The 263,192-nt window shown below is 39.9% G+C and overlaps 2 protein-coding genes and 2 long non-coding RNA genes across 11 annotated transcripts in view; 2 read left to right on the top strand and 2 right to left on the bottom strand.

Annotated features, from left to right (window-relative positions):
* Positions 1-65,192: 65,192 nt before the first annotated feature.
* FANCL (FA complementation group L) lies at positions 65,193-118,701 on the top strand. 2 transcript variants are annotated; one of them, XM_067565187.1, is made up of 14 exons: positions 65,193-65,467; positions 67,541-67,599; positions 68,502-68,562; positions 70,458-70,514; positions 75,009-75,106; positions 85,993-86,089; positions 90,706-90,774; positions 107,825-107,975; positions 109,467-109,550; positions 110,615-110,660; positions 110,746-110,827; positions 116,656-116,772; positions 117,369-117,440; positions 117,915-118,701. In XM_067565187.1, the coding sequence occupies exons 1-14, from the start codon at positions 65,369-65,371 to the stop codon at positions 117,948-117,950; spliced, it is 1,128 nt and encodes a 375-aa protein (XP_067421288.1). In that variant the 5' UTR covers positions 65,193-65,368; the 3' UTR covers positions 117,951-118,701. The 2 variants fall into 2 exon arrangements, with proteins under 2 accessions (XP_067421288.1, XP_067421289.1); XM_067565188.1 differs by lacking the exon at positions 65,193-65,467 and adding an exon at positions 66,234-66,258.
* VRK2 (VRK serine/threonine kinase 2) lies at positions 117,827-183,499 on the bottom strand. Of its 3 annotated transcripts, XM_067565184.1 has the most exons (13): positions 183,110-183,495; positions 181,736-181,876; positions 168,826-168,881; positions 168,211-168,280; positions 167,400-167,487; positions 167,142-167,250; positions 164,939-165,031; positions 152,369-152,501; positions 139,722-139,842; positions 134,986-135,044; positions 128,383-128,564; positions 120,734-120,907; positions 117,827-118,251 (listed from the first exon to the last, which is right to left on the bottom strand). In XM_067565184.1, the coding sequence occupies exons 2-13, from the start codon at positions 181,869-181,871 to the stop codon at positions 118,015-118,017; spliced, it is 1,458 nt and encodes a 485-aa protein (XP_067421285.1). In that variant the 5' UTR covers positions 181,872-181,876; positions 183,110-183,495; the 3' UTR covers positions 117,827-118,014. The 3 variants fall into 3 exon arrangements, with proteins under 3 accessions (XP_067421285.1, XP_067421286.1, XP_067421287.1); XM_067565185.1 differs by lacking the exons at positions 181,736-181,876; positions 183,110-183,495 and adding an exon at positions 176,662-177,245; XM_067565186.1 differs by lacking the exons at positions 117,827-118,251; positions 120,734-120,907 and adding an exon at positions 124,365-124,748 and having other exon boundaries at positions 183,110-183,499.
* A 25,344-nt stretch (positions 183,500-208,843) lies between these two features.
* LOC137164563 (uncharacterized) lies at positions 208,844-214,212 on the bottom strand. 2 transcript variants are annotated; one of them, XR_010923114.1, is made up of 3 exons: positions 213,964-214,111; positions 212,345-212,509; positions 208,844-210,336 (listed from the first exon to the last, which is right to left on the bottom strand). It is a non-coding gene; the product is annotated as an uncharacterized lncRNA (long non-coding RNA). The 2 variants fall into 2 exon arrangements; XR_010923113.1 differs by lacking the exon at positions 208,844-210,336 and having other exon boundaries at positions 211,876-212,509; positions 213,964-214,212.
* Positions 214,213-214,418: 206 nt separating this feature from the next.
* LOC137164560 (uncharacterized) overlaps positions 214,419-263,192 on the top strand; it is a 109,945-nt gene continuing 61,171 nt past the window's right edge. For all 4 annotated transcript variants that reach the window (XR_010923109.1, XR_010923110.1, XR_010923108.1 and 1 more), the window contains exon 1: positions 214,419-214,501. This is a non-coding gene — a long non-coding RNA (uncharacterized lncRNA). The remainder of the gene's footprint in view (positions 214,502-263,192) is intronic.

Raw genomic sequence — 263,192 nt, 5'->3', positions numbered from 1 at the left:
TAACAAGGAGGAGGGAGGTAAATTGTTCTCAACCTCTGAGGATAGAACAAGAGGAAATGGGCTTAAATTGCAGCAAGGACAGTTTAGATTGGACATTAGGAAAAACTTCCTACCTCACAGCATAGTTAAGCACTGGAATAAATTACCTAGGGAGCTTGTGGAAGCTCCATCATTTGAGATTTTAAAGAGCAGGTTAGAAAAACACCTGTCAGGAATGGTCTAAATAATAGTTAATCCTGCTTTGAGTGCAGTAGACTGGACGAGAAGAACTCTCAAGGTCCCTTCCAGTCCTACAATTCTGTGATTCTATGATTCTATGCGTGTAGTGTTGTTTTGGTACTAGCAGTTAAAGGAGGAGAGAAGGACAGATAGATCGTATTAAACTAGATTAGATGTGATATTTTACATTTCCATTTTCTATACACCAATTTAAAAACAAAATATGCTACCTTTTCCCACATAAGCATCTACTGTTCTAGTTTATGGTTCCAGTTCAGTAATCATTACTCAACAAAAATCTCTATAAGTCAAACAGGATATTTTATTGTAAAAACTGTTTCTTATGACCTTTGTACAGCACCTCTTTTGGTATCTCTTTAGGCACTACAAAAAACAATTCATAATACATATGTTCTAAAGTCGATCCTATAGTCAAAGTGAATTCTGTACTCACAGAATACACTAGGTTGAACACAATCCGTGTGAGCTCAATCACATTGGGCCTGATTCTTCAGCATCTTGCTCCTTCTGTAGTCATTTACCCCTGTGAACAGTGGTATAAAATGCTACCAGACCACAAGTGTACCAACCTGATAATGGCTAGACAGATGTACTTTACTGTATGCAATACAGAAGAAATGAGTTTTAGGAAGGGACTTCTGATTTTACAGATTTGATTAGGAATTTTTTCTCCACTTGTACTTGTCAGGAAAAAACTTGTAAGTGCTTGTCAAACACAAGATCAAATTTTGAACAAATTTCAAATTTTGAAATCTACTGTGGGTGGCATCTCATTTTGACGACATACATTGGTGCCGCTTATTATGTGGGCAGAGCTCGGAAAAGTTCCATAGCTTTTTTTATCTTCAGCATGGACCCTAAATGAAGAGAATTCCATCATTCCTCACCCCCAAATGTAATCACTGTGTCTCCATGCAATTTCAAATGGCTAGTATATTTACAAAGATGTTTTCTATGTTATTTTACCTTCTTTGATATTTCATTTGCAGTTGGAAAGTATGTGCAAAAAGTAATCATATATAGCCGAACACTGCCTTAATTAATGCAATATGACAGTGTATTCATAATGATAGAATAATTGCCAGTGTAGTAATGTATTGATACAGTATGATCCATCATTGTACTGGCCAATAGAAAGTGATCCTCTAAAATAGAAACAACAAAAATCTGTTGCTCCAAAAGATAATATCCAGTTCCTAACATGAGATCAAGATTAGATTATTAGCTTGGAAGCATGCACATCTAAAGGACTGATAAGAGAAGACTCAGGTGTTGAGCTTCTTGTCCTCAAGTTGATCTGGCCTTTGTAAGCACGGGATAAAAAGCTATAGGAAAAAATATGAAAAATAAAGTTTTTCTTTGAATGCTTTGTACTGAATTAACAAATTACTATTGTACAAGAGTAACACTGCATTAATTATGTCAATTTTTTCCCTTGGTGATAAATTATTGTTAGTAATTCATCACTGTAACACTATTAATGTGTGTATTAGTTTTTAAACAGAACAATCATATTAATAACATACTTGTCATATTAGCAAAAATTAACAAAATGATGAAAAATTGCTATAAATGCTTTGGGGCTCCAGCAATCGAAGAAAATCACTTTGTCCCATTCCAGCTTACTTTTAGTGATCGCATATTCTTGTAAAGATGAGATATTCTTGTATAAATCTCTGTCTGTGGGCAAGGAGACTTTTAGAAACATTTGTTATTTCCTCAATGCTAACTATGTATATTCTTCTATAGTTTTAATACTATATGTTCTGCCTTTTAAATGTTTGAGTGCTGCCATTTAGAACCCCTGACACTAGGCCATTTAAGGCCTATTTCCCTTTTTGCCAGGGATTGTGAGGATCTACAGTGCAGCATACTTTGATAGGACAATACACACACCCATGCAAGGTTTGAGTTGTATCTCCTTCAGAGGCACTCTTTTGTGAACTGGTCCTAAATCATCTCAATGCTGTCACGGGCATAATAAGTTTGTTTAAGTTGCTTTGTTTTGGCAGGTAGCTTCAGGCCATCAGGAGAAGGTTGCTGCCCATCCCTTCATCCTGGGTTCCCTTTTCGCCATTTTTTTATTCCCAACATCTCTTTCTTTGGCTCACTGTCAACTTAATACTTTTATTATAGCTACTATGGAGGGATGATGTTGGTTTCCTCCAAGTCCACTATCAATATCATGCTGAACTGAATGGAGAAGGGGAGAAGGAGGGGCAGCCCGGGGCATTTCACACTCCTCCCTTCATGAACATGAAGTGCCTCAAATTTCAAAATTAACACTGTATCCACTGAGCCCTGAAGGAGGTGACATCTGTACTGGAATCTCTCTCTTAGTATCCTGAGGTTTTACTATGAATAAGGGGGTAAATCTCCAATCTTTTTGCTGCTTAAAAATGAAATAAAATACACAATTTCTTCCTGTTTGTGCAAGCATTTCAGGTAGTTGTTTATTTCTTTACAAAGCAGTTTCCATGGCTTCCATACCTCTGCATTAGTGAAATAAAAATGAATCGTCTGTTTGATTAATTATGAAATTTCTCACGTTCTATGAACCAATATGTTGAAAACCATAAGTAGGTATTGCCAGTTAACAGACCACAAATAAAGACAGACAGTAGGGAATCAAACTGGCCACAGCTTTTGTTAAAATAATCAGTTGAACCAAATCAGCCAAACATAAATGAGGTGGAAAGTCTATTAAGTTTCCAAAATTTTCAAAACGCTGCCTTTCATTTTGCTTATGGCCCCATCTGTGTACAAAGTTACTGCCTTTGCACCTGGAAGCTGGGAATAAAAGTGTTTTATTGGACCAAGGATGGGAATTTTAGCTAATCCCAGATCTGTTACTTACTTACTGGCTAAGTCACCTATCCTCTCTGAATCAAAGTCACTGCTGACATATGCTGGTACCACTCCAGTGGAGTCAATGGAGCTGAAACAAACAATAGCAGTTGTGAATTTTAGCCAGAGTTTAAAGACATTTTGGTATCTTAAAATGCAGACAGGCACCAAGTGAGATTTTCCCATATTCCCATTGAAATGTGAGAATTTGGTGTCTAGGTACTTTTCAAAACACCATTAGGCACCTACCTGCGCTTCCAGGCACCTAAATGCCTTTAAAGATCTGGCCCTTGGTACATATGTAAAATGGGGTTAATAACAATGACCTACCTCATATAAAAATTGTGAAGATAAACCTATGTTTGCAAAGAGCTTTCAAGATGTAAAATGCCATGTAAGTGCTAAGGCGTTAGCTGGCGTGTATTATCTATGCAAATGAAATATGGTATGTGCAAAGCAAGAGTCTAGGCTGTGGCTGATTGAAAATGTGTCCCTTACTGTTTAAGAAGAAATCTAAATCAAGATCTTACTGTTCCTTTTGCTAAATTTATTTTTTCAGATGGAAAACGATGCACTAATAAGGCTTTGAGCATGGCACTGTTAAAAGCTATAGCTAACAGTTTCAGATTTTAAAAACACTTCTGATAAAATGTTGCATGTACTGTAGCACTGTTTCTAGTCCAACCATAAGACTGTCACCCGATCCAAGCATAACATGCATTTTCTGACCTGGACATTATATTATATATTGATATGACATAGGCCCAGCATAGCAGCTTTGATTGACACCCCAGCAATGAGAGAACTGTGTCATCCATGTTTGGTACAGTCTGTGCCCTCTTTATGAATATGTAACAACTGAGCTACTGACATAAAGGGATACATTTTAAGAGGTTTGTGCCACTGACCTGGGTACTCGAGTCTGCAGGAACAGGGGCAAGTGGGCTTTTTCTTCATTGAGCATTTTGAAAGAAGGATACAACCGTGGCTCCAGTGAATTGGAGCTGCCAAAATCACACCTATGAGAAAGGGGTCTTTGGAACAGCTGCCAGGAAAGTAAGGCTCCTGGCATGAAATTTCCAAAAACATTCACCTGAATGCAAGTGGGAACTGCTGCCCCAATAAACCCACTCCAGATATTGCACCAAATAATGCCTGCACCATGGCACCAGCTTGTATGAACTTCCTTGCATTGACTCCTTAGCCATATCACACTCAATAGCCGGAGACAAACAAGCAGTCACTTGCCTACAGCTTGACACTACAGCAGCAATGCATTCACCCTCACAGCAGGGCCAGTCTCAGGCTCACAAAGGATGGGAAAAGGGAAGGGAATCAGGAGGAGGAGGAAAAGGATCACAAGAACCACTGTCCATGGCCCTGATGTTCCACTGCATGGGGCAGCAGAGCTGGCTGGGCATGGAGATGGGAGCACACTGTACCCTCTTCTAAAATGGTGTAGCTGCCCCACAGCACAAGAGCATCTAGAAGGGATTCTGGAATTCTTTCACAAGACTCCAACTGCAGAGAATTGTCTCTGTACCCATTCCAGATCTCCCAAGGGGTCACACAGTAAGACTTAGGCCTGGGGAGAGAAGTTGGTCCATTTTTCAGTGGTTTGCTGTAATCACACTATTTAATGTGGATGTAACATTATACAACTGTTTTTATAAATAAAATTACAGCAGGTGCTATTTCCAACAATACCGTTATTCTGGTTTATTGAAAAGGGTGTATCAAATACACACATGCACACTATTTCTTTAAATTGCAATATACATTTTTTTAAAAAACAAACAAACAATACTTTCATTCTTTTCCATGTGGTAAATATTGTTATTGTTTCTTCAACTGAGCTGAAATTAAGTCTGACTCTTTTGAGATTCTGATCCAACTCCAGTTGAAAATTCATGGGATTTTTGCCACTGACTTTAGAAAGAGTAGAATGGGTCTCTCTGAACCAGTTGCTTTTTTGTTTTGGCGTTTATTGTTGCTCTTGGCATCCACTTTGCCAAAGATCTCAGCGCTGTTTTGAGAGATTCTTAGTTTACCTTTATTTATGAATTACTACAGTGTTCATGATCAATGATGGTTTTGTATTTGTGTGTTCTACAAATAAGGCTATGATGTCTTTCTTTTGAAAAGTGGTGTATTTTGTTGTTGGTGATGTTATTCTATTAAGTTTGGGAGAAAGCGGAAGAAAACCTGTCACTACTAATGATCTCTAAAACTAAAACTAAAGTAACTAAACATAATATTCCTATATCTTACAGGGGTGTTGTAGAATCTAGTGCGTGTGATACAGCTGTTACATTTTATTCATACCTTGTATCATCAGTTATGGGAACAAGCATACAATAAAAAAGGTGCAACAAAATTACTCATTTGTATAGTCAGAATATGATTTTAGTGAAGTTACAACCTAAGTATATGCCATTAGGGAAATGGAAAATAATATTTTAAAAGGTAGCAAGTATATTATTCTGAGATCTCAATTATTCCACAACTCAGTTCGCTAATTTCTTGCAGTAGGAAAATCTGACCTGGTATAAATGGTTGTAAACAGCGGTGTAGTGTGGGTGTGTGCAGGAAGGGAGCATTGCCCCCCCAAACAGAGACAAGGTATGTGTGGGTGTCACATTTCTGCAAGCGCCAAGCTATCCTACGGGACTTGCTCTGCTCGACCTGCGGGAGGCAGGGGCAGCTCTGGCGTCGTCCCCCCACTCCACAACATTTTGGGCTCATGGGGAGCAGAGTAGGTGGCGGTGTGGAGCAGCTGTTTTCCTGCACTCTGGGTCCCTGCATAGGCCGCTGGACACCACCTTCTGGGTCCTAGTATCTGCCTGGTTCCAGTACAACAGTGAGTGCCTGCGGGCAGCAGGGCAAAATGGGTGAGGAGTGAGGCGGGGTGAAGAGACGGGGGTGAGGGAGCTGGGGTGGGATGTAAGAAGAGAAGGGGATGGGGACAGTGGGGAGGGGATGGGGAAGAGAAAGGGATATAGGAATGGGCAGCAGGGAGGAGGAGAACAGGAGCCTGGCACATGTGTGCGTGTACATGTGTGCACCGTGCTTTGCCCCCTCACCCCGAGATATAGCAGGCAAACTACACCTATGGTTGTAAACACAATGACTTAAAAAGGGTTACACCCACTTACATCAATTCTGGTTTTAGCCCTGATTATTCTCAGGCTACTCTTATTGCAGAGGATAAGGTACTACTTACTAAGATCACCACTTCAGATGATCATACATGAAGGTTTGCCATTGATTTCAGGGGTAGGTTCAAACCCATAGTCCTTGGTGACTTCAGTGTGAGAATGGTGAAGTCTTTTTTTCCCCATTTTTAGCCTCCAGAAGTTAAATACTTTGCAACTATTTTGCAGAGGCTGTTACTTGACCATATTATGGCTTAGTCCTACAATCACTGACTTCAGTGGTAGTTATTTCCATGAAGACAGTTAAGCACACGAGTAAGAGTTCCAGGATCAGCCCTTAGACTGGAAGATTCCCAATGTTGCATTAAAAATGTACTTATTAAGGCAAAATCCTGAATTTGAAGCCAGAATTTATCCCTGTGAACTTACTTTTCAATGCGATGAACAGAAATCTAGTCATTTACTATTAATTATAATCATTATATGGCTAAGTCCTCTGCCATTATGTTGAATATTTACCGATAAGAAACTTCTCCAGACATGGATGAAATCAAAGATCTCACACTGATTTAAAGGAAACAAAGTTTTTGTTTAAAATATTTGTTACAAAACAAAGGGTATATTGTAATTATGAGAAATATCTAATGTTTGCTTTAAAAAATCTGCATTTGCTAGCAAAATATTTGGGAATAAATTATCCATTGAAGCCTTTGTAGTTTATTGCTTGCTTGCTAATTGTCAGTAATAATCCCTTTCAATTACGATTGAGAAGTAGGTCAGCCAGTTTTTAATGCTTATGAAACTTGCAATTTAGAGCTAGAAGGCATATCAGCAAGTTATATTTTAATATGGGGGAGCAAATAGGCTTCCTTCCAGGCCTCTTAGCCCTAAACAACGGGCAGCGTAGGTTACATATCTAATTCAATATAAGTTTTGTTGTATCCTGCTGTTTTATGTTAAAGTAATTATATTTACTGTAATTTTATTTATAAATATCTATATAATTAATTACAATTCTTCAGATTAATTACCAGAGCTTTTTTTAGTGAGACTTTTCTTTGGTTTATGTGTAGATTTACATTCTATGTGATCCCATGTCTGTTTGGGCAAGTTATGCTTTTCCCCTTCTGTATGTGTATGTGTGTTATTTAGGATTATTTTTGCCTAATATGGTTATGAATGTCAGAAGCAATATGCAGCCAGTCCATTAGCTTGGCAACAGCACAGAAGGCCAATATCTGAGAGCTGCTCTGCCCCTGGGTCAGTGGAGTTCAGGTGTGCTGCAGAGGTGATGTGTTCCAGTGAGCTGGAGAGGGATGTTCTATTAAGTCCTGATCCAAAGCCCATTGAAATCAGTGGAAAACTTTCCATTGACTGCAGTAGGCTTTGGATCAGGTTCTCATTGCACATCTACTTTCTGCAGGCTGATACATACAGTATTCAATTGAGAATTATATGCTTGAATACATATAGGAAAGAAGAACAGCCAAAAGAGAATAAAGCAATGTGCCTGCCATTTTGTCTGAATTAGCCTGTCTGCCTTAAAGCAAATCATAATTCAGTCAAACACATGCAGACATTAAGATTTGGTGGTGAAGTTAGTCTTCATGAAAGTTAGAAACAAACAATACTGTCTTGAATGTGGAATAGCGTAGGCAGCTTCACACAAAGCTCCAGTCTATCTGCAATCCCCATGGTCTCCCACTGCATGATTATTGTTGGGCAGAGACAGGTAATTGTGGTCAACTTCATGGTGCTTCTACAATGTGCACAAATGGGGACTACTTAGACCATGAAACTTAATTTTATTTGTAACTTCAGGTGGGATTTGAGCTCATCTCTTTTATTCCAAGGGATTCATGTTTTAACCTGCTGTACTACTCGGGTCCACTGTTCAACTGATTGGCAGCACGGTCAACAACACTGTATTAGGATTGGAGTCATTTAATATATTCATAAGTGATCTGGAAAAGAGGGTGAATGATAAGATGCGAACATTTGCAGAGGATACAAAATTATTTAGCTTAGTCAGAACTAGGAAAGACTAAGGAAGCTCAAAAGGACCTAAGTTTTCATTTGGCCCAAAGATATTTGGGGATGGTCTGCATAACTCACTCATGGATTGGCAACTCATGAGTTCCGTAGCTTCCCCAAACCTATGCTGATAAAAAGCATTCTGACCACATTACATTATTATGTATTCCCTACACACATTCATATGCACTTATATATGAAGTCAGTGGGACTGCTCCTATGGGTTATGGAAACAGGATTTTGACCCAGTATCTTAATATGGTATGTATTGCATATAATCACACATCATGTGTACCCAGTATGATCAGGAACACCAGAGTCACTCACCGCTAGCCCCTTAAACATCTCTGATCATAATTAAGAGAAAAATCTTTGTTAAATTACTGAAAATGGAACGATTCCTGAAAGTGGTATACTAACAAAGTAAAATGATGATAGTCCAAAAGCCAGTGCTGCTAAAATGAACCCTAGTAGACAATAATTCTGTTTCCACACAAAAATTATTTTATCTTGCTTTTTTTTTTTTAATGCAGGAACTATTTTTCATGCATAGTGCTGGTGTAAATTATGTACAGCAGACTTATTCATTTAATAGGTTCAGGTCAGAGAGTTATTGTATTTCAGCAGTTGGTGCCCAGGGATTTTGTAATTTACAAAGTTTATTAATTTAGCAGGGATTTGTTTAAAACATCACTTTTCCCTTCACCAGGCATTTGCAGAAGAACAGAAGTGTCTTCTCAAAATAGTGGAATTCCTCATAAATTCCCTGATGATGCCGTTGTGAAAGTCCATGAAACTAGACCAAAATTATTTAAAAAAAAAAAAAACTACAAGAAAATTAATGCATAAGGAAGCAAAATATATGGGGGTGGGGACAGAACGTGTAGGAAACTGAAAAAAGCAGAGAGGATTAGGAGACCATATATTACCATTCATTGTTTAGTGCAGCAGGGAGCAACAATTAGAGAAGTAGGTAAATGCCAGCCTCTTAAGAGGGCAAGGCACAGTGGGCAGTCATGCTGAAATCTGCCTACTTGATCGTTGCTAGATTCTACATGGGCCTTATGTGACCACTCAGAATGGAGGGAGAATGTTAGGAACTTCTGTCATATTGCTCAGTCCTTTACAATCAGGGAGTGCAGGGGTAGATGCATGTTTTCTAAGGAAACACAGCCCCCTAAAGGGCTCTGGGAAGGAAGCGGGTATGCAGAACAAAGGCTTTGTCCGTACACACTGACTAGCACAGCTGCTTGACTGTGTGGGATGAGCATGCTGCACTCCTTAAAACATGCTAGCAGTTTGCACTCCACCAGTTCCCAAGCATAATGCCTCTAGTACGCCCCCTGTGGCAGAACATCTCTGTGCAAGACTGCACCTTCAAGGCAGGGTCTAACATCTCTACACCAGCTTTGTAGAGAAACATGAAACACAATTTAAGAGTGCTTTTAATTGTATTCACACAGGACCATTTCCAATATTCTATTTCCTCATCACTTGCAGAAGCAAGGACCTGTGTTGTATCCCAAATGTAAGCACTATCTACCCTATCCTGGTTTGGGTAAATCAGAGCAGTACCAGTGACTTCCACAGAGCTATACTGATTTACACCAGCAAGGATTTGGCTCCCTGGTTTGACACATCAAATACATCAAACATGCACCTAGAAGTCAATAAGACATTATTGCTCAGATCACAGCTGTTCTTGGGCAACTTTGCATCACCCTGGTGGTACAGATACTATGGAAGAGTTGACTCAATGCTGTTGCATCCCCAACTGGCTGGATGTGATGTGGCTTTTTGATGTGGCTTTTTCTTCTCTAGCCCTGCCTGCTGGCAGTTATTTCAGTCCTGTAGTGGTGTCTCTTCTCACAACTCAGCTCTCTGGTATGGTCACAATTTAATCCCATCTTTTCTGGACCAACAAAAGTACAACTAATTGTGCAAAAACATTCCATCACAGAAGATCTTTCTGTCCCTGTGACCCTTCCATGCCTAGGGCAGCCTCCTGAAAATGCCAAGGTCAGGGCAGGCTGTAGAAGGAGAGCAGATTCTCTCAGCACTGGTGGGTGATACTGAAGTCAGGCTTCCCAACCAGCCACAAACAGTGCTTCTGATTCCCCACACTGGTTATCAAGAAGCCTGTATACAAATACACACAGCCTCCTTTACTGCATTTCAGTCTCCGGCTCCCAATCAGCCACTAGGTCCAGTAAAGAGATCAATTATTTAAACTCTATGCTCTTTACCAAAAAGTTTCCTCCTGACCCCAAAGGGTCAGCCACAGTACCAGATCAATATAAGTTTGGATCTTACCCAAAATACCACACTGCCAGCCAATCCTTTAGTAACTAAAACTAAAGGTTTATTATAAAAAGAAAGAAACAAACTATAAGAGAAATGTTAAAGGATTAAAGCAATCAGATACATACAAATGATTGAAAGTCCATATATATCAGGTTTCTAGAAGAATTGTGGAGTTTTATAGTCCCTCTGGTTATACATCCAGTACCTGGATGGTTCTCAGTCCTTCGTTTCACAGCTTCAGTTGCAGATGACTTGATCCAGAGGTAGGTAGGTAGGTGGCTGAAGCTGAACAGGATTGAAGACAAAATAGATCCCAGGCCTCTGCCTTATATGTCCTCTGGCCCTTGCCATGCTGCTTGTGGAATTTCACAGGAATCAAAATGGAGTCCAGGGTCACATGAGCAAGTCCTGGTGACTCATCAGGTATATCCCTGGCTTATCCCCCTGAGCCACTTGCACCTGTGAATCTCTTAATGGGCCATTAAGCAGGCTATTGTTCTGCAGCCATCCTGTCTGGAGTGTGACCCAGACACAGCACAATTTGAAATACAGATATATCAAACATATCCATAACTTCCATTATACATATAACACACGAATATAAACATTATCATCTTACTTAGCACATTACAGCCTTTCTAACAATACCTGACATGGCATAGCTCACATGAATTATTACGATTTTGACATACTGATGTCAAACAATATACTAAATGTCCCCCCGCCCCAATCCAGCCAGCGTGACAGCCCCCTCTTCAGCTGTTCTTCAGTTCATCATTAACGCTCAGTCTTCAACCCCTCCCTAGGCTCAATAGCTCTTACAAAAGGTGAATATCCCTTCCTCAAGACTAGTAGAGGAACCCAGGCCCACCCTCTGCTCTGGATTCCAGCCCATAACCATCTACAGTAATATTACCCTCCACCACCAAAGCCTAATGTAATCTCAGAGTGTTGTGGAGCTGTTCTAACAGCTCCCACATTATCCTCAGCCTGCAGCTGCCATAAGGAACATGGCCAGGACATCCCTACATTGCTGGGATCTCCAGCTGCAGGAGCAGTCCCTTCTGGCCTTTGGGAGAAGTCACAGTTCCATGCTGCTCTAAGATGCACTAAGTGGTGCAGTTTGGCCTAGGATAATGGAGTGCAAAGTTGGCTTATAATCACCTTTGCACCTCCTTCCTCCTCTTTCTTGGTTGTCACTCAGGATTTGGGCCAACAATTGTTACAGTGTGAAGGTAAGAATGAAATGAAATGGATTTTGGGAGAAGCAAAGGGGAAAGCAAGTTCCACACTGAAGGCCACTTCTGCAAAAGCATGCTTACCTACCAGCTACAGATGTGATGGTGGGGTGGTAGCAAATTGTCAACACAAAGGCTCAAGGAACAAGGTTTGACTGTAGCTAAGTATAACGACACTGTTAAGACTTCTAAAATCCAGCAGTGCCAGTATAAACAACCCACATAAAGAATTCAGGGTGGGCATAACATAATACCAATAACTCAAACCAGTGAACATTCCTGTTGCTCTTTTCAGAACAAGCTGCAGGAGATCAAATAACCTACAGAAAGCTCTCTGAAGAGGGAATTAGAATAACTGATCCTTATAGTCACAAGCAACTGCATCACCGTTGCAGATAAATAATTAAGTCAAATCCCACCAATTAAAGAAAGAGTTGAGAGTCACTAAAAGAGCAAAAAAGGCTTGTTCTCCTCATGGAATGAGACAGCTGAAAAGCTTCAATTGTTGATGTACCAGTCTCTGACTTTTTTTCATTGTCCCAGACATGCAGGATAAAAGACAAGATGCAAGTGATATGGTTTAATTAGGCTGAAACTTTATTAACTTACTCAGCTGGGAACTATGCACAATAGCTTGTACAGTGCAGGTCATAAGTCTTTACTTAATCTGTTCCACCTGGTGGAGGGCTGCCATCATTAGCCCACTGCTTCACAACTGGTCTCAGCCTATTGCCTTCTCCTTGTATGAGAGTTAAGGGGCTGGAGAGAGGGGGTTGTCTCCTCCTTTTACCAGACATTAGTAGCCCCAAGCCCATTCATCAGCTTTTTTAGCAGATGTCTTTCCATAAATGTACTTCCAATTCTAGTTTATTAGGGAGCCATACTTCTATGGAATGAGAGCCTGCACTAGGTACCTGACACAAAGAGGGGCCAGCAATTAAGTTGGCTGCTTTTCCCCTCATCCCCAGCAGGGTAAGTGGCCCCTAGGAGAAACAGGAGAGCTGGCTGGGCTCTCCCTCCACCACAGAATCATAAATGAGTGAGTCCAGATCTTAAAGGTGTAGGTGAAGAGTGCTTGGTATGGGGAGGAGGTTGCAAAGGTGTCTTTAAGTCACCTTTCCACTCACTTTAACCTGTGTGGCAACTAGTCAATAGTGGAACAGTTGTGTTTTGTTGCATGTCATATCATAGATAATAGACAATATATTTGATCCTTTGGCCTGGCTGGTTAGCCACAATTCAGAGCTTTGCAGGGTTGTTTCTGGTAGGATAAGAAATCTGTGATATGAGTCATGTATGTTCTTTGTGCAATCTACATTTTTTTTTTTTTTTTTTGCAAATAAAGTACACGAAGTTCATTTCCCTGTCCTTTACACAGTGAATGAAACCCCCTTCTGCTCCCAGCACTTCAGTACAAGTAATGAACCCCTTAAACCTGGGTGCAACTTAGGTCCCTGTCCCCAAATCAATGTAATACTCTTCTCCCACACCCCATCTGCAATTAGTGCAGGTTTTCCATACATGTTACTCACCATGCTCTGGTCCCAGAAGGCTCCGATCAGTTCCTTCTTAACTGGCAGCTCTACCTGTCCAAGGGACAGCTGGCTATGAGTAGTGGCAGTGTTTGGATAGGGCAGGAGGAAACAAGCAGGCTTTACCATGTTCACAAGAGTATATAATGAGAGGAGGGAGTGGAAATAGCTAGGCAGCTCAGAGCCAGCTCTACTCCTTCATCCATGCCCCTCCTTTTGTGAACCCAGCCTGTGCCCTCCTTCACCCCCATCCAAAAATTTCCAGTAGGCTTCTGGGAAACTCTCCATTCCCTCACAGACCTCTCAGCTCCTTGGAGGGGAGAAGTAGAGAGGAGGCAGGGGGCCAAAAGCTGCCTGAATTGAGCCTTCTCCTTCCTTCCCCACTGCCAGCTGGTCCCTGCCCCAGGCAGGAGCTCAGAATGGGCTGCAGCAAATCATGGAAGTTTAAGGAGCTGAAATGCAGTTCCTTCCACTGAATACAGTCAGACACTTGAGAGCTCTGGTCACCAATGCTTCTTAGAATAGCCTAAGGTCTAAAAGGGGCTCTTCCTGTAGTTGCAAATCACCAGGGTATAGGGATGCCCCAGCCATGCCTCTTTCTATATGCTGCCCACTCTGCTACAGTGGCTGTATGCCAATCAAGACCGCCCCCCTGCTTTGGGGGAAGCCTCCAGGAGTTGGCTAAATCTGATTATAGTGCATCTTTGTGCCATCAGAGCAGTGGAAATATACCCTAATGCAGGGCAGACTCTTAGCCGAAGTGTCTGTCTGGTGATCAATCTCATCAAGCAGTTGCGTATCTCTGTAACACATCTTTTTTTTTTCTTTTACTCAAATTATAAACCATTCTTTCTGTACCCAGCATAGCTTGTGGCTATTTATCTGTTTGGATTGTTCACTTAGAGTTGATATTCCTCAGTGTATTTGAGGACGGTAACACATGCTCTACTAAAATCACTTTGTTTTTCCAGATAGCTGGAACAAATCATTACTCTCTCAGGGATTTATGGAGTACAAATCTCAGTTGTCCTCTAGTTTTTAATTTGGTCCAAAGGAGGGTGCCACTTCAGGAATTCTTTCCAGCAAACTCCTTGCTTTGTCTACTCCCTGAAAAGGAGGTTGTTGTCCCGCCTATCATATTATCAGTTTTGTTGAGTACATCGATCTAGCATCCAGTTAAAGCTTTTATTTCCCCCACACCTCCACTAGAACCTAGGACCCCTGTTTGAACTGTCTGGGTTTTTTTGTTGTTGTTTTATTTGGGTTTTTTGGTATAACATTTGGTTTTGCTTTATATATTTCTGTTTTCTTCCTGCCACAAAAATCTCTTCTTTGTCTCAGGGATCAGAGATTTAACATATTAATGCAATTGTGAGTGCAGGCACAGTTTTATCTATCCTCTGGTATCCAATATGCTTTCTGTCTGTTGCTTTTAAGAATATGATACATATGATTTTATTAGTATATTACAAATGCTCAAATCTACAGTTCTATTTAAAATTAATTTTCTCTTTTGTCTGTAGTTGCATCTTGGAACACTTTCCTTATGCACTACAAAATGTTAATAGCAACATTTTGTGTGACTTTATGACTGTCGTGTCATTTTTCTCAGCTTGATCAGCTCTTTCAAATGGCATCATTATGATCAAAGTTGTTTACAGTAATAAAGCAAGAATAGTTTCAATAAAATAGTAGGTGCCTTTACACTTAAAGAGTATCTGGCATTTTAGAATGCAGTAGCTACTCATTCTGTAGGTGCATAATCATAATCACAAGACTGTTCTTTCCCCCTCCCCCAGGATCTAAAGGCATGGAAAAATACAGCAGAAAATACATTATTAAAATAAAGAAAAGAGAGAGAAATTGTATATACTGGAGCTATAAGGAAAAATAACTGTGCACTAAAGCTTTGAGTCTTAGAGAAACTGAATTATTCTAATGCAACATCATTCTTCACTGGTAAACTTCTACAGATTATCAATTTCTAAGAAGAACATAGTGATACTTTAAGGTACGTTTATAAACATTTTACTAAAGTTACATGATTAATAGCAGTTACTTAAAATATAAGTTATTGCAGATGTACTCTAATGTGATGGGAACACATGGATGATTTTTCAGAATACATTTAAAAAATGATGTTCCAGCTAACAGTTACAAAACACTAATAAACTGGAGCATATAATATTATTTAGATACCAGAACACTCCACCAAATCTTGGAGGAGATTATATAGCAATAAAAAAAAAAAAACCATGGTGAGGCTTTATGCCAACTTTATCCAGGTGAAAGGATAATGGAAGGTACATAATAGTGGTGAAGCAAGTTCTTTCAATGTAATGGAAATGCTCAGACCTTGCAGGATCAGGATCTCAATATGAATAGAGCGGTTACTGGCAAAGTGTTGGATGAAATTCAGGATACAATGATCGCAATGAATAAGGTGATCAAGGAAGTATCTAGAATCCATTTAACATAGCTGAGAAAAAAAGACAGATGATCCTTTGGTGAAGACACTGAGCTGAAACTCAGAGATCTGGCTTTAATTGTTGGTTCTGCCACAGACTTCCTCTGTGACCTTGGGCAGGTCTCTTCAGGCACTTTACTGAATCAGGGCTTAATCCACCCCTGTTCAGGATGCATTGATTTTACTGTGACTTAAGCACATGTTAACATTCTGTCCTGGATAGAGATTTTCCTAAATCAGGGCCTTATTCTCTCCCTAGCTGTTAAATGGGGATAATAATACTTCCTTTCTTTGCTTTATCTTTTCAGATTGCAAGTTCTCTAGAGCAGGGAGTGTTTCTTACTATGTGTATGTGCAATCCCAAGCACTGTGGAGCCCTGAGCTCTGTTGGGGCACTACAGTAATACAAAAAGTAAATAGTAAGAATAATAGTAAGAAGAACTCACGTCTGGAACTTCCTTGACTGTCACAGATGAAAAGTGACAACCAGCAAAGTTTGAACTAGGGTTAATCGAGTGAAAACTCACTTATTTTGCTCATTAATTTAGTAATAATTTATTAGCAAACACTTCACCTAGGACAGGTACACATAAATCCTAGACTGAATTTTGCTTACCTACAATATGTACAATAAAATCTAATAACTCCCCTGTATCAGTTTGAAAGCTGTAGTTTAAGACTGCAGATATCTGACAAAAAACTGAAGACTTGATTGATTTACATGACACTTTTAACTGAAAGTTCTATAAAATAATTCAAAAACAGTTTGACATCTTGGAAGACAACCTTAGATTAAGAAATGTCAAGTTTGTGGAGCACAAAAAGAAGAGACCATGATATATTTTTTCATTGAATAGCAAAGGTGGTGGGGATGGATGCCTATAAACTTCTCCTACAATGTGTTGTAGCACACTGTATCCTTGGAAAGGCCAATCAAGTAACACATTATAGGGTGCTTGTGCAATGTTGCAACTCTTGGAACAAGGAGCAAAAATTTGAAACTGGCACATAAATCTGACTCAAGCTGTTAGGGTTGAAGAATTTTCTTTTATCTGGATTACCCTGCTGTTCTTATCTGAAGTTGAAAGGTGTTTATAACTGTTAAACTGGGAATGAAAAATATAAGCCAAGATAATGTGGTGCTGCATTCACCTCTGATGAAAACTTATTGTGGAAATCAAACCTTTGTCTTTCTCTTGCACATGCAGGATAAGAAAGCAAACTGTACCTGGAAATTGAAAGCCATGTCTTTGGAGGACATTGAAACACATAATATGAGACGCCTGCCTCTTTAATACAAAGCACATCTTTCCTAAAAGTTAGTTTCATGATTTCTTTTTGTGAATTTCTTTTTATTACATTTTATTACATTACATTAAACAAACATATGGCCTGATTCTCCTCTGACACCAGTGTTTCATAAGTGTAACTTCACTGACTTCATTCTAATTTTAAGGCGGTGTTAAGTCTTGTAGCTGAGGCCTGGCCTGACATAAGTAATTAACACATGGAGGGAGAACTCATTTCTTGGAGGATAAAATTAGGGAGGTAAACAGATCATTAGGCTGAAGTAAACAAGTCAGTAGCCTAAAAAAGCCAATGTCTGAGCCAGCTAAGATAAGAGGACCCAGGGAATCACTTATTAACAGTGAACAGGATAAGTTAGGAATGTAAAGATGGAGTCAAGTATGGACAATGCATGCAGCATAGAGACTGGTTCCTTCAAAGTGACCAAGTGAATCAAAAAATGTGTGATTTAATATATAGAAAATGCAATGAGATGTCTAAACGTATATGAAAGGAGAGGGTTTCTATATAATTTTGGATGTGGATCCTATACCCACCCCCTACGCTTGAGTCTGATCAACTCAGCATAGCTTTGCTGTACGCCAAATAAAGGATACCTGGGTGATAAAATCTGGAGTGAAACTGAGTTTTTGGATCTGAGAGAACTGGATGAAGTTTTCTCTCAGAACTGGACAAGGTGTTCTGGATAAGTTGAGTGGAAATGCCAAGTGTTTTAAAGGAAATGAACAGAAGAGGTAATCATCAAGTGATCCATCCCATCAGCCATTCACAGCTGGTGGCAAACAGCAATCCCTGCCTATCCAGATAATAGCCATTGATGGACCAATCCTCCATGAACTTATCTAGTTTTTTTTTTAACCCTGTTATAGTCTTAGGCCTGGTCTACACTGGCAACAGAGGTCGACGTAATGTCACTTACGTCGATCTCCTAAAGCCTGCGTCTACACTGGCATGGTAGTTCCATTGACTTAAAGCGCGGCAAAATGTAATAAAACCACCTCCACAAGTGGCGTAGTGCGTAATTCAAATTTCATGGATCGATTGTGCATCAGTGTAGACAGAGTGTAACATAATTCAATATTAGTGGCCTCCGGGAGGCATCCCATAATGCCCTGTTGTGACCGCTCTGGACCTTCGCGCTCTGCTGTTCCGTGGCCACACAAACCGGAACTGGCCCCTCCCCTCATGCCCCAGGAAAATTTGAATTTTCATTTCCTGTGCAGCCAGTGTGGAGAGAGCTTTGTAGCTCAACTCGTCATGGCTACTGCAAGGCCCAAACGCGCTCCAGCATGGAGTCAACCAGAGGTCTTAGATCTCATTGGTCTGTGGGGCAAGGAGTCCGTTATGGCTCAACTCAGAGCCAGCAAAAGAAATTTGGACATTTACGGGAAGATATCCCAGGGCACAGAGAAGGGGCACAGCAGGGATGCGCTGCAGTGCCACATGAAAATCAAGGAGCTACGGCAGTCATATCAGAAAGCCAGGGAAGCTAACAGACATTCTGGCTCCTCACCCACAACATGCCGCTTCTACGAGGAGCTGCATGCAATTCTCGGGGGCGACCCAACCACAGTGTTGCCACACAGCATCAATACCTCCACTGCATCCCAGTCCAGGGAGAATGATGAGGACTCCATGGACGAGGAGGAGGAGGAGACTGAGGAGAGCAGGGTGAAGGAGAGCAGGGTGTCTGTTCTCCCAGACAGTCAGGACCTACTCCTGGCCCCAGAACAGTCCAGCAACACACAGGACAGCAATAATGATCCCGGGGAAGGCACATCTGTGAGTTTTTCTTCTTCTTAGCAGTTATGTCCTTTTAAATGGGAGGGAAGGGGATTTCAGGGGTTTAGCAGACTTTACTGGGGGGTTACTCCCAGAACAGATTATTTATGTACAAGGTATGCTCTGAGAATCATCCGTTGATATCTCAAGGAAACTTTCATGTAGGTAATCTGTTATCCTTTTTGGTTTTGGGGGAGGGCAGCCTTGTTTCTTCCTCCACGATAGGATACTTTGCCGCACCATGCTGCAATCAAGTGAGCCAGAATCATGGCAGAACACAGCATAGCAGCATAAGAGCCGGGCTGGTACATGTTTAAAGTGCATGTTTAAAGTACCCAAGCTACACAGCTGATACCTCTGAAGTCCCCTTTTTATTGGGCTACTGAGTCACTTAAATAATTTTGCCACAGTATCTGACATGACTATTAACCCACCCTCACTTTCCTCAGCTACACTGTGGCCACCTCATCCCAAAATGGTCATCTTAATTAAACCGTGGTGCCTGGTCAGTCCTCTCATACAGGACATTTGAAATGAGCTTTTTAGAGATAATTAATCCTCTCTATAGCAGAGTAAAGTGCTCCTGGCTTACCATCTCTGTAACGGCACAGTGAGCCTACCCTTCTGAGATGCTCATAATAGAATGCGGATCTGGCTTAGCCTTGTGCACAGTAAGGGTAGTATTTTATACATTGTTGCATTTATTTCAGTTTTCTGTGTCTGCTAACAATGGCAACGTTGTGCATTTTTTTTCGTTCTGTAAACACCTCAGCCTTGGCACCTGCCTCTAGAACTGCTGCGGAAAGACTATCGCAGATCAGAAAGAGGAAAAAAAATCAAGGGACAACATGTTTGGCGAGCTCATGAACGCCTCCGCGGCCGCTGAGACAGAGCTCCGAGCAGGGCGGCTGACCTTGTCCCAGAGCATAGACATGGACAGGGAGAATCGTAGAACAACACAGGAGCATGAGCGCAGTACCATGCAGGAGATGCTGCGAATCATGCGCGATCAGGCAGACATGTTCAGGTGGCTTGTGGAGCTTCAGGAGGAGCGGCAACTGGACAGAGTCCCACTACAGCCCCTCCAGACCGCTCCTCCGCCTATGGCTTTGCTGCCCTCCTTCTCCCCCACCCCCAAGCGGTCTCAGAGGAGAATGGCCAGGCTGCAGTACGTGGTGCACTTCAACCCCTGTGGAGGCAAGCAGAAAGCAGTAGCGGCCACGCTGACAGCTGTCCTGCAAGCAACCATGCTAGCCCTTGAGACTGTGAATGAACACTCGCCTACCGCCCCCACCGATTTGAATTTTCATAAATAAAAGTTTGCATCATTTCAATACATGTCTCTTTATTAATTCATAGCTTGTTTGGGGAGGGCTTTGGAGGGTATGATATCGATGGTAGGGGGGGATGGTAAGCAAAGGCACAAAACATACAAAAACAGAAATCATTACTGCGTCTCATTGCAAAACCTGATTTTCAATGCTTCCCGAAGGCAAAGTGCTCCGCGGTTGGCTCTGAGAGTATTGCTGCCATCTGGCTGCTCAAAATTGGCGGCCAGTCTTTCTGCATCCACAGCCCAACCCTGGGGGAACTTTTCCCCCTTTGCTTCACACACATTATGAAGAACACAGCATGCAGATATAACTGATGGGATGTTTTTTTCACTCATGTTCAGCCTAGTAAGGAGACTTCTCCATCTGGCCTTTAAACGCCCAAATGCACATTCCACCACCATTCTGCAGGTGCTTAGCCTGTTATTAAAATGCTCCTTGTCGCTGTCAAGGTGCCTGGTGTATGGCTTCATTAGCCAAGGGAGCAAGGGATAAGCAGGATCCCACAGGATGACTATTGGCATTTCCACACCCCTCGTGTTAATTTTTTGGTCAGGGAAGAAAGTGCCCACCTGCATGTTAGAGAACAGCCCTAAGCTCCTAAATATGTGCGCGTCATGCATCTTTCCACCCCACCCCACACAGATGTCAGTGAAACGATCCCTGTGATCCACAAGGGCCTGCAACATAATGGAAAAGTACCCCTTGCGGTTTATGTACTGTGTTGCTAGGTGTGCAGGTGCTAAGATAGGGATGTGCGTGCCATCAATGGCCCCCCCGCAGTTTGGGAATCCCATTGTGGCAAACCCGCCCACTATGTCCTGCACGTTTCCCAAAGTCACTACCCTTTGTAGCAGAAATCTATCGATGGCCCTGCACACTTGAATCACGGCAACTCCCACTTACCGACTCCGAACTGATTCCCAACCAAGCGGTAACAGTTGGGAGTTACCAGCTTCCACAGAGTGATGGCCATTCGTTTCTCCACTGTCAGAGCTTGTTTCAAGCGAGTATTCACGCGCTTCAGGGAGGGGTACAGCTCCGCGCAAAGTTCAAGGAAAGTGGCCTTCCGCATACGAAAGTTCTGCAGCCACTGGTCATCATCCCACAGCTGCATAATGATGTGGTACCACCAGTCTGTGCTTGTTTTGCGGGACCAGAACCAGCACTCCACGGACTGCAGATGATGCGTTACGGCCTGCAGCAATCGGGAATTGTTCCACTCGATGTCTTGTAGCAGGGCAGCCTCGGTGACATCGCTGTTGTCTGTGCTTCGGGTTCTCACTCTCCTTTGAAAATACTCAAGGTTAAGCCGTGATGTATTTGTGATGCTCACAATAATAGTGCAGAGTTGAGCTGGCTCCATGTCTTCGCAGCAATGGCGAGTGCGTGGCATAAACAAACGGCGTGAAAACCAGTTTCCTGTTTCTTTGGGGCAAGAAGGGAGGGGGAAGGAGAGTTGCATCATGGGACAATGAAACTTGTCCCAACAGCCCCCACGGCTAGTTGCACTGTGGGAACAGCAACCCACAGTGCACTGCTTTGAATGTTGACACAAGCGTGGTGAGTATGGACGCACGAGCCCGGCGCAAGAAGCATGATGTGGACACTCTAGCGACTTCTAAAAATTGGCGGTCTAAAAATCAGTGAAAGTCTATTTTAAGTAAGTTGACTTCACTCTGCAGTGTAGACATAGCCTCTGCTTTCACAACATCCTCTGGCCAGGAGTTCCACAGCTTGACAGTGAGTTGTGTGAAGAAATACTTCCTTTTGTTCATTTTAAACCTGCTGCCTATTAATTTCATTTGGTGACCTAGTTTTTATGTTATGAGAAGGAGTAAACAAAACTTCCTTTTTTACTTTCTCCACACCAGTCATGATTTTTTAGACCTCTATTATGTCCCCCCCTTTTTCATCTCTTTCCCAAGCTGAAAAGTCCCAGTCTTATTAATCTCACCTCATAGGGAAGCTTTTCCATACTCCTAATGATTTTAGTTGCCCTTTTCTGTACCTTTTCCAATTCCAATATATCTTTTTTGAGGTGGGGCAGCCAAATCTGAACACAGTATTCAAGATATGGGCGTGCCGTGGATTTATAATGAGGCAATACAATATTTTCTGTCTTATTATCTATCCCTTTCCTAATGATTTCCAACATTCTGTTATCTTTTTTGACAGCTGCTGCACACTGAGTGAATGTTTTCAGAGAACTATTCACAATGACTCCAAGGTCTATTTCTTGAGTGGTAACAGCTAATTTAGACCCCTTCATTTCATAGGTATAGTTGGGATTATGTTTTCCAATGTGCATTTCTTTGCATTTATCCACATTGAATTTCATCTGCCATTTTGTTGCCCAGTCACCTGTTTTGTGACATTCCTTTGTAACTCTTTGCAGTCTGATTTGGACTTAACTATCTTGAGTAGTTTTGTATCATCTGCAAATTTTGCCACCTCACTGTTTACCTCTTTTTCCAGATCATTTATGAATATGTTGAACAACACTGGTCCCAGTACAGATCCATGGAAGGCACCACTGTTTACCTCTCTCCCTTTACCTTTTTCTACATTACTGTCAGGGGCCTAGCCTGAAGCAGAACCAGTCTCCTGGCAACTCAAATGAGTGCAGGTGACCCTGACAGAAGCTGTCTGATTGGCTGAAGGAGTCAGCAGGCTGATACTTGATCTTAGTAGCAGCAACAGTCTAGTGGCTGATCAACACATTCCTAGCCAGCAGTTCAGTTCCTGTGCTTGGTTCTGTCCCTCCCCCCACTGACCCCAGCCTGCTCTCAGCTCCTTCCTGACCTCCATCTCCCAGCTAAGACCCTCAGCTCTACCTTCTGACTGTAACTCTGGTTTATTCTTCACCTAGGTTTTGGTCTCTGATGCCTGGCTACAACCCTTGCCTTTGCTCCTGGACCCAACCTGACAGGATTCAGCTCTAACGGGTAGGCTGGACTCTTTCTCCAAGGACCAGGCAAGACTGCCCATCACTCGGATACTGACATTTACTCAGCCTGGAAAATGAACCTAGAATAGTCTGTGCACTGTCAGTTTCACATTCCAGTCCTCATGCACTAGTGCCATGTTGCAGTGTTTGGGCTGCAAAGACAGCAGGGAACATTTTTAAATATATTTTTTAAAATTCAGGTTTCACTGAAATTATTTGAAGAATTTTTTCTATAAATATTGGTTCAATGATTTTTCTTTTTACAAATGCTAAATGTTGGTCTTCATCTATCTGACAATGTCCTTTGAATGAATTTGGTAACAGCATTTACTACCTAATGCAGAGATCTGCCGCCTCAGTTTCCTCTGCAAAAAATCCTCCAGGTGTCCTCTCTCCACCAGTGTCAGAAATGTCAGCTCCCTGCCGTGCTGCTGTCTGGCAACAAGCACCTATACTCCTTGTCCACTTCCAATGGCAATCTCACACTGGGCAGGATGAGTTGAGACTAGTGTTGTTTAAGACTATTTTACTAATTTTATTTTGGTTGGAAAATGCCAGTTTGATTAAACTGAAATTTTTTCATGGGAAAAGGATTGTTTTCATTTAAATTTTCACTGGGAACTTTTCTCAGTTCCAGCATGGAATTTCTGGTCAGAGAAAGAGACTTTGACTTTTAAAACACTTTTAATAAAATTAATACAGAAACACAGTAAAAACAAGAACATAAATTACCATTTCAAAAATAATTGCCTATCCTGAACAGTACAAAGTGTATTTCCAACACCACTAAAATAATTGATCTGAATAACTTATAAGAGTATAATATCTAAACTCCAAATGAAGGCATAGAACAACTAAAAAACCAATGAACATTGGCAACCCCTGTATCAAATAATTTACATGATCTACTTTTAAAAATGGCTATCTTTGCTTGACCCAAAATAAAGTTTGCAAAGTATACCACAGGGCATTGGTGAATCTCTATATTTAACAGTAAAAACAAATACAGTAGAAGAAAAATCAAGGGATAATAACCAAAAATACCCAGAAGTAAAATAAATAATGGCTGTATCCTGAAACAAGTAAGATACATATGGAAAGCAGTCTCTTCTGTGTCACAAAAAGGACATGACGCAGACACCTCCAGAGTCAAATGATGCACAAACATGGCAATAGCCAAATGAAGAATTCTCCTTGAGAGATCACCCATCCTTTTCACAATCGAAGGCTTGTATATAGTTCGACAGGCTAGATGGCTGAAGTCAGTCACCAGATGCTGTCTTCTCCTTACTGTATCAGGATAATCAACAAGTCTTCAAAAATGATGAATCTTTACCACAAGTATCTACAATGATTTCTGGCCTAAAGCTATTAAAACTACATTCAGAAGACCCATTGAAGGGAAGCAGGCTGCCAGGCTTGTCAACATCCCACTCCACAGCGGGAGCAACAGGCAGGAAAATAGAAACATTAGTATAATCAAGAATGGCTCACTCAAGAAGTCAACTGACTAGCTTAGTAATACTGCCCCTAGAAAGGGCTGATTCCACATATGATAAACCCAACAAATAGAATGAAAACCAAGCTTGACAGCCAAGATATCCTCCGACACCCATGTCTAAAATCAATACATGAACGAGTTTGTTACACCTGCTGCGATAAGAGAAGAGACAAGGCTCCCAGAAACAAGAATAGGGATCATCATGGTAGGTTATAAACAAGGGATTCAACAAACTGTCCTGTGAACTCCTGCTGTCTATCCCACGGCCTCAGTTTAAAAATTCTCCAAGTATTAAAAAGGCTTTGATAAAAACTGGGGAAAATCTCAAAATGAGGCACCCAGGATCTAACCGAAAAAAGTTCCCGATCAAATCCCAACTCCCCCTACTTGCCAAAGGAAAGCAAAAGCTATTGCTTCCAAGGAACAGGCTTATCCACAAACAGCTGCAGCAGAGACTGCAACTAAAAAGGAGCAGCTCTGCTCAAAAGAGCAACGAGACCATGATCCCCTTCCACACAGGACTGATCCAAAATACTCTGCCTCAGCCAATGATGGCAAACCCAGAAAAAATCCAAAAGAACTTTCTGGACTTTTTATAAAAAGAGTGGAGGGGCATCCTAAATAATATGCTTGGGCCACAACAAAAAGGGAATTAAATTATTAATGACTAACACCCACGCCCAGAAGGAGAGTCGAGGGAAACACTACTTTCATCTTTGCAACCACCCCTTCAACTCCTCCATAACTCCCTCCCAATTCTGACCCAAAATAGCATCTGATCCCAGAAAATTCCCAGTTCCTTAAAGCCAGTTTGGCTCCACAATAGCGTCCCCTCCCCTCCCCAGCAAAATCAGGGTGGTGGGAGATCACCCAAGTCCCCCAGCAGGGTCACTCTTCCCCCAATTTATGCAAGCTGAGGAAGCCTGATCAAGAGTGCTAACTTTCAGTCAAAACCTGTACATTACAATCACAAGTAATAAACACAGTCACATCATCAGCATATGCAGAGACTTTCAACGGAGGACAAGCTGGAACAGGGGGGAGAAAGGCCAGAAAGGTCCTTTTACAACATGCATAGCAGAATCTTGATAGAAAGAGCATACAGTAAACCAGACGGAACAACCCTGTCTGATTCCCCTACAGACTGGAAAGGGGGTGCTCAAAATACCATTCACCTTAGGTAGACTATATATATATCATAATACAGTACCTGAATGCAGGAGACAAACCTGGACAAAGGGTATGAAACAAATATCAATGATCTACACAATCAAAAGTCATCTTTTGATCAATGGAAAACAATCTAAGGCACAAATCAAACATTTCTGAGGCTGAAATTGCATCCCAAATAAGAAAATGTTATAAAAAATGGACCTGTTGGGGACGCAATAGGCCTGGTCATGGTGCATGACCAAATCAATCACAGTTTTCAGTCTATTTGCCAGGACCTTTGAAAAAAGTTTATAGTCAGAGCAAAGCAGGGACACAGGTATCCAATTCTTCACCTCTCCAAGGACCCCTTTCTTAGGTAACAAGGTAAGAACCACTTGAAGTCAATTGAGTGGCAATATCTTCACTCTGATGCTCTCCTGAAAAATCTGGAACAAGTCAGGCCCAAGAAGGGCCCAAGAGGCCTTATAAAACTCAATTGGCAAACCATCAAAACCAGATGCCTTCCTTGGAGCAAAACCATTTAGAGAAGAAGTCAATTCTGAGTGTGTTAGGGTCAGTTCAAGGTTGTCCACACCAATGCTGAGATTCTGGAAAAATCCTCAAGGAGCTACCAAGTCTCAGATGGACACACAGGTTCTGCGGCTGAAAAAAATTCACAGCAGTGTTCCCAATCCGCACAGGATAGAATCATAGATATGTAGCAATGGAAGGGACCTCAATAGATCATCTAGTACAGTCCCCAAGGGTCTGAAAACACTTGGCCTGACGACATTTTGAAATGGCCACTCATCTGCACTGCATGTTTTTTTTTGCAGGCTGAGGAAAAACTGAGTAGGTGCATTCCTGTGAGAGCAACCCTGAAACTGGGCCCTAACCAGTGCACTCTGAACTTTGCTATCCAACAGGTCCCATGAGAGCTGTTTTTTATATTTCAAGCTCTCATGCAACCCGGCATCATTACTGCCATGAAAGGTTTTTTCATGTTCCACAATCCCACACTCTAACTCTGGCAAAGGGCCAGGGTTGTCTGCTGCATATATTGCTGACAAAAAACATTTAATATTAATTTTACCCACCTCTCACCATTACCTCAAGAAGGAGAAAACATCCTCTGAGGCAATCCAGGCTTCCCAAAAATAACCGAAAAAGTCCAGAAAGTGAACATCTTGTAAAAAGCGATGTTAAAATGCCAGAATGGTCGATACTCTTGAATGGAAGGAAGAAACGACACAAATAAGATCATACCCGTAGGGACAACACAGTTAGAAAGCAAATAAGATAAATTATAAGGAAAACCATAAAAACAGGCCATACAGAAATAGCTGGAACTGGCATTCAACCACATGTACTGCTGTGCATAAAGGTGAAAATGTTGCCACATATCAGTAAGGTCAGAATCCTGTAATAGAGTTGCAAGTCACTGAGCAGATGGATGTGGTTCCAAATGATTCCTATCCAATCTCTCATTAAGAGTAAAATTAAAATATCACTTGTCAAACAATTTGACCTGAGCTCTGAACAAAACATACCCTGTCTTTCCCTACTGTCTTTTCCATAGTCGGTAATCAAAGAAAGATGATATTGCTTAAAAGTAGCTCGAACCATCAATAAACCTCCTGGACAATTTCCTGCACAACCACTGAATCAGACTTCATCCTGTCTGCAAAGAGAATGGCATCCCCTAAGTTTGCAGTGGACCCATGACTCAAAAAACCCACCCCTCTCCAATCAGCAAGCCAAGCAATGTGGTTGACTGCATCGATGTGAATCTCTTGCAAAAATGAAATGTCCGCCTTTTTCTAGGAAAGGTACTGAAAAAGAGTCATATGTTTTTTAATGTCCCTGCATCCATTCACATTCAGAGAGACACATACAAAATTATCCATCAGGCCAGTACTCATCATAAAAAATAAGAAAAAGACAGACATAGAACCCCTCTTTCCCCCCGCAAATCTCATACAAAAACACCATCCACTGATCTAAGAGATGAGTACTTTGGTCATAAGGTTTTTTTTAAGGTCAGGAAACCAATCTGCTCCCTCTACCCCACATTTCCCCTTCGTCTCATCCAGAAACCTCCCAATAGCATCCAGGGTATATCCCCACTGAGGGAGTTAAGGACCCAAAGAATCTGAATTTGTCATCACCCACACTCTCCGATTCAGAGTCACTATTGTCCTCTAGGAGGGCAACCTCAAAGAGGCCAGAGGGAGGGGACTGCTGGCACTGAGGGTGCAAAACTAATACCTGAGAATTCTCCATGGCCCCAACTAAAGAACCATCCTCAGCAGTGTACTCCCTCAACAGTGTACTCGGTGACTGTGCTGACCAAACTAACCCTCAGAGCCTGCAGCCCCCGCCACCTTCAATAGCCGTTTTTTGCTTTGGGGCTTTGCTGGCAGTCTGGACTCCTTAGTCAAGGACACAGATTCCACAGCAACAAGCTCAGCTTCCATGTCACAGTCAGGCTCGGACCGTGAGGCCTCTGGATTAGGAGCCACAGTCCCAGCAATCCCATCTCTCCCAGGATGTGAAGGAAGCACTAATCTCCCTGACCCCGGAACCAATATCCACAGGGACAGCTGGAGCCTGTTGGGACCCTGTCTCTGCCACAGCTTTACTCTCAGAAACCTGCACATTCCCAGGCACAAGGTCACCATCCCCAGGGGCAGACTACATTGTTTTAGGGCACTGATTGACTCCCGCAATGAAAACAGGCCACGTCCTCCATGGCAACAAACACAGTGTAGTCACACTCCCTGATCCTATACTTCAGGGAAACTTTTAACACTTAGGAAGCATTGTTTAATATCATGTAAAGGAAAGGGCAAGACATGCCAAACTTCTGGGGCTTTACAGCTCAAAGGAATCCTCCTAATGGGGCTAGTGATCTTACCATAACTCTCCAGGTCTCTAGCCAGCTGTTCCCTTTCTAAAAAAGGAGAAACGTTAAAGGTAGTGACTTTAACAGCAGATGTAGAGAGGGGCACTACAGGGACAAAAACATCCTGCACCACACTCCCCTCCACAACTACCTGCCCAACAAGGCTAAGCGTGGCAACCAACACAACAACAGCTTTGCTCATGTGGGAGGCAAACCTCACATTTTTAAACCCATTCACATTCCCTACAGCTAGAACACACTCCTCCACAGAGGCAGAGTGTGGAGGCAAAATCTACAATCCATGACCATGGATTAAACCCTCAGAATCCAAAACAAAGCATGGTCTCTGTCCCCCATGGGCTGGGCAGACAAAAGTCTGCTAAACAAAAGACATCCTGAAATGAAACCCATAACTACAAAACTAAACACACAAAAAACAAAACCCCATTTCCCCAACAGAAAGAAACGCAGAGAACAGCAAAGCACACACATTCTCAGCCTCACTTCTCTCTCGGTGCTGGCTGTCCCGACGGTGGTGGGACACCGAGGATCTGGATCCGATGGGAGTGCAAAGTATGTGTGCGTGTATGTGTGTGTTTCATCTGGGATATGGGAGACACAGGTTCAAGTGCCTGTTCTGAATTTCTCCTGCTGGAGCTGTTCCACTTTGTATCAATAATTAAATATTCAGAAAAAGAGAGAGACTGACTGTATAGCCTAGGGCGCTGTTTCTCAACTTTTTTGACACCAAGGACCAGCTTCCTATACGGTGTCAGGGAGATCTCAAGTTTCCTATACTGTGTCAGGGAGATCTCAGGGACCAGTGCCAGTCCATGGACCGGTCGTTAAGAAACACTGGCCTATGACACTCACCTGGGATGTAGGCGATGCAGGGATTTGAATCAGGGTCTCTCAGAGCTCAAGGTAGTGCCCTAACTACCAGGCTATTAGCTATTGTGGGGTGAGACTCTTTTTTGTAAAAGGTTTCATTCTGATGTGAACAGGGAACTTTTGTGAAATCTCAAAAAATGTTGTGGGACAGGAATCCATTTCCTACCCAGCTCTAGAAGAGACAGCATCAATTACTATTGTATTTTTAAACAGACTTAGGACTGGTACAGAGGAGAACTTGTTGCTTAGGGCAACTCTTTCCCTGCTCCTTCCTTCCACATTCCCTGTTCATGCACCTATCTCCCCTTTTTTACAAGTGGCCAACTGGGCTGCACAGGGTTTTTGCTGTGGGACTTGAAACAGCTGATGAGTTGGGGGATCATTCTACATAGCTGCTTTTTTTTTCTCCTCTCCATTGCATAGAGGGTGGAGCGAAGGGGCACATCTGACTAATCCTTTTCAGACTTGAAAGCTGTGCAAGTTATTACAGGATGACACTATTATGAATGGCTCATGTTAAAAATACTTTTTGATATGAAGAAATGTATTTAAAAGTTTGCCTGCAATGCATGGTAAGAGAAGAGCTAGAATATTTGAATAAGCCCTTTGAAGCCTGCAGTTGCCTGAGTTCACTGTCGTCCAAAGCTCTAGTCCAAGATGACTGGAGCTGCTCCAGGCTTTGCAAACTTATTACAATCATAGGTGAGTTGCTATCTATTGAAGTGTCCATTAAAACTTCAAAGGATAAGCTTGATCTGAGTTTTACTTGTCAAAATATAGAATACTTATTACAGGGAGATTGATTAAACTTCTCTCGTTTTATGGGCTGAATCCAGTGTAAGGTCATGTACCATATTAAGGTTTTTGACCAGCAGTAAAAAGCTCAGATTTTCATATTTTACTATTAATGTTCTTTGGACTACATAAAATGGCAGCCACCTTCAATCCAGTTGTGCCTAAGCAGAGTAGCACTTGTGCTTCACTGATGTTTCCACAGACAATAGGCACTATGGGCTAAATCTAGGGCTGGTTTAGAAGATATTTTAAGAAACTAGGCAGCGTAACATGGGCACTCCTAGGCAGAACTGAGCAAGATGTATAAGCTAAAATGGGAAAGCATCTTATGGTACAATAAATGGAGTGGAAATAGCCTCATTGTGCATGTGTGTGTGCAAAGTAGGAAGCATGGGCCTAATTCTTCTCTAACTCACACAGGAATAAAGTAGGAGTAATGCCATTGAAATTAATGGAGTTATACCAGTGTAAATGAGAGGAGAATCAGGCCTCTTAAGACCAAAAAGAGGGATGGCAGTACAGACAAGGGGGAGCTCACCATGCAAAATAGACTCACATGCTTTCTGTAGTCATGTAAGTGGGGAAAAGGGCACCTAAATCAGAGATGTAAATTTGAGTATCTCTGCCCTTATCTAAAACAAGCTCGTTTCACACGTACCCAGCCTAATAGCAAAACCCCTGTTAAAACAGTGAGGTCTGGCAAAGGCCACAGGTACCGTAATTAGTGTATTCCTAGCTATGGTCAATAAAGTCACCAGCTACCACAGGCCCTCTGTGATGATGAGGCTAATAATAATAACAGCTAATTGGTACTTACAGAGCACCTTCCAACTGAAATATTCAAAGCACTTTACAAACATTACTAATTGATTAAGCCTTACAGCATCCTTGTGAAATATAATTATACTCCCCAATACACAAATGGGGAAATTCACGATGAAAGAGGTTAAGTGTCTTGCCCAAATTCACAGAGCTAATCACTTACAAAAGTGAGACTATAACTCAGATCCCCTGGCTCCCAGTCATGTACCATAACCAGAAAACTCTTCTGTTTTATGTCAAACACGTGCCTGATAGTGTGGAGCTAACATGGAACTGGCAAGGGTAAAATGTAACACTGCAGGGTCAACTATTCATTAGCCTAGCAGATCACCAGGGAACAAGATAAAAAACTGAAGACTGGTGATCTGAACAAAGCCCCAGGACTGTGAACATCTGCCTCTGCAGGGAGCAGATGTCAATGACAGAACGGCAAAGCAAAAGTTGGTAAGAAAATCATATTTGGCCCTTTGGAAATCAAACAAGTGCAACACCATTGCCCCACCATCACAGTCAAAGCCTGGCATTACATTTCAGTGCTGTGCTTGACAGTTGCCTTTGCAGTCTCTTGGTTACAGTCTGCTGTCTGTTGTAGCAGTGTAATTCTGCAGTAACTCCTGGAGACCAGTGTTATCGAAAATTGGATAGCCAACATTTTTAAACATTTCATTCATGGTTTTGGATGCCCAATTTCAGACAGTTGGGGCCTGGTTTATATGGGTGATGCTGAGCACCCACAGCTCCCACTGATTTCAGATGGAATTGTTATTGCTCAGCATATCTGAAAATCATACCTGGGTTTCTCAAGCAGGGCATACAAAAATTTGAGGAACCCTAACCTGATGGACATTTTTTTAAATTTGGGCCTAATACATAATCCAATGGATAGAGTTACTCTTGATTTATACTCATCCAAAATTTAATTGAAGGGGAGTGGAAGAGGGGGGGAGTAATGGGCTTATGCCCTTTTTGGTTTCTTTATGTTGTATAGAGGACTTTATATATAAACAATTTGTTTGGCCTTTCACATCCCTCTACGTGATTTGAGCCACCACTAACTAAACTCAGGGCAGTTTATTTTTAATTTATTTTAGGATCCCTATTCCAAGGGAGCCAAGTTTACTCTCTAACTAAATTCTGCTATCTAATATCTGTGGATTTACTCTTGATTTACAGGAGTGTAACTGAGAGCAGAATTTCAGCAGTGTCTTTACTTACAGCATTTTAAATGGGATTTTTCAGGCTTTTACCCATTCATAGTTTGTTACTAGGTAAATATTTAGACACATGGACTTCCCCTATGTATCTAGACAGAATATTTTTTTAAATTTTTCACTGCTTGTACTACTGTATTTTCTTCTTCTTCTTTTTTTTTTTTGTAAAGAACAACCTTTTGCCTAGTGTCCTGAAGAATGTATTTGTTTTTGTGGGTTCGTCTCAACCTTCAAGTTATTGTAACAGTTTTGTGTATTTAATATACAGTGACTGTTAATATTACGGACAGTTTTATAACAACATTATAACATACACCATTCTCTCCAGCTTTTTATGGACATCTAGGCTTCTGCATTAAACTACCATAGCTTGTAGAATTTACAGCAGAATTTGAAAATGAAGCCTCATGAACTGCCTTCTAAATTGTGTTGTATACCTCCATAGCTATATATTTCTTGCAAAATGACTAAAATGTAGGGAATTCTCATGTGATAATTTCTAGCATCTTATCTAAACAAGAGCATAACATTATCTTTCCGCTAGACAAACCATAAAGGAGAAAAAATTGTAGTACAGTAGAAAATCTAAATTCATCTTTTTATTTGAAAGTCAAACAATTACTTGTTTTCAGAAAAAAAGGTGAAAGACATGCACTGTTTGTTTAACAGAGGTAGCATTTCAGATTCTAATATAGAGTAATATAGACCAGCTAGAAAAATAGAAGCTGAAGAAAGCCAGGAAATACCCTTTCTTTTAATGTAGATCTATGCCAGAAAATGGAGCCAAATGGTAGATAATTTTACCATCACAAAACAGCCTAATTAATTATAGTACACTGAAGACATGTTAATTCTCAGTCTGAGGCTCTCTACATCATATTTTTAATGTCAGTTTAATGCAAGGGGCAGCATTTTTTGCTACATTTGTAACCAAACATTATAAAAGCAGCAGAGCCTAGATTTGTCTTTTACCCTTTAAAACATACAGAATTTACACTGGAAAAAGTGATGTTCAGAGATGACACAAGCTGTACTCCATGTTATCAGAAAATAACACCATTGCATCACAGAGAGCCAACTCAAGCTGTCATTTCTGGTTACTATTATTTCTTGGGTAATAAATGACTTCTGGTTATTTTGGGCAGATGTGACATGGCAGTGTAAAATCATATTCCAGGTTGTGGTGACCAAGATGATAACGTGTGTCACCACTCTACTAAACCTGTGAAAATCCCTTGGCATTCTTATTTGTTAAACCCCACGTTCACCACAGTAGCCAATCAAAAAGCCACGAAAAGGTGCTATACACTATAAATTGCTATCGTGGCTTCATGCAACAGCAGTCATTCTTAAACAAGCTAATGAAAAACTTCACTTGAAGAAACACTAATGAGAATTTTTCAAAAATGCCAATATGTAAAACCAAGCTTACCAAGGGCAGCTCTGCAGTTCTGTGCCTTACATATTTGCTTGTTACCAATTAAGCTGAACTCCAATCACAATGTAAACATGACTTTCTTAAAAACCTGCTGGCCCATACTAAAAGCACATACATACTGGTACTGCTACATGACATTTGTATTAATATTTTGCATTTTCAATCTCTTTTCCATACCCCTAATCTCTCAACTCTTGGCTACTTAGTTTCTTTAGTATCCTCTTGTGGGAACCTTGTCAAAGAGATTCTGGAGGTCTCAGTTATTGTCAAGCGTTTCTCCTTTATCCCCAACTTTACTGATATGTTCAATGAATTCTAGTAAATTAGAGACACATGATTTTTCTTTACTAAAGCCACAAGATGTGTGCCTACCATACGTATTGTGATTTTATTTTAAATTGTTTTGACCTGCTTACCCAGTATATAGGTAAGGCCTACTGTCTGGTAATTCCTAAATCACCTCTAGAGTCTTTTCAAATATATAGGTACAACTTTTGCCACGCTCCAATCCTCTGACATAGTAGATGTTTTTAATGTAACAATTTGATCCAGCACTTTTTTTTTTTTTTGACACCTCAATCTGTCAAAGGTCTTCATCTTTGGTCCAGAAAAGAGCAAGTCATGGGTAGGAATCTCCACAACATCTTCTGTATCAAGACTGATGGAAAAAATAATTTAGCATCTCTGCCCTGTCCTTAACTGCTCCCTTTAATCCCTGTTGACCAGCAGACTTTCCAATTCTTTTGCAGGCTTCTTGTTTCTGATATACTTAAAGAATCTCTTTGTTTGTTTTCAGACCTTTAGCTATTTGCTCTTTGAAATCCATCTTAGCCCTTCTAATTTTCTACTTACATCGTGCATGTTGCAGTTTATGCTTGTTTTATTGACTTTACTAGTTTAGATTCTGAAAGTTATTTATTTTTATTATAAACATCCACATTCTTGACCTTTTTAAAGTTTCCCTGCTAGTAGATCTGCATGTAGTTTGGCTGATTTGCTGTGTGCATTCACATGTAGTTTGGCTATTTCAATATAGGAGGGGCTGTTATTGTTTAAATTTTGCTTCTCCATTAGTCATAGTATATAAATCAGGAGAATCAGTTCTGCGTTAAGTACACTTTAGTGTTCTGATGGGGAAAAGGTTGGTTAATCTGCTACACAGCTTAGCCATTGGTTAACCAGGGCAACAATACCAACAACAATTATACTTCCAAATCTCTTCTTTTGCTCTGGATGTCCTAAATCTGAAGGCATATGGGCTTCATTCTTTTTCACATTAAGATCCTTAAGTAAGTAAGTAAAATCCATTTATTCATGTAAATATCATAGCAGAATTTTCAGAAGCCTTCTCAATCCAACACTAGCTTCAAGCACAGAGCAGCTGATCTCCCAGTGATCTGCAGCACACTAGCTATCCATCTCCTTGCTGGTTGTCCCCTGCTACAATGATCCCCACCATTCCTTCCATGACAACTTTCTGAAGCTAAATTGGCCTTAGTGTAAATGAGAATCATGTCAATATGACTCCAACTAACCTGTGCAAGACATACTAAAGAACCATGGTACTTCAGCATATATCCCTACCAACTTCCTTGTCCACCTGACCTGGTGTGTTTTTATGGAGCTGTATATATTATAAACATGTGTGAGTTTCTGTATACTGATCAATCACTCCATATCTTCTCTTTACAAGCCAAAAATGCCAAAGTTATCTATCAGGGAATTTTCTCATTAAATGGGCAAACTGGAAAACATAAACTTCTGATCTAGATGTGAATTTTGAAAGCTGATATGCAAAGCTCTTGAGGGAAGTTTTGAACACTTGACATTTTGTAAAAAAATAAATGTTTATGTCTTGAAAGGTATGCAAAATGAACTGGTGAATTGAAATTTTGCATGTTTTGTGTTATTTTAAACAGGTTTTGATTAGCCCAATTAGATAAAATACTTTATTTACATGTCAAAAGGTCATTTCACCTTTGTTCCCTCCAAAATGTAAGGAGACCTCCATCATTTTATCAAACTAAACCACTCACTATAATTATTTTCTGTATACACTGCATTTTCTTGAACTGTTGGAAACCATATTCAAATCTTGGACTATGCCAAAATATACCTATTGTTTTTTTAGCTTTAGGGGTCAGTTATTAACTAGTGCCTTGTCAGTTCCAGTGATTGTAGTTCTCCCCCAAAAGCAGTGATGTAAGAACCTCAGATGGTTCAGAATTCATATTCACTTTGAATGCTAATCTGAAGTTTAACTGAACCTTTGAGGACTCCACTAGAACTGGTGACCCTCCAGGCCATGACTTCCTCTGTCTGTCGTTTGTGTTTGAGAAGAAGCTCAGCAGCTTGGAACCTCTTTCTAGAATTACTTCCTCATTTCCGGGGCAACCAAGCAACCTGTTTCCCTCTGGGACATTTGATCACTCCACAATAACTGGGAGGCAAACTCCCTTGTTCTCATATAGAGGGATCAGCATCCATATTTCAAAATGTAAAAGTCCTTTACATTTTAAGTTAGTAGTTCATGGAATTCCATGGACAGATTACTTGTTCCAGTGCACCAAATGAGCTAGCAAGCCACCTGGTTACCCTAAAGGGTGCTTGAAGGGGTATGGGGAAATGAATCCATCAGGCTACCCCTGCATTTCAGGGGAATGTGTCTGGGTTATCTGACTGCCCCTGAAGATGAGGCTCTGTTCTTGGAAAGACATCAAGATTCCATCTCCTCCACAGGGTGGTAAGAAGGTGGTGAAGGGAAAATGATGGAAAAGTCTATGGACAATGTTGGGACCGCCCATATCTCCCTCTTTCTACTAACAAGGGGTTGGGGGGCTTAATCTTAATTTCCCAGACCTCAAAGAAGATTTAGTTTGGGGAATGAGAGAAAGTTGGCAGGGAATGGGGAGGTATTTTTCACTGAACTGGTTCACTCATCCCTACCAATAACCATCCAGCCAACTGCAACACAAGAGCATACATGAGAAGTATGTCAATTCTATTGATGTCACTAACAATTCTCACCAAAAACAGGTGGAGAGAGTTCCCTGGGCACAATCAGTATGTGCAAAAGATTACATACTACATTTTTCCAATGTAGTATTAGTAATCCTATGTACAGCACTTCCTTGTTCTGATCTCTTCCAACAGATCTTAGGATAGTTTGTTGAGCTCTTTTTACAGAATAGTAGATACCTAAGTATTTGGTGGAGGAATATACTCAGAAGCTATGAATATTTCCAAAGAAAAATACACATTTCACTGATGGTTTCCCAAACTTGCAATCAATCCTCTAAGTTAAATTAACATTCAATGTCATTCTTTTGAAAGGGGGTTTCTTATTTTTGGCCAGCAACAAGGTCTTCTACTTACTATATGCAAGTTCAATGTCTCTGTCTGGTAATTATGTATCGCCCATACAACAAAGATTATAAGGGGTTTTCCTCATGTCTCAGTGATTTCTAGATCTTCAGAAAAGCTGTGGAGAACAGCATCATGCCGAATCAAAATACATTTGTATCTAGCTGTTTTGGTGGATTAACTGTTTTTTGCAAATTCATTGATTGAAAAATACTGATGAACTTATATCACACATCAAGTTGAATGATTAACATTTCAACTATTCAAAACCCTTAGCTTCTAAGCTAGATGAATTCAGACTAAAAATAAGGCCTACATTTTTAACAAGGGTCATGGTGAATTTTCCATCACTGACAATTGTTAAATCAAGATTGGATATTTTAAAATATATGTTCTAGTTTAAAAGGAATTATTTTGGGGAAGTTCTATGCCCTTTGTTATATAGCAGATCAGATTAGATGATCACAATAATGCCTTCTGGCCTTGGAATCTGTAAAATTTACTATTAAGCTAGTATTAAAAATCTAGTAAACAATCTCAAGCACTTAAATTGAGATAAACTTGAAAAAATATTTTTGGACCAAATCCTACTCATTTTAATCATATGAGACTAGCTTTGGTAAATACCAATGGGACTGTTCATAGGCTACATGGTTGTTTTATTTACACTGTTGTGACCCTGAGTATCTTCACTGAATTCAGCTGAATTACTCTGGAGTTACATTAGTATAACTGAGAACAGAATTTTCATACATGTAAGTAAAGTAACAGGATTTAGATCGATGTGCTAAAAGCTCTGTCTTTATAGTTCTACTATCAGTAGGTGCCAAATACTGTAGACTAAAGTTCAGAATAGCAACAGCAACAATCTAAATTACTTCTTCAGTCAATCACCTACTCTTTACAAATTCAATTAAGCATATTTCAGTATTTAAATACTAGTCTGCTATAGGATCACACAGAGGAAAATAACATTTTAAGGACTGCCATGAAATATGTCTCACAATGAACATTTCTCTCACCTGCAGATAGAAATTTTCCAAGATGTTACATGTGTACAACATAGGAATAGCCTCATTCATCCAACTGATGGCCCATCCAACCCAGTATTCTGTCTGCAGCAGGAGAAAATTAAGTCTTTAGAATGCTTCCAACTTTAGGGAAAATTTCTTCTTGATGATAGGCTTAAGCACTAAAGCATGAGGATCACTAGCCCTTGTGATTTTACCTTAGCTAGTTTCACTTCTAGAGAAAACATGAGTGTGTGTAAATATGTACACATCTTAACTATTCTTAGCCCTTATGATTTTATATTAGTTAGTTAGTTAGTTAAAATAGAGAACATATGAATTTGAATGAATTTGTGTATAATATGTATGTTAAGGAGGAGAACAAAAAAACCCAGATCTGAATATTGAAGACTTTGGTAAACATTTGGAAGCTTGGTGATCTCAACATTGTGGCTATCTCCTTCCTCAGTAACAGATCAAAACAAAATTGTTAGTCCAAATATACATAAACATTTTGAAAATTTGGATTTAGAGCCAATATTTACAGCTTGGGGTTCTTCCTGCTGTATATGTTTGAACTCAGGATTTTGGCTCAACCTATCACAAAGGGACAGGACAACTATAAAATTTAGATGTGATGAAGTTTGGGAATTTTGGCGATCGATGTATATTATGAAGGAGAGAGAAAAGAAATGTTGGTCATTTTGCTGATACAGCTAAAGTAAGATTTCATTTTCTTGCCTCTATGTAGTTAAATTCCCAAGAATCCAATTTTGTTGGTGAGAACGTGACAAATAGTTTAATAATGACTATTATTAAACATAATTGGTAATGTCTGATTTATTTTTCTAGTAAATTCATTAAAATAAGTTATTAAAACTTTATGTTCTCTTTTAAAGATTCCCTTTGTCTGTAACACAAATATTTCATTTCCAAGAACAGATGAAAATGTTGCAGTAGTGGTATTTAAAAATAATTTTGGAAGGAATTCTGAGCTTATTATTTAACATTAGATATGTTTTTTTTCTCGTCTTCTGAAATACCAGTATTAAGAATAGGAAGACGAGACCTCTACCTTCCATTTAAGCAACATGAGGGACATCTTGAAAACAGAACACAATAGACAGAGGGAATGATTATGAGTCAGAGGGGCATGTGGTACCAGAGCCAACATGAATAAGACATATCAGCTGTTTCTGGTGATGAAAACCTTTCTGTAAGGTAAAATGGGCTGTATTCCATTCCTTTTATTTCAAAGATGAGATGGAATTGTAAAACCGACTTGGCTCCTTGATGCAAGGACTTGCCACATGAGATAATCTCCAGCATTTTACAGTTGGCAAGCAGATCTTTTCACCCTTTTTTCTCCAGGCATTACAGAAAATATTAAATCAGTTTGGTGTCCATACAAATTTTTGATCCTAGAAACAGCCTAGGATACTATCATTATGTTTAGGACAACCATTTGTAGATCTTCAGTAGGTAGTACTAATTTAATTTCTTTGCTTGAGAAAAAGTGACTGATTTTCTAGATCAATATTTGATTGAATATGTTTGAAATGTTGGCAGATAAAGGCCCCTTTTTCTGGTCCAAAGACTTTTTGAACCACAGAGGTATATCGTTCTAGCTCCCCCGGGATCTAACTGGAAGGAGGTCTCAAAGATCTATAAGAAACCTTCCTGCTGTTCCTTGTGTTCTTCCAGCAATACTTTCTAAAGGTTGAGATGAGAAGAAAAGAAGATCAAGAACCAAAATGTCTTTATATCAGTTTTTTTAATCTTTCTTTGTGCTTCTCTCAACTAAAAATAATCGTTTATAACACCAGTTTACAAAAACTCTGGTAATAATATCATGTGAAAGGAGAAAAAATGTGAAGGCTAGTCCTTCAGATTTGCTTTAAGAAGATGCTCCAACAACTTTTGCAAAGCATTTGAGTAGTTTTTTTTGCTTGCATGACACTAATTAAAGTGGAATGTCAATGTATCATCAGGTTGAAAGGGATCCATTAAAGAGAGAGACTCAGGGTGGAAAAACTGGCACAATTGATATATATATATATATTAGAACATCAGAAGAAAAGTTGTCCAGTTATGCTAGAAAATTGCAGAATTTTAATATAATTATTTCACAAAGATAATGTAAGAATATCTTCTATGATTCTTAAATCATAGCAAGACATACAATGAAAAAAATAGAGACGTGAGATATCAACCACCTTATACCATATTAAGCCATACTGTACATACACTATACTGTAGCAGTGGTGTTCGTGCTGTTCAAATTAAGGTTACTTTAAATCTTCAGAAATCTGATTAGCCATAAACATTTTTAGACTGAGATTTGACATAAAATCCTGGATTGAAATTTGACATAGAACAAACTATATTAAATTAGCTGAGATGTTTTTATACTACACAATTTTAAAAAAACACTTACTGGCATTAAGATACTTTTGTGTGCTCAACATGAATATAGTTTAATTTTTTTTTAAATGAGAAATAATTGATCCATAATATTGTATTTAGAGGATTTATTTTTTTTTAGGAAAAGTATTTACATTTTATTGGCTGATGTTTATGCACTGTTTTTCAACAAAAAATCTACACAAGAATTTTTATTACTCAGATAGTATGTGTTATCAAATTAATTCTATAGACTACAGCAGCTCCCATGAAGCTACTAAAGACTCTATAGTCAATTATCTGTCATCTTTGTAGGATCTACAGTGTTACATTGGATTACACTAAAAATCTACTTTTTAAAAGATTGAAATTAGTCAATACTTGAGTAATGTAAGTAACTTGTTTATTTTTTACTTGAAAAATGGTTAAAATGTAGTTACATGAGCCAAGTATGTGTAATCTACTCAAATAGCTCCAAAGGAGAACAGTTTCTCAGTTTTATACTTTGTTTTGTTCTTTGTTTCAGTGACCTTGAAAGAAACTTTAAAAGAATAGTGGTAAGGCAGCCGTATTCCTGCCTTGTTGATCTCATGGGAAACAGAGAAAATCACTAACAGCCTTGTATCGACTAGTTTCAAGTGATGCTAGAATAACTCCAACGCCATTCTTGTATGCAAACTGAGTGTTGAATGCTTGTTAAATCTTGGGGGAAAGTTTTAGCAGTTTTGCCACCAACTATTTCTACAACATCCATAAATCACTAGATTATTTCAGGAACATCTCATCCAGTTACTGTACCAGACACTGCTAACTGAAACCATAAGCACCCAGCAGTGATATTGGATAGGCAATAGACTCTGCAAGGATCAAAATAAGCCAAACAAAATCTATGTTTTATACTTGCTTCCAATGTGTTTGGGAAGCACTGTTAATGAAAAATGAGGTTGATGTTCCCATCACACATTTTTGGATTACTGTTCAGCACCATTAATCTGAAACCTAATGAAACAGAGACCACCTACAGTGGAGAGATATTGTGTCCATCTGACAAACCGCATCCAATTTACTAACTGATGGTATGACACAAGCTGCCACTGGTCATATGATTTTTCTGTTTCTGATTGGTCATACATTAAGCATTAGTAGCGGGGCAGTGCCATTCCACTATAGTTCTCTGGCAAGAGAAACAGTATTGCACGGTGCACTGTAATTATGTGACAGTGATAACATGTAATGTGCAGTTTTCCACCCACAGTGGATGCAAAATTGTAGGAGTCTTGGCTTCTCAAGACTGTATTTATGGAATTAGAAGAGAATAATTTGCTGTCCATGGCGCATATTGAATCAGTTCACTTTTGTGTAACTTTATGAACATGTTGTATGCATGTCATAACAAAACACTGAAGGAAAAGATAAAATAATACACACATCATCACAATGTACAACCTAGACTCCAACCTATATTGCACAATAAGGATTTTGAAAAGAAAAATGCTGACTGCCCAAGTCAAGGATGCTTTTGTTTCTGCACCTGTTTTGACTAGTAGCTGATGTTAGGGATTCCATTGCAGAATACGTTTCTACAGTGACGCTGCAAGGAAAAGCAAAATAGAGAGAAATTATGATAGATATTAGTGATCCTCTTGTGATTGGTAGATGTGATTATTGCATTTTCCTGCTTGGGCTCTCTCAGTGTACACATAACAGAGTGCAGCTTACTAAAAAAAATACTGCTGTTAAAGTTTTACTGGCATAACAATCAGTGCTCACTTTACGGCTGTTCACAAGTCAATTCACTGGTCGCCTGTCAGATTATGGAATAAATGTAAGGTTTTCTTAATGAATTTTAAGGTTCTTCATGGGTTTGCTCCATCACATCACTCTGAACTTGTCCATTTGTATGTTCATGCTCATGATTTATGCTTAGCAGGTGTTGGTCTGCTTTGGGTTTCTAAATGTTGGCTTCATACTGTAAGGAGAGCGGGGAAGTTGGGAATGGGTTTATTGTATTCTGTATATTGTTTCACAACTACTAAATGGCTTTCCAGCTAACATTCAATGTATTATTATGTGTTAAACCATAACCCCACCCCCTCTATTTCAGTAACATACCAACCAATGCAAGGAAATTCACAGTAAAGGATTATACTCCATTATTAACTCACTGGGTTGTGCCTACCTGTTGCAGTACATATTATATGACGTATACCAAGAATAGTGCAATAGGTAAACAAAAGCAAGAAGCTTCAGCCTTCACTGTGAATGTATGTGCTCTAGTGGTTTTAATCATACCTTTTATGTTCTCTGAATTTGATCATTTGCAATTTTACTCTTTCCACTCTTTAAAAATGTTGTTATAAATATTCACTGAGAATATATGAATTGGTATTGAAATGCCTTCAGTGATCTTCTGTATAAATACACACAATGCTTAGAGAATTTGTAAAATGTGTGTTATTCACACAATAAACTGTGTTGGTCTATCATGCAAATAGGTATTGCAGATAGATAGATTAGCTCTACCTAATTTTAAAATGCATATTACTTACCTGATAACGTGTAAAAACTCTGTCAAAGTTATAGTCTGTGTTATAAATATGTATTGTCTTTATTTTATACATATTAACATGGTAGAGGATAAGCATTGTTGTGGAGTAGCGGGTTGTTATGATTTATTCACAATATAGAGTCTGTGGACAATATTGTATCAATACAATAGGCTATAATAATCAGCATATTTCTCCCTCATTCTGTTCTAGTTTCTGCTGCTTCAGCAACCTCCAGGGATATGATCCCCATTAGATTCCCATTAACTTCAGTGTGCTTTGTCTTCTGTGCTATGGGTCTTGGCCTTCACAACATCCTCTGTCCTGCTTACTTGTCTTCTATGTTTACTCTTAGCATATGATGGATGATTTAAAAGACCTTTTGAACAGTGCTACTTACCAGTATCTGTTAGCTCCATTTGGTAACTCTAATTTGGGCAAGGTATTATTTGATTGACTGATTTATTTGGATTTTTACTACACTGTAATTTAGTGCTCTGTGCACCCACGATCAACTTTTTTATAGCAGTACAAATATAAAACAGATCTTCCAGTTATTCCATGATCAAATGAAATAATCCAGCAACTACATGAATATAATGGAAAATAGTTATTGCCATACACACAATGCTTTCTCCTGTTCCCAGTGAAGTCAATGGCAAAATTTCCTATTGACTTCAATAGGAGCAGGTTCAACTTCACCGAAGTCCCATTATGACACAACCCAGACCTATCTTCTTGTGGGACAGGACTTTGTAATATACCTTGAAGGCTAACAAACTTGAGCTCTTACGGATCAGGAGGAAAGCACTTTCTAATAGTCCAGGGCTATAAGGATTTACATATAAAAAAGACTGGAGGCATCTGAAGATGAAGGACACTGGGGACCAGCTGCTAGTAGTGGTAACTGGATATTTTGGTTTATCTAGTTCCTTCCTCTGGAGGATAGATTTAGCTGGACAGCAGCGGGGTTGGGAAACCCTAGTGGACATCCAGAACTGTATCCTTCATTCTATTAATATAGCAACTCTTGGATTGTCAGAGGAAGACCTTTGTGTCAAGCTGCTCCCTCTCTCTTGTATCTCTCGTTCACAATGTATAACATCTAGGTACCATTTCTCTCTTAAGGATGTAGAATTACAAGGAAACACCCTTGCTTTCCTGTATAGTTTTTAGATTATTGCAGTGCCTTATTTTCTATGGTTCCTATTTATATTAACTTTAGGATAAAGCTCAGTCACTACATAGGAGCTTACATCCTCCAGTAGCATGGCTGTCTCATCATCTCAGTCCTATCTTAAAACTAGAACTGGTTGGAAAAAAGTATTTTCTGTGAAAATTCTCAAAAGAAATGAAATAAAAATGGGTGTGGTCTCGATTCATGACTCTTTTTTGGTTTTGTTTTACTTCAAAACAAAACAAAAATTGTTTTTGAAAACCAAAACATTTTCAGTTTCATTTTCAAAAACTGAAAAAGATGGTGGGGTGATTTTTGAAAAAAAAAAAATCGAAAGCTTTGATAGAAAAAAAATAAATTTGAAAAGAGACCATTTTTATTTTAAAAATTATTTTTGAATGAAAAAATTTGGCCATCACTACTTTAAAACTCAGAGTTGGCTTCCTGTAAGAGAAGCAGAATTGTTTAGAGGTATTAAAGACTTATAAGAGTGGCACACTCTTCTTTCATTAGATGTTTCCAGGTCCACATTAAGATCAGAACACATATTTAGTCTGTCCCAGTTACAAACTTGGGAAAATGGGTGTTACTGCATTTTCTAATTATGCCCTTAGACTAGAGAGTTTTCTATCTATTCCTTTTCAGAATGACAGTGTTGACATTCAAAAGCAGATTGACTACATTCTCAGAGATTTGCAGCACAACTCTGGGGGTAGCCTTGAAATACCACATATATGTGTTCTACTTTCTGTGGCCTTTTGTGGTTCCCCGTCCCTGTTCCTTCAGCTGGGATGCACTGATAAAGAACATGATATGGCCCATTTCCTACTTTATTTTCCATGCTTCTCAAACTTTCTGTAATTATTTCCATGTACAATTATTACATGGCCATAGTCACGTAAGACCAGAAACAGGCCATTTTACCACCTAGATAGAGAGTTAGGCATATAATCAGACCCACAAGTGGAGCACAGGCACACAGAAATTTTTAAAAGGGTGATTCAAGCATGAACGAGGCTGCTGTGTGCACTTGGGTGAACCTTATGTTTGAACACTATGGTATGACCAAGGGTTTAGGTGTCCAACAGGGAGTTTATAAGAAGAATGGGAAACATCATAGCTAACATTAGGCTTTGAAAAGGTAAGTCCTTCCAATACACATCTAAATTGTCAGAGCTGGATAGGAATTTTCTGACTAAAGCTTTTTTTGTCAGAAAATGTCAATTAATCAAAACTGAAGCTATTTACGAGACAGGGTCTGTTCTGGTGAATCCCCTAATTTGAAACATTAAAGAAAAGTTTCAAAATTGTCAAACTTCCCATTTTTTAAATCATTTCTCTGTTCAAAATGATTTGGTTAGAAATTTTAATTAATGTATACCAAAAGTTTACAAATTTAAAAAAGGTTGAAATTGAAGTGAAACATTTCAAAATTACCAAAATAAAATGTTCCCATTGACCTGAATTTTTGTGTTTTTTGTTTTTAGTTTTGGTTCACGGCAATGAGATTTTAATTTTTTGTCCTATTTCGAGAAAGGAAAAATCTTGAATTCTCAAACTCTTGCAGAATGGAAAGACAATTTCTCATCCAGCCCTAGTCCTTAGGTACTGGCCCAGTTGCTCCTTGGTAGCAGCTCAGTGTTAGAGAGGCTGTCTGATAGAGACAGATAACTGCTGATAGAGGAAAAGAATCAGTACCAGATAACAATGTGTTAAGTGTGCAATTTGAATGCAAAAGTGAATTTTACAATATCTAAAACTTTCACTTACACTTTCTTCTGGCTCCTCGGTATGTAAGCCACACTAGCTTAGACTCCCTTAAATATCAGTAAAAACAACGAGAGTTCAGTGGCACTTTAAAGACTAACAAATTTAATTTTAGCAGGCATAAGCTTTCGTGAGGCTCATCTCACTTCATCAGATGCAGAGGAACTCTTAAATATCAGTGGAATGCTCGTAACGATGAATCAGGGAATTTTACTAAATGTAAGGGAGGTTGGGTGCAAAAAAGTCTAATTTACACAATCTTTCATCTAGTTGTTGAATATGGGCCATTCACTTTTGTGGATTTTCTTCTGATTTACACTGCTATAAAAAAGAGCCAAATCAAGCCCTTATGTGCCAAAACACTAACATGGGACATCTGTCCAACAGCGTCTGCATGTGCTTTTGTAAGAATTGTGTACTGCAATGGAACCCTCCAAGTCTGCAGTAATGATGTATAGATCATGTGGGAGGGTCTTTTTCCTATCGTATTTGAGCCACTTCCCTTTTAAATGCTGCTAAGTTTGAAATTAGTATTGTCCCTCAAAGTGCATGAGATTAATTGTCACAGTTTGGGAGCTAATTATATAAAAATTTATATTAAAAGAATATTACTAGATTGAGTTTTGCAATTCATATTTACTTTTCAAATTACTTGAATTGAAAGGCAGTGGTAAGAAATAATAAAAAAAACCATTCAAAGCTGCTAAAGCAAATTAAGGCTTACTAGTCCTTTGAAAGACAAATGATCCAAATCCTGTAATGTGGGAAGGGCTGTAAAAATGTTCCTGACATTTACTACAGATCTAAAATATCTAGGATGCCATATGTTGAACATAATTTTTTCCCCCCAATTTCCATTTAGGTGAGGGCTTTTTTTGTTTGGTTTTGTTCTTAAGAAGGGTAAAAAATAGGCAATCCTGGTGAAAAAGTCTTCTTTAGCTATATTTAAGTTTTTGCAATATGAGCATCTCTAGATTATTGTAGAGAGGCTATTATAATCAGTGGGTACTAACCCCTAACATATAACAAGTGTATGTAACACATAGCCATGATCTATGTCATGTGACTGGAGCCAGAACATAAAAATCAGTCTTTTACTATCACTCCTACATGTCTAGCTTTTATTTCATAGTATCAGAAGACAACAGAAAACAAAGCAAATGAAGGCACCAGCATTTCTCATTGTAGAAGGGAAAATGGCAGAGAACTAGAGGAGGCAGCAACACTCTCAAGTCTTCTTGGAAGAAGTGTTCCAGAGAAATCAAAGAGATGCATATTCTCTATACTGTTGCATTTAGCAGGTCCAGAGGCTTCGGAAGTCTGCAGTACCAAATCTTCCAGTGGGACCCTGAAGAGGGCTGTTAATTGCTAGATGATTATTCAAAATTTCAAGAATACTTTGACACACACAAAAAGTCACTTGGGAAAGGAACACATGGGAAAGGCATATTATCTTTACTGGAAACCAGTAAGATGAGACCATTGACCATGGTGTTATATAGGTGTGTAACAAAACTAAATCCTTTGGATCTCAATAATTAACAGACAGACCAATTAATAGAGCTGGTCTAAAATTTCAAATCAAAAGGATTTTTCATCACAAAATATATTTTTTTTAAAAATGGACTATTTTTTTGTGAAAAATTGACACCTTTTCCACAAATTATATTTTTTTAAAAAATCATTAATTTTATCAGTGTATAGAAAATATTATGGAAATGGTTAAATTTCTCTTTTACTAAACAAAAACAAATGGTAATTTCAATAACTTTCAATTAAAATTGGATAAAATTTTATTAAAAATGTGAAAAAATTGAAAATGAAAAATGGATGTGTTTTGAACCCCATGAATTAAAAACAAATTAGAAATTTCAAATATTTTCATTGAAATTGATTTTGCATTTTTTAACCAGCTCCACTAATTAGAAACTAAATTACTTGTGGTATAAGTAAAAACCAGGTCAAAAGAATGTTACTGTATGAAGTGGATTTCATGCAGCAAAGAATAGTGAATATTTGTAAGACTAATGAAAAATGATTTGCAAATGAAAGGGTTAAGAAGCAATGAAAGAACTGAATTGCAACTGAGGCCTGGTCTACACTAGAGAGTTTTGTCAACAAAAGTCACCTTTTTTCAACAAAACAATCCTGGTGTACACATTGCAATGACCCTTTTGTCAACAAAACTGCCCTGTTTCGTTTACAAAATAAAACCACCTTGAAGAGAGGCGTAGAGCTATTTGCGACAATGTTTTAGCGACAAAGTGGCAGTGTAGACACTGCTGTATGTTTTTGCGGTAAATGGCCTCCAGAAATATCCCACAATGCCAATCCTAACGACTCTGGACATCCGTTTACATTCTGCTGCTCTGCAGCCACCCACTCCTCCCCCTGGAAAGTTGCAGGAAGTTTTGAAATTGTTATTCCATTTCTTGCTTGATTGGCGTGGAGAACTTGAATCTCATCTTCCCAGCTGACCATGGCAGCTCCATGCAGCAAACGCTCTCCCACTTGACGCACACCGGGACTGTGGGATCTGATCAGCATTTGGGGGAGAAGTCTGCCGTGCAGTCCCAGCTCCACTCTAGCCCAAGGAACTTTGATACCTACAGCCAGATTTCTCGTGCCATGGCGGAGAAGGGCTATGGACCTGACATGCTGCAGTGCCGAGCTAAAATCAAGGAGCTGCAGCAGAGCTACCACAAGGCCAGGGAGGCAAATCGTTGCTCTGGTGCAGAGCCAATCAGCTGCTGCTTCTACAAAGAGCTGGGATCCATCCTCAGCGGCGACCCCACATCCACCCCCAAGATGCCTGTAGACACCTCCATGTCCCCAGGGCCACCGGACACTGGACTGAACCCCGACAAAGAGGTCATTGATGAGAAAGTGGAGCTGGAGGATGACCCAGAGCTGGGGAACAGTGGTTGCTGAGGTTGAGAGTCAGGAGCTGTTCTCGACCCCAGAAGGCTACAGCCAGCCCCAGCCCTTCAGCTCAGGTGCTCAAGATGCAGGAGATGGGAGCTCTGGTAAGTGTTTGGAAGCTGATGCTGCATGCATACTGGAGGGATGGGGGTCATTAGCTTGGATAAAACATACAGGTAGTTGAAGGGATAGAAACGCACAGGAGTAGCTGCGTTTGCATGTGCTTTCCTGTTCCCTTGTGCATCTAGGCAGTATGGCTGAGAAGCACGTTAATGCACACTGAGATTTCATGGGTATCCTCCAGTGTGACCCTTAGGAAACTTTCTTGGAGGTACTCCCCGATTCCCTGCCTCAGATTCCTGGGCAGAGCAGCTGTGTTTCTGACCCCATTTGTAGGTCACTTTCCCATGTGAATTGACAATCACTTGAGCAGGGGACCAAAGCAGTGCACAGTCATGCAGCATAGGGCCCTGGTTTGAAGCTGCTTGCATGGAGGAGATGCATCGTGGCATCCCTGCCGACTCTAAGGAGTGAGATATCTGCTTCTATGGCCCTGCAGAGAACGGTGGCACAATTTGAAATTTGTTTTCCCTATGTACCTGTATTTATGCCCCAAGCAAGCACCCACCCAAAACCCAGAACCTAGACCTACTTGTATAATCTTGCCCACCGCACAACTCACCGTTTTCAGGCAGATCAAGGAGCTGTACTCTGCACAGGGGGACAGTGAGAATGAAGTGTGTTTCACAGTGATTCAGATGTACTATTAGGGCACTCACAATAATGGTTCTGTTCATTGTTTCTTGTTCTTACACAGATGTGACCTTTGCAGCCAAGGCCCCTATGCTGGCAGACCGACTACGACTGATAAGAAAGCAACCCCAGAGAAACAAGGAGGAGATGTTCCAGGAACTCCTCCTATCCTCTGAGGCATCCAAAAGAGAAAAAAGGGAATGGAGATAATCAATGTCAGAATCTCAGAAGATGGACAGACAGGAATGGAAGGAAAAGCAGAAGAGAATTTTAGCTGTCCATGAGAGCATGATCAAGGCCATGGAGCTTCTAAAGACAATAGTGTCATTGCAGACACAGTTCATGCAAGCTCGGACCCCACCCCTTCAGCCACAACAGAACGTCTTCCCCTGCACTCCACCAACTCCCCCTACACATTCCTACTAGTCACAGGCCATCTCGCTACCCCCTTCGTTCCACCCCATCAGACAGTTATGAGAATGACAGCTGGACTTACACGCAGCTGTCAGAGCTGGCACTGCCACCCACTACTTTCTCCCCTCTAGGATTTGTTTGTGTTGTGTGATGTTTTGTGTTTAATAATAAAAGTAAGCTCTCTACCACTGACACAAATGTACAGCTGTATAGCGGTCTTAGCATGTCACAGCACAGTTTCAAAAAACACCTGATGGGTTCTCATTGTCAAAATGGGCCCTCAATGCCTCCCTTATGTTTATGCTCCCCCCGCTGTGCCCCTCTAATATTCCTGGCATCTGGCTACTCATATTCAGATGCAAGGCGATCCGCCTCTGCAGTCCACCCAGGGGCAAACTTCTTGCCCTTAGCTTCACATAAATTATGGAGCACACTGCAGGTGGCTATAATCACAGGAATATCGTCCTCATTTAAGTCCAGCCTGCCATAAAGGTATCTCCAGTGCGCCTTTAACCTGCCAAATGCATATTCAACAGTCATTCGGCACCTGCTCAGCCTGTTATTGAAGCGCTCCTTGCTGCTGTCCAGGTTGCCTGTGTAAGGCTTCATGAGCCATGGCATTAGTGGGTAAGCTGGGTCTCCCAGGATCATATGGCCATCTCAACATCCCCTACTGGAATCTTTTCATCTGGAAAAAAATTCCCTGCTTGTAGCTTCTGGTACAGGCCAGTGCCCCTGAAGACACGAGCATCATACACCTTTCCTGACCAACCCACATTGATATCAGTGAAACGCGCACAGTGATCCACAAGCACCTGCAGTACCATAGAGAAGTACCCCTTTCTATTGATGTACTCCATTGCAAGATGGCCTGGTGCCAAAATTGAGACGTGTGCCATCTATTGCCCCGCCACAGTTAAGGGAATCCCATTGCTGCGAATCCATCCACTGTTTCACACATATTGCCCAGAGTCACAGTCCTTCACAGCAGAATGTGATTAATGGCCCTGTACACTTGCGATAACACAGCTCCAACTGTGGACTTGCTTATTCCAAACTGATTAGTGACTGATCGGTAGCAGTTTGGAGTTGCCATCTTCCACACAGCGACTGCCACGTGCTTCTCCACCGAGAGGGCAGCTCACATTCTGGTGTCCTTGCACCACAGGACAGGGGCCAGCTCCACACAGAGTTCCATGAAGGTGGCTTTGTGCATTCGAAAGTTCTGTAGCCAGTGCTCGTCATCCCAGACCTGCAGAATGATGCAATTCCACCACTCAGTGCTTGTCTCACATGACAGAAGTGACAGTTCCCTGTGTGCAAATGCTCCATTAATGACAACAGTAAATTGCAGTGCTGTTTGTCTGCGTGTCACTCAGCAGGTCAGGCTCCTCGGATACCTGTTCCGATTCGGAGCTCATGATGTACTGTGTGACCAGCCACAATGTGGTCAGAATGTTAAAAGCAACAGTGGAGAACAGTGTGGGATCCATTTTTTCAGATAGAGATGGTGGGCACGCAGTAAATGGCGGGGAGCTGTTAAAAAATGGTGCGTGTTGCTGCCAGCAATGCAATGAATGACAGCATGGAAACGCAATGCACCATGGGACATTGAGCCAGCACCCATGCTGCTCTGCGCTTCTCTCCCTCATCCCAGAAATTCTAGCGGCAGAAGCTCCCAAGTTGCACAGTGGGATAGCTGCCCACAATGCACTGCTCTCACTGTTGATACTTCAGCATCAAGTGTGGACGCGTTTTTGCGACAAAATGAGTGTTGTGTGGCCGGCCACAAGCATTGTAATTATAGCGCTTTTTTATCACCAAAAAAGCTACCATCAACAAAACTTCCCAGTGTAGACAAGGCCTAAGTAAAAATGCATGCCACTGCATGGAGATAAAATTCATGGGTAAACAAACAGAGGCCAGATTTGTTTGTAACCCTTGTGGAGGCAATCACAACATGATAATAAGGTGTTGAGCAAGAGGACTGCACGATATTGTGAACCTCAAACATTCAAAAAACATGTATGAGACCACAAAAAATCATGAAACTGGCACAAAAATCAGATTTAAAAACTAATAAATTTGGAATTCTTTCTAATTGTTTTCTAGTGTTGGAGATTTAGAGTTTATGTTTTCAAGCTATTATCAACAGCCATGAAGGCTAAAAACTCTTTTTTTTTTTTAAATGAATGCTATGATTCTCAGATAATAATTTTGATTCCAACAACTAGGCCTTTAAGAAATACACCAAATATCATAACAGTCATAGTTGACAACATTGATGGTAATATCAGACATGCAATGAAAGCAACCTCTTTGCAAAATTGTGTTGCTATGAGCAAAAACTGCACAGACATACTCATGAATGTATTTTGGTTTTGTATACAAGTAGAGAACAAAGCTTTGATGATCACACAGAAACTGAGTTAGCTGTTCTGTTTCTAAATAAGTGTACAATGCAAGGCCCTACAACAGAATGGTTGGTGACAATGGAAATAAATAAACAAAACACCAGTTTCACAATACATATTGGAGATGAGTACAAGGTAATAATGGTAAACATATGCAGAAATATTAGTGACTGCCCAGTGTTAAAATAGAAAACTAAGCTTATTTCATACAATGGGCCTTGGAGGCGATACCCAACTCACATTCCTATATAGATGCCACTCAGTAGCATTTGGAAAAATGGAACAGGAAATCTCATTTGTGCTTGGGTCTAAGAGCAGTCTACAAATACAGATGATCAAACAAATGTCTTCACTGAAATAAATGAAAAGATATTAATGAATTTGATGAGGTTTATAAACAGATTGGAATGCATTAAGGATACTATACATAATACTGCTGTAGAAGGGCATGTGCTTTCAAAAGTATAGGCACCACATAAAGTCTCATTGATACTGAGAGAGACAGAGTAAAAGCTGAACTTGAACAGATGATAAAATGGGATGTTACTTGAATGAATTCAGACAAAAACTGAATGGGGTAATAGGACAATCACTACAAACAAGTTAACAATTTGTAGCGATCTGAAAGATATGAATAAGCTATTAATGAAAGCAATATCCCAGGAGAATAGTTAAGGAGGTCTTGTCCAGACTTCAAAATGCAAGTGAGTTTTCAGTTTTGGATGCAATCCCAGGGTTTTGGCTGACCCAGTTCTATAGAGAATATGCAAAATGCTGCACCTCCAACTCATTTTGGCAGATATGTGTAAAAGTGAGCTTCTTTTTGGGATTCTCTCAGCACCTGAGTTTTAAGAATACATCATCTCTCAGACATTTGAGGATCTAGATGGGATGGAAGTAAGTAATTGCTGCTGATCTGAAGTTAAAATGGTCAACTCCCCAATGAGAAGAAACTGTCAGAGAAAAGAACCTTAAATTGAACAGAAACAAATTCTAGATTAGACTGAATGACTTTAGTTATATTGGACACATAGTCAGTGACAAAGGAGTTTGACTTGACCTAATAAACAAGAATTATAATAATGGAAAGAGTAGAAACCAAGGAGGTCTTTCAGAGATTCATGACAATTTAACATACCTAAAGAAATTCATCGCTATTTTGTCATGCTTAAGTGTTCCTCTGAGAATGTAGTTTGAGAACAGTACACAACAGCAATGGTTTGATTGGAAGAGAAAAACCTTTGGGAAATAAAAGAAGTTGTCCCAGAAGCATCTGTACAGAAATATTATGAGATTAACCAAAAGCTGGTGATCTCAGTCAATGAAGGGTCACCATGGCAGGCTGTTCTTTTGCACAACAATCAAACAGTCACACGTGCTTCCAAAATACTAACTAAAACACAAGAGAACTATGTTCAGATTGAGAAAGAAATGCTGGCCATTGTTAGTGCCTCAGAGCAGTTTCTTGTCAAATCAACATTTAAGGAAATTATAATTATTGATAGCCCTTATCAGGCATGAACAATTGGTTTTCATGAACCCCTTCCCATTACAGATCATCACTTTTTCACTGTTAATAAACAGTAATTGGGCCAGAAAGAAAATGGGAATGATTCTGACGTCCAGTGGTCACGGCATGCCTCTGGGTGGTGGGAGACCCCAGGTCTGGTTCCCTTACTCTAATCAGTGTGCCACTGCTTCAACAGCAGGGATTGAGGAAGCCCAACCTCAGAAAATTGTATAGATCAGTGGCTGGAGCACTCTCCTAAGAGTTCAGATTGTTTCTCCCGATCAGGCAGAGAGTAAGGAATTGTACCAGGTTTCGCACATCTCACTCTAAACACTGGGCTAAAAGTTATAATGTGGATGGCACTTCCTCCTCCTCCTTTGGCCGTTTCATGTGGAGCTAAGCAAGCATCTAGCTCATTCCCTCAAAGAGCAGCTGAAGTGGCTGGCTCCCATGTGAGGATTCCTAAGATGACACAAGCACCTCCGTGCAGCTTGGACTTAGGTGCTCATCTCCGAGAGAGAGACAGGCTTCGCACACACCCTTCTTGGCAGCATCTCCCATTGGCTAGCTTAAGTAGCTCCCCACCTAGTGCACTGGCTTTTGTGGCTCACATGCTTGGGCCCCTAGCTCTCCCCGTGCACTGTGTAGGGAGCCTAAGGGGCTAGTTTCATTTTGTGGATTGCAGTGCTGTTCCTGTGATTTTCTAGGTGCCATAACGCTCAGTGTTGCAACATCTAAGTCCCTTTGTGGATCCCACCCCAAGGAGTGCAAGGTCATCCTAAAACCAGAGCTTCTTTTATTTACAATCCTTCTTCTCATAGCTGCACTCATACACACTACTTCATAGTGCAAAGCCATTGCAACGCTGAGCAGTCTTCAACTTCAATCTGGGGTTTTTGAGCTTCCATTTACACAACAGTTCTGGGGCCCTCTGGTTTAAAGTATGAAATTTCAGAGATCAGTCCCAAAGGGCTTTCCATGTAGTTGCATTTTTAGCAAAGTGTCTCCCCATTTTCTTTGTTGTTTTTCATGATTTAGTTAGAAAACATCTTTTTAAAAGGCTTATTTTACTATAGTAGCATCACAGCTGCATTTTCAACAGTATGCTGTTTAATCACATTGGGTTATAAAGTGAAACTTTCAGTACTTATCTAGTGGAATCCATACATTTGGTCTTTTAGTGTCCCTGACTCATCATCTTATATTCGTTCATCAACATTTTAACAGCCACTCTAAAATATGTGATTTGGTGGATAGTTTTCTAAACCCATTTACTTTTGTTGTTCCTTGAAAAATTGTGTCTCTGCATATGCCTTTCATTCTCTTATGGTGGCACCTGAAAATAATTCTCAACGTTCAGACATACAAAACCAAATCCTCAGCTGGTGTAAGGTAAACATAAATGGAGCTGCCCCAATTTATATGACATGAGGCTCTGACTCACAATTTTTTAAAAAAGCAACAATTAATATATTAATAGGTTTTTAAAGCCCTAGGGAATATTAGATCACTTAGTCTGTCCTCCTACATATCACAGGGCATAAAATTTCACCCAGTTACTCCTGTACTAAACCCAGTAACTTGTGCTTTACTAAAGCACTTTCCAGTCTTGATTTGAAACCATCAAGAGATGGAGAATCTACCATTCCCATTGGGAGTTTGTTCCAGTGGTTAATTATGCTCACTGATAAAAACTGGTGCCTTATTTCTAAGTGGAACAATTTTCTTAGATACAAGGACTTTCTTCTTCTTCTTCTTTTTTTAAACTTTGATACACATAGGTTTATTTAATGTATGCATTTTAATACACTGTGTGGAATCAGCATGTCTTATTAGACCAGAAAACTAGCAGTCAGGGCTCCTAGTTTCTATTCCTAGCTCTGCCATTGAGTTTCCTTATGAACTTCAACTAACCTATTAAGTTAGGAACCTATATCCATATTTAGATTCCTGAATAAGTGGCTTCATTTTCAAAGTTACTGAGCATTTGTAGCTATTGGGGTTTCATTCAATAATGTATTAAGCACATGCTCCCTTTGCAGGCACCCTGCCCCCATTTAGCCTCCCTTGTGGGTCCCTTAAGAACTGCACACAGCTTTCAGGTGGGTAACACCTCTCCAGCCTGGGGCTGGTTTAATAACATAAACAATTCTTAACAATCCTCAGGGTCACAAAAAAAGTCTATCACCACACATCAGCCCATACTTAGCTTTGATACAAAAGAATCAAAGTACATCTTAGAAGGGAACCTTCCCTAAAGCAAGTTATTTAAAAAGAAACAAACACTAAGTGTAGCTTGTTCTTTTATTTAAGAACTGATTTTGGCTGACTATATCCCTTTCCTCTGAGATGCAAAAACAAGTAGCAGTTGTATTTAGCAAAATGGCTTTAATGAACAGGAAAACAACAGCATTTAATCTTTTTTGGTGCATCCTGCATTTTATGAGTAAATTCTGTGGGAAATTGTGTAAATGGAGCATAATTATTTTTAAAATAGAAGCCTTTGTTATTAGCTGCATAACTGTCATGTGTACATAAAGCACCCTGCTGTATAGACAAAGGAGTGGAAAAGTTACCTGGAGAGTTTCTGCTACTGAAAGAATAAAAATTGAAACAGTGGGCTGAACTTTTGGTTCACAGACTCAAATACTGAATGTTAAACCTGGCTGAGAGAAAATCACTTTAGTCTGATAACCGGATTACTTAGAACAAAAATAGAGAAAATTAAGAACTGAAGAGCAGAAAATTAAGGTGGAATGCAATTTAAAGAGTAAATAGATGATGTAGGCTTTCATTTTCATCCCCCCCAGTGTCCAGCTAATTAAAATTATAATCAAAATGAAAGAGTCTAAACTTGTAAATATCTTTAGCTAATGATTTTGTCTTTTTAATCATCCTCACATTCAACTTTATTTTATTCATTTAGGGCTTTACAATAAAATTGTTTTTCTCTAGTAAAATCCTCCCCTTATTTTTTTTATGTTTCCTTTTAATTATGTATTTCTATTTTGTCTATTTTCTGCACTTTTTCTCTACTCTTACTGTCTACGCTCCTATTCCTCATTTACTTAAAACTATTATAAAGTTATATATAATAAAGTTCTTTAGTTTCAATCTTTTATTTAATATACAGTCAAAACACTGCATCTATTGGCTTTAAAATGTATATTACAATGGCACTGATCACATTCAACTCTAAAATGTACACGTTTCCACTTAAAGTAGGGATTCAACATCTCTGTTTAGTAAGAAAAATACAGTGCATCTTCCCATTTATAGAATGCAATCTGTGAGTAAAGACTGAATTTTCTTAGTATTTCCAAGTAAATATGTTAAATAGTTCATGAGTTTAACCAAAAATGGGCCCTTTAAAATACTGTCCTGCACTGTCTGACTTTTGTACCCCGTACCTTAAAGAACTACAGTCCTCACAAACAACATGCTTCATGTCCATCCATAATCTGAGGATTTTCAGATAAATCTTTCAGATATTGGCCAACGTTCACATTTAAAAAAATATAGTTGCCCTTATTGTTTTCTCCATCATGAGTTTCACAAATTAATATATTCAGTGCCAAATGGGTGCTCCAAAATCCAGTTGGTTAGTATAAAAGTTTCTACCTCTCAGGGTATGCAGGACACCTTGAAAATGTGAACTAAGTGCTGCTCATTCCTATGGTCCCACGTCCTTGCTACATGCTGGTTACTCCTTCTGCCCATGGCAAACACAGTATTTTTACATGGTAATTTGTTATTACTTAGACAACATTGATTTACAATGGCTTAGCACTATAACTTCAAGGTCATAATCTGTCTAATAACAGCATTATATTTCAGCATACTATTAGTAAAATTTCTATATAGTAAGATAGCTTACTTCAATTTCATATTAATCTGTTTGACCATGAATCTGAATTGTGTAATATGATTTGTGCACTTGAGTTTTAAAGTGTAATACTATTACCTTTCTAAAAAAAGTTCTCTGATCCATATGCTTTCTGCCAATAGAAATTACATCTCTAACTCTGATTCAGTTACTTTGATTATATCCTGGAAAAATGTAATTCAATATTCTACCATGATTCTTGGACTTTCACAGAATCAATTACTTCTCCTTACCTGTAAAAACCCAGCAACCATCAAGTGTCCTCTTACATACTGCTCTTTTCTTCCAACAATTATAAAATGGTCTTCAAAAGTTTGGTAGTTATTGTAAATAAACTAATAGGCAATATAGTTCACATTGCAATTATTTTAAATTAAACATTTAAATTTTTAAAAATTTGTAAGCAAAAGTGCAAGAGTAAAACACCCAATTCTTGCGTACAAGCTGGATGTGCAACTCCAACATCAGTGTTAGCACTGAATGTTTTGTGTGCATAACTCATGTGTACAAAAGTCCATGTGCAGTATAAAAATTTAGATCATTGTAGCATTTATATTCTTTAAAACTGTTTATCTATCTTAGGCTTTTATACTGCTGCCCGTCACCATAGCATCTGATTTCACCTTCCACATAAAATCAATTGGCAATAGAGAAGTCTGTAGTCAACTTCACGTATATTGCTCTTCTTTCTTGGTTTATAAAAACTCTGCAGGGGATTTTGGTTTGCTTGCTTGATTTATTAGTTTGGATTTGGTGTTTCTAGGGGGCAAGGATACAGAAGAAGTGGGCCTTAATGTTGTGAGTGTACTATGGAGGAAAGACTGTCAAAGAGGAAGATTTTGTAGCATTTACTAAATGTCGTCAGATTCCAGATTTGTCTAATTTCCTCTAGTTGCTGTAGTGATATTTCCAGGCAAGTATAAAGATGTGTAACTGTTTGGTGCAATGTTGTTATATATTGGAAGGCATTCAAGTATCTGGTATAGAATTATCATATTCATTTAAGTACACATACAGGCAAAACCATGGTGAATTCAGTAGATCCAGTATACCTATTGATGACACAATGTGTCAGAATTTGATATTTACACTGGTGTATATGCAAAATATCTCCATAAAATCACTTGAAATCATTTGGTTATACATTAGGGTGAGGTCTGATTTTGGCCTAATATCTTCTTTTGGAATCTCAGAACAACACACATCCACTGGTTCTGAAAAGCAACTTTCAGCTGGCAGTTTGGAAGGTCTCCAAGAGTTTGTGCTCTACAAGGTTTGAAAGGGATTAACTGCATACTCTTGAGTCTTTAGAAGCAATGCAACATATGGATGGGCTGGGCCTTCTTGAATTGCCCATGTCTGTTAAGGGAATATTTATATAATTCAGGAAGGTGTAAACTGGGCTTTAGCGCTCCTATCTTCTGTACGTCCAGAAGCTAATTTGTATGGATGCATCAAAGTTCATGCATCAGTCACTTCAGTGGGTCATCTGCGAAATAGAAGGGATTTTTTGGTGCATATATCTGCATAGATAACTATAGGTTGGCAGAACCTTCTAAACCAAAGTATAGGAAATTTTAAAATGCCAAAAAAAAAAGGTATTTCTCCTTACGGTGAACTTTAGGACAGAAGAGATATTCAGTTATTCATCAATCTGCTTGCTTTTGCTGCTGATACATTTACTTCTGATATTAAGCTCTTACATGTAACAGAAGAATAATTTAAGATTATAATAAAGTCACAACACCAGTTTCAAGTACTTTTAATAATGAATTACACCCTTCTGTAGCGAAGTATTTGAAAAACAAGATTCTCTGATACACCAAGGCCACTTTGTGCCATATAAATGGTGCAGTGTCCTTAAAATACCTGGAGATAAATAATTCCTATTGTGCAAGGAACTCTGCATTAGTGGAAAGCCATCCCCTGCACCAGATGTTCTGGTATAAAAAGACTGGGAGGAGGGTGGGAGAAGTGCCAGGGGCATTCCAATGGCAGATCACAGGAAGGTGAGGCTGTAGTGGAAATGAGCTCCACTATGCCTGATCTTTCTTGGAATAAGCTTATGGTCAAAGTTAGAACAGGCCCTTTGCTGCTCTAACTTCCACCAAGACCAGATGACTGAGGATCAAGGAGCTATACCTAGCAGCATGAGGCTTCGATGCTTGAACTGTGCTCAGATGTAGCACAGAATCAGAGCCCAAGATAAGAAAATTGCTTAATTGTATTTAAAGAGGGCTTGTCTTTTTAAATTTCTTGTCTGAGTCCTAGAAAGACAAGGTAGGTGAGGTCATATTTTGTCTTGAGTTCTCACCTTCACATTTTGTTAACAAAGTCAGTCTGTCCTGATCAGGCCTGGTGTTCTGGCTTTTCAGGGTGCTGTTCATAATTAAGTAACTTTGATTGAGCTTCATTTAAAAAACAATAGGATGCTCAAGGCATTCCTTCATTGTTATTTAATTACAAGCCATTTTTTAAAATGTTTAGCTTCTTCAGAATTCACTAGGGTAGGAATTCTTAAACTGGTGCCCTACAGAAAGCTGGATGGTCATATGGTGCTATTCCTCTTCCTTGTTTTTAGCTGTTACATTGTATTAAATATAGCTAAAAATACACTACATACTTCCATGGTATTACTTTCCCACATAAGCTATTGCTGCAGTTGTCACTGGCTTCTTGGTGCTTACTAAGAGAGGAAGTGGGCTGCGCAGCCATAAATGGGAGGAGAAGTGGTGCATGAGACAATCTCACTATTAACATGGTAGTCCACACCATGAAAAAAATTGAAAACCCTTAATCTAGGGCTTTGCCGTCCTAGTAGCATTGATCTTCAGTGGCTTGAAATATTGTAATTTTTCAATTTGCTTTTAAAAATACAGATTTTATAAAAAACACAAGAGACAAACATTATCCTTGCATTGTTTTTTTATTCACCCTCAAATCTATCTAAATGGAAATAGGATTAGGATGGGATCCTGTCACTCAAGGGATTTGTAGAAGAATTTGGGGACATGCAAAGAAAAGGGCACTTCTTTGGAAAAGATGAATGAAATGACACCGAGTTCTGATGAACACCAGCAGTAACAGTGTTTATAATTTTGCATGTTTTTAATTGATCATTCTATTTTATGTTTGTAATTTTATGTTGGAGATACCAATAGAGCAGATTAATGTTATAGTATTTCTACTTTCTTGTCTTTCATAAAATCCTTTTATTATGTATTACATCCATGTAGGTCTTTTTTTGGTTACGAAATGGTTTTCAAATGAATCTGGACTTTTGTGAATGTATTTGTTGTTGGTAACTGTTTACTGAAAAGTTTTGATGACTAATACCCAACTTACTAGTTGTTCCAGAACTGTTCCCTTCCAGTATTTCATCTGTATGTTGTGTACTTTGTCACCCAAGTCACAAAATATTGTTTCTGCTCTGTAACAGGATGAATGAAAGATTTAAATGGGTAAATAATGAACAACAAACATTCATAATGACTTTTCAGATACATAATTTATTTGTGATGAAATCTGGGAAATTTTTGTAAGAGCCCATCTGAGTAAAAACATAGCAGTCATCTGAATGGTTATAAATACTCATCACCCCACAAGTCAAAGCAAACAAAACTCAATGCTTTGATTCTCAATCATATAGATGTGTAAATTTGTATTATTATTATTATTTGACTGGCTCTACTTCAGAAAAGGAGTCTTTTTGCACTATGTTGCATCTTCTTACAATGCTCACAGACAAACATAGAGTATGACAGAAACACAAACTATCCCTTTAAAACAGATCCTTTCAAAGCAGCAATCACATAAAGAAAATCTGTAAAATAATTATATACACTGCAACCATCCAGTCCTTTGCTTCCCAGCTGGAGCCATCTTTGCAAAAATGAAGTAACTCTTGGTGTCTTGTTGAAGATTTTCTGAATCATAATAGTCAAATATGGAAAAGTTCATCTCCCTGACAACGAAGAAAAGATTTACTTACAGTGTATTGTTCAGCCTGGTTTTAAAAGTCCCACATGACGTTAGTTCTTATGTTAAGTCAAGTTAAGTGAGTATGGGTAATATTTTCCCCATATTTTTGTCACAACTAGTTGAACATGGTATAATTCTTACAGGCCCTGATTCACCAAAGCACTTAAGCATGTGCTAAACTATAAGCACATCCTAAAATCCTATCAACTTCAATGGGACTTAAATACTTAACTTTGCTGTACTGTGCCCACTGAGCATAAACCATTTGGCTATAAATTTAGTAGGGGAAAGGAGGTACCGCAAAATATCTGTATTGGAAATGAGAGATGTTGTTGCCATAGGACAGTGAAACACCACTGTGGAAACTGCTGCTTACTCTGAGGTTTTTTTCAGTGGCTGCTCTAGCTTTCTTGTCAAGAGTAGAGAGCACCATGGATTGTGGTCTGAGCCAGTTAACAGGTCTGGGTAGGCTGGGTTGTCACTCAGTCCTTTCATGATCTTAATTCATGAGAATATTAAATTGACTCAAAGGATGGCCTATGGTTATGAGATTGACTCCTGATACTTAGTTTTCTGTAAGAAATATCTTCTGTAATACCATTTTTGGTTTGTTTATTTATTTAATGGAAGTAGAGTCCTTTATGCCAAATCAACTAGCACGATGTGAGATATCCTTATTCTACACATTCCAAGCAAGCACACTAAAAATAAATTGTATTTTTGCATCAGGAAACTTGATGCTTAAAACTGTAAGTACATAAACAAACTATGTTTATAATAATGTTCACGAGGTGGAGTATAAATAATTTTTTAGGAATCTATTCATTGAATTTTCTTAGTATTAAAGTGTTGTTTTTGGGAGTTTTACACAGTAACTATACATGTTTAGAGACACTTGAATTGACATCTGCTGTAATACTGGAGACTAAAAGAACATGGGCAAAAGGAAAGACGGTACTCCTTTAGTTTTGCATGAGATGCTATTAAGGCTAATACCAACCTTGATAAGGTACAGAGATACCAAGTAATTAAATAAAGTAATTATTAGTATCACACACTCATTGAGAGAAAATAGTTCAAGAGAATAAATGTTTTGATCCAAAGCACATTTTATTTATTTAGGATGCAATTTACTGTGAAGCATCAGATTAACTGTTTGAGGTGAGATGTGTAATGAGATGTTCATAAACTGTGCCAGATGCTTCCTATTTGCATCTAAGATAGGTTAAAGACAATATTATTTCAATCAGTGGGGGTCAGAAGGCAAAAAGTTGCTTGAAAGGGTAAGTAAAATCTCACATTTTCAAGGATCCTCCCAGGCAAGGAAACTGAATAGTTTAAAGCAAACAAACATCATCTGTAGAGAACTGAACTACTACAACTGTTCATACTTAGTACCACCGATAATAAACGGAGTCTGGTGATCTCTAATGACTTACCTCTTTGCATGATGCCAAAACACATTAAACAGCACCAAGATAGGAATTGATATACTGTTGTGACCAACTATTCTTGTAGAATCTACCATAGGATCTTTAATAATTCTTAGGACCTAGGTTTTACCTCTCATTTGAAGGATGGCAACATAACCTATTATCCTGCTGTGGCACTGCTTCAATACTTCTCCAATGAGTTAGTAGCAGAATGGGAACAAAACAGCAGAACCCCCTACACAGTCCCCAGCTCACACTAGTATACCAATACTGCCTCTCCACACTCTAGCATGAGTCCCCATATTTGTTGCGCAGGGGGAAAGGATGGGTCTGTTAAGGCACTAAACTGTAGGTGAAGAGATCAAGCTTCAGTTTCTTGCTTTGCAACAGCCTTCCTCAGTGACTTTCAGCAAATCATTTAATCTTAGTCCTAACCCTAGAAATGTGCCTCAATTCTCCATGGGCAGTAAAATGGGAATACTACTGCTCTTTTCCCTCTACCCTTTGACTGCTTTGTTTATTTAAACTGTACTTTCTTTGAGGCAAGGACTTCCTCTTAGTTTATACAGTGCCTAACACAGTGAGGCCTCAAGGTGCTACTGTAATATAACTCATAAAAAACTGTAAGGAGCTATCCTTATCTTTAGTCCTCCATCCAGGGACAACTGCAGTTCCACTGCTCTTCCAAGTGCACTGACTTGTTCCTTCCTAGCTACCCGTATGCTACTGCTATGGCTGGGTAGTGAGGACTCAGCAAGACCCTGTCTGGCTCAGCCACTCCAGACCAGCAGATCTCAACAGCCCTGGATGTGGCTACACTAGGAACTTTTGTCACAAAAGTCAGCTTCTATTGACCAAACAGTCCTGGTGTATACACTACAATGACCCTTTTGTTGACCAAACAGCCCTGCGGCTTGCTGGCATCCTGGCTACAGCAGCCCACACCCAAGGTCGCAGCCAGGTGTGAACGGCGCCACCCAGCTGTGAGCCCAGCCTGTGGGCTCCCTTGCAGGGAGCTCAGAGATGGCTCTCAGCTCCCCCCACACTGCCCCTTAGGTCGGTGGAGGTGGTGCTGGTTAGGACGCACTCCACCGACCCCAGGATAGCAGTGTGGACGTGGCTATAATTATAGCGATGGTTGAACGTCGACCTGACAAACTTCTGTAGTGTAGACAAACCCTCATTGCTGAGGGGCGGAAAGCCCTGCCTCTGCGCTGCAGCCAGCGTGCGCCACATGCCACCCACTGCTGACTAAACCGGGCCCATTGCCAACTGCTGCCCGGCCCGGCCCAGCCTTTCCCAGCTCTGATAAAGTTCGGAGGCTCGCCCAGGGCCGGGCCCACTCCCCCTGAGCCCATGGGAGCTGCGAGCATTGGCTCCCTAGGAGGCAACGCAGGGGCGGAAAGAGCTCCGAACCCCTTGCACGGGGCTCTCCCGCAAGGGCCCGAAGCCCAGCGCAGTTGACGCCACTTCCCGCCGCCTCGCAAGGGGTCGGGTCCGGTCGGGTCGGGTCCCGCCAGGCCACCCTTCAACGCGATCCCGGGCGCCACGCGCCGCATTCCGCCCCCGCCCCGAGCTCGCTTCCAGCCGCCTCGCGCGAGTCTGTTACTTACCACCCCCACCCCCGCCTCTGGCCAACCGCGGCGCCCTTCTCCCCGCGAGCGCCGCCCGCGCGCTACGCCACCCAGAAAGAGAGCTCAGCCGGCCGGCATAGGCAGGCGAGCAGGACGCATGCGCGTAACCCCCGGGACAATGAAGAGGCGGGGTTCGGTGGGGGGCGGGGGTCACTAGATGGCGCGTGGGATTCGAGCAGGATAAGGCGGGAAGGGACCTAACTGAACGGTGCTCAACGGCGCAGCCCGCGCGCGCTGTGGGGGGCGGGGAGGATGGCTCTGGCTGGCTCTGGGGCGCTGCTGCGCCAGTGCCCGCTGCTCCTGCCGCAGAACCGCGAGGGCAGCGTCTACGAGGGGTTCGTCACCGCGCAGGTACCGGCACCGCCGCCCCAAGGGAGTTTCCTCCTCCAGTGGGTGCGGGGGAGGGCGTGTGAGGGAGTCACCCGCCCCCCCGCCCCGTGAGTAGGAGTGGGGCAGGGTCGGTCTGTTTGTCTGTCTGTCTGTGTGTGCGTGTGCGCGCGCGCCCGAGAACAGACCTCCCGCCAACCTGCTCACCTTTTCTTCCTTGTTGTCTCTGACGTGACACGAGTAAACACCGACACGTGCTGCAAATGCACCAAGGGAAGGAACAACCCCGTCCCGTCCCGTCCCCCCCCAACCTCTTTTTCGCTACAAATAGCCTACGTAGGTGTTTGTGTGTCTGCAGCGTGTGAACTCTTCAGCCAGAAGTGTGATTTCCGAGTTGACCGTGTCCCTTTTAAAGTTCCTTCTTGCTGCCTTTCTGTACTTTAATGAAACAGTGAATCATAGTTATTTGACCTTTGAAAAGGTCAGGATTACCTTTGCTTCTTTCTTGGGGGGGAGGGAAGGACATTTGAATGTAACAACATTCAGAGTTGTACTATCTAATGAAAGTAAAGGTTCTGGGGTACATTTCATTGTTTCTCTGTTTTTGAAACCACTTGAAGGCAGTGTTTTTGGGGTGCCTATTCCTTGGAACAAAATGTGTGTAAACATCTAAAAAATAATTTTGGGGTGGTTTTTGTTTTTGTTTTTTTTAATCAAGTGTTGTTTACATTTTTCCTGGTATTATGGCTGAGCTGCTGGTGACAAGCTTCTCTAATGGCTTATCTACCACAGAAACTGTACCTGTTTAACTAATGGTATGATGCATCCCTTTATTCAAACCAGTGTGACTTTTTAGACATGGCCTTAAAGTCTTGATGGAAAAACCAAGATTTTAAGGGGACCTGTAATTGTCCTTGTATAAAAAATGAGCTTACCTTAGAGTTTTGCTTTGAATTATCCAAGTAGCAAGGGGAAAGGAGATATTCAGCTTAATGGCAAAAAAAAAAAAAAAAAGTGTGTGGGGGGAGGGTGTTTTGTTTTGTTTTAATCTTGGATTTGTTCCACATCTCCAGTGATGTCATAATTGACTACTTGCAAGTTGTCTAGGTTGTTACGCTCTTTCACATTTATATAATTGTTTATAAAGTAGGTTTTTTTGGGTTTTTTACATTTAAGGTAAGATAAAGCCTGAAATTTCAAAGACAGTATTGCTGTGTTACCTTTAATGCCACTGAAGTCACTAGGACTACTTACATGCATAAAATTAAATGTGTGGGTTTTTTTTTTTTCACACCCCTGAGTGACAGAAGTTTTGCCAGTAAGTGCTAGAGTAGATAGCACTATGTTGGCGGGAGGCCATCATCTTTGTAGGATGTGCATCTACAGTTTGTAAAACTCTCTCTCACACTCACATGAACAATTTCCCACAAACTGGTAGTTTTCCTTGAAGCTATGTGTTAACTAGGATATCTCAATGGGCAGCAGCTATTGGTTCAAAACTGGGAGACCTAAAACAAAAATAAAAGCTAAAATTTTAAAAATCTTGCATGCTAAATGCCTTTCATTTTTACTGTTTGGAATCTTTCATGTGTAATTCTTCAGTTAGTTAACTTAAGAGCTGTAGTTTGCTTTTAAACACAAAAATAAGGTGTCCTGTAAGAATTTTGCATAAGATTGTATGTTTACATCACAGTTTTATAGCCCCTCAGCCTGAGCCATGGGAGCCTGAGTCAGCTAACCTTGGCCAGCCACAGGTTTAATTGCTGTGTAGACCTACCCTAAGAGTCTTCACTCTATTTGATGAACAGGGGAATTTTCAGAGATCTCTTACCTAAAAATATCCTTTTCTTCCACAATCAATTTTGCTCAGCTGAAAGATTACATACTCTTATTTGTAACCAATTACAGTACAGTATGACATTCTTGTATGATTAAAGAAACCATGTTTGGAATTATGCAATCTCTGATGCAGAAAAACTTCCATATAAGATAAGTTTATTCTTCCATTTTTCTCAACTACTTTTATGAACGATTTCTATATTTTCTCTATTTGATACATCTGCAAACTTGCATTTAAACAACACATTTATTTTCCAGGATAGAGACTTCCATATAAGAATACTGTTACCATCAGATTTTCAGCTGAAAAATGCAAGGTGAGGTAATATTTCATAATAAATACACTTGTTTTGTTCTGACTTACTGTGATAATGTTTGAGTATGTGTATGTGGACTAGTGTCATAGCGTAACCTACCCCAAGCTCCTTTTGTTCATTTGTCTGAGAACTGCGTAAAATTTCCATCCGAAAGATACTGTTTTCATTCAGTTGTAAGTACCTGAAAACAAGTGTTTAAAAGGATGATGGTGATTTTTAATATTCATATTGTAGTGTTCAGGAGCACAATTAGGGTTGCACGCCCATTGTCCTAGGAGTTATGCAAATAGATCGATGTCATAGACCTGACCTAAAGAGCATACAGTGTAAGATGAAAATGTCTCTTCAACTATGTTGCTTTGATCAAGATTGCAGTTAATAATCTTCTCTGAAGATCAGTAAAATAAGAATTAATTTTCATGAGATTACAATGCAATAATAACTGGCTCTTGTAAGCTGTTAATGTTTATAATTTTTTTAGGTATACTTTTGTCGTCATCTTCAATATCCCAACTAAAATGTGTGGCAGTTAACGCTGACATTTTCAAGATAGTTATTTTTGTTTTTTGTTTTTTTTTTAATTGTAGTAGCTGTTATGAACCCGTATTAATTTGTAAGAATTATGTTGTTGTTTTTCAACCTAGAATAGAGACTGGCTTATAGGTAAATGTCTACTTATTAATTTTTAAACAGCTGTAGATAAAGTGACATTTAAAAATATAAGTAACTCTCATTTGAGTATAAAATACTCAGTTGGAAAATATTTTTGTTTTTGTGTTTTGGGGTGGGGGGACAGAGACAACTTTGCCTTTAAATTGTAAGATGGAATTTTTGTTCATATGCTGTTTCCTTGTTTAAAGATCACTTGAATCAAATTAAAACTATGAAAACTGTATTTCTAGGTTACAGTGTAGCTGGCGTCTAAAGAAGATATTGCATGGATATCACCAGATTGTGAAACAGGTATATTATTTTTAAAAACCCATCTTGAGCTTGAAAAAATGTGAATATTACATTTGAAAAGCTTGTACTCATCCACACCATCCTCATAGTATTTAAGAAAACCTTCCATTAACTGTACTGTAAAGATGTAGTATTTTGTGGTGCTTGGGAATTAAAACTTACCCCAAAGAGAGCTAAGTAGAGCTTAGTAAATAAACTTTTCCATTTTCCTGCAAGCTTCAGTCTTTGAAGACTATTAAGATGTACCAATGCTTTACATTAAAACAGCTGACGTCTTATGGGAAACTATTTTTAAAACATCTACAACTGAAAACAATTATGTTGTTTTTTTTTCTTTTGTTTTTCCTCATGTTCTAAATTTATTAATAGTACTTAATACAAAAAGAGAATTAATAGGAACAGTCAGTAATAGGAGGATCTTAGGTAAATTTTGTGATAGTTGCTTGTGTAGGGCCCATAAGGTAAATTGAGACCTATCTGGAACAATAGTGTCCAGTCCAAAGAAACTCTGTAAAGGCCACCCTGGCTACAAAATCGTGAAGGCTACTTTCATTTCCAAGAAGGTATTACCCATTCAGTTATGGTCAAAAATGCTAGTCTAGGCATAACATAACAAATTATTACATCCTGCTCTTTAGGAGCAGAGTTTGACTCCATATCACCCAGAAGAATGACATTGGGGACTTGAAAAGTAGAAGTGCACTGACACACCTAAATGTGGGAGGGTAAGGTTTAAATTTAATTTTAGTCAATGAGGGAAGGCTTTTAAATGGGCTGTGAATCATGATGACTGCTTATTCTCATTGGCGGACAGCTTCAGTTAAATTATTATTTGAAAAAAGTAGAGCTGTCAAACAATTTTAAAAAATGCAATTAATCGGGAGATTAAAAAAATAGTCACCATTAACTGCAGTTTTAATTGCACTGTTAATAATAGAATACCAATTTAAATTTATTATAAATATTTTGGATGTTTTTCTACATTTTTCAAATATATTGATTTCAATTACAACAAAGAATAAAAAATGTACAGTGCTCACTTTGTTTTTCATTACAAATATTTGCACTGTAAAAAAGATAAACAAAAGAAGTATTTTTCAATTCACTTCATACAAGTATTGTAGTGCAATCTCTATATCATGAAAGTGCAATTTACAAATGCAGAATTATTTTTTTTCCCACATAACTACACTCAAAAACAAAACAATGTAAAACTTTAAAGCCTACAAGTCCACTCAGTCCTACTTCTTGTCCAGCCAATTGCTAAGACAAACAAGTTTGTTTACATTTACGGGAGATAATGCTGCCTGCTTCTTATTTACAATGTCACCTGGAAGTGAGAACAGACTTTCGCATGGCACTGTTGTAGCTGGTGTTGCAAGATATTCACATGCCAGATATGCTAAACATTCATATGCCCCTTAGTGTAATCTGTAAGTCAAAGCATGATCTTTTTTACAGTGTGAATATTTGTAATGAAAAATGATATCAAGTGAGTACTGTACATTTTTATTATGGGTTGTAATTGAAATCAATATATTTGAAAATGTAGAAAAACATACAAAAATATTTATAAATTTAAATTGGCATTCTGTTATTTAACAATGCGATTAAAACTGCAATTATTGTGACTATTTTTTAATCTAATTTGTTTTGTGTTAATCGTTTGAGTTAACTGATTAACAGCCCTAGAAAAAAGTACTTTATTTATTTAGTAATATTTATGACACTGAAATGGTTTTGTTCTATATTTTTAACTGAAATATAGTTTAAATCTGTTGCATTTCTCCTTGTTTTACATTATCTTTGATTTATTACAATATCAGAAAATGGATAGTGAAACAAAACTTGTTACTAAAACATACATACATTAATTGATAATGTTTTCTCCCCAGAGGTTGCAACACTGTTCTGATCTGGTCAGTTTTATGGTGGAGCTTAAAACTATTTTGGTGAGTAATATATCCCAAGGGTATGTTCAAGTGGTCTTAATTTTCACTGTTTCTCATTACTTGCCTATTTTTAGAAAGCTATGAATGAATGTTAGCTTTTTAAAGTTTAAAATTAACCTTCTAGAATATTGCAATTTTAGGACTACAAACAGTTAGCTGCTCTTTATTTAGTAATTATAATATCTGGCATTAGAATTCATACTCATTGGACTACTGGGAGTGTTTCAGAAGTAATAACCCAACACTCCAGCAAGTAGACCTGTAATATTAAGCATCATATAGAAGGTACTTCCCTGATTGTGTTATTACCTCAAGTACTATTTGGGTGGATGTTATTCATGTTATAACCATGTAAAGACATCATTCTCTTTATCGTCTTCACAAGGGCTTTTCTACATTTAAAAATAAACAACCAAAAAAATCCACCATACTTGCATAATGTGTTCCCTGTAGCGTGATTTGGGAACACAATTCAAAATATTGTTCATTTCTGCCTGAGGTAGGACTGAACCATGCTTAACTAAATTTGTAAACAAGTATACTGACTGACTGTGGTATGGTTTTTTTTTTTTTTTTTTTTTTTTTAATACAATGTAGAAATAACTTTTTGAGGCATGGCAACTGCCTGCTACACTGTCTCCCCCCCCCCCCCTTTGAATCTTCCCATTGTTGCTTCTAGTAATCCACTGATGGTAGCAGTAGTGGAAATATTGTAGATGGGGCATAAGCAATTTAACAGTATTGTCTGCTCAGATGACATGGAGGTTTAAAGATGCTGATGACTGCTGGCACCTTGTTTACACCAATACTGCCACTGGTGATGCTGCATTAGTGGTAGCAAGGGTGGGAAATTAAGGAAATCTAGTGTAATCTAGTTTACTGTGTCTAAAACACAATTCCTTACCATGGTTATAAACCCATCTGGACAAAACAGAGTTATAAGGTAGGATGCTTTTGCATTTAAACATACTATTTAAACACTGGTTAAAAATTGTAGTGAACATAGGGCCTTTGAGCACATAAATCAGAATTGTTTGATAGAATAAATGCAACATTAAACTCAAGAGTGTACATTGGGTTATCTGTATCTTTCAAATGAAAACAAATACTCTACACGCTTTTGTTAAGTGTGGTAATATCACCACGTAGGCAATGGACAAAAAGTTGAGCCATTTGTCTACACTGGAAGGTAAGTGGACAGTGGTTACACATCTTTGTCAGAAGAACACTGGGAAGAAATAAAGCAGAATGTCAAATGGTTCATTTGACTTCTCTGAAACAATAGTAAAAGATTTTACTGGATAGTCTCTACATAAAGCAGATATAGTTGACAGTAAATGGTGAAGATTCTGCCACCTGTATGACAAAAATTGGAGCAATATATGCAAGTCTTTTCACAATTCTGAATACAAATATCTGCCTCTCACCAGAAGTTTATATACTGGAATTAGTAGATTAGGTTAGTCTCCCAGTTAACCCCAAGAAATAGATTCTGCTAGCAAAACATGTATGACTCAAAATGGAAATCTAACAGACCTTTTGTTGATTCAGAAAGGATCATAGTTTTGTGTCAAACACAGTTTTGATGGAGAAAATAACTACTGGAGACAACATATGAGAAAAGGACAATAAAATCTGGTGTTTGTGGATTTTTTAATGCAGTTGTGATACAACTCCTACATGATATAAACAAATAAAACAAACTTTTATTAAATTTGTAACTAACATACACTGATCATATGAGAAGTTTTAAAAGTGGGCGGAATAGAATATTTTTCAGCCCATGTTTTGGTGTTTCCTCATTCATGATGGATTAATTCACTTAACATAAAGTTATGATGGAGAGAGCAGTGCTTGAAAAATTGAGGTCAAATGATATCCTGTACAAAATTTGCTGTCTTGAATCATGTTATAAAATACTTCTGGGGTCTATTTGTGCATTTGAGAACTGGCTTTAGGAAACTGCTCCATTTTCATCAAAATAAAGTAACTAATTTCTGTAGCAACATATTCAGTGGTATTTATTGTGACTCCAAGACCTAGCAGAGTTATTAACCAAAGCAAGGATAAGGGAGGGGGGCGTGTGTATGAGAGAGTGAGTGAGTGTGAGAACAGGTATTGTGGTAACTGGGAAAAACTGTTCACAAAGAAATTCCGAAGAGCAGTTGACAGTTTGAACACTGTTTTTGCACATTGCTATATTAATCAATTGTACTGTCTCAGTCTTTGCCTGGCTGGACAACAGGGCAACTGTAGCCTTTTTCTTTTTACTCTGTAAGAAGTTTTTTGCTCTCTGGGCGGTTGCAAACTACTTCCTACACAAAGAAAGGACTGCTCTTTTTCTGTGAAATAGGGCAAAATGCTAATGACTCTGCTTTATGAATATTCTGTAGATTGATTTAGCAGACTCTTCCTTCATCCAAAGAAATAAAAACTTAAATTGAGAATATTGCAACAAAATATGTGGAAATACTAACCAGAATTTATTATCTGGTGCCCTGCTCTTTAAAGCCTTCCATTGGTTTTATTTTAAATCTCTGGGGGAAAAATATCTTTTATGTCTGTGTTGTATTTCTGTTGTTTTATCAGTAAATTACTGTTTTAAATGGAAAATAATTCCTTGAGCATCCTAGAATTTTTCTTTGAGGAATGAATTTCACTTTTTCTAGCTACTAATTAATTTTATACAGAATCTGTATTTACATTAAATATAACCTACTAGTTAATGTTCTGTCTGGAAACTAATAAGCAGGACCTTGTTTGTTACATGATTTTGCAGCTGAAAATCAACCCATCCCTTTTTGCATAATCTGTTTTTATTTTAAAGTTTCTATCTCTTAATACAAAGAAACATCTAAAATAGAAATAGATGCAAACTGCTGCCGAATCCAGGAATCTTACTGCACACTTCAGTTTTAGTTGACTATGGAGTACACTGGGGTATGGTAATAAGCACACCTACAAGGCTTTTTGGAAAGTCTTTTGATAGTATTTTGAAGAGGGCATTTATAACCAACTTAGTGATTCAGGCCAGAGTAAAATAGTTATAAGACAATCTCTTAACTGGAATGGGTAGTTTTACTGAGAAAATATGGCATAATGACTAAAGTCTTTGATCACTGCTTTTCATCCACAATCACGTTACTGAATAATATCTAGTTAATGTGTTGAAAATCCCCACCATATGACTAAAATGTCTATTCCAGTAGTAGGAGTGGTTGGTTGTCCACTTGATAGGCATAAGAGCATTCATTCTTTCATTTCCCCCAGGCCACCATTTAATAGTCTTAATTTGAGTGTATCCTTTGTGTCTTCCTAGCTGAGGTCTGTTAGAGTTCTAGTGACATGTCTTTGGATTGCCTGGTGCCTTTAATAAAACTTTTGTTTCTCTCTAAACTGACGTGTTTTTGGGTACAATATATAGGCACAGCAAAAGGGAAGCTGAACAGGACTTCATGCAATAAGATCAATGCAGTTCCATTACAGAAACTTCATATGCATCCATAACTTTCCGGAAGGGTGCTGCTTTCTGTACAAATCTGTTCTGAAACTTGATTACCTTGAAACTGGGCTTTTTCTGACTGTCCGATTCATGATGAAGGCCTCAGTTATGTTTTCACATCTGCACTAGTCCCTACCTCTTCTCCTCCCCCCGCTCCCAACCTGCTTTTCCTGGATTATCTTTTCAGCCCCTGACTACTTTCATACTTCATGAATTGGGCTGTCAGTCTTGACAGGAGAGTCAATGAACCGCTCCAATCAGTGGTTCTAGACTGGAAATACACCTCCAATTTTTATTTTTCGTTAAAATAATACTAGTTTAACATTATTTTAAACATGCTTCTAGGAAGTGTGTATCACTGTCCATTAACATAATATGGAAAATATGGCTTGATTTTTCTATGGCCGTAGACTTGGTTGTCAGGGAAGATCGCTTACTAGAACATTGGGGAGAAGCACCTGACCAGCTTTTCCTCAACTTCATCCCCAAAGACTACATGGTATTAAAACCAGGAAATGGAATAGTACATAGGGCTTTATATAGTAATCCAAACCTAAGTTGCAAAGAAGACAGGGAGGATTTCATATACATGCCATCCTCCACAGTAAGGACCTGCCTTTGTGGCTGTGGAGCCCAGGAGACAGCTATGGAGTTAACAGAACCTTCTTCTTTTGAAGTGAAGTGTTCTGACAGTCAAGATGCTTGACTTCAAATTTAACTTTTTTGGGGGGGAATGGGGGGAAGCACACTTGATATTTGTCTGAACATAGTATCAACATCTGTTTAAAAAAAATGTTTTGATCATCATTTGAATCAGTTTACCAAACTGCTTCTTTGTCTGCTTCATCTGGAGGCTAAAACAAATGCAATGTACAGCTAATTTTACTTAAGATTATTTTTAATGAATAAAAAATTGTATGACTGTAAATTGATTAAAAATTACTGAAACTGTGTGCCATTTATAATGGTGTTTTTAATATTCTTTTAAATAGGAAGCTGCTTTAAAGAACGCACCAGAGCTGCATGCGCCCCCGCCTCCAGAATACTACTCGTACCTTGTCAGAGATATAGAAACATTGGGTTGGAATAAGTATGTTTGGTTTTCATTAGTTAACAGAGGTTATCTTTAGCATATCTATGCTGCTTTTGGATAAATGGGTTCAAAATACTTTTAAAATTAGATATATTTGGTCAGTTAATTTAGTCTGTACAGATCAAACAGTTTGGTAGTGAGAACATTAGTCTACTGCTTTTGCTGTTCTAAAACTATTCTATGAACCAAAAGGCCTATCATGCTCTTTTTAAAAAAAAAAAAAAAAAAAAAAAATGAACTGAAGGGTAAGATGCTACATATTACTACAAAGAAATCAATTTTTATGTGTGCTATAAACTGTCAGCATAGACAATATTTTTAATACAACTTCTTTTCTCCTTTTCCCTCCTGCTTTTTCCCTGAGTTGTATATCATTTGATTGTGGCACTTTTCATTAAATACTGAAAGATAAGTGATGTCACTCTAGCTGAGTTACATGTAGTAGGTAAAGCTACTGTGCACCAGCAAATGCTTTTGTCCTTTCATAAAAGTCTAGATTATACACGGTTGTTCTAACAAACTAGCACAGAAAAGTACATTCCAGGGTCTGAGGGGTGAATCTAGCTCCTCCTCTGCAGCCATAGGGAGCTCCTGTGAAGGGAAACGTGGCTCCACTGTGCAAAAGAGGAAGTGTGTGAATTTGGGGAGCCTGCTCTGGAGCTGCAAATTGTCTGGGTCCCTTCTATCTCTTTCTGAGCTGTGTGCGTGGCAGATGTTTATATTGCTGTGACTAGGGATGGGGAGCTTACTGCCAGGGATGGGGGGAGCTCATAGAAGGGAATCAACATCCAGGGAACTTGGTATCTCCATAAACAGATATTGCACATCAATTCTCTGGAGATGAGATTGGTTAAAAAATATCCTGTAAGGTGGTCTTGAGTCAGCTGGCAATCAGACCATCACTTTTTAGAACAGTTTTTTAATGTAACAATACCGGACATGGAGACAGCTAGGTGTGCTTTCTGAGAGAGAGAGAGGAAAGCTCTCCAAGTGAAGGAGTGGGCTCTAATCCATGAGATGTTCGTGGTTAATGCATATTTTGGAGGAAAGATGAAATGACACAAGAACAGATGAATATAAACTGGCTATCAAGAAGTTTAGGCTTGAAAATAGATAATGATTTCTAACCAGCAGAAGAGGAAAGTTCTGGAACTGCCTTCCAAGGGGAGCAGTGGGGGCAAAAAACCTAACTGGTTTCAAGATTGAGCTTGATAAATTTCTGGGGGCGAGGGAGGCTGATAATTCTGATAATACAATGGCATGTGGCCATGTGTGCTAGTGGCAAATATCTCTAATGGCTGGAGATGGGATATTAGATGGGGAGGGCTCTGAGTTACTATGAGAATTGTTTCCCAGCTGTGTCTTGCTGACATGCTCAGGGTCCAAATGACTGCCATATTTGGGGTTGGGAAGGAATTTCCTCCCAAGTCAGATTGGCAGAGATCCTGAGGGTTTTTTTACTATTCCGAATGGGGCCTGGGTCAGTTTCAGGTTTAAACTAGAGTAAATGGTGAATTCTGTGTAATTTGAAGTCTTTAAATCATGATCAGAGGACTTCGGTAACTCAGCCAGAGGTTAAGGGGTCTATTACAAGAGTGAGTGGGTGATTGGAAGGTCCTCTATTCATAGTTCAGAATGCTTCTGTTAGTTGTATATCCACAGTCCAGAGAATCAGGGCAGGAAAGAGGCAAGATAGAGATGTTTCAGTGGTCTTTTATATCCTTTTCCAATGTGAGTGGAATTTTACTGTCTCAAACACAACTCGCAGCCTCTGTGAATGTTACTGGCTCAAGATGGAGTCCAGGGTCTCATGAGTATATCACATATCCTTACATTTGATGACTCATAGGAGCAACCATTGCTTATATCCTTGCTAAGGCTTACTAGGCGGGAGGCTTACTGGGCGGGATGAGTTTCTTTAATGGCCCATTGTTAGAGTGAAGTGTCTGCCCTTAATGGGCCATCAACACATAGTTGTCTGGTTGTAATGTAAATCTTATTTGGTGGATGTTAGCCAGGAATTCAACACGTTTGTGATGCCAGTTCATGGCTACTATTCATTACTTCAGATACAACAAATGATATGTGCATATAAACAGGGTAATCATACTTAGGAAATCATGACTTTTCCTTTGACACCTTACATGATATACTTTGTGCAAGATTTGTTGCAATTGTATAACAGTAGCAATATTAATGATATAGATGGTCAGATTCAATCCTACAGCATCACAATGTGATCATGATGGCTTCTTCCGGCCTTAAAGTCTATGAATCTAATAGCATGTGGCCCACTTTAGATCTCATATCGCTCAAGTTTATAAGGGGAGCAATATTCCATGTGGAAATACTGAAATCCATCACTATAGCAGCATCTTCCCAAAATTTCAGAATATGAAAATACATCTGAAGATCTATGGAAGATATGATTGGGAAGAGCCATGCAGAGACTTTAGTTTCTGCTACACCAAGAAGCCTATTCAATACAAAGTACCCTATTCTTGGCCTTGTAACTTACAAAAATACCATTCATCCCTCTAGCAGTCTGCTTGTGCCTAATTTTTAGGCCTTAACCAGACACAAACCCAAGAGGGTTGAGTTGTTTTCCAACCTGCTGTTTTCCAGCACTCTGTTGTGGACTCCAAGGCACTGCAGTTCGTTGGTATACTTACTCTGCAGCATGCAAAGCCCAGCAAGCTGGCAGCGACTAGCAGGAGCAAAGCATACCGCTCTACCAACATCATGGGTGGGAGGAGAGCTGAGCTAACCTAAGCCTGAAAGTGTCTGGTGTTTTCCCACTCAACTTTCATAATCTGATCCTATCGGGTTTGGGTCAGATTGCAGGGCTCCACATCGTTCCCTTCAAGTGGAAAGGAGACTGACTGACTAGCTTTTCAACATGTTATGCAGGCCTAGGAGCTCTCTTAAAAGCCTTCAGAAGCATTGCTCTGAGTGAACAAGTGGAAAAACCAATTACAGTTTTCACAAAATTCCAAGTTATTGTCCAAGACAACCTTTATTTTGGTGGAGAGAGACACAAAAATAGTGTTGGATTTGCCAAATGTTACAAGTCTCTCCTAAGATAACTCCAGGGGGTGTGAGTATGGGACCAGACCCTAGGCCACCTAAATGGTGTACTGCTTTGCAGGGCCCTGGGTCGGAATCTGGTGGAGTAGGGTGGACCTGGGTTCCCCACCCCTCTCCATTCAGACTATAGCTGCTAGGGAGAGCGGTCCTTGATTCTTGCCATTGGGTGACATTACTGTGGACCATAGTTGCTAGACGGAATGGCCTTTGACTCTCCCTATTGGGGGATGCTACTGTGGACCATAGTCTTTGTTAAGCACCAGAGAATATTTATTGCGTCTAGAGTGTTTCTTAACCTGGGGTTTTAGAGGGGTCGCAAGTGCAGAGCTGGTATTGAGGGTGGCAAGAAAGGCAATTGCCTGGAGCCACAGAGGCGCCATGAAACTAAGTTACATGCCTCAGCCCCGTGGGGGTGGGACTCAGGCTTCAGGGGTACAGTAGTTTGGAAAGGTTAAGAACCACTGAGTATCACAAGAAATAAAGCCATGTACAAACGTTCAATATTGCTTCAGTAATTGAGAATATGCAAATTGATTACACCTGAACTTAATCCGTAGAAAGCTCACATCAATTGACTGGCAAATCGAATAAACTTTCGGAATATGTGTGTGTTGAGTTCCTCAACATCTTAGTATAACTAGAAAAACCACTTAACTTGATTCCATTATATCAAACAAGATAATGTACTGTATAAAACTGATGAGAGAAGATGCAGCCAGCTGTCTTAAGTACAATATTATTAGATTTCATTGTCAGATCCACTAATGGCAATTTTCTCAATGAGTAAGTTTCTCCCATGTAAGTCAACAAGAGATAATCCTTTCCAGGCAGAATGGCCTTTGACTCTCACCATTGGGCGAGGCTACTGTGGACTAGCACTGCTAGGCAGAGTGGGCCTGGACACTCACCACTAGCAGGTATCACCAGTCTTGGGCTCCTAGGCAGCTTCCAACAATCACCACTTTCTTCCTCATATGATAGGAACTGGTGGTGGTGTGTTTCTGGATGAATCTACATAAGCTGAGGAAGTAAAATGCATAGGAGATGTTTACAGAACCTACAAAGGTGTATATAGGAGAGGCATTCAAAACTTCAAGTACAGCTCCTTATACTAATGTGCAGTCTGTGAAATGAGCAGTGATTTTTGTGTGTAAGAAATAACAAACCTCCTATGAGGAGGTCTCTAAGGTTGCTATAGGGCCTTTCACCTACACTTCTCAAACACTAGAGAATCAGTGTCCTCACTATTACTGATGCAGTGTTTGGTAGAAGGATGTTATGGAATAGGGTTCCCTAGTAATACCTAAGTTCCTTTTCATTTTCAATTCTACATAGATAAGTTGAATCTTCTATGGATGACTTACTGTTTTCTACATCCCATTTTGAAGACTGTCTGACATGGAGGGCACTGAGAGGGAAAATTCTACCTTATTGTGAATTTTCATTCTAGGACAGTCTGACTAGGATTGCATTATATCCAGGGTATTTTTTTCTTGTTAAGTAGTTTGAAAGGGAAGAGGGTGTTCCTCCAGGAAATCCCTAAATTTTATGTCAAGGCTTTGCTGCAAATGATTTGAGCTGAATACACTTTCATATGATGGTTTTTCAGCTTTGGAAGCTATTGGTCTGGAGAGGTCTTCCTGATGGGTGGTCCTAAATCCAGGCTCAGGGCAAACATCTGGTCTATCCCTAGTTGCCACTGAGATGGGAAATATCCACCTTGGAAACTGTCTGACATGGAGAGTCCTAGAATGAATTTTCCCTTTCTGTCATGCACCTACATAGGTGGTCTGTGGAGATCTAAAAGCACTGCTGTCATGTACTGTGGGAAGGATGTATCCAATAACAAACCAAACACACTACCAAATTTTGTACCAGCTTCAACTTCCAGATAGAATTAAGCTTTAGCCCTACATAGGGCTACATTACAGTAGTTTAATTTGGAGTTAAGAAGACAAGGTTTAATTATCTCTTCCATTTGTTTCCATCACCACCACCTGTGTATGTGGGGGGGGGGGGGGGAAGGCATGGGGAGAAGGCATGGGGAGAACAAAGAGTGTAGGACATACTTACACAATGGGGGACTCTATCCTGGGAAACTGACTCTGCAAAAGATTTAGGGGTCATGGTGGATAATCAGCTGAACGTGAACTCCCAGTGCAATGCTGGGGCCGAAAGGGCTAATGTAATTCTTGAATGTATAAACAAGGGTGTATCAAGTAGGTATAGAAGGGTTATTTTACCTCTCCATTTGGCACTGGTGCAACTGCTGCTGGAATACTGTGCCCACTTCTGGTGTCCACAATTCAAGAAGGATGTTGATAAATTGGAGAGGGTTCAGAGAAGAGCCACAAGAATAACTCCAGGATTAGGAAATGCCTTACAGCGATAGAATCAAGAAGCTCAATCTCTTTAGTTTAACAAAGGGTAAAGGGTGATTGTAACCAAATCTATAAAGCTACATGGGGAACAAATATTTAATAATGGGCTCTTCAATCTAGCAGAGAGGTATATCATGAATCAGTAGCTGGAAGTTGAAATTATACAAATTCAGATATGAAATAAGGCTTAATTTTTTAAGTGAGACTAATTAACCATTGGAACAACTTAGCAAGAGTCATGGTGGATTCTTCATCACTGACAATTTTAAAATCAGGATTGGATATTTTTCTAAAAGATACGCTCTAGGAATTATTTTGTGGGAGTTCTATGGCCTCTGTTATACAGGAGGTCAGACTAGATGACCACAGTGGTCCCCTTCTGTCCTTGAAATATATGAATCTATCAACCTTCTCTCCGATTTCTCCAGACTGAGTTTCAACCAGCTAATTAACTCTTATTCATGCCCTGAACTCTTCCAAACACAGGTCTAGGCAATTGACTGTTATGGCTGGATGAAGTGATAGGGAGACAGGGGTGGGAGTCATTAGTATACTGAAGTCACCACAACCTCATGTCTCTCCACTAATCCTCATAACTTCTCTCATACACATTGAATGGGGGAGTGACAAGATGGAAACTTGCAGAACCCCACATGAGAGCTCCCTCAGAGAGAGAGCAGCTATCCAATAGAAAAGAACAGAGTCATCCAAAAAATAGCCCTGGCCTCTTCTATTGGGGTCCACAAAAGAGTTGGCAACACTTTATGACCAACAGTATCAAAGCTATCTGACATCTAATAATGGTATGGAGATGGAATCTTTATTAATTACCAAGAGATCATCTACCAATGTAACCAGAGCAGTCTGTTCTCTACCCTGGTTGGCACCCATATTGAAAAGAGTGCAAGAAATCTGAGGCCACCAAATATTCAGAGTTGGTTTCCCTCCACCTTTTCAATAACTTTAACCACAAAAGACATAGGAGATATTGACAATCTGGCCAAGTAAAACTCTGTCAAGTGGTGTTTTCTTCAGCAGATGCCATAGTAATACTTCCTAATGTGAAGCCAGCAATCTGCCCTCCCTTAAGGAGTGATGGGCAATTTCTACAGATAAAGAACCCAGTTCTTTTGTACAAGCCTTGCACTAGCCGAAAAGAACATGGTTCCTGCTTGTAATTCACAGAATTAAGTTTTCCCAGCACTACATGTATCTAAGCAAGCCCCACTGGCTGAAATGCAGGCAGAGAAGACATACGTAGAGGGTTTTATTATAACAATAACAAAACAACCGAAGGACTCTTCAATGCTGGGAACTCGCAGACAAGACCTTAGTCTTCTGTTCCTATCAATTGTGATCATCACAAGTGCATCTAATTTAGTTCAAGAACCACATCTCTAGAAAGCTAACAGTTCATGGTCGATGGAATGTACTGGAGATCAAACTCAATGTTCTGGAACTGAGAGGTACAAGATAGGTTTTAAAATCTTTTCTACCACTGATAAGACAGTATTGTTCAAGACACTGACAAGAAGACAGCCGTGTGTTACATGAACAAACAAGGTGTTCAGTCCCAACAACTTTGCGAAGGCATGGCTCTTTGTAACTGATGCCAGCATCAAGTGCATACTAAGTCTGTATTTGGCAAGCACAGGCAGTGTACTAACTGAGAACGCCATGGGCACAGACTTCAGAGACAACATGACTAGGATTATATCTATACTACAGAGACTATACCAGCATAGCTATGTCAGTGTAACTATGCTGGCTTAACCTTGTAGTGTAGATACAAGCTATATTAACGGAAGGTTTTTTTCCATCAATGTAAGACCACCAACTCCCTATATGAAGTTTGCTTCCACTGATGTAGCTTTCTTCCATCAACATAGCGCTTCTATGCTAGCCCCTAGGTCAATCAAACTTTTAAGTTTAGACCAAGGTTGGATCTGGAATCAAACTGTGATAGTTTTCCTAATCAAGAAAAGGAGCCATTATCCACAGACCTCTTTGACAAGTGGCAATGTGGTGTCCTCATTTCTGCTCCAGAGCAGGGCTGGATAAAAACAGTTAAACCCCATCTCCTCACTAATCCTTTACACTTTTCCACTGATCCCATTGGTGATCATAAAAGTATTCCAGAAGAGCTCCTGGGTCATACTAATTGCTCCAGCATAGTCTAGACAGTATTACTATATGAATTTTTTATGGGACCCTCAGTATCTCATACTGATGTCACTGTATCCACTGACTCCCAATTTGTAACTATTCCACTTTACAGCCTGGATCCTGGGACATGGACTATTTCTTATATGGCATGTTCTGAAGTGCAAAAGGTTGTGCTGGAATCCGAAAAACCATTTATGATGAAATACTAAACTCAGAAATGGAAAAAGGTTTTCACTGTAGGTAGTAGATAACAAATTGCCTCCAAGCTCTGTTTCTCTGTTATGGATTACTTAATATTAAAGTCTTAGCCTCTCCTTATCTCTAATCAAGATGTGTGTATCTGTGTAGTCTTTTAGTCTGTCACTTACCATTGGACAGTTCTTGAGGCCAGAGTTAATTATTTTCCCTTTCCCAAATTCTAAGGTAGTGGTCCCCGAACTGTGGGGCACGCCCCCCTGTAGGGGTGCAGACAAATGTTCAGGGGGTGCGGCGGGGACCAGACCAGCTCCCATGAGGAGTGGAGAGAGTGCTATCCAATCTCACTCTGCCAGCAGCTTTGCTCTGGCCCCACCTCCCAGGTATGGCTCCGCCCCCCCATCCTGGCTCCTGATCATGGCTCTGGCCCACCTCTGACCTCATTCTCTCTCTGCCCCTCAGGCCAGCTCTGCCTCCAGCCCCAGCTCCTCCCCATCTCCCGTTCTGCCTCCAGCTCTGCCTTGAGCCCAATCTCCTCTGCTGAGGAAGCCTTGACTGTGCAGTAATGACGGGAGGGCACAGATAGATTCCATTATTGTTGGGGGGGGGGGCGTGACAGGAAATGTTTGGGCACCACTGCTCTAAGGGATAAGGATTTTCACATTGGCCTTAATTTCAATAGTACATCAAAGAGGATTAGGGTCTATGTTTTCCTGAGGCTCTTTCCCATCCTTTCAAACTCTTAAAATTACCATTTACATTTTTTTTAAAAATAGCTTTTTGCAAAGATATATAGTGAATAAATTAGAAAACAAAAATATGTGTGGAGAAGTAAGAGATGGGTTTAAACTGAGTAACTTCTTCTGGGATTTTTAATATGGTAGGTGTATAAGGCATATTATTACACAGATACACATGATTTTCTCTATCTTAGCACCCTTTTTGAAGACATTTTAAAATTTGGTCAATTTTGCAGTGTGCCTAGTTTCCAACATCCATGCAATTGAGGAGTATCTTTCCAAACTCAGGTCTTGAATGTGATCATGATGCTGGCATGCATGATACTATTAATTTAGAATAGTTTTACATGTATTTTTTAATTTTTAAAGGTATACTTAGGGTTGATAGACCTTTACAAATTAGCCTAACTTGATATTAACCATTTTTTTTGACTTACCATAAGGATTCCAGTATTTTTAAATAAAACTTTGCCACAGCACTAAAGACTTGTTTCCTGTTGTAAGCCAGTGTGTTTGATAGAATATGTCCATCAATTTCCAATGAAGAGTAAACCAGTTTTTGTTCTAAAATATACAGGGCAACTGTCAAGATAGGTTAATCTTAAATCTTAACAACCTTGACAGTGTCCCTTTAATTTTTTTCTCTCTTTTTTTTGCTATCTGATCTGCTGATGCTTTCTGGCAGGCACCAGTTACACTACATATTGGGCATGACACTATACATTTTTCTCTAGTATTCATTTCCTGGTTTAACTATATGAAATCATGTTTTGTTTTTCTCAGCAACTGTAAGTGAAGGATGGATTTAGAATCTCTTAATCCTCCCTTTATAAATACCTGCTATGGGAATCTGGTGTGAGTTTTTGAAAAAAAATGGGATTAGTGATTTTCTGATTAAAATGGAGACATAGACTAGAGAGCCAAATTGATACCAGGTTTAAATAATGCAGATCCATCGATTTAAGCTGAATTACATCTCCTTACTCTAGTCCTGAATTTGACTCTTAAATTTTCTAGGGAAAATGATATTAGTGTCAAATTGCCCAAAAGAACTTTGAGTCTTTTGATATATTGCATGAAGATTAGCTGGCATTAATCATGAAAAGATGTGTCTTTTTTCATATCCTCAACTTCTACCATTTTTTTCTACTTATTTTTTTTCAATGCTTACGTATTTGATGCTGTGTGCTATGGAGTACATATGTTTTCCTTATTTTCTTCTTTTCACTATTCTCTTCTGCTTTTAGCCCAAGAGTATGCATATTTTTCAGTTCAGACCTATTTTTTCCTGCTTTAAAAAGGCTTCGCTGCCCAGCTTCTCCTGAAAGAGAGCCATTTTCCCAGTGTGCTGGCTTAAGTGACTGGACTAGCATGTAATGGTTTTTATTTAAAAAACTGTTAGTCAGGTCAGCAGGCAGAAGCTAGTTTTGAACTCTAATGGGCATTGCCATAAATCTAGGTGATAAGTTGTGCAATACTCTTAGACTGCTTTTATCTTTACAAGAGAATGGTATTGTAAAAGTATCAAAATATCCACATGCCCAATTCACTAGTAAATATACAGCTATGTTAGAACCTCTTTGGCAGTAGTTTAAACTGCTCAGGGGACCATATTTCCAAAGAATGATGTATTTTAAAGTGCATTGGTCTCTATTGTATTACGAAACTTAAATCTGTGGCATCTTAAACAAAACTCCTGTATTTGTTACATGTTTAAAATCTTAACAACCTTCAATATGCACTTAATACTTGCTTGGGTACATATATACTGTATAAAACTGTCATAACATAAAAGAAAATTATTGTAAATTACTTTATACCTGTTGTAATATAGTATTTTCTTTAGAAAATTGATTTGAGTATATAAACCAATACCAACTGCATTTTCTAAAATAACAGTATTGATGATGATAAAATAGAAGTTCATTGAGGAGAAAAGCAAATAGAGAACATAAGTCTCATACTGTAAGAAACTGCAGAAATGGATCAAAGAATTTGACAGGAAGTTTAATGTGTACATAAGTAGAGGCTGACAGGAACATGCTGTGTGTGTCAAAGGTTCCAGTGATGGAAAACTGAAACATAGTGCTCACTGACCACAGCATGAGCCTTGACACACATTGTAAATAACCCAGAGATATATGACTGCATTAAGCAGTAGACTGATGTATTAACAGCAGTAAATCTACAACAGCAGAAATGGCTGGCATGCAGGACTTTCACTGATTAATATTTGTAACAGGCTAATTAGGAGTGTAGCAAACATTACGAGTTAATTCCCTGTTATACTTCCAGAGTTTTCTTTTCCTTCCAGAGTCGCATATGTAGATACTGCTCTGAATACCATCAAGCTAAAAGGAGAAGACTCTTGTGGTCGACAACATCTAATCACACTGAAGCTAAATGCAAAGGTAAATTTATTTGGGGGAAAATACTTTAAGAAAATCAGACCAAAAAGCATGGATTCCACTCTTTTATCTTATACAAAAGTTGGTGAACTGGTTTCTTTCCAAAAGGTCTTGCTTGCATGCTTGTCCTTTATCTTCTAAACAAGCAAATGTTGTTCTGAAGACTTTTTTTTTTTTTTTTTTTTTTTTAAGACCAGTTAAAACTCAGACTGCATAATAGTAATCTATAAGTATCTTTTGATATCAAGTTTTACACTACTTGTAAAAACCTTCTCTTGTAGGCTAGCATCCAGTGCCATTTGGGAAACCTTCATTCATAATCACTCAGTCAGAAGACTAAGTATGTAACAAATGTTAAAAAGTTAGGTTGCTTCTTTAGCCATTCTTACTGTGTAATGTGTGGAGATGAAGAGTAGATATGGCAAACTACAGAAGTGAGATCTTTGGGTAAAAAGGAAACTTTTCAGAGTTTCTAGGCCAAATAATTGACCTGTTTTGACAGCATTCCTTTCTACACGTTCTTACCTTCAGTAATTTATGCTTGTAACTTGTATTTGAGTGGTGAAAATTTCTGATTCAGACTGAATTCCATTATTTGAATATTTTTGAAAAACAGTTCAGCTATTTCTTAAAACAAGGTTGAGGAAAAGTTTATTCCTCCTTTCTGTTTAAAAAAGAAAAGAGAAAGATCTGGGGATTTTGAAGAGGCATTTTGAAATCTTATATGGCAGAATAGCCATTAAGTTCCACATAAAGAGCACACCAGATTTTTGATTTGGTGCAAACACTGTTCATTTGAAAGACCCAGGAGAAGGTGCAAGACCTAGAAAACTGAATTATCCGTGTAGCTCAAATTCCTATAGTCCTCTGTTTCAGCCTTGTCTCATTGTCCTCCAGAGTGCTGCCATCTTCTTTCTGGGAAACATTGCTTCTCTACAGCTGATGATAAAAGATATTTCCCGCTTACCTTTACTAGGCAGATACCTTTTTGTCAGAGAACATTTGAGACAGGTTGTGATCTTCTGCGCTTGTAAAATAATCCTGCCTTAATGTTCATAGAGGTATTGCTACGTGAATCTCATCAAGTTAGAGACAGAGGTTTTGCATTTGGATAAGAGACAACTTTACAATACCTGTAAACAGTATTTCTGTGATTGACAAGTCAATTTCTAACAACTATCCCTTTTTAAAAATAATCTTCTGCTTAGATAGCCGTCTAAGAGGCCATCATAAGTTGTAGCAGTCTTTCCCCAGCTTTCTTTGGGCAGCAGTTCTGCTCAGAATCTCGGCCCCTCCCACAACATGCACCTCCCTGACCCTGGCGTGCCCCCCTACACCAAGGCTTGTGAGGGGGTCTTCAGAGGACAGCCTATGTCTGTCTTCCTCAGTTCCAGCCCTGGGGGAATTCTCTCCTGGCTGGGGATTTTATTGCTTTTATGTTGCTGTCTCTATATCTGGTGTAAGTGGGCTGGAGCAGGGGTGAGGATCTGATGATCAGAACAGAGAATGCACGGGAATCCAGTCCTGCATCAATGAGCATAGCTGTGTACCTCCCAAGTTGTTCCTGTTGAGTAGATAAGATACACACTCTCTCTTCTTTGCTATTATCCAAGTATCTCATTTGGATACTGAAGACCACATTTTAGCCTATGTGTCCTCAGGTGAACCCTATCTCTGTACCATATGGTTACTCTGAGGATCAAGACCATCATGTTCATTGCACTACTGAGTATGTGATTACTTTTTATATACTTTTTTAGTACAGTAGTTTTACAGTCTCTGAGACTTCTTGTAGGAAAAGGAAGTTTTAGTATTTCAGTAGTTTCATATGCTAACAACTGAGAACACAGTGCAATCACACCAGATTATGCCATTTGTCTATTCTAACTCATAGTCATCAATCAACTCTTTTTCAGAAGATTATAGTGGTGAAAGGATCAATTGTGTTTGTCCTTTTTAAAAATGTGTCTGACATTTAAACTTGCCACAAGAGAAAATTAATATATAAAACGTGCTTGGTGACATAGGAATTTTGATTTTTCACTAGTACACATATTAAACATGTTGAAAAAGAATGCTCATTACATTTTATTTAAGGAAAGCATTGTGATATAGTCATTCATATAATATTCTTTAAGAAATTATTTTAAAAAATACCTTTTTAATTTTTGCCATGTTGTTTCCATTGATAACATCTGTAGTTGGGTTAAAAGCTTTTTACTTTATTATTTGTTACCTGAGCACATACTGCCAGTTCTCTCCTATGATCGATCAAAGTGTTTAGTTATCTAGTCTTGTCCTCTTCAGAGGCCATATAGAGAAATGAGTTTGTGTTCTCCTTTTGTGCACACCCCCTATCAAATATTGGATATAAACAAATAATTGAATTAATTTACCATGTTGAAGAAGAAATTGTTGGAAGATTTTCATCTTACAATTCATACAACACTTGTATTTAGTCCATTGCCTTTTTTTCTTGGATTCCTTGCTGTTTGTTCCACATGATATGCTTCATCTGCACAAACTTTAATTGAAGTAGTAGTTGCTCTGTCTTTATACTCCATTCCCCTGCTACTGATTCATTTTGCTACTTACGTTGGTAAGTAGGATGTTCTAATATTGTCAACTTTCTTTGGGCTGGCCTACGCTACTGCAGCACAGCTGCACTGCTGTAGCACTTCAATGTAGACACTACTTACACTGACAGGAGTGGAAATCCAACAAAGAACTTATCTGACTTGGTTTAACAGTTAGAATAGCTAAGTGCAAATTTGAATAGCAAATAGATATATACATTATTACTTTTTTTAAAAAAATGTAGTCTGCATTAGTTAATAATCCACTAGATTAAAAGGGAGTCAGAAGAACAATCAAAGAAGATACAGATACTGCAGAAGAGCAAATTGTCTATACACCGTTCTTTACCATAGAGGATAATGGGAAGCTACCTAAAGCAGATCTAAAATTTGCAGATAATAAAGATGAGATTTCTGTCAAACCTCAGATGTCAGAAGAGGGGTTCTAACAAACTGATGATCAAAATTTCAGTAAATCACCAAGACTAGGGATGAATTTATGGGGAGGAGGCTTATATTATCCTTATAAGGTTGAACTGTACTTATTTTTAACTGGGCTCTTTTTATTAGTTGAAATCCTTAAGGTTTCACTTCATAAAGAAAAGTCAGAAAATTAATACACCATTTCATTAATGAGGAAAACAGTTAGTGGTCCTTCTCTTCTTTTGGTCTCTGCCCCTATTCCTCCTTCATCCATGCCTTTCTGTTTCCTCTTCAATTCATCATTGTCCTTTCTCCTAAAGTGCTGAGGAGCTATCCTCATAAATCTAGTAGTTTCCTATGCTGCCTGCTCTTCCTGTAGCATATAATGGAACTTGGGTAGAGGTAAGGTGAAGGAGAAACATGCTGATGTCATTTCTGGATTGGGTGCAGTGATAGAAGCATTCAGACCAACAATTGCATACCTCATGTGGGCTCTGATAGGGGCCAGAGTATTGTATCCTCAAGAAAAAGCCCCACTACACACTTGCTTATCATGATGGGGATACATTTTTTTGTATATGTAATACATGTATATTTTCTGAAGAATTGGTAGGGCTAGTTGGTGGAACTGGAAAAGTTGTACTGGATTGAGCCATGTAACTTTTTGGGTCTCAAAGGTAATTTTTAATAGGTGCCTTTGAAATGGGCATATTTCTATGCAATTAATTATTTTTTCCTTGTATTTGTGTAGAAAATGGAGATGCCTAGCTTCTCTTCCACAGATTTCATGGTGTAATGCTTTAAAAAGCAATAGATTGGGCTAGTGTGAAGAATGATTAAGTAAAGGATTAAACTTTGAAATTGAATCAAATTTCATATTTGTATAGCCTGTGAAGTTTTGTTCTGGCTATATTTTCTTCCAGTGGCATTTTTTCTTTTAATGTCAGATTGTTTTGAAAAAAACCAGAATATTGATCACACATCCAAGTTTATCAGTTTTTGAAGAAGCGGTACACAGTTGTAATTCAGTTTCACCATTTGATGGTTCTGACCTTCTGACAATACTTCTTTTCATATATTGGTGATTATCACAGCAAATGTTGAGTTTGGAAGTTGAATCAGAGGCTTGGGAAGAGTTGTTAATATTTTTAAACCTGGAAAAATAACTTAGGAATGCAAATGTAACTTATTCCATTAATTGATTCTGTATTGACATGAAAAGTACTAACCTTTCTTTAAACAGCATGCAGAAAAGCTGGGAAGAAACATCTTTCCTCCATCTTGAAGTCTCCACATTTTTGTCTTAAAAATGTGTTTGAAAACATTGTACACTTTACAAACTGATAGCTTTCTGGCTTCAATAAAATCTGCTATACTGAAATTTTCTGTAAATGAAGGTTTCTTGTTTAAGTAATAACTACCAACATTTATTATTGTCTGGGGAAATAGTTTACATATTTTCATTGGAAACCCAAGCTCTCAAAGTATTTGAGGTTCTTCAAATTTCATTATCAAATTCTCTCCTATCTGATATCAAGTTTTCCCCAGCAGTGCATAAGCTTAACTGATAAGTCACATAAAAGGAGCAAAAAATTGATTAAAATGTTTTTTTTCCCTCAGTATCCTGCAGAACCACCAGATTGCTTTGTGGACTTCCCTGTTGAATTTGCTATCTCTTGGATTCCGCAGGTAAAATCTGTACTGTATCCTTTTCTAATAATTAAGATTACATTTATTTAGCCGTTTAAAGATAAATTTACAGTGTGTCTCTGATATGACAGGTGTATTTAAAAAGAAAAACAGTTCTGACTGTTTTGAACCCTCTTCATATATGTTTTCTTAGATATTTTTTCCTTCACACATGCTTGCAAAAATGCTGTATTTAGTACATTCATATTTAATTCTACAGCATTTACAGTTTTAAACTAATTTGCTTTCATTAGTTTCTTCAATTTTTAAAATGTTTCCTCAACTTTGTAGACATACTCTGTGTCAGCACTAAGTCCCCATCCCATCTCTTACATATTGGACTTCTGAAACTCCAAATATTTATGAATGATACTAGGAAATGTATGCATGAGACAGTAATTATTGATAACAGGGGAAAGAAGTTCCCTCTAAACCTTAATGAATATTTTCTAAAACACTGAATAACAACAAACAGCAATCCTTCATAATGTATGTATCTTAATAAGAGCACTTGAGTGTTATACGGTATTGTAGTTTAACGATTCCTTCTAAAGAAGCAAATGCCATTGCTTTCCTTTTTTGTGGAAGGTCTGATGTTTCTCGTGCATTATTTTTTGCATCTCTCCTTTTAATAGCAGTGCATGCATGTCCTTGGTAATGGATTTACAGACAAATTAACTGGAACACAATGTAGAAAATATTTGATATTCCTGAATTAAATAAAACTAAACATTGTTTTTTGAAATATTACATATTTAAAAAAACTTGTTGTTGCCAGATTGTCAGGGTTTCCACTATTAATAAAGTGTGCAAGTGTATGTAAGACATTAATTTCTTGTGGTGTGGCATAAAGATTTTATTAGTATGAGTTTGGGATAGCTGCATAACTTCTGAGTGGCAAAGCTCTGAGGTTTGTCACTGTTTCAGGATGACACACATATTGCATTGGGTGTTTGGTGAAGGAACAACTGCAGATCTGGTCAAGAATGTATATACAAAATAATAAATAAATTTTGTCATTTCACATTTTTGTTTTTGATTTCAGAGCTTTGATTGATTCCATCCATGTTTTGGAACAACTTACATGTATATTGTTTATCCTGGAAATGGTGGTGGCTTTTGTTGCTCTTGTAACCTGTGTTGTAAACACTGACTTTTATATTGTGTACACATATATTACTTTCAAAACCTTTTTAAAGCCACTTATGGGCTGTGTAAGTTCATGTTTGTTGTTTAATTTTTGAAAATATTTAGGTTGCTTTTTTTTTTTTAATTGAAAAATACAAGCTCCTTAAGTTAAAGCATCACAAATATCCTCAGTAAGTTTCAGCTCTGATAGTTTACTGCTGATAACCTTAAAAACTACCACCTGGAGTAACTTTTTTTTTAAAGTGTTTTTTAAACAAACTTCCCAAGAATCAACCTTGTTTGACAAATTAAAATTGATAATGTTTACATTCACATTGCAAGCAGGTGAAAATCTGGCATCGTCAATGCGACCTTCAAAATGTTAAAGTGAAAAACTTGCTGAGATTAGAATTATGTACTAAATATTCAAAGCAACTGGGATAAGAAAAGCTATACACAGTGTACTTAACTGGACCAGTGGTTCTCAACCTATTTACCATTGTGAGCCACATATGCAGCTATCTGGGTTATGTGGGCCACATCCACACAATATATGTGCTACTTGTATGGCCCTGAGGCTGTCACATGGGCCGCAGCTGTGTGCTGATTGGGCCGCAGGCTGCGAACCACTGATCTGGAAACTTATCCTTTTTCTGTCTCTGCAACCAATGACATTTATTCCAACTGCAGATAATCTGCTCTAATATTGAATGAAGCTCCCAATATAGTATGCAGTATGCTGGAACAGTTGCATCAATTGTAGAACCCTGCTAGAGAATGCAGTCTGTCTCTATTGATCAGATTGGCAATTTTTTGCAAAAATGTGTTTGGGGATTAGAAAAATTTATAGTTTTATGTCATACAGGATATAACTTAGAAAAATACAAAATCACACATTTTATCAATATGTATAGAAAAACCCCTGCAGGTGTAATTCATGTTACAGCAAGGTGATGATTTAACATAGGGAATGTTGGGCTATGTCCTGGAGCAGGATCCAGCAATTCCTGGTATGATTGAATATTCTGATACCTAAGAAAGAGACTAAAAAGTAAGACCTACTGAATGCGACTCTTGCCCTGCCCCACATATTTTGGGTATTCAACATGCAATTCTAATCCTGATAGGTTTTAATGTTAACATTTGTGGGTCACCTTTAATGGAAACACTGACAAGACCCTTACTGAAGCAATGGAAATGTCACTGTTATAATACAAATACAAACTCCTATTAAAGAGAATATAAATAGATTTCAGGTAATCGGGTTTTTTCCTGTCTGCTCTTGCCTATTTTAAGTTGTGTTTTATTGCTTATTGACTTGAAACTTGGAAGATCTTTATTTTCCATTTTTGTATAATAATAGACATGGCTTTATGGTGTCCATATTAAAAATGGGTAATTTTCCTTATGGTCCCTGTCTTCCTGCTGGGTTGATAATGTTTTGATGTATTTTTCTTTCTCTCTGATGAGAGGTCTGCTGCTGCTGCTTTGACATATTCATTTGGATGAATAATTATAACTTGTACAATGTCAAGCTGAAGATGGTAGGGTTTTGTGCGTCATGACAAGCCTAGTAGCCAGTGCAGGTGTCTCACAGCATGATCGGCAACAGCCAGTGTATTCTGGCTCAGAAGAGACATTTTAGAGTAGTCAGAAATCAGCACCAAGGGCAAGCTGCTGCTGCTACTGTTATACGTGCCAAATAAATGCCAAGTGCTTCTCAATGACAAGTGCAAGAACATCTACTTATTTCAGTTATATACTTTTTCTAATTAACCAGATAAATTTGCTGTCTGCACATTTTAGCATACACTATAAGTATGGTTCTGCAGTTACTACATAATCTGTATTCTGGTGCCCTCACATTAGATTACTATTCCTATATTGACCACTACCCACCTGGATTCATTCATGAAGGTCATGAAAATGGAAATTAATGACTAATGAGGTCATGAAGCTAGTAGTGGAACATAATACAATATCTGGGAAGATATATTGGTGTGTGGCATTATTCTTTAGTAATTTTGAAGGAAATAGTTCACCATAGTAAAAGAACATTGATCATAATTGTAGTATTTCTAGTATAGGAGCTTTCCAGAAGTCAACTTTCTACATATCCATGAGGTAGTGAATCTCTAACACAATACAAAAGACTGGAATGGTTGACAAAAACTGTCTGAAGATATCAGCATGTTCTCTCAGTTTTAGATTTAGTTCTGGCAGATGTATGTGTGTGAGAGAGGGACATGTTCATCTTCAGTAAATGACAGGGAATAACAAATTCCAAATGAAATAGGTCATCTAATCCCTTCTATTGTCAGTTCAGAACTGGTCCATTAAATTTTCTCCTGTTTAGTCCCATTGGGAAGACTGTTTCACAGCCTAATAGATATTGTGTTTTCTATGATACTCAGCTGAAACATATTCTTGATATTCATCTTTAGGTGAAGTTTTAAGTATACTGCCTTCCAGTTCCACAATTGAGACCTGCTTCTGGGCACTGTAAATCTTGGAACCATCTAGAAAGCAGTGACTTTTGTGCAAGCATATATAAGTAGTTGTGTCCCCAAGCACTTTCATTTTAATTGGTCATTTGAAATATCATGTGTGGATCCTATAGAAGCAAAGATTCCTTCAGAGTTAATGTAACCTTCTTTTCTTAACTGAGAACTGTTTCTGTAGAATTTTACTCTTGGGAGACTAAACTCTGTACAGGAGGGTTGAGTATTTTAATACCAAAAGAACTGCTCTCAAAACAAGAATTTAACTTAGTTCTTATGTTGAAAGAGGGGTGAGAAGTAAGTACAGGTTTCAGTAGGACTTTATGTGGCAGTTCTATATATTTCAGAGATGATGGCATGCCTTAGCCCTAGACAAATAGCCTGGTGGTATCTGGTACTGGAGTATTCATTTGGTTATACTGGGAAAGAATATTGTAATCTATTCTGACAATGTGAATAAATTGACTAATCCCTTGGATTTGCCCTTAAATGTCACATTCTTAAAAACCTGTGGAAAGGTTTTGTTTTATCTAAGCAATAACTCATTACTTTTTAAAACCTAACTAATGCAGTTTAGCTTCCACTTGTAAATTCTGGTATTTTGGGGATGAGAATGGTTGAGATAGAATCCAGGAATTCCCTTAGAGAGGAAGCGAGCATGTGGATACAGCCACTCCCTTATTTTAATGAAACATAGTGAAAGGAAGATCAGCCATACAATTCTACAGATCTACTAATACTATACTAAAACCAATGAGCTGTGAAATACAGAGAAAAAGAAAGATAAATAGCTCTACTACTTCTAGAGGTAGTAAAGGAACAGAGAAAGTAGGTAGATTAATGCTTTAATACTTTAGCACTACTATTTGAGTGTATAAGAGAAAAGTAGTCATGCTTTTCAGTTGCCACTGAACTCATAGGGTGAAAACCTGGCCCCACTGAAGTCCATGTGAGTTTCTCCATTGTCTTCAGTGGAGTTATGATATTGCCAGTGTGTTTTAGATGTGTAATCCCAAATGTAAGGTTCTTCCCCAGGAAGTCACCCTGGACAAATTTCCCCTATTTCTATTTTTACCTCATCATATCATATACACAGTTCTTCTTTCCTTGTGTTTTGAACCATTCACATATGTTAGACTGCTAAGAATTTCTTTAACATGTACTCTGGCTTGTCTACATAAACAGTTAATTCCCAGCAAGCTGGGATATAACTCCACGATCTGTGCCTCTTTTAAAAGCAGATTGAGAAAAAACAGAAATCAAGTTTAGGCTCCTGATGATGGAGTAGGCTCTGTGACCAGCCTCAGCTCAGGACCCAGGGAATCCCCTCTGCTCCCTAGGACCTCAATCTCTGAGCCCTCTGTGTTTCCTGTTTGACCTCTGCTTCTTGGTCTCCTAAGAGCCTCATCAGAGAAGAGTGCAGGAGGTACCATCAAGCCTCCTAAGAAAAGTTCTAGTTGTAGTAGAGAGCCTTCATCAAAAAGAGCCTGGTCACTTCAGAGGCTATGTGGTCCTGAGATCTTAGGTCCCAAAGGGACTTCCGGGGAGGCTCCAAGCTGCTCCTGCACCAGGAGCTCTTTGAAGTTCTTCAAAACTGTAAGGAGTGGAAGAATTCTGTGACGCGAGGGTAGCGTGAGTGGCAAGACTAGGCCTGAGTTAGCATAAGTAATAATAGTTAGGCCCCATGTGCAAAGGTAGGCCTCCCGAGCAAAGCTAGGTGCCTCATGACCTGAGCATAAACTCAGGAAATATGTTAACTGCACCATGACCTAGATCATTAGCGTGAGCAGCACATTTGATTAGGATGTGTACCCAGGGAATCTTTGTCAGAGGCATCGATGTTAATTTCACTGACAGGCCACATTTGAATTTCCTGCCGGCGGAATTCTCGCTGCGTACCACCCACTGCCGAGAAATCTCCCGAAGAACGGGATTTTGGCAGCAGAGTGCGGTGCCTTCCTTTCCGCCGCAGCATAGCGCGTCTCCTTCCATTTCGGCAGCAGCTTGCTTTCTCTTCCCGTCCGCGATAAATTGTGCATGCCTGCAGTCTTTTGGCGGCAGCACTACCGGACCAAAACGTTATACTCCCCGGCATTAGGGTGTGCCTTGGCACACCCGGCACACCCTGTGTGCATGCCTATGACCTAGATATGAGCTTGAAATAAAGCAGCTAAAGATGAAAACAAGTAACCACAGCTTATAGCGGATTGGTCCCTCTCTAATTGCCAACAACAGAGAAAATAACAAGTGTTAAAACCAATCCCCAAGTGGATTGAGACATAACCAATGAGCTTATTGCTAGAGAGGGGGGGAAGAAGTATATTAAAACCCCCCCAAGTGCCGCCCTGCCCTGGAGCTCTCCGCAGGCCTGTAGTGTGCACGGATGGTGCTGCATGAAGCAGGGCCACTCCCTGGGGCAACTCGCTTACTGGAAGAAAATGGGCTCCCTCTTCTTGATTGTGGTAAGTGCCTGACTTGTACCTCTAACCGCTTGAGTGCTGTGATAGCCGTGTAGACTGATTTTATGCCTCTAGCAGCTTGAGTGTTGTGATAAAGCCATAAATAAAGTAAGTTTGTGGGGCACTTCCTCCTCCGACTGCTCTCTTCTCGCTACTGAGACCTCAAACCACAAGACCTCCGTCTCGGCGGAGCACAAAAACATCATGGGTACCACTTATATCTCAGTACCAAAACCGACCCAGGTACTGTTAAAGCATGACAGACCTAACAGAGACTCCAAACACATTATTTAATGGAAGCCTGTGCCATCTTCAGACTTCTCAGTGCTGGTATCTGAGTAGCCAGACATCTGCAACAATAGAGGCTATCTATATCCTCAGTAATGGAGTCATCTAACAGGCCTGTCTCAACTACCAGTGCCTTTTAAACCTGCCCCATTTTCCAGAGGGACCCAAAGTAGATTGTTCCCTCAGTACTGAGACTGATTCTGTGGAGCATCAACCAATTTTGGCTCACTTACAGTTGCTACCACAAAAATTTAGATGTTCTAGACACTTGATTTGTCAGATTAAATCCCCCTTGTTAATGGGCACCAAGTAATTGTGGGTCACACAATTGTGGTACCTCTTAACTTTCCAATACCAATTGCACTGGACAGAGAGTTGCTTTTGTCTCAGGTGTCTGCTCCATCTCTGGAGTATGTCGAGGATGGCTCCTCAAGACTCCCAGATCTTTATATAGGGATCCTAACAATACCACAAGAGATATTCTCCCATCTTTTTGTCCTGAGAGGGAATCTCAAAGGACAGACAATCTCATGCACCTCCTTACTGGGATGAACAGCATTGGATGCCCCCTCCTTTGCCTTATCATCCACGTCAGTGGCTATACTGGGACCTGCAGACTGTCTACAACTAGCAGTTCTTGAAGCCTCCCAGTTCCTTCTGTGGCAATCATTGATGGAGACACTCCCCCATCTCATCACTCCCTCTTCAACAGCCTTAGGAGGAGACTTTGGAAGACCAGGAAACTTGTGCAGACAAGAAGGTGACACCACAAGCTAATATGTTGTCATTCTCACCAGATGAGGCCATAATGCTGCCTCCACCTTCTCTTGCTGATGACTAAGCACTTTCAGGAGTTGATTAAACATATTACAGATTCTGCTAGAAGAGGTGGAGGAGTCCCAGCATACATTTTTGGATGTTTTACCTACATCAACTTCCAGCAGAATGGCTTTCCCAGTGAATGAAGCAATACTAGATCCTGCCAAAACCACATGGCAAGCTCATCCACTGTGCCACCTACTTGAAAATGGGCAGACAAAAAATATTTTATACCAGAGAAAAATTCAGAATTTTCATCTCCCACTCTCCACCAAATTCTTTGGTTGTGGAAGCTGTCAATGAGCAAGGTAAACAACATCAGACAAAGTGGATATCCTATGTGAGTACCACAACTATCTCAACCTGTTTGAACACAAGAGCTACTCATCAGCAACTCTACAACTTCAAATAACTAATTACCAAGCCCTGATAGCAAAATACAACTACATCAATTATGATAAATTCAATAATTTTATTGATCACTTCCTAGTGAAACAACAGGAGCCGTTCAAAACCGTAATCAGTGAGGTCATCTTTTGGTAAGAACCTCTCTACAAGTCCCCTATACCCAACTGACATGGCAGCCTCCTCCATCTCTGCTGCTATGCATAAACTATCTTGATTACATCTGTCTGGCTATCCTAGGGAAGTCCAAATACTATACAGGACTTTTTTTTTTGGTGGTCTGAAGTTCTTCTCTGATTCCATAGACAAATCTCTTCACACTTTAAAAGATTCTAGGACCACACTCAGGTCCCACTGCATTTATACTCCTGAAAATACATGAAAATTTAGCAGGTTGTACACAATACTGAGAGCTTGTCCAGTTCAATACTCTTCCTGCGTAGGTCTACTCAACCACGCAATAAGAAACTTAAATATCAAAAGAAGAGACTATCCACCGAAACTGTTTCCATAAGCAGCTGTCGTCTCCAAAAGGAAGAGATGGAGATAGCTATTGTGGGTATGTTCCGAGCCCTTGACCGATTCTCCCATTTCCTCCAATATGGTAGCAAATCACATCCAATAAATGGGTTTTGGGGGCCATAATATTGGGTTTAATCCATTCAATACACTTCCATCCCTCTCCCCTCCTTCCCATGAACACTTGCTAAGACAAAAAATCATCTCTCTTCTATGCATAGGGGTCATAGAACCTGTTCCAGTCCAGCACAGAAAGGAAGGGCTATTCTTCCAAGTATTTTCTGGTCCAAAATAGAATGGAGACTAATATTTAATCTCAGCTCCTAAACAGCTTTGCTGACTCTCACAGGTACAATTCAATCATTAGATTCTAGGGATTAGTGTGCAGACCTTGACCTTCAGGACACATACTTTCGTGTCACAATTCGCACCTCTCACAAGGGGTTTCTTTGCTTCATGGTCGTCCAGGATCACTTTCAGTATCAGGTGCTCCCTTTCTGTCTTACCTCTGCACCAAAAATATTCTTAAAGATCATGGTGGTAGCAGCTTCTCATTTGTGCTGTCTGAGAATACTCATTTTCCCTTACCAAGACATTTGGGTCCTGAACAGATAGGCATACAATGCAGCTCTGTCGTCCAGATGGTAATGTCTCTTTTCCACTGATTAAGGAATCTTCAAGCATTAGGATTTCAGCTCAACATTGAGACAGTTTACCTTCTGGGGGACAGATTAATAACTTTAACTCTAACACATTTCATTTCCAAGATTCAGATAAGTCCCCTGACTTGGGTAAGAAATTGTCTTTAACTGCTAGGTCATATGGCAGCATGTACTTTTGTAACTCAATGTGCCAGGTGTAGCTTTGAAGGATGGCTTAGAAACAGTCTCTATCCCAAAGAAACACAATGTAGACAAGCTACTATCAGTCCCTCATGTATTGAACTCACTCAGGTGGTTGGTAGCACCCTTCTAAAGTCTAAAGGAGTCCTGTTCACCCAGAATCCTCCCATTATCAGTACAACATTGGACACACATCTCACGGGACAGGGAGCGCACCTAGGGTCTCATCACCCAGGGCAAGTGGTCTGCTCAAGAATCTCTTCTACACATCAATATGAGAGCAGTCGGAAACTCCTGTATCCACTCCCTTCCTCAAACAGGGGCAAGTTGATCAAAACCGTGACAGACAATGTGGCCTGCACATTTTATATTACTAGTTAATAGGAAGCCAGGTCCCCTTTTCTTTGTGCAGAAGCCATAAAACTATGCAAGTGATGCATACACAATCCAAATTCTGATTTCAGCCTCTTATATACCAGAAATAAAAACACCACAGCCGACAATCTCAGCAGGGATTTCTCCTAAGATTACAAGTAGGAACTGGACTCAAAATTTTTCCATTGTATTTTTCTAATCTGGAGGTTCGCAGAAGTAGATGTCTTTGCCACCATCATCAACAAAGTGCGGGAACTGGACCCTCATTCCTTAAGGGATGCCTTCCTCATTTTGTGGATGAAAGGTCTTCTCTATCCTCTGACACCACTGCTCCTAAAAGTGCTGATCAAGATCAAGCAAGAAAAAGACAGTCACTTTAGTTGTACCAACTTGGCCCAGGCAAGTCCTTGTCCATCTCCAGTGCTTCCACTCATTTCCTTTCTGCTTTCATAGGTTTCTGACCACACTCTTCATGCCAACCTGAGAATTCTTAGAGTCATGGTTCTCAGGGACAGAGACTTCCTGTTTGATGTTGTACAACAGGTATTAAACTACAGAACAACTTCTATGCAAAATACTTATCTTCAGAAATGGAAGAGATTTCACTACTGGTGTGTCCAAGGATCACCTGTTCACTCTTCCTTATCCTCTGCCTTCAACTACCTATTGGAATTAAAAAACTCAGGTCTTACTATGAGCTCTGTTAAGGTTCACTTGGCAGCTATCACAGTCTTTCATTTATCTGTGGAGGGTTTTTCAGTTTTTTCTCACCTCACAACAGCAAGATTTCTCAAAGGACTGATGCATCTCTTTATGCAGATTAAGGAACTTACCCTGGAATGGTATTTGAACTTGGTGTTTAACTGTCTTATGAAAACCCCTTTGAACTGCTGGCTATCTGTTCTTTATTTCACTTGTCTGTGAAGATTGCCTTCCTGGTGGCCATTGCTCCTGCCCAAAGAGAAATGTGGGCTCAGATGGTAGACCCTCCCTTCATAGTATTCTTTGGGAATTAAGTTTAATTACAACCACATCCTGGGTTTCTATCTAAAGTTTCTTCTAAATTCCATATTAAACATTCACTGCTCCGTTTTCTTTCCAAAGCCACATCAGTCTAATGAAGAAGCTGCCTTATGTTCTTTGGATATGAGAAGGACATCTATTTAAGGTCTTCTATTTAGATAGAACCAAGCATTTCAGAAAATCTCTTAGACTGTTCATGTCAATTGCTGACATCAGGAGTATCTGCAATTTCATCCCAAAGATTTTAAAAGCAGATGCATTATGTCTTGTTATGATGTGGCCAACGTTCAACTCCTTCCACGGTTCTAGCCCATTCTGCAAGGTCCCAGTCTACTTCTGTGGTTCTGTTGAAGGATGTCTTAGTCATTCTAGAATAGATGCTATTGTTGGCAATGCAGTCTTGTCTACAGTGTTAGATTTGACTACAAAACTCTCATCTCCATAAAGGGATGCCGCTTGGAAGTCACCTGACGTGGAGTGCCCATAGGGACCCTACTCAAAGAAGGAGAGGTTACTCACCTTGTGCAGTAACTGAAGTTCAAGATGCATGTCCCTCTTGGTTCTCCATTACCTGCCTTCCTTACTCTCTGCTCCTGAGTTTCATCTCTCAGTACTTTGCAATAAAGAAAGAAATGTGGGTGGCTCACCCATGCATCTCTAGGTTACCTTAGTGTGGTGCACGAGGAGGACTAGAGTGTGTGTGTGGGCTAAATGGGCACTATTACCAAAAATCTCTGATCAAAGGCTCATGGGTGCAAAAGCACCTGAATTGTGGAGCACCCATAGGGGCACACATCTCAAAGGACACCAATTATTGAAAAGGGTAAGTAATCTGAAAAGGGTAAGTAAACCTTCGTATAGACAAACCTTTTGTGTTTAAAGAAGTTACATTTATTTATTTACCTCTTGTAACATTTCCTCATAAGTCACTCCCTCATTCCTCTAATTATTTTTCTTCTCGGAACTCTGTGTTTTGTCAATATCTTTCTAGTTCAGAGGTGCACAGGAATGAAAGAGATGCAGAGATGTTTGCTTCTACAGTCCAAATTTTCACCGGCATTTTTGTTGCATTAACTCAAAATTTTGCTATTCATGATCACTTCCAGTCTCCTTTACACACTACTGCCTTTGGGGTTCCTCCTTTCACTGAATAAATATTTGAACATTTTTGTGTTAGATTGTTGCCCCCAATTGTATTAACTTTTTGGCATAACTGTGTTGCTATGGGTGTGGTTTTCTTCATATCTTTGACCAACAAAGCTATGCTGGTATAAATTTGAGTGGAGACCAGACCTAGGCCTCACTGAAAGCCACTGGCAAAATCCTAGTAGCTGGCCCACAGAGGGTGACAAATTAGTACTATGAGGCACTCTGTTAGCTCAAATGGTAGAGGTCTGTGCTATGGATCTAAAGGTTGTAACTCTGATGATGAACTATATGTTGCCTAATTTGGCAATTAACTGAACTTTGACTACTACCGGTAAATATGCCCAATGGCCTGTGATGGGATGTTAGATGGGGTGGGTTTTGATTTACTATAGAGAATTATTTTCGGGTGTCTTGCTGATGAGTCTTGCCCACATGCTCAGGGTTTAGCTGATTGCCATATTTGGGGTCAGAAAGGAATTCCCCCCCACCCCAGACAGATTCACAGAGGCACTGGGGGGTTTTGGCTTTCCTCTGTAGAATGGGGCACGGGTCACTTGCTGGTGGATTCTCTGTACCTTGAAGTCTTTAAACCATGATTTGAGGACTTTAATAACTCAGTCATAGGTAAGGGTCTATTACAGTAGTGGGTGGGTGAGATTCTGTGGCCTGTGTTGTGCAGTAGGTCAGACTAGATTATCATAATGGTCCCTTCTGACCTTAGAGTCTGAGTCTATGAGTCACTATAGTTTCACAGGTTAGAAGTTCTGGTTCTGGAAGTTCTGGTTTTCAGTTAGCTTTTTAAAAAACATACAGACAACTACATAAAAAGATTAAGGCTGTGAAGTCAAGCACTCAGAAGGTTGGAAATGCCAGAACTAAGGTTGTCTGTACAGCCTTAGTTTGGCCCCTTGCACATGTGCGTTAAGGTAGTCTTTAATTACATGATCACATACTATTTCTTCCACAGGACCTCTGCCTTATTCAATGGACTGGATGGATGGTGGTTTGGGAGTAAATCAGGGCCTTGTAATAAAGGAGGCTGTTGTCTGTAGGACCCATGCCTCATCTGTTGTAGAAGTTGGAAGGTGTATAGTGAATGAAACAAAGATTGCAGAAAGAGAAGGAATGGGCTTATGGTGAAGGCAGTTAAGTACTACCCTAGAGAATTGGATTATCCCTCTTTCTGCCAAAGCCTCTGTGTGGTGCTGGGAAAGTCACTTAAACCAAACTTTTCATATGTGGTCACTTATTGTATTTCTCATTTTCTGAATGCCCATCTTGAGATGTTCAGGATCTGATTTTCAGAAGTCTGAGCACTCAGAACTGCAACTGATGTTATTGGTAGCGGTGTGCTGAAAAAATAAAGTGCTATAAAATGCTGAATTTGCTGAAAAATCCTATACCATAGACCTCTCAATTTAACCATACAAATTAGTGAACAATTTTTGACATTACTGTTCTTTGCCTTCATTCTCCATCTGTAAAATGGTAATATCACCTATTCTCATAGGTGTGTTGTGATGATAAATTCAGTAATATTTGTGAAGCACTGAGATACTGTAGTGATAAGTATGAAAGGAAAACCACTGAGGAAAATTTAGTAATTATGTAGTCAGAGCAAGGTTTGAATGTCGTGCAGCAAATAAGGTATTGGGTGGGGCCATGCATTGAACAATGAAGATAAAATGAAATATTGTGGAACTGATTATTCAGTGAGCATCATCCATTTTATGCACTGAATGAGGGCAGGGATCCTGTGCAAAAATAATATGTGATGATGTAATTAAAAACTATCAAAATGCATATGTATAAGGGGGCCGAATTAAGGTTGCATGGTTAACCTTAATAAACCTAACTTCAGCAAATTAACAACTTTACCAGTACTAATTATTAGTAATCTTGTTGGAGTTCCTTGTAGTTATAAATAACATGGAAAGTTATATTCTGTAACAAAAGATTCTCAATTTCATTTTTTAATGTGAGCTGTTTCTGAAAGATTTAACTTAAGCAAATATTTTTGTATGTCTACCTTGTATATCTTGCATGGTTGGAATGAAAAACTAATAATCAGAGGATGGAGAAACCAGTTTGTTTTGATTGATCAATTTAATTTTGATAGTGAGTAGGTAGGCTACCAGTGATATACAAGATTAAGTGCCTTGTTACTTTTAAAGTGCATTTATGACAGATTTTACCAGAATTCTACTGTAGTTCTGCAAAAGGTTACCAAGAAGCAAATACTTTGTTTGTATTATTTGACTTCATGAGCAAAGTAAGTTGTTGGCACAGCCCAAAATAGTTTCAATAGCAATGTTTTAAAAGAACAGTGGTAAAAAATAAACTGGTTAATGAAGTATAAAGGAATGATAAATTTTTCATGGTTGCATGACAAAGTAGTATGATGGATTTAAATAGATATAGACGCAGATAGGCATATAAAAAAAGCCAGTTGGCAACATCAATGAAGCATGCAAATAAGATCAAATGAACAGAGCATTTAAAAAAAAAAAAAAAACCAACCAAAAAAAACCAAAGGGGGTGGGGGAATTTAACTACCTTTTTAAAGAACATCATTGAAAAATTACAATTAGTATTAAAATTAATTGGATTTTAAAATTTATCAGTGAGCTATAATCCCTTGATGTTTCTTTTTTCTATTGAAATCGTTTGAATTCCCCAAAGATAAAGATAACAATGATTATTAGAGGATTTATTTGAGATGATGTAGGAAAATGTAAAAAAAATCAAAATGGAAAGCAACTGTTGCAAGTACCAGAAAATTATGCTATTAATTTAAGTGTCATCAGAGCACAAAAGATCACATTCCATGACTGTGTGAAAATTATTAAAATACTGGAAATAATAGTACTTAAGATGAAGATATTCTACTCTAAGATCTGGTTAAGTGACTGACATTATTATATCACTTCAGGTATTATAAAAGTAACAAAATGCTTTTAAAGATAATAAGCGTTACATTTTGAGATTGGCAGTATTCACACTTTTCTGCTTAAGTGCTTTCCTACTTTAATATAATTTAATAACAGTAGAAAAAAATCCGACATTTTATTTTCAAGTTATACCTTTTCTTTTTACAATATTTTCTAAGATACAAAAAACAATGAAATGTCATGCTCCAAGAAAAAAATTCAGCAACCATCATCATTTACTTCCTTTTGTCCAGTTGACAGAGAAGAAAAAATGGTAAAGGCTAAAATAAACATGTTTTCTATATAACATTCCTTTTTCTATATAAAAGGAATACTTTTGTAAATAGTGATCATTATTCATTTTGTTCATTTGATTTTTTCTGTGAGACCCCCAAGAACTTAATTTTTCCTAGGCCAAAATGACGTGTGAGATTTAAAATCATGTGGCCCTCGTGGCATATTATTGTCTTCCAAAATACATAATGGTTCCTCGTTCTCCATTTAGCATCACTGAAGTTCTTTTTTCCATTCACTCCTCTTCCTTATCTTGTTTCCCCCATCCACTTCTGTTGTTTCAATTACCACCTCTATTCAGATGACTCCCAAATCTACCTCCAAACTGTTTCTCTCTTTAATCTCACATGCTACTGCCTCTCTAAATTTGACATGGCAGCAGGGTATCCAAGAGAAGTAAGTCTCTAAAACTGAACTCTATGGGTATGTCTACACAGCAAAGAATGGGCTCAGGCTGTGGGGCTGTTTCATTGCTGTGTAGATTTACAGTCTTGGACTGGAGCCCAGGCCCTGGGACCCTCCCACCCCACAGGGTCATAGATCCTGGGCTACAGCCCAAGCCTGGAAGTCTAGACAGTAATGAAACAACCACACAGCCCAAGGTCCACAAGCTCAAGTCTGCTGGCATGAGTCAGCTGTGGGGTTTTTTTTTGCTGTGTAGACATATCCTATATCTTTTCAACTGATTCATCTCCAATACATTCTCTTTCTAATTCCTTTGACTACTGTTTTTCCTGTTTCCTAGGCTTGCAAGCTCATTATCATCTTTTGACTCTTTTTTCCTTTTCATATATCCAGTCACCTTTAGGTTTCTTTGCTTCCTCTTTTAATATAGACAAAGTACATCTCTTACTCTCAATCACTACTCCAAAATTTTTATCCATGCCTTGATTCTTTCTCACATGTACTTTTGCAATTTTCTGTTCTCAGACTTACCCACTTCTTTCCCTCTTTCTATTACCTCCCTGCCTTTTAGTGGGTCAGACAAAATGGAGACACAGAGACCAGCTATTGCATTTATCTAGTATGTGTTATATATAATTTGGCAAGATAATAAATACCTTCATTAGAATTCTTGAACTACAAGATGTTAAAAAAAATCTGCATTTTGTGTCTGAAATCATATGCAGACTAGAAATGAAAGAGCCATTCTTTTAAATTATTTAATTAAAATTCACTAAATAATCTATGAATATTTTTTTTTCTAACGGACTGTTGATCAATATTATAAAATCCTTATGAAGAAATAGTTTCTTTCATAGCCAAATTTATTTTTATAAAGTTTTGTCTAGGATCATAATTACAATAGCAGTATCTATTTGACTGAAACAATGAAGTATAAAATAGGCGTGTTGAAAATGCATTTGTATAGTAATTTTAATTTACTAATGGGAAGAGTTTAAGGGTGTAATTCTCTTAAAATCAACTAGAATTACAAACTTTGATCCTGTAATTTAATTTTTTATAAATCTTTTGAAATTAAATATTTAAACACTGACATTCTCATTTAAGGGATTGAGGGCTAAATTCTTGGGTCTGTTAAGTAGCGAAAAGTGAGACTGCTATGCCAATCCTGCAACTTTAATTTACCTCAGGACTAGGCACCCAAGCATCAGAGAGCTCCAATGCACTCCCTTTCTCACAGACACATACAGAGTGGAAAATTGAGTCCTAAAACATACTAATATAATTCCTTCTAGAAATCACATTCTGAGATTGAAATGAGCAATTTCTTGGCCACACAGTGTGTTGAGAAGCAAGATACATTTTATACTAAGTCCATCTACAAAAGATTCTGACTACTATTTGACTCTGAATAAAATCTTTTGAAAAGTTTAGTTTGTAATGGGAATTGTTGAATGAGAGCCAAGAAGGCAAACTCATAAATTATCAACAGCAGATTATGCTGGATTTTACTCACTCCTTACTTAGAATGTAGTTGTTATGAATATGTAATGAAAAATACAAGTTTTAACATTGATTTCTGAAATTAATATTAGCTTTGAGAATGACTTCCAACTTCAAGAATGCTGTACATTACATCAGAATATAACAAAAATGGGTTAGAAAATGTAACTGTACTATTTTAGTACATTAGTTATCTGTAGTTAATATTTGTGTGGTCCATTAAGAAATCAAAAGCTTTTTGAGTATTAACAAGAAAAATGTTGACCCTTGCATACTACAGTATATTTTACAGCTGGATGTGTGCTAGACTTTAAAACTTTGAAATGCTGTAGTTTTTTTTTAAAAAAAATCATTCTATATTGCTATTGGTAGAGTGCCATGTAACTTGTTAAATTTTTTTCTTTTTTTAGAGCTCTTTAATAGACGTTTATAGTCAGTTCTTGGCAGCATTAGAATCACTGAAGGAATTCTGGAATGCTATGGATGAAATTGATGAAAAGACTTGGGTACTTGAGCCAGAAAACCCCACCCGGAGTGCCACAATGAGAAGAATTGCAATAGGTAGGAAAACAGAAGAAGGAATCAAATATTTTCTCTTTAAACAGAAGTGAAGTTGATTGTTTTGTTTTACTTAATAAAGAACAAGGAATAGGAAAACAAAGGTTACTCTTCAAAAAACCAGAAATTACTAATACCTGTTCATTATGTACAATACTAACCTGCTGAGGCAGAATATTGAATCTGTTTGGGAGAGAATGTATTTTTTAATATAAAACCAAAGTTCTGATATAAATATTTATAAATTACAAACACAGAAGTGTTGATTAATTCAGAACTATAATAAGAATTTGAATATAGGATTTTTAAATAGAATGTGTATAAAATGGATGTCTAATATAGAATAGAAGAAAAATTAGTTTACTTTTAAAAACTTATTCACTGCTAATTGTAATGAGAAACCTGTGTCAGAAAACTACATTTTGTAATATGTTTTTGGTTATACTGTAAATATTTTTTTAGTATCAAACTGTCTTTGGAAGGATGAAAGTAGAACTAGAAATGCAGCTATGGAAGAGGGGAAGAGGATAACAGATGTGGGTAAAAAGGACAAAAACAGAGAAGGTGGAGAGACGATAAAAGGCATGGAATAGACTATGACATAATACAAAATATATCTGAATTAAGATTAAAGCACTCACCAGAAGACAGGGAACTACAGCCTTAATATGTAGAGTAAAGAGTACCTTAGTTATTCAAAAAGTAGGCACTTCCCATTGTCTGTGGTCAAAAATAGAGAAAAAAATTTACCTTTGGATTGAGGACTCATATTTTTAACTCAGCGTTTGTATAATTATATACTGCAGTGTTGCTCAACTTCAGTCACAAGCACCAGGAACTTCATCCAGAAGTCAGACAGGTCACAATAGAACAAAAATAAAACAAATCTAGGTTCCTGAAAGTTGGAGCGATATTAACTAGTTTCAAAATAAGGAAATAAACAGAAGTAGGCCGTGCCAAGTCTGAGACTTTGGCTTTATGCAAGCAACTGTTGAGCTGCTGGCTGAAATGACAGGTCACTCTTTCCCCTACTTGACAGCCCAGAGACTGCAGAGAGTCTCCTTTTGTGCAGCCAGATTATCTTCCTTCCAGTCTGATAGGGCCCTCTCCCCTGCCTTTCCGTGATCCTGGAAGGTATGTCTTCGCTGCAGTGTAAAACACCTGCAACTGGCCTGTGTCAATTGACTTGTGCTTCAGGGCTATAAAACTGCAGTGTAAATATTTGGGCTCGGGCTGAAGCCCGGACTCTGGCACCTTCCCCTTTTGTGGTTATTAGAGGACTTTTAAGTCATTGCCTAGATAAAACTTGTTCATGCTGAACTAAAATTTGTAGTCATGAGCACCATCAGTTCAGAACTCTAAGCTAAATAGTTTACTTTAACAGTCTAAAAGCTGTAACAATGTTCAGAAACTACAGGTGTGCTCAAAAATAACTCATTTGAAAAACATAAGCATTTTCACTATTTCATTTACATGCATTCTCTCTCATTGCAGGAAACAATGTTTCCATAAACTTAGAGGTCGATCCCAGACATCCAACTACGCTCCCTGAATGTTACTTTCTTGGAGCAGACCATGGTAAGGTCTTTCATATACAGAATTTCATATACAAATTCACTTCTCAATCTTAGTAGCTGGGTCTGTTGTGATTTGTACCAGTAACTGCTCACAGGCTTTTATGGTAAACTTAATGTAGTGGTTTCAGGCTCTGCTTTATATTTAAGCAATGTTAAAAATGTCAGTATCTCTTGTATAGACTTATACAGAATGATACAAGAGTGAATTCATGCTGTTGTGCACTGTTAATGTGTTTGAGTCTGATAAATTAGATATCACAAATTGAAGAATACTTTAAAAATATAGTTATGATAAAAGTAACTAGTGACATCTTCTTACTTCTGTAGGCATTGTCGAAAACATGCAGCTATAGAAGAGTAGTTAGGTTGCGTGTAAGCTACTGCACAGTCAATAGAATTAATTACATTCTAGATACAGGGTCACATTTCTCCAAGCTTTGCCCACATTGTATATGGGGATGGATACACAAGCTGGAAGAAAAACAGCTGGACTGTCAGATGCCAGGCTGAGTTTGCAGGGATAACAAAAACACAAAACACTTAATAAAATTTTAAGTGTTGACTGAGCAAAATTGTTCTGGAAGCTACTGAGAGAAACATGGAACCCAAGTTTTTTCTAGTCCTTTTCCAGCAGAATCACCGTTCAGGCGAACACCTGTATCCTGTAGAGAATTATTCATAAGGATAATTATCTGACCACATCTGATTATTTTGCCTGATTTTTTTCGTTTGTCATAAATAATCCACTGCAAATTCCCTAATGTCTCTCCCTCAGTTTTCTATTGCTCCTGGCCATGTCTTGAAGGGAGATCATATCTTTAGTGGTGACAATGTCCCAAAACTTAGTGCAATTATCATTATATGGTTTTTCAAATTTGATAACGGGGGGGGGGGGCCAGATTTGTAAATGTATTTATGTGCCTAGTGGGATTTCAAATGTATAGGCACCTATCTTCATCTTTACCTGTCTAAATACCTTTAAAAAAACCTAGTTGTAAGTGCTGGAATATGGGGGAAGTCTCTTCCTGTGAATAATGTCATAAATCTCTATGTATAACTTTATAGTGATAAATCCTTTGAGAACTAAGCTGAACAACAACATGCACTTGTGGTAAGTGTCTTCATCAGTACAATTTTAGTTTAAAATCTTCATTTCGCAGTTCTATGTGTTGAAGTCTCTTTCCTTCTGCTTGCAGGGATCCAGAAATCACCCTATTACAAAATTTGAAAGAAGTTTTGGAAACTGATTTTCCATCTCGTGCTGTGCTAGAAAAGGCTGTAAGTGTTGCTTTTTGTTGATGCTCAGTTGTTATTTCTGGATTTCTGAATAACCATAGATTGATGAAAGTGAAATGGTCCCCTTATAATGCCCAGCAAAAATAAGAGTCAGAAAGGTTGTAACTGGACTAATAATTTGTAATAAAGGCTTCTGAACGTCAAGCAACAATTGTTAGCTTATTAACAAATGGTTATAAATGTATACCGTCCTCTGGTCTCCACAGCATCAAGGTGATTAATTACAGCCATCAACATTAAAAGGGGAGGAGGAAGTTCCAAAGTACTAATAAGGTGTGGAAAATCCAAACATTCTGTTATGGATATTGATGACTTAAAATTATAATTATTTAGGCAGATCTGCTTAGAGGGGACAAGAGGCCATCCAAATAACAGTGCATTTCAAACAGACTTGGAATTAACTTTTTGACAATACTATAACGCTGGATTGAGCTTGGCTCTCCCTTATGAAATTTTAAATTTTTTAAATTAAAAACTAATATCTGACTGAGATCTTCTGTCTAATACAGTGAAAGTTCATTGTAGTTAAAAGTATGAGGATCAAGAGTATGAAATAATGAAGTTAAAAACTTGCATGTCAGTCAAAACTGGACATTGTCTTTAGGTGCATGAAATCAAGCTAGGATAAAAATGAGCCTTTTGCTAAATTATCAAATCTCTCAGGGCATGTAGGACTCAGTCTGAGTGGCAGCCTATCTAGGCGAAGGAAAACTGATTTGAAATCCCCATCTATGGGTTAAATGACACCTGGTGTAGGGCAGGAGCAACACCAGTACCACCTCTTGGTGATCCATCTGGTCTACCGCAACAAGGTGAGAAGAGTTTGGGCATATACTTACTTCAACTGGGGAAAGGCCCTCTCTCTGTGGTGTATGTCAGTGATAACAACCAATACACATTATAGTTTCGGGAATGAGGTGACTATGTTGGTGCAAGCAGTGTTGTTTTTTTGCGGGGAAGTTACCAAAGGGCAGTAGTAGATGCTAGGAAGGGCTACTGTTTAATGGCGGGAGGGCATCAGAAGTTCACCCACCTCAAGCCTGGAAGCCCCAGCGTCTGAGCTGGGGATTTCTGGCAGTTGGCATCTGAGAAGTCCTCTAGAGGGGGACTACCAGTTAGAATGAAGAGTCAGTGAAAAGCAATGACCTGCACAGCCAAAGAAATACCATATAATAAATAGCAACACTGAATGTATCCCATCTGACTGGCAAAGGTGTGGGAATAGCTGATCTGATGATAAGGAGAGGAACTGATGTTCTGTGCCTGCAAAAAACATGATGGATGGGGGAACATAGTGAAGGAGTTGGACTTAGATTGTAAACTCTTCTATGGTAACAAAAGGAGGTAAGGGAATCAGGGTGGTAGTGAGAGGAGAGCTGAGAAAGATGATGATTGAAATTATTAGAGTAAGTGATCGACTGATGGCCGTATGAGTCCAAGTTAAGGAGCACATTCTCTTCGTTATATCAGCATGTGCACCTCAAGAAAGATGCAATGAAGCAGAGTTTCTGTCAACACTTTCAAGCACTAGCAGTCACAGCAATACGAGAGGAGATGCTAGGTGACTTGAGATATAGAAAACACAGGCAAAAAACAGAAGGGGTTATGTAATGTGCTTTGGAAATTTCAATCTAGGCACTATGAAATGAGGAAGGAAAACTATTACTAGACATAGGTATTGCCAGTCAATGGATGATAGCCAATCCATAGTTCCAAAAGAAGGTGAGTCATTTGGTCATGTACATCTGTAGTGGAAACAAAAGCCAGATTAATAAGATTATGGTGAGGAAGTCTTAGTGGAGTAGAGTTATGGACTGCACAGTGATACCAGTAGCACTGCAGCACAAGTCTCTTGTGGCAAAGATTGTGGTTAAGTGTTGGACAAGGAGGGAATTACAAAAGAAATAAAATGAAAGTTTTGAAAAGTTAAAGGGAAGGACAGCAGAGAAGTTTGTGCAAACAGTACAAGATAAGTATCTAGAAACTAATTTGGTATTGTCTGAAGAGTGGAACTACCTCAAAAGAACATGGACTGCACCAGCGGAAGAGATTTATGGCTGATGCAGATGGGGAAAACCAAGGGAAAGAGAGGAGTGGTGATGGGCTGAAGTGCAGGTAGCTGCCCAAAACAAGAAAATAGAGCATAAAAAAAAACAACAAATGAATCCACTGAGTGTAAATGAAAGCAGGCAGTGAAGAAGGCCAAAACGAATGTCATGGATGATCTGTATGCCAAGCTTGTAAACCGCCCACAGCTGGCTGACAAGAAGATCTATAGCTTGGCAAAGAAAAACCCACACCCCACATTAAGTGGGAGGGCTGTTGACTGGCTGGCTGGAGGAAAGTGTGTACCTCTTTTAAAGGATAGAGAGGCCAGGGCCGCAGAGCAGGTCAGCATGGGGATGCTAACCCATGCCCCAGGTGACTGGAAGAGAGGGCAGGTTATATATAGATACATGCCAAGCAGAAGCAGCCTTTTACCTGGATCAGGCGGAACAGCAAGGACTCAAGCTCTGCATCTTCATGGCAGCATATATGGTAGTAAGATGGTGAAAGCGGGAAAAGGGAGGGAATGCCCCCCCATTACAGCCCACAGAGGGAAAAGCAGGCATTTAATAACAGAAGGGGAAAGGGAGCAAGTTTTAGGCATAGGTTGGAAGCAGATACTTTGTATGTAAGGGATACAGTGATCAGATAAATGGATTGGTAAAGGAGTCAAAGGAGGTTTTTGTTAAAAGACTGGAAACTGGAGGGTTTGGGGTTCCTGACTGGCATGGCAGGAAGACAACTCCCCCTCTTAAAGCCCACTTTAACCTTCATGATGAAGGGGAAAAGGGGATGGAAAAGTCCCAGCAGCAGGTGGACTGGAGACCAGGATGGGAAAGGGGGAGGACTGATGAAAGCCCCTCTGGTATATAGTGAAATGATCATGGCATTACCAGCACTGTATACTTTTATCTGCCAGGTACTCACACACAGTTTATCATGAAGTGGAGGCCTAATTAATCCACATGCAGTGTCTCCTGTATGTCTTTCGACATAGCCAGACAATGAGATTAAAAGGGAAGATGGATGGTACTACAACACCATTTGTAAAGGATGACCAGAGGAGGCTGTTAATAATACATGAACAAACAAAGGAGATGTGGAAATAATAGTTTGAGGGGCAAAACTCCCTTTTTGGCAGAGTTGCTGACATGTGAGCCTAATGTCAGACCTAAGTCTGACATAATGGAGGATGAGGTGAGAAAACGTAGTCCAGATAATGAAGAATGATAAGGCAGCGGGACCTGATGAAATGATGGCAGACCTAGTGAAAGTCCTGGGCAAGAAAGGCATATAGTGACTGAGCAGAGTGGTTGAAGCCATAGGGTGAGTCAAGAGAATTCCTGAAGACTGATATGAGTCTAGTTTGGTATCAGTATGTAAGAAGGGAAGCAGAAACTATCAAGAGAGAAAGTTACCAGAACACATCTTGGATGCTAGGATTCAGAGAATGGTGGACAGGACACGTGACCAAGAATAATTCTGTTAAGGAAAGGCAAGGAACCACAGATTCCATGTTCATAATTTGGCAAATGATAGAGAAGCAGCTAGAATATCAAAAGGTTAGCTTCTGGGTTTTCATAGACCCTAGAAAAAGCATATGTTAAAATGAACAGAAGGATGCTTACATCAGTGCTGAGAAAATATTGGAGTATCTGAGGATTTAATAACTATGGAGAATATACTATATAGATCATCTAAAACAATGATTTGAATGTGCTTTGGAATGGCAAGCCCTTCGGAATTGGAAGTGAGACTGCATAGGGATTGGCCCTCAATCATTTGCTGTTTATCATTTATGCACTATGTTAGCAGGAAGATCCCAAAGGGAAAAGGTGAGAAGCTGCTATATTGAGATGACACAGCAATAAGGGTATCCTCAAAAGAAGTTTTGGAGAAAATAGTATGCCAATGGGATGACCAGCTAACCAGCCATAGGATGAAAATGAACATGATTAAGATAGACGTCATGCAGGGCAGTAGAGGTGCCACAGGTAAACTGGATATAGAGATTAATAGAGTACAACTAAACCAGACTGACCGGTTCAATCACCTGAGTGGCTGGATTACAGAAGACTGTGTTTGAATATCAGCCAAAATGTAGACTTGAGTGCTGGAATTGTGTGGAATAACATCCTAGGTGCTGTGCATCACAACTATATGCCACTGAGACTGAAAGCCCAATTCCATGGAACAATCGTGCACCCTGTGACACTGGCAGACCAGAGGGTGTTTAGCCGAGTGTATTCAGAATAATTCACGTGTATTAGTAGAAGATCAAAATGAATGTAACTGGAAGAGTGTTTTCAGGTATTTAAACTTCCTGAAAACTAGTGGAATGTTACTTGTATTGTTTTCACTTATCGGTTCCTGTTATAATGTAATAGCAAACATTTACATTGTTTACTAAATAATCCCTGTAACTAAATAACCCATCAAAGAAATCTTGTGAAATTCTAATGAAGGATTTAAAACAGAAAATGCTAATTTCAAAGCAAGTGGCTATTATGTATGATGATCAGAGGTCAAAAGGCATTCCTCACTCACTGACATCAAAGGAAAAGTCCAGATGGGTAGACAGACTGTCAGTTTGCATTCTGTCAGAAGATATAAATATGGATCCTCAGAAAGATCCTTCATCGATGAACTGTTTGGACTCTTACAGGGAAGCGTACCAGATGCAAAGTGGAGATCCCCAGAGACAAACGGGGTACCCTGAAAGACTTTTGGGAAACTGGCAATTTATTACATCACTGCTGTGCCATTTGAAATTACAAGCTGAGACTCACCTGTTAATATATTTTACCTGCTTTAATCTCTCAATAACTCATTTCTTTTTCTTAGCTATTAAACCTTTAGTTAGTTTATTATAGAATTGGCTGCCATTGTTGTCTTTGGTGTAAAATCTGGAATACCAATTGATCTGGGGTAAGTGACTAGTCTCTTGGGACTGGGAGAAGCCTAATGTGGTGTGATTTTGGGTTTAAATAACCATTAGCACAAAGTCCAGTTTGTCTGGGTGGCAAAATAGGCTGGAGAGTCTAAGAGGATTGTCTATGACTCCAGGGTAAGACTGGTGTAGTGATCTAGGAGTTTACATTTGTTACTGGCTTGGTGAAATCTAATCATAGAACCCCAGTCTGGGGTGTCTGCCCATCTTTTCTGACAGTCTGCTCTGAGGTACGCTCTCTGAGTTGTGAACCACTCCAGACTGTGACACACCTCACTGTGTCATAGTGCAGAAGCATGGGTGGTAAAGAGATGGCAAGGTCAATAAAATGAGATGTCTTTGCACAATAAAGAGGCACAAAGGAACAGATGTGAAATGAAAGCATTAAGATGCAAGTCAAAGTCTGTGACGTGGCTGACAAAATCCAGGAAGTGCGACTTCACTGATTTTGACATGCAGAGGATGAATGATGAGAACCTGGGGAATATAGCATGGAGAAGGTGGTAAGAAAGAGACCCTGAGGGAAGTGATGGATGGATTGCATCAAAGATGGTACACAGGTGGACCTTAATTTTCCCTTGGACAGGCAAAAATGGGATGGGGGGGGGAGTGGGGGAAGGTAGGAAGATCACCACATCTATTGGCTGTAAATAGAACTAGCTACAATCTTGGAACAGGTGAAATGGACATTTTAAAGGAATATACAATAAGTAAAAAGTGATGTACTCTTTCTTCTTCCTTTCCACCCTGATATTTAAGTTAATGTACAAAAACATTTTACTTGTGTGAAATGGCTTTGTTTTGTATTTTTAAGGACTTCACTATGGACTGTGGCATCTGTTATGCTTACCGACTTGATGGTGCTGTTCCAGATCAAATTTGTGGTGATTTCCGATGTGGACAACCTTTCCATCAGGCTTGCTTGTTTGAAGTAAATTTTTTATTCATGTGACAAATCCACTTGGCTCTTGGATCCCACATATGGGCTTTTATATGCGCTGTATGACAATATGATGAAAGCTGTAGAAATAGCTTGTTAGGTGTCAGGTAAAGGATTGGTGAGAGATTGCTGATAAAGTTATGAAGCAAAACCACTAATTACTAACTTACTTACTTGTTCTTATTGCTGCTTCCCTAGTGTTCTGTCCTGTCACTCACTTATGTCTTAAATAAGATCTTTGGGGGCAAGGAACTTGCCTTACTGTGTATGTGTACAGGCCAACCTGAGGTTTCTAGTGCTACAAAAGTAGAACTATTTAATAATACTCCTCGGAAAACCTCAGTGTGGGAAGTCAGCAAAGATCCCTTCAGAGTACTTTCAGTATGTGAAACTAGTTAATCTTTATAGGTAGATTGTACAGAAGACTAATCCAGCAAAATTGCCATGCTTCGATCCAGTGTGAAACCACTGCAAGTCAGGGATTTATCAGATACTATGGTAAAGAGCTCTGTTTATAAAAACGTTAGGCAGCGGTCATTCCTAAATTGGGCATAAAATAAATATGTTTTCATTATCTTATCTTGCAGTGGTTACAAGGTCTTCCTTCTAGCAGACAGAGTTTTAATGTCATCTTTGGTGAATGTCCGTATTGTAACAAGGTAAGGAAAAATTGTGGGAAGTCTAATGGAAATGTATAATTGAATAAAGTACAGTACTGTAACTTAGAAAAAGTGAAAAGCAAAAGCAGCAGACAGTTAATGTTAATTTGATTAACACTTCTTGTGGGTTTTATATTTTATTCCACTGTAAAAACTAAAGCATGGAGTTACTAATTTCATGCACCAATATTTAAAACTATTTGTTGAAACGAGTAAAAGATGTAACAATGTCTAGATATAAAACTATACCAGAGTCCTTTACCACATGAGATTTATTTCTTAAATTTTGAGTATTAATCTATGAGAGGACTAGTTCTGGCAAGCATGCCTCATGAATGATCAGAGTGGAAACAACCAAATTAAAATACTTTAACACACATCTAGCCTTGTATACTGGAGAAGTTGATTTTTTTATTGAACCCATTTTTAAAAGGTATCTATTTACAGTATGTTACTTTGCAAATCTTTTTCAAGCCAATCTCAGTGAAAATGTCTATGAAGAAACTTTGAAAAAAGAACTTAGCTCTGAGTGAATGATATTGCGCACAAACTGAAAACATTTAAAATGGCAACATCAAAAGAAACACAACAAAAGGAGTATTAACATCAGAAGTACAAGCATGGTTATCGAGTATTGGTAAATCTCTTCAGTAAATAGTAGCTGAAAGATACTGGATACAAAAGAACAAAAATCTCTACAGATTTCTTGCAAAAATATTAAAAAGGATGTAATTCTGTTTTGGTGTTTCTCTTTAACTTCGCAGAAAACTGTTTGAGGATTGTGCCTGTGTAGTTGTCTTAGGGTGTTTTCCTGCAAGGGGAAAAAATATTCAAATGTTTCCAGCATTAAACTGAGTAGAAATCTGAATCAGAAGAACAAGGATTAAAATATTCTGTTGCACTGCTTTCTGGGGGAAACTTATATGCAAATGCCAAAGAACTACAGTAAAAGAACAAAGTTTGACAAGCTTTAAGCAAGATTTGCTAGTAATGTACTGAACTATTAGAGTAGAAATTTAACCCTTCTAGATTTTGTGAACATTCTGTCAGATGCAGCTCGCATTCAAAGCTTTATAAATGTACAGATACAGCAGTGGTTATATCTACAAATTAATGTGGGTTTGGTTTTATAACATGTAGACTAAATACTTGGCAAAAAGAAATATAATTCCATTTTTTAAAAGCAACAGCTGAATTGTTCTAATATCTTTATCTTTGTCCTCAAAGTTCTTGCCAATAAAGCTATTATACAAATTCTAAACTTCTGATCATCAAATCTGCTGGTCCAATTTATTCAGATTTCATTTTATATCTCCACAGTACAACAAAACTTGTTCTGATTTCTTATAGGTGAAAGCATTTCCAGAAGCATCAGCTTTATGGCTCCTTTGTCCTGCTTTGATCTGCACCTCTGAACTGACTCCCATGCCCACAACCCCTACCAAAAACATTTTCTTCACCAGAGCACTGTTGTGTTTCTAATATTTCAGTCCTGAAGTTTCTCTTGACCATCACCTCTCTTCTTTTAATGTTGCTACCTTTCCATCCACCTTCCTTTTGCAAACTCCTGTTTGTAAATATCTCCTTTTCTGACTTCCAACTTCCTTCTCACTCTTGAACAAATTTTTAACTTTGGTTTGTCAGCTCACTCTCCTTGACTCTCCTCCTATCTACTCACTATTTTCAAAGTGATTAATAATACACCTTTCTTTCATCTCTTTACCATCCTCATTTAATAGTCTGTTACACTGCTGATAACATTATCCTTTTACACTCTCTACTAGACTGGTTCTCCTATCTCTACTTGTGTAGTGTCCTTCAGTGGTTCTACTTCCCTCCACTCTTGGTGAACTGCAGATTCTGTTCTTGTTCCCCTTTTCTTTCTTCTCTTCCTTAGGTCTACTTTCCTTCATGGCTACCAAATTACACATACCATTCACAATTCTAGTACTTCCACCCCCATTCAGTGTCATAGCAATCTGGTATTTTCCTGATATACTGTCTCCAAAAAACTAAATAGCAAAAACCAGACCTCTCCCTATTCATTCCACATTCTAGGCCTGGGGTTACAGTCATAATGACTCCACATCTCACAATCAGGCTGCTGCTGTATTCTGTAACAACTTCAATGTTTTCCAATACCTGTCACTTTCTCTCTCTAACTACTGCTACAACTCTTCTCCTGCCTTAATAAGTTGATGACTAGATTCTTGCAAACTCCAAGTCCTGCTTCCATCTTACTGTCTTCCAGTCCATTCAAAATGCCACCATCAAACTCATCTATCTGTCTTGCTGTAACCATGTCATACACTGAGTCCTTTCTCTGACTCTTCATCACATTCAGCTGCTTCATCTTCATGGCTGTTCCTAGGCTAGAGTAAGTGTATATAAAATCTTGCCATCGTTCTTTGCTTAGACAATGCAGCCTTTGTTTCCTTTTATCTATGCCTGAAATATCCTTTCTAATTTTGTACATCACAACCTCTCTCTCAAATACATAAAAAAATGCTTCTGAAAACCAAATATAACTCTCCTATACCAACTTTCTAAATCAGTTATATAAAAGGAATTACAAGGAGAAAGGTTTCTCTTGCTAAGATGTCTTCTACTCTGAACTATTCCTACTCACAAATAGCACTGAAGTCTTTACATGATTCTTTTCATTCTAGAAATGTGAAGCTGAGCAGTACAGATTCACTTTGGCATAGAAAGTATACAAGTTGAAGTGAATGAGGGCATTTAAACCTTTTATATAATTGAGTAACCAATACTACTGAGCTTTGATCAGTTAAATTCTGACTCTTCAAGGCCTGAAACCAAGATTTTATTATTATGGGTTAATATTAAATGCAGTTATTAAAGACCCAACTATTACCAAACAGTGCTATCCATGCAGTTTCCCTGCTATAAATTAGAAGAGGAAACTCTAGCATTGACTTGCAAATGTTTAATGACAACCACTACATAATGGTCATGGGTACCATTCCTAATACCTGTGACTATAGAGCTAATGTTCAAGAAAGTGAACTACTGGAAGCGCAGCACTATTTTTCCATCTAATGCACAATGACGACAGAATATTTTTTTAACTTAATTATATTTTTGGAATAATGTTATCCAATGGTGTCTAAGTATATGACTAATATATGTGACTAATATCTAGCCTGCTGTTTGCATACATTTTCCGTAGCAATCTTTCAGTAGAAGGAAATACAGGAGTATTAAAGCAGAACTTTGTTTAGGGTTAAATCACACATGCCCTGTATGTTTTATTGTAACATCAAAAATCTCACCGGCCGTGGTTCATTATGTTGAAGCATCTTGTTCAATCCAACTGGTTTCTCTTGCTCTTGCAATTGTCTCTGTGTTACCTGAATGCCAGCTTTTCTCACACAGTTACATTCTTTATCATCCAACTTAATTAGTTTTTTTTTTAATTGTTTTGGTGGAGGCTTTGGTAAATCAGCCTGTTGACATACAGTTAATAACATGATATAGTGAAAACATTCAACAATTCAGAAAGAAAAATGCTTAAGTACAACACTAAGAATACAAAGGCAAGCTTTAAAAAAACCTCAGGGGATACTAAAAGAAAGTACTAAAAGAAAATAGTCAAAAAATCTTTCCTACAAACAGGACAAGACTAGTGCTACTTTTATGCTGTCATTAGCAACAAGTTACTTATTGAAAGGCATTTTTATGGAAAATTATTTCAATAATTTAGAACTATGTATATGCTTTACTTTTAATGAGAATGATAACTTAAATTCTTAAATAAATTGCCTACCATTGCATGGAGCCTAATTAATGTTACAGTCTCAAATAAGATAATTATTACTCTTTTATTCAGATAATCTAACCTTAAAGTGAGATAAAGTGTATCTCCTTTTATAGCTTGCTAATATGTACTGAACAATACAATACTCTGAACAATTTCAGGAGTTCATGCAGGTATTTTCCAATCTTATGCCCACTCTAAATATCAAATGCTATCTGTTGTGGCATTTGTAACTCTGAAGGTAAATGTAGCCAAAACAGCCTGTAGGCTACATGCTGCCCTACAGCACTTCTGGCACACTAAACAACTCTGCAGTAGGAACAGTCACACATGTGGCCCTCTGCACAGCACTTATTCCTGGTATAGCAGCTACAAATTAAATCTGTTTCCTTTTGATGCTGTTGATTAAATAGTGCAAGGATGGGAATTACACAAAGAAATTATAAAGGAGAAGTATTGTACGAAATGGATTATAGGAGAACTACTCCAACAGCCGCCAAGCAAAAGTTGAAACACAAAATCACCTATTATAGGCCTAATTCCAAAAAATTAACAGCTATAATTTTCAAAAGTGTCTAAGGTCCAATTTTTAAAAGGCGGTGAGGTGCTTAAAGATGCAGTAGTGTGATTTCCCCCTCCCCCCCCAAAGGTAAGTATCGAACTACTTTTAAAAATCTGGCCCTTAGACACTCTCTGAAATTCACTCAGTGTTTCAGCTCCCAAGTGCCCAATCCATTTTTCAAAATGGGACTTAAGAATTTACCCTACACCTGTTCTCTCTCCCCATCTAAATAAAGGGTATCATGTTTTGTGCACATCAACAAAAACAAATCCCAAATATTATGTTACCTGAAATCTATCAGATAGGACCTCGGGTTATGCTTGGGCTATTCATCCATAACCCTAGCATCTCAGCTGCATAAGAGAAAGCTAAAAGTATTTATGTGATGCCCAAAAGTATAGTAAGTAAATAGACATATTTGGCTTTTGTCCTAATTATCCATTCTAAGATGACAGAGATGGAAGAAAATGGGAGGACAAGGTTAACATCAATAAAAGTAAGGCATGGGGTGCAGTATTCTCAGTCAGTTGATGACATTGTATGTCTGTCTTATCTGACTTGGACAAGGTGGTTCAGTGCCTCAGCCAGTGTGTAGGTGAGAGCAAGCTGGCGGAAGCTCAACCCAGCCAAGCTTGAGGTGAAGATGGTGTGGTGGGACGGGGAGAGCAGCTGCAGATGGTAGATATAATATCAGTCCCTTTCAACATGTACATTCACCATTAGTTACTCGGGAGTGCAAGTTGGGGGGGGGAGGGGACTTTAGATCCCCACCTGCCCTTTTACAATCTTTACAGCACTAACCCACTCATCTTACATCTGAATAGGGAAGTGTGACCTTTTAGATACAAACAATGCCACTGTATCCATGCTTGTTACATCAAGATTAGTCTACTGCAATGTACTCTCCCTTAAAACTATACAGAGACAACAACTAGTGCAGAATACTACTGCTCACTTACTGGGAATGGGGTTTCTTGCTGGGAGCACATGACAGCAGTGCGCTGGCCTCTGCACTCACTGCCTATGGGTCTCTAGATAGAGTTTAAGTTGTTTATGATCTATTGTGACAAAATACACCCCTGTATTCACACCCTATACTCTATTTTAATAATTTTTGTACAAAGTATGCCTGGTAAGGTATCCCTTAAACTCATAATATGTGGATCAGTATTGTCCTGGTAAAATGTGTGGCAACATTGTATGTGAAGTTATAAACATTCCCCGGTAGGATGTTGTTAACGTATGTTCCAAACCCCACAGCTCTGCCCAAACAGAAATTGGCAAACAATTTGTCCTAAACAAAGGAATGTGTGCTCTGCTTAATTTACATTTAAGCAATAAGCAGTCATATCAGGCAGGGAAGACAAAGGAAGCTAAAACAGGTAAGAAAAAAGCAGCAGGGAACATCCTTCCACATAGAATTTTTGTCTACTAGGGCACAGCTGGAAATATTTTTCAAGAGGGACACTGAAACTATAAAAAGGAGGGACAAACACCTCAAGGGACCACTCTCTCCCTGCCCATCACATTCACTGCATCTGAAGAGACAAAGGATGCATTCACTGGACTTTGGGGAGGGGTCCTGACCTGAGAGTTTGATCAGTAATCTAGTGAAGCATGGGGTGAGAAATTTTGCTTGAATCTACAATAGTTTGTTAGGCATTAGTAAATGCTTTATTTTTCTTGTAACCATTTCTAACTTCTATGCCTCATCACTTGTTCTCACTTAGTCTTTATTTTTAGTTAATAAACTTGTTCTACTGTTTTATCTAATCCAGTGTGTTTAAATTGAAGCATCTGAATAACTATTTGAGATAAACTGAGATGATATTCCCTTAAAGGAATAATGAACTTAGAATATTTGTACAGTTTAGGAGAGGACTGGGCAGTACAGGACATACATTTCTGGGAGTGGGGGTATGTTGGGGGTCACCCTGTAATATAACCAAGGCTGGGGAAAGCCACAGTGTAACTGTGGCTGGCAGACTGCAGTTACATTCAGAAACTCAGGGTGTGGTTTGCATGCTGGAAGGCTGTTTGTGAGCAGCCCAGGTGGGAGCTATTACAGTAAGGCATCCAAGACTGCAGGGCATGTCTGGACTGTACCCTGGTATGTTACACCTATAAAGCCCTAAATGGCATCCCTTCCCTGTGCCATACTGCCACATCTGTGATCTGAAAGGATGCCTTAGCTGGATCACCTGCTTAAGGGGGAGCAGGCAGCATGTTCTCTGTGTAGGCTCAAGACTCCCCAGCTTGTGTGAAATAATGTGGAGTTTGATGACCACCTGGACCTTCCACAAAAGAAATCTGTTTAAGTATTTTGTTTTTATTCATGAAGGTATGCTTCCCATAATGAATGAAAGGGTAGAAATGGGTTTCTGTAGGTGTCTGAATGGTTGAGCTCCTGTTAAATAAAATCCCACCAGCGTTAATTATTTCTTTATCTTGTTAATGATGTTAGGGCACACAGAACCTTGGATAGGTGTCTAGGTTAATAAAAAAATGACAAGTTATTCAATTGTTACAGGAGTTTGAGTAGCCTTAATATAGATTCAGGTGGCTGGCGATGTGAGCCTTCTAGAAAGCTCTGACTGCTGGGGACAGTGCCAACCTTCCCTAAAGTCATAGAATTCTCCAAGTAACATTGTGGGTCAGTTCCTTCACAGACGTTCCCAAGAATGAGGATGGAGGTTGTGGATCTGTACTGAGATTTATCCCTCATGAAATCTAGTTTTACATGTCAGCTTTTCATCAGCTTGGTCAGCCATTTAACCTTTGGCATGGGGGATATGACTCCTGTCAGTGTTAAGAACTCCTTGGAGCAGCAAGCGCTAGTACTGGAGACTTGGGCTGTATCTCTACTTGTAACGTTACCTCTAGATATTTTTTTTTTAAATAGAGAGAGCATGAGCAAACAGGATTAATAATTATGGAGTGGTGGTGGCTCTCTCTCTGTTCCTTGCTCCTGGAAAAAAACAAACAAACAAAAACTCAAAACAAAGGTGAAGGTTCCTTGGCATTAGACTTCAAGGCTTCTAGAGTCATTACTGTGTAAAAGGAATTGGAGCAGGTTCTGGCTCCTAGTCCATACTGGATGCTTTCAGGGCCTCCACCATCAGAGACTCATGATCTTTATGGACCCAATTAGTGAAGGTGAGGCAGGCAATATTGATTCAGTTACATGCCCTTCACCGCATCGATCAAGCACTTCAAATTACAACATGATCTATTTCCAAATGGGACTAAAAATTATCTAATGCTAATAACAATTAGCACTGCTTCCAACAGCTATCTTGAATTGTGGGTAAGAGAAAATAGCTATGAAGCTATCATAATGGACCTCAGGAAATTCCAGCTGGAAGGAAGTGAAGATGTGTTGGGGTCCCTTCTGCTTACATAGTCTGACATGGCGCATTGCATAGCTCAAGGTAGGTTCCATGTGACTCCAAAACATAGAGGTTTCTAGTGGATTCTGGGTTTGGTGTGAAGTGTACAGGCAAATCCCCAAGAATGAGGCCTTACTGACAATTCTCAAACAATGTTGTTACTCTGAGATGTTGTATATGCTTTATGTTTGTTGAATGACTCCAATAAGTAGCAGGTTTTAGGTTTCTTTTTAATGGGAGGATAGACGTATTTGGTGAGTTAAGAGGAGAAGTATAAAAGAGCTGAAAATATAGAGGGGATAAGATTACAGGAGTTGAAAGGAACAATGAGGTAGATGGGGCTGAGGGCAGCGAGAAGTAGATTGCCTTTTAAGGCATTCCATGCTGTCAGCAGTGCAGCCAGAATGCTGCTGGAAAAGTGCTCTTGAGCCCTTCCAGGGCCATGCACCCACATACAGAATCTTCCAATTTTCCCCAAATGTGGGTCTCTCTCTCATATCCTCCTCCCCCAAAGTTACAATACAATCAGTCAGTCCCAGCAACTGTAGTTTAAAACCTAGTTTTCTGAAAATTGTATGTCCTCTGCTTGTATTCTCTGTTCTCACACAAATGGTGACTTAGATTTTGTAAACTAAAACAGTTCTTAAGCCTCTTGGAGAACACCAGAAGGCTCCTTTTAACCATTCAGAAAACTAAATTTCCTCTCATGTCCATTTTTGTGAATTAGATTACATTAATCTTTTTGCCCTTATGTACATCTTGCTAGAGAAATACCTTTGAGGAAAGAACAGCTCTAGTTTGAGGTGGCACAAGCATGCATTTTTCAGAGGCAAAGCAGTAGATATTTGAAATTCCTCTGAAAATGACAGGTACCAGGATCAAGTCAACTGAAAAAAGCACAACTCTATCTCTGCACTTATTTTAGACCACTCAAATAATTCTGCCTGTGTCCAAGGAACAGAAGCACTGATAACTGACACTCCTCACTTACAGGCTTTTAATGGAGTTGTACACTTGCAAATAGCAAGTCCTGTAGCAACTCTTCCATCTCTCACAATCAGAACAAGTTCAGCAACATCTTTCATGCTACTTAATATCCAAGTTTTAGGCTAAGTATAAAACTAAATGATAGATTTTTGTACTTTCAGCTGAAAGGAAAAGTTAAAAACAAAAACAAAATCCCTACGCAGCCCAGTTACTTAGATTTGCAAAGCAAATCTTCATGTATCTAGCTATTCAGTTTTTTTACAGTAACAAAATTATTTTTAGAGAAACTTAATTTATAATTTAAATTGAATTATGAACATGGGGAACAAAGCTTGAGAAATAACACATTAAAATATCCTTTTCTCAGAATGGTTTCCCTCTATGTTGCTTTGGTTTCAAATTATATACAAGTTTTCACTCAGATAATATTTTTTTATGTTTCTATATTTGATTTTCTTCTGACCCACTCCTCCTCCTATTGCAATTAATTATTGAATGTCTGCTTAAAACTGACAGGATAAAAATAAGCTTCACATCATTGGTTCAACCTTCCATTCTATGAAGAGAAGGGATCTGCATTTTGTTCTGTACACAAATGAAAACAATGCATAAAGAACCATAGTTTGGCTTTAATAGTCAGTGTCTGATAAGTAAAAATCTAAGATTCTGGTGAAGAAGAGATCTAAACATAGATCAGTAAAGGAGATTTTTTTTAAACTGCTGTTTTATATTTCAATAAAGTTTATAAAACTATACAAAAATGAAATAAGATACTCAAATTAGTGTAGATTAAGTGGTGACCATTATTGCAAGGGAAATACTGTCACTGAAATAGCTTCTTGTTTTGTTGTAAAAATGATAAAAACACAAAAGTCAATAAAACTGCTAAAATAAGTCTGTAATTACCATGCTCAAAATAGTGGCTTTTTATTAAACATGAACTTTTGTTCTGCCTTCTGCAATACGTAAATAGTGCTGACAATTGGTTTGTGAGCCATTGCTACAATAAAATGTAATTGTATCATGAGAGAAAGGTGACAATCAGGAGATCATGAAAAAATTACATATTCTCACTGGTAGTTAATTAGCCATGCAAAACCCCCTCAAACAGATATTCTTGTCTATTAGGAATGATTACTATGCAGGCCTACAGATGTCAATACCACAGTCATTCAAATACTTCTTTCCCTACTAATTGAAGGTTGTAAAGCTCTGGTGCCAAGGTTTTGCTTCCAAAGAGCTAATTTATGACTAGAAGGATATTTTATGTCTTCAGTTGCAGCAGCTACAAAACCCAGCAAATCAGAACCATCTGTGCACTGATACTTGAATCACCATTCATCTAGCAGCCTATCAGTCACATTAGTTTGCATCCTGCATTCTTGGCTCAGGTACACTTGTGATGGTCCAAAGTTCACAAGAAATATTAAAAATGAATGGTACTCTGACCCTGCCTTATTGCACATGCATCAGGGAAGAAATAGGGCTTTTGCATATGGGTAGTTTCAAGGCAGAGATATCATGGGACTGACATTTCATATCAGATCCAGTAAGGCTTCTAATTACATCAATCTAAGTTTATTAAAACTTTAAGTTTTCATTAACTGTATAGTTTCAGACTTAAAACACAGGAGGGAAATATAGAACCTAATAGCTGTCAACTTTAAAACTCTGTGCTAAAAAGAGCATCATGCAGCACTAGATACAAATAAACTACTTAAATCCAAGGATGAAAATATCCCCTTCAGATTGGTGGCTATAGGAATGCAATGACAAAGAACAAAAAACAAAACAAAAAAATTAACGAACGAAAGAAAGAAAATGAATTAAATGCATTCGCTCATCAAGTCAACTTTACTTTTAATCTGTCCAGAAAGAAAAACCTGACATTCAAGCTTGTCTTAAAGATGTTAGTGAACAAAGTCCTTGACTTCCCCATTATCCTGAATGTAAATGATTCTCCACAGACATACTACTTTGAAGTGAGAGGCTGTAGGTCAAAAGGACTCATGACAGTTTTTCCTCCTTAAGGGTTGACATTCCACTTTTTAGCAAAGCCAGGGGAAACCGGAATTAACAAATGCGATGTATTTAAGGCAAAACAATTGCTGTGTCAGTCTCATTTTGAGATCTTAAACTATTTCCTCTTGTGCAAAAGAAAGAACAATCATCAAACAGTGGATTTCACAAAATAATTGCAGAACTGCAAGGGATTGTTTTACTTACTTTCAGATCTTTAGAAACACACTGATTTAGAGCATATCCAGCAGTGGAAAATTCCAGACGGCCATCGTAACAAGTTCCACTTGATTCTAATCCATTCACCAAGATTTTCTTTAGCACTTGATACTTTGGCTTTTCCTCATAAGTTAAATCATAAACACATGCCAAAAACTTGGCTATTTCACCTGTGGAGTATATTTTTAAAGTGAATTTCATCTGATGTGGACCTACAACTTTGAGAAAGTTTTAAATCCAAGATGACAAAAATCATGGGAACGACAACTAAGATACAATAGAACCAAAAGGTAATAGCCAAAACACAAAACTATTAAAATACATATATTTGTTATTCTTGGGATGGAAAAAGGAAAGAATAGACTTGGACAAACTGGCCATCCCTAATGCTGTTCATTATGTTACAACTGTGTTACACAAAGCTCTCACTAAATAGCATTAAAAACTAATCCTAAAGTGTCTTTTTCCAAAGATGCTGCTAATTTGGCAAGTAGAAGGATTTGTTTGATATTTAGATCATATCAGGACCTTTAAAATGCTGTTGTTATGTATATTCAATGCTAATTTGCAGACATTTTATAATTTGAACACTACCGGGAAAGCAAAATGCTTGATTTACAGGGTCTTGACAAGCCCTCCGTTATGCAAATATCCTGTAAGTCAGTGGATAGTGGTTGTGGTTTTGTTGAAAATAGGTCTTAATAATGCAACCAAGCCATAGCATTATTTTACCACAACCATCACCAGCTAATATCTCTGGAGGTGTTGAGATGCCTTCAAGGGTGTGAGAATACTACAGTTGGGTATGTATAAGAGACTTTTCTTGTAGTAGTTATTTTAGTGTAATCCTAAAAGTAAACTACAGTATGTATTGACATTTAACTCTTCTGGTGATCCCCAAGCTAAAAGATATTAAAACAGATCCACTGAGTATACTATACTGTAGAAGGAGGAGAAGGGAATGTTAAGTTTTATAGTGAAGTATTTTATACTCCACAATTCCAATGTCATAATTATGTATTAAGTTTGGGAATTTTGTGGAAAAAAAAGAGTAGTATGAGCCAATGCCTCACACCCATCTCACTCTGCCACGCCTCCCAGAGGTTTCTCTTTGGGTTACTTTTATACTGTTTCTGTGAAGAAAATACAAAACAAGCCAAACCACACATTCATTAGCTGCTTCGAACTCATAAAATGCTAAGCAATAAAACCTTTTGTGGACCTGCTGCTTTCATTTCCATACTTAACCCATATTACTTAACACACTCACTGCTTCCTAACAACTTAGACTACATGTGGCTAAGATGTCACAGGCAATTACTAGGCACAAGTCTGTCATGCAGGGATAGAATGCCTATTTGATAATTTCCTTTATTAAAGTAAAAAAATGAAGTTCATAACATTTAAGTGGAAAAACTGGTTCCAGGAGCACCTTGTGCAAGCAGTTTGCTCTTCCAGAATTCTGGTAGAGGTTAGAATAGTTTTGACAATCAGAAGTATTAGTCTTTGCAGCCTAAACAAAAGATTTCATGTTGAACTCAACAGTTAGGGCTAATAGCCTGATTTGTAGCTCGGACTCAACCTGGCTCCAATTTTGCAACCACGAGTTGTTCATCAATAAGTTCTAGGTGGAATTGATAGCACTCAGATGTGTATCTATCTGGCTTGTATTGCAAATGAGTTAGATCTAGGTCTCTGCGCTACCAGGTGCGTCCACAAAATTGCAGGACATTGCTGAAAATGAAATCCTAAGTCATCTACTTAATTTTTGTTTTATGGGATAATGAGGGAAGGAAGCAAGAACAGATTTTAAACCATTCCATCATTTATAAAGCTGTGTTTTCATCTTATATTTGTATCATTAACATAAAGCAAGAAAATCTTCCTGTCAAAGCAGGAAATTTACAGTGCTAAAGGCTGACTTGATGTCATAATTCTAGGATTGTCCAAGTAGGAGTGCACAAATGCAGCAAAACACCCACTATCTCTCTCTTTGCATAAGTAAACCTGCAAATTACAATTTTTACAGAATAATCTGTAAATTAAGGGCCTGATCCAGCACTAAAGTTGAATTCAATGCGTGTTGGAGCAAAATCTGAGAAGTGAGAGTTTGATCGCTTTTTTGATGACTTCTTAGGCTATGTCATTTCCCCTGGTGGAATAGGTATGGACACCCCAGGAGTGTCCATGATTGTAGGCTAGGCAGGCCTAAAGAATGTCTGCAATGCCCACCACTTCCTGGGATTTGCCAGTTTTTACTAATGATTAATCAAGGACGTTTTGAAGGTGGTGACCCCAATTACCCAGCTGCTTTGGAAGAACACCAGGAGGAATCAAACAGGATGTATTTTCTTTGCTCACAGTTCCACGCCTCTTTCACCTAGTACTTAACCCTAAAGCTTGCTCTCTCTCAGCATTTTCTGAGGGTAATGCTACCAGTGCTTCTGTTACAGTGTCTGGTGCTTACTTGCTGCTTTCTCTCTCCACGTCTCTGGCCCTTTCTTTAAAGGTTTAGGAACCACACGTTTTAAGTTCAAGGTGTATACATTTATGCATGTTTCTTTTGCATCTACATTTCTTAATGTTTCAACATAAATATAATATTTTGTCTACAGAGAAATTTCAAATTTGTGCTCTTAGCAAATTTTCACCTGAATGCTCTTTGCAGTTACTACAGGAGAAGTACAGAAAACTTATACTCCTGAGAGAGTGCAATGTGCTTTATTTAATATAGGATAGAAATGCATGTGCTTGCTAAATGTGGTAGAGTTGCATAAACTGAGGCTCATTTTCCTCTCTCTGGTGTTGGTGTAACTAATGGTTCAGCGGAGTTACTCTTGCTTTACAGCAGGGTAACTGAAAGAAGAATCAGACCCACTACGTTTTTAAGTGCATCTATTCTAGGATTCTGATTCTTTAGTTGGTAACAATCAATATTAAATAACTGGGCTATTTCTTTTCACTTCTCTGTATTCTATTATATACTGTTTTTGGTACACACCACTTGCTTGGAGGCGCTTGAGTACCAGACAGATGTGTTTGTCACGAAGGTTTTGACTTGAGAAGATAAAGATGTCATTTAGGTAGATCACCATGAACTAGCCTAAAACATCCCTGAAAATGCCATTGACAAGGTGCTGAAATACGAGTAGGACACTGAGAGACCAAAAGCATAACCAGATATTCAAAATGGCCATATTGGGTGCAAAATGTTGTTTTCCATTCATCACCCTCCCAAATACAGACCAAATCTTTTCCAACAGCTTGTTGATCAATGGCAAAGGACACATGATTTTGTTCAAAGCACATACACAAAATTGGGTCCCACCAGGAGATGTGGATGGATGAAGTTTTTTGCAAGATTCTTGTCAAGGCATTCTCATAGGGCTCTAAATTCTGATTCTGATAAGGAGTAAATTGATCCAAATGGAATTTTAGCCCTTAACGGGAGACTAAAGGGGTAATTGTAGGGTCTATGCAGGGGTAAAATATCAACATTCCTTTTAACAAATGCATAAGCAAATTCTTGATAATTTTCAGAGATTAATAATCTGCTCAGCACAAAAGGCAGTGGACTGCTCAGTGCTGGTTCTTGTTTCCTTGGCCCCTGATTCAGCTAGACACAAATGTCAGTAGTAGTTCAACTGAAATTGCACTGCTAACATCTTCCATAAACATGATCAGAAAGTTTGGTAATTTAATAAATTAAACTGCAGAATCTCTAGATGATCTTGAATTTCAACCTGGAGGGGCACAGTTTCATGGGTAACTGGACCAGAAGGCAACATGCTACCACTGATCACTTACACGAGATCTGGGGTGAGCTTCCTTTGCACTGGAACTTGATTAGCCTTAGCGAATCCAGCATCCATTAAAGTGGCACCAGAATCCACTAGCTCAACCTGAATGTAATTCACCTCAGGTACAGTTAGTCCCAGAGACTGTGCAAAATCTGTAGGTGCAGAGGATGACAGTTTGCGGCTGCCAGGATACATGTGGGCAGAAGGAGCCTGTCTGGAGAACTCAACTCTGAGGAACAGAAGCATTCTTATCATAACTACCAAGAGGTGGGGAATACGTCCGGCAAGGTAACAATGTTGATCAGACTGGAGGAGATGCTCTCATTCGGAGCCTATATCCTGGGTCTTGGGGTTATCTGGTTAGACCTGTGCCTGTGGATTGGCTGAGCCCTGACTGACTAGAGCCTCGGGTAATCAGGCTAAGGGATGACTCATCAGGCTCAACAGCATTTATGAGGCTCAGGTTCAGTAAATACGCTAAATACCTTTGTGGATCTGGGCCTCAGTTTCTTGGGCCCAGATCCGCAAAGGGACTTTGATGTTGCAGTGCTGGCTGTTACAGCATCTAAATTTTAAATCCCTAGAAAATCACAGTAACATCACTGTGATCCAGAAAACCTGAGTCAGTCCTGTACAGCGAATGGGGAGACAGATGCCTTAGAATGCAATCCATAAAGCCAGCACACTAGGGAGGGAAATGCCTAAATTAGCCAATGGGAGATGCAGACCAGAGGGGGTGTGCTAAGTGCTGCAGGGAAGTGCCTATCTCTGCTTAGCAATCCACAAATGGATGGAAGATAGCTGTTCTTCCACCTAAGTCATGGGGGGTTCCCGATCCAGTAGACGTGCTTCGAGGCTACCTACCGGATTGGACCCCTCAGGCAAGCTCACACAAAACAGCTAGGGAGAGACTGCAAGCAGAAGGACTCCCCCCTTAGACCCAGCAGTTAGGATACTCACCCAGAATGTTGGAGACTCCCAGATCAAATGTCCCCTTCTCCTCAGGGGAAGAAGGGATCTGAACAGGGATCTGCCATCAATCAAGTGAGTGCCCCAGCCACTAGGCTATGGAATTATTCTAATTCTCTGACCTGATTAATATTTAATTATTCATCTATTTAACTGAAGTGGAACAACTTCACTGGAAGAGTTGAGGGAGCCCCATAGGAGAATATTACATAGCCTATTGGTTAGGACACTCACCTGAGATGGTACCTAAGTCCCATTTTTAGGAGCCTAAGTACCACCTTCATGGATTGCACCCTCTGTGCCTTAGTTCCCCATCTGTAAAAATGGGAATAATAGCCCTTCCTCACCTCACAGGGGTGTTGTCAGGATAAATACGTTAAAGATTTTGAGGTGCTCTGTGATGGGGGCTATATAAGCACCACAGATAGTTTGGGTGAGATTTTTTTTTCTTTCTGCTACCAAAAAACATTTTTAGTACTAGCATGAAGGCCCTGATCATCTCCTTTGCTCTGTAAGCAAATGGGATCATAAGGATGGCTAGGAGGTGTGGAAGGGATTAGCACCAATGCCACTGTATCATCCCCTCTCAATTGAAGCTTCTCCCTTCAACGTGGGCGGATGGGGGGGGAAGGAGTGTGCATAGAAGACAGGAGGAGTTTCTGTCCATAGCATTTTCATATCCCTAGGCAGAAGATCTAAAGTGTTAATAGGGTGTCAATCAGTATAGCATCTAGCTGCCAAATACAGCACTAAATTTAGCATAATCTGAAGTGGATTCCGCTCTTGCTATTTTAAAAGGGATGGGATTCATGTGGCAAGCACATCATAGGAGGCACCCCCTTCTTTGGCCTCTTGGAAAAGGAACAGAACAGCAATTGCTATCCGGCTGCTCCCCTCCCAGGTCTCTAAGTATGGACAATTGAGCATGCACTAGGAGTGAAGAAATGGCAAACAACCTTGCATTCCATGGAGGAGGCCAGCACAACTGCCTTCCCGACAGTTTTGATTTCATATAGTTGGAGATGAGGAGACTTGCAGTAAGGCAGAGGAAAGGGAGAGTTACAGAGAACTTTAGGTGGGGAGACGGAAAGAAAGGGAAGTAGGGGGTGGGGAAAAAGGGGGAAAGAGTGATGGGCAGAGAGAGGAGTGGTAAGGGAAAAGAGGAAACAGAAATTGAGGATGAGCAAGAAATTGAGAGGTGAGGAAGAGAAGAATGGAGAACCTGAGAAGGATAGTGAAGGACTGAAAACATTTATAGGGACACACCACAAGGAACGGCAGTGGGAAGTAATGGAAGAGAGGGAGCATTAATGACAACTAAGGGAAAACGTTAAAAAAAAAAATCTCCTGAGTGGCTGGTTTGGACACACATATACGTAGAGGAATATGGGGTGTCTGACAACATTCTGTGAGCTACTCAGAAGATACTGTCTGGACTGCTCTTGCTTACCAGTCTAACCCTTATGGTCAAACTCAAGCGCATTTTGATCTCTGGTCAGATATTTATGCTGAAGGCCCCAATCCTGCCAAGTTTAGTATGTGGGTATAATTTCAACGAGGTACCACACAGGTGGACTGCTGTGCCCACACACTACAATTTGTAAGATCAGGGCCATAAGGGGAAAATGCTGCATTAAATCATGCTTGCCTTACAGGTGATGGAATTGGTAATTTAATTTAAAATATTAAATTTCAGGGTTCAGTTCTGTTTACTTTGTTCTTACTGTCTTTTTGCCCAAAAGTTAAATATTTAAAAGCCTTATTCCAACAAATAGACAGACAGAATGATAAAATACGCAATATATGCTGTAATCACACTTACCGCAGCTGCTTCCAGAAGGAGCCAACTTCATTACTGAATCTGGGAGTTCGTCCTTAAGTCTGAATCAATACAGGAATGCAACAGGCTAAATGTGAGTTTTTAGGAGGTGATCCTTCACTTGAAATTCTTCACACAGTACAACTCAATTCCAAAAGGAGGGAATCTCAAGAATAACTAACACTTCAAGAGACTCGTCTTCGAACAAAATCTCCACCTACACTTTTTTTAACCACCGAGAGACTGCAGATTTAAGCAAAACTTACAACTGGGGAAGCATCTTCACTTCAGGCCTCTTTGCAGGTGCTTATACATTTTTTGGAAGTAAATATACCTTGGGGTGAAATTTCTCACTTTGTTCTCACATCCAAGATTAATTTTTGTGTTTTGAAAGTTGGAAACAGTTTTGTCTGCCTGTTTCTCTAATCAGTTGGCATCAGATCCTTCCTAGCCCTAATGTAGGGAAGTAGGGACAACTGGGTGAGGGCTGCCAGGATTACAGCTACAAATATGGTGCAGGAGAGCAAGGACTCTGTGTCCAGTGCTCCCTGTACCAAACGAGGGGCAAAGGTCCAGCCCTGCCCTTTCTAAATGTCAGCAGAGCTAACCCAGTGGAAGAGGGAGGGAACTGAGAACCAGGCCTGGACTACACTAGACTATTAGGTTGATTTAACTAGGTCAGTCAGGGGTGTGAAAAATCCACATTTCTGAGCAGCATTATTAAGCCCATCTAAATCCCCATGCAGACAGTGTTGAGTTGGTGGACGAATTCTTCTGTTGGCCTAATTAGGAAGGTGGATTACCTACACCTATGGGAGATCCTCTCCCACTGGCATAGGTAGTGTCTACACTCAAGTACTACAGCTGCACAACTGTGTTGGAGTCGTGTTTTAAGTGTAGATGATCCCGGAGATGCATCCTGTAAAGGGGAAAGATACTTTACTCCTTTCCCCACCTCAGAGCAAGACTGAGGGCTTGTCTACACTTAAAACGCTACAGCGGCACAGCTGCTTCGTTGTAGCGCTTCAGTGTAGACACAAAGGACTTCTCCTGTTGGCAGAGGTAATCCACCTCCCTGAGAGGTGGTAGTTAGATCAACGGAAGAATTCTTTGGTCAACCTAATGCTGTCTACACAGCAGGGCTGGCATTAGACTCACCAGGGCCTCGAGCAGAAACAAAGGAGTGGACCTGCACCCTGCCTTTCACGGCCAAAGCCTGAGCCTCAATACCTGGGGCTGAAGCCCAAGCTGCCTGGTGTTGCTCCCCCCCTCGAATGTTCCTCCCCCGCAGAGGGCCATGCCCCACAGCTTGAAAGCCTCTGCTTTAGTGTGATTTATTTTTACTTTTAGAGATTAAGTTACTGTAATACTCACATTACATTACATTTACTCATAGCGACGCCTAGATATGTACAGATATGGAGATCTGTAGCTTCACAGGGCCCTCTGTGGCAGGGGCCACCGAGCAATTGCCCCACTTCTACTCTTCTAATGCTAGTCCTACTACACAGGGATTTAGGCCATCTTAACTACACCCCTGAGGAGTTTGGATTTTTCACACCCAACCAACATAGTGTAAGCTGTCCTAATCTTCTAGTGTAGACCAAGCCTGAGTCAATTCCTCCCCACTGCCCCTCCTGAGTGAGCCAACAGCTCAGTGTAGTCCTTAATGTTTTAGAAGGATAGAACTGCAGTTAAAGAATGTATATTGCTGTGGGGACCCAGTTCTCTTTTTAAAGACAAAACACTTTCAGTTAATTCTTAGGGGCCACAGCACGAAGCCTCAGAAATGGGTCTGGGTGATAGATGATGGGCGATCCCATTAGCGTAGCTGCATAGTCACTGCTGAACAGCAACTATGGTTGTAATGCACCCACATGTGAGAGGACAGGATTATCTGCACTGCAGCAGACTGTAGTCTAGGGAGTCACAACAGAGCTAAGCCTTGTGGAATGGATGCATGTCCCACCTGAAATTGCCCTTCCATCTCAAAAGCCTGAATCTCCTTTGTTCTGAAAAACCACAAAGGACTCGCCGTGGCTGCAGGTGCAGGATTTGACCCTAAATTCATAAAGGCAGAATATAAGGGCTTTATTTAGAGAATCTAAAAGAAGATAAATGCAGCAGGTCCAACTGCATGGTTTTGCATAGAGTGGCTTTACATGAGCCATACCAACAAGCAGGGTCCTGCTATGGTGCCTGTGCAGGGGTGGGATGGGCATGGGGATCTGTGAAGTGCTGGATGAACTGGTTATATCATGCCCCGAGATTCACCCTCCATGCCTGCAGAGACAGACACTGCAGAGCAGAGTTCCACAGCATGCAAATGGGTGAAGGGAAGGGGCATCCCATGGGGTTTCTCCTTTAAGGCTGTCAGTAGAGCTTTATCATTTAGTGGCAACAGGGAGGCGGAATTTTGTTCGATACCTCTTTACAGAACTACATGTTTAAAAAGTGAACTTTCAAAACAGCGTCCATCATTGTTTCGCTCTCTCCATGTAATGGACGCAGCTGCACTTTCAGTGGGTGGCACCTACCACATGGCTCATTAAAAGAGGAGAATTCAGGTCTGATTAGGAAGCATCAGAAATCAGAGTTCCAGAACTAAATTAAGGGAATTTCTGTTTGTTTGTTTGTTTAAACGTGATTAATTTCCCAAAACTTACACTTGAAAATTTATGATTTCTAGTTAAATTCCCTCAGCTTAATCTCCCTCACGAGGGTGCCATGGCACCAGTTCCCGGTTGATTGTTATTCTTTTATTATATTTCAGTCACTTAGTGTTTCATTCTTTTTTGTAATTAGAGGTAGTGATAAGAAGATCTTTTATATTACACCGGAGTTTTCCTTTTAGAAGTTTTCAGATGCTTTTATTTGTGAGCTGGTAACTCAAAATCAGTTTAGTTTTAAAAGTTTGTAGTTTGGTGAAAAGCAGAAGCCATGCCAAGGCTGAGTGACACTGGTGGAGAAAAAGGGAAGTTCAGCAAGTGAAATAGCACATTGTGCATTATCTCCCTTATCTGTGTAAGTGGGCATAGAAGGGCAAATCCAGCACCTGGCCTGAATAGAGGAAATAGGATTTCTCCTTCCCAATACCTTTCTCCCAGGCCTCAGCATGGCTGCAGAGCCACCCTGCAGAAGTCACCTCAGTTACTTGACTGGAGTATACTAGGTGAAGCACTTCTCCCGCCACCTTCACAGCTGTAACACAGCTACCCTTAGTCCCCTACATTAGGGCTAGCACTGGATTCTTCCTAAATGATTAGAGAAATGAGGGAAGAGAACGGGATTATCTGTGCAGCAGCAGAGTCCCAAGCTCTGCCTCTGCCTCCTGTACCACTTCAACTGCGCTTCCACATCCAAGTCCCCAAACTCTGCTCAACAGAACCAAAGTGGTTCCACTGCAAAGGGTCTGCAAGCAGGGCAGGCGGCTGGATTGGCCCACAGTGCACCCACCAATTTGCATGTAACTAGACATCTACATGTAAATACACCCATCTCCTCTGGTCTTCCACAACATTACAGGGGCATCAAAAACATTCAGACAATTAAGGGAGCTACCTCAGCAAGTGTTTGATGCCAAGGGACATAAGTCATTCAAATAAGAGGGAATTTCCACCAAATGGAATGTTACCATGTTTTGTGTATTTCCTCCTCAGAAGTCTTTTTGGTGGCAGTCTGGTAAATACCAGCATTTGAAGGGTTAACTGTAAGTGAAGAATTAGTGAAGCAGCTTGATCGATAAAATTGATTTAACAGAATTGTATAAGTGTTAGTTTGGGTTCTGTTCTGATCAGAACTTCTAAAGCAGAAATATTAAACATAACATATGATGTCAACATTACAGATGCAATCTGTACTATCCGCATCTGCAGGGTAACCTTTTTCTCTGTTGAGAGCCAATGCCTTACTGAATTTGCAGATTGATTTCTGTGGCTCAGCTACCCCTATTGTGTATCTCTGTTGTGACTTGCTCTACGTAAAAGTTTGCTGCCTTCTCCAATTGTGATGCTACATCTATGAAAAACTACTGTTCAGCATATCCTTTTACTGAAGAACAGGCTATATTGTGCCACATGCAATTAACTCTCTCAAGTCCCATCAGTGAGAGCACTAAAAAAAATGATAATACACTCTGTTGCTTTAAATATTATCTAATTAGCCATGCTGGGGGGAAAAAAGATTCTAACAGATAGTTTTTTACTTGTTATTTTAAATGTTTATATGGCAGTAGGCTTATATAGCACTTAAAGCCTAAACCAAAAGATTTAATTCTTTAAAAAAAAATTTACACAACTGAAAATGAAAGAAATAGAATGAAATGACACATGAAAAATAAGGACAACTTGCTCAAATTTTCATTTCTGCCTCTCTGAAGCAGTTACATAGTTCAGTGGAAACCCTACAAAAGCATTCTGAATGTGCAGCATACTGACACACAGGATTTGCAAATGCAACTTCTTAAAAAATTGAGAGAATTCAAAAATCTGAGAAAATTATTCTGCCTCACGTTTGTGTACATCAAATTTCCACATCTGCATGCACATAAATGTATGCAGGGGGTGTATGCACACTCCCAGAGTCCACATCTTTTAAATGCTTCTAAATTGCCTTTAATTAAGGGGAAAAAAATTAGCTTTCAAGTAAAGTGATATTCTATAAGAAGTGAGCTCCCTTTGAAGTTCACTTTCAGATCTGTTCTGGTAAATTATGGAGTATTTGAAATTATTATTATTTACTTTATTTTAGCAGTCTGGACAGCTACAGGGTCCTTCAGATTTTGTTCCCAGGGTAGTTTTCCACATAACCATTGTAGCATGCAGTAGCCAAGGATTTCAAGGTCACCTCTTCTGGATGGGGCTAAAGGAGACAGAGAGAGAGAGAGAGAGAGAGATGAAGAATACGAACCTCTTCTTAAGAAATAGAAAAGCTTTGACTGAACTACTGTTGATGAAATATGAAAAAGCCAAATGGGCAAAGTGTTTTGTTTGTTCAGCTGCCTTAGAACTAAAACGCCCAGGATTTTGGCCTCAATCCACAGACAGGCAGTGACTTGTTGCTGCTGAAAGTAAGGGTCAGTTTCCTCACCTCCTCCAACTTCATCCTTCCTTAGTCTGGCCTGTCACATGAACTTGATCCCCATGGCCTCTGACATGATCCAGACAGCCCATAACCCAGCACCAACACTTTCTCAAAGAGCCAAGCAGTAAAACAAAGAAATAAATGTCTGCTGCTAAATTGCTAACACATGTTCCAGGAAGTCCATGGGGTCCACATTGGTCATGCAGAGACCCTTTGAGTGCAGACTAAACATTGATGGCCTTTCCTGTTCTACTACAGAACTATTTGAAGTTGGAAGATATGACAAAACTGCCATCTAGTGTACATTTACACACCAAATCTGTCTGCTTGCAAGTTCCATGAACTGTTTGCTTAAGGAGAGAGTTGTAGCACCGGCTAAAACACACTTGCTCTTTAGTAAATTATTCACACATTTATCACAATTTTGCTTGGAAATAAGAAAAGCACCGAGTTATTCCAAAGACACCAAAACCCCCAAGCCCAAATGAAAAAGCTGATTTTAAAATGAAAACATGTACTAATTTGTTTCTTCACTACTGGTGACAAAAAAACAAATCTCATACACAGGGAGACAGACGGTACTTCAATTCATACAAAGATTGACTGTTCCCAGGAAAGAAACCCATTGCAATGTAATCCAAGAACTACCATTGTCGATTGCTATTTTAAGTAACATATATTTTAAAAAGAAGGTTAAACAAGCGGGGCAGATTCATCTTTTTTTTTTTTTTTGGTACAAAGCTGAAGCATATCCGGTAATTCACAATATAACACAACAGGTAGAAGTACACTAAAATAAATTGTTAATCAATTACAATTATTGGGTAAAAAAATAGCAAATCCTTTTGAAAATAAATTACACATTTTTCCAAATTCATCTGAAACCTCCATAAAAAATTGGGGGAGAATGTAAGTTTATATTTGCACAGCACCCCATGTCTAAAGTAGAGAGACAGACAGATTAGTAGTAGAATATGTGGCTGTTAATCCAACTGTAAACAGGGATCATATTTTATAAGCTTTCATTAAATAAATTCCAGAAAGTTACTCAGCAAATTTATCTTTTAATTTAAAAAGTCATTTACTAAAAGCTACAGGGCCAACACTTCATAACTATTTCTTTTTACCATACATATCATAAAAGCAGAAGACAAGATTAGTTCTTACACATTCTCTATATCTTTACCACTATTAGACTATCGGCTTATTAAAGGCCCTTCAATCTAACAGAATGCTACACTATCCCTGGGGTGTCATTTATTTTCTGCACTAGATTCAACAATGGCCTAATGCAAGACTTGGCTCTCGTATTAAAATAAAAACACAATCTCTACCACTTGCTGTTCCGTAGCGATTTCTTCAGTCATAAATCTCACGTTAACTATGGAATGATTCCATTCATACATGTGTTCACAACTCCTTTTTCCCTTATGGCAACTCCAGATTACAACCATTGAAACCAGCACTTTTGATGGCAGATCCTCTAATTTTCACAAAATGCTATTCTGGTACCTGTTTGTGTGACACAGGCTACATACAACCAGCCCTTTGAGAAAAACTGTCAGAATTACCATAGACTACTTTTTTCACTGAGGGAGTAATTGATATGAAGCTGAAGCTGTAAGTAATGGCAAGTCATTTAGATTTCAGAAGCTAACCTAACATAACCGCTCTTCAGATTAAATAGTCCTCAGAGAGTAAAATTTATTCCATTGTTGTAGTTTGGCCATGTCTAATTACCTTTGAATTCACATTTTAGATCTTCACCAATTTCTTGATCTGCTACTTCATTTGTACAACAAAGTCATGTTGTGAATAGGCAGTGTGTATATAAGAGATTTACCAATGTGTTAAGAAAGCTGTGGTGTCCCATGGAATAAACCCTAAATGTATGTAGTTAAACTACATGCTGCAGCAATTAAAAAGCAAGTGAAAAGTATTACAAAGAGATGATAAAATACCAAAGCTGTTTGTTTATCTAGATGTTTGCAAGTCAGTGTCAATATACAAGTAGATTTACATCATCTTTTAAAGATTCATATAAAAGCATCAACATTTCATTATCTACTTGATTGTGTATTGTTCTATCATCTTTCCCTACTCTCTCATCAGTTCATTATTAGAGATCTTAACTTTTTGGAATGATTATATTTATATCACCATGATTTTTTTTATATATATATATAAATATATATATATAAAAAATAGCTAATAACTACTCTACTCATTAGTGACACAACAGTGTGATTATGGTAGTAACCAGCAGAATTTGTTACAAATGTAAAGTATCTACAAGAATCCCAATTTATATCTCAACTATATTTTTAACCAGAAAAATAAGTCTGCTAATAAAATGAGATTACTAGAGTCCTTGATGATTTAAAAAATAAATCTGGGTTGAAAAAATCTCAAAGCCTGTTTTATTTTAAGACGTAATAAACAAGTAAAAATTCATAAAATTTTGACTTTTAAAATACAGCAATTCTGCTTGATAATTTGTCACTTTTACAAGACTATATTTTGAAAAGAATCCTTATTTTAAATCATATTACATTTAATTTCTCTGTAAAAAGATTTATTTTTTTAAGTAGACATTTGAAATTTGATTTTCCATTAGCAACTGCAATACTATGGTGTTACAGTTTTTAGCCCAATATTAAATGCTATCTGATGGGAACATTTCAGTAGTAATATTATATTCCACAATACTTCACAGTTTAACCTTTTTCACTTCGACATTTAAGGCCTGACTCTGTACACATTTGTGCCACGATAAATCAGACCCAACTCCACTGTAGTCAGTGGAGTAACACCCATATCAGTGACATCAGAGTCAGGCCCTTAGAATATATTCTCGATTCAACATGCAGGGATAGCACTGGACAATTCACTCTAACACAGAGAAGCATAACTGAAGCAACTCACACTAAGATGAGAATATACTATGCTTCCGTGTAGACAGTGTATGTATTAGATTTTGCAGTTAGTTGAGACCTAATATGAATTTGGATTACTATTTCAAAACAGAAGTAAATTAAATCATACCAGCCACTCTTATGCTCTCGAACCGCCAACGTTCCCAAGAATTTATCTTAAAGACCTCTGCTAACAAGAATTCATACGTGGAACTCCTCAGCAATATAAAATGGGAATTTTCCACTATGGCCCTTATTTTGCTAATTATTTCTTCTGCCACTCAGAATGAGCTAGAAGGCTGATCAGTGACAGAGATAATGTGTTTTTCCATTATATTTCACTAGTACTATCACATTATAATTTCACCATTAGTGTTTATTTAGATTGTAAGCTCTTCAGGACCAGAATCATTTGATACATTTGTACAGTGCCTTACACAATGGGACCACCAATCCTGACTGGGGCTTCCATAATATAAATAATAATAATGATGTTGTTTCATAACACAAAAAGCCTATACAAAAAAAAAGTGTGTCAAACTGACTGTGGAATTAGAAATACAATTTTAAAAATGTGATTACCCTATGGAGTTATATTTTATGAGATAAGTGTTGTCATCTGTAGAGCACTATGAAGTAACAGAACAGTTCAGTTTGGGGTTGAGAATAAGACAAAGAAGATAAATGAGACTGAAATATGAGATGACAAAATTAATGGCTGACATATTTCCAAGAAGCATAATGAAGTACTGCCTCATTGAGGGTATGGTCAGCCTGAGGAATTTACTACAGCAGGAGGGCAGAGTCAAATATGGTGCATTGTTTTTTTAAAAGGCTGGGTAGTTTTAAACAACACTTGCAGGCAGTGTACAGAAATTTAGGAGAGGGTTATACACAGAACTGTGTGAATAGCAGATTTTTTGGTTTGCTAGCAGTTCTACCGGGGGACAAAAGCATTGTGGGTCAAGCTGAAATAAAAAAGTAATTGGTTTGGATAGAATAAAACAAAACATTTGGTTTCAATGCAGGGCATTTTAACCTTTTTTAAAAAATAAAAGCCAAGGAAATTTGGAAACACAGGGCTAGATTTGCAATATCAGGGTGGTGGTGATCCACCCTATACCAATAGCCCAGAGGTTAGGGCACTGACTTGGGAGAGGGGCCACCCGACTGCAGTCCCTGTTCTAATGAATAATTATTTATACAAAGTGGAACAGCTTTCAAATAAGAGAGAGAGAGACCCTCCCCATGTATCCTATAGCCTGGTATTCAGAGCACTAATCTGGCAAGGAGGAAACCTGGGTTTAAGTCTCTGATTCAGAATAAGGATTTGAACCTGGTTTGTCCACATCCCAACCAAGTGCCCTAATCAATAGTCTATTGGGTGTAAAAACAGGGGTGGTACTAGAGCTGACAGAGCAACCGTTCATAGATTCTAAAATACTTCCCTTTGAACTAGGCACTCTTTCAAAAGAACACCCCATCTTCATTTAAAAATTGCCACTACAACCCTTGGTAAATTGTTCCAATAGTTAATTACCTTCACTATTAAAAAAATTAGGCCTTATTTCTAGTCTAAATTTGCCTAGCCTCAGCTTCCAGCCATTCGATCTTGTTCCCCATGTAAGTACCTATAGACTTTGTTCAAGTCACTCCTCAACCTTTTCTTTGTTAAACTAACTAGACTGAGCTCCCTGAGTCTATCATTACAAGACATGTTTTCTAATCCTTGCTAATCTCGTGGCTCTGAAGCCTCTCCAATTTATCAACATCCATCGTGAACTGTGGGCACCAGAACTGGACACACTATTTCAGCATTGGTCACACCAATGCCAAATACAGCAGTAAAATAACCTTTCTACTCCTACTCGATATTCCCCCATTTATGCATCCAAGGATTGCAAGATTGTCAAGCTGAGTATGGCAAATCCAATGTTAATAGACAAAATCAGAGGAATGAGAGGATAACAGGAAGGAGAAGAGAATCTAGAGAACTGGGTTTGGCATTTTGGTAATGAAGGATTTCTCCTAGGCCTGGAGCTTATGGGAGTTGTACCTTGCATTTGTGGGCCTACTGGTCCTTCAAACAAAGGTGTTAGTCTGACTAGAAATGGCAACTTCAGGCCACCCTATGTGTTTTATTTTATCTGTTCCTGGCCCATGCCTAAGGCCACTGGAGAACATAACAAAAATCTGGTTTTAAAATCAATCCCATCCTTTTCCTCCTTCCTACCAAAGTCACAGTTAATTCCAGAGTTTTCTTTCAATTGTACTTCTCTGACCTCCTGTTCTATGGCCTCCCTGATGTGCCTCGCCCATCTAGCCAATGTTCGGTAACTCAGAATTACTTCTACTTTCCAGTAAAGCTCTGTCATGCTTATACCTCATTTCACCCCCTTGCTCTGCCCAGTCATTTTGTCTTTTAATTTCAAGTGCTATCCAAAGCTGTAGTGATTATTTATATTATATACTCACCACGTCTATTTTCAATAAACTACATAAGCACTGTCCAAAGTTATAGTGCCAAATACATGCACACAGCATATAGAATTGTGTGTGTGTGAATACACATAAGGCACTGTAACTTTGATAGCACTTATGCAGTTTATTAATAAAAACAAAACACCACAACAACAAACACAAAAACTGCTAGGAAAAGTACACACCAAGGAAAGTTTGTCAGAAGTGCCAGAACTTGTAGTGGAAGCAGGAGTGAAACCTACAGTGTTGGCACCAGATTTTCTGGATAGCATGGACATTTCCCCACTGCCCATCAAGTAGTCTGAGGACATGAATATCATTTCACTTATGATGCAATGCAGTAGCAGTTTAAAAGTAGAAATAATTAACAGCATGTTACTTGGCTTGTGGCAGCGTAAACACTGCATATGGATAACTTGTTTCCATGTACCCTTACCTCAATACTTTTAATGAAACAGGTGTCATTTTTTGATTCTCCAAAATAGCAGGGGACCTAAATCTGCTATAAACTTGACAAAACCCATAAAGACTACATTTTTCATTTATTGTATTTTTAGATTTAGAATGCACCCATTACGTAATCCATGGGAACACATATAAATTACTACAATTCACTGACCAGCATTAATAAAAATAATGCTCACCATTAGTGAGCCATAAACAGACCCCATATGAATTATATACCTATTGTGACAGGGGCTACCGGAGGGTGGTAGAAGGGTGCTATGTTAGCCTAAGAATGAACAAGGCCCTGTTCCTCTAGCAGCTGCCCAAGGCTTCCTCCAGGCTGATTAGGGTCAGCTGAGGCCGGAGTCAGCTGAGGCCCATTAAGCACTGCCTGGGAGCAGATATAAGCTCCCTGCCAGCCAGGCAGAGTGCTCTTGGAGTTTGGAGGTCTGGAGTTTGGAGAGAAGTAGAAGCCAGAGGAAAGCAAGGGGGCTTGCCTGTTGAAGTGGCTACTGAGCCCCAATGAAGACCAGGGTAGGGAAGCAGCCCAGAGAGAAGACTTTACACAGTGCCTTATAGCAGCAACAGCCAGCCACTGGTGTCCGAAGAAGAGGGCGGGCTTGGACACCCCCAACCTTAGTACCTAAGGTCCCGAGGGCACTGCTTGGCCTGCGAAGGCCTAAAGGGAGACGGGGCAGAAGCGAGACGGCCGCCATCTTAAGACTGGTGGGAGCCCCGGACGGCCATTTTGTGCCCACCACACTGAAAAAGCGCTCGGCCCACGGGAGCACGAAGGCCACCCTACAACACTATACAGAGTCGAGTCCCTCAAGCAAAAGTCTGAGACAACAGACAACTATTGCACTACTCCCTAGAGGTTCAAACACACTGTCTCTGTCAGACCAGTAGAAAGCAAAAAGTAGCACCACAGGCCGTTCACTAAGAACAACACAGTGCCAACTCCCTAATATGCTAACCTAGCACACATTCTAACTGCCTTCAAGCAGGATGAACTGCAATAACCCAATCCGAAGGACACAAAGGCATGGATAACCGTGGCCAGGCCCACATCAGAGATGGCTGCAGCTGTCTTACCAGTCACAGATTATACAAGACACTTCAGTGATGCCATATAAGAATCCAGAATTAAAACGCACTGAGAAACTGCAAAAATTTAACAACTGGGTATAATTGGGGGTAGGTGCCACCTTTGCTGTAGGCTCTGGGTACCTTGAACCTATCACATCATCTCTATCTGAAACATCCTTTCTATTTCACGTTTTTAATCATTCTAGGTGCTTGAGTGAAGATACATTAAAGAACAGCTTTGCTAAACTAATACCATATTTAGAGGTGTCTCTCTGCCACTGTAACAAAAAGGGAAAGTAATTAATATTAATTATGTAAAGTGTTTGCTTGTAAAAGGAAAAGGAACAGGAGAATGATCCTGAAATTCACTGCACACACAAATACACACTGGAAGGAATTTAACTCAGACAGTTCATACTCTTATGTTCATCAATGATGGCAAATTAAAACTGGTCTTACACACTCAATGCACAGGTCTGGAGTATTTAAAAAAAGCTCAATATGTTAAGCGCAGTATATCTCCAGAGAAATTAGGTATTGACTGCATGCCGCAGTGAGTAGAAAATCTACAAAAATCCATAGGATGCATTGATCCAAATATTACTTTTTAACAATTCTAACTATGTAACAAATTTTCAAAACATACATTTGATGCAGATATAATTCTCTTTAATTATCAAGCAACAAGAATGTAATACTATTTATACAGACTGGCCTTTAAAAATGAATGCAAGATTATGTTCAATATAGTTCACTCAAATTCTATGCAAACACTAACAAACACTGCAGTCTTACAGACTGTGCCTTTGAAAAACGATAGGGAATTTAATTTAGGGAATAATCTCCAATTTTAGAAAAACCCATCCTCTAACCTCTCTTTCTTACATCAGAGCAACTAAGTAGCCAAGAAGGCCAAAGTCTGTCAAGGTGCCTTAGAAAATAGCCCAGAAGCTCAAATGAAAATTAAGCACAGAGCAATTCACATTCCATACTGAATGATACTGTCAGGGAAGGCAAATTTTAGGCTCACAAATAACCACCACAAAAATGCAGACTAGTAATGAAAACTGTTACCATGCCATGGTTGTTTGGAGTCCAATACTAAATAACTTCTAGGATCTCAGTGTGATTCCCAGTGCATAACATCATAATAGCCACCACAACTGGGAAGCTTAACAAAGAGGACAGAGAATGAATGAATGAGCATGAGGCTGGATTGCTCTCTCTATCCTACCTGTGATATCAATGTTCATTTAAGTTACTGGGAAGCTTTCAGTGAAACTGACTGTTGCACTTGCTTTGTGGAAAGGGGCAATCAGTTTCAAGGACTGTCACGAGGCACTTTCAAAAGCAACAAATTCATATGTTTTTTTGTAGTCTAAGCCAGACATCTCAATCAAATCACTGCATACTTTTGTATAGCTAATTAATAAATAAGAATAAGTGGAAGTTTGAAGGTTTCCATTTGTCTAACTCAATATAATAAGTTCTACCACTCCGGTTTTTTAGAAACAAGCACATGAAAAAGCCTTGATAAATATTTTTGATGTTGAAATATTTTGAGTTTAAAATAGTTCTGTATGGTACATACAGTCAGTAAAGCCCTTCGGAAAGGATCGTATATATATATAAAAATAACATTTTTTAAGTATCAGCTATATTCAGGTAACATCATTAAGGTTGCTGCATCAAGCACTCCAAAGTTAGGAAAAGCCAGAATCATGGCTGCCTGTGCAACCTTAATTTGCCCCCTCCTGCATACGCATTATGACACAGTCTAACCTACTCATCACATACTGCTTTTCCCACAAGAACCCTGCCTCATTCAGTGCACAGGACAGAGTGTGCTCAACGAATGAATCAGGGTTGTGAATGAGGATGTTGTCTATGGGCCCCGTGCCTCATTTGTTTCTGAAGCTGGAAGGTTTGTAGTGAATGAAATAGAGGACTGCAGGAATAGTAAGGACGGTGTCTTGGTTAGTTGAATGTCCCCATAGGTAACAGGATTCTATCAATGCCTTTGCTACAGACTTCCTATATAATGCTGGGCAAGCCACTTAAACTAAGCTTTTCACAGGTGGCCACTAATTTTGTTTTCATCATTTTCTGGGTGCCTAATTTGAGACACCTGGGATGAGATATGCAGACACACTGAGCACTCACAACTGTAGATCAACTCAACGAAGGCTGTGCACAGAATGTGTTACAAAATGTTACAGAATGCTAAACTACCTGAAAAATAAAGCCCCAGTTGTCTCAAATTGGGTACCCAAAATCAGTGGACACTTGACAATTTTGGCCTTAATCTCTCTGTGCTTCAGTTCCTGATTTTAAAATGGGACATGTCATGAAAACATTCATTTCTTTGAAATTTGGGAATTGTCACATACTAAAGAATGTAACAATTCTGTATTTATTCAGAGCAGGGTTTGAAAAGTGTGCAGTATATATGACATGGGACCACACACACTGAACAATGAAGATAAAAATAAATACTGCACAGCTACCCATTCAATTGAGCATCATTGATCCTGTGCACTGAATGAGGTTGGGGGTCCTGTTGAAAAAATAGCATGTAATCATGTCATTAAAGACTGCATCATGACACACACACACAAAGGGGCCGAATTAAGGTTGCATAGACAACCATAAATCAGGCATTTCCTATCTTTCCAGTGTTTGACTTTGCAACCTTTATGTTTTTAACATGGGCGTTTTGGTTTTATTTTTTAATGTAATACACGTGTGTGTATACAGAGCCTTATCTCAACCATCAGCAAAAATGACAATAGGCCAGATCCTCAGGAGGAGGCCAGCACCGTTCACACACAGGGCTTCAGCACCAGTCTGGCATCCGCCCCCTTCCCCAGCTCAATGAGAGCTCAGATCCATTGATGCAATAATATTAGAGACTTCTCTTAGCAGCAGGCGCCTTCACAATCCCCATGAAAAAAGATAACATAGTCCCAGTCTATATTAACTTCCATGGGAAATGCTGGAGGGGGAGATTGTGCCCTCTAATGTTGCCTGGAATCTGCCCCCTTCTCTACTTAGAACCCAGACCTGCAACTTATACTCTGTGAGTTCCAGAAGGGATGGAAGTTGCCATAAGAGTCTCTGTCACAGTTGGAAGTGGAAGAGTCCAAATCCTTCACAACAACTAGCTGCTGTGAGTGAATCCTCAGCTGGTGTTAGTCAGCAGAGATCCATTGTTTATATCAGCTGAGGATCTGGCCCCACCCTGTCCAAATACTGTCTGGGTTCAGTATTCAGACTTTTCTGTTGGGGCAAACCCTGCCCCTCAAACATGACATTGAGAGGAAACTGCCATGAAGGGATCTTTGTGAAGAGTTCCTTCTCACCCACACCCACCCTGGCTTTTACCACAGTGAGGGAAGATCTGATCTGTAATTTGCATCACCGCCCAAATTTAAACTTATCACTAGCCTATTCAAAAGGGGGAAGGAAATAAAAAATGAATCTCCACCCTAGAACCAAGACACTCAACTGCCTCCTGTTTACCAGAAAATTAAACCAACTGCTACACCTGCCCAGCTGCTCAGTCCCAACTGCCCCTGCCTAACTGCCCCAATCTCCAGTTCCTCCCTTCAACCACATTCACACAGCTATACAAGAGCCAGTTTTCAGAGGGATGTTCATGCGTCTAGTCACACAGCTCACACTGTCTGTGGAAGTAACAGAGTTAGATCTTTATGTGCTGGGTGGGTCAGGAAAGGGGTGGTGCATATGCCCTCTTCGCCAGAGAACGTTTTTAGCAGGTGAAGCTGTGCAATTGTCTGAGCAGCATATATTTGACGATCTTATTTCATTTTTCCTAATGACTAGCATTAAATGATTGCAAATTTTAACAGCGCTGACAAATTATCAAGACCCTCTACATTACATGGTCAATGGTCCTTTTAATAGAAAAAGCAATAATATACAGTTGTTTGTGCCAACTAAAACTCGTTAGAAAGTATTAGTTTAAGGTAACAGTTCAGCAGCTATTAACAAGCACAAATTTCTACAGTTATCGTTTGTGACACTGTGGTCCTAGCACAGCTAGCAACAGAAAGCCAGTCCATTCTTTTAGGTTTAGAAAATTTGAGGGGAGGGGAAAAAACTTAAAAATATTGTTTTGCAGCCAGAGTCAAAGTTTTTCAATAATCACCATTTTTTCACTAGCATAACATTAGAATTGACTTTTTGTCTTGCTGACATAGCAACTAAGAAAGTTGTGTTGCATTGACCATATTGATTGTGAACAATGCTGCCATCAGTGGGACTCTGCAACATATATTTTCAATATTGACCTCCCACTCCCTTTTTCCATGGCTCTGTGGGTCTGCTATTGAATTTGGACTGCAGTGTAATAAACAGCTAAGGTTTAATTAATGGTAAATGAATACAAGACATAGGTTATGACTTTAACTAATTAGGGAATTGTTGAATTAAGTCTGCCTCGGAATGCAAGGCAGTACAATCAATATCCAATAAAAGGACTATGTATGTAATTTACCTGCAAATGTGTTTCCAATACCATCAAACTGAGTTTAAATAAGTAAGATATATGAAAGGCTACTGGAAAAGATTTCAAAAAGTTAACACTTTGTAGCTTTAAAAAAGGATTCTCTCTCTGTAGGTGGATGTCTTGAAATGCTATGATACACAGACTGAAAAACAGGTGTAGCTCTGCATAAAGGCATCTTTATTAGGCCACTGAAATTCTTCTTGAATAATGTGAAACTGCCAAACATCTCCCCCATCTCTATCGTCTAGAGCAGTGTGTCTCAATTGGTGTTCTGCGGAACCTATTAGGGTTCCGCGATCAGCTGTTCTCCGCGCCGCCACCAAGAGCAGCTGTTCTCCGCACCACCAAAAAAGGGAAGATGTCTCGGATTTTTTGGCAGAGGGTATCCAGTGTAAGTGTAATTTAAGTGAGAAATGCTGACCTTTGCTTATTTCGACATTTGAAGACTGCTAAGAGTTTGGGGGGGTTCCGCAATTATTTATGGAGTTCAAAAGGGTTCCGTGGCCAAATTTAATTGAGAAACACTGGTCTAGAGTATTAGCAAAACAAATCACTTTATTATACTATTATCAATATAAACTAATGACCAAGTTTAAAGGCAACTTTCTTTTGTAGCTTCCTGCTCCATCCACCCAGCCCAATGCAACCACTATCCGCTCAGTGTTAACACGTTGCCCTTTCTCCTGCACCTGAACCAACATTCCCTGGTGTGACAGGTCACCATATAAAAGCTTTTTCTAACCATCCCCAATACCCACAACTCCTCCATAGCATACGCCAGTTCACACAGCCTGATTACTTATTCTGTAATCACTCTTCTGAAATAAAAAAAGAAACTTACCTACTCCCTTGTGGGCATCTAAGCTGGTAAACTCTATTGTCCCATTATGGCCCTTCTTAGGATTTTCCTTATACTGTTTGTGGTTCCCATTGGGACAATATCTGTAGGAAAGTCCATAATCTGCAAGATAAACCTGGAAGACATGAACAGACAAATGAATAATGCTTTTGTCCTTTGAAAGTATAACCTTTATAATTAAGTCTTAAGAAACTGATAGGTTAAGGACAGTCTTAGATCTACATTTTATTAAACCAAATGATGCCTCAGGATAAAATATGTATAAACTGGGTGCTGTAACAGCTGCCCTCCCCCATTTAAATCCTTCTTCTACCATACTCTTATCTTATTTCAGAGTCGATTAGGATTTCAGTCTTTTTATTTTGTTCTTAAGCTTTTTTCTCTCCAGATGGGCATCTAGACATCATAAACCACAATGTGTCTTATCTATCTTCTTATGCGACCCCTTTCTTCCTTGCTAAACAAACACAAACACAAAACACACACACAAACACACACACCAGATCAAATTGTTCAGCAATTAAGATTTATTATACAAGTTTACAACAGCGAGTACTATAGAAGTGTAGAGAGAGTGAAAGTCACCTAGTTTCTCTAAAACAGAAAATCCCAGTTTGAATATAGAACTATGGTTTTGCCAGTCAATACAATGGTAATAGTCACATCATACTATTATCACTGCTCTTACTCAGTATTGAGAACAGTTTTTTAAACAGAATGTAGAAAATTTAAGAAAAAGACAGAAAGCAATTAGAAAAAAATGTTCCTTCGTTACACTGAAAATACATTTTTAAAAAAGTTTTACAAGCAGATAGTCAAACCATGCTCAGAGTTACACTGGGGCAGAACCAATGGAGTTGCATCGGTTATAACAAGCACCAGATTTTGGCCCCCACTGTGAATTCCAGGAAGAGTTTATTTATTATGACACATTTATCTTCACATACAAGGCTAGCATATTCTTCAAGATTTGCGGCTATATGTACCCAAGTATACAAAGAGAGAATATACCCCCAGGGGTTTGAATACTGTACCTGGTAGGTACTTTGTTATTTTCTTAATGCTTAGCTATCCGAGTGAGTATTAATAGTAGAGCAGAACAAAGACAGAACTGCAGTAAGCCTCATGTTTTAAAGCCATCTCTATTAAGACGCAGTAATGTTTAGTGGTTAGACCAGCAGACAGAGAGTCTGGAGAATGTGTTTTATTCCCAACTCTGCTACAGTCAGTGTTACCCTAAGCAGCTCATTTGATCTCACTGTACCACAGTTTCCCCTATCTGTGCAATACAGGTAAGACTGCAGAAAATGTCTATTCTATCACTTACATATTTTAGACTGAGGTTGGTTTTGTGGTACATCATTTTCACATGCCTGCCATCATTTGCCCTTTATCTATTACTAGAAATTGTCAACAAAATTACTTTTTTTTAAAATATAGTGATTCTTACCATGTAATGTGCTGCAAGTTCACAGAAGAAAGGTACTACAGGCCAGATCCAAAGCCTACTGAAGTTAATGCACAGAATTTCTAGGTAAGTATTACAATATAAAGAAACTATTTTTCTTACTATAACCTTTAGAAACTTTTGTTTTTACTTTAGTTTTAATAGGAAAAAGTTTGTCTGATAAGCATGACTAGGGGAAGAGTTTTCTGTGCTTTTAATTGTAATTATATCGCTGTTGGTGGGTTTCTCTTCTCCTCTCCCTCATTCCAGGAAAAAACAACACCACTATTTTGTAACACATTCTGTTAAATTACTGATTCCTGTTTGTGCTCCAGGCAGCTTCAGATCTTGGGCTGCTGGTCTCATGGTTTTACGGCTTCTGCTGTAGGATCTGTGCTTATTTGGAGCATGTAAGCTGGAATGCAGCACTCTCTTCCTGCAGGGTGATGGCTTTTAAGATTACTGATTATGTTTTTCACCTGATGGACTGTACAAACTGTGATACAAGATTAAAGACTGTAGGCACTATTAGGAAATCTGGGACAAGGCACAAGCTTTGTTGGGTTGACCCACTTGATTTTCTCCTGTGTTCTCAGCGTATTCCAGACCCTCTGGTATCCGTCCTAATCGAGCCTGATGTCAATAATGCACTGAGTCAGAGTGGTAGAGAACTGATTTAAACTACCATACCATCAAACTTAGTAAAGTGGAGAGGAGTCTCCCACATATTGTGTGGCTGTGGTTGAGAGATACTATAAGGTGTATTGTTCCCTGGCTAAGTAGCAGCATTTGGATTTGCTCGACTGTAGGTCTTTGGCAGGGATAGCTGGACAGGTACAGATAAAATGAGACCAACCTGAACCAGAACCCTTAAAAAGCATAGCTAAATTTTATATTAAATGTAACTGTTTTTTAGCACATTTGAGAAACGACAGAACAGCATGAGCAAAAGACATCAAGACATCTGTGCATTTCCTGCACAGCGGGAACCACAGGGTATGTCTACATTGCAATTCAACACATATGGCTGGCCTGGGTCAGCAGACAGGCTGACAGGGCTCAAGCTGCAGGGCTGTAAAATTGCGAGGGGAGAGGGTCCCAGAGCCCAGGCTCCAGCCCAAACCCAAACATATCCACTGCAACTTTACAGCCTGAGCCCCACAATCCCAAGTCAGCTGACACAGGCTAGCCACCGGTGTGTAATTGCAGTGTAGAGGTAACCAGAGTGCTGGCAAACTCACAAGGAAGCCTTTTCTCAAAAGCCATCCAAATGTCTTGAAAAGCACCTGAACTTTGGGACACTTAGTAAACCAAACTTTTCAGTTCACTCATCAGTAGTGGGGTTACCCAGTCTAGTTCTAAATGACTCCTGGGATGAGGAGTTCCACCACTTCCCTTGGGAGACTCCTACAACTTTCACTATCAGCAGGTTTCTCCACAACCATGGGATTGATCCTATACAATTGATATCAACAGCAAAACTCCCTTTGATTGCAATGGAGTTAGATTTCACCCTGGAAGTTTTATCACCAACTTCAAAGAGAGCAGAAGCAGGCCCATTTAGTGCAAATGATCCTTTTCTTAATTTCATCTCATTAGTCACAATTACACCCCTTTTACCATGCCAGCTTTTGATATTGCAGATCAGGGAGTTTTTTAACTCACTGTGTACATTCTTAGGGTTTTTAATTAAATGTTTTGCATTATAGGAAGGGGAGGAAAAAACACTAACAATGTTAGCCCATATTCACCATGTCATAAAAGAACAATTTATATTTGTTCACTCCTTTACATTGTATGAACCAAAGAAAACAGGAACAAGCTGTAGGAAATGAGAAAAAAAGGATATATAGGACAGTATATTTGAAAGAAGAAATACCATGGAAAGTCAGGAAGTTGTCTCTATACAGCCAATTTGCTTGTTAGGCAGGGAGATGCATTTGGTTTTGTTTTTTTGTTTTGTTTTTGATGTCAGTGTGCACTAGACATAGATTATGATAGACTAGATTATGGGCCAGATTTTCAAAGTCTGGCACACTTAATTTCAGGCATACCTAAGTGTGCCCATCTTACACATGCAAACACCAGATATACATGCACAGAGAAGGCCAGTTATGTGCCTAACAAACCTAAGTGCTCATTTGTATGCATAAACACCTGATCATAGTGCTTTATATTTAAGTACTTTAAACAAATGTTAAATAACAAAATAAATAGAAGTCTTATGCTATCATAGACCAATTATTTAGGATATGCCACAGCACTCTCTTTTAGACTTGTGGTGGAATGTACTAACCTCACACTGGGCTAAAATGGGTTAACAAGAGTCTACAGGGGCAGGGTCAAGCCTGGAGGGAAGAGTTAAAATGGCCAAACTTTGGCCCCCTGAGGGCTGACAGGAAGGAGAGCAGTTCACTGGTTCTCCTTCAGTAAGAGAAGTCTGGCTTAAAACTAGAGAGCTGAGTAAGACTGCTGATGGACAGAGTCTTTCTGGAGGAAGGTAGGTTTGCAAGGAGCAGCCAGATTCCTGCTGAAAACTCTCCTGTAACAAAACCACTTGGGTGGCAAAAAGTGCTAAGAAGCTCTGCAATGAGCCAGGGGCAGAGACTTGGAGAGGGAGGAGTTGAAATCATCTTGGCCTGGGAAAAGCCCCAAGATTGGGTAAGGTAGGAAGTAGTCCAGGGAGACTGTAAAGGGTTGGCACAGCATTATTAAATGGTCCCTGGACTGGAACCCAGTAGAGAGGGAGGGCCAGGATTTCCCTACCACCCACCAAGGAAGGTGGAGTGGAAACACTTCCCTGACAAGGGGTAAGGACTACTGAAATCCCCTAATACCTGTGATATGGACTAGCAAGTCTGGACTTGGACTGAAGGTCCAATGTGAAGTTGAAGGGCTGGTAATCATTTGACTATTGGTTTACCCTTGAAGGGGTGGGGTTGTGTGTGTCCTGGCCAGCAGACTGAGTCACAAGAAGAAGACGATCGCTGCTGGGCCGGGGCTGCTGACAGTAAGGGGTGCTAAAAGAGGGCCTGCTAAACCACACCCAGCCCCCAGGACGTACATCAGCTAGTAAGTCACATGCTTACAAGACTCCATGGCATTATTATAAAGATCTGGTGACTAGTTATTGAGCTGATGACGATGCCCAGATTTTTTGGTTTGTTTCCATTTGGCTCTGTGAATAATTATTATTTATTAACACCATAATTGTAAATGGTACTGTACTAATAAGGGAGCTGTCCCAAAGATCAAAGGCAATCAACATGAGGGCATGAGTTTGAATACTAATGTACAAAACACCAGACAGAAAGGGGTCCTATCATTGGAATACATCTCAGATAGGTGGCTATAGAGGAAAGGCTTGGTGTACAGTCACTGATTAAAACACAAAGACAGGAGACAGAGTTCTCACAGCCGCCAAGGATGGAGCTGCAAGACAGAAGGGCCTATCCAGGCCAAAGAAAAGAGGGGATGCTCTTCATCTGCTTTTAGCAGGAGGAGCTTTGCTCCCCACTTCTGTCCCTTAGTTTAACACCTGTGTACAGTGCCTACGAGGATACTTCATGTAGCTCAGATGCTGTGGAATTAGACACTAAGGGAGGAATGGCCAGATGAAAAGTCTGAACAGACCTAGGGGAAAAAGAAGTATAGCAAGTCAGAAGGGAAGAGATGTAGGCAGATATGGAGCTGCAGAGACTGGAGCTTCAAGGGTAGGAGGAAAAAAAAAGGATGAACAGTAAGAAAAGAGAAACCACTAGGGAGAGATTGGAGAAAGGGAAGGAGGGAAACAGTCAGAACTGCAGATCTTGGCAGCAAAGTTCTGGAGGAATGAGGAAGGAGAGCTGAAAAAGATCAGAAAGGAAGAGGCTGAAGGAGAAAGCCAAAGCAATGATTGATAAGAATACAGGGGAAGGCTGTGGTGTAGCATATCATTTTACAGTGTTTGCTAAACTTTGAGTCTTGCTGAACTGCACTGGGTAAAAGGAGACAAAAACATCCTCTCGATATGTTTACACTTTTATATAAACTGCTAATAAAAAGCCAAGCCCCAGCGGGACTCAAAGGAATTTTGTGAATTGAGTTTCATTTAGACTGAAATGACCTCCCCAAGTACTCATGAGTTCATTGGTGTATATAACAATGAATTAGGAATTCCTAGAAGCAAAAAGAAATGGCTAAATCCAGGGCATCAGACACTGCTTTAGCTTAGACAAATTGATAAGGGCTATGTTGGCTAATGATTCTTTTTCTGGGCATTAAGAGAGAAGCACAGTAGAACCATTAGCATCTTCATGATTCTAGATATCCTGGAGGTCCTTGCACTAGGGGACAACCTCACCTCATTAAGGGGGAAATCTTTGATACGTCCAGGACTCAAGTGGACCAGTGAGGATATTGAGCCATTGCTATCAGATCAGCTGAGTCCAAAGTAATGAGGTTTAAGTTCTCTGCTCCCCTTCCTTGTGTGTCACTTCATCCCCATTCTATTTACTATCTTTTTCCCATCCATCCTCTTGGCTTTTGTATAATCAATTCCAAGCTTATCCAGCTTTGGAATTAACTGAACTCCATGATATCAAAAGCTATAACCAGCAAGACCAACCAAGGCAGAGCAAGTAGCCTGGCCCCAGTGTGCTGAGAAGACTAGTGGAAGGAATCATGCCAACCTGAAGTTATCCCAGATCAGAGAAACAAGCGAAGATTCAAAGGTTAAAGCTCAAATTTTTGCAACTGACCTGTTTGTGCACTTTATCTTGCCTGCAACAGATGAACGAAAGAAGCAACAGAGACAGAGATTTCCTTTTTCTGTCATCTGTTGCATGAGTTTGTCATGTTTGCCTAAAGAACAGGAATAATCTTCACAACTGCCAAATCAAAATCCAACAGTGGATTGATTTTTTTTCTTTCTCCTACAGAGACTTCACAATATCTTGCCAATACCAAAAATCAACACTTTTACCTCTGAAGGACTTTATTCACTGTCAATGAAAGGAAAGGGAATTTTTCCCAGAATCAATAACCACTTAATTTTGGAAATCCAAATATTTTAAATTTTCTTTTATTAATTATTGTGCACTTAATCAGCATATGAGAAGATCTCTATGCTGTGGTTGCTCAGGGAAAGCCAGCCTTAACACAATCTAAAATTATTTTTTTAATGTCGTAATAGTAACATGAGGGTTTAATAACACTTTTAAGCCACAAACTCTATCATAACCAGAGTGGGGAAGTAATTTGGAGAAAGAATTGATTAGGGAGGGCTCAGGTAAGTATTGCCTACTCGAAGCATTCAAAAATTATAAATCAGGCCTCAAAAGTCATGAGACAGATTTAAAAATAATGAGATTTTAAAAAGCGTTTTGGGTTCTCTTTATTTGTCTTCTTGTGTTAGACTATGTAAGGCTCATGTTTGCAAGTTTTCTTCTGCAGCCACTTGGGCTAGAAACATTTTTTAAATGGAAGTTAAGCTTCTCAAGTAAGAACCTCATTCCAGCAGATGGGGATTTAAGAGAAAAACAAATATTGCAAGACTTGCAGTACAATCTTCAGAGTTGGCAATGCTGCGATGAAATGTATGGATGCTTGCCCCATTAATCCATAAAAATAATGATACAAGTAAAGTGTTTTAAAGAGACACTCTCCCAAGGCTTGTTTTACTTAATACACTCTCTCTCTTTGATTTTAAAGCCCTTGTTTAATGACAGTCAATCAGCTGTCCCTTTTAATAGCACCAGGATTTGAGGAGGTTAATTGATTCAGCTTTGTCATTTGGGGTCTATATTAATAATGCTCACTCTGCATTACCATCTAAAAAGCTATTGCCGTGTAGTAAATTGTTTTTAGGCCCTGCAAAATACTGAAATAGTGGTCTCTCTTTAAATTTATAGGACTGATCACTGCAAATCTGCCTGTGGTTCTATGGACTAAGTTCTTCCCCCAACACATCACTCCTGCTCTGTCAGTCATGTTAAGAAACATAATGACTACAGAATTGCTCTTTTGACCTATAACTCATTGAATAGCCTTGCTCCCTCCTATTGAATGGATCTGCAACAAGTTGCTCTTTGAGGTCAGTAGATTCTGATCTTCTAGCCAACTCTAAACATCATCTGGAGGTCACAGAGTGACAGAACCTTTGCTTTGCTTTATTTGTTTCTCTACCTTGCCAGAAGAGGTGAGAGACATGAATATGAATTAAAAATGTTATTCGTCTTATTCATTTTAAAAAGGGGATTATGAATATTGTGGTCAGAGTGCTAGTTTGCATTTTACCAGGATACTTTAGAAGAAAAGCATCGCAGAAATGCAAGATCTAGCGCAAAAAGCCTTTTAAAATAAAAAAGGGTAAGATTCCAATTAAAAGTACCGTAATGTAGAACAGTGGAACTTTCCAAAATGGAATTTGTGGAATGAAAACAAATCAGGCTAGGTTTCTCAGTACAAAGTTATAGATTTAACAGATTCTCACAGTACTGTAATAAGTTAACGGACACATTTTTGGAACCGATATGCAGATCTGAATGCCAAATATACATGCACAAATCCTAATAATTGCATGTTCAAATTACCTGTTAATGACAAATGTAAATTATGGGTGCAAATGTACATGCGCAGTTCTGAAAGCCTAGACCTGTCTATGTCTCTGAAATGTAAAATGGAATAAGGAAATAAACACCATCACTTTTTTAAAACTAAGATCAGAGCTTCTAAAATTACTGTATTTACTGGCCTGCCTACTGGGATTTTTACAGAAGTTTGTTTTAGACATAAGTGACAATTCAGCTTGACTGATACTGATAAAACAAGATTAACTTGGATTTTTTTAAAATACCTATACCTTAAAATTGTGACACATTAACCTACCTTTGATAACAAAAACAAATCCCACCACAATAATTACTTGGTAGCAATGCCTTCCATGTGCTTTAAGCATGGAGCTAGAAGTTAGTCAATATGAGTTCTACTCCTGACTGCTTATTCTTGACTTGCTATTAACCTAACATTTAACGACCTTGAGTTTCAGTTCCATCAATTTAAAAACAGAATAATATCATCCACCTTTTTAACACAATGAGAAGGTTGAGTGAAACTCCATCCTCGGCATGAACATGAACAGTGTTGGGAGGTTAATGTGGGATTATCAAATTAAGAGGAAAACAGTACAACTAAAGATGTTACGAAATATGGGACATTTCTGTCAATATCACTGTCTTCTTTTTTTGGTCAATGGAGCTGCCATATAAAACCTCATGATACATTGCTTTGTTAGTTAGATAATAAATTTGGATCACCAGAGAATTAGAAAGCTGACTTAATTAGACCACAGAACTCAATGAGGGTATTGTTAGTGCAAAGAGCAATAAACAACAGTATGAAACACAAGGCCTGATTCTGCAGAGCCCCCAAGTATTGAAGTCTTACAGACATAAGTGCAAGTTGTGGAAGCAGACAGCTTTCAGGATCAGGCCAATGATGATGATTTCAGGTGAAAGATTGTTCAGTTATGCTGTGTATGTACATCTGCTTAGTTGAAAATGTTAGATATAATGCTATCAAGATGTTACTCCTTGTTACTCACACACCACAAATTGCACTGTATAAATATTTTAAGATATAGACTACAGGAAACTACGTATGGAAGATTCCTTTACTTTTGAATGAACAATAGTCCCATGGCTAGCACAGGCATTGGGCCATCTGCCTTACTACATATGCTAGGTATAGTAAACATTATCTGAAAGTACGTTTATAACATCCAATCACTACACATGCACCCAGAATTTCTTGAGATGTTGTGGGTCAGATCCTTGGCTGGCGTAAATTACTGTAGCTCCACTGAAGTCAATTTATAACAGTTGAGGATCTGGCCTCAAGACTGATAAATCTGATTCTTTTTGAACTCCTTATTTTATTACAAGCACCCGATGCCTCTTCATTTGTATGGGAATTCATAAATAAAGTTCAATCCCTGTTCCACCCTTACCCCATATAGGCAGGCATTATAAGTCACTCCATCCCCTTTCTAAAATGGAGATTACATTTAAGTTATCTATAGACAAATATTTGAGTGCTTCTACAAGGGGAAAAAAAATCATTCAATGTAATTAGATCTGTCAGCAAAAAGCATGCACATCATGCACCGGAGTTACATAGCTAAAATTCTTTTTTGTTGGTACAAACTGAATAAGAACTCGTGAAAGTGAAGAATTAATACCATAAAGCATGAGGCATGAATCACAAACCAAACCACAATCTGGCTAATACAGCAGAACTGCAGAGTTACGAACACCTCAGGGATGGAGGTTGTTCATAACTCTGAAATGTTCATAACTCTGAACAAAACATTATGGTTGTTCTTTCAAAAGTTTACAACTGAACATTGACTTAATACAGCTTTGAAACTTTACTATGCAGAAAAAAAATGCTGCTTTTAATCATCTTAATTTAAATGAAATGAGCATATAAACTGTTTCCTTATCTTATCAAATCTTTTTTTTAAACTGCCCCTTTATTTTTTAGTAGTTTACGTTTAACACAAGTGCTGTGCTTTATGTGCTTTTCTTTTTTTGTCTCTCCTGCTGCCTGATTGGATACTTTTAGTTTCAAACAAGGAGTGTGGTTGACTGGTCAGTTCCTAACTCTGGAGTTCATAACTCTGACAAGTAACTAATCAAAGTCTACCATGCAACTCAAAATCTTTGCAACCACTAAACTGCCACTATAACACAAAATTATTTCAACATGAAAAATCACTGCATCTTCGCATTATCATAATAAAATATGGAAAGCCAAGACAGAAAACAATTTGTGTTGCGTTAACAGGCATAGGTAGCAATTAACTTTTTTCTCCAAAACGGTCTCCCAGATTCATTAGTCTGATAAACTATATAAACTGACAATGGGCTATTACAGGAATCTACAAGAAGATGTCTGAAACAATCACGAAGACATATATTTAAAGAAAGCTGAAAAATTAATATCAGTCTTATGAGCTGAAGACTTTTGAATGCTGGAGTAAAGAAAGGGAACTGGGAAATACAGTAAACTTTTGGAGTGATTCTTGGGTCGTTCTATGGTAAAAATCTCCAAATGTAGTGAAATAGTACTTTAGCAACATCTCTGTCTGTCACAGAAGACAGTGTCAGATGTTGGAAGAAAATCAAATTGTCCATTAGAGCTGGTTGAAATTTTTCAAGGGAAATGTTCACATAAAAATGGCCTTCATTCAAAAATGAAACTTTGTGTAAATGGTCAACATTGTCTAAAAATTTCCCCATACTCTTTCAATAAGTGTTTCAATTTTGTTATACATGACATCATTAAAATAGTTATCAATCTTTTTATTTAAAAATGAAAAAAAAATGAGTGTGAAGAAACAAAAATGGGTCTATTTCCAACACTATGACGTGAAAACAACTTAAAAAATTTCAATGTTCCTTGAAAATGGGTTTTCAGTTTATGGCCAGCTCTCCTGCCTTAATAATAGCACCACCTAGTTCTTTCATCAGTAGATCTCAAAGCACTTCACAATCTGCAGTGTGCTAAAAGCATACAATAGTCTTCATGTTACTCATCTACTATATCATAGAATCATAGAATATTAGAGTTGGAAGGGACCTCAGGAGGTCATCTAGTCCAACCCCCTGCTCAAAGCAGGACTAACCTCAGCTATATCATCCCAACCAGGGCTTTGTCAAGCCTCAGCTTAAAAACCTCTAAGGATGGAGATTCCACCACCTCCCTAGGTAACCTATTCCAGTGCTTCACCACCCTCCTAGTAAAAAAATTTTTCCTAATGTCCAACCTAGACCTCCCGCCCTGCAACTTGAGACCGTTGCTCCTTGTTCTGTCATCTGCCACCACCGAGAACAGCCTAGCCGCATCCTCCCTGGAACCCCCTTTCAGGTAGTTAAAGGCCGCTATCAAATCCCCCCTCACTCTTCTCTTTTGCAGACTAAACAAGCCCAGTTCCCTCAGCCTCTCCTCATAAGTCCTGTGCTCCAGCCCCCTAATCATTTTTGTTGCCCTCCACTGCACTCTCTCCAACTTGTCCACATCCTTTTTGTAGTGGGGGGCCCAAAACTGGACACAATATTCTAAATGCGGCCTCACCAATGCCGAATAGAGGGGAATAATCACTTCCCGTGACCTGCTGGCAATGCCCCTCCTAATGCAGCCCAATATGCCATTAGCCTTCTTGACAACCAGGGCACACTGCTGACTCATATCCAGCTTCTTATCCACTGTTACCCCCAGGTCCCTTTCTGCAGAGCTGCTGCCCAGTTCGTCAGTCCCCAGTCTATAGCTGTGCATGGGATTCTTCCTTCCTAAGTGGAGGACTCTGCACTTGTCCTTGTTGAACCTCATTAGATTTCTTTTGGCCCAATCCTCCAGTTTGTTTAGGTCACTCTGTATCCTATCCCTACCTTGCAGGGTATCTACCACTCCCCCCAGCTTAGTGTCATCCGCAAACTTGCTGAGGGTGCAATCTACCCCATCCTCCAGATCATTAATAAAGATGTTGAACAAAACCGGCCCCAGGACCGACCCCTGGGGAACTCCGCTTATGACCGGTTGCCAGCTAGACATGGAGCCATTGATCACTACTCGTTGAGCCCTATGCCCTAGCCAGTTCTCTATCCATTTTATATCTCTCTACAATGATCAGAACAGGAAAGTCAGAGCCACAGATAATGACAATACCAGAAAGCCAGGAATATCTTGAGAAACTGAATACAAGGGGCCAGATCCTTGACCCTTGTAAGGTTCTTGTGCACTAGTCCAGACGGCATAATATAAATGAGCCATTACGCTTCTCCAAGTTACTTCATGGGCTATTTTGACCCGTGGCAGCCACAGGATCAGGGGACCTGGAAGGTGGTTTAGCAGTGCCTTTCCTTGCTTCTCTCTTTATCTGCACTGGGCATAAACTTAATAGAGCTAAGGATCTAGCCCAGTGATTCACATTTGATAAAGTGCTGTCAATACAATAAGTTCTCTTCCTTTAAGACATAGACTCAATGGAAAAACTGTATAGGACAGAATGAATATCAACAGAGAAAGTGTTACGGCAACAGTATACATAAATGTACTGTGTTTACCTTATGTGGATTTGTGTAGCCCAGAAGTAGGTTTGCTGCTTTAATGTCACCATGAACATACTCGTTTTCATGTATGTATTCCAAGGCATCCAACTAGGAAAGAAGTCAAAAACAGAATATTTATTAATTATTATTCTATCCCCTATATATTCCTCATTCATTCAATGAGCCTCGACTGTCACATTATGGGCTAGAATGTGAGGCAATGATCCGCCCTGAATTAGCAGCAGACCTCCTGGCTCCCTGGGGACCATGGATAGATTATATTCTGGGGCTATGTCTACAATGACGGCGGCAAAGTCGCCGCCATCAGATCGACTTATCTGGATCGACTGAGCAGTCAGTGAAGATCCACTCAGTCGATCCAGAAGTTGAAGTACTAAAACCACCTCCTCAAGTGGTGTAGCGTTGCATCAACGGGAACGCGGTTCCCATCGGCGCAGTGCAGTGAAGACGGCGCACAGAAGAGAAGCACAGAAGTCGACGGGAGTTACGCAAGTTCTTTGCATACTTTGCATAACTGTCAACTGCCACCGAATCGCCGAGGTAAGTATAGACCAAGTCTGGGTCTATACCCATCTCAGTGTACACTACCAGCTGTCTGGGGAGGGAAAGCAAAGCTGAGACGCAGACCATTTCCTGCCCCATTCCGTTCCTTCCTTCCACTGCTATAATGCAGGCAGCTGATGCAGAAATGTAAGGGCGTGTGAGCTGGGCCACATTTTATCCCTATATATCTACATAATACATCTCTGAAATCTGTAACATCTCTTTAAATATGATTTTAAGGTGGTGATCCCCAAACTGTTTATGTTGATCCCCCCCTCACTCCTGTCCACATCCCCCCTGCCCCTCCAGAGCCAGGGCCAGAGTTGTGGCTGGGAGAGGGGCTGTGATTCAGGGCCAGGAGCTGAGGCTGGAGGGGAGTCTGGGGTCCAGTGTGGGGCTGGAAATGGAACTGCAGTCGGGCTGCAGTCAGGGGCTCAGGCTGAGGTCAGGAGCACAGCAGTGGTTTGGTGTGGAGCCGCGGCTGGGCATGCGCAAAGGGACGAGCCTGTGGCCACAGCTGGGGGCAGGTCTAGGGCCAGAAGCAGGGCCGGGGCAGGAAGCGGAACCACAGCACCACCTAGGGAGGCCCGCCCCCCAGTTTGAGGACTCTGTTTTAAGGTCTTATCTCATGATCATGATTAATGAAACAAATACTTTATAATATTGGAAGGGCTGGGGGAATTCCTAACTCTACAAAGGGCTAACGTATCTTGTCCTGATGGTTCACAAGATATTGAACCTTACGACTGTTAATAGGTTCATGACTAATTATTACTTACCCTGCATCTCAAATCAGGAGGTGTAGTTTTATATTTGATGAGAAAAGAAACATATCTGCAGTGGATTCATTTATACAAAGAAAAAAAATGGCTATTTGAGAGGCACCCAGAGCTTCGTAATGTTAAAACCACCAGTCCATCAGTAAAAAGGGATTTGTGACAGAATGCAGCCAAGATGGTAAAGGGGCAAAATAAATGCACTTTATTTCATTTTTGGGATGATACCAGTCTCTCACAAATGAAATGGCATTCCCAAAGGACACAGCATACAATGTCTCATTAATCTGTGATAGTTTAAAGGAATTTGAAAACAAGATGATACAAGTACAATCCTACAGGCTTATTTGGCCTGTACAATGATGCAGATGTGAAATCAGACTAAATATCCCTGTGCATAACAAAGATGGCAGTGCTGAAAGCACTGTGGCCACAACGGTCAAACCTGGATGGCTAACATGAGGAACCTTTAAAATCTCTGAAGATCAGGCCACTTAATCGGTGTGTGCCTAGCTTTAGGCATCCATATTTGACCGTTCTGTCACACATCCTGTTACTGAGCCTGATCCAAACCCCACTGAAGTCAATAGGAGTTTTTCTATTCACTTCAATGGGCTTTGGCTCAAGCCAATAGAGATCTAGTGTACAGAGGATCCAGTTTCTATTACTAATCATTAACACAGTTTCATAAATATGTAATTTTTCATAAATATGTAAGAGGAAAACTAAGACCCTGATTCAGGATGGTACTTAAGTACTTGTGCAACTTTAAGCTGATTTGGGGCCTAAGTATATCTCAGCATTTCAAAAAAGAGCAGATGCATTAGGAGGGTTCAATACATTAAAAACAGGACCATTTCCTAACCTTCTGCACTTACCATTTGGGCCCCAAGTTGTAGAACAGTTTCTTTTTTAAACCGGTGTCCATCACTGCCCAAGATTCTTTGAAGGTCTACCCCTAATCTTTCCATGACCATGAATCTATAACTATTAGAAAATATACAAGAAAGGAATCTTTGTAAGACAGGGGATACAGATGGCTTTACATCAGCAAGCTCAAAACATCCTTCATGTCACTGAAAATAGATTCAGGCAACTATGAGCCCAACCGTGCTGACTCCAATCCACCTTATTACCTTTTTCCATTGTATTCAGCCAAGCCTGATCCCCAGAACACTGGAATTCCTAAAAATTCTAGTTGTTTGAGCTTCATCCACTTTTTGACTGTCAAAATAATAATAGATATAACAGAATTTAAGGCCATCTGAGAATCTACAGTTTAACCCTAGTAAATTAACCATTATTAGAAACTTTGTTGTTAAAATGAAAACACACACAGGTGACTAGTTTTAATCAATTAAAAAGTTCAGTGTGTAGCTTTTCTGCCAAACAAAAGTAAAACTCTGTGTTCCTTTAATATATGCTTCACTGACCCATAATAATACAACAGGAATCCAATCAGTAGCTGAGAAAAATTAACTCCTTTAAAAGCTTTACTTTTTGAATTTATCTTCTTGAATAAACAGTGGATCAACAGGATATTCAGTTAGGTCTCAATCTAGCAGAGTACTTAAGTACATGTGCAATTTTACTCACTTGAAGTCATTGGGACTGCTCCTATGAGTAAAGTGCTTGCTTACCATGTACTTAAGTGTTTGCAGGTTCAGTGCCTAAATTACTACTAAATCTTGCAAATACTTAAGCATGTGAGTAACTTTGTTCCTGTTAGTAGTTATTGGCAGTACTAGCCTTACTAAGTAGTCCTTGAAACACTTCTGTCTATATCCCTAAATATGGACTACTGAGAAAGGTTAGTTCTCCCTCGGATGTATGTGCACATCACCAGATTCAGTCGGTGTGTCTGAAGCATTCTTGATGTAAGAGCTTCAAGAAATCAATTGCTCTAGTTACCTTTTTAATTTTTGTTTTTTGGATGATATTACTTACTATGCTCTTGTTTTGCAGCTCTCTGGTAAAATTTCAATTCAGAAAACAAGGGTCCATTTTCAAGATATTCCTATAGAGAAACAAATACATTTGGTGTGATAAAGGGAGTTAAAAGAAAAGAGTTCCTAAATAAAGGATTGGACGTTCCTAGTGGATTAAAATACACTTTAAAAAAAAAATACACTATGACATTTGAAAAAATTATTTTACTTAAAATGTAGCCAGTGTATTGTTTTAAAAACCAGTAACTTCTGTTGGCAAAACAAGCTGTTCATTTCAAATGCCCAAAAGAAAACATGTAATACAGACTAACAGAAGAACTACTTAGGAAACTAAATTAATGTATTTGAATTTCAATCACTGAATATTCCTAAATATGCAGTCCAGTGATTTCCCCCCCTCATTGTGATATCCATGGTTAGTAATGGCAGCAAAGAAACAGCAAGCATTAAGGAATCATGAAACATTCCCCCAGCAGACAAATTATGATATGATGGAAGAATGGCACACACAAGAACATGCAATGCAACTCAATGCTCAAAATAAGAATAAACAAAAAATGCAAGAGAAAATGTTATTACTTTAAATAATTTAGAAGTGAGATATGCACATTACCACTTTAATTACATGCACAGCATCATCTTCTACAGGAATATCACCATGAGAGGAAGCTGTAAAATCAGAGAGATGGTGATGAAACTTCCCCCAACAATTTATATAATTGCAACTAAAGTACAAAACATATAGCATGATGTAGAACATGTAGTCTTGGTCAAAACAAAAAGGGGGGAGGGGAGGAGACCATTTCCCAAAAGTGTTAAAAAGAAAGTGTTTTCCCTTTTAAATTTTGAAGCGTTGTCCAAATTTAAAAAAAAAACCTCAACCTGTTTAATAATACCAATATGTATATGGGCAATTTTAATCCTATTTTCAGAATGTTTCAACACAATCTTGACTACAGAGCCACTAAAGCACCTCCACCACACACACACCAAACTTTGGTGAAACGATGTTAAATTAAAATAGACTAATTCATTTTCTATTTCCTACACCATTCAATTCAGTTGGGTCTCCATGTATGCTTCCTGTTAATCTTTTGTCGTGATAACATAGACTCTACTAGAGCTATGCCCTTTGTCATACTCCTAGGTGAGACTGTCTGTTTTTCCTATTACAATTTATTCTGGCCCTTCAGCCTTGATTCCCACCCTGGAATTATTTATATAGGCACTGGTCTGATTCAACCCATCCTCAGAGGAAACCTGGGATTGTGCCTCTTAGTGCAAGAAAATTCAAAACAGTAACTGAACAGTTGCTAATTATAGGCTACAAAACAATTCCTTTGCACAATAGGATTCTATTTTTTTTCTGACCCTGAGAGAACTCTGTTCTCTTAGATATCACTAAATCATATGGGGCCACATCAGGAGATGGCCAAAAACCTAACTTGTTTTAAGATTGAGCTTGATTGCCTACAATGGCATATGGCGCATCTGCAACTGCTATTAGCAAATATCTCCAATGGCCAGAGATGGGGAACCACAGGTGGAGGGTTCTCAGTTACTGCAAAGAATTCTTTCCCAGGTGTGTGTCTGGTGGAAGACCTACCCACACTGATGGATTAGTAGCTATTGGCTAATAATGGCCACACTGATGGCTATTAGCCAAGATGGTCAGATATGCAACCCCATGCTCTGGGTGTCTCTAAACCTCTGACTGCAAGAAGCAGGGATTGGATGATCAGTCAATAAATTGCCATCTGATGTTCACTCCCTTTAAAGCATCTGCCACCAACCACTACCAGAAGACAGGATACTGGGCTAGATGGACCATTGGTCTGACCCAGTATGGCCATTCTTATGCTCAGGGTCTAACTAATCACCATACTTTGGGTCAGGAAGGAATTTTCCCCCAGGTCAAAATGGCAGAGACCCTGGGATTTTTCACTTTCCTCTGCAGCATGGGGCAAGATCACTTGCTGATCTGAAATAGGGTAAATGGTGGATACTCAAACTTGAAGTCTTTAAATCAAGATTTGAGGACTTCAGTAACTCAGTCAGAAGTTATCGGCTTATTACAGGAGTAGGGGGGTGAGGTTCCGTGGCCTGCAATGTGCAGGAGGCCAGACTAGATGATCATGATGGCCCCTTCTGGCCTAAAAAGTCTATGAGGGAAAGAGAAGCTAAATTAAAAAACATATATATTATACACATGGCAAAGTGTATTATAATGTCCACTGCAATATCCTATACAGCTAACACCAGGAGGAATGTTTAAAGCAACTATTTGTAAATACTGACATATCCAAAGTTGCTCATGTTGTTTGCATTGTGACAAACATATCACTGTATTGCTTTTTATTGACCACATCTATTGAACATACAATATTGTAGCCATGTTGATCCCAGGATACTGGTGAGACAAGATGAGTGAGGTAATATCTTTTATTGGACCAACTTATGTTGGGGGGAGAGAAAAGCTTTTAAGCTTACATGGAACTCTCTTCAGGACTTGCGTATAAGCTCGAAAGCTTGTCTCTTTCACCAACAGTAGTTGGACCAATAAAAGATATTATCTCAGCCACCTTTTCTCTTTATGTTGGATGGCAGTTGGATACTATATTTATCCACTATGGTTCACAAGTAAGGTGGACTATTTTTGTCTATAATATACATATGCATTTTTTTTTAAATAGGACTCATTATTATGTATAGTTACTTAACAGACTGGAAAGGCTCCAAAGGTTTAACAAACAGCCTGATTACATACCTCACAGACCATCACCACATACTCTCCTGCGAGTTTAGCTCATAGTTAATTACTGTATACTCGTAATTAGCCATGTGCTAGGCTCATTCTATGTGGTAGTAATTGGCTATTTATAATATTACAATCAGCTAAGTGCTAGACTACAGGACAATAAGCTGAGACCCTGTAGGACAGTGGTTCTCAACCAGGGATACGTGTAGGTATTTGCCTAGTTTTACAACAGGCTACATAAACAGCACTAGCGAAGTCAGTACAAACTAAAATTTCATATAGACAATGACTTGTTTATACTGCTCTAGATATATACTGAAATGAAAGTACAATATTTATATTCCAGTTGATTTATTTAATAATTATATAGTAAAAATGAGAAAGTAAGAAATTTTTCGGTAATAGTGTGCTGTGACACTTTTGTATTTTTGTCTGATTTTATAAGCAAGTAGTTTTTAAGTGAAATGAAACTTGGGGGTAGCAAGACAAATCAAACTCCTGAAAGGGGTACAGTAGTCTGGAAAGGTTGAGACTCACTGCTGTAGGAGAGCAGTGCCGGAAAGCAGGAGCACTCTGATGGCATATAGGTACATGCAGAGTACCAGGGGCGGTTAGACCATGTTAGTAAACATACCCTCAAATATGGCAAAAGTGTAATTCTCCAGATTCTGGCTGTGGCAGCATGCACACACATTTTCCCTATACTAGCTTCAAAAAAGAGGGATGCATTGAATCCCAAGAATTATTTTTTAAATATATCCTTGCATCTCTAGAACTTTTCCTTGCAGTGTTAGTGGAAATATTGTCATGAGTTACAACTACTGTACCAGAGAAAAGTAACTGAAGAACTACATCAAAAAAACAAGTTGAAATAAGGTTTACATTCTTTACCATAATTTCCAATTGCTGTGCCTAGGCAATGCAAAAAATAAGTTAAATCAAATTAAGTCATGTCCAGAATTTCCTAGCATTGCCCAGCCATAGCAAGCTGGGCTAAGGTCTCAACAGCAGCCTTAACTATGAATTTTATGGCTTTTGTTGGCTTGCACCACAACCTTTAATTAATGTCTTTCTGTGTTTTAATATGACAAGGTAACAATAGAGTTTCTAGAATAATTGTGATTCCCAAGGACTGCATGACAACTGCATTCAGCGTGACAAAGAAACATCCCAGTTTTATTTGCCAGTTCAAATGTGCCAGTTTTAGTTTTAGCAGTTTAATTTGTGGCAGTCATGTTTGGAATATTGTGAAGTATTCACAATGGTTCTCATAAAATCAGTTTGTAGACAAAGTTTACACAGAGGAAAAGAAAAGGAGTGTATTTGGCAGTTAGAAAAAATATCCCTCTTCCTGTCCACAGCTGGTCTCATTGCTGCTGCTGGATATTTGGGAGATACAAGCTCATTTTGGAAACATGAATAAAACGATTTCAAGAACCTTTTTTTTATTATTATCTTTTGCCTAGTTTTTCAGAGGATATGAAAATGTGTAGTGATATTGTCCTCTCAACTCTGTTTATGCAGGAATAAAACCAAACCCCATGATTCAAAAATTAACACTCTACTCAAAAGCTCGGACTAAGAACTGAAAATTAGTTTATGTAAAAGTAATGAAAAGACTGCATGAAATCCTGGCCCCACTGAAGTAAATGAGAGTTTAGCCATTTAATTCAGTAGGGCCAGGATTTCACCCACTGTGTTTCATGTAAAAGAAGTTCTGATTTATGTAAACATCCTAAAGAATAATTTTCAGAACACTGGTTTGATAATAAATAAAAACAAACAGTACAATCATTACAAGGGTAAATATTTACCATCTACAGTTGTTAAATTATTGTGGCATTACTTACTCGAAGAACAGAGTGCATTGAAGTAAATGCCATGCTGAAACATCTAAATTTAATATGTATTTTGTATTTTTCCCCTTTTGTTTTATTTCAGTCTCTCATGGAATTGATAATTTCATTCCTTAAAATGGCGTATTTACATTCTAAGTTTCCTGAAGAAGGACTTCTCTGTTCACAGTGATCATTTTACACGAGTGATGTACTACCATTTCCTGGCTAGACTAATTTCTGAGCAGCCTTTACAAATGGTCTCTCGAGTCTTCTTCCAGCTTCTTTTGTGAATTTAGGGTTCTATTAAGCAGATATTTTATACACGGGTCTCTACAGCAGAACCTTATGGATTTGGCTTCTATAGCACCTGGTAAGCTATTCACCAGAAAACTGAATTCCATTGCAAAACTATTTTGCGGGGCATCTGCAAATGCTTCTAGTACAGCGCAGTTCTGGTGGAAATTTCATTATAATTTCTGTCATCTTTTCATAAAACTTTAATTCTAATTCACCAGAGCCAAAATGTTGTGTTCCACAGCTAGGGAAGACACTGTTTGACTTTCAAAATTAATTTAGCTCTGAGCTGGAGTAGGTATGACATATCCTTTAACCTGAGACACAAAAGTTATACAGTCTGCTGTTTCAGCATTCTTGGATGGGAGTTCAGGCTTTAATACTTTAACTTGATTCACACTCTGGTTTCTGGAACAACTGCATTCCTGACATCCGCTGGAAGAGCAATACAGCAGAGCACAAACAATCCAGGAAGTTTTTGGATAGTGTTGCAGACAACTTCCTGGTGCAAGTGCTGAAGCAACCAACTAGGGGACGTGCTTCTCTTGACCTGCTGCTCACAAACAGGGAAGATTTGGTAGGGGAAGTAGAAGTGGGTGGCAACCTAGGCAGCAGTGACCATGAGATGGTCGAGTTCAGGATCCTGACAAAAGGAAGAAAGGAGAAAAGCAGGATACAGACCATGGACTTCAGAAAAGCAGACTTTGACTCCCTCAGGGAGCTGATGGGCAGGAGCCCCTGGGAGGCTAATATGAGGGGAAAAGGAATCCAAGAGAGCTGGCTGTATTTTAAAGAAACCTTATTGAGGGCGCAAAAAACAAACCATCCCGATGTGCAGAAAGAATAGCAAATATGGTAGGCGCCCAGCTTGGCTTAACAAAGAAGTCTTTGGTGAACTTAAACACAAAAAAGAAGCTTACAAGAAGTGGAAGCTTGGTCAGATGACTCGGGAGGATTATAAAAATACTGCTCGAACATGCAGGAATGAAATCAGGAAGGCCAAAGCACAATTGGAGTTGCAGCTAGCAAGGGACATGAAGGGGAACATGAACAGAATGGGGGAGGCAACCTAGTGACAGAGGATGTGGAGAAAGCCGAGGTACTCAATGCCTTTTTTACCTCTGTCTTCACAGACAAGGTCAGCTCCCAGACTACTGCAGTGGGCAGCACAGAATGGGAAGGAGGTGAACATCCCGCAGTGCTAAAGGAACAGGTCCAAGACTATTTAGAAAGATTGGACATACACAAGTCCATGGGGCCAGATGCAATGCACCCGAGGGTGCTGAGGGAGTTGGCTGATGTGATTTCAGAGCCATTGGCTATTATCTTTGAAAGCTCATAGCAATTGGGGGAGGTCCCTGATGACTGGAAAAAAGCAAATATAGTGCCCATCTTCAAGAAAGGGAGGAAAGAGGATCCAGGGAACTACAGACCGGTCAGCCTCACCTCAATCCCTGGAAAAATCATGGAGCAGGTCCTCAAGGAATCCATTTTAAGGCACTTGGAAGAGAGGAAGGTGATCAGGAACAGTCAACATGGATTCACCAAGGGAAAGTCATGCCTGACCAACCTGATTGCTTTCTATGAAGAGGTGACTGGCTCTGTGGATGTGGGGAAAGAGGTGGACGTGATATACCTTGACTTTAGCAAAGCTTTTGATACGGGCTCTCACAGTATTCTTATCAGCAAGTTAAAGAAGTACGGGTTGGATGAATGGACTATAAAATGGACAGAGAACCGGCTAGAGCATAGGGCTCAACGAGTAGTGATCAATAGCTCTGTGTCTAGCTGGCAGCCGGTCACAAGCGGAATGCCCCAGGGGTCGGTCCTGGGGCTGGTTTTGTTCAACATCTTTATTAATGATCTGGAGGACGGGGTAGATTGCACCCTCAGCAAGTTTGCAGATGACACTAAGTAGGGGGAGTGGTAGATACCCTGGAAGGTAGGGATAGGATACAGAAGGACCTAAACAAACTGGAGGATTGGGCCAAAAGAAATCTGATGAAGTTCAACAAGGACAAGTGCAGAGTCCTGCACTTAGGACAGAAGAATCTCATGCACAGCTAGACTGGGGACCGATGAGCTAGGCAGCAGTTCTGCAGAAAAGGACTTGGGGGTAACAGTGGATAAGAAGCTGGATATGAGTCAGCAGTGTGCCCTGGTTGCCAAGAAGGCTAATAGCATATTGGGTTGCATTAGTAGGAGCATTGCCAGCAGATTGCGGAAAGTGATTATTCCCCTCTATTCGGCATTGGTGAGGCCGCATTTGGAGTACTGTGTACAGTTTTGGGCCCCCCATTACAAAAAGGACATGGACAAGTTGGAGAGAGTCCAGCGGAGGGCAACAAAATTATTAGGGGGCTGGAGCAAAAGACTTATGAGGAGAGGCTGAGAGAACTAGGTTTGTTTAGTCTGCAGAAGAGAAGAATGAGGGGGGATTTGATAACAGCCTTTAACCACCTGAAAGGGGGTTCCAGGGAGGATGGAGCTAGGCTGTTCTCAGTGGTGGCAGATGACAGAACAAGGAGCAACGGTCTCAAGTTGCAGTGGGGGAGGTCTAGGTTGGACATTAGGAAAAAGTTTTCACTAGGAGGGTGGTGAAGCACTGAAATGGGTTACCTAGGGAGGTGGTGGAATCTCCATCTTTAGAGGTTTTTAAGCTGCAGCTTGACAAAACCCTCACGGGGATTATTTAGCTGAGGTTAGTTCTGCTTTGAGCAAGGGGTTGGACTAGATGACCTCCTGAGGTCCCTTCCAACTCTATGATTATCCCCTGGCCACAGTCCTCTTGGCCCATCTCTCCTCCAACTCCAGGTCGTGTTTTCACTGCTCTGCACAGTCTGCTAGCCTCTGCTTCTCCACTTCCAGCTGCTTCACTCTCAGTTCCAGTCTCCTCAAATCTTCTGGGGGCAAATCTGATTGGGAAGCCCCCTGCTCACTGGGGGATTGAGTCTGGTGGACCCGCAGCTGCTACACGGACTGCCCCCCTGCTAATCTCAGGCTCTCCGGATGTCCTGGAAGCCCTCCTGGGACCTGAAACTTGCTCCTTGGACTGGTTATTTTCTACCAGCCAAGCAATCAGCTGCTCCTTGGTGAGCTTCCCTATGCTTAACCCTCTCTCCCTGCACAGACGTACAATGTCCTTCTTAGTGAGACGGTTATAAGCCATTTCCTCGCGGTCCCTTCACCTCCCCTTGTTTTATCGCTGGCAGCCACTACTGTCTGCAGGGTGCATTATCTAAACATCTTCTGCTACCAAGCTGTCACAGATTTACAAGCCCCATGCTCCTCAGCTCTGTATGGTCCCTGGGAGTAACCCCCTTCAGCGTGACAGCTTTCCTTGAAGGTTGCACTCTGACTGGGGGGTTAGGTCTTTTGGCCCCGCCACCTCCTGGCACCGTTCCCCTGAGCTTTCTGCATGCTTGTCTTTCTTCATAGGTCCCCTCAGGGAGTCCACTCGCTCTGGACCCCCAGGACCTCCACACGCAGAGAGTACAATGCAACCCTGATATCGAGACTGCAGTGCCTCTCAACCAGCGTAAAAAACAGGAGTGCTTACTGAACATCTGAACACAGCACAGGAACTTCCCAGGGTCCTCAGGCCTAGAAATTTTAATCGTCATCCATCTGGGTCTTTTCCGCATGTAGGTGGCTCAGGCTTCTCTCTGTTCACTGTCCAGAAGCCCTCTCCTACCAGTCCATCCTCTTATATCACCTTCCCCAACAGCTCCGCCTTTGTCTTCGGTCCCAGACAAAGAGGTCACCCGGGCCCACTCTTTCTGTCCTTTGTTCTCCCACTCACTGAAACCAGCTGGTCAGGTTGCTAGGCTGAATCTCTAGGCCATCGTCCGGGGTCCTGGCTGCTAGGCAAGGTCACACTTGGTCTTCTGCAACAAGAAAACACCCTCTCTCTCCACCTCATTAAAACATGCCACACATAAGGGAAACTGAGACACACACAATACTCATGCCAACTACTGAGACACTAGGAAACCCACTAAGAAAATCCCCCCTCTGTCACAGCAGGAAACAAAAGGAAAGCTCTAACATGGACCAGCATAGGTAGGACAGGCTCGTGAACCATAGCACTCTCCCGGTGGCATAAGCAGTAGCTTGAAACTGTTTTCAGAAAGAGCACTTCTAGTCAGTTTCAAATCGCTTCTGGCAATACAGGGAAGCCCGGTGCTTCAGGAGCATAGGGAGAAATTATACTACTTGCCTTCTGCTGTCACAGGTGCTCTAGAGAGACCGATGTGAAAAATAAGGATAAGAGAGACAAGGAAGGAATGGAAGAGATGGTGCAGAGCAAAGAGGATACTCGAAAGTGAAGGCACAACTATTTAAAAGGGAAAGCATGAGGGGCAGACAGAGGCACTTTTCTGTATAGAAAAAGCTTAGGTGCTATATTCCTGAAAAGGCTGAATCCAAGTGCACCACTGAATCCAAGGGCTCAAGAGTCAGCAAATAGCTTTCTGCAGCTTTGATTTAGTGAAGAAAGCTTTCCCGGAAATGCATCTTTGGTAAATATCAGTTGCAAAAGTCGTATAAAATTTTTCAAGTACATTGTTACAGCTTAATGGAGTACGGAGTACACTTAATGGGGAATTAAGCTATAACAACGCACATCAAAAACTTTATGCCACTGCTGTAAAACTACTTATTAAAAGATACAACCAGCAAAGTTAACCTTCATTTTTATAAAACAGCTGTGCTGTTCACATTTTGCAGACATTCAAGCCTAGCATATCCCACTGTGTCCCCCATTTTGTTCAGTTCTCTAGGATTTCCCCTGTTTTAGCTCCTCATTTCAAGTTTAGTAGTCACTCCACAACATGGAGCAACAAATACATGAACAGAACTCTACTCTTCCCCCCAAGAAGGAGGTGAAAAAAGACATCTCAGCCACAGGATTACCTAAATGAGACCTAGTTCTTATTCACTAACATGTCTTTCTAAGGAACTGACCATGTGAAGTGCTCAGAACTCTTAACCCCCAGCACTAAAGACAATGAAGTACCTGAAGACAATGGGAATTAAGGGTGCTCAGATCTTTGCAGAATCAGGCTCAAAATGAGCTGTTGACTGGTGTTATTTCAGCTGGAATGGCTGTCACAAGGAATGTGAGAAATAAGCTTCTTTGTTTTGCACCCTTTCTTTCCACAGAGTCAATCTTTGCTGATAAATCTGATCCATTTCCTATTTCAGCTGTGTTATGCACTGCTGACTCAATTTGCTATGTTCTTCTTTCTAATTTCTGTGTTAGAAGGGGAACCAAGCCTCCACCTTAGTCGTGCAGCCAGTTCTGAGTCTCCCTTCTGAGAGAAAATAGAGATCATGGAGCAAACACCAACCACTTTTGCAACAAACAGCTGTATTTTTTCCTGCTATTCTGTGTTCTAATCATTAGGAACACAAAACCAAAATATATCTAGATTGGCCCTAAATTGCAAAATCATTCTATACTACTCCTCTGATGCTCTCTGCCTCAGCATGGTGGGATTCAAACAGCAATACACCACAATAGTTGAAGTCATCTGTGGTCTGTGTGGTCAGAAAGAAAATCAGTAAAATCTACATGAAACATGTACCGGTCTCCATGCAATATACAAGGTCTTGTACAATTTTCTTGCATTAGGAAATACCCTACTAGATTTGGGAGACAATGTTTTTTTCTTTAGATTGAGAATTACTTCCACTGAATTATTCCTTGTTCATTATTGCACCAGATGTTCTAAGCATGTACCCTACGAGAACAATCTACAATCTGGGTTCCACTGGAGAAAAGTGTTATACAATAAATGAAACCACATTCTCACTTCAGTTCTCCTCACTACTACATCCGAGTCCCATGATTCATTCTCACTTCTCTGTGGGAACCTTTTTAAGTTTCTATTTCCCTCTTTCCATTACTTTCTTTTTCCCCCTCCCAACAAATAATCCTTGAATAGCAATCTCAGGAGGCATCTTGACTTCATTACATTGCTCATGTTGGGATATATTTTCTTATGTTAAAGCTTTCTATATATGCTCTAGACATAGGATCTCTCCAAGGCAACTGACTGATGTTTAAGAGACGGTCATAAAAGGTATCATGTACATCTCAAGAAAAATGTAAATATCAGAACTGCTCTGTCCTTCACCTCTTCTGTGACTGCACATTTCTGAGGGGCCTTGCCTATTAATCTCACCCTAGGACGGCTATGAATAGAATTCTATAGAATGGAATGAGACAGAGATGTGGCAACTAGATTTTTCTTTTTCCTTTTCTTTTCTTGGCCTTGAGCAATAGATGTTGATCAAGCATCTCCCAAAACCGTGTATTAAGAAAGATTAATCTTAACAGAGAATATTATTGGACACGGGAGGATTAAAGAAAAGTTTGCCTGCTTCTTCTTTTACTGATGAGACATTTGGGGAAGCAAAGGACATTAGTATTAAGGTGGATATGTCTTAATGTGGTTTACACTGGGCATCTTTTGGACAGGAGTCAAGCACATATCGGTTTGTCTCTGTATGCTTAAATGATTGGCATGTGGAACAGAACTGATTGTATAGAGGACGATCAGAAGCGGAGGTATTTAGGTTACTAATGAAATCACCTTTATCTCCTCTATGCAGCTATGTAGTGGAATGGAAGCCATCATCTTTTCCATTCCAGAAAGCAGGACATCTTGATTAATGGTAGAGTTAATGTTCAGAGTTTCTTTTCAGTTTCTTCTGAAAGTTTCCTCACTTGTGACTGAAGTTGTAGATGTCAGAATGTGCAGGTAAGATTGGTGATTTTTGCTATACTTAATTTACAACCATCATTGCTGATTGTATAGTAGGGTTTTAGGGCATCCATTTTATTTAGAGACCTCAGGTAGGACCAGACTCCAAGAAGTAAAACATAGGCTCTCATGACTGTGTGCTGTCATTATCCAACTCTTCGTGCTTTTCCACACCAAACACAGGAAAAAAGAGGGAGGAATTCAGCTCAGCCCTAGCTGTTCCTGAGCAGCAGAGCACAGATCTGGAACAAGGACATTGCCTGACAGATGGAACAGAAAAAATGCAATAGAGACACTATTGCATCTATCATCAAGAAAATGGTGGCACATACAAATGCCTATATTTATGACTGAATAGGATGTAATAAACACCCACAAGCCCTTCTACAGAAAGTAAATATTTGTTCCACAGTCACCAAGACTTAGTCCAGCAATTTGCTCCACATGGGCAAACTCCTGTATCTGCCTGGAATCCCACTGCTTCCAATGTAGCTCTGCATGGACAAAGGGAATCCACCCATGCAGAACAACTTGCAGTTAAAAAGACAAAAGAACAGAGAAATAAGACATTTGTTATGTAGTGCTTGCTCTAATGAAAAATTGACTTGTTACAGTTACAGTTGTCTAGAAACTATGCAACAAGGAAAGCTTGTGCTGCCTCCAAACGTATTAGCATATTGTCTTCTAACAACGCAGTCTGTATGAGCTAAATTTCATAGCGCATAAACAGAAAGAGTGGAAAAGAGAAAATAAAGAAGTTGCACAAAGAATGATGCCAAAAAAGTACAATTACACTGTCCATGACAAAACAAAGGTACAACAGATCTTTTTCTGTGCAATGCACATTCAATTCAAGTAGCTTGATCAGTAGATTTTGAATATTAATACCCTGAGTCTGGGAACAGTAGTTAACATACCACTATCTAACTTAAAAAGAGTATGTCTGCCTTTAGGGATGATGGGTTGTACTGATGTTGCTATTCAAGACAAATTCTTCACTGCTCTCAGTACAAGCTCAATGTAGTCCCTGACAGATTTTCACTGTAGACTAGTTCCCATGTTTATTCTGCATATGTGTGGTACAGGAAAAGTCCATCATGCTGCCTTGTAAACAGATTTTTCTCTTTTACAGAAACCAGCAGTAGTAATTTACATTTATATATAAAAGATCCCAAAGTGCTTTACAAACTATATATGAGAATCACTTTTCCCCACTGAAAAGCAGTGTATTTCTATCCAGAGATGGCTATCAGTTGAAGAGCATGTAGCTATACTGTGCCATTTTGGACAAGTGAAGAATACCATTTTCAGCTTAAGCAGCTGGAGAAAGTGTGGCTTTAATTCATACACAGCATCAAAGTTAATACTACTATTGCTATAAAATGTGTCATTAGTTCTTTAATGACCAAAAACTCTGTATCTTGATTTTATATCTCAGCTGAAAGATAGCATCTTCAACAGCCAATGCTCCCAACAGCACTTTGAAGTACTGGCTCAGTACTAACCCAAAAGAGTTACGGCCACATACTGAATCACTATATCCTACAATACTTACAATAAGTGCTCCTTAGCAATCTTTTAGCCAAGCACTGACCCACAGGTGCCAAAGGTAAATGCTTCATTCGGCAGCTTATACAAACAGTACTCTGAACAATCCAGGAAAGAATCATGCAGTTACGTCAGCAAAACAACTCAATAACCTGAGCATTCAGCTGACTGCTGTTAAGATAGTGAAACGCATCCCGGCACCTCACATAGTTTCTTTAATGATTAAAAAAGAAAGTTGTTACCCATTCTGTTTTAAATGATAAAGCAGTATAGACACTCAGAGAAATACTCTTGTAATTAATACTTGTGCTTTACCTAAATAGATCAATCCAAATCCTCCCTGGCCAATTATATTGCCCAGCCTCCACAATTTTCCTTCAGTGTCTTTCATGATCATTCCTTTTGGAAGGGGAAGAGGAAGCTTGCTTTTTCCACGCCCTTTAGGTGGCATCACACCTTGAAAGAAAAGAAAATGAAACCATTATCAAAGAAAATGAAACCTTCCAATGCTCTTGTTCCAAAACCAAAATGATAGGTAAGTTTGGGGGCCAGATTCTCCACTAACTTGAACATGTGTAGTACCTTATTCCTGTAAAACAAGGGTGTAAAATGCTATCAAATGAGAATGGTAGTGTTTTACCTTCACTTTGAATGAAAATAAATGACTACATAGAGCCAGCCACTGTCATCTTTTTGAAATAAGTGTCTGCCTTCCAGCAGCCCAGTGGGCTGAAACTTTGTCAACCATATAGAGCCACTGTGAAGAGAAGAATATATGGTCTGTTGCTGATTTGGGCCTAGACAATGGGGAGGGGGGACAGTCCCATTCAGTCAACAACCTTATTACTAGGTGAGTGGCAGAGAGACAGGGAAGGAAGAAAAGTTGCACTGAAAGAATCTACAAACATGCAACCTGGCATGAGTCCACAGCACAGCACAGCCTTTAAACTATGCGCTGGTAGTTTAGGAATATGCACCATTATAAAAAATAATCAATGGACTACAGAACAATCACCTGAGTCTGCACTCAGTTCTTTATTAGGCTCCATGAATTGAGCTGCATCAGCAGAGATAGCTGGGGGGGGGTCTGAACATCTGGTCTGAAACACCAAGCCACTCTGGAGCCATGTGTTCAAAGACTGGCAGCCCCTTTATCCTTCTGAGCTAGATACACCAGATTCCATGCCGGTTCCAGCACAGCGGGCTTCCGCACAAGCCCGGGGGTGTTTACAGCACCTAGCTCTGGCCGCAGGTGGCATTTTTCAGACATGCGATCCGCCCTGCACAGGCGCCACAGAGCTCGCTCGCTCGCACCTTTTTCTGGGGGGCGACTGGGGCCGGCATGGGTGGCGGCTCGGCTGCAGGGGATGCCGGGTTGGCAGGGGGAGACTCACAGCTGCAGAGGAGGCAGAACTACCGGAGAGGGCAGCAGGCTGGGGAAGGCCGCCCAGCTGCTCCTCCTTCCCCCTCTGCGCTCCAGGCTCTCTCCCAACAACTCCCTCAGCTTCCCCGCCCCAGCAGCTTGGCTCAGGCCGCTCCCGGCTCCCTCCAACAGCCCCGCTCCCCCTCCCTCCCCGGGCACCCCCAACTCATTTCGGAGAGTTGCTCCCGCTCCCCCGCCCCGCCCTGCGCCGAGCGGGGCAGCGCCCGGCTGGCGGGCTCCGATTCGCGCCGCGCCGCGCCACTAACCGGCCTAGGCAGCGCTCCGGCGCTGGGCCCGGCCCGGCTGCTGAGTCCTCCGGCTGGGGGCGCCTCGTCCGACCTCGCCGGCGCCGGGGATAGCCCGAGCCAGGGCAGCGGCCGGAGCGGAGGAGGAGCGGCAGGACGCGCCCGTCCGGGAAGCGGAGCAAGGGGCAGCCCCGGCCCGGCGCTCACATGCGGCACGAGTGACGGCGGCGGCGGGCTAAGGAGGGGCCCGGCCGGGCTCGGCGGCGGGAGAAGCCGGCAGCGGGTTTCCCCTTTTCCCGCCGCCCCCGTCCGGCACTGCGCAGGCGGCGTGTGTGTGTGAAGAGCCGCCCGTGCCAGGCAGCTGCCGGAGCGGGCGGGACAGCTCCGCCCGGGAGGCAGGCAGGCAGGCAGGCAGGGATGGCCCCAGAAGCCCGGACAGGCGCTGGCGGGGGGAGTATAAAAGAGGAGCCGCGGGACCCCCGGGCAGCCCCGCAGCGGAGCGCGCCTCTTTGCGCCTGATGGGCGCTGGGGGCTGTTTTTTTGAGATGAGTTAAAGGCGTTTGGTTTTCAAATAACGGGCGCCCTGGCCCCCTCAAGGCGCGTGTCCAGTCTGATGTGTAGCTGGAGATGCCCCCCTCGGCCTTCGCTAGGCTGAGCGGCCCGTTCCTCCCCCCGCTCTGCAGGAGTCCTGCTTCCAGTCCCTGCGCTCCCGGGCACTTGTTCAGATCGGCCTTGAAGTGCGGTGCCCGAAGCTAGCCCCACTTATGCAAATCATTTCCCCTCAAAGGTAGCCGGAAGGTGCCAGTGCCCAACTAGAACAGCCTCCTTCGCTCTCAGACCTATCAGGTTCGCCCCAGGTGTGGTTTTCTGCGGCCTAGGCAAGCCATGGCCGAGACCAGAACCATATGGGGACACGGTATGGGCCTGATCTTGCACCATCAAAGCCTTTCTTCTTGCCCTACCTCAGTAGCACAGTATAGGAGCAGATCACCTGTTACTTCCAGGTGGGGATTCCAGGGCTGTTCCTTTAAGAGGCAGGATCAGTGTAATACTGTCTCTCTTGTCCTCCCACAGAAGCACATCACAGGTGTGGGGGATTGCCACACCAGGCCATAAATGCTGCTGCTTCCACCGACAGAAGACTGTGACATCAGAAGCACTAAATTTCTCTCTAAGCTAGAGTGTCTAATGTTACAAACATTAGGGTTCTGGATAAAGGTACCAGACTGGGAGTCAGGAGGCCTGGATCTAGTTTTACTCTGCCAATAACTAACTGTGTGACCCTGGCAAGTCACTTCACCGCTCTGTGCCTCAGTTTCCTATTTGTGCAATCAAAGTAATGCCCTTCCTTTATAAAGTTCTTTGAAATCTGATTGAAATGGGATATATGTATGATTATGCTTATTGTTAAGAAGAAAAGAGCTTGGTTTAGTTCCCTGCTCCACTATAGAGTTCCTATTTGATCTTGGGAATGTCACTTAGTCTCTCCATTCCTCAGTTTTCCATCTGTTAAATGGGGTTAATAACACTGCCCTCTCTCACAGGATGTTGACACACAACAACAACAAAGGAAGGAGTGACAGGGAGAAAATCCTTCAAATTCCTTCCTTAATACATTAAACTTCCTGCTGGTCTATACAGCTCCAAAAATCAATGGATTCCTAATGGGAACTGAGTGAGATTATATCAGTGATCCAAGTGACATTCCCCAGATTTATCATCCTGGCAGAAATCAGCAACCATATTAATAAAAGTCAGAAACCCAAAAACTCTCATCCTCTGGCTTCACCCCATGACTCACACAGATAATCCCCATTCCAACCCTTGCTATCAACCACATCTTGCATTTGATCTCTGGATTAATCATGGACATAGAAAACATTACCACTTAGCTACAAATGTGGATCGATCACCACTTATTCCAAGCACTCCCAGAATTCTCCCTGCCACTAAGCAATAAAAGGCCCTTTATAACATGGTTCTAAAAACTCAATCAAATTCTGGAACATCTTCAGTGACAATAGTAATCTGTCCGTGGACAGAGGAGTAGCAGATGAGATTATGCTACACATGGCCATCAATGCAATGCCTCCTCAATGGTCTTTTCTTCTCCATCTGCCACATGGGATACTGTGGTTCTTGGATGACTTGCATTAAAGAGCAAAGGACAGAAACTAGAGGGTTGATGGAAAGCTCAGGCTGCTGCAAACACATTGAACTTTACAGGCCGCTTGAGAGCTAGGAACGTATGGAGCACATATATGTCTTAAAATTTCCCTTGACTCCAGCCCCTTACCTCATTCCTATGCCAAATGCAGTTTGGATGTGGCACAGAATCAGCCCCATACTATTTATTTAAACAAGAAACTTTTTGCCTAAATATTGCACAGGCGCATTCCAAGTATTAAACCAATATTAAAGAATGACTCTTTTAGGGTCACATGTTCCCTGCCCATGGAAACCCTGGGAGTAACGGGAAGCCAAGGCAAGAGGAAGAAGCATTGAGTGATGCTTCTTGCAGATATGCACACACTTTCTAGTGGTAGAAGTTAAATATTACTCTATTTAAAAGCTCATAAAGAATTCTTACTTCAGTGATGACTATATAAGGATACCTAAAGTGTGGCACATGCTAAAAGTATTTTTCAAAGAAAGCAGGAGAAGGATCCTTATTGAAACCAAAGAACAACAATGAAAATTAGCAGAAACTACATGAAGAAAATCTTGTTAAATCTGAATATAGAGAAATGATATGTTTTCCCAAGAAACAAAACTTGTGGTTTGTTGCTGATTTTTTCTTCTTATGGTAAAATGAGAACTGGGGGTGATTTCCTTTTACTTCCATGGAACAAATGAGAATTTTATGAGTGTTGTGAAACCAGTGAATTAGTTGGGGTTTAATGTAAAACTTTGAACTCCAAAAATATCTGACTCTGAGTTTTTGACTCATGAAGAAGGATGATGTAACAAAATGAAAACAGCGGTTCACACAGTTCTACAATAGAGTGAAATAATGAAAAGAGCTATATTTAAAATAGTCATTGGAAACCAACAGCAAAAGTGAAACCACAAGTAAAAACACAAGGATCTGATTCATTACTAATGAAAATGCTGGCATATGCAGCCTGCACCTATTTTTGTAAATTCAAGTCAGATTGTATAGTCTGTGGGTGACTATTTAACCACATAGAGGCTTGAATGGCTGCATATGTAGCTAAGGTTTAGGTTCTTCACTGGTTTCAAATGAAAAGCTAGGTATGTAATTCTCTTATGTAGTTAAAAAAACTGCAGATTTATGGTTACAGCATGAGTCAGCAATGTGATGTTGTTGCAAAATAAAGCATATGCAAGATGCATTAACAGAGGCCTAGCATGCAAGTTGTGGGAGGTAATAGTACCGTTCTACTCGGTGCAGGTTAGGCCTTACCTGGAGTACTGTGTCCAATTTTGGTCATTGCTGTATAAGAAGGATGTAGAGAAACTGGAAAGGATCTAGAGATGAGTGACAAAGATGATCAAAGAGATGGAATGGAAATCATATGAGCGAAGGCTGAAGAAACTGGGTATATTTAGTTTGGAAAAGAGGAGTTTAAGAGGGGACATGATAGAGGTCTTCAAATACTTGAAAGGCTGCCATAAAAACATGGAGAAAAATTATTCTGCCTTTCCACAGAGAGCAGGGCAAGAGGCAATGGGTTCAAACTGCAGCATAGCAGATTTAGATTAAATCTCAGGAAAAACTTCCTAACTGTAAAAACAGTAGGACATTGGAACTGACCGCCTAGGGAAGTCGTGGAAGTTTCTTCATCGCAGGTTTTCAAAAAGAGGCTGGATAGCCATTTGTCTTGGATGGTTAGACACAACAAATTCTGCGTCTTGGCAGGGCATTAGACTAGATGACACTTGTGGTCCCCTCTAACTCTATGGTTCTATGATTCTGTCACAAATATTTGCTTTTCATGTTTTATTTAGTTGGAGATAGGGGAGCAACTGTCCATCTTAGGATTCACTTTATAGCAGCATCTGCACTATAACTGGAGGGTCCCTATGCAAGACATGTCAGTCATCCAATGTGCCAACAATGCTATCTGTTGTGATATGACTTTCCCTTTTCCTTTAGTTGCACATACATTTAACATCCAGCTGGAGTGATATACTGAGGCTCTAACTGAATGTGTGTCGGGGGAGAGAGTAGGCTATTGTCTATTTGGTGTATCTACCTTCACCTATTGTCTAGTTGTTAATTACTTACAGTTTTTGTAAATCTGCACTATTTAGAGGTGTCGCCTTCTGATGCCCCACACATGTAAAGGCAGGACACATCATTTGGTGCCTTTTAATTTACTTGCCTAGAGTGCTCCACTTTTTGGTAAATGTTTACAAGTTAAGTATTTAGGACGTCCTACTGAAGACCCAATTTTCCAGTATTGTTACTCTGCAGACAGTTCCTATTCATTTCTCATAGACTCATAGACTGTAAGGTCAGAAGGGATCATTATGATCATCTAGTCTGACCTGCACAACGCAGGCCACAGAACTTCATCCACCCACTCCTGTAATAGACCCTTAACCTGAGTTACTGAAGTCCTCAAATAATGATGTAAAGACTTCAAGGTACAGAGAATCCACCAGCAAGTGATCTGTGACCCATGCTACACTGGAAGGTGAAAAACCCACAGGGCCTATGCCAGCCTGCTTTGGGGGAAAATTCCTTCCCGACCCCTAAATATGGCAATCAGTTGAGTTGAACCCTGAGCAGACTCACCAGCCAGACACTTAGAAAGAATTCTCTGTAGTAATTCAGAACCCACCCCATCTAACATCCCATCACAGGCCATTGGGCATATTTACCGCTAGTAATCTAAGATCAGTCAATTGCCAAATTAGGCTGTCCCATCACACCATCCCTTCCATAAATTTATCAAGCTCAGTCTTGAAGCCAGCTAGATTTCTTTCCCCCACTGCTCCCCTTGGAAGTTTGTTCCAGAATCTCACTCCCCTCATGGTTAGAAACCTTAGTCTAATTTCAAATCTAAACTTCTTGACGGCCAGTTATATCCATTTGTTCTTGTGTCCACATTGGTGCTGAACGTAAATAACTCCTCTCCCTCCCTGGTATTTATCCCTCTGATGTATTTATAGAGAGCAATCATATCTCCCCTCAGCCTTCTTTTGGTCAGGCTAAACAAGCCAAGCTCTTTGAGTTTCCTCTCATAAGGCAGGTTTTCCATTCCTTGGACCATGCTAATAGCCCTTCTCTGCACCTGTTCAAGTTTGAATTAATCTTTCTTAAACATGAGAGATCAGAACTGCACACAGTATTCTAGATGAGGTTTGACCAGCCCCTTGTATAACAGTACTAACACCTCCCTGTCTCTATGGAAAATACCTCACCTGATGCATCCTAGGACCGCATTAGCTTTTTTCATGGCCACATCACATTGGCGACTCTCAGTCATCCTGTGATCAATCAATACAGCCAAGTCCTTCTCTTCCTCTGTCACTTCTAACTGATAACGTCCCCATCTTATAACAAAAGTTCTTGTTATTAGTCCCTAACTGCGTGAACTTGAACTTTCCACTATTAAATTTCATCCTATTTCTGTTACTCCAGTTTACAAGGTCATCCAGATCTTGTTGTATGATATCCCAGTCTTTCTCTGTATTAGCAATACCTCTCAACTTTATATCATCTGCAAACTTTATTAGCACACTCCCACTTTTTGTGCCAAGGTCAGTAATAAAAAGGTTAAATAAGATTGGTCCCAAGACTAATCTCTGAGGAATTCCACTAGTAACCTCCCTCCAGCCTGACAATTCACCTTTCAGTATGACTCATTGTAGTCTCCCCTTAAACCAGTTCCTTATCCACCTTCCAATTTTCATATTAATCCCCATCTTTTCCAATTTAACTAATAATTCCCCATGTGGAACCATATCAAATGCCTTACTGAAATATAGGTAAATTAGATGCACTACATTCCCTTTGTCTAAAAAAATCTGTTATCTTCTCAAAAAAAGAGATCAGGTTGGTCTGGCACTATCTACCTTTTGTAAAGTCATGTTGTATTTCGTCCCAATTACTGTTAACCTCGATGTCCTTAACTACTTTCTCTTTAAAAAATTTTTCCAACACCTTGCGTACTACTGAGGTCAAACTAACAGGCTTGTAGTTACCCGGATCATTTTTTCCCCCTTTCTTAAAAATAGGAACTATGTTAGCAATTCTCCAGTCATACGGTATAACCCCTGAGTTTACAGATTCATTAAAAATCCTTGCTAATGGGCTTGGAATTTGATGTGCCAGTTCCTTTAATATCCTTGAATGGAGATTATCTGGGCCCTCCGATTTAGCCCCATTAAGCAGTTCAAGTTTGGCTTCTCCTCGGATGTGGTAATTTCTACCTCCATATCCTCAATCCCATTAGTCCCCCTACCACTATCCCTCAGATCTTCATTAGCCTCATTAAAAACTGAGGCCAAGTATTTGTTTAGATATTGAGCCATGTCTAGATTATCCTTAACCTCCACCACATCCTCAGTGCTTAGTGGTCCCACTTTTACTTTCTTTGTTTTCTTCCTGTTTATATGGCTATAGAACCTTTTACTATTGGTTTTAATTCCCTTTGCAAGATCCAACTCTACTTGGCTTTTGGCATTTCTCACTTAGTCTCTGCATGTTCTGACCTCCAAGAGATAGCTTTCCTTGCTGATCCCTCCCACCTTCCAATCCTTGTAGGCTTTCTGTTTTCTCTTAATCACCTGTCTGAGATGCTTGCTCATCCAGCTTGGTCTACAACCCCTGCCTATAATTTTTTCCCCTTCCTTGGGATGCAGGCTTCACATAGTTCCTGCAACTTTGACTTGAAGTAATTCCAAGCCTCCTTCGCCTTTAAATCCATGAGTTCTTCAGTCAAAGAGTCCTTGTGAGATGGGTGCTGGGCTAGGTATATCTCTGCTATTGATTCCAATGAGACTATTCACAGAGTAAATTATTAAGGAACATGTGGTAATCCATGTCATTGGGGGGGTTTAAGGACAGGTTAGATAAACATCTGTCAGAGATGATTTAGGTATACTTAATAGTGCCTTGACACAGGGACATGGACTAGATGACCTTTTGAGGTCCTTTTCAGCTCTATATGATTCTCTGATAAAGGGTGTCAGAATTGGGACCTGAATTAGGAAGTATTGTTAGACCATGGGAATAGAAATATTGGTGATGCCATTGTCAAAACCTTTTCACTGCTCAAAACTCCTGACAAAAGGTTTTATTTTGTGTTTTAATTTGCCTGTTGTGGCATTTTCCAAACATTGGTGTGCAGTCAAGACGATAGCTATTCAGCATTACATGTTAGGGATGGTCCAAATGACCAACATCTGAATATTTGCTTTTGGGAGTCCTAGTATATTCAGACCCCAAATATGGGTGCCATTCAACAATCCCCTTCCCCCACCACTTTGCCTTCTTTAGGCCTACCTGCCATGTCTGATGCAAGAGTGAGTGGCTCTCACCAGCTCTTCTGTAGGGCCAGTGCTGGGTTAATCGCTCTCATCTTACCAGGGAAAGGCAATGATGATCTTAGACTCATAGACTTTAAGACGAGAAGGGACAATCATGATCATCTACTCCAGTGATTCTCAACCAGGGGAACGTGTACCCCTTGCGGTATATAGAGGTCTTTCAGAGGGTACATCGACTCATTTAGATATTTTCCTAGTTTTACAACAGGCTACATACAAATCACTAGTGAAGTCAGTACAAACTAAAATTTCTTACTATGACTTTTTATACTGCTATATATACTATACACTAAAATGTAAGTACAATATTTATATTCCATTTGATTTATTTTATAATTATATGGTAAACATGAGAAAATAAGCAATTGTTCAGTAATAGGGTGCTGTGACACTTTTGTATTTTTATGTCTGATTTTGTAAGTAAGTAGTTTTTAAGTGAGGTGAAATTTGGCGGTTCACAAGACAAATCAGGCTCTTGAAAGAGGTACAGTAGTCTGGAAAGATTGAGAATCACTAATCTAGTCTGACCTCATGCATGCTGCAGGCCACAGAACCTCACCCATCCCCTTCTGAAATAGACCCATAACCTCTGGCTGAGTTACTGCAGTCCTCAAATCATGATTTAAAGACTTCAAGTTACAGAGAATCCACTGTTTACACTAGTTTAAACCCGTACATGACCCATGCCCCATGCTGCAGAGGAAGGTGAAAACCTCTCAGGGTCTTGTAAAAAGCATAGGACTGTGAGTCAAAATTTGTTTTTTATTCCGTCTCAGACATCCTGGGCAAATCACTTAATTTTTCTGTGCCTCATTTTTCCTTCTATAAAATGAGATCGCTAATATCCACCTCACAGAGCATTCAGAAATTAATGTTTATTAATATTAATGTAACAACACCCTTGACTGGATTGTCTGCAAAAGGAAAACCCAGGACTGAACTGCTGGATCTAAAGGCATGAACCTTTACCAGTTGAACTAAAGGACCCAGGTAAACTTTTCAAAAGTACCTAAGTAACTTGTGAGTCTAAGTCCCATTGACTTTCAAACTCCCATGGGAATTAGGTGCCTAGGCACTTTGAAAATCCCACTAGGCACTTATCTGCATCTGTAGGCACTTAAATACCTTTAAAAATCTGGCTCTTAGTACCTAAGTCACTTGAATTTGGGACTTCGGCTCATAAGTCACAAACTTTAGAAATTTTACTCCTGATCCTTTAGCTCAGAGGCAGTAGCATCCTCAGAAACCTCTGTCATGGTGTAGCTACTCATGGGTGACAAAGAGCCACATTTATGTTCACATGGGTTACATTCACCAAGTGCCTTGGCGTTCTCGGGGTGCAAGTGCTACATATAAATGTAACACCCCTGCCCTGCTTATATATTTCTCACTTTGCTTTAAAGTACTGTACATTACAAATTCGATCAATTTTCTATTTATTTCAGTCCTTTCTTTCTTAAGATACTTGCTCAAACCTAAGCAGAGAATAAAAGATTTCAGTCAATTATCTGAAATCTTGCAGTTTCACACACAAAGCCCCTTAAATTTGCTGAACAACTTATAATGTCTCACACTCTTGCATTGTGACACCTTTGTGGCATTTGACACTGACATTTTAGCACTTCCTCTTTTAATTCTGCCTTCCTCCCCCTTCCCTCAACTGCTCCTTGTTGCTTAAAATATCATGGCTAGATTTACACTAGAGACAACTCTATATAAAGAACATCAGCATCAAGTTTCTGCTGAGAAATGTATTCATCTTTGGGCACAGCTATAGCATTCCATGCATTGCTGTGCGCTTACTCAGTCGTCACTGCACTCGCTTGCCAGTTTCTTGGAACTTTTCAGGTAATTACTTTTTGGGATATCAAGGGACCTACAACATCCAGGGGGCATGTTGCTCAGCTCAGTCATTGTCTGGGTGCATTGACACGCATTTTAAAGGCTCTGACATTACTCTGTGTGACTGGCCCCATGATTGAGATCACATAATTACAATAATTAGGAAGTTCACCTCAGGATATTATCAAAGTGACCCACCCAAACCCAAGTCCATATGGTTTGAAATAGCTAATGAGTCAGTTAATGTGCTATGTCCAGGAGTAATGGATACTCAATATGGATGGCATGAAGATATAATTTACCAACTTTCTGACTGATTGAAGGATTTTCAAGTAGACAATTTTAGCATTTTGCAACTCACAATGAGTTCAAAGTATTAAAGGCTTTTATGTGTTAAACAAAGCAGAAAGAAGGCAGCTGAGATTGCTAAAAGACAGACAAGAAAGCAGGCCTCTCTTTAAACAAAATATAAAAATTGGAGATCTCAGGGCTTTCATCTTGCTAACGATAACTGCAAACAAATTGGTTTAAAAGCTTTATTAAAATGCAAGAGTTGGCAACAGCAGCATATGCACTTTGCATTAGCTCTGAGTAGCCTGAGTGAAAGAATGACTATTGGACTGCCATTCGCCAGAAGAGCAAAGGAGCCCTTGTCAAGAAGGATGTAGTGCCAGTTAGCTAACCTATGGAACTGTTTTAAAGGTAATCTCTGAGACGTATTCTTCCCAATTTCCCTGTAAGAGTGTCAGTTTGTTAACAATGCTAGAGATGAAGTACAAAATAATAATAAAAAATGGAGAAATGACTACGTGTGCAAAATAAGTTCTGTATCCTGACCTTGCTGGAATAGGGGATTAACACACTGAGGTCAAGGCTTCTGTCAACAAAAGCTTTTTTTTAAAAAAAGGAAAGAAATCATGGGTATTCTTTGAATATCCTGGCGAGCCTATGCGAAAGTGCCAGAGTGGAGATTCTCCCCTCTGTCCAGTCATCTAGGGCCTGATCCCCCTTACAGCAGTTTAACTGCTGTGTAACTTCATTTGCATGACATTGCTCCTGATTTACATCACTGTAACAAAGGAGAATCAGGTCCGTAGTGTATACTGTTTTGTGTGTATTTGCACATGTGGGTTTCCAGTGTACATACATGTATATAACTATATATCAGAATGGAAAAACATATTTTTTCTCATTCTTCCAGTTTCAAAAATGTACAAAAGGATAAGAGCTATTGTTGTCAGGGGAAAGGACATTTTTTTTATTCCATCTGCAGGGAGGAGATGTTGTCTTGTGCTTAGAGTAAGAGGCTGCGGATTGGGAATTATTTTCCCTGTGGGAATAATTCTGGGAGTCCTAATCTTGGTTCTTCCACTGACTAACTGTGACTTTATACAAGTCACAGCATGGCTATCTCATTTTATCCATGTGATGGGGAATAAGGAAGCTTGTTTTAAGGCACTTTGAGATCCTCAGATGAGAGGTAGTATATAAGGATTATTACTACTGCTATTATCTGATTGGCTGGTATCCATACATTATAATGGAACATTTGATGAATTAGAACTAGTTTCCCATATATAAAATATATGTCGTTCACTCCATTGCACATTATAAGCCAAGAGTAAAACTAAACTAAATATAAATTATTGGAAAGCAAGAGGCATATTGCTAAGCTTCCATGATGTACAAACAATATCTACCATAACAGTGATTTCAAAGGGCAGCCAATAATGGAAATGAAGGAACAGCAAGAGTAGCAGTAATAGCACACTGCTGTTCTGGGTCTACAAGAAGAAATGGCTTCCAATTTTCCTGTGTAGTAGTACTGCTAGCAAAGAGTTTTAGGGTCATGAGGAAGAATTTGTCAAAGTGCTCAGAAAAAAGGTATGTACACTCACTGAGGTCTTTTCATTTCCCATATTATCCATCTGTTTTGAGAGACAAAACTTATCTTTCATAGCATCCATTGTTCGCATACCAATGCTACTTTTTATACATAAATTTAATTATTGTGATGGGATATATTAAATATGACTCATTTTACTGCAAGATTGATTTTTTCCCTGACCTCAGAATCAATATTGATCTTCCTGATCATTAAATGTTGTGCAAGGGTCATTATATTAATAGCATATTAATAGAAAGTAGCCCTGACCATGCAATATTAATATATTTGCATTGTTATTTCTCAGATCCTGTCAAGAAGGAAAGAGGGTGAGCTCCATCTCCTCTTCTCCCAGGAGAAATTAGGATGCTTCAGCATGTTAACGACAGTTTAGGCCACTTTCATTTGGGTGAACATTTAAAAATTAGCCATAAAGTGGTAATTAGCCTGTATAATATGTCCAATAAAATGTGCATTGTCCTGGTTTCCAGAGTGCACATGAATGCAGTGCACAAATTGATAATTTGGGCCCTAATCCTGGAACTGACTGTGCCGAGCAGTGCACCCACTGGGAGTCAGTAGAAGGAGGGAGCCATAGTTATGTAATGAAGGATAATGAAGAGTTTTGTTGTGTAGTAACAGTAACAGTAGCTGATAGTTTACTTTCTTTAATAATTCATTATTAATAGTATCCTTAATAATTTATTACAAAAACACTAATTTACTCAATTGACTGTCACACCACTCTCTGCTAGGACATCATGTGATTTTTCTTATATAGTGAATTTTGGAAACCAGGTTTTAAAGCTGCAGTTCCAGTGACTGATTAAACCAAGATAGGTCCGTTATTAAACGTTCCTCCAGCAGTAGCTGAATGTTACTTCCCTATAACAAGCAGGAACACAGGAGTCACAATTCTGAGGTAGCATTAAATAATACCTGTACAGTAACCGGAGGTCCGGAGATAATAAAGCAACCACTTTAAAAAAGAATGAATGCTTGTTTGCCTTTTAGAAATGTAGTTTTACATATGGCACTTTTTTCTTTTACATACATTGTTAGCACATTGTGTCAGGAGGCGAGAGTGAAGAAAGCAGCCGCCCTTCGAAGAATACAATTAAAGTGCTCGTGGGGGATCATTCAGTAGCACTGTGGCAGTGGCACTGTTACCGCAAAAGGACTCCCACTGACAGAAGAAAAACTGCAAGCAGCAAGAAAGTCACAGAGTAAACTCATTTAACTGAAGAAGAAATTACCTCATCTATTTGCCACTTCTCAGGTAAAGGTCTCTTTCATAATACACATATGATCACCATTAAAAAAGTGGCATTTGGCAACAGTTAGTATACAGGGTTAGCTAAGTTTACCACAGAATTTCCAAATAGCCAGCAAGTTTTGAGCAGCTCCATGTGTGACATTTTATGCAAATTATTTAATGAGTTGATTTGCATATTTTTTCAAATAAGTAGCACATAGCTATACACATCAGTTTATGACTAATATGCCCTGACCCCAGCTGTGGAGGAGGTAGGAAATGGAGCTGTACAGAACTTGGCAGCTGTGGCTGGACTAGATGAGAAAGGGTTTGCTGGTGTTGGAGGGGTCCTGGAGGATGTCAGGGGTGGTGGATTGGGTGGACGCTGGTAAGGGGCTATAGAGGGAGCCGTCTAGGGCAGTGGTTCCCAACCTTTTTGAGTGAAAGCCCCACTAGTTAACACGTGCCCGCCCCCCAACCCAGCCATAAACGCATATAACCTCTATAAACACATATAATGATAATAATACCACTAAATTGCATAAATAATAATAATACATTACTCTTAACTGAGTAAGAAGCTAAGCCTTCCCTGGCCACCACACGCCATATGTGACCCCCCGCCCCCCTTCCCATCCCTCATGGACTGAGGGTAATGGAGGCGGTGGACGCTGACAGGCTGGCTGGGGTTGCTCCAGGCCCCCACCGGCGCCGGGCTGCTCCGCTCCAGCCAGGCACCTGGCTGGCTTGGGGCTGCTCCTCCGCTCTGGCCGGTGCGGGGCTTGAGGCTGCCATGCCCCGCTGGCATGGGCCTTGGGGGCTAAATGACCTCAATATTACTGAAGCCTCATGGACCCCCTGCAATCTTTGGCGCCCCCCAAGGGGGTCCTACACTCCAGGGTGGGAACCGTTGCTCTAGGCGTGTCTGGGGGCCATTTATGGAGAAGCTGGATGAGGCTGTCTGGGAGATAGCTGGGGTAGGGTAGCTGGGAGAGCCCCTCACTTTCTATCCCCACCACGCTGGCTGCTCCTTCCCAGAATCCCCATTCAGATCCAGCAGGGGAGCAGTGAGATGGGAGGCAGCCTGGCTGGCTGTGGAGAATCCTTTAACATGTCCCTCAGTGGTCAGAAGCAGCACCTGCCAGCCATTCCAGCAGCCCACTGGATACATGACACAGCCAGTCTGTGGGGCTGCAAGATGTCTGACACTTGGCAGCTGTGTAGGTGCATCTCACATTGATTATAGTGATTACTCAGCACCTCTGAAAATTGAACCTCTTTTGTGCAGGTGCCTGAATATGGTTTTGGATGCTTAACAAGGCACCCAGGTTTGAAAACATTGGGCTAACTAGAACTGCTCCATTCTTACCAAACAGTTAAGAATGAAGTTCCACACCTATCGTGTTGTCTATGTAGGTCAGTAATGGAAGTGCAAATTAAACCAAAGCATTTGTAAAAATCCACAGACCAGAATCTGTGAGACCTCTTTATAAAGGCTGAGAAGCAGAAAGTGTTGTTTTGCAACATATATTATTTTAACATGAGAAAAGAATGCACCAGAGCATCAGCGAAGGGTTGTAGCTTCATTAAAGTCACTAGAGCAATGCCATTTTATACCAGTTGAGGATCTAACCCAATTTGTGTCTTTATCTCAGTTACTATTTTAGTTAGAGTCTATCTTTATTATGGAATACCGGAATTACATTTATGGTAATCTTCCAATGGGAATTCAGCAATGCAGTCTTCTAAATTGCATAAGTATTTAATCATAGACTTGACAATCTATTTCACATCTACAACAATTTAGATAGCATTGGATGCTTTTATCCAATTCTGCTGTGGCAAGCTAAGTTAGCTTATCAAAATGGAGTGAGTCTAAATAACGGGTCCTCTCCATTGCATAGTGGCACAAGGGATAGAAAAGGCCCCTAAAACTGAAAAAAGTAGGGGACAATGTCTACTCTAAGGGCTTCCCAAACAACTGTTTCCTCCAACAACCATAAAAAATATCCTGTATGTATGTGTATAAAATAGCTCTTTTGTAAATCAACCACTGGGAACTGACACATGTAAGGAGGTTGGAAGGAGAATTCTTCTTTTTGAAGGTGGAGTAATGGAGCTACTTTAATTTTGCAGGGTGCCCCTCAACATTTTGGAACCCAAAGAAACCCCTTCATATGAAGAGTGAATATTTGGGGGGTTTATGGGTTTAGTGTGTGCGTGAGGGGCTGGATGGGAAGACAGAACTGCTCTACGTGCTCTACATGACCTGCTCTTTTGTATGCCTGGAGAAATGGAGTAAGAAAGATGGTGGAAATGAATGTTGCTCCCCTCTTTCTGCTCCTTGGGCGCAAGGAGGAGAAATGCATTTGTGACAAGACCTGAACAAACCATGTTGCTGGGAACAGCAGGGCCTAGGGAAACTTCATGTGCACTGTTTGAGGATATGCAAGGTTAGGACTTGGAAACAACCTGCTCCTGAATTCCTCAGTCTCTGCAGGGTGTCAAGGTCTCCAACTACCTCACTGGAGCCATAAACCCCCTCCTCCATGAAGGATGAAGGAAGCAAGAACTCAGGATGTTTAGAATCACTCTTCCCCCTCTCCTGTGGATGTTTTACACAGAAAGGAGATAGTTCAGCCCAATAGCATCACAAGCAATAAGTCAGTTTTGATGCAATTAAAGAATGAACATACTGTCGCAGCAGTATAATGTTCAGGTAAATTAATGTAATGGCATTTAAGAAGAATAGTTTAAGTCAATTCCTGGGGTCAGATTCTATCTCTGGGGATTGCTTGACATAACCAAGGGGAAAATTTGGCCTTTGTTTATTTAACTGGACATTTTAAAGAAAACATGTCTTTTAATTTTTGTGTTTCATTGTGAATCTTTAAATTAATAGCTATTTTAATTTGTTTCTTGGAAATATTACCAGCATGGAACATTATTCCACTCACTGAAGTGTGTATATGTACACAATATGCTGCATGTAGTATGAATAATTTTCTTCTGTTCATCTGCCTTTCACATTTATATACATGTATGTGTATGTATGTGTATAATATTTTATGAGAATGTATATGATGCTTGAAAAAATTGATTGCCTGCTGTATTTATTTATCCTATACAAATTCTACATTAAATGACAAATTTTAGAACCATCAGAGAGGCAAGTGTAAGTCCATCCTTTGAATTCCTATTTGTATTATTACTTTGTAATGAATTCTGTACTACAGCAGGTGTCAAATCATATCTGTTGTTTTGCAATCGAGTATGAATGGAAGATGTATTGCTATTGCAAATGAATCTAATATGAATCTAATGAGCAGTAATGAGTAACTGTTTTGTCATTATTGAGGCAACCACTGTGATGCTAATAAACTCTCATTTCTGCTCTTTAGAAAAAGCACTGACCAGGATTTATAACATGGCCTTAATGTCCCAAAAAGCCTGAGGCAAAAGAGAGAAGTGAAACCCCTAAACTGAGCATAATTTAGTCATTTTCTATATGGCAGTCTTCTTATTTTCTCTTATTAAAATGAACCTGTTTTATGCCTTTCAAGCAGTCTTATATTTGAAAGGAAAATATGAAGAATGAGTGCCCATTAAAGGAACATAAAGTTAAGAAGATGGGCATTCTGCCTTAATTTTCTTTAATGTAAGTACAATAATTCCATACTTCCACACTTGACAGTTCTTTTATAGTAATAAAGCCAACAATGTGCAACTCTTTAAAAAAGAGTCACTTTAAAAGTAGCGGCCCATTAAATCAATAAAAAATTCTAATATGTTCAGGGGAAAGATATCTCAACACTATTAACTGAAGCTCTGATTTTGTTATTCTTGGATTACAGAGAAGCCCACTAAAGAAACAAACATACTTTCTGACACAATAGCACGGATAACTCACTTCATAAACAATATGTAACTGAGTTCTGACTTTTGTGCTGCTCTCTCCTTTCCAAGTATAAATAATACATACATAAAGCTGTGTAAAAGGGACAGCTGGGTATACGTTATTGTAGCCTACAAGTAAAACCAACCACAACTGCTTCCTGAAATCTAAGTACTATGCTTCCATCAAAAAATAATGCTTTTGTGTGTACAGTCTTCATGGAGTCATCCCTCTATGCAATAAAACTAGATTCACTATAGAGATTCATTTTAGTATTTCATTTTGAGGTTTGAATTATTCTGTGCAGGGTACAGCTGTTTGTTTTACTACAGTATGCTGCATAGACACTTTAACTACTGAATGGAGAGTATATTGCTGGGATTTAAGGTATGATGTAGACACAATAGTTATATAATCATGGATGCAGGTGCCAGGGAAAGGGAACTTGGAGGACTTGCATCAGCCACCTCCCAGTATTGTAAATGAGAGCATCAGGAGGCTGCATGAAAACTATAAGCTGTTCCTGCTATGCTAAGGCGCTAAGGCTATTGCAGTCCACCGACCAGTTGCTTGCTGAAGAGCTGGATCATCTGCTGACCTGCCAGTTCACTTTCTCAATGCAAGAAAGTGAGGGTATGTCTACACTGGAATAAAAGGCCCATGGCATAACCACTGCTGGCCTGGGTCAGCTGACTCAGGCTCAGGGACATTAAGGCTTGGGCTGGAGCCTGGGCTCTGGGACCCTCCACCTCAAGGAGTTGCAGAGCCCACGCTCCAGCCTAAACCCAAACATCTACAGTGCAATTTTACAGACTTACAGCTTGAGCCCTGCAAGCCTGAGCCAGCTGACCCAGACCAGCCACAGATATTTAATTGCTGTGTAGACAGACGTACCCTGAGAGATCATGCACTAGCTATTAGAGCACGGGACCAGGAGTTCGGAATACAAGATTCTATTCCTAGTTCTGCTACTGACATGCTGTGTAAATCTGGGGAATGTCATTATGTCACCTTGTGCCTCTGTTTCATCACTGGTAAAATGGCATCACGCTTACCCACCTCACAGGTGTGTTGTGAGGTTTATTCTAATAATGTCTGAGATACTAGTTTGTAAAGCACAGCAAAGTTTCAGATAAAGCATTATTAACCTGGAATTCACCAGAGTGCACTTAAGGTCCCCTGACAGATAGGAGCCTAAAAGCCTCTAGACTTCTGAGGTGAAATCATGTCCCCTTTAAGTCAATGGGAGCTTTGCTTCAGTGGAGCCAGGATTTTGTCTCTAGCATACAGAATGGAAATGGTTTTGAGGTACAGACTCCCAACACAAGAAGCTGAGCTGTAGTTCTCCCACTGCAGATGTATCCCTCTCTCCCTTTTTCTTAATTTAAAGTGAGTGTATTGTGCATAGGGGGGAGCAAAAATGATCTCAATGGCCCTCCCCTAAAGTAAAAAAGGGAGACTGACTAGATGGAGTCAGAAGCAGGGAAAAATGAGGGGAAGTAAAAAGTATAGTGGGGCACATGAGAGGCATGCAGAAGCATGCAAGTGATTTGCCCAATGTGACACAGAAAGTCCACCAGAGGGACAGGAATAGAACATAGGTCTCCTCCCAGTCCTGTGAGCAGCTCACTGGACCACACTCTCTCTCTACTTTGAACAGGAGAATCTGCAAGTTATGAATCTATCATCATGATATAACAGGTCTTTGGTGACCTTACAATATATTTGTGACATACTAGGGGTTGGCTGGCACTAGCACAGTATGTACATAATAACTGTGTTTCTGAGATATGCAAGAATTTTTGGCAAACCCTCATATGACACAAGTTCTAGAAATGCATCTAATGTAATTATTGTATTGAATACAATGTAATGTAACTGTAATGGTCTCTGGGCTGATCACCACACCAAATACATACATTACCGTTTGGAGGTATCTATTAATTAACATACTATAAAATACCCCAACAGTGTATTTAATTTTGGTAACTATGATTTCTTGCCATTTAAACTCCTTTTAAAAGTTAGTGGTAGTACTAGATAGATTGTAGTAGAGTTTACGTTTTTTCTGTCTACTTTCAGCTTCCACATAAATATTATACATATAATATTAGTAGCCAGAGGCCCAACCAGGACTGGGACCTACTGTGCAAGGCTCTGTAAGAACAGTACACAGTCACCTATCCAATATAGAGCCTACAATCACAGGAGACAAAACTTTTTTGAGGCAGGGATAGTCTTTTTGTTTTGTTTGCACAACCCGTAGCAGAATAGGGTTCTGGTTTAAGATTGGGGCTTCTAATTCTAATTCAAGTCTATCTACCTATTGGTATTTATACCACATCCATTGCCATGGCATTTAACACCTTCCAAAACACACTCTAGATTCCCATACTTAAACTCCATTCCTGCAAAAAGCTCTGCAAGGATCAGTCTATCCAGAGCTCCTTATAGAGTCCACAGGTACCTAAATATATATATCCACATCTAAAAACTCAAATCAGTGTGACATTATTTTGCCATTTTTAACTACAGATATGCAGTAACATGTTCCACATTAGGTTACTGAATCATCCACAGTTATGCTATCTACTCCATTTTGGTTATCACAAGATATTATATGTATGATTTTGTGTAAGTAACAATGACCAAGACACAGCTAACAATTGGACTGCAGAATGTAATGCCAGAGGCACAAACAATGTGTACACTACAATCTTCTTCCAGTGTAGCTACATTGGTCAGGGGAGTGAAGGGGTTTGATCTCCGACCAACACAGTCTATCAGCAAATGGTGCTCTTGCTCAGAGGTTCCTAGAATACACTGTACTGGCTAAAGTGCAGTTTTGTCAGTATAAACACTGTCCACACAAGGACTGATTTGCCAGTATAGTATACTGGTATGGCTATACTGGCAAAGCACTCCTAGTGCAGACACCCACAGGCCTAAATGTGAGATGTATTCAAGCTGAAGGTCATTTTTACTCTTATAAATATTGGTAATGTAGCAAAATGAAATAACTGTAGCTCTGTAGTCACCTTTTCATGTGTTATGTTGAAGAGTAAAAATGTGAACTGCATGTAGTCCTGTTTGCAATGTTAGTCTTGTTTTAGTTAAAGGAATAATACAGTAGTAACCAATAGGACAGCAGGACTTCATTTGAACATTCTGAGTGAGTAAGTGCTGCAGGATCGGGGCCATATTTTGTAATGCTGTCACAGTATGTAGAGATTGAAGCAATGTATTAAGTGATCCTGTACATCTCAAATTTAAATATGCCTATACAGAGCTCTGGGCCAATTCTGCGTCCACTAGGGCACTTAGCCACAGCTTTGACAACATATAGGGACTGTAAAGAACCACGAGTGGCAGAGGGAGACTCCCCTGTGACAGGAACTGAAGAGAGCTGATGTAAGTGTCCCTATATAGTCCACCATTTAAGACCCCATTTTGTGGGGCATACTGAGTGTGGAGGTTGAGGGTGGAAAGGGGTCATACCTGGATGCAGAGACGTGCAATTTACAGTGCTACACAAATTTTGGGCTGCTCTGCAGCCTGTATACAGCCCTGGAACTAAGATGTCTATAAGTTAGATCAGCCTCTTTGGCTCCTTTGACTTATGCTGAGGGCTGCCTGGCCATGGTAGAAGCCACCTTTGCTCCCCTTCCCCCTAAATTGCACTTTAAGCTGCACAGAATCTGTCCCAATTAGTGTCCTGTATACAAGAAGCTGTGATATTGGTTGGTAAATTGCACAAGGGTGATAAAAATCTGTCTAAAGTAAAAACATTGTAACTCAAGTAACTGGAAATTCAGCTGACTCACTAGAGTTTTTCTGTTTGTATCAGATAACACAACCTTGTTGCCTTACTTAAGCATGCACGTCCCTGACACTGTCATTATATCACTGCAGTGACCTACTATAGTAGAGTAGTTCATCAAATTGAGCCTCTGTGGGGGAAAGATTGGCACAGGAGGGTATTGCATGAAATCCCTTAAGGATACAAATATCACATGCCTTTCCTTTTGCACATTTTCTATTACTTAAGGATCTCAGTCTTTATATACTACTGCTTTTAACATAGATAATGAAACAGCTGTTCCTCCCAAACGTTGGTGACCTGCAGCATCTTTGTTTATATACATGTAAGCCCCACACTGTCACTGGAGACTCCTCACTCTTGTCTCTTTTTGCGCTCTTCTTCTCTACCCTGCCACCTCTCCTCACTAAATGCCAACAGCAAATGAATCAATTGGTCAGTGAGTTCCAACAGTCTCTCTTGGTCCTTTCCCTAATTCACATTACCCAGGGCTCTATTATCTTTTTGTTTGATTGTTTAAGCTCCATGAGGCTGGTGGAAGTATAATGTACATCCTTCTTCACACACTCCACACCCACCTCAGCCTGCCTTTCCCCCTAGAGAACCTCTCTCTTTAAATTTTGGGAAATGGTGCCAGGGAAGCAGCTGAGATCTTATCCCTTCTGGTGGGGAGATCTGTGTGGGGAGGAGACTCGCAGTTCAGCAGGGGCAAGCATGATTTCCTGTTATTCACAGAAAAAGGCAGTAGCTTTATTTATATAACATAACTTTATCAAATTGACCTGACTTAGATTAAGTCCATCAAACCATCATAAGCAATGTGAGGACCATGTAATAATATCCATGTGTGTACGCCATGTGGTAGAAGCAATGACTTCACCATATAGAGATAGCATCCTTTGCCGGTGGAGGGATACCATCTGGCACTCCCCCTGTGTTAAGGAAGAGCTGACCTTCCAGTTCAAGACTGAAGGATATCTGAATCCAAATGAGAGAGACAATATGCGCAAAGAAGATGGAGTTTACACTCTGTATTTTCATAGATGGCAGAAAATCCATACAGAAGCGCCTTTTAAATTTGTTGACAAGTCATGTAAAAATGCAATAAGCCAGCCAAGGTGAACAATGCAAGTAAAGAAGTTAAATCTGCAAAAGGCTAGTCATATTGCAGGAAGGGCTACATTTAAAGGACATTATAATATAGACTAATGGATGATAGGCACAGCAAGTCAGTGGCAAAGTGGTAGCATTTAGAAGATCTCTGCTGTCAGCTTTGGCTCAAAATAAGGATGACTGGAAATTGTTGGGTACCAAATCACAGTCAGATCAGATTATCACAATGGTCCCTCCTGGCCTTAAAAGATATGAATCTATTAAACTTGCTGACCTTTCAGCTGTATGATTCTTCATGTGTTCACTAGTGATGTCTGGATCCCAGGTTACCACGACAGTTCTATTTAAAATGAACAAAGATCCCCACCTCAAAACCATGTGTTTATCTTCTCCTAGCAATGACATTATCTGCTGATTTTAATAGCTCAGATACAGCACAGTTACCCAAATGTACACAACATTTTCTGGTTTAAAAGTGATCATGCCCAGTAGCCCAACACACCTTTGCAACCCAGATAACACATTCAGACCCTAAACTGCTTATGTCTTGCAGAAGGCACTCATTGCCCAGAATCAAGTGCACTAGAAATGCTTAATTTTCATGCTGACATTTTTCTTTTTCTAAGTTCTCAGAATTCTCCTCTAGCTATCTGGGATCTTGTTACTCTCTAACCCTCATGTTCCTTTGGCTGTGGAGCAGAGTTTCACAGTGCCTTTAGAAGTCTTTTTTCTTACCACTTAAACACACAAGGGAAGATACTAATTCTAGTCCTTTGGGAATGCTTCTTCTCACCAGTCCCTGAATAGTATTCTGAGAATTAAGCTTCATTCTGGCAAAGAAAGCATGATTCAATCCAGAACCCACTCCCGGAGATTCCTGCTATATTTCTTGACTCCTCAGTACTCTAATGTTTCTTTCTTTAGCTAATATGAGGCTTTATTTCAAGAACCTCAAAACTTTAAGGATATGCTTCAGAATACTAACACTGTCTTCCACCCTGTAATGCTTTCTGTAAGACTTTTCATTCACCCTTTCACAAAATACTTGCCCACTCAGCAAGTCTTTCACTGCTTGGGTTGCAATTTCAGGCCATCTTGATCAAACAAAGAAGAGGGCAGACTCCCGATTAATGCACTACCTGGCCTTCATTCCCTTTTAGAAAGGCATCTATAAAAATCCTAACAGTGCTGACCATATATCTGGTATCATTCCATACTCCAAAGGTCTCCTGGCTCTTCTCAAACCTTCCTCCTCTCTTGTTTTCTCTCACTTCCTTTAGAGAGCAAGTCCTCTCAAGAACAGCCATTGCTTATGCATACGGTCCTAATGCGACTGTACTTGTGATTCCTGATCAGCTTCACTAGGGACTAAACAGCAGCCCTTGAAGGAATTAGATTCTTTGTTGGAGCTCTATCATTCTGAGGACCATGCTACCCTAGATGACACTTTGTTGTCAATGTTCAATGTTTTTATAATGTAGCAGTCCCAGAGAGATTGACAAAAAAAAGGTCATTATAATTCTCAGTAAGAAGAAACAGAATTTAGGCAAGTGTCTAAATGTTAAAGAATTGATGTTCTCCTCAACTGCCAGACTGAGACATGTTTCACAAAGCCAGTAGGTAAAGTGCAGAAATACCCTAGCTTTGAAATATTTGCTTCTACAGAAAAAAAGAGTATGAATATCCTAATCAGTTGATGGGCAATGGTGGGAGTATTCTTGTGAAAAAATTATAATTTGGGGTGGCAGGGCAGGGGGTTTGAACAAAATGTTAATTTCTAACTAGGGCAAATACAAGATCACCTCCTCTCCACACCTTCCTGTTGATCTCTGTGGGTTTAATTATATATTTTTATGGGACAGTATTGCAAATGCTATCTATGCTAATGGCCCTGATGATGAATACAGACTGTGCTGCTGTAGACTTGCAATTGGTGCTACTTATTTTGTTTCTGCCAATGGTCTAGCCCTCTGGAGAATCACCTGACATAGGAAAATATGTTTACCCTGTATAATTCTTTTCTTGCAGCTGTACATGACATGCTGGTGCCTAACAAAAGACGGGTCATGTTTATCAGTTGCAATGACTCCGGTTCACTGATCTCTTTGCAGTCTAAGGGGAACCAGGCAAAAGAAAACAAAACATGTGTGTAAGAGCCTGGCTGTAAACTTCATTGTCAGATTTGGATGGGCCATCAGAGAAAACAGATTATTCTGAACTGAATTTTGTTTTGAATTATTCTCTGTGGAAATGGAAATCTCAAAGTTGCTTTGCCTCAGAAACCTTTGTTGGATGTGTGTGGACTTACGTATTCTTAAGAATGGTTTATATTTTATTTTGAAGCAATGGCAGTTTCTCTTCTATTGTCTAATTTCTACATATTTCTTTGGTTCTGTTATATCCAATGGGAGCTTTAGGCCTGTGCTACCTATGTATTGTCACAAGGCACCTGTCCCATGAATATGCATCTAACCAGCTACCATAGTGTCATTAACATCACTATCACCTTGAGTTGTTGTCTCATCCTGCTTTCCTCTCATTGTTCACTCAGTCCATAGATAAACCTATATGGATTCCTTTAATACTCAAACTCTGGCATGACCTTAGGTTTAACCTCTGCAATAATCCTTGAAAGACCTGCCTTGAAACATCTTGTTGAGGTTACATCTTTGTGATGGCAGATATGTAGCTGTACTTCTCAGCACATGATGGGCAGGTCCTCAACTAGTGAGAGAATCACTGTAGCTCCACTGACATCAATGGGGGAATGCTAATTTATACCAGATGAGGATCTGATGCATGTATCTTCTTTACAGGGCTTTACATTCAATGAATGATTTCTAGGTTGACATGCTATAACCCCCTGCACCCTCCCAGATTTCCTCTCATGGGAGAATGCCCACCTTGACTCAGTTTGGAGTGGAGTATATGATGCGTTGATTTGTGCCTGCTCCTCTCCTCAGCCAGTACCTGGCTTGCTGGAGATCTCAGGGTAGAGAGTTGTGTCAGGCCCAGCTGTTTCTTCCTGACACTTAGAACTAGTCATTTTTGTCAACTCCATGTGAGATGACAGGGGGATGGAAGGTTGAGGTGGAGCTGGACGGTAAGTTTAGCTTTCCTCTTCCCATGCAGTCCTCACACTCAATCCCCCAATCATAAACCTTCCCTCCATTTATTTGGGATTCCCTAGACCTTGAACAAGAGCCTCTCCAGCCTGATAATTACTCCCTCTGTCTTCTTCTAGCATTGCTGTTTGTCTCTAGCAATCAACAGGGAGCTGTAGTAGAATAAACTCTGGAGTGGGAGGCAGAGAGAACAAACCAGACCAGGTAGGGAGAAGAGGGCTCATTTCCAAAAGCAGGGGGAGGAGGCCCAATCCTTCAACTCCCTAACTGGACCAGTAAAGGGTAAAGGCCAGAGAGTGAGAGAAGAGGAAGTAGAACAATAGGTTGCAAGAAACAAGAAATGGGGGAAAGAAGAAGGAAGCGGAGAGGAAAACTGCTATGGATATTGAGTAAGACAGAGAGAAGACTAAGGAAAGGGGGAACTGAATTAGGAGTACATTCTTAACGCCCCTATAATTTTTATCACCCTCCCCACGGCTGCAAGAATTTGTGAGGGGGTGTGTGGATTGCCCTCTCCCACCCAGCCTTTATTCAATCACACAGCAATATAGGAATTAAGATCCTACATGGGGTTGATTTACCTTTGTAAATAAGTCCAACTTCATCTACCAAGATGCAGCACTTAAATGACTGGTGGATTCTCTGTACCTTGAAGTCTTTAAATCATTATTTGAGGACTTCAATAACTCAGTCTTAGGTTAGGGTTCTATTACAGGAGTGGGTGGGTGAGGTTCTGTGGCCTGCGTTGTGCAGGAGGCCAGACTAGATGATCATAATGGTCCCTTCTAACCTTATAATCTATGAGAGTCTATAGTCTACCTTTTCTCTCTTTAGGGTCCTCCAGGATCCTGGGTTGGTGTAGAATTCTGGAGAACTGTAAACAAGTAAATGCTACCCCCAGAGCTGGGCTGATATATTCACTGAGGTCCATAGTATAGAGAGGAAGGAAATCCAGGTCTAACTAATGGAATAAATACAAGAGACATTCTCCATTCTAGATTTCAAGATAATATTAAAAACAAAAGACTAAAAATAACCTAGCTTTCTTCTTCTGGCATCAGAGCTGAAGACTTCTTAATTTTCAAAAAATTGATTAATCACTGTACTCTACTTTGAATATTTGGAGTAATTTCTCATTGATTTTCCCAGGATCTTGGGAAATATATGTACTGGGGGGCAATGGACAAATAAAAATTTGTTGTTGCTTCTCTTTCAAGTGAAAATATTGCAATAAATGCACTGCACATACAAGCATCTGTCAGATCTTGATATCTCCTTTTTATAGTTGTGTTTTTTCATTAATTGATTGTAAAAAGAAAATATCAAAAATCTTGTTCAAAATGCACAGTAATAATATAAATGCTTAGAGGGCATTGTTTACAAGAGTGCTTTTCATGCTGACATTTGAATAAGCCATGAAATACAACATATGAAACAGAAGTGTAGACAAAGTGTTGAAAAGTCCAAAACTTGAGCCAGTACATTATTCTTTTGTTTTTCTAGCCTCCATTAACACGTGCAACATGCTTTCATGTTATCTGAAAAAAAACTATATAAAACACATCTTATGGTACGCATGAGCTAGTATGTGATTGATTGTCCCATGTGACATATATTCTGATGCTCACATGCGAGATCATTCAAGGATTTTTAGAGCTTTGGAAAAAAAGCAAATACTTTGTATACAGTTTACACATCAAACTACGGCTTTTATCAAGAGCAACTCTTTTGTCTAAAATAAGCTTAAGAATATGCACTGTAGTAAAAAAATGTTTAAAACCTCTTATTGTTGTGAAGTAGGAAGGAGCGGGAAGTGGAGTACAGACACATGCAGTAAAGTAGGAATTTATTAGTGTGGTCACAGCATTGAAGATTTCTCCTTTTAGTTATTCCTAGGATTTAGTTAAAAGTCGGAACACAACTTAAGTCATTGCTTCAGTGGTGGTAGGATAAAAATTATACGATGACACAGTTAATGGATAAATGGCAGGATTCTGAGGTGCTAAAGGAAACCAAACCAAACCCATGTTTATCAATATTTTGCATCTCATGGAACTATTGTGTAGTCCATCACCCTGCTGATACATGATGATCCCCATGCTTCTTATTAAACCAATGAGTGAGAGATCAAAGGAACAGACTATCACACTTACAAGTGAGCGCACTTGTCAAGTAGTTTTCAAGCACAGCTTTCTCTAGACTAATTAAAGTTGGGTGCAGACTAGAACATTAGTTGCAACTGCACATCACCTATACTGTTCTAAAACTTTTCCAAGCAGTCACAACTACCAGAAGAATTCCAATTTAGTGCATGTCTATAAACTTAGAAAATTAACCCATTTAGTTACTGAACTAAGATATAAGAATATGCAAAAGATGCAATTAATACCCAAACCCATATAAAAAATAAACTTTCCCAGTTATACACAGATACATTGGTTTCCTTGATCACAAGATCATTGATTTGCTTGATCACTAGAATAGATTGCATAATATCAAGAACCTGTGCATTGTCCAATGATGCAAATCAATCTATCAGATCAGGATAAAGTAAACCTATTTCTTCTCAAGTTCTCATGGAAGGTAATTTAGGGTCCCAGAATATTTTATATTTAAAAGATAAATTATCTCAATACCCTTCAATCATTTCACCATTTATGTTACAGGATCCAGGACCTTTTCATTTAATTCCTCTTCCTCTTTTCTTCTATCTGGAAATGCCTGAAGTGCAGTTGTGGTCACACTGAAGTTAAGGGCAAAACTCGCACTGACTTCAAGGGACCAGGGTTCTATTAGTTAGAAGAGAATACCTGATTGTCAGTCTTTTCTTATACATCTTTCTGCTTGTTCCTCTTGTAATTGTTTTGCTATTATGAGGACCTAGGACTGAAAGTCTGTTTCTAAAATGATGTTTCTAAAATGACTCAGCTGGTCTTTTCTGCATTTTTGTTTGTGGTTCAGCACAGTAAGAAAAGATAACATTTGCTACCCGTGACTCTGGTATACCTGAATGGTTACCTTTCTCTATTGCTTAGTGAAGTTTGGACAAAACACTCTGCTAACCTGTTTGAATCAAGGGGGTAAGAAACCAGTCTACTATGTCTCATACCATTTTTCTTTAATAATATTTTGGAGTTTCTCGGAGGTGAAATGAGGGTCATTGTCTGAAAAGACTTCTGTAAATCTGTATGTAACAAACATTTCTCAGAACTTCAAGTGGTTTTGCTGGAGGTGGTATGACTTCAGGCATTCATCTTTGGCCCCCTTTTGTATCAAATACAGTTATGAGGAACATTTGCTTGTCATTCTCTGGCATGGGTTCTTAACACATTTCAAAAGATGGCAGGATGCACTGACAGGTACATTATATTCATCAACTGTATAGCCTGATACAAATTTGGCCACCAAAGTTGGTTTCTCTTGACAGCTTTCATTTTAATCCTTCCAGTGTGGCTTTCAAGTGGTTCCACTAAGTGTAGCTGGACATCAAGGCTTCTGGTACTACACACAGATATTCCAAAATACAGTCTCTCTCTCTCTCAAGTTACGAGTTCACCTCTTCAGATATATATCGCTCAAAGTTGCTCATCATCTAAAGCACTTATACAACCTTCCTTCTTACACAGGGTTATCATTTTGGGGATAGCATTATTGTCAATCTCTGCTATAATTTTTCTGGCAAGATTGGATAAATCCTTCCCCCCCAAAAAAGATTCTGAAAACTGGATTGATGATGGCAGATTCTTTACATACAATGGCAGCTGGGATAATGCATCAGCATATCTGTATATTTCAGCCGGCTTCAACTTACTATCATAGGGACAGATTCTTCTAGCCTTCCTCATGTTGAATAGCACTGTAAGCTTTCAGTGAGAACATTCAGGGAATCCTGAATCCTGCATCTCCATGGAGCCCCAGTGACTTGATTGATTTCAGCAGGGTAAGGTATTATTCAAAATGGGTAAAACTGGAAGAGTCTCACCCATACTGAGCAGATACTAGTATTAGAGCCTGTCTTTGTATTTTTGCAGCTTCTACAGCTGTTATACTCATTTTTGGTCCAAAAAATTTAACAAGAGTTTTATGATCTTTAATCACTGTAAGTTTCCTCCCATTCAGAAATGCATGCAATTTCCTTATTCCAAATCTGGAGTGTCTCTCTCTCTTTTTTTAAGTTAAGCCAATTTATTGTTTTTAATTAAAATTCTGAAAACAATTTGCTTTTCAGTCTTATTGACATTTTATGTAATAAAAAAAATCACCTATGAAGTATAGGTGAATTGTCAAAGACTAACAATTCTGATTTAAATAAAAATGTAGATAGCAGATATCTGCAGCATCTTGGTCTATTTAAATACCTTATTGTATTTGCTAGTCCAAAGCCAAATACTTTCCTTTTTAAGGACTCTATCTTTGGATTTATTACCTGTATATTGGACTGCAGGCAAGCTAGGTGGAAACCTCCATTCTACATAGCTACAGCTAAAAATTGCCTCAGATTTGTGACATTCTTAGGCACATTTCCTTCGGATACTGCTTCACTTTCCTCTGGGAGAGGGGCTTTAAGCCTTCCACATCAATCCCATGAACTCAGTAGGTCCCTTGTAATGGGAAAATTCAGCTTTGAAATAGTCATATTAAAAATTATATATATGCAGTATTGTCAGTCCTAAGAGGTCAAAAATCATGCATCCAGCTCCCCAAAATTCATGAGATTGATTTAAAGTCATGAGCTTATGAAAATAACATTTTAAAACTTTTTGTTTGCCTTCTGGTTTTTAAACTGTTAGAGCTCACATTTTCCAGCTTTTCTTCACAACCAGGAAGGTTGGAAACTCCTCCAATTATCCTTCCCCTCTGGAAGGAGTCTCACCCTCAGGGGCTGTCTAGCCACATACGGACACTGCCAGAACAGGAGCTTGATTGCAGTTGTTCTACTTCCACCCCAGGAGCTTGACCGTCCTGTGAAATAGGTTGGTATCATTATCCCTTTTTGCAGATGGAGAACTGAGGAGTGACATGACTCTTCAAAGTCTCACAGCAAGCGAGTAGCAAATCTGGGAATGGAACTCCCAGTCTTCTGCATTAGCCAGCAGCCATCCTTCCTTCCCTTATTTCTCCTTGCAGTCCCACTCTCTCTGCCATCTTTTTCTCCCCTTTCACGGTTGTCTCTTTGCCAGCCACCTGGCCCTTCCTCTCCTCACATTTTCCCCCAGCCCCTCTTCCTGCATAATCTCACTCCTGTCTCTCTAACCTCTCTGGGGCCCTGTCTGCCTTACACCAAGATTGCCTCATTCACAAAGGGACTGTGCAGCTGCTGGTGAGGGCCTATTTCTCCCCATTTCCAGGTATACTGTATTGCAGTGAGAAGCTAAATGGGGCAAGGCAGATGGGAAGAAGTCTTGGCTGCCTTCTGAGATCGGACTTGAATAGCTGGCAGGGGAGCTGAATGGGAAACTTTGCTTGCTGTATACAGCCCTGGCTTAGCAGTGACATGCAGGAATGAGGGAAGTGACAGCAGGGGCCAATGTGTGACCATCACTCCAGATGAGTGGCACTTGTCAGATAGGATGCTACAATGGTAGGGCTGTAAACACCATAGGGACTATATAGTGTACACACACACGCATAAGTTAATTTGTGTCCCTGGAATTAAAAAAAAAAAAAGAAGAAAAACCAGCAGAAACATATTGCTCTTGGGTTTTGTAAATGTAAGCTGCTTTGGAGCAAATCTGACCAGAGAACGGCCCTTTGGAACTGACTGCTATCTTCCTAAAGGAGCTTCCTAATCTGTACCTATAATAAGCACCTCCTCCTCTAACAGATCCCTGTATTTGAACCATGTCATGTTTGTTTCCTTATGTGAGAAAATAAAGCTGCAGTGCCGGACACCCCAGGAAGCTTTTCTAAATAATCTTTTGCCCCACTGCTAACTGTGAAAGAGATCCTAGGCTTTCAGGATTTAATACTGTTGCATAGCTGAACAGTTGCGGAGAGCTATCTGTGTCATAGTGCACAGAAGGTGCACTATAACTGCAGAAGGTGCACTGTAGCATGCCCTCTCACCTCATGAGCACTGCCTCATGTCTTTTCATAGTGTTGCAGGAGGCCTTCATCACTAACACTTGCTAGTATCCACTTCCTTGGACCTGCAATGGCCTACCTGGGTTTTCTTTGGCTTGGTCTTCAAGCCATATCACTTAAAAGTTCAATCCCCTTGCAGGGTAACAAAAGGTCTAACTATAAACCCACAACTTCTTCTACCCTTCTCAGGCCCCTTTAAAACCCTCTGCTCTGTCTCTACTCCTGGGCCCTGCAGAGTTCCTCCAAGTCTGCTTCATCCTTAGCAGGATTCCACACACTGCCTCCTTTTCCCAGAGACTCAAGCAGTTTACCCAGGAGATCCCTCCACTTACCAGCATTATCTCAGGACTTCCACCACAATGAGCCAAAGCTGCTCGTTGGGGGTGTTTCCCAGAAAGGGACCCTCCTCCTTGTTCCTCTCTCCTGAGTCCTCCCCTCTGACTGAGGTCAGCTCTAAGGGTATAACTACACAGCAAAGAAAAGCCCACAGCTGGCCTATGCCAGGGACACTCCCACCCTACAGGGTCCTAGAGCCTGGGCTACAGCCTGAGTCCAGAAGTCAGTGTCAATACAGCAATGAAACAATCCCACAGCCTGAGCCCCTACAAACCTGAATCAGCTGGACTAGGCCAGCCATAGGTTTTTCTTTGCTGCAGAGACATACCCTAAGTGGTCCCCTACAGCTGGGGTCAGACATTTATGTAAGCTCCCCCACACCCAGCTGGAATCACTAATTACCACTAAGTAACTAGATCATGGGTCAAACTCAAGGGTAGCTGCTAGAGCACAGGCAAAGCTGAGCCTAGCTTGCCTTAAAGAGCCAGCCAGCCTATGACACACAACGTGCACTGAAATACTAAGAGAGACAAGGTGGGTGAAGTTCTATCTTTTAGACCAGCTTCTGCTGGTGAAAGAGAAGCTTTCTTGTCTCAGAGCTCTTCTTCAGGTCACAGCTAATAAGGCACTTTAGCTAACCATGTTCTCTACCAGTTTTCCATAGCTTCTTTTGTACTGTAATATACAGCTCTTGTGATAAACAACGTGCAGACACAGCCCCATCTCTTCTTTTTCCTTTTCCTTTGGACTACTTACTCCTTGTTAACTGCCCCACTGCAGGGTAGCTCTTTGATAAGAACTTCTTTCCCAGTATTCCATTCTGGTCTTTAACATTTATCAGAACCACACACCTATGTCCCTAATGTGGTCATTTTGCAAATGGCTATAGCTTGCTGTCTTTTCCAGATTTTCTAACTAATCTCCTATAATGTTTCCCCTTTCTGATTCCTGAGAAGATGGTACATTATTTCAGCTCTGGAAGATCCTTATATTATGTCACAATGGAGCATGCAGTCATGTGTATTTCAACTATGAACACTTTTTACCAAACTCAGTCCAGAGGCAAACATTGTCAGCATATTTTTCATATAAGCTTTCCAGGAATCTGGGTATTTTATTTACCCATGACCTATTTAGACTTAAGTGGTTTAGCAGGTTATGGTCCAATGATGATAGACCTGAATGACCTCTTTATCATAGCAAGGTCTAAATAAAGCCATTTACCTCTGTATTCTATTTTAATGGGATTTTCCTGCAATCTTTGCAGAATCTGTTTCTAATATAGCCTCTATGCAATCAGAGAAATTGCAGCCCTCGCTATAGTCTCCAGTATAGATTTGTAGTCATTTAATATGCTTATATAAGAAAAATGAAGGATTTGCTCTGTGTTGAAGAATGTGCTGCTCATGAACAGCAACTGCAGTGCTGTCTTTTCCACATCCTAGGGTATGGCAGGGATGCACTTTGTTTCACCTGTATTTTTTTTTTTTTTGCAATACCTTTGGAGGTGTCCAGTGTGATTCCTAGGAAGCTTTCACTGCATGCCCCAGACACCCACAATCCCATCAGTCTATTGTTTTAGAGGAACAACTCACTTTGATGCTCCCAGACAGGCATCTTGACACTGTTTCCCTAGTTGCCCCAAACTGCTGCACTTTTCATTTATGGACTAGAATTTTAAATATGTATTTAGAGTGTAGTGGACATGGCTACAGCTAACCATGCCTTTGAGACTGAATTGCTGTAGTGTTGTCATATGGGATTACACCTGAAGATCATTTAGAAATTGTTGCTCATTTAGCAGCTTCCTTCCTTACAAACTGCTCAAAAGGGATAATGTGCACTTTAATGTAAATATAGATGAGTTGGGGAGAGAAAAGATGTATTATGCAAAACTGACTGGAATGCATTTCCCCAACTGTCTCTTTAAGGCTTGGATTTTGCTGAAAAGGTTACAGCTCTGGTGTACAGTGTGGTTTCAACAGAAGTTTGATTTCCTTGCAAACACTCCAGCTGTGGGCTGTGTGAGCTTATGCTATTGCAAAAGTTTTAATAAAGCACTCCTGTTTAAACATCACCCTGAGAGTGCAACATTTGCGTGCTGGGAGCACTTTATACCTGTGTTTTTGATGCATTTCAAAGTGGTGTTGCTGTATTTGGTCTATAAAACCCTATATTTTAGTATACTATAAAACCCTGACTGCTTGAGAGACTGCCCTTCTCCTGCATGTGATATATCATGGCAGACAACATCAGCTGAGGCACTGGAGTTCACATGGTTGTAAGCAGGGTTATTTCAGTGAGGATCCCTTGACTCTGAAAATCACTGCCTCTTGTGTTGGCACTCAGGGTACATACCAGGCCTAGCTGACATCCTAGGCTTTAAAAAAGCATTGGTTTGAAGGGAGGGAGAGGAGTAAGTGGTTTATAGGGTGGTGATTAAGCCTGAACGTGCAAGGGGGCTCAATTACTGTGATGATGGTATTAATGCTCAGATAAGAAGAGTTTTTATTATTTAATAATGGTTTATTTTGTATAATTTTAATATACATACAGATAGAACAGAGATGAGTGAATTATTTAAAGTCTAAATGAATGAAATGCAAATGGTTGTCCATTTGTGATATCATTGTGAATATCTAACCAGTCTCGATGGCCAAGACTTAACACTGAGTTTTGTTTGTTCTGTCTGCAGCAGTGGTATGATTGTTTGGGGTTCTACTCACCTGAAATAAACCTCTCACACCAAGCTTCATCTGGGCACTTTCCCAAATGACTCATTTCTGCCAGTTCTTTTTAAAAAAAAAAAAAAAAAAAATTGCCAGATATTTCTGCTTCTAGCTGACCTTGGTGATGGATCGATAGAGAGCTGGTTTCACAAGTCTAGTATGTAACATTCTGCAATAATGAACACAGTATCAAGAACTGAAGAACTTCTCCATTCAGTTTCTGTGGTGGCATAAAGGTCCAATTTTCAGGAGCTAGTCTCCAATTTTGTGGACTACGGCAATCAGGGACTTAGCTATACAAGTCGTGCAAGTTTTGGGGTACAAATTATTTGGGCAAAAATTGTCTGCAATTTTGTAGGTGCAAAAATGGAGGCCCTGTTTGGATTAGACTGAAAATTAGTCCTTACAGCTGTTTCTTAGTACTCCACAAGTTCTCTCTCCAGTTTAAAAAAAAAAAAAAAAAGGTGAGGTGGGGAGAAGAATCACATTCTCTGCTATGGATAAACCATGCACAGCACAAGACATGTATGGGTACGTGTACGTGCGTGTGTGTACCTGGGTGATTCCCCTGCACTGAGCTGGTGCAATCTCATGGGTTACTCTTAACATCTATTCAAGCATAAATAATAGCCTCCAGAGGTGTAAAAAGCAGCAGGGCATCAGCTCAGTGTGGGGCCATCCCAGCTTTGCTCCATTTTCCCTGCTACACCATCAGCAAGCCGGGGCAAAAAAGGCTGTATGGAATCAAAGGATCATCCCTGGCATTGCAGGGGTTTTCTGGCAACTGACTATGCTAGCTTAGCCAGGTTGCCCAGGCAGAGTGGTACAAAGTGGCTGAACCACACTGGAGAATCTGTACCACTGCCTTTGATTTTTCTTTAGTATGTAACATCATTACTGTAAGGCAGTGGCAGACCGAGGCCGTGGGGGGCAGATCCCCGGGTGCTGTGCTGTCAAGGGCCAGCCCAGTGTGGACCCCCCTCTAAGGCCGGGGGATAAGGCCGCTTTGTCCAAGCCCATGCCGGGTTGCGGGGCTGGAGAAAGAGAGGCAGGTGCTGCACGGTGGGTAAGTGGGGGGCGGCAGAACCCGGCCACAGCTGGGCTCTGCCACTGCAATGAGCTGTAGAAAGTCCCACCCAGCAGGAGGAGGTAAGCGGCATGTAACGCTCCCACCTCCTGGTACAGGCCCCTCCCTGGGGCAGCTGCAGGGCGGTGCCATCCAGGGCCCCCACATGGGGGGGAAAAGGCTATACTTTACCAGGGTGCAACCCCCATTATCATGAGGAAAAAATGTTGCATGGCTCATGAGATTGTCCGTATGGGATGAGGGATTGCGATATGTGTGTGGGAGGGGTCCGTGTTACAAGTTTGTACTGGGCCTGAAAAAATTATGCTTGGATCCTGGTGCCCTCTGGTGGGAGCTGGGAACCACTCCTGTGCTTGTGGGGGAGGGAGAGGGCACAAATGCAGGCTTGGCCCCTGGGTGCTGTAGACCCACAGCCACTGCTGTAAGGAACTATTTTTCAGGCCATTTTATAGGAGCATTCAAGCTCTTTACTAGTATTAGCTTGTGAACCCCATTTTATCTCTCACAGCCAAATTAATGGTGTTTCTGAAGAGTTAGGGCTTGTTTATACGGTAGAGTTATGTGCACTTCAGGGGTGTGGTTTCCAAAGTGCACTACTAGGGTGCACATTAATTGGTCTGTGTAGACCCTACTGGTGCAAACTAAAAGTTCTCCAGTTGCACTTTAACATAGTGCTGTTAGAAACATTAGTGTGCTTTAGAAATTACACTGCTATATTGTGCATTAACTCACCATGTAGACAAGCTGCTAGAGCTTTTATTTTTGCAGATGTAATGAATTATAGTTCTTCTTGGAAGAAGACAGAATGAAACTCGCTTTTGAAGGCTTTTGACTAACCCAAGCCATATCCTCACAAAATTCTCCTGATTGAGTATCTACAAATCCATTTGTTATTCCTTAAAATGCTTACATTTGATTTTTAAGAAGAATGATTCCAAGGAGCAATATAGATGAAAAGAGTAGCCTAACCAATTTAAAAACCAACATTTTCCAACAGTTCTCAAGCACAGTCCATCTCCATACTAATTAATTATACACAAGTGCAGGCTACAATATTAACTGCAATACTTTGTACTATTCCCAGGTGCTTCTAGCTGACATGAACTCTAGCTAAACCCAATGTAGATATTTTTTATTATTATTATGTATTACATAGCACCTAGATGTCTGAACTGAGATCAGGACCCATTTGTGGGAGACACCGTACAAACATACAGTAAAAGACATTTTCAGACTCAAAAGACCTAACAGTCTAAATAGACAAAACAGACCATTGGTGAAAGGGGAAACAGAGGTAGAGAGAGTTAAGTGATTTGCCTAAGGTCATACAAGAGATCACTGGCAGAGTTGGAAATAGAAATCAGGTTTCCTGTGACCCTGTTCAGTTGTCTATCCATTAGGCCACATTTCCTTCATTTGGAAACAAAAATCTTCAGCTACTGAACTAAACCCTAACACTAAATGTGAATTATACAGCAGCTGCTGCCTAGACTTTGTTATCTGGGTATTCTTTATTCTGGCTTTATATATCCCATAGCAATGGGAATTACTCAACTTGTTTTGGGAGACTTTTCCACAGTCTAGTGGATTTTACTCTTAGAAAACTTTTCATGATTCTCTAGCCCTTGTTCTGGTTCTGCTCCTAATTTTGCTGTGGGCGATTTCTCTAAAATAGGGGAATCTGGTAGGTTGCCATAGTGGTACCTATACTCCTGGCTGCTCAGGGTACACGCCTCTGCTCAGCTGTTTGTCAGCTGCTAGACAAACTCCTGACACCATTGACAGCTAGTGTCAGACAGAGCATTGCTGTTTTCTACGTATTTCCCGCTGGATGAGCATTAGTATTTCCGATTATTTTTGCTGAAGTGTTTCCAGGATAAATCACTTTTGTTTTTACCTGCATGTTTTTCTAACCCCTCTGTGTATTCTCTCTCTCTCTCCACACCAGGCTTTGCACCACTTCCTAATTTTAGTTTAGGGCTCTCTGGTGCCTGATAGGAACAGACCCAGGGGTCAGTGCAGAACCATGCCCACTCACCCCCTGGGAGTTCTGGGGAGCGCTGCACAGTGTATGCTGCGCTCTTTGGCTGGCCAGTTCCCTGCCCCACGCTTGTCCCCTTGGGGAGAAAGGAGATTATTCCTGGGACCCCAATGAAAATCCTGCACACAAGTTCTTCAACAGAGAAGGAGGCTCAGGACACCCTCTCCACTTGCACACCTGGTCAGGCACAATCTGGCCCTTGACATGTATCATCAAAGCATTGTTTATCCCCTCTCACTGATAATTAATATAGATGTCACATGAGAGTAGACCTTAACACTGAACCTTGTGGCACCCCACAAGATACCTTCCATCAGCCTGATATATTGCCATCTATCATTACCGCTTGTCGTAGGCCTTCAGACCGTGTCTATCACTGCCTCTGACAGTAGTTATATCCCAGTAAATGTGAATTCATTTTGCAAGTAAGATTATATGGAAGCTTTACAAGTCCAGATGTATTAAATAAATCCCCTGGATTCCTTTAGTGCACTAATTTAGAAAAAAAAAAAAAAAAAAAGACCCATGAACTTTGTCTGGCTTGACTTTGTTTTTTATAATATTAGGCTGTTCATTGTTCAGTATGTCCTATTTGATAATAAATTCTTATTTTTGTATGTCGCTGGATGTGAGAATATGGATTCAGAGTTTCATTGCTAATGCCATGGGTCTTTGCATATGTATGTACGGCACTGGGTGTGTATGTGTGTGTATACACACCCTCTTTAATTTGAGTTAATCCACTCCAGCCTACTCATCCACACAATTTGTAACTGATCAGAAATGGTAATGAACCAGCAGAAGGAAAGTGGTATCTACCCTGTTTATCCCAGCAAGAGTTCACTGTTCTGGAACAAAAGCTACATGTATTCCTATACTAATGACAGTAACTATAAACTAAAGGAGATACATTACTATAACTTAATTGAGATTGAACAAATTAAAAACATAACTAATGTAAAAATAAGTAGATTTAATATTTAAAATGATCTTAAACTGAATTCACTGCCACCTTTTTATGGTAAAATTGCTAAGCCTCGCTAACTTCAGAATTTTTTTTTTTTTTGCTAGTTTTATACATGTCTGCTCAGACACTTTCCTTAGCTTGAAAAGAACTGTGGAAGGAAAAAAACCCTTGGCCTATTGGCTTGACATTGGAGACACAAATCTGAATATCACGTCAGACAAGCTAACTTCTTACTGGTCTGTCACCCCTGGCAAGTTCTTTGTCTTCTAAAATGTAGGTGTTTTGGGATGCAGAAAATTACCTTGTGTGCAGTTTTCATGGCCATATGGTATTAAAAGACAGTAAAAATAGACAACTAACAAGGGAACATCTTTACAAGAGGGCAAAGAAGCATTTAGACCAGTGGGAGTTAGTGCTCTCTCTTTTTCTCTCTCTCTCCCTCTCTCTTACACACACACCCACACACATATACAGATACACACATGCACGCACGCACAACCCAGGACATGAGTGATCAATGTTCCTGTTGGGCTGGGCTCTCACATGAGTTCTAACAAAAAACCTTCCTCTGTGGCCTCCTGTAGCATGCTCTTCAGGACAAGATGAACACATCCACCTAAAATCATGTTTTCGCTGGCTCCTAACTGAAATAGCATTAAAGGGGGAAATGGGAATTCAGAGCTGCCAGCTACAGTATCTCTGCTATCAGTTCACCAGTAAGGCCTAGTACAGACCCGCAGAGCTTCTGGATAAATTGTATTTTCCAAGGGTTAATTAAGCTGTCTTGAGCTTCTGCATGAAGGGGAACAAACTGGCACTTGCAGCGTTTTCTGAAACCTGCTGTCGACATTACAGTCCCTGCTGCTTTTAGCTGTATCGATCCGATGCCTGACCTGTGAAATCCTTGATGGCTGCTAACACTGGAAGCTTACTGGAGCTTTCCAAGGGAGCTTCAGGACAGCTTGTGTAGTCAAGTACAATTACCTGTCCCTCCAGGAGAGCCAATTAGTTCACAAAGAGCTGGAGCAGAACAAATGTTTTGTGTGTGATTTAGAATCTTTTAAAAAAAGCTTTGTTCTGATTCTTTTGTTTCAAATTTTATGATTATTGTTCAACTCACGGCAGTCCACGATGCATTTCCTCTCTAAAGGATAACTTGGAAATGAGAAAACAGATTTACGGGTGGGTTTTGTAATTGTTGGTTTTGTTTTTTTTTTAAATAATGAAATTGCTCACGTACATTGCAGGATCCAGTGTTAGGACTTTTCAGGGGCATGAACCAACATACAGAATACTGACGTTTTTGATGTTTCTGGCCTCCCAAGTCCTTGATTTTTGTGTTTAAAATAATAACATATAGCTTTAACTCTAATTTTTTAAATTGAATTTTCTGAGAGTAAAAAGAAAGCAACTGTTACATATGAAAATCACACAAAAGGGATGGGAGGCACGCAAATCACATTCCATGTGTAGAGTACTTGTAACATTATTGAATGGTGTGGGGGAAAAATGGGCCACAATCTGATCCCAGTTAGCTAAAGCAATCCCATTAATTTTGTTCAAGTTGTACAGGCATTGAAGAGAACAGAAATATGAATTAATAACTAAAGTAAACAAGGTATTTAGGCAGTCAATGTCTATTTGTCACAGTAGAATGAGTCTAAAATATATAATGTTCTGGATATATAAATCAATCTGGATATAAAGCTGTAACAAAAACTGTTGTGACAAAAGTGTTTTAGACAGTGAGCTGATGCTGGTAGATGTACTACAGATCATGTATTCTGATGCTGAAACTGGAATCCCAATATGGAGACTTTTAGGATTTTTCCAAGGAAGAATGGTAGAGAATAGATCACACTGGCTTCCATTTTAGTGCTCAGACCTTACTGCGTTAAATTTGGATTCCTTCTGGACGTGGGAACCATTGACTTCGCTTTCTTTTTTTTCTTTTTTAAAAAATGGAAGAGATACAGGCCTTGTCATTCCAGGGTCACTGCTCTGCACTAGACCTTGACTGGTTCTGGCAACCAAAAGTTAGTATGATGTGATGACTGCTTGGTGCCCAGTGTAAAATGAGAAGATGGTCTTAGTTCAATTCCCAGTTGCGGAGTGTTCATATTACAGAAACCACCATTACAGCTGAGACTAATTAGAACTCTGGTTAGCAGTGACAGCAGGCAGATGAAAGATTGAATGGGCATTGCAACAGAATTACACTCTAATTCAGAGAAGTTATGTTTCCAAAGGAAGGTTGAGACTCCAGGACAGTGGAAACATAAATTGCTGTTGCTTGTACTACACGGCTATGTCTTATGGAAGAATTTGAGCTCAATGCTGTCAATCTGATTCTGATACTTTCCACAAGCATTACATTCACTTGCCTTAAAAAACAAAAAAGAGGGGGAAGAAAAGAGAGAGAGAGAAAATTTGACCCCACTTGGCAGTATTAAATCTGTCAGAATACTACCTGGTCATGAAGAGCCACATTGTAAAGTGGCCTGAATTTACCTTCAAAGGGAAGCTTGCATATTTGTGTGGGGTCAGGCACAATCTGTAAGACATTTTGTAAACCGGTGGAGTTTCTACCTTGCGCCAATCTCTTACTCCCTTCTAAGGCTTGGCTTTATTGTTAACATAAATAGCAATAAAACATATACCTCAGCGTAAGCTTTCTCCTGATTTTTGGCAGTTGCAATATTTTTTTCCTGCTTCCATCCTACTCATTCACTCTGCTTTGAAGAGATACTTCAAGTCTTCTTGTACTTTTGGGTTAGAAATGAGAGGACCCATCTGCGCTAACGTCAGAGTGAGTCAGCAGCACGAAGAAGGATTCTTCCTAAAATCATCCCTCCTATTACACACTCCGAAGGCTTCCGGAGTTTGAGTTTCTTTTAGGACTTGTATAATAAAAAGACTTAGCTTTGTTATGAAAGGTTGGTCCAATGAACAGGTCTGTGCTCAGAATTTTTCACCTGAGAGTGCTGTGGCTGGAATGGCATTGTGGCTGTTTTTGCAGGATCTGTGCTCCAGAATAAAGCCAAAATCTCATGTCTCATCATGACTTTTCAAAAACTGGTTCCATTTCTTCCATCCTTTAACCATTGAATTTCAGGGGAAAATCCTACAGCTCTGTTTGTGACAAAGTTAGGGAAATAATAAGCAACGATGCGAGATTTGGTCCAGCAAGGTTTTCCTTTGTCAGGTGGCCCCTAAGAGCAATTGTAATAGGTGAGAAACTATCCCATCCCCATGACTCAAACACCAAATCTGTGCTTTCCTGGGAATGCTGCTAAAATATTCATATAGCAGGATGCCTCCAAAACCGTTAGACCAGTGCAAACTGGGTAATTTTGATTGAGGAGTTGCAGATCTTCAGAACACACAATAAAGATAAGCTGGCACTTTGTGGTGCCTCTATTTGTGAAATAAAAGCCTGTATGAGGCAATTCATAGCCCTGGCACCTTTGGGCTTGCTGCATCAATTATGAATGCGAAAAAAATTGCTTGAGCCCTGGCTCCTAATTGTTTGAGCTCCAGCACCTCTTTCTTTACAAATTAAGCACTGGTATGAGAGTATGTTTTCATGATGTCTATATGGTGAAGGAAATTGGAAGAAAGTTAGACTCTCTTGTCTGTATTTAACTAAATTCTGCTGATATTTACAAAGGTAAAATTTATATATCTTCTGGATGTGGCAGGTGTGTGAAAAGGGAGTTATGAATGATGTTCCAGCTTATCTGAGATTTTTGTCAAGAGGTATAAAGGTAAATTACAAACATGCTTAAATGTCTTCACTAAAACCATCATGAATCTATGCATGAATCTGGTTTTGCCAGTAAAAGTTGAAAACATTTCCAGAACTCCCCAAGGGGGGTTGTGTCAGATATACAGCCAATGAACATCAGAAAGTTTCTACATAATAAATATTTGAACAAAATACACTTAATGGATTTTACACTCACAAACACACAAATGGTGAGATATAAGGGTTTTATTGAAATGATTTTGGGGCATTACTCATGAATAGCTGAGTAAAACAGGGCATCCCAAGTGAGTGACTTGTACTGGTTTAAGTGAGAGAAAAATCAAATACCAGTTTCTAGACTCTCCATGCTCTGCTTTAACTAGATCAAACTGCCTCTTTACTAAGTGGGCAGTTAGATCATGACATACTTTATTACTGGACATAACAGTTAGTGTACATTTCTAAATGGGTGGAGTCATTCCATTTGAAGAGAAATCATCAGAGTCATTGTCTCCACACAGAAAAATTGGTTGGTGTGTTTGATGTAGAAACCTGTAGAATTTGTATGTGGCCCACCTGGCCATTAACTGAGATGACACCTATTCCACACTCAAAACAACTGAATGGAATAAATTACTGGAACAGATGAGTATGTACATAAAGCTTATGGCCATGGTTTCAAACATAATGGGGTGAGCTTATAATGACTGTGACCTTATAGTAGGCTTTTCAGCACTTTCAAAAGCACACCAATTTTATATAATCAGTTTTTGATTCCATCTAGTAAGGGAGTTAGTCATAAGCCATGGGACAAGAATATAGAAATGAACTTAAAGAATAGTTTTTGTAGTTGTATTAGTCTGTCATGGTTAGTATGAAACATATACAGAAACCTCAAAAGAATTAATTTCAAGAAACACTAGGAGGAAAAAAAAATCTGCCATGGGTTTTCTTGTAATACAACAAAATTGTATTCCATTTTGTCAATAGAGATGGCTTTCTTGTTGATGGTAGCGGGATGGGAAGGTCTGCTCAGTATGTCAACATGACACATGCAATCAATTATTTCATAATATATCCCTTTTAGGGTCTTCTATCACCATAGTATCTAAATGCTGCAAAGGTAAATTAGACATGATATATGATGTCACTAGTGAACTTTATGGGAGTTTTCTGCCCCGTTGTGGTAGAAAAACTTCATCTTAGAGGAAGGTCTTGCAGCGTGCCCTAAAGGCGATCAGACTGGATTAGGTTATTGTCCTATTTCATCTTTGGTTTACAGTCATATTCCCTGTACTTTAAACAGTTTGGGCCAGGTCTGATTTTGATATACATTGGCATATCTCCATTAAAGTCAAGGGAGCTATGCCCATTAACATCATCTGAACATCTGTCCCATAATTTCCAGTTTTCTCAAGTCATATCTTGTGTTTTATTAGATGCATTATTTCAGAGGAGCAAAAAACTATCTAGAATAAGTCCTGTGGGACTCCTCAGGTAAGGGAGGCATTCTGTTGGCAGTAGACACAGTTGTTCTTTATTGGCTTACATTAGTCAAAAAGGGAATGGATCTGTTTCACATCTGATAGCTCTAATATTTCTCAGGGCTGTGGAGCTTCTACATGTACAGTAGAGCCAAACTCCATCATGGGTGGCAGAGTGACTAATTCATTAATGTCTCCTTTAGAATTTTTGTCTCTTGGAGTTCCTTTCATATTCAGTTAATCTTTTCAGCAAAGTAGGATGTGCGCTCTTTCCAACTTTTTCTTGGAGATGATTGGATTATGCAGTCTGAGTTGATGGGCTGATTCAGTAGACAAAATAGTTCTGTCAGCTGTGATTTCTGTGGTTGAAATAGTAGTGATAAAAAAGAAGCTTCTCCTTGATTCTGTTACTGTGTCTTTTTGTGATGACGGTGGAAGAGTCTTATGTCACCAATGTCCTCAGAGTTAATCCGTGAACTGTAATGTTCTTTGCAGGTGACTTCTCTTGCTCTAAGGAATTTTCTCTTTACAGTTAAGATCAGTGACATACAGACTGGGTTAGCCATATTAATGGCAGCAGAGCCATGCTGGAGAAGTCAAGTGTATTGTCTTCTCAGGTTGAATTTAGGCAGGGCTTTCTTACTGTTAAAGGCCTTTGAGCCTGAAAAAATAAGGTAAGGGCCTAGTTGGGATGTTCCAGAGCAAATTTACAAGACCTGGAACACCATGGTATAGTGAGTGGTTTGGATATACCTGAGGGCAATGGGACAAGATGTCTGTCAATTGAAAGAACATAGTCATTGTGCTGCAAAAGGACCTCAAGAGACCTGCTGGCAATAATAAACCCGACTAAAGCCAAGTGACACAGGATACAAGAGAAGTCCACCAAAGGCAGGATGGAGCACCACCTGAGCAAGAATCACACTTTAGCCTTTGCTGGGACCAGGCATTCCATTATAGTGAAGTGTTTCTGGGAAATACCGTCTGGGGGGACGAGGGGCTTAACTAATTAGCACCAGAACTAGAGGTGATATGTAGTATTGTCCAGTCTAGGAGATTGGACTTCACCCATCAACTGGAGGTGGGAATGATATAAAAGAAGTTCATCTGGGTTACGCTTGTTATGTATACTACAGTGAATATCCGTTAATGCCCTGAACTATGTGCATTACCTGCTCTCATAGTATCTGTGTTGAACTGTGAAATGCTAAATAATTTATATAGGAAGTACACTAATTCTCAGTGGCATTTCTGTAACCCTTGGGCTTATGATTAATAAATAAAAGCATTTTTTTCTGTTGCCAGTGGCCTATGTCTTTGCTTGCTGAGTTTTGTGCTGGGCAGCCGTAAGGTGCATTGTGGGGGCACAAAATCATGGGTTTATGTTGCTGATGTAGATCTGTGGCAATATTATTGATAATATTTTGCCTTGCCTATCAGAAAAAAACATATTACAGTGAAAGCCTGCACAATAACATTAAATCAAACCGTGCTTAATCATTTGCAAGGGGAGACATCACTTATTCTGTAACAAGCCTTTGTCACATTTGCATTTCTGCGCTCTCCATTTCCTTCATGGTACTTTATCTAGAGTCCAGAAAGGTTCCATTCTGCATCAGGCCAAAGAGACCATGTTGGAGACAGTCTATGGGAGTTAACCACTAAGGATGCTGTAGTACTTCCAGCAGCGACATTGCGCTGTAGTGGGGATTCCTGACTTGTGGGTCAAGATGAAGCACAGCACAGCACCACACACCAGTGTTGAGAAGCGGCAGAGGAGGTCATTTTACAGAGGTCAGCAAAGGCAGAACAGCAAGATACATTTATATGTTGTGGGAAAACATTTGGCATGATTTTGCTGGTAGAGGAAGTTCAGTGTTGTGTGAGAGGGTGAACACATTTCCAAAATTAAATCAGAGTGAGGGTTAACATTGACTTTCAGCCTTCAAATCCTGGAATCTTAGTTGTGCCCTAGAGGATGTACTACATCAGAATTCTATTAGAGAAGGGTAACTTGTTCAGAAAGAATAAGAGCTGACTCAAACCCAAACCATTTTCAGGTTCGTATTGATTTGGATGTCATCCTCCAAAGCCTGCCATCCCCGATATGTGTCTGTCTAATCCCTATAGAGCACATCCCCATGTTGGGGGGTGGTGGGAAATGTGGAGTGGCATTGCTCCAGGGAAAGCAACAAGAGGTATTCTGCCTCAGATTAAAATGCCTCCTGGAGTTCCCAGGTGCACAGAGATAGCATGCCCATTGCTACACTCCTTTATAGAGTGCAGCTTGCACCTACTGCAGACAGCTGGAGCTATGACCCTGTCTCATCTCTGCCTGTTTTGGGAGCACATATACCCCTGTGGGGTGTATTTAGGGAGAAGTCCCTGTGCTCCTTTGAGATCAGGGGCTGCACTTGTGACTGGCATATATATATGGCATATATTCTCCAGAAAGGGGAGAAACTGAAAACTCTGCACTCACTCCACCCTACTGTCCTGCAGAAGGGCCAAGAATGATTTGACACACATGGACTCCTGAAAACACACACATTCAGTTTCCACAAAATCAAAGATGCTAAGGTCTTCCCTGTTAAAGATTTCACTAAAGATCATATAATAGCTGCTGTTGTGAAGCTGCATATATGTATCATGGTGTGTCTCACTATGGTTTGTGGCATAAAGCTATCCTCTAAGGTATCTGGAGACTGGGGGTGCATAAAGTGTGAGATCATTGCAAGAAGTACCTTTAATTCCATTGTTATGGTCTGGGAAGGCTCGAAGGACAAGAAGCCATTTTCAGTTGCAGGTGATGTGCCCAATAGTTTCCTTTTAATGGTAAGGCCTATACTAACAAAGAACGGTGTAAAAGAAAGACTTCCAGATTTGTGTAATGAAGTTGCTTGTGTGAATCTGGCAAAAATATGTAACCAAAGCTAGAAGAGAAATGGAACTGGAAAACTCAACTGCAAATGCTACCGACAGTGCGTCAGTGACTTACAGGAAGCATCTTTCCATCTTCACCATTTTGAAAGTGATCTGAGACTGATTAGAAGATTATTAATTGGCAGGGAGGGAGCTAGGGATCTATTGGAAAATCATAGACTGCAAGTGGTGAAATATAGGAAATGGAGGAAAATTTGTTTGTTTTATCCTTCTGTCCAGGGATATTACCGAGGGATGTTTTAAAATACTGGTCATAGTATCTGTACTCCCCCAAGACGGAGGGTTCATGGTTTGAGATCTCGATGGCAAGAAAAGAGCAGTCGGGCGAGCCAGTGCCCACAAGAGCAGTTTATTTAAGCTGTTAGCAATACAATTCAGGCACTTACCACAATAAGGAAGGGAAGCTCATCTCTCCCCATAAGCATGCTGCACTAGAAGCTCTCCGTAGAGCTGTTGGCCGGCAACGGTGCTACGTGGCAGGTCCATTCCTGGTGTGGCACTCTTATGGGGAGAGATGGGGCTTCACCCCCTTATTGTGGTAAGTGCCTGAATTGTATTGCTAACAGCTTAAATAAACTGCTCTTGGGGCCCTGGCTCACCTGACTGCTCTTTTCTCGCAACCGAGATCTCAAACCACGAACCCTCCATCTCGGCGGAGTACAATTGGCATCACGAACAGGATCTCGGTGAGGTGAGAAGTGTGGACGGGATAATGCCCCTTTTTGGGAAGAAGGACAAGGGAACGGACAGCCACTGCATCCCAGGGTGGCCCAATACCGGGTTGTGGTCTCCCATGGCGGCACTGGTGGATTGGTTAGCTGCACCATCCGCCTGGCCAGAGTTTCAGGAAATGGTTACACCCTCAGGGATGTTGAAGCTTTTGTCTGAACTCGAAATGGAGAACAGAGGGAAGACGGAGCAGAAGACCGTGGGAGAGGTGGGATGGCTCTTCTTGACGGTGCTCCGGACCCTAGATGATGAGGGATGGGCAGAACAGGCGAATCGGGCACGGTTGCAACAGGATCCAGCCGCGGCCTGAGACGCACAAATGGTAGCCCGTGAAGTAGTAGAATTGTCGAGCATACGGGCCGCCGAATGGGACGATGAATGCGCCGTTTTGGCAGTGCGCATGGTTAATACCCGGCAGAGAAGGAATGGGCGGAAACTGGCAAGAGCGTGTAGGAACTTCAGGAAAAGTGGACATCAGCAAAACAGCTGAAGAACACCACCATGAATGTATTATTGCTAGTAGCTTAAATAAACAAATCTTGTGGGCACTGGCTCGCCCGACTGCTCTTTTCTCGCCACCGAGATCTCAAACCACGAACCCTCCGTCTTGGCGGAGTACAGTATCCTAATGCAACGTCACCAACATTAAGGCAGGTTGTAAATTCTGATTACAGCTTCATAGGCCCATGCAAAATCAGCTGCTATGACTGCATGTATGGGTTAAGGACAGCAGCTAATTTTATATGCCTGCCTTGTTCAGTAGGCTCAAAGGTTTTCCACATATTGGCAACCATTTTAAAATCAATCATACAGTAATTCTTTGCTGTCTGTTTGTTAAAAACAAAGTTGAATCTAAATATAATGGTTGGGTATGATACGAAAAACAAAATATAATTTTCCTATTATTTTTCTTTAATTATTTTGGGACCTCCTGATCTTGCTTCCACTGAAGCTAGTGGCTAGGACGCTCAATGACATCAGTAATAGCAGGATCAGGCTCTGGGTGTTTTGCTGTAGATTTGCTTTGATTTACACTGGTGTAAGAGTTTGGAATCTGGCCCAGTATGTTTGTTCTGTCTTGTCTTGTAATATATTATAGCCGCTTAAGCATTTAGAATTTTAACTCTGTGACTTCACTTTGCTAGCTGCTTCCGATTTAAAAAGGGGTGTGGTAAATTCTCAATTGCCTGAGTCTTTTAAATCAAGCCTGGATGTGTTTCTAAAAGATATGCTTTAGCCTAACAAGAAGTTATTTGTTTTGATGCAGGGATTATTGGGTGAAGTTCGATAGCTGTGTTGTGCCAGAGGTCAGACTAGATCATCATAATAGTCCCTTTTGGCCTTCAGATCAATTAATATATAAACTGTTTGGTGTATCTGTTCCATGCACCATCATTATGTAAAATAAAATGTTAGGTTATCTGATCATTTAACCTTGTGTTAATGTCCTTCAGCACGGACTCTGTGGCATTTTTAAATGATTGTTCTCAGTCTGGGGGATTGAAGGCTAGGGATCAGGATCTGAAAGGAGGATCAGACCCAAAGTATTTCAGAAACACGTAGTCCTTTCCGAGTGCAAATTCAAGGGAGCCTTCCAAATTCTGATACGACTGAAGAGCCATTTATCCGCTACCCACTGAAAGGATGGGCTGCCTCACATCTCCTGAAGAGCAACTTCCACTGGAAAGAACCCAGCCATGCCAAGAGGTGGTTTGCCCAGTGGGACAGCAGATCACTAGAGATGGAGCGAATGAGGTGGTGGAGCAGGAGATTGTGAGAGAGAACATGGAAGATGCAGGACTGGAAAGCTCAAAAGTTTCTGGGTATGCAGTCAAACTTTTGGACGCTTAACTGCACAGGCAAACCTTTTACCATCCCTAAGCCAAGTCACTATATTATGAATAGCATTTTGATTTCCAAGCAAACCCCTTGGTTTTCAGGTGCTCAAATCTTTCAAACGTTCACCTTTCAGGCTGAAACTTTTCATGTTGCCTGAAGGAAATTTCTTTTTCAATATTTGAGCAAAAAACAAGTCAGTCATTTCTGACTCAAAGAAGGGTGGAAAAAATGCACTTCCATTATAATATAATTACAGTGACTTTTGTTTTTGAAAATCTCAACAGTCTGACTGACAGTTGAAAGTTGAAATTTGGAATGGAACTAAATAGCCCTCATTGAGGAGAAGTGCCTTTGATTGTTTCAGTGAAGACTGGCTTGACCAAGTTATGAGCCCTTGAAAATTGTACTTGAAGCATGCACTGTACATTTGGTACAGGTTTTCATTAAGTCTGTAAAGTGTGCAGCTAAGACAGGCTACACTGAACATGTATGCTGGGCTAAGTCAGTTGCAAAGTGAAAAGTGTATAAAAGGTGTGTGGGAAGGGATGAGTCAAGACGCTTTTATTAATATGACTTTTTTGGTTTGTTCTTGAGCATTAAAACAGGTTGAGCTTTTCATGTACAGAGAACTAGCTGCACAAAACCCCTCCACTCTATTTATCTACCCTGTTCATGTCTTGTATGTTGAAAGGCACATCCCCATTAAAAAAAATCAATTCTGTACTGTACAGTATTTCTACCCACTGCTGCAACTTTCCAGTAGGCTTAATAAAAATGGATTTGGGCATATTCTAACCATTCCTCAAACATATGTGAAATATCACTTTCCACAAAACAATCTGGGCTTTAATTGTTTGAAAGGCCTGTCTTGAAATGATCCTTCTAAAAACAAGTTTGATTTTTACTTTTCAATGTATCCAACGTTTTTTATGGTCTTTAAAAAAACCAACAACCTATAGCATTGTCAGAAGTGCTGTGTTCCACTTTATGAACCTTGAAGTAATGGCTCTACAAGAAGAATATGCAGGAGCCTGTTATTGACTGTGAAGACATTTTGTACCGATTGACTGTGAACTAAAGCATCATTTTCATCCTGGCACTAGGATAACATTATATTTGAACCTTTGATTTGATTGATACATCTTAGCAGCAGGACATTTAGACATTTATAGCGTAAATTGAAAATGAAATATTTTATATCACTGAACATGACTGCATGTCATGCAGTAGTTAAAATCCAGTGAAGTTACAATCAATTCTGTAGTTACTCAGATACCTAGAATCTCACATTTTTGTTTTAGAGTCTTCCTGGAAAACAAAATAAAGTTGGTGTGACTACAGACAGTATTTAGGTTTTCAATGTTTAAAAATGCCAATTTTTCAAACTTTGAACATTCTACATATACACATGCAGTATCTGGAAGTGGTATCTGGAAACCCCAGAATATGCAGTTTACTCATTTTGCACACAACTGCATATTTTGCAAGCACAATTTCCTCCATTCACGTTGTGCTTATTCAACTTAGATGTCTAGTATTGAAAAGTGGGCCTTCGGGTTCCTTCAATCACATATTTCAATCACATGAAACTCAAGATATATTTGAATTCTTTAAGATTTGTATGGCTATCATCTGTCGATTTAATCTAGAAATATTTAATTTGTGCATATACTGCTGTACAGTATGAATTGAGGTAATTAGGAGGGTGTGTGCGATTAAAGAAAATATGTAAGATTGTGTCAACTTTTAATTTTATCTGCCTATCTTGACAACTTTTTAACTTAAGTATATTGTGCCTCATTAGTGCTTTCAGACTTACTAAAGCTAAGCTGCATTTTGCTTGCCTATTAGTTCAACCTAAGGCCCATCAGTAGATGGGAATGTCTTGGGCACAGTTAAGGCATGCCTTCCCTACCAAACAGTTTTTAAGTGCACAAAACATATTTAACTGTAGAGATTGTGGCACACAGCATGGAAATACAATGAAAGCCATGTGAATATGCATTTATCCTAACACTGAAAAGTTCCTAAAAACTCACTTGAGACTCATGGGGATACACTATCAACCATGAGCTCTCTAAACATTACTAATGAAATGTTTACAATCTAGGGCTGCGTATGAAAAATAGGTATAGTCTGTGGCCAGTTAAGGAGCTACTTGAACATCAGCCATAATGCAGATTTAATATGCACATGATTATTGATCTTTTTAGCAAAAAGACTTTATGAATTATATTCATAGCATAGCGTTAGAAACTAAAGTAGCCTGGGAATTAGGCATCAGCAGCAAAGCAATTGATAGATCTAGACAGGTCAGACAATGCTATTCTAAAAAGCATCTAATCAATATGGACAAATGTGTCAGAAAGGTGATTTGAAAAATGACTATAAAAATAAAGCCAGGTTCTTTAGGCCCCCTTTTCCTCCCTCAAAATAATACATGTTACTGACACAAGGTTTTTAACCATTTCATGTTTTCACCAGCAGCCAGAATAAATTAAATTAAAAACAGCAAGGGCCAAAGTTACCTGCAACATAACTCCACTGAAGTTAAGTCAGTGGAGTTAAACTAGGGATTAATTTTGCCCAGTGCATCCAGCTTGGTCTCGTTTTATAGCCAGACCTGTATTATCCAAATTGGGTTGCAAACTCAGATCCAGCATCTTGTAAGGTGCTGCATTAAAGTGAGCAACTCTATCACTTCTGGAAAGTTAAAACTTTCTGGGCCAGATTCACTAATACCCTCTAGCTACTTTGCACTGATCCAGCAATATAAAAGAGCTGCAAACTGGCTTTAATTGGATGGTTAAAATGGGTTTATAGCAGCTGTGTTATCACTTGAGTGGCATAAAGTGATCGGAGCCTATTGATGGATCTGGCCCCCTGTATCCCTACATTTGTGCCACATAGCATTTCTCCTGCCAGGCTACTGAACTGTACTCTGACAGTAACATGGTGAATTTTCACAAAGTCTAGTCTAGACATCTTTACCTAGCACTGTCAAACAGTCCTTCTCCACTAACTATGTGTGTACACCGTAACGTGTTGCCAGTGTCATTGCAGGTTATCAGAAAATACACTTTGGCTTATGCCCGGTATGACTGTCAGGGCAATTTAAACTGATCTCTGTTACTATACTGCTTTGTGCTCCAGTCTTCTGAGTTTCCCCAGAACTAATATATAAATATCTCCCACAAATTAAGCCCACCAACTCCAGGCCTCTGGTATGCCTCACTGCTTACCATCCCACTTCACCAGATCCATACAGTGAGCCTGATTCTGATCTCATGCTGGTCTTACACTGGGTTTATTATCTCCATTGACTTCACTGCTGAAAGTGAGATCAGAATCAAGCCAACTAACTGGATGACTAGGCTTATGCCGTATTTGGGCCTCGTGAGCTTTAGCAGCCTAATTCCATGCTTTAAACTGCAGCACTTCTGCTATTTCTAGTTGCTTCCTTTACTGGTCTCTGTAGCTTGCCAACACAACGTCCTCACCATGGTCCCACACTGTGGCTAGTACTATCTCTGTCACTATGTACCACCCGTTTGCCACACCAATAGACAAAGCCCCATTAGTGCAGCAGTGGCTTCAAAGGGGGTTCCTCCTGCAGTTACCATGTTGCAGCAAAACAGGCTTTTTACTGTGACCTGGCACTCTGGTATACTCCTAGCTGCAGCACTTTGTCTTGACTTCTTCATTGTATTCTTAGATTTTTAAGGTCAGAAGGGACCATTGCGATCATCTAGATTGACCTGCCACATAATGCAGGCTCACCCACTTTGTTCTTACACCAAGCTGAATAACTTGTGACGGAGCATCTCTTTTAGAAAGGCATCCAGTGCTGATTTAAAGACTTCCGGTGACGGAGTATCCACCACATCCCTTGGCAAGCTGTTCCACTGATTAATCACTCCCCCCCCCCACCTGTGAAAAATGGTCACCTTGCTTCCCATTTGAATTTTTCAAGCTATGACTTCCAGCCATTGGATATGTTATGCCTTTGTCTGCTAGATTAAATAGGGTGCTAAGCTGGGACTGTACTTGCTCAAGTGACATCATTCACATCTCACTGTAACTTGCCATGGTCAGAACAGCACATGCTATTCAGAGCTCATTTATCTTGTTCTCACTCATTTAGCTGTCCAGCTGGCATCCTGGCCACAACCCTCGTTAACCCTATAAGAGCATCTTGTGATTAATGCATAGGCCTGGAAGTTAATGATTGGGAGGCTGTTTCTAGTCCTGACACAGACTTCCTGTGAGACCTCAGGGCAACTTACAGAACCTCTTCTTTGCCTCAGTTTCCCCATCTGTAAAGTGGGTTAGTAATCCTTGCCTACCTCAGAGGTTTGGATTTATGAAGCACTCTGAGATACCCTGATGGAAGGAGCTATGTAAATGCAAAGAATTATTTTTCTGCTCAGTCAAAGATGTGAGTAGCTTCAATTTATTTGACTCTCTCAATGTCCATTTGTCCATACAGTTTAAAAACCCCAGAAAATATAGATCAGTGAATAGCATTGTGCATGGGAGATGGGAGTGATAGCAGAGAATCTGAGGATGAAGCTACCTCATCAGACACTACTGATTTTATCAGTCACTCTAGTCTCTCTTTCATCTCTCTCGGGCTCTCCTCCCTTTGATCAAGCAGTTAAATCCTCTCATTCAGATGTTGTCACCCTTTTTGTTTCTCTGGTGGATGACTTGTTCAAACTGCTTATGCTTCTATAGTTCCCCAGTCGGCTGTATCAGAGATTTATTGACAGAGAAACCCCATAGGTGACCAGCCAGCCCAGACTCAGAAGAAGTCAAGACTGGTTGAATCATGTTACAAAGTCTTATTAAAGATAGGAAAATCAAGAGATGAGAAAATAAAGCGTGGGGGGGGAGGAAGGAGTCTAATGAAGTCATGAGGAGAATGGAGAGAGACATCAATAAAGTACGGTAAGATCCTTCCAAACCAAAACAATGTTTCCAATTCTTTCTGTTTGGTGTCTGAGTCCACATACGTTCCTGCCAGTACCTGGATACCAGAAGATATGTACAGCTGCATGAAACTTTTGCAGTGTAACCCCAAACTGTGTGAAAGTTGGCAAGTATGGAATTCACATATGAAAACAAATCAGCAGAATTTTATCTCCGGCCCACAAACCTTTTATCAAAAGTCAAAGTGACAAGTTTTGTTGTCTTTAGGTAAATCAGTCAGTCACATGATACCTGTAGATTTCTCAGCTAGGCAAACTCTTGTGGATGAACAGAGCTTCCAGTCCAGGCCCTCTGACCAGAGTAAATAATCAGGAGGTGAGAAGAAATTAAGTTTCAGAAGGGGGCTGCCTTGACAGAGACAAGACACATCTCTCCCAGGTTTTAGAAGGCAAGGGTTCGTTAAGCCTAAGGATTACAGCCAATTGGTGAGAAAAGGGATAATGGCACATCTTTTGGGAAAGGCAGGATCAGTCTCCATCTGTTTTTGAGCATTTACTGAGTAGGAAAGAATGGCTAGATTTCCCTAAGGTAAGGGAAAGCCTGGGAAAATATGAGGGTTTCTTTTTCCTCTGAGGTCAGACAGATACCCTTCAGTGAGATGGGATGGACTCTTGAGTCCTCCCTGAAGAAAAGGAAAGGAATATGGAGTAGCTGGATGAGTGGATGGCTAAAGTTATCCCTCAAAACTGCTGCTAGTCGATAGCTGATTCGGGAAGTTGGCTGATTGCTTTGATTTTGTGGTTTGAGTAAAGATGGTTTTTTCCCATGTAAGCTGTTCATAGGCATCTTTCTTTTTGGTTCCAGCTGTGACCTGTTGGTGCTCTACAATTGTGACACATGCAGGCTTGGTTTGCGCCAGTTACTCTTCAGCGTCTTGCATGCATTGGGTCATGTATGAGATGGTATTGCTGATGTCTATAACAAATTGTTGGCAGAGGAATCCATTCCATCTAAGCCCCTCTATGTAGTGATTATAGAAGAGAGTGGACAGATCTTGTGTGACTCTAGAAGCGAGTGCCCTTGTGGAAGAGCAGAAGTTGCCCATCACTGCTCTGAGTCTTATCTGAGAGGAATGAATGGAACCATGGTAGTGTTGCACCAACTGGAAGCAACTGGATGCAGAGTAAATAATGAGGAGCAATGCAATCAGATTCAAAAAGATTCGGATTGTATCGCTATTAGGTCAGTAGACGGCATGCATTTCAATGTAAAAAGTGCAAAATGGTCAGGAGCAAGGAACTAAGCTAGTGGGTATTAGCTAAATGGGACAGTCATGTAACACACTGATTAGGAAAAGGATTTGAGGGCTATTATGGAGAAATAATTTAAACTCTGTGTTAAAGTCTCAAGTGTTAATGCATGTGAATTTTGATGCTATCCTACTGTAAATGAATGGAGATCAGTTCAAGGCTGTTATCTTACTGTACCCTTTTGGGACTGACTACATATTTCTGACTTAACTGAATATCTTAGTAAGTTTTAGCGTGAACATTTTTAGTACTAAGGGTAGTTGTAGGTGGTTAACTTTAGGTATTATTAATACAGTTATTAATACACATACAGTGTTGAATTTAGATTATTTTAGGTCTAGGCTATAGGCTGGGGCAAAATTTTGATATCACTGAAGTCAATAGAAACTTTCTCTTTGACTTCAGTGGGGCCAAGATTTCACCCCGGTCTTGGATTCACGGCTGAATCGGGGCGAGAGTTCAGGTATAGATACAGATTTAACTATGCTGAAATGTAGTGATCTTTTCAGGTATGGCATTGACTACATCCTAAAACAGAGGTCTCCTCAGGTTTGTATCTGAGTTGCAGCCCATAGCTTAGGGGTGAGCACGGAGCTGATCACTCAAATCCAAACCATTTAAAATTCAAGGGATTTTACTTCAAGTTTCTGATTTGGGCCCATCTCAAGTTACTGTCACTAATTATTTCAATAAAATGAATTCCCATAGTGTACAGAACATATCTTTCTTATATAATCAGACATTAGTCATGTTATTTCTTGTGATTATGTTAAGAGTTTAGAGGAAATGCTTCTAAGTAGCTCTAGGCTTTTTTTCCTTCCATAATCTTGGCTCCTTGGCATGGATGCTCACAGCAATTCCCACTAGTTGCAATAGGTATCGAATAGGATTTTGTTTCCCTTGATGCTACTTCTTCAGTGCAAGGTCAATGATTCTTTCCCTTTGGTTTTCCCACCCCAAGAGAGTAACATTTTTTAACAGCAATCCCCAGTGTTTAGATCTAGGATGTCCCCAATCCTGAACCTCATCTTTGCTGCTAAGAACAAAACCAAATTCTCTATAGCACAACATGCACATGATATTGGCCCTGTAACCTGCTGAGCTCCCTTCACCATCTGCAAAAATAAATCTGAAGAGTCTGTTTACAAATCATAGTGATTTTCCTGGGAATGCTACCTTGTAAAACAACAGATTTGTCTTGAACATATTTTGATTTTTCAAAACAGTTTTATCTTGAAAGAAATCCTGTGTAAGCCTTATGAAGCAAAGCCTTAGTTCCAGTGTATCAGTTTGCTGAATTGAACAATGCTAAACATTTAACATTATAAATGAATTAGACTGGGAGATGTAAAGAAAGCTGAGCTGTAAGATGAAATGTAGGACAAACTCAAAAGGATGTTATGCCTGTTTCATTCAGCATTGGTATCTTGCCTATAGGCCTCCCTTTGAAATAATCTGTGAACATGGTTACCATATAATTAGCTGAGCAATAAGTTAGGTGTTTAAAAATATTTTTTCAGGTGCTTTTTTGTATTCATGATAGCTTCTCAACACTAAAAATCAATCTCAATCAAAGCTGCAACTGAGTTTATCATAAATTATCATGAAAAGATTTTCTACTGAGTAGATGGTTAATTACTATCTAATTTGAATAATTTTGCATATTAATGAGAAATGAATGAAAATCATTTTTAGATTTTTAACTTCAGCTGAGAAACCCATGGAGATAATGGCATCCTTTTAAGATGCATGTGATCCTGTTACTAAAAGAGACTGAGAATTTTTTTTTCATTTACCAACTTGTTTTAAATTGATTAATGGATTAGTGTTTTTGTCATTAATAAACTATATCCAAATGAAAGACAAGTTCATTATTTGACTCTGTGGCCTTATATCTGCTGCCAGAAAAAAGAAACTGATTGAAAACAGATTAAGCCTTTGCTTAGGGAATATGTAGCCTTGCACAATCCTTTGTAAATGCCAGAAAGCCAGGAAACTGCAAAGTTCTGCTTTGCTGGTTTTAGGTGAATAGCAATGCACATATTTCAGTATATGCAAATAGGGCTATGTGTAACAAACATACACACTGTACCAAGGCCAAAATCTCCTCGACACCTACCCTGAAGATCTTGACTGGGTGTCAGAGAACTCAGTGGTCGTAAAGAGAAGCAATCTTCCCTCCAGGCTGCAAAATGGCAGCAGAGAGATTTCACAGCTGCTATTTCATTCTAATGGATGGAGTAACCTCTATGGCTCTAGCAAGCTCCTAAATAGGTGGGAACTGTACTGCAGCAGGTCCTTCAGCATTGCCCAGACCTCTGTCCATTCTTGCTAGTCCAACTCATGGCAGTTTATGCATCAGTGTACAGAGAACTCGGCAATGTTAGTCTCTGAGCCATTGCATCACTTGTGCCTTCTCATTGCTTAGCAGGATCATACCAGTTCTGCTGCAAGAGGGCCCTTTGCACCCACAACAGAGGGGATGAGGTGTAAAAATCTATGTTTCATTAAGCTTGCAAAGTCAGTTCCACAAGAAGTTGGGGGAAGTATGAATTGAGATGGACCTGGCTTTATTGCATACCCTATTTATTTAGGTTATACTAAGACTGTTTGGGGCAAGGATAGTCTCTTTGTTATATTTGTACAGAGCTTAGCACATTGGGGCCCTGATCCTCTAGGCATGATTTTAATACAAATAAATAACAATACAACCCATGTAACCAGGAAATAAAAGAAAATGTAGCTATTGGTTGGAATCCTGACTTTTATATTTCCTCAATTTCTGATTTTTTTTTAACTGTAATATTTGAACACACAAAGAGACAGACAATGAAATGGCAAGGTTGTGTATTACAAACTGAGCACACAATGCACATTTAGACTGTGGAATTCATTGCCCCAAGGTATCGTGGAGGGCACTATTCTTAAAAGGATTGGCCATTTATATAGATATACGGAGTTATAATAGTAAATATTTCTTTAAAATCCAGGATTTTGGAAAGGACATAAATTCTCATGCTTCAAAGCATATGCCAGCCTTTGACTGATCGAGATTAGGCAGCTACTTGTGGTGGACAGGTTATTCCATCTCTGCCTGCTGCAGGGTCTCTTCCTCTAGCCATTAGGACTGACTAATGTTGGTGACAAGACATTGGATTACACGGACACTGATCTGCTCCAGCTGGGCAATTCCTATGTTTCCACAGTGTTGTGTTTTTTTCCCCATTTTCCTTCTTCATTTTTGTGAAAAGAAAGAAAAAAAAACTGTCTTTAATGTTAGCATTTAACTGTCCCCAGTCAATGAGGGCTGTGGCAGCTGTTCCTCATTGAGGAGAATGGGGCATGGGATTGGGGCCAGTTCACTTATCTTTACTGCTGTTCTGTCTTGGCTGGAGGCAGTTTTCTATTGAATTATATTGTGATATTTGTATTTTCATGTCACAGGTCGGACTGGCCCCTTGAGAGGAAGTGGTTATGTACTACTATGTCTAGTAGTTATGTACCTCCTAATAAGGTTAATGGGGGTATCTAGGCCCTATAAAGTCAGGTACTTGTTGGGAAGAAAGGAAGGAAACAGGAAGTGTCAGCAGGATGGGCTTTGAAGGTGCTCAAGATCCATGGTCTGGGGAAGGCAAGTGATCTGGGGCCCAGGAAAGGAGCCTGCCTCCAATGAGAATTGGGAAGCACCACTTGGTAAATGGTGGCTGGACTGGTCTTTTATTGATTGAAAAGTCTGCTTTTAAGGAGGGGGAATCCTGGAAGGTACCACCTGATAAAGGGTGGCTGGGTCTGTAGTTGATTTTGCTGGGGACTGTATGTAAAATGGTTTTAGAAAGAGGAGTCTGGGAAGGAGGGATTGAAAGACTGTTTTGGGAAGAATTGCTAGGGCAGGGTGGAAGTCCTAAGGGGAATTCTACTGTCTGGACAGTTGGGAGTTTAGATGTGTGGAAGTTTTTTGTTGTCAATTTGTGAGTTACACGTGTGCCAATAAACAAACCCAGCCAGGGTGTAATAACAGTAACAAATTTGTGAAGCTCATGCTCGGAGATCCATGGGGAAACTGAAGCAGAGCTGTTACACTGATGCATGCCTGGGGGGGGCGGGGGGAGAAGAGGAAGAAGAAGGCAGGGGCTACAGGGATTGCCTCTATGACACTTCACAACAGAAGATGATAGAGGCTATTTTCAAAGCCGTACAGAGGCTTCACCTGCACATCTTCCATTAATTTTAATAGCAAATCTATGGCTTATTCTGTTGCATTGCATTGAAAATCTCTGCTTACTACTTTTTTATTTAACTAAAAGTTTAGAATGTGCAGACTGTGTGTAACTCAATAAAAAATGAAGACTGATAGACATTATGAAGACGTCAAGTCCTGGCCTGGCCCCCTCATCAACCACTTTGCAGTACTCTCCTGTGTCTTTTTAAAAACACTTTAAATGCTAAACGTTTTCTGGATAGTTGTCATTTAGAGTATTAAAGTTTTTCATGTTAACAACTTCCTCATATCCCTCCCTGTTCAAGTACAACCACATACTTCCTAGGTGTTTACCAAGCTCCTGATTTGAGTTAGTAAGAGCTATTGGAGGAAGGCTGAACTATAGACATTAATCGCCAGTCCAATTTAAATTTACTTATGCTAATTAAAAAATAGGGAGGGACGGCTATCTGAACAAAAACATTGCATTGGGGAAAATCTGAGATTAAAAGTGTGTTTGAGTGGTGTCCACTTATCTCCCAACAAAGACTACATTTTCTTTACCACAACAACTCTTCTTTATGACTCAAAAGAAAACACAAATGTAAATTATCTGGAAATGAACAATTAAGGGAACCAGCCACTGCCAACAGTCTTTCTTCACTTGCTATTGTCCCACCAGATTTACAGTGGCCACCCAAAGGTACCTTTTGTTTAGGAATATCATGACCATTTGTGACATTACACTGTAAACAAGGAGGCTGTAAAAGCTTGGAATGTATATGGCTGTATCAGATACCCATATACTTTACATGCAGCAGCAGACGCGAAAACCTGCAAAATAATAAAACATTCTGAAGGGGATTTCCATTTTTCTCAAGTTTTAAAACATTCTCTGATGCGTAAATTAATACACTGTTATCAAAAAATTAAAGACTGTAAGAGTTGGTCCAAGTTATTCTGGCAACATACCCATTGACTTCAATGAAAGTTCTGCCTGAGTGCTGAATACATGATTTGGTTCCTTCTCGAGTCAGTAAGAGCTCTATTTAAACAAAAATAGCCTCTGCTTGTTGGGTGGTCCATCCCTCTAGATCCTACCAATGACTTACTCAATAGGTCAAAATATAACAAAATTGTGACCACAAAACGCTGCTTAGCCCCTCTCAACCATCATATATGTTTACACAGAGTAACTGGGTGCCTGCCAGGGATGCCAAAGGCACTCTAATGATTATTTTCAGGTGGTATGGTGGAGGGGTCTCCATGGCTTGTCTGAATTCAGTTGAGAGGAGAAGTTTCAATAAGTGTGAAATATTCGCCCCCATTGGTGCGCTTACATCTGTAAAAGGTCAGGCCTGTGGCATGAGCTAACATTTTAGGAACAGACACTTTCATTACAAAAATTTAGTTTCAGTAATGAAGCCTGAAGAGATTGAGGGAGAAGGTTGTTTTGTGTGTTAGATCATCACCTCTACTACCATTCCAACAGAACTATCCGGTTGGGGAGCCTGAATTACTCTATGGAGTTAAATGAAATTACTCAGGTATAAAATTAGCATTACTGCAGAATCAGGCCAAAGTCTCTATTCATATTCATATCAGATGAGATTTGATACTTATTTGCTATGAGTAGTACCTTACTTCTCAAACAGCCCAATGATTTAGGGGTCTATTTGAGAAGTACGGTACTAGTTGAGGTGAGTGGGTATCAGATTTTGATCCACTGAATAACGCACATTATTCACCCTCACCCACAAGCTGGGAAATTTCATTTTGGCCAGACCATTCTAAATTGTAATGTAGGACAATCTCATCTGTACCAAAGAGCTTTTTTTTTTTTTAGTTGACCACACATAGTTACTGTAAAAAGAGTGAAGGCAGCCAAATGTTAAGAGCTTTGTTGGCATTATGTTTTCTCTAATTTTGTGATATTTTCACCTCTTCATTGCATAACCAGGTTCCGGCATACATTTTTGATTGGACCTTTTCCTGAACCTTTCTCTCAAATGACACAGCCCTAGATTTAGAAGTAGAAGGATCTTTTCCTGGAAGCCAACAAGCCCTTTAAGAACTAAAATGGTTCAAACATTTTTTAAAATATCAAGGAAGACAATACTCATGGTTTTGTGGAAAATTACCTTAAACCAAGAGACTAAGCATTTAAAAACAAAACAAAAGAATTATTATTGGACTATCCTTACACTGTATTAACTGTCAGAGTAATGGATAAACTGGGGCCAAACTCCCCTATCTATTACATTGATCGTAAATTCAGAGATGCAGGATGGGTGAAGTAAGATCTTTTATTGGACTCACTTTTGCCAGTACAAGAGAGAAGCTTTCAAGCTCCACAGAGGTCTTTTATTAAGTTGAAGGCTTGTCTCTTTCCCCAATAGAAGTGGGCCCAATAAAAGATGTCACCTCATTCACCTTGTCTCTCTCATATCCTGGCACCAACATGGCTATAGCAACACTATAAATTGAAAGTAACAGTCAACAGTTACTCAGGATTTACACAGGTATAACTGAGAGCAGAGTTTGGCTCTCTGAGGAGGAATGAAAGCATTCCATGGATTCCAGGTTGGCATGATCTTGATTTGGTCTCACAGCCTTTGACCTTGGTCCAATCCAGGCACAAGGAAATGAAAATGAAAAAAGAGCTGAAGCTTCTGTACAGGCTGGATGATTTTCCAATGGGCAGAGAGGGAGGCACAATTCGTATTGTATATGTGGCCAAATTGTGCCATTTAGGCTAGGGCCTGTGAGGGCCTGGCGGATATGCACTACCCCAGTCAGAGCTTGGGGCGGGGTTGTGCCTCACGAAGGTGCAATCCTTCTATGAGATTCCAAGTGTGCTCAACAAACTTTAAAATGATGCAACTTGCTCCAGTGCAAATGCACCTGCCTGAGGTTGAGGTCATGGCCTTCCTACCTCCCCATCCCCTTTTGGGGGGTGGTACCACCCCCAGTGGAGCAAGGAGGGAGCAGGCCCTGTGCTCTCCTGAGCACAGGGCCTGCTACTGCAGCAGGCCAGAGAGCTCTCAGTCCTGTGTCAACAGTCAAAGGGTTTCCTATCTGCAGTGTTTGATTTTCTTCACTTTGAGCACAGTCCTGAATGCTCCTTACTAAGGCCAGACTTCCCTGGACTTCAATGGGAGCCTAGTCTGTGTAAGAAATGACCTTTATCATAAAGAAACATCACCCTCTGGAATTAACTACTTCAGGTGAGTGGAAACCTGGTGAACCAATTTAACAGTGAATTAATTAAGAGAAATACAGTGGAAATTCCCCTACGAAGGCAGAACCTGTGCCAGTCTGCTTAAGCCCCATATCCCTATGGATGAGAGCTTTATACTAGCTCCACGTAGACTGACATAGATGAATGGGCAACCTGGTGTGGTTGGAGGCCTGCCTGGTCGTCTACTCGGCAGCCTCCTTTGCCCAGGTCAACTGGGTCAAGAGCTCTGGCCTGATGGTAGGGGCTGGGTAGCGGGTGAGCTCCCTCCCACCCGCGCTTTAAGCCATCCAGTGGAGCACGGGTCTGCTGCTCTATCTGGACATTTACTTTTCCACCACCCATCCTTCTCTGCTGGAGAACTGGCAAGATTTGGAGAGCAGGGTGTCTGAGCAGCTGCAGAGATGGACAGGACTGCTCTGGTGTCTCTCCCTTTTGGGGGAGGACACTGGTGCTCAACCAGCTAGTCCTGTCCATGCTCTGGCACTAGCTCAACACCGTGGTCCCGACACCGAGCTTCCTGGCCTACCTCCAGAAGATGATTCTGGAGTTCTTTTGGCCATGACCGCACTGGGTCTCTGCAGGGATCCTGAGTCTCCCCCTGGAGGAAGGAGGGCAGGGCCTGTGCTGTCTTCGCAGCCAGATCCACACCTTCCACCTCCAGGTCCTGCAGAGACTCCTTTATAGTGCAGTAGTCTGGCATGGAGCCACTTGGTGCACACCTTCCTCCAAGGGCTCTGATATGACTGGCAGCTCTTTTATCTCCATCCGAGAGATCTTCTGCAAGACATCTCCGAGCTGCCGGTCTTCTATCAGGACCTCCTTTGGAGCTAGAGGCTGGTCTTGGCCTCCAGACCTATTGCAGCCGCTGAGGGGGAGGATTTTCTCACGGAGCCCCTGCTACATGCCCGTTCCTGTTTTTTCCTTAGTTGTCCCACGGAATGAGTTGCATCCCAGGTCCAGTGACTCCTCCCCTTAGGCTGGGGGAGGGGCCATTAGCAGTGCAAGTCCGCCCACTTCCCAGAACACAAATAGACATGGATGAAGATGTTCAAAGAGGATCCTTTGGATCACAAACATAGAACCCAACACAGTTGCGTGAGTGGCAGTGGCTAGTATTGCAGACCATAGGTTTGAATAACAGCTGTGGAGGGGCTGCACTGCCATCACTCAACTTCTCTCCGGGCCAGGGTGCAATACCACAGTGATGTGCCAGTTTAAGCATCTACAGTAGGTAAGTAGGTAGGTGTTTGTGTGAGTGAATTCCATCTCCCCACCTCTACTAAATTTCCCACAGAAAACCCGTTTACACAAGCTTTATGAATTTTTGCTGTTGTACAGATGTAATTTGCTGGGCATCGTGCAGTGTCCCTCTCTCTTCCCAATCCACAAACAAGGTCAATCTGTTACAGAGCCTGGCTACGGAGCCACACTGTAAAGACTTATGCTTTCAGCTGTGGAGTGTCCCCAGACCAATTCCTGTGTCAGCCACACAGGCATCACACAAGTACTTCTGGACTCCACCAGTCTTTTGAAGTTAAGTTGCTCTCCAAGGAAATATCTTGGTCAATAACATGAACTTGATGTACAAATCACACCCTGACACCCAGCAAGGCGAAACAGAAAAGATGCTAGTTTGGCAGCAGTGGTACAGTAGGAGTAGAAAAGGAACATTTATAATATATGGCCATCAATATACATTTGTGGATTAATATGGAAATACTCCTCTGAAAAATACACAGTATTCCAAAGTTGCCCTTTTCCCTTTAAGATCAATAAAACAGCGAGAGTCCTGTGGCACCTTAAAGACCAACAAATTTATTTGGGCAAATACTTTCGTGGGCAGAATCCCACTTTGTCATTCACCTATTTTGCTCCTGAGCACCCCTAGTATCTTGTGTTCATTCTCCTCCTGTGCTCATAGAAAGAGCCAGCTATATACTGTACATGATAAACCAGTATCATGGACTTCAGGGTGTTATGCAGTTAGTTTATACACACACCCACCCACCTACACACACAAATTATGTAACTAGTTTTGTAAGCTTGTACCTCTTAGGTAAGACATTGAAGAAATAAAAAATAGTCAACATTGAACACCACAAGTACAGCTGCAGTTTTAAATATTTTATAATCCAATCAAATTTGTTTGAGTAGTAATGCATTTAAATGTTATGGAATCCTCTCTAGATTTTTTAAAATGGTTACTCTGTTCTTGGTTTTGCTTTTTATGAAATTCATATGGGATAACATTTTTAATAATAGAGCATTTGACTTACAGAGTAGCAGTTCCTTCAATATAATCTATAATTTTCTGATTTAACTTTCTGAGGGACACAAACACATATTATCCTCTTATTAATGAACATACACATCTGTTGTTGTTTCCATTATTGAAATGACCTTAAGTGAGAAGACCTGCATAAGTCATTTAGCATGTTTTATGATGCTTGGGTGAAAATGCAGCACAGAGGCAACTTTTAGAAAGCTAGACAGCAGCACATGATGTCTAGATAAAATAATGTGAGCATGTTTAATTTGAAATAAACGCACAAAGCAAATCACAGCCCCTATGTTATGAAGCAAGATCCAGTACTGTACAGTTGGGCAGAAAAGAGAGCCATCAAGGAGTCTAATTTACCTCTCGTCCCTGGAGAGGATGGTACTGCCAGGTCAGAGCTCTGCTAAATGCTCAGTAATGGAAGATGTTTGATTGCAGTTTCTTGAGTTCCACAGAGGTTGTGGATAAACTGAGGACTTATGTGCTCTGCTGCTGCCTGGCACAGAGGGAAGCAAAATAATGGTAACTGTGCAAAAAGCGGGCAGAAAATCACGGACGGAATGGTGGGAAGCAGAGCTGCTACGTATGCTCCCTCCTACTGGCCACACCCACAGAAGTCTCTCTGAACTAACAACTCATAGCTAAGTCTGCACAGGTTTCAGGTGGGTGAAGGAGTTGGAAGGAGGGGTGAAGTCAGGGAGCAGCTATGCTCCCCCAGACCCATGCAGTTTCAGTCAGAAATACACGCATAATTTATTGGGATTGCAGAAGATTTGCAGCTTCTACCTGCCCTGTGCCGCCTCACTCAAGGTTTGAGGTAGCACATGGTGCAAATTGCAGGGGGGCCTGTGTCAGTGTGGCTACCCACCTGCCATGCTGAACAATTTATAATCTCTTTCCGTGAGTGCAGACTTGAGTTGGCTTCTCCTACTGATTCAATGCACGGGACCAGATCCTCAGCTGGTGCATATCAGTGTCGATCTAATGATGTCAGGTAAAGGTGACAGCAGCTATGGATCTAACCTGTGGAATTTTGCATTCACCCAGACCTCCTGCACCTTTTACTATAGAAAGGTATGATTTGGATTTTAGGCTAGAGAAACATTCAAGATAGAGTATTCAAGATAGAGTATATATGGGACTGATTCTGCTCCTACTTACACTGGGGGTAAATCTAGTTACATTGAGGTCAGTGGAGTTACGCCAGATTAATGTCAGTGAAAGTGACTCCAGAATCAGGCCCTGTGGTGCCTGAGTTACTTCAGACTATTATTAATTTGAAAAGAGAAAACTAATTCTTGCTAAGGGATTTATTAATAATAATTAGAAAGGGAAGACATTAGCTTTGATGTATTGGCTTAATATGGTAAATAGACAATCAGTAAAAAATAGAATTAATAATTTTACCAACTGGCACACCTTTTCTGTAGTATCCTACAATTGTGCTTAAATGTTTCTTAAAAACTGTGCATGGCTCTGGTGCTAGTGGCCATACCAGAATGAATTTCTAATTGTCCACTCTCGCTTGGAAAGTTGTACTTCTGCTTCATCCCCAGTCCATGGAATAGGGGATCATGAGAGGAAACAGAAGCTCCTAATCAGGTCAGAGGCAATGCCGGGGGTAGCTGGTTGCAACGTCACATTTTACTTTTCATAGGGCCCCCACAAAAACTAAGTTGGGCCCTTGTTAAACAGAATGTAATTACCTGAGTGAGGGTTCACACCCCTATTCTTACAAACTGTGCCATGGGATTTCTAGTTACTACATGTGTTCAAGGTTATGACAGATGAAAGATGACACCTGCGAAAGTACACCATTATTAATAATACAGGAGCATTTAGAAACACCAACTGAGAATGGGGCTTATTGGGCCCCAAAGAGTTTACAGTCCAAACAGACAAGACAAAGGTTCAGAGATAGAAAGAGACTTGCCTAAACTCACACAGTGAGTCAACAGTAAAGCCAGGAACAGAATCCAGATCTCCTGATTCCCAGTACTACCCACTAACCACATCCCTTCTGAACCATCAGCTTGGGGAATTGGTTTAACACCAGCTAAGGCAGAAGAGCTTCATCTTCACCGACATCATTTCCTGAAGTTCCTAGTGGCTCATTAGTTTGCCACCCAGTTACTAACCTGGCCTTACCCTTCTTAGTTTGTGACTTCTTGCCAAGGCCACACAAAGGTTTTTGGGGGCCTAGGGAAAAATCTGAAACCGAGGTCCCCCCCTTCCCAAAAAATTGCTACTGAGGGGAGGCCCTGAGGGATGGGGAGAGAGTGAGCCTGCAGTGCACTCACTGCTACAGCGGAGGCTCTTGGCTCATAGGACTGGGCTGGACTGCTCACTGCAGGCATTTCAACCTAGCATGTGGGGTCCTGGGTCACTCAGTTTTGTGCCAGGTCTTACTGCCATTCAGCATGGGGACCATCTCAAATGTCCTCCCCACACCCCGGGATGGCATTGCTTCTGACAAGGTTACAGCACAAGGCAGGGTATGTTTGCAGGCCAAATTATTATGTAATACACACTAGGAAAGCATCAATTTCAGCTTTCATCAAGAGTAGGGCACAATTATGGCAGGAATTGTGTGCTCCTCATGGGCAACAAAATTATATGTAATTGTACGTATACATTTTTTTAGAGCAAATGATTCATAGCATAAAAGTTCCCTCAGATTAATTCACTCACTAGGCTGGAAGAAATATTTTCCTTGAAAATCTATATGTATATTTTCATATATAGATAGATATAAAAAAGAAAATATACAAGCAAACAAATGTGTAGTGTGAAATGCGGACATGTATTGCTTGAGAGACAGTTGCTCAAATGGAAAGTTAAAAGGACACTGGCCAAAAGCATTTTCCCTCATAATGGTTTAAATCATTTTTTCTCTCTGTTGTTTTTAAGAATCCACTGGAAGCTAGACAGTGAAATCTGTTTTCTTATCAAAACTGATATTTTTCCCATCATGAACACACACTGGTTTGCTATTGTAAGGTTGCTTATGAGTGCTAGTCTGCTATCATTGATTTTTTTTTTTTTTTATTTAGGAATAACACTACTGTGTATTTGTTCTGGGGAAAATACGTATATAAAGAATTATATGTTTTGCAAACATCTTATAAAGAACCACAGACTTACTTCTACTAACTATGCCAATGCCTCTTCCACTTTGGGTCAGATCCAGATCTCACATATGGCAACTTTATGTTAGAGTAATTCCAGTAACTTCAGTGTAAGCAAGATGAAAAATCTATGTCTTCATCTGTATTTCCTATTTTTCGGTACAAATTCTACAGTCTTATACAGACGTAAATCCAAATGGAGTCACTTTTGAGTTATACTGTTGTTACTAATGGCTTGTCTACACTTACCTCCGAGATTCGGCGGCAGTTGACTGGAGTTACGCAAGCTACGCAAAAAACTTGCATAACTCCTGTTGACTTCTCTGCTTCTGTTCTGCACCCCATCTTCACTGCACTGCGCCGATGGGAACCACGTTCCCATTGACGCAGCGCTACGTCACTTGAGAAGGTGGTCTTAATATGTTGATTTCTGGATCGACTGAGCGGGTCTGCACTGACCGCTCACTTGATCCAGAGAAATCGATCTGATGGAGGCAAATTTGCCGCCGTCAGTGAAGACGTAGCCTTAGAGCAGTGTTTAGACTTTTGTTTCTAGGTACTGCGTGTGTTCCAGGTCGCTATCTGTGTGTAATATTACAGTAGGCTGCAAGGTCTGGGCTCAAAGATATGTGTTTCAGAGGTAAGGTATCTTTGAATGCCCTTTGTTTTTTGTCAATTTCAGAGCCATAGCATAGAGGAATTTACCTTAGTTCTTGTTGCAATAAAAGTTTAATCACAAAGATGTATAGAATGCAGTGGGGTGAATGCTCGAATGGCTTGTCTGTAATATGAGTTAATTAAAAAAATTAAATGTACATTCCAGAATAGTACAATAAAGCACACAATTCTCAGCTGAATTCATCAGAATCTGAGAGAAAAATGATTATCCCCTCATTCTCAGGGAGACACAAAATGAGTGTTCTGAACTTTATACAACAGCATAGACTAGTGGCAAGAGGAAAGATTGTAACAAGGAAGCTTCTATAACATATTTCATCTAGTCCTTGACCCTAGAACACACTTACCTGCAGCTATGGAAATGGGTCCTTCAGGGAATTATATAATGCTGATTTAAATGATAACTATTTTAATTATCTTAATGCTTACTTACCATTGAATAGGCAAGCTGATTTTAAAAAAAACCTCTCCTTTTTGGCTACTGTAATAAATAATGTGTTGATGACACATGCAAAAGGAAGCAAATAGAAGGATGCTTCATACTAAAGAGAAAACCAATCATTTTAACCTGCCAGGTTTGATTATATGCGGTTTGGGAATACAATGTATACTATTAGTTTTTGCATTGTGTTTTTGTGCCCAGAGAGTCATATACCTTTCTGTGTAGGCTGAGCCATATGTGAAAGGGAGAGAGATAATATACATGATTTCTTTTACTTGATCAAATTTATTAGGCCCATTTCTGGGCTGGCTAATTATTTTTAACAATTCCTCTAAACTCACAGGACTTCATGGGTTGACCAGAATTAATGTTTATGTCTGATATATATTAGATGGCCAGATTTTCCTCTCACTTACACTCAATTTCCACCATTGTAACTCCAGAGACTTCAGTGGAGTTGCACTTGATTTACACTTGTAGAGGTGATAGGAGATGCTGTTCCTTAGGCTCTGTGGAACAAATCCTGCAGTCCCTAATCCAGCAAAACAGCTGTTTACCTCACTAGGGTTTTTGTTCCATAAAAGATCGCAGTGTTGCCCCCACTGATTTTAGCAACACCACTCAATGGTCTTAGCTACTAAAAAGCTGATTGCTGGCTTTCCCCTGGAAACACCATGGTTTTAGACCACCTGTGGGATTATAATGAGCTTGACTTAGATAAGGGCCACGATGGTCCTGATTTTCCATTACCTACACTTCAGTGTTCTTATTTAATTCCCATATATTCCATACACAAGCCCCCCACCATTTAAAGGATATGTTCTCCAAATGGTGCTCAGGGGACTTACCTGGCTAACTCCCTGAAAGCTATTAAGAATTATGCACTTATGTGCTCACATGCACATGTGTGAGTGTAATCTCCTTTACTTGAAAAAGATTATATAAACGTTGAAAAGGGAACTCAGGAAAGCATAGCATTTATTTTATCCCTAAGAGATAAAAAAGAGTTAAGGAACTGGAGAGTGGAAGAGACCACAGAGTCAGACCCTTTGCTGTTTGTCATTACCAGAACTCATCTGCGATACAGGATTATGAGAGACACCTGAAGGAAAGACAAAGGATTTTATAAGTCCATTTAAGGCTGACATTAAAGTGAGAGTTGTATTTGATTAAATTAATTTAATGTATTTGATTAAATTAATGCTTATTCTCTTAACTCTTTTGAGGCCAAGAAATCTACATATCTGGTAGCAGCACAACTTTACTATTGACTACCATAGTGGAAGAACTCTATAACTACTAACATTTCTTTAGATGTGATCCTCCTAACATTGAAGTCAATGTGAAAACTGCCTTAGGACACATCGGCAGAGGCATTTACTCTGATATTTTGTGAAGAGAAAAGTTGAGTATCATAGCTGAAGAGAAAATAATGATGAGACGAGGAAAAGAGAGGCTGGGGAAAATGGTAAAGGCAGGAGAACGATAAGGAGTTCAAGGTTCCTGAGAAGGAATGATGCTTGTTTCTTCTCTGTGGCCCCCCATCCCACATTCCCTTTTCACTCCCCCCTCAACTCCTCTACTGTGGTACATTCTTTTCTATTGCCCCTTCGGTGTCCAGCAGAAACTGAGCTGCCAAGTTCAAAATTCTGACGGCATTGTGACGCAATGGTGAAATATTTTGTGTTAAAGAAAGGACAAAGCTAGATCACCCCCTTCCCAAATAGTTTTTGATGGAAGATTAAAAATGCTCAATTTGCCTATTTCTGAGTTCACAGAGTACTGCAAACAGGTAAGGTCAGCCTGTGCTGCAGGTCTCAGTGGCAGAGTTTAAGTGATTTTAAGGTAGCTGTTTGTAGGGGGCAGAGTTTCATACAAAATTTTGCACATCAGCAAAATCTTTGTGGTTGAGCATGGCATTTTTTTGGATGTTGACAAATGATCTTGCAGCCATCTTTCTGTTGTGTAAAGTTGTATTTTGAGTTGATATTGGTTACATGGTGAAATTCAAATAGGTGAAGCCATGCGGTATTTCTTCTAGTTCTCTGATTGGCTGAGCCTACCCAGTGTGTTCTGGAAGGTCAGAGAAAATGTCTACTTTTTGTGCGTTTTTCCTTGAGCTACTTAGAACAAATACTAGAGTCTCTTATTTTTTCCCCCCGAGTTTCTTCGTAAAACTCATAAAGGCTTATGGAGTGTATTTCTCCCCATCATTTCCTGTGAGTTAACAGCAGAAAATAGTTCCATGCAGCTTCTTGCTACAGTGTGAAAGGATTTTCATCACTTTTGTACATCTGTGCTCTTGAGCCAGCTCTATGTGAAGGAAGTATCTTTTGTTGGGGTAAGCAACAGTATGAATTTTGCTATTAGGAATGGTAGCATATTTGGAAGTCATGTTAAGAGATTAGGGACTAACACAAAGTAGGAACACAAGCGTGGCTTTTCATACTACACATTCTGCATCTAGATGTTGCAGTTTCTTCCTTTGTGCTGATTCAGACAAATCAGATAGCACAGATATGCTTTTATCTATATGAAAATTCCTGCTGAATTACGAGAGTATTGCAGTATAGGTTCCAGATTAGCCTAATAGTCCATATACATCAGCGCTACTCCCTGCCCTTCGTAAATACACGCACTGTAGATACAACTCATAAATTAGGCACTTCAATTTAAAATGTATCCTTTATTCACCAATGTCCTTCTATTTGTTCTGAATATTAAGTAAACAGATTGATTCTAACTACTGGATCTTTTCTTGCTTTTTGATAAATACTTTCTTGCTTTAGGCATAGTGCCTAAACCAGGTTTAGCAAAGGGAACGATTCATTAATCTCTTTTTCTAATGGATACATAAAACTGGGTATGAGTTGGCTGGGAAAGGGTGTAGTTGTCACTTCCATTTGGAACTGTTTTGTATCCGCACATAAGAGACTTTAGGAAAAAAGATAAAATATTCTGTGATGGCTGCTTCTAGGTCCAAACTCTAAGTCTCCCCATCCTTTCACCCTCACCATATGAACATATTTCAGATGCTTACACCATGAACTCTTGCAACATATTCCATGTTTGTTGCACTTTGTGGTAAAATTCACCTCTATGGAGGGGACCAGAAGATGGCCCAGGCACCTTCAGCAGAAGTGAATTTCACTTTTTCTGAATTAACTTTACTTAATAGCTGGAGCTATTTTGGCTGTTTTGGCTGCAGGTTCTTTGCGAAGAGATAATGTTGTAGGATTCTTTGGATGCCTGTGATCAGTCCATGGCATCTTTATAGACTGGTTTTAAAATTATGACAACAGCATACTATTTTCATATTAGGGCAGCTTTTCTCAGTTTTTCCTGATAGCTGTATTTAAGACATGGTGAAATCCTACTTGGTATGCTATCCTCATGAAGCACGTTATATCTTTCTTAAGATATAGTCACCAGTACTCTAGGTAATGCTAACTTCTTTCTGTTTCTTTTGATTTGTAGAGTATCCCTCTAGCAATACATCTCAGAGTCCTGTTTGTTTTCTTCATTGAAACTGTATGTTGGACAGAAGACTTTAGGGATATATATATATATATATATTTTTACAAATAACCACCAAATCTCTTTCCTGTTTAGTATGCTGTATCACTTTTCCGTTCTGCAGTCATTCCTTTCTTCTTCCTACACTTGTTAAATTATATGTGTGAATAAGTGAATAAACTCTTAAATGGTCTCAATGTCCAAGTGTCAACCCATGGTTCACAACTCATATTTGATTGCAGAATTTTTTGGTGCAGGAAGAGAGGCACATTAAGGGAACTGCTGGAAAAGCATGACAGAAAAGAACATGTTTAAAAGTGAGGTTAATATTCTGGAAAGAGACAAACTGGCAGCAATCAATAAAGCATAAGGAATAGCCCACACTGCCCAACCACTGGTGCTCAAACCTGTTCTAGAAGGACCATTTACAAGAGAAGATGATTTCATTTTGTACAAATTTAGACCCTGATGCAGTGATTCAGGCAGGTGGACTGCTATGCAGATTGTTTGGTCTTCAAATTTAATCCCTATGATTAAAGTAAGTTCTGAAGTGGCTATCTGATTGCACTGGTTCTCATTTCTGTTCTGCTTCCCAATTTACTAAAATCTCAGAAATGTTCCGTCCAATGCTATCGTCCAAGTCATTACTGTGAATAATTAGAAAGCTGGGCTGTACCCTACTGGTAACCTCTTTCCATCTTGAAATAATCCCATTTATTTCCACTGTTTGTTTCTTGCCCTTCAGCCAATTTTCGGTCTGTGTAGCCTGCCAGTTTTCTTCCTACTGTATGACTCTGAGCCTTAGGCACTAGCCTTCCATTTGGAAATGTTTTCAGAAAATAAGTACTGTACAGTATACCTGTTGTATCATTGCACCCTAATAATCCTGGCATTATGTCATAGTACTTACACATTCAAATGTCCTTTTTTTGTCACTGGAGAAACTTTACCAGCAGAAGAGTTGGCTAAATATCCTTTTACAGGAGTTTTGGATTGTCTCTCTGTCCTCACCTTATTAAGTCTTATTTCTCAACCACATCCATAACCAGGGATTATACTTCCTTTCGACAATTATTGATCAACAGGAATCCATCAAAACTCCTACCTCTTTGTATCTCATGGACAGAAAATGGTTTGTCCACTATCCGTCTTTGCATAAGTCTCTGAAGGGGCAATAATGTTGCACTTCCCATGTTTTTGTGAAATAAAAGGGGAGGGGAGATTTTGACTGTATGGGAAATTTAATTAGATTTAAGGCTAATTAAATTCATTTTTCATATTAACATGTTCACAAATATTATTGCATCTCGTTAGATTTCATTCTTCTTTCCTTACTGAACAATATTCAGTGGTAGTTTCAGATTACAATAAGTTCATTATGAAGATAAGGTGGAATTAGTGTAGGAAGCTCAGCTGGTTGAAGGGGTCTGTGCTTTAATTACTGCAGAGGGTGTGCATATTAATTACAACACAAGTGATATTTACTGTACCTCAGGAACATATGACAGGGTAAAGATACTGACAGCACCAGCTAATAAACTCAGTATGATAATGAGGAGAAAAGACCATAAAAATAGAAGGAAATAAAATTATTCATAAAGTATATTGATCCCAAAGTAAAGACATTAAGCTCTGATGAAGGGCAACAAAAGGGAAGCTCCTCACTTTATCAAACAAATAACCAAAGTAGAGAAATGTTAGCAGAGAGACAGATTGTCATTATACAGGTCATGTGACTGTGGTTTGAGAATACCCACGAGAAGTAAAATGTAAGATTTTAAAAAAAAATAAATCAGCAGAAAGCCAAACGGTCACCTGCAAGAAGAACTCAGGTCATAGTGGCTCCTGTAGTTGGAAGCAGGGCGTGCTGTGAGGGAAAGTGTGAAGAAGTATGATTGCAGCATATCACATTTTGGATGAGGATCCACCATGAGCGATCTGTTGGATTGGTAGTAATTGTTGCTATGGATTTCAAAATTTTTTTTGAGGATTTCAGAGTCACCCCAATTCAGCAAGATAATTAAGCACATACCTAACTTTAAGCATATGAGGAGTCTCTTTGTGCCTGCTTCACCATTACACCCCTCCCATGGGACTATTCCCATTGCTTAAAGGCACCTGGACAGAGACAACTGTTCTAGTTGGTCAGGATTTCCGTGTCCTGGTAAAGCTTCATGTGAGTAGCTAACAGAATTTGCCTCTTTTATTTTTTTTGGTCTTTTCACATTTTTGAGCACTACTTTAATCCATTTTACAATTACAAACCCCATTCCTCTCTGTCCTCATTCTCCTTAACAGGCTTCTGGCATATTGCACTGTTTATGTTTCCAGTACACCAGTGTAGATGTACAGGATCACTTGAGTTTGGATAAGTAGCTACAAGGTTGGATGTTTGTCCCCACCTTACTTGAAATATATAAACCTCTCAAATCTCCACAACTGAGCTGAAAATACTTCAAAAGGACAGCTTTTACTATGACATTTCTGACACGTCCACCCAAATCAGGAAGTGCAGAGATGTGCAAATTTGAAAAGTTATAATAAAAAAAAAAATTATCTAACTACTTTCAAAGCTAAAAACGATCTGTTTGGGGTCCAGTTAGATTTTTGGACAAAAGTTTGGGTCAGTTTTTTATTCATCTAAACTAATTTGCCTATCCCTAGTTTTAGTCCAACCCTGGCTAATAGCGAGCAAAAGTCTAATGGCTGCCCAGTGGCCGTTTTGAAATTAGTTGATGTCCTTGGTCCAGTTCCCAGAATTCACACCAGGAATACCACAGTCATTATTGTCAATAACTGGCACCATTGTCAACAGTCTCAGCAGACAGACCAAGCTTTGCTATACTCTCACCCTGAAAGGTTGTCCTTCCAAGATCAGGACTGATGAATATTGGTGGGATATTGTGGGGAAGCATGCACTACATCTCTGTATGTATTATACTTGTCCCGTGGCTGAAAAGAGACTTTCAGAATTCCAGGGATGTCCATTCAGCACGTTTCATGAGCAGTACATTTAATCACAGATATTTAAAAGTCTAAAGAATATAAAGAGTTTCACTCTCTGGTTTAATTGTTCCTCGGATATCTGAGCTGGTAACAACAATGAGTAATTTGTCATTAGGAAGGACAGGGACTGGAGAATGCTCAACAAAGCATTGATATTTTTAAAAAATGATTGGACTATGAAGTATTGCTGATCTAAATATTTGTGTTAGAAAATGGAAAAAGTTCAATAAAGATGGAATTATAAGGCTCCTGTATGGACCTGGTTCTTCTCTCATGTACACTAGGGTTACTCTATTAACTTAAAGTAAATTATTCTTCATTTAGGCTCCAATTCAGTAAAGCACTTAAGCACATGAAGGCAATGGGACTAAGCACATTGCTTAACAGCTTTCCTGCATAACAATGTTCTTAAGCATGTGTTTGAGTGCTTTTCTGAATCCAGCCATTAGGCCTAAGGGAAATCCTTAGGTACAACAAAAGTTCCATTGACCTAAAGTTAAGCATATGCTTAAGTGCTTTTTGAAATTGTGCCTTAAAGCAGTATATACAAGGTATTTAGGGTTTTTCAAGAGCCATTACAAGAGGCTGTTAAGGAAACTTGCTGATAACTTCAGTGAGAGAGAGAAATTCTTGTTCTGGATTTAAAACTGGATAAAAATAGGAATGCAAACACAGGAATAAATGGCAACTTATCAGCATAGAATAGCATCATCAGTGAATAGGATGATGTCCCAAAATCAGGACCAGGACATTTTTCCTCTTCAAAATACTTACTAACTACTTCTTGTGGGGGTGAAGAGTGAGGTGGCAAAATTTGCTAATCACACTAAACTATTTTGGCTAGTCAAATTCAACTTCTTGTACATAGTGGTGAAGAGTTGAATTTGTCTTGGAATAAAGTCTAAGAATCAGTATGGTCAACTCAATTAAAATAGCTGCTCAATGTGGTCCAAAAATAATAGAATACAGTGCAAGGATGATCGAGGTGGATAAACAATAAACTTGAAAATAATGTAATGCCATTATATAATCAATGGTACTGTTCACTTTGGTCGCCTTATCTCAAAGACATCACAGAAATAGAAATAGTCCAGAGAATAGCAAAGGAAATGAGTAGAGACATCCGAGAAGCTTTCATGAAAGGATGCATTAAAACGGGTAGCACTATTTAGAGTAGAAAGGAGAAGAGCAAGACAAAACATGGCAAAGGCATATAAAATAATGAAAGGCATAGAGCAGGCCAATCTGGTGTACCTCATAACAGAAAAATAAGAGGACACTCAAGGTGGAACAAACAACGCATCGAAGAGTGATTCATTAGAGTGGGTGAAGTAGTGTTATGCAATGTATATAGTTAACTTGTCGAACTCACAACTGCAGGATGAAATTAAGGCAAAAAGATTGAAGCTCAAAACAGATTCAGACTTTTAGTCGGAGAATTCTATCTCCTATAATTACACTAACCAGGATTACAATGATAAAAGCTATCTTCACCCCTCCTGCTGCAACACATAAACTGAATTGGACAGTTAGATACAATATGGGATTGGAGTGGGGCTATGCCTTCCTTTGAAGCATTCAGCATTCACTACTGTCAAAGACAAGACACTATTACACGAATCATTCTGTGTTGACCATTCCTATATTACTAGCCTACTGATAATTTATGATGCCTGTTAATGATCCTTTGTGCAAAAGAAATGCTGCTTAACATTTCTTTAGTGCTTGGGTTTTACTCAAAATTTGTGCCCTTAGTGTTTTTGTTTGGCACTTTGAAAGCTGAATTTGGTATACTCAGAACTACTTCTCCCTGCACTCCATTGCCTCAAGACTCGTGGCTAATATAGAATCAATATAGTATATGGCCCTTTAAAAACCATTGCTGTTCACAGTCATATATATATATATATAAAAAACTTCAGCAAAAATAGTACTTAATAACAATAATACAGTGCTGTTTTAAAGCACTCTCTACATTAAAACTGGTAATGACACTTGCAGTACTGTACAAACAATCACACTAATACATTAAAATATTAATGAAAATAATAAAACGCACAACTGTGAACAGATTGAAAATCATCACTGGTCTCTTATTTGAATGGCCACAGCTACCAGTAGGCTTTCTAGTTAACACCTCTTTAGGTGCAAGGGGAAGGGGAGAATACACATTATTAAGGTCCAGATTCAGAAAAGCATTCCTATTTAGGAAGGGTGCTTTATCTTTAGGAATTTGCTTAATTTTAATTTAAATCAATGGGACTTTTAAGCACATGTCAAGTGCTTTCCTGAATCTGGGCCTAACGGAGCTGAGCAAAGACTGGAAAAAATGCCCATGAATATTTTTTCATATTCAAAACAAATTGCAGATAAAGCACGTTTGTGATCATTTCATGTTTGTTTTACGTTAACATTGAGCACCCAAGCTAGACTAGCAAAAATTCTTGCAAAGAGTGGATTTTCTGTTCAAAAGCCTGAATATTCACGAGTGAAACTCACAACTGTGCAAAGGCTAAGCACCAAAGCCTATGCACCACTTCTTACCCACGCTAGCCCTATTTTGAAGAGTAAAGTAGTGTACAGGTCTCTTGCAGGCTGCCTGTGTACAGGGATGAATTTCACTCTGTGTGACCTGCACAATCCACTCCAAGGCGCAATTTCTTCCATCAGTGGAAGCTTGTCGTCTTCCGTCCTGCAGCTTGCAAAGGATGTTCCATTGTTCAGAATACTGGTGTTTGGCTCTTGTCTAGGCCACTGCTAGGTCTTCACAATACCAACACTATGCTATGTACACGTTAGCCATAGTATATTATTGTTGTCAAACGGCTATGCTGTCACGTAATGTTTAAATGTAAAAGATATAGGTGACAATGTGAGGCTCGTGCTGAAGATCTGGATTTGCAGTGCACAAGCTGAAAAGCAAAGACAGATTTACAATAAACGTAAACAGTTTAAGCAGGCTTGTAACTACCATGATGTGGATGTACGCTTTCCATCCAGAATGGGCTGCCTTTCAAGAACACAAGTGTCTCTCTGTCTGTGTGCATTGTGACTCCAAAGGATCTGGAGTGAACTTGCCACAGGCTACAATACTAGTGAGTTAGGGAGGCAGCTAAACTTTTTGGTGATGTAGGAGGAAGTGAGGATGGATAAAATGCAATACTTTTGTGTTACTAATGCCAGATGCACTTCAGGCTGAGGATTTATTCCTCTTTGCCAGAATTCCCCATTATTCTGTTTTTTTATATTCTTCTTTCCTAGTTCATTCTGTCTGTCTCTCTTTCTAGAAATTTATATTTTGAGGACCCATCCCCATGGATAGGTGCGTCTGTTGAGACTTGCCCCAATTTTCATTCCATTAATTTGAGCTTCCTATCTTTTCTTTCCTGACCTTAGCTTTATTAAAAAAATACATAGATCATAGTAATGGGATAGATGAGGCTAGATGTGCAGGGGAGAGTGGCAGAAACCTCGCTGCTTATTTCCATTTTTTCAGGATCATACACGTTTGCTGTCCTTGAGCTGCCCTGAGTCACAGGTAGGGAAGATGGGAGAGGAGGCAGGGTTAGAATTTCTCTTCCCTTTATCAAAGGGAGGTTATAGCAGCAGGTATGTTCCCCTGCATGGGATACTGGCACAATGCCTGCCAGGACTCCTGCTGGAGTGGTGATTGCAATAGTAGTAATGACCTGCACCTGGATTATCCCACACAACCCTCTCGTGACATCGGTAAACCCATTTCACAGGTGGGAACACTGGACATACAAAGGTTTAATGACTTGCCCAGGAGCAAAACTGAGCAAGAGAAATAACCTGGAACACTCCTGAATCTCAGTCTGGGTGCTCATTGCAAATAATGTGAAGAAAGGGCTGTCTTTTATCTCTTTTATCAATCCTGTTGAAGCAACCTAGAGGGCACGCATTGCTGTCCACCCAGAAACCCACATGGAGGGAGCAGGTATCAGAAGAAAGATCTTTGAGTCAGGGGGAGGCTATGTGGCGATGGGGATGGGCACTCTTTATTATTCTGCTCTGGGTGCCCAGGCTCCTGGGCTTCTCACTGGTCCTGCACAAACCAGCCCCGGTTCAGGAAAGTATCCATATTGAAGACAACACTGATGCATGTGCCTGACTTTAGCAATTTAATCTAACAACATTCTCTGTGTTTGAGAACCGGCGACCCTTGTCTGTTCACCCTGAAAATACTGCAGGGCCCAATATGTGCAGGTTTTTTCTTCGTATTGCTTTTAGCATGTTTTGTGGGAGGGCCATATAGTTATTACGACCTTTTTCAGCAAAGCATTTGAGCATGTGCTTAACTTTAAGCACCTGATTAGTCCCATTGATTTCAACCAGCGAGGGAGATGGAGAGGAAACATAATGGCTCTGTGGAGTATGCACGGCTACGTGTGATGCAGGTAGCTGGCATAAAGGCACATGTTAGTCTCTTGCACTCCCATGACTTGAGACTAAATCAGATTTAGGGTCAGACTAGGTCAGGAGTGCACATAACGCAGCCACATGGTAGCTTGTAGTTCTTAAAATATTAATTGGAAAGCTATTTCCTATTCAAAATATGGAAAATTGCTCGATATTCTGAATGAGCTAGAACCTCAACTGATGTAAATCAGTAAGGCTTATTTAAATCAATGGAGTTTTGTTGACATGCCAGCTGAGGATGTGGCTGATACCATTTCAAGTTTCCTATGTAGTCATATAAGGGGCAGTCATGAAATAGGAGAGCAGGTTGAGAATGGCAGAGTCTGTTAAGACTGAATTGCAGTTTATCAGGAATTTCATCGGAATAAGGACACTGTTATTCATCATCAGCGCTTAGAAGCAAAAGACATGTTCTTTTTCCATTTTATCGTAATTTCTAAGTTCCTTGAGAAAAGAACATGTTAATTACCCTGTTTTAAAACATAAACA

This window comes from Emydura macquarii, unplaced genomic scaffold (genome assembly GCF_026122565.2).
Source record: "Emydura macquarii macquarii isolate MOO-44397 ecotype Brisbane River unplaced genomic scaffold, CSIRO-AGI_Emac_v2 contig_2676, whole genome shotgun sequence".
Classification (NCBI taxonomy): domain Eukaryota; kingdom Metazoa; phylum Chordata; order Testudines; family Chelidae; genus Emydura; species Emydura macquarii.
The sequence above is the reverse complement of the archived record's forward strand: the minus strand, read 5'-3'. Positions and strand labels throughout refer to the sequence as shown.

Coding starts and splice junctions, on each gene's coding strand:
- VRK2 (XM_067565184.1), bottom strand. CDS start 181,871: ATGCCACCTAAAGGGCGTGGAAAAAGCAAGCTTCCTCTTCCCCTTCCA. Junction 167,251..167,399: donor GCTGAATACAATGGAAAAAG/GTAATAAGGTGG, acceptor ATTTTCTAATAG/TTATAGATTCATGGTCATGG. Junction 152,502..164,938: donor GCTACACAAATCCACATAAG/GTAAACACAGTA, acceptor CATGTCTTCCAG/GTTTATCTTGCAGATTATGG.
- FANCL (XM_067565187.1), top strand. CDS start 65,369: ATGGCTCTGGCTGGCTCTGGGGCGCTGCTGCGCCAGTGCCCGCTGCTC. Junction 75,107..85,992: donor GAAACATTGGGTTGGAATAA/GTATGTTTGGTT, acceptor TTTTCCTTCCAG/AGTCGCATATGTAGATACTG. Junction 117,441..117,914: donor AATGTCCGTATTGTAACAAG/GTAAGGAAAAAT, acceptor ATCTTTTTCAAG/CCAATCTCAGTGAAAATGTC.